Consider the following 204325-nt stretch of genomic DNA (forward strand, 5'->3'; position numbering starts at 1 on the left):
AGCTGAAGTGAGTCCCCAGTCTTAACAATCAGCTTTTGCAGTTGCTCCCAGAAAACATAATGATGTTTCATTATTGCTCCCTCACTGCCCTGGGGCCTGTTAGGGAATTTACTAAGACTACACCATTTGCCAAGGTATAATAGAAAGAAGCAGGTGGAAAAATAAAATACGATTTTAATTTCCTGCCATGTACTAACCTTTTACTATACCCAAAGCAAAGAATGATTTAAAACAAGATCTTACTTTTTGTGTGTCACTTGATTGATGAACTGTTTCAGTAATTCTCACTAAATGTATTTAAAACATATTTTTCCCTGCCACAACATGCTCTTGGATTTCTTCTCTGGGAACTTGCGTTTACAGAGCTTTGCAAAGCATAAGTGCTGTAGCTGAGTTAGCAAAATTCCTTGGCTTGCTTGTGTAGGATTGGGCATATAGACAAAATACCGGAGTGACAAACTGTAAGCAGAATACCATTGCTTCAGTTCTGCCAGATTGATAGCAGGGGTTCACTGCCAGATGATAAAGAAATGACGAAATTATCAGCAGGAGAACTTGGTGACTTACAGACTGTACTGGTGTCTGATTATTTCTCCCACTGGGGAATACAGAATTGGGTAAATGTCTAACTACAGCAGAATCAAACCAAGCCACTTGGCACTGACCTAGAGAAGCAGGACATCTAGAAGGAGTCAGTGACTGATTAACTGAGGAGCAAATGTCATGCTGAAGTAGATAGCATAGAGTGAATAGAATGGCCTCTTCCTATGGTTTTTATTGACTGCACTGTACAGCTCTGTATTTGACTAAGTCAGCCATGGTCCCAGTTCTGAAATAAGCAGTGCAGAAATTGCACTGTCCTCTATCCCCAGAAATTAAGTGATGGCTGTTACCAACAGGCAAACCTTCATCCACTGCGTGCACAGTCCTGTCACTCACGTGACAATATACCTTCCTTCATCAGCAGTTCTGCAGGAAACAAGGTGAACGCACGAACACTCAGAAAAAATGCTACTTGGACCTTGTATCCACACATGAGCATTTAATCTCTGGATAACTGACTGCCATTATCTCAAGGTAAATAGTCTCCATATAAAATCTAGTTTGGGCACTCCCTAGTCCCAGAATACAAATGTGTGAACTTTTCTTCTTTTTCTGACCCCATTTGACAGTGCAATATCGCCCCATCCAGATCTACTCTAAAGAATCTCAATGCTACTGCTTTTTTCACTTTGTTCAGAAGTGCAAAGTGCATCCAGCTTTTCACAGGCATAACATTCTCTCTCTTACCAGCCTGAGTGAGAACAACATATTGTGCTGTTTCATAGATCACTTCCTTAAGCAAAACTCAGAGGGAATATTGCTCTGCCTCAAAATGAGTGTTCTTAGAGTGAAAAATAAAATAAAATAAAATAAAATAAAATAAAATAAAATAAAATAAAATTAGTGAAACAGAAGCACTTTTAATGAAAGTAAACACTACTTTCATTCCTTGATAGGAAGGATGTTGAAGGATGAAGTAGTTTGTGGCAAATGTGCTCATTCCTCTTTTATTTTTAATCCAAATTCCTGGTTGTAATTGGCTTCTTGTCATATGATATTAAGTCTGCATGAACATCCTCAGGTGTTGGCAGAAGTCATTGTAAGTCATTTTCTCAGAAAGTAAGGCTACATTGCATACCATCTCTAAGCCAGTCACAATAGCGAAAAAACTCTCAAATACAGCAACACAAGAGAATTCCCTTGATGCTTTCTGTGTGCAGAGAGGTAATTTTTACACCTTCTTTCCCCACACATTAGTCAGATTAATGGGACAGAGGCCTTGAGAGAAAAGGCTGTTCTGACATCAGAGGAAGGGATAATAGAGCCAGAGCTCACACAGAGGAGAGGCCTCCAGTTAGAGAGAACTGGAAATCAGTTGTAAATAAGTTGTTCAAGATGGATCTGTAAGCAGAATTATAGTGTGGATAATTATCACCATCCTTTTGAAATCTCAACAGCATTTGGATAAACCGGCTTTAATAACGCTGAATAAATGTTTGGACTCAAACTTCAGACCAATTCTCTGCAGCTACCTGCCATAACTTTTGACTGATCTTTCTCTTACTCTGTTGTTTCAGCAAGCAGCTAGATGCACCTGAAATCTTAAACTGTCTAAGCTGCTCTGTTCCCTGTGCTTCTATTCCCTTTTCTTTGTCTCAGTAGCAGGTGGCACAAATTTTTGATGGCTGATCAATAATTCTCATTTTGTTTTATGTCTGCCTTTGAAGAGGAAAATCCTCTCTGGTTATTGAAAATTGAGTCCCATTGAATTAATGGCCATAAGTCCCTACTTATATCCATGAGTATGAGAACAGTATTATTTATTTCATTAAATATTTGATATTTTTTCCTAACTCAACAAAATTGTGATTAATTTTAAATTCATAGTGCCTCTGAGCCAGCACCTCTATCTGCATTTACTGCTCAGAAGTGGAAGGGAACAGAGTCCTTCGTCGTTAAAGAATTTGCCTGTTGGTCCTTAGTGTGAGGCACTATTGATGTGGAAGCTTCTTTGCTGTTTGATAGAGGAAGCATGGCACATGCTTTCAGATTAGTCCTGGTAACAGCCACGCAGACAGCCCCGCAGCATACATGTAGAGTTCTCTTGTTTTCCTTTTGCACCCAGCAGATAAATCTTTGACAGAGAGACTCTAGATATCTACTATACTAGATTTAATACACTGACTTGAACTTACAATCACCCAGTGGCTCAGGATATTAGATAAAACGAATTTTTATTTTATTTTCACAGGTAACAGCTCTATGAAATTTAATAAGTAGATCCAACAGCTTGCACCATCTTTTTATTCTGTCACATTCCTTCAAGGTAGTTGAAAAGAATGGCTGGGTTTCTGGAATTCTACTAGGGTTTTGTTTTGACCATCTATTTCCTCATCTGTTTATACATATGAGATAAATCAATTGCCAATGAAATCATTATTCTATTTATGCACAGAACAGTGTAGTTCTGGCAGCATATGGTAAATACCTGTTTGTGAAATCACACGTGTCTACAGAACCTCGTCTATTTTTAGGAGCAAATGTTAGTTTAGCATTTGTAACCATTCATTCCTTATCTTTGCTAAGATAATGAACAGCAGGCCTTGCTGATTGACTGGGTCCTCTTCTAAATGAACAAGAATAATATCAACATAAATGCCATATATCTGTCCATGTTTCACTGCCTTAACACTATTCAATACTTTGCTGATCTAAATTAAAATTTACTTGGTTTGTGTACAATAGCAAATATTTTTCAAGGAACAGAACACATATAAAGCAAAAATAATGCCTCCTTGATGATACGAGATTCAGCAGTGCTATCATTAGTCTACTTTCCAACATTAGGATTAAATTCTGCTGGAATTATTGTTAATTTAACAGAGTATTATTTCTGAAATCTTTCTGTAAATGAACACAGCCAAAGTCGATTTACACCGTATTTATCAGCTTACCAGGCTCTCATGGGAACCTTAAGCATGTGCACCAGTGCTGAATTTGAACCCTGAGATTTTTGAATGGTGAAAGCAGAAGATAATCACATAGCTTAGCTGCTGATGAATATAGATAATTATAAACTGGGCAGATAGTTTTCTGTAGCAAATTTTAAGCCTTCACAAGAAAAGAAATTGAATAATTTATTGGCTGAACAAATAATATCTATTCAATGCAACTGTGCTAGGGTCAGTTTTACATCCAAATTAGAAGCTTGAATACAAACTGAACTATGAGGCTGAACTGTGGGGTTGACAAGGTACTAACTGAGGAAACAAAATGACAAATCTATTTCCTTTACATTTTACCCAGCAATTTAACTAAAAAGAATGTAACTTTTCTTATTCTGCTTAACACCACAGGCAAATAAATTGCTGTATTCTGATTAGACGTAGAAAGCAGTTATCTTCTATGGCTGTTCTATGCTAAGTAGTGTACCTACAAATTAAAATGAACCTTTCACAAGCTCTTCTTTAAGTGCAACCTATTTACTAAAAATATGCCGTGTCTTGTCACCACATGGATGTCTCAGCGTGGCATCATCTTCTAGTATCGGTATGAAAAAAAGAGGAAACACTGGGAGCAAAAGCGATACAGATGTCAGATGACATACTTCTGCAGAAAAAGAATGCTTTTGGTCACACAAAGTGTGTGGATCAGCAACCACATAAACGTTTATGAGAAAAGGATGCTGCTGATATGCTGACTTTTTTCAGTGCCATAACTTACACCAAAATATGACAGAGTTTGTTTTAATGCCGAATTGTTCCGGACAAACTTGAAGAATTCACACAGGAAAATTTTAAAATCCCCAATGCAGTTTTAAAATATGAGTAAATTTTAGAAGAGATTATGCATTAAATAGTATTCCATTTATATGTTATCCGTATAGGCCAAAGTGAAAAAACTTGCTGCAAATGATTTGTTTCTTGCTCTCTGGGCTCTTTTGGGAGAATGGAGCAAATACTGACAGCAGGGTGTTCTGGGAAGGAGCAGAGGTGAGCAAAGAGATCATGTGCTGCTACATTTATTGTCATTTGAATTTGGAGGCCCCATTTGCGTCATTTAGCAAGCTCTGACTTCTGCTGCAACATTTAATTCAAGTTCCTGGTCAATCCTGGTCTTCAGGCTGTAGAAAACTAAAGGATAATTCTTGTCAGTGTGCTACTGTATCTTAACAGCACCTTTCCAATATGCATGACTTACTAAGACGGTGAAAGAGCTATCTATTCATCTTTCTCCAACCAGTATACCATCACATCTCTTTATAACAACTCTGTTGTTCCCACAGTGATGAGGCTGTCACATAAATTACACATATATAATGAATACAATTAATCATAGCTCCAGAAATAGGCTTGCCCGCATTCCCATTCCTCTGAAGACCGCAAACCCCTGTGGCAATTAAAATATTCAGATTATGGTTTGCTTCCTTAGGGTCACTGGAATGCTGAGGACAGATATCTTAAATTTTCTTGCTTTCTTAGACATTAGGACCAAACAGCAACAACAAAAGCAAACAAACAAATAAATAATAATCTAGGGCCAAGTTAGTTTTACTATGTTTTGAAAACTTATGTTGATGTAACACAATCTTGCAGTGCTGCAATAGGCCTGTGTTTGAAAAAGGCAAAAAAAAGTTTCACCTCACCTCAGTACCAGACAAAACCACATGAAGTTTGTGAATAGCAGAGGTTTGGTGTAACTCCAAAATGTGAAGAGCTGCCTGTGGTTTATTTGCCCTAGTGCCCTTTACTTGCCTTCAAAGTGTCAGGAATTAAGTATGATGATCAAATATTGTATGTTAAGATGTTAGTCCATGATATTTCACTGAAAGGAAAGAAAGCAAGTATAGGAAGGAATACAAGGCAGTGTGTTTGCAAAATGCAACTGGAAATAATGAAATACAGTTAAGAGAACTTTGATTAAACAATGAAGGAAAACTGAAATAACACAATAGAAGAATATTTCTTGCAGGGTAAGTTCAATTTCTTAGGACCCCAGTTTTTACCCTAGTTTTTAAGGTCAGACTTAGAGTTTCTATGAAATTACCTTAATCTTCCTGTGACATCTCTTTATCACTTACATGAGATTTTAAAAAGTAGGAAAGATCCTAGTGAAGGAATAAAGAGTATATCCTGTACTACTGTGACAAAGTGCATGCAAGTCCTGACTTTTGTCTCTCTTCCCTCTGAAAATTCTCCCCTTTTTGGCAGCAATGTGAAGAGTGAATCAACATCTCTGAGCCAGTGAGGGTAAAGGAGACCAAAGGCTGCAAGCTTAGACAATACACAGCATAGTTGGGACTGGCTGGCATGGTCATATTATTGCAGGAAAGAAGGGAACAAAATGTAAAAATCTAAATTGCTGATTGTCTCTTTATGATAGGAGGCATTCTAGGAATTATTTAACAGGTTCTTGCTTCATGGACAGTCCAACAATTAGAATCAAAGAAATAAGAATTTGCTGCTGTGCACTTTCTAGCATTGAAAGAAGTTTAAAACTATTGAGCAAAAGCAGAGTAGGAGATGACTTGGAGGGGTTTGCTTTAAAATCCAAAGCTCAGTATGATTTTCTCAACTTTAACAGACATTAGAAACCAAATAGAAGTATTTACTTTAGGATCAGCAGAAGGTTTAGGTTGAGAACATACTTAATATTACTGATCAGTAATGACCTGCAGATTGATTCAACAAAATGCTGGCAATTTTACTGTAGAAAGCAATTTTGTGTAGGTGAGCAATCCATTTCACTCCTTTCACTTCTTTCCATGGTAGTGAACATTGCAGTATTGGTTTCATAAAATGAAGATTCTGGCCACTCTTCTGAAAGAAAACTCATAGAATTAAAGCTATTAACACAGTTCCTAACCAGTTTAAAAATATACTTTCTACTGTCCCTGACTTTACTTGCCATTATGGTTGATGAACTCAAGTTTTCCCTGTTCCTAGAAGGCTTTCTTTGTTTAATTTTCAGTATAAACTGACTGCTACTGAAAATTCTTCTCCCTAAATTGGTTGCGAATGGGTTGTAAATTATCACTCCCCTTGGCTTCCACAGTTACACATTCTGATAATGCCACCAAAATAATGTGTACCACAGTCAGACTCAAATGACATTGGATCCTTTCATTCAATGGCACTAGACAGATAGCAGTGAAGTATCTCTAAAGAAAGCTAGTACTTCGGTATCTCCTTTTTGTTTTGGCTGTACAATGATAAAATGCAGCAGACTCCAGTTTTTCTTATTAAATAAGATTATATCCACTACCTTTTTTTCTTCACTGATAGAATCTGCTAATTTTGAGTACGTGCTGCTTCACAGAAATGTTAAATAAAACATACCTCTTATCTGTTTTCTTATTAGCAGTTAGCAGCTTAAATGTAGATATGCTGTGTTGTATATAGAAGTTATTACGTCATAGGTAGTGCATACATTGAAGTTATTTTATACACTGACCTTATTTAACTTTCCAGCAAAGTAGGAGAGACTAAACAGTTGAGTTTGCTTTGAAATTCTGATACATGGAAGAAACGCTGGTGAGATTATCTATATGGATATTCTAGGCAGAAATCTAAGTTACCGTGATGAACTCCAGGTCCTTCATAATCCTAAGCCTCCTATTTAAAAAAATGATAGACAGAAATAACCTAAATAATGTCTAGCCCTTCAATAGTTGTCATGCATGTGGCTATTTTGCACATCTCTGAAAAGACTGCATGCGTGTGAGTAGCAGAGAAGCACGGCTGGCACTGATGATCTAGAATCACAGATTCAGAAGCCATCTTACTTTGTATGCCATCATCAGAACGGGAACCATTGTACTGCTGTGTCTGTGGCTTCAGAGCTGGTATCAAGGGGAGGGTTTCTTTCCTCTGAAACTTGATCTACCGTAGCTTTTTCAGTTGTATTCTGAGAAATTCTGAGAAACTCTCGAGAATTACTTCAAATCCATGAAGTTGAGATCTTAAGTGAATATGCCACAGATTTATTTATTTTTCACAAATGCAACAATTCACATTATTATTTTACGCCTTCCTTTGAAGCAGGAGGTTAGGTCTCATCTGAACACAAAATATTAGATTAGAACAAAGTGGGATCTGTTACAGTTTAGCAATAGCTATGTGATTTTTCTGGCCTGGGGATATTTATATGGGAAGATTTTTATTAAAAGAGCATGAGAGATTTTATTTCTCCCCTCTTTCCTGATTCAGTGTCATTTAGAGTCTTGTCAGAAGGAGTTGAAGGCAGAAGCAAGGAATTCATTTTGTATCAATATTTGCCCTGTTTTACTGGGACAGTAATTCTGCACTGAAGTAAATAATGGATGGCACTCAGACTCTCCAGAATTGATGCGATATGAACAAATGCCAGATCCCCATTTTATCGGGTGTCACAGTGTTGTCTTTTCTGTGTTTCAGAACCTGGACTTCTGCCATTGCTGCTGGTTCAGAGCTGTAGGGGTGAATGAATGAACAGTTAAATTCTCTCCTCACCATCAGTTTTTCTTTAATCCATATTTTTGAGATCTTTTCAATTTGCTACCGCTTGCATACAGACCCTGAGCGTGCTTTAGAAAGCATTCTCAAATTCCTACTGCCTCCCTAGGAGACCAGAATATTCCTTATGGAGTAAGAACGTTGATGGAGATTTTAAATATGCATTATAGATACTTAATGGGATGAAGGAGCAAATTTGCATTTAGATAGATATTACTGTTTCTATGAATACATAATGATTTTAGAATGATTTTTAAAGGAATTATGAGAAATTAACTGTCTTAAATAACAGTTCTCTATTAACATTAAAGTAAGCATGTAAGTTCCTTCATTCTGTTTTGCAAATAAGGACAGTGAATGACGGAGGTGTTATTTCCGAACCACATGTCAGAATGTGGAATAGGACCCAGTATTCAAATGTGTAGTCTAGCATCTTGTCTAACTTAGACCATGGAGTCTCTAAGCCTGCTGGAAAGGTGTCAGAAATGTGGCATCTTTGTGAAAGTCCATGGGGAAGGTATATAGGCCTTGCATAATAGTCAGTTGCTGTTTTATTTATTCCGAGTATTCAAATCCAACCACAAGTCATTTTTTAATCAGACAGTGTTGACTCAAGGGATTCATACACCCATTGCAAGAATTGATGCAATCACGCTACAGTCTTGCAATGAGTTGAGTTAATAGTTCGTAGTCCCAAGACTTTCCATTAATACACATTGCTGACATAAGGCTGTCATTGGATAATCTTTCCATTAATATATGTAGTATCCAGCACTATCAAGTCTTAAGATTTATGCAAGAATCTGTAAGTATTTGTATGATTTTCGTAGCAAGGAAAAAATGTGAAAGGGCTGAAACAAACATACAACTTTGTCATGTCGTATGTTTGGTGACAACAGGCACATAGAATTATGTGCATATGAAATCACATCAACTATTGCTACGAATGGGGACATCGCAGAAATATTTTTTTGCCAACTATACAAGCCTGGAAAATTTAGCCTGGTTTCTGGAACACAAGATTCTAATCAGAATTCCTGCATATGTTCAAAAGTGTAGAATACTAGAGGTCAATTTAGCTCCTCAAATTAATTCACATTATGCCTCATATCAGCAAACAACAGCCTCAGTGTCCTGCCTGTCACTTACAGTAATTTTGTGTAGAAGTAATTTATTGAAACTCAACAAACATTTCTTTTTGAAGTTTCAAGAGGTGGATGGTAGTCAGCAGTTCACAAACTGCAGTTGTGTTAATTCTCCTGGATGAGAAGTGAAAAAAACGATTTTTTAATTGGTCAGCTGATATGAGCAAAGTACAGCTCTGTGCAGAAGAAGAACTGTGTGCAGTCTGTGTTTAGAGCAGAGTTGCTATTAGTTTAAACGAAACAGCATGTTTACCAAAGATTGTGTATGGATCTCAGAGTATTTCTCAAGCATTAACCAATATAGTCTTCCAACACTTCTGAAAGCTAGATAATAGTCTGTTCTTTAATAATGCAATGAACACTTTACACTGACTATATTAGAATTATTTTCTTTGTTGATTCATTGATTCAACAATATGGTAATGAAAGGGAAAAGTATTAGCTCAGCACAAACTATAGTTCAGTAAACAGCACTGGTGGAAATAAATACCTTCAAGAGCTAAGAAAATCATTCTTTCAAAAAGCAGATCTCCTGGATTTCTCAATTTATAATAAAGTAACTGAGTGATAACTTAAATAGAAGAATTGTATAAATAGACCAGCAGGCATCTAAAAAATGTAACTATTTTATTAACTTGTTATCAGGTTGCCATCTGGTGATGTCAAACATTTGATAAGACAAATTAGTTTTGTATCTTTTACATACTGAGATTGATAGTTTTGCTTTAAAAGTGCACCGTTATAATGCTCTTCACTCATCTGTCTTCAAAAGGGAATAATTACAGTTGCAGTCCAGATTGACAGATATAGACAAGAAGATGAAATTCCAACTCCGCTCTGAGTCTCAATGTGCTGCAGATTTCAATCCCACTAAAGTTATAAGGCATGAAGCTAAAAACTGAAAGATGCTTTCAGGAAGATAAGAAGGACTCAGATAGGCTTGTCAGGTGCCTACTGAAAAGTTGTTTCTAACAGAAAGTTAAGCTGAGCCACAGTGAGATGAATGAGCTGACACCAACAGGCCGAGTGGGTGGTGGTTTGTTTAGCATGCAGACGTCTTGATTTTCAGTCTGCTGTCTTTATGCTGTTCTTATGTCTAAAAATAAACCTCTTCCCACAGTAAAGAAAATCACTTACTGGCAGTTGGGCCTGATATAAGAATCAAAAAAGAAGAAAACATTAGTTGTTTTTCTACAGAAAGAACTTAATCAGCAATTATGAGTTCCTTTAAAACCTCAGTACGTTTAATTCTCCTTCCTTTTACTAAGCAGTCTTCCCCTTCAAGCTTCAATAATTTGTTTCTCAACAAAGGACAGAAATAGTTTTAGAACAGCTTTTACTAATGTTTACTGTGCCATATCATGCTTATAAAATCTTTTTTAATATGTAACCATTTAACTTCTCTTGGTGAGATAAATTCACGGTGATACAGATATTTTGTAAATACCATACTCACTTAGCATCTGAGTCAGAACAGATTATAAAAGAAAATGGCATTTGAAATAGACTTGTTTCTGCAGTGCAGTAAGATATATTAAGCAAAAATTTTCAGGTGAACTAGAGCCAAGAGTTCAGTATGTTCTTTATATTGCAGATGGCAACTATGTGCCCTGAACTTCTGTGAGGGTATTTCTGAGGTCATCAGCGGTCCCATGAGGGAAATGAGTCAGCAAAAGCGTAAGTGATTTCAACACCTTTGCTATAAACTCTATAGATTAGTAATAGGAACTTTACAAAAGTTTGGCTAATTTAAGGCCTGCGAGACTTTCCACTGAGTAACTTTTGTTCCATAGAATGATCCACACTGCCATAATATCTGCATTAAGGCAGTGCTAGGGATTTAAGGAGGAACAAGATTTTATTTTGGGGCTATAACAATCCCTGCCTTAGAAAATGTTAAACCTTACCCAAGACAAGACACAGCTAGCTATAAACTCAGTGACTGATGAACATTAAGGTTCTGAGGATATTACTGTGACAGAAAAAGATAGGTGTTTCTGTCATAATTTAGAAGTTATAGAAGAACTTGTTTTCCAAGAGGTAGATAAACCTTGGTTGGTTGTACCATTAAGCAATACTAATAGGAAAACTTACACCTGAAAGTGAAATGAAAACTAAAGAAGCAGTTTCCACTCACACACACAGAAAAAGGTATCACAAACCTCTCGAATGTGATAAAATAATAAGGAAAAGCATGCATGCCTTAGACTGTAACTTTTTTCAGAAGAAAGCACAGAAATCTGTATCTGATCAAAAGGGAAGGAGTGTGTCACATGGGCATATCAGTGGACAGGAAATCTGGCCTAGTAAACCAGGTGACTGCCAGGATAGCTAGAGCACTCTGTGTGCAGCCATCAGTAATGTGGGTAGTAAAGTTCAGATGTCATTCCACAGCTGCGTCTGTAAAACGTAATGAATCTGTCCTTATATAGTTCTAGAATCAGGCTCCCAAATTGCAGCTACACCCTGGCAACAACTTGAAGGTAATACAAATATAAGCAAAATACAAATATGAAATACACATGTCTTGGAGACTGTTCCTTCATGAAATTTTCTCTAATAATTCCCCAAATGACTAAAGCCTATGTAACAGCACACAATGATTCTATGTCCACCAGAGCGGACAATAATGCAGCAAACTGGGAAGTTTTGTCCCATTGTTCCAGGCATCCTATATATTAAATTCATACAATCATATCTGGCATATATAAGTTGTTTCAGATTTCAACTACTTTAGGAAGCCCACACATGAACCCTCTCATGGGCATATTCATCAGTGTGCTCTCTGGTTACAAGTGATTTTCCCAGTCCAAGATTCAAATACCTAATGCAGTGCCCTAAAAGCATTTTGCAGAATTGTGATTCTCCTACAGGACTTTGTGGGTACAATACAATGAATGGAATGTATTCATCCATAGGTGAAGCTTTCCATCTGTGACAGGTTGAAGGTGTAAAGCAATTTAAATATCCCTCATTTTTCTCTAATGTTTCAGGAGATAATGAGATGGAAATCACATATATTAAATGCAAAAAATGTTGAAAGCCAATACATTTTAGATCAGTGGATTACACATGCAGTTTATTGTCTGTTGTCAGGGAAAAGGTGTAAGAAATGCTGTGGGGAACAAGCTTTATACACTGTATGTATAGGTTTTGTGCTGCATTGTAATGACAAGATTGTTGCTGTTCAAATGCAGCCGCCTATATTACTTTGGCCGCTTGCATCTGTTCTGTATTTACATATAATGAGTGAGAGCAGAAGAACTATAGCTTGGTGTAAATTTTATTTGAAAATTACCTTTGAGAAGCATACAGTAAGAGTTTAATTAGGTTACTGAAAATGCTACAATTTTTACTTAATGGTAGTTTACGTGCAAAAGCAATCTTGAGGTAAAAGCACAGTGAAGACCAAGCACTTCAGTTTAGCCTTGAATTAAATACATCCAGTGTGGGCTGGGATAATAGCTCATAATGATAAAAATAAAGTGCTTAGTCTTCTCTTTTTACTTTGGAATAGTTCTAAGAGTTGCTAATTTTATTTATTCCAAGGTGAAAAAACTACATTTTAAGCAACAAAACCTAATTCTTCTGTAGTATCACAGCTTCTGTATTAGTTCATCCATTTATGTGTCAAATGCAACATAAAATACCACTCTTTCAAAAAGTTAGCAACCTACTATACATTCTCTGAGATTTGAAGTGCCATTGACTGTTCAGAAAATGCCTGACTAACCAGTTCTGTCCTGTTCTTGCCTCTAAATTTGCTCATGTTGTTAAAATAATCTTACTATTATGTTCATATTAACACAGTCACCTATTTCAGTGACCATGATCACAATCATGTGCAAGACAATCAGGGGATCAGGATCAGCCAAAGGCTGATACTGCTTAACAAACCTGATCTCCTTCTATGACCAGGTGACCCAGTTGGTGGATGACAGAAATGCTGTTGACATAGTCTGTGCAGACTTTAGCAAAGCCTTTGACACTGTCTCCCACTGTATTCTCCTGGAGAGTCTGGCAGTCTGTGGCTTAGATAGGTACGCTCTTTGCTGAGAAAAAACTTGCTAGATGCCTGGGCCCAGAGAGTGGTGGTGAATTGAGTTAAATCCAGTACTGGGGCCTATTCTTTTTAATATCTTTATTGATGATTTGGATAAGGGAATTCAGTGCATCCTCAGTAAGTCTGCAGATGACACCAAGCTGGGGGGAAGTCAATGAAGTCGATCTGCCTGGGGGTAAGAAGGCCCTACAGAGGGATCTGGATAGATTGGATCAATGGGTGAAGCCAACAGGATGAAGTTACAAGAACAAGCGTTGGGTCCTGCACTTTGGTCACAATAGCTCCCAGGCAACGCTACAGAGTAGCTGGAATGCTGCACGTGAGCCAGCAGTGTGCACAGGTGGCCAAGAAAGCCAATGGCATCCTGGCTTGTATCAGAATTAGTGTTGCCAGCAGGAGCAGGGAAGTGGTCATCCCTCTGTACTCAGCTCTAGTGAGGCTGCACCTCTAGTATTATGTTCAGTTTTGGGCCCCTCACTACAAGAAAGAGGGCCTGGAGCATGTCCAGAGAAAGGCAACCAAGCTGTAAAGGGTCAGGAACACAAGCCTTAGAGGGAGTGGCGGGGGGAACTGGGATTGTTCAGACTGGAGAAGGCTCAGGGGAGACTTTATTGCTCTTTACAACTATCTGAAAAGAGGCTGCAGCAAAGTGGGGGTTGGCCTCTTCTCCCAGGTAACAGCAATAGAACAAGAGAGAATGTCCTCAAACTGTGCCAGCAGAGGTTCTGGTTAGATATTAGGAAGAATTTGTTCTTGGAAAGAGTGGTCGGACACTGGAGCAGGTTGCTCGGGGAAGTGTTGGAGTCGCCATCCCTGGAGGCATTTAAGAAAAGGGTAAACTTAGGGATATGGTTTAGTGGACAGTATTGGTAGTAGGTAGACAGTTGGACTAGATGATTTTAGAGGTCTTTTCCAACCTTAATGATTCAATGATTCTATGATCAAAGTTAACATGCTTATATTTTCAATTCTTAATGTAATGGAGAAGGTCTTTCTGGACCACCTCCTTCCAGTTTGCTCTGAGATTTCCAAACCACCCCTTGCTTGCAGAGCTTTCTTACTAAATACTATTCAGATTCCACTCAATAGACTTAGTATCTTGTTATAAAGACTTTTGCTGTAGTTGAAGCAGCATGCCTGTATAAGCATCCAGTTTTAAAAGGCTGTGATTGATTTACCCATTTGTAACCCATGTCTGATTTATTCAGACACGATAATCTGAATTATGGAAGGTGTTTCATAAATGAACATACTATTAAACTATTTCAGATCAACAGCGTAGCTTTTTTATTCAGTGAATGTGAGATGTGTCACTTTTAAAGCAGTGCCGATGATCCTTCTAGTTTTCTGCTCAATCTCACCTTACTAACAATGTCAGGAAGCAGATATGATCAATGAAGCCTTTCTTAGCTTGATATTTACCTCTGAAACTTCAGTTTTCATGCCAGAGATCTGTTGTGTAGCTAAATTAGTGAAGATGCAGAGCAAAAGGGTTAAGATGCAGTCTCATCCAGTTCTTGAAGTATGTAAGATGTTCTCAAAGCCCAAGTCTTTGGCAGCCTCCATGAAGCCAGCCACCTATGCCTGTATGACTTTGCTTTACATGGCTTGACACATAGAAAAAAAGATTTCCCTACTGTTTGCACATTTTTACATCAGTTATTTTTTTTTCTTAAAATCTAAAACATGGATTTTAATCTTTACTGTGAACAGCTGCCACCCTAGACAATCCAGCTGTTTGCTCGTTACTCATTGTTCACATGAGTCCACCTCATGTAATAACTATGTGAACAGAACCAGTATATTTGGTATAGCTTGGTCTGTACTACAGCAGCAGAAATATCCTATGTTTTTAACATAGTTAGGCCAAAATTTGCTTTGTAGTTGCTTCAGTTGCTACCATAGAACATGCCATCATAGAACAGGCAAGGCCAAACTAGACTGAAATACTTCTATAAGAAGTCTACAGATACTTGAAAGCTATTAGCCATGCTTTCTTCCAGAGTCTCATCTAAGAGCAGTGTACTTTAAAAGCATCCCCTCAGCTTTTTGTTTCACTTCATGCTCGTGACAAGCTCTGTCCTGTGGATCCAGTAACAGCTATATGATAAACCTTTAGCCCAATATTCCCTATGGCTGAGACACCAAAGAAGCAGAGCCCAGCAGGTAATGGGGAAATTAAAAAAAAAGCATTTAATCTACACTTGAGTTCAAAAGGTACAGGGAGAGGTAATGAACAGAACACAGGAAGGGCAGGGACAAATGAGCCAAGGAACTACACAAAGAAGTACAAATGCAATACTAAGCCATTATATGTTGCTCACTCCGTTTATGATGGGCAATTGTTTGCCTTTGTGTGCTCATAAATGCATCTAAAATAAACAGAACATTTCCCAGTATAGGCCATGGCACTGTTTTTTTTCCTGGTAAAAGTTTTAAGAATACCATAGGTATTTGAAGATGCTGACATGAAAAACTCAACAAAAGAGCTACAAACCTTTTCCTGTTATTAAACAAACGGAAAGTAAACATTCAGGATTGGGATATAAGAGGATGTTCTGTCATTTTGTATTTAAAAACATAAATACTTCTGGCAACAAATTGATTTATTTGGTTTATTTCAATTCTTAGAAATGTGATGATTTAGGAATTTCTCCTGATTTACTTCTTGTTTTGTCCTTTTTTCAGTTATGACATAGGAACCTAGACAGCATTTAGGATGAGCTTTGAGACACATTTCAGATAATATCTGAATCCCAGTAGGATTATTTATGCAATTAGAGGCAGACAGCCATGTTAAAGCATGCTCCTGGGTCAGAGAGTGTTGAGATTAAAAGGAGTGACACCAAATTTTGTTGAACAGTAAAAAATGTAGGATGAACTTTGAGACACATTTCACATTCTTTAATATTGAAAATGAAGTAGAAGTGTTGGAGACAAATTTAGTTCTAGGTGTTATACCCACGTCTACATGAACTGTGAATTTTTAGTGCCTAGCTTACAGCTGGTTCTGAAAGTTCAGTCTTTGAATGGCATGATACACAGCATTCTCTAAAATCCATTCTATCCTTATGTTTAGTATAGCTGAAAATGCATGGGAAACCAGAAGAAAAATAGTGAAAAAAGTCTCTCTTCTGTGTTATTCCTAGAATGGAATCCAGCTCAGGGTTAGCTGTAATCTTAATGCTGTCATTTCAGCTTCTTGGAATTGCCTAGTATTTGAACTAAATTGTCAGCCTCCCTATTATTGTTAATGAGTGGGCATACAAACCACAAAGACATTACAGAGGATATAAACAGGTACCCATGTTTGCAGTAATGCAGGTAATCTGGGAAGTGAGTAAAAATGTTACCAATTTGGCACAACAAGACAACTCTCCAGATACACTGAGGCAAATGAGCAGGCTGATGACAGAGATGCTGTCTGCCAGTTTATGCAAAGAGATGTTTGGAGCTGTAGCCTGGCACTTTCCATGAGCACTGCACTCACTGTTTTGGCAGGAAATGAGCACAACTGAAGTGCAGGTGCTGCCATTCACAGTTGCCATAATGGTCCTTTGCCCACCCAGAGCAGTGATAAGCATCTTCAGTAAATTAATACCAAGCCCAAAAGCTTGTTCGCATACAGTTTATTTTTAACTGTAAGCATAAAAAAGAGCATGTGCTCAGTTACCATACATGTGTCCACACAAGCATAGCATCCATTAGAGAAGTAGGTAAATACTGGATATCAATATTTAAGATAAATGTAATGAGCAAAGTAGTTTTTTAACAATTATTCAGGCATAGCTGAAAATCTGAGCAACTGGTTTGGGCATCTGCATTCATCTAAATGCCAAATAGAAAACTGTGTATAGGAAAACTAGAAGCCAAGCTGGGGGAAAAAAGGCACGCAACTTCACTAGCATGAAAGTCTATCTTGTCTTTACATCTTTCAGTGGAGCACAGCATTTTATATGCATTTTACACGAGACAAGAGTATTTATTGAAGTTGACTCAAAAATTGCTGAAATATGGACATCTAGTGGAGACATCTAATTATTACAGTTTTCCTTCCTACGGAAATGCAGAAAATGAAATGGCCTTTTACTGATTGTCTTGCTGGAGCCTGGAGTTCCCCTTGCCTTTTGCTGCTTGGCCAATTGCTCAGTTGCAGGAGGTGAAGGTGACGCAGCCAGAACTTGGCAAAATAGAAGCTGTGCGTCATTTAACTTACCTGGGTGATTGATGAAGCAGGAAAACTAATGACCCATGAAGGAACAAATGTTTCTCAAACAAGAGGTAAATAAATGTGATACTGGAGCTTAAGGGATGGGTGAAAATCAGAGGCTGTAAGTGTCTTTAAACACTCCTGAAATTGCAAGCTCAGACCTTTTGCATTAATCTCTATGAGGAGAAGGAAAGCAATAATTTGAGGGTGTTTAAAGTCTTGATGCAGAGATGCAGAGAAAATTTAATGTTCACATCATTTCAAATGCATAAAGTTTGTAATACAAACCAAGAGCTAGCACAAAAAGTGTCCCTGCACACTGCAATGTCTGCAGAGAGCCCTCAGGTCATATGCTGATAAGACGGAATGTCAGCAGGATCCAACGGTTCCATACAACTTCCTCACTAAAGGGTGTTTAAATCTCCACAAATGCAAAATCATAATAGCTACACATTCATTTTCAGTGTTCTCTTTTCTCATGCTATCCACTTACTGCTGTCTACCTTGGGATTTCTGCTGCTGTGGGATTTCTAACTGGGTTGATGCGTGGCCAATATTTATCTGACTTCTCTTTTTTTGTCTCCTGTGAAAGCCATCTGAAACTAAGCAGGAACTAACCTTGATTTATTTCTTTAATTAAAAAAAAAAAAAAGATATTACATATTAATAAAAAATGAAAAGTATTCCCTTGCTGTTTTTTTAATTTTATTTTTTTTTAAGTTTCCAAAAACAGTCCCATATCTCTGTCAAAGTTAATGTAACCAGAATTTCCATGGGAATTTCTGCTGGTGCAGGGAAACTGGAACTGCAAATGTAAATAACAGCCCATCCTCCCAACTACTGTTCAGATCACCTTGTAAGAAAGAAATGGGGCTTTTTTAAGAACACATGTCAAAACATTTCTCTTGACTACAACCAGCATGGGCTAAGAAAATTTTGCAGGAACATCTTGTTGAAACCAGAAAGAGAAATGAATCTGATGACAAATTATGACTTATTTTTTGTAAGATTTTATGCAAAACTGTTTTTTGTTTTGTATGGTATCTAAAATTGACTAAAGACATCACTAGAATATGTCATTCTTTTACAGTTTTATTACTAACTTCCTTGAGAAAACAAAAGAAAATGCTACGTGGGCACATAGTTTTACAGGCTGATATTTCTATTTCTTCTAATAAGTTTAAGATTGTAAACTTCATATTTAAAAAGAAACCTCACCTGTTTTGGCTGAGGTGGGACTGGGAACTAACTTCCCAACTCCTTCCGAAAGTCTCCAGACACCCCAAAAACAACCCCTTTTGTCAGCATAACTCTCCAGCACTTTCCTGCATATGGAACTTAATTTTATTGGCAGCAGAGTCTCCATAGCATGAAAATTAATATTATATTTTAAATATTAGTAAATATGAGTTCTCGTTGCATACATGGAATTTACTTCATCTAATGATTCCGTGCAAACTTGCAGTATGACTTTTCAGAAAGCTGGCATCAGTTTGGACCTTAATTGAATAAAGTCAACAGGATAATTAAGCTCAGTATCAAGAAGTAGTAAGTAATGGAGTGCCCTGCATCAGAAGCAATGAATCAGTCACACACAACATGAAACAGTCTATTCTCATGAAGACATTACTAAACCAAAAGACCATATAACATAACAAATGGAAGTCTGCAAGATGATTTAACAAAAGGCCTTCAGCCTCTGTAGGGCAGTACAGGGTATTGCAGTTTCCATGGCACTGCAGACATCAGAAAAACAGAAAGGATAAACCCTGAAAACTGCCACAAAAGTCATCTTTGGTCCTTTTATTGCAGTCCCTTGTCTCAAGTCAGGATCAACTTTAGCTGCGTCTGAAAAATATTTATCTAGTATGCTGTTAAAATTTTCACTAGTGGAAATAAAACAAAAGCATCTCCCTCTCTGTAATGGCCTATTTTGTTCATTTCACGTTTTCTAGACTGAGTCTTTCCTCATATCACTTGTCACTCTTCTTGACTCTGTCCAATTGCTCTACATTTTTCATGACCCATTATTCTAACTGGACACTCTTCAGTTCAGGTTCTTAGTAAAAGAAATGCACATTTACTTCATGTCTTGAATGTGGAACTCCTGCATATAAACACCAGTATGATACCCTTTTTCACATTCTGACTGATTTCCAAGTTGTGATTCTCTATAATCCTCAGCATCTGCTTTCCAGAGGTTCTGCCCAGTCATCTTGCTGCTGCTGTGTCATTTGCTGTCTCATCATAAAAAGGGAAATCCAGACATCTGTGAAAGTGTCTGTACAACTGCTGATATTCTAAAATAATATATACATGTATTGTAATGACTCATCTTAAAGTGATCTTGTCCTTCAGATAGCAATTTCTCTGGTTGAAGAACAATCTAGACTTATAATCAGAAAAATAAATGGGAGCAGATACTCACTGCATATTCACTTGATGAAATGAGTGTGATTTAGTTAACTGACTGAATGGCGTATGCTGTGGTTTCCTTTCAAGGCTGTATGAAGATAATGAAATGTGGTAGAAAGCAACTGACCTATAGCTTGTTGCTGTTTTGTCTGCTGCTCGCTGTAGCGTACGTCTCATAGTACTGTGTCTGCACAATGGGTGTATACAGGCTTATCTATCCTAGATAAACTCTAATTTCACTTGAAAGCAACTTGATTTGACAAATTTATCCGGAATTCTGAAGCCAAGTGACGTTTTTGATACTTGCTTATTTTGATGTTTTAACACACAGGTACTTTCAAGGTAGCAAAAGCAACACTAGTTAAGATTTCTCGCATTTAGCTCTATGTCTCCTGTGTGGCCTCATAACCTACACTCCTCTTCCCGTATCTTTTAAATGGGGATAAATGAATTAGCTCATAGCAGCAGTGTTTTTGCATCTTGTCATCAGCACGTTCACTGATGGGAGTTTCTGCTGGGTGCCTTCCAGGACAGATGTCCTTCCTCTGATCCCTCATAGCACCTCGGAGCGAGGAACCACAGTTGCACTGTAGGTGTGTGTATGATTATGAGTTTGTCGAGCATGGCCTAAACTAGTAACGAGTTCACTGAAAACACAAAAACACACTGACGTGCTCTGCATTTTATTCAGGTCCTTTTTGTTAATTACGCTGCCATTTTCCTTCTGGCAATGAGCTGCAGATCTCAGTGACTGCTGCGAGAAGCACTGCCTTATCCCGAGCAGCTCCGAGCCAGCCACGGCCGCGTCACAGAGCCAAGAACTGCTGCCAGCTGAGAGGGATCCTCACCTCCCACCGCTGTATCAGCCACCTATCTATCTCAGCGTCCCTCATTACGAAGCTCATCACTCATTTCAGAACAAGAACGCCGCATCCTCTCACTTTATTAACACCAGCACGGGTGCCTTTGCGCTCCGCGGGCAGCGCCGCAGCATCAAGGCGCGCACAGCCCCGCCCCAGCCGCACCGCCTGGAACCCACCGCTACCTCAGGGCGCGCAGCGCCCTCCTGCGCCCACAAGCGCCGCGAGCTGCACGGGGCCGCGCGGCCGCCACTACCGCTCGCGCGCAGGCGCGGACGCCTGGAGGCGGAGCGTCGTGGTGCTGCTGCTGCTGCTGCTGCGGCGGGGACGGGTGCGTGCGGCCGCCTCGAGGGGTGGTGGCCGCGGGGCCGGGGCTCGGCGTTCCGCTCTCCGCCCGGTTCACAATACCTCACCCCGGGCGGGACCGCCGGCGCCGAGCGGGGCGGTGCCGCGTGGGTGGTCGCCGAGGGTGCGGCGCCGCGCTGCCGGCCGGGCCGCCTCCTTCGGGCGGCGTGACTGACGGCCGCTCCCCGGGCGGGGCTCGGCGCGGTGCGTGTGAGCGGCTCCACTGGGGGGCGGCTGTCGAGCCGGGCCCGCTCTCGGGAGCTCGTCCTGATTGTGACCGAAAGTAGTTTGCGCTCGGGCAGCCGCGTGCTGTAGGCTGCGCTCGTTCTGCGCCTCGTGCTATTCGAAACGCGCGGGGCCGGGCGGGGTTGGCGGGTCCCGGCTGGGGGCGGCGCCGGGACGGACGTGTGTGAGCGTTAATCGCTCCAAGTGCGTCTGGTTTCCGCTTTTTAGCAGGAGGCGGTGCTGCAGAGAGATGGCCGAAGCCGCTTTCCGTCCCCCGAGAAGGAAAAGAAGGGTGTTTGAGTGCTACCAGGCGCCTTTCCCTGTGGGTGCCGGCGGGGGGGATTTCAGGATGTGCCGGGCTGACATGGTCAACAACAGCGTCGTGGTGAGGAGCCCCGAGGACGTGGAGCGGCTGTACAACAAGGTGCTGCCCGCCCTGCCGTGTGTCACGCCTTTATTGACTCCTCCATCCCCACTCTTGTGCAGCTACTCTGTTTGCCTTATGTGTGGTCACAGTGTTAACACACAGGTGCTTCTTCTGCCTCTGCTTTCAGAGGAGTTGTCTGACGAATATTTAAAGCTGAGGAAAAAGACCCAACATTCCCTTAATTAAACTTTGAGGTGTGAATGTTAAATTAGTTACCAGAAGTTAAAGAACAAGCTTTGGGCCAAGATTAAAAGCTGCAGGATTTTGGTTATTTTTGTCAGCAGGCAAAGGCAGAAAATGTTTTGTAGTTCGGAAGTAAGTTTTCTTCCGTCTGCTGATAAAATGAAGAATTTTCCTTTTCTTTGAAGGGATATTTTGGAAAAGGCATTCTTTCAAGAAGTCGACCAGTGTACAGCATTTCTGATCCTTCACTGGTTTCCAAATGGCAAGGTAAGCTGTGCCCATTTGTACTTTTCACTGTTTTAATAACACTTTTGATGTCGCTCATTGAATATGTCTGTAAATTACACACAAAGTAGTCTGTTGTGCTGCATTATGGGTCAACCTGTTTCCATATCTTGTCTGTGATAATGCTCAGTATGAGACTCCTAGGAAAACCAAGTGTTAGTTATCCCTCCATGCATCCTGCTAGGTTCCACTGAGTTGTTGTTCAGGAGCTCTGCTATGTAAAGGTGTCATCCTTGGACTTTTCTGCCTGTAACTGTCAGGCTTTTCTTGGCTTTAAAACCCAGTTCTTACCATTCATGATATCACAAGGCAAGGATATGTGGATTTTTTTAATCTACTAACAGCTAGTTACATCTGGTGTGCTCTTGGTTCATTAAGGAGAGACTGTCATGCTTTATCTATATTTTTCACAACAATTAAATCCCATAGACATCACTGGATTTTGTGGTCTCCTTATGTAACCCTCTCTGTAAAGGCTGGAGGAAAGTGGTGTGTTTAGCTGGTCTTCTGCTGGCTGCTTTACCTTTGGTTACCTCTGTGCCATTTCTAGTTCTCCCATGTCCTCAACCAATGCAAGTAGGACCAAAATGGCATGGATTATTGAAAGCATGAGTAATTATCTCAGTGATCAAAATCTCGTGAAATTTTTATGTTGATGATACAGTGTGTGATTTTCTCTTAATAACAGGTACCAACCTAAACATGCCTATAATCACATCAAAAAAGTAAGTCAGCTTATGTTACTTTTTTATTCTCTTTTAGAAAACAGGAGAATTTAGTTCATGTTTTATCTTACTTGCTTTCAGGTTGTGGGCTGTGTCAGTGCTGGTGACTTCTGTTTCTTTTTATTTCACTTATAAATTGCATTCAGAAAACTGGAAATAGGTTAGGCGATACTCAGCATGGTTTCTGATGTAAGGTTACCTGTATTAACTGCTGAATAAAAGTCAAGATTAAGTATGGCTAATGAATTCATACTGTCAAGCATAATGATCTTGTTCCTCAGCTGAGAGGGAGTGAGAGGTTTCTGGGACAGACTATTGTAAAACCTTCCCATTTCCTTATTGAATTAAGGCTGAAGAAGCTCTTAGGCATTTATGTAGCATAAAAATTTACTTCTCTTCTATATTCTCTCTTAATATTGCTAGTTTGTGCATGTAACCAAATGGGGCGTTGGATCACATATTTGTTTAGTTCCACTTAAATAGCGTATGAACTAACCATAGAGTGGGCATGTTAGCTGCTGTGTTTGCTTTCGTTCCATCATGAGAGAAGAAAAAATTAGTTAAACTTAAAAGTTTGGCTTCTTGGGCCCTCAACTTTAGGTAAGACAGGCAGTACTGGCATTGCTACTGCTCACAGAAACACTGCTGTGTGGCACTGAATATGTAAAGGCAGATGGGCATTAGAAGTGTTGTGATGTTGGTGCAGGTGACCTGGGGTGACCTGTCTCAGCAGTGGTCTGTAACTCCAAATCTACATAGAGGATGGAGTCTTTATTGTAACAAAAAGTACAGCACTGAATTATGTAGCTTTGTTAGATCTCAGAGGGGATTTGTTTGTTTTTTGAATTTACATTTAATTGCTTTTGCTGTTCTACATTACCTGATCTCTGACTTGGTAAAAGTTTTGGGAAATAAGGAATATAGTACTAGAATTGCCCAGCTTTGATTAAGGACAACTGTACTCAGCTACTTGAAACTTTCACAGAGAGATGATTGTCTTAAACTGGATATTAACATTATCTCCAATGAGAGCTACAAACTAACAGCTGGGATTATTGTAACTCACTGAAAAATATTAGAAGAAATATTTACAGCTCTCAGCTGTTAGTCCTCTTAGGAGATGGGGGGGTCGTTGGTTAAAACTCAAGGCAGTTTCTCCTTAAGATTTTCACATGTTTCTACTCTGTTGTTGTTTCAAAGGTAATTAAAATAAGTTGAAGATAACTGTTCTCAGTAGTGGGCTGCGCAATAGATAATATCTGTGAGAACTCTGTATACTGAGTCCTGCTTGCAATGTTTAATCACACAAGCTCTGATCCAGAGATCCTTTTTTGCAGAGAATTCACATTTAAGGCTTCTGTGAGAGAATGTTTTTTTTTTTTTTCCCTCCAAGTTCCTGCTCCTTCAAACTGCATCACAGCAGTCCTCAAGGTGTGGTTCTTGCACAGCATTCTGTAAGAGTGTTTGTTACCACAGAAATTAACGAAGCTTTACATGTGTGTTTTTAAGGTGTTAATTAGAGGAGAAAAGCCCTGGAACTTCTCATTTATTTCACTTGTTCTCTAGGTACCAGCAGCGTGTTCAGTGGGCTAAAAGCGCTTTGCAAGAGCAAGGATTTGATAGCTGCTCCGTGACCAAAATTCTTGAGAATTACACTAGGCCTCTTGAATTCCCATTTTTGGAAAAGGGTGGAGCTGAGCAAACTGGTGATAGCTGCGACACAATGGGCCCAAACACAGAAAATACAGAACTTTCCAGGCAGTCTTCAATAGATACTGGAAACATGGTGACTTCGAGTCCTGAGCCTCAGAAGGAGGTCTGCCAGAAAGCCTCTGCAGAAGGAGATCTGGCTACTGATCCCGTGGTTGCTCTTGGCACTGAAGAACAGCAGCCTGCTGTTGTGAAAGAGGCAGCCCAAGCGTCCTGCCAGAAGCATGGGTCTCATGTGCATTGTGGCTGCAAGGCTAAGGGAGGCCCTGAGCAAGAATCGTGCAACGTGGCCAAGTCAAGAGAACGTGCTCCAGAATATGTGCTTGTGCAAGAGGAGGAAGAAGGTAGCTTATGTCTTGAAGAGGGCTCTGCTCATGAGCAAGAAAAAGTAAGGCTCATTCTTTTTTTTTTTTTTTTAATGGCTATAATCACTGCAAGCTTAAGAATTTGGTATTTTTTCCAATTTAACATCTTAGTAACATAGAAAATTTTCGTTGTAGTTTGTCAAGAAGGAAAAACTAGTCTGCAGAAGAAATCCATTTAGGATTTTTGAATATTTACAACTCAGCTTGGAAGAGGTATGTTTCAAATAGAGTATATATTAATACCTGTCTCTGAAATATAGGATTCTCCCTTCTTCACTTATGTAAATCCCATTTCTGTTGTGCTCCTTCTAAACATAATCACAGTTTTAATATGGTTCACAGCTTTAATGCAGTGCCTTCAGGAGTCAGCAGCACGTGCATAATATTTGTGGTACTCTATCTATTGAAATGTGAAGGTCGTAAATAGAAACTTCAAAAGAAACTCCCAAGCAACTTGTCTGTCTTGACTTCTGTATAAAATGAATGTGAGCCTTTGTTCTTGCTTGGAATATGAACTCCTAGAAGAGTATAGATACCAGTAAAAATTATTCTTTTTGGTTTTTCAGGCTTTCTTCTTAGTGTATGCTCTGGGATGCTTAACTGTTTATTATGGTGAGGTAAGAGATTGGATTGATGGGGATACCTTTCATTTGGGTCTGTTTTGATATGAATTTTTTGCCAAATATTACCAGTATTGTATGCTCTTAATTCCAAAGAAGGGAATACCAAGCAGAATAGTTGTTAGAAAAAACTTCTCAAGTAATAGTATTTCTGCTTATAACATATTAGTCTGAAAGTTTTGTTTATCATGGCAAATACAGCTGCCAGAATATAGGCAAGCAGGAACTTCCTGTAGAGGAAGGTTGTTTGTTGCAGCTTAGGTGCAATGAATATGGGGGAAGACAGCATAGGAAGAATAGGATAATACTTATATATTTGCATAATTGTATATACAGATTGCTCTTTTTATCTTCCTGTGGTTCTATTTTAAAATTTATCAGAGTTCTTTTTATACAAGAGCCTTATGGGACTGATTGTAGCTTCCACTTGGTTTTTTAATCATTTCACAATTTTCTTACATTTAGGGTTTTTGCATTCTGTTCTCTGAAGTTCATTTTCATCATGTTGAGACTGTGATGTCTGATATTTTGCTTTTACTCTGTACTACACAATATTCTGCATGTGCTGTAATATTAATGGAATCATGTTAATGCCTTCATCTATGACTTTTAGGAGCCCTTAACTATTTTGAAGCTATGGGAAATTTTCAGCGAAGTGAAGCCTAGTTTTAAAACTACTTACATGGCGTATCATTACTTCCGCAGCAAGGGTTGGGTCCCCAAGGTTGGGCTGAAGTATGGAACTGATCTCTGTGAGTAGCTTTCTTCAAAAAACAGAATCTCTTGTGATTGCTTGTTTGCTAATGGTAGAAATTTTTTTGTCATACAAAAGTAATTAGAAGTGTCCATAGTCCCTTGCTAAGTAATTCAAGGACTACATTCAGCTCACACTGGCATAAACAGTCCAGTTATGCCTGTTGTTACAGGAAGATGTGTGTGAACAAAGGTATTTTCTATGAACTATATGCAAATCAGTAAGGTTCTGATATTGATCACCTGATTTATTCATTAGATATTAGATTGTTCATCATTCATTTGGCCCGAGTTTCTGGTTTAGCATATCGCTGCCTCATCTTGTGCCAGATGACGTGGATTAGTTTCAGGCTAGTAAAGATTCAGCCCTGCCCTCTAGATTCTTGTTCTTGTGCTGTGGCTTTATCAAATTGATGCTACTAATGTTGTTGCTTTTAATGGATAACGTGCAAATCATGATTGCTACTGGAATGAGGTGCTACTCATGTTTTGCCTGACAGCCAGCTGTATGTTCTAGTTAAAGAAAGTAATCTCTTGCAAACTCGTGACAGAGGTGAGGCAGGAAATGTGAGCACAAAGAGAGAACTTTCAATGCATCTATGATGGGACTGTGGCAGTATTTAAGAACTTGTGCCTTTGGCCTCCCTAAAACTTGTGGAAGACGATTGCTTCAAACAGGAATTCAGTCTTACTGTGACCTTCTCCTTGTATTCCAGCAGCTCTACTTGTGTTGCAAATATGGTAGCATGAATCTGTTGCAGAAAAACTCCAAGCTCTTTTTCCCCATGGCAATTTCTAAATTCTTTTGGCTCTTCTACATTTTTACCTGCCATTTCCTTGGTCCTGCTGCTCCCATATTAATTGTCTCTCTATTCTCCTTCTTCACTTATTGGGACAACTTAATTCTGAGCGAAATTCAGACGTATTGAAGTTTTGTCTAGTGTAATTAAAATTTATGAAGCGTATGTAAGTATTTATGGGCCCAGATGTTAAACTCGGGCAGTAACTGTGATTCATCTGACTCGAGTGTTTCTCTTCCTTTTCAGTGCTGTATCGAAAGGGCCCTCCCTTCTATCACGCAAGGTTTGAAGCTTATGTTTTTGGCTATCTTCTTAATTTCAAATTAGAAAATTTCTCTCATGCTAATTTAGTGTCTTCACTGGTTACGCACATACTCCTAACCCAAAATACTTTGTCAGATGTGTTCATATGGGAATATAAAAGTGCCTCTTTTAACAGAGGTACTAAGTAACACAGTTTTATTGTATTCTTGTGACAGTAGTAAAGTATTACAAATTAAAATTTGAAATGAGCATATTTAGCAGTCATGATGAATGCAGTTGGGGACATCATTTAGTAATACTGAGATTTGAAAGTATGTAGTATGGATAACTTATGTAATTTGGAAGGAAAAACACATGATTCTTAAGGGATGATCATAGAATCATAGAATGACCTGGGTTGAAAAGGACCTCAGAGATCATCTAGTTTCAACCCCCCTGCTGCAAGCTAATGATTAATCATGACAATGATCTTTATTCCTTAGCTAGTCATGTTTAACACCTAAATAGAAAATTGTTCTTAAATATCAGCTTGGCATCCACAAAAGAATAACTCCAAACACCAGCAGGAGAGTAGGGAGGGAAAATGCCAGTCAGCGTGTTAGCAATTTGATCTTTTCTCCTCTTGCCCAGTGGAAAGAGACTTAAGTTTCTTAGCTTGCTTCCTACATGCTGGCCTATTGTTTAACACAGATTTTTTTTTTGGCTCAAATTCTTAAGCTATACAATCTTTTTAAAACAACTTTCTTTCTGTGAATTGTCCCATCTCCTTTGTTTTCCAGTTACTCTGTCATTGCTGAATTAGTTGATGACAATTTTGAAGGTTCTCTTCGCAGACCGCTGAGCTGGATGTCCTTGTCTGGTTTGAACAGAACAACTGTTAATGCTTCTAAGGTAATGGTGTTAGCTACTCATTTTAAAATAGTTTTGAAATGATAAATACACAGTTTAGTTCCAAAATATATGGAGTTGGGTATGAGGCTAGAAAGGGAATTCTGCTTCAAGTGTGCAGAAGAACACATCGAGTTGCTAGCAGGCAAACAAGTTTCATTAGTTAATATCCACATGACATCTGGAAGAAATCTATTAAACTCTCTTCTCTGCAGGAACTTTAAATGTTGTGTGAAGAACTGTAGAAAGACACTTCATTCCCAGTTACCAATTCTGTCTTTAAATCCTTTCTGTGTACCAGGATTTTGTTTTCAACTGTAGAATTGAAAGTTTCTGAAAACTTTTTCTGTGATAGTCTCATACATAATGTTATTTTCATAATCATGCTGCTCAGTTGTTGTGTTACTATTATAGCTTAACCCAACACAGGATTCTGCTTTGATAAGGGAAATGAGGCATGCAGGTTATACAGCTCTTCTCCAATTTGTTTTACAGAAGACATCTTCTAGGAAACTTAGTATCTACATTTCTAATTAATCTAAAACCTGTATAGAAAGAAATCAGTTGAAAGTAATATATTGTTTTTTATTTACCAACAGGAACTTATGTTATGCTATTTGATTAAACCATCTGATATGACGGAAGAAGAGATGGCCACGCCAGAATGTTTGAAAAGAATTAAGGTCCAGGTGAGTAATAATTTCTTTCCTTTGTCTGTGTTAATTTTGCCTGGGGGCAGCTGGACGCATAACAACCTACCATAAAAGAATTCTCTTGAATTGTTGCTTGCTTTTTAGCCAGCTTTTGTTTTTACATGCATGGCCGCAATAAAATAGCTAGATTTATTTGTGCCCTAAGATACGAGAAATGCTTTACATCCTCTTTAAACACTTTAGGTTTTCCTATCTAAATTTGAATGTTGCTGCTACTGTGAAACATTTTCATGGGGAAAGAAAGGGGCTAACTATGGAGAGCGTATGATTTATGAATGTTTAAAAACAAAGGAAGAAAAACATAGAATCACGACTGGGGTTGGTAGGAACCTTGATCATTGAGTACTGCCCTCTGCTGTGGGCAGGGTGGCCAAACACCTAAGAGACCAGCTTACTTCAGGAGTGTCTACAGTCATCTATTTGCTGGGATTAAATCATGCAAGTTGGTCTGCTAAATGCTTAAGACCATCTCACTGAGATTGTTTTCATCTTTTCACTTCCATAATAGTTATTATTTTTTATTTCAGGAACTGATTGTAACTCGTTGGGTGTCTTCCCGTGAGCGCAGTGAGCAAGATGATCTTTAACTGAATCATAGGAAGAATGTAATTCTTTTTATAAACGTTTTGTTGTTTTTTTTTTTCACCTGATCCCTGAGACAATGGCTCATCGTCAGTTTCTATCAGCATTTTCAGTTGGTATGTATAAATGCTGACTAAAATCCTGTCATTTAAATAGAAAGATGTAAAATGGAAATGTCAACAGAGTGATTGCTTTTTCAAGCTGAACATCTGCATGTGTGTCGACTTTATGTGGCACAGTGCTGTATTGTAACTAGAGATGACTGCACTTTGTGCCTTGGTACTATTACAACAAATACTTTATAGCAGATAGTTCTACCAGGACACTGATACTTTGCCATGTATTTATATTTCAATACTTGAAATTCAAAACTTAAAATGAGGTATGATTCTGATATACTCAGAAATAGTGTGCTGTAATTTATTTTTGTAAGACAAATCTTAGCTAAAGATCTCTGAATTGCTTGAGGTTTCTGGGCAGGAGGGCTCTTCGCAGCAGCAGAATTGAGCATTTCAAACTGGTTGTCTCTATTGTGTTGTGTTTCAGAATATGCTTTTAAAGGAACTAGGAACTAGAAATTAGCAAGAAGTGAAATAAGATGGTGTAGTATTTGCAGTTTGTGTTTACAAAATCATAAACTAGATGTGGACAAACCACAGTGGTTTGATTGTTTCTCTACAGTTGAGGAAACAAGACTTAAATCTAGTTCAGGTCTACATTTACTTTGCAGAAGCTATATGTGTTTTCTTAAGCTAGAATATATGTAGAGAAGTGTGTAGAATTATGAACAGTAAAACTTTGTCCTCAGCCACTTGTCTGTAATGTACAATAGGTAGAAGTACTGTTGGAGCATTTTTCTTTTAAACATAAATTGCTTTTATGTTTTTCTCTGTGATGGATCCAGATGAGTCTGCTGTTCATTACAGATAGGATGCTGTACGACTATCCTTTAATGCTATGGATCTGTCGTGGTTTGAGGAATAACATGTAAAACATAAAGAAGGACTGGAAAAGAAATGTACCTGACAATGAGACTGGATTTGTTATAAATACTGTATGCTTTACTAGTAGCTGAAGTAAAGGAAAATGATTTTGCTTTGTCACAGACTTGAGCAGCATGCAAGCACAAATTCCTCTTTTTTTTTTAACCATACATGTGATGGGAAAAATGATTTAAAAGAGCTTATTTCAACAGTTGATATGTTAAAACCCTTAATTATACAGCCGTTACGATTTCTAATATTAAATGTCTCAACTGAACACAATGTATAGTCGGACGACTTATTTTCAGCACTGTTCTTCTTGATCAGGAAGGGGTACAATGTAGAAGTCTTTAGTGGTTAATTCCTGGTGAAGAGTAATATACTTAGAAGCATTCTTTGTCTGTGGAATCACAAACTTCTCTGTAAATTCACTTTTACTCATTTGCTGCTTTCCTTGTGCAGTCAGTACACTGTTAATGAATGCTAGTGCATACGTGTAGCAGTTGTGGTCATGTTCTTCATACCTAGGAAAAAGATCTCATTAGTAAGAACACTAATTACTTCAAAGTATTTTTTTAAAATACTTATTTGGTTTTTACCTTGTTAACCTTTGCTCTTCTGTGTTATCTTGAAAACGTCTTCCTGCAGTGGTAACCTTATATGGCACCACTGACACTTCATTCAGTGTGGCTTTAACTTGCAATCTTAATTTCAACTCTGTTTTGCCACTGATATGTTGATACAATATACCAGTCAAACTCCCATTGGCAGTCATTAGTGCCAAGAGTGCAAGGATGAATACTAACTAAATAAAAGTAGCCATTTAAAATGTTCTTCACTTTTCTCCCACAATGCTAAGCTAGAAGCATATAACATTTACCTGCGTTTTTCAATGTCAGAACACTTTCCAGATCTGCCAAATGCTTCATGTTGGCCACTGACAACTTGAGTAATTTACTCCTTTCCTTCACACAGTGCTGCTTTTTCCAATTGGCCTTGAATAACTGCCTGCCATCTGCGTAATCCTCAAGCTTCTTCTGTAATCACCTCATCCTGTGTCACTTTTCCCTTGGTCTTTCTAGCCCTGTGAGGCATTCCTTGTCTCATTCTGTCAGTGGCTCCCTGGTCTGTGTTGTCACAGGAAATCTTCTGCAAAGCTTGCACATCAGCTCTGGGAATTTACAAGGCTTTTTTGCAAGTTATGAAGACTATAGCTATCAAAAGCAAGCTCTCAACCCAGTTCAGGATTTCTCAGTTTTCTTCTAAGCTTTCCTGGTTTGTTAAGGCTATTTGAAGTGACCTATGAGCTCCCATGAAGTAAGCAAGAACTTGTTAGTGTATGTACTTTAACAAAAATAATTGTGGGGGGAAAAAAAAAATAGGAACTTCCAAGAGTGGCCATCATCATCATCATGCAGTGCAAAACAACTGGAAATTGCATTGCAAAAATGCTGGGAACACTTTGGCTCAGTGCTGAGACTGCAGAGCACTGCAGCATGTTCTGGAAACTTGTACAGAATGTGAGCAAAAAGTGCTTTACTAAATCAGTTCCATGATTTTGTTTACAGAACCTATTTGTATTTATAATGCAAAAGATTTTATAATACATTTCTCATTACCATCTGTGTTTTCGAGTTACCACCTGATTTTTTGGAAAGCATGTATTTGTCTTGTCAAAGAAAATTAGTATCTCAGTAATTTGTTAGTCGTGTCTGCAGCCACAGTTCTTTGTTGGTCTCTTATACTTATATATATACTCATATATCTTATACTCTTATATAATGTATATTTTATATACATTAAATGGAAAGTAAACAAGAAAATTAAAATTAGCTACAGGATTAGTTTAGCGCAGTTCCAGTCCTCTGGAAAAATAAGCAGTAAGATTTAACATCTTAAAGTCCAGTTTTCAGCAGTTTAAGTGGTCACTGGTCTTATTTTTGGAAAATTAGGTGGCTTTATCAGGTGACTGACAGGGAAAACAGAAGAAAACCTTGTAGAAAAGATGCATACATCTACTCACTTTCTACCATTGCTTGACACCAATTTAATTATAGTAATAACTTTAATGCACTGGGAATTGGAGAAATATCAAAGATGCTTGTAAAACCAATAGGCTCGTGTTCCATATACACTTTCAATCTGGGTCAAATTCTTTCATCTCCTTATAATACTGTAATTGCTGAAACCTCTCTAGACTTACTTATTCTCACATACTGTGATGTCTACAGCCATGTAGTTAAACACTTGCACAGTGGTGCACTTTTAAATGTAGTGTTCCAGTGAAGTGTTCTTTTTCATGAAGTTCTTTTGTTGCTGAAGAAAACTTCTCTTATATATTCTTTTATGGTTCACCTACTTAAAAACATTGTTTGTTTAGCGAGATCACTGAGCTTCAAAACAATCTGGAAAAGTTTAGACTGGTTTGTTATTAATAATGTGTTCGAAGGAGCTGAAGGATCCAAAACAGAATAGCCTAATAAATCATCCTAACTACTCCTATTGCATTCACCTTTTCAGCTACATACCTATGAGGAAGCCAGTCCTCTCCCATAGAAAATTCCTCTAGGAGGTGATCCCACTGCTGAAGAAGCTCAAACATATCTGGCTGTACTAGTGGGACACTAATGCACTGCTCCCATCCGGTTGCATCTCTGTGAATGCCCTCTTCATTGTAATTATACACCACTCCTGAAAATAAAGAGCAACAGGTTGACAAGTAGTACTGGAGAAAATGTGTGTTTTTAAGTGAGCTGCTATTATTAATGCCACCCTTTTAGACCCCAGCTTCCCTTCAGAGACCTTCTAGAACTAGAGTAGAAAGTGCAGTGTTTACTTGTATCAAAGAACTGCTCTCATTTTTTTACAAGGTATTTCAGATCTTTTGATAAGGAAAACAACTTCAGGTCTGCCAGGTTTCTTTTTGAAGCCTCCAAACCAGGCTTTTTGTTACTGCAGTATCTCGTTGGAGATGGCTGTTTGATGGGCTGCTGTACTCTGAGAACCTGTATTGACTGTTAACACAGTGTTTGTTTGTTTTAATTAGGGATGACTTCAGAATTAGCAATAACTGTTTGATCCGAGCTCTCCTGAACTTTTTGCTGCCTCGCTTTTATTTCTTTGTCATGAATACAGGTCACCTGTCACTTCCATTCTATGCAGTGAGGTGGAACTGGGAGAAGAGTGGCATATGGCTTTGACTCACTCAACGTGCTGGCTTCTGCAAGGCAAGATAACCAAGTGGATGCGGGGGTTTGACCTGTGGTGCTGTGCAGGCAGTAACTGCGTGCTGCTCAGCCCGCGTTTGCGCCGTGCTCCGGCAGAGCTGCCGTGCTGGAGCTGGGCGGTATGCCGTCAGCCAGCTATGAAATGCGTTTTACCCTGAGCGCTGGATATTCCGACGTGGAGATCAGAGTTCCCGTCGTATTCTCTGAAACAAAAACAGAGCCTGTGAGGCGTGAGCCGCGCTCGTCCCGTCAGAACCGCCGCGGTGTCTGGGAACGGGGGCTACTTCTCCTCGGTGTCCCACGGGCGGGGATGGAACAGGCGGAGCGCTCGGCTCCCACGGAGGGCTTCCATTCCAGATCCGGCACCTCTAATTCCCCTGGGCGGCCCCCCCGCCCGCGTAACGCCCGTACCGTGCTCCGTACCCCAGGAAGCTGCCGGCGGAGGGCCGCAGCAGGAAGGTGTGGGGCCGCCGGTGCCCGTCGCTGAAGGGGCAGGGAAGGCGCACGGGGGCTGCGCGCAGCCCGGCGTGGCGCAGGGGGCGGCCGCAGGCGGGGCAGAGCGGGGGTGCGCGGCGGCAGAAGATGGCGGCGCCGCAGTGCCGCACGCGCAGGATGGCGGCCGTCTCCATGGCGGAGCGGCGCTCTAGTCCGCCGAGCCGCGACTCGGTGGTGCTGCGCGTCGGGTAATTGTGTCCGTGTCGGCCCCGCCCCTTCCCCGCGGCGGAGCGGAACCCGGGCGTGCGGCGCGCGGAGCCGGCCGGGCGGGGAGGCCGGAGCGGGGCGAGGATGAGCACCAAGCAGGTGACGTGCAGGTGAGCGCCCACCGCTCGCGCCGGGGAGGGGGTGGCGGTGGCCCCGGGTCGGCGAGGTGACCCGGGAGCGCCTCCCGCGGAACCGCCGCGCCTCGCAGGAGTCCGGGGCGGCGCGCCGCGCGCGGGAAGGCGCCTCTAGAGAGAATTCATTTCCGGGCCGGGTGCTTCTCCGCAGGTACTACGTGCAGGGAGTGTGCCGTGAGGGAAGCAAGTGTCTGTTCTCGCACGACCTGTCCAGCAGCAAGTCCTCCACCGTCTGCAAGTACTACCAGAAGGGGCAGTGCGCCTATGGAGCCCGCTGCAGGTGAGAGCCGGTGCCGTGCGTTGTGAGGAGCCGGGGGGACTCGAAGTTCGGGGAGAGATGAGGTATTTGAGCGGCGAAAAAGAATAATACATCGGCAGCGAGCTTTTCTCCCCCTCCTGAAGCCAGCGTACGTGGTGCGATGTTACTGTTTGACTGGGCCTTATCTTATCCTGTGGAAACGAGGCGTCAGGGTTCATGTGCTCTCACCCGGTTCTCTTCATGTGAGGAGAGCTGGGCACTAAATGCAGAACGCCGGCTGTGCGGCTTCCCAGGAGGCAGCACCAGGCCGCAAGGCTGGCTGTGGGCTGCACAAGACACGGCAGTGACCGTGCTGTGCAGTGCTGCCCTGCTTTGCAGGGTGCAGCTCACAGCTGTGTTCCTGCACATCCCAGTGCTGAGGTTGGAGGACTCGTGGTTCTGCCTTAAAGTGAAGCAGGTTTTCTTTGTGTTCCCCTCAGCTTTGTGGGCAGTGTTTCCGTGCCTTTTGCTTCAGTGTTTGGGTTAAAACTCTGGTGTTCTGGTAACTGCTGTGTGCTAGGGAATGTTCTGTGCCATCAGCAGTGTGCTGCAGAGCTGGGGCTTCTTCCCAGAGCCGTGCTGTTGGCAGATGGAGTCCTGTCTCTGTGCGCTCACCAGCAGCCAGAGGTGTCAGGGTGTTGTGTGGCTGCAATTCCTGCATTGTGTTCCTTCCCTGGGCTTTGCCAGTGGTGTCAGTCCTGCATCCAGCTGCACTTCAGTGAACTCTGCAGCTTATAAGCTGCTCAAATGGAATTAGCATTGTATGGAGCAGCTGATGGCAGCTGAAAAGTGCTAATCTGCTGCTAGAGCAGTGTTGGGACAGCTGAAGGCCCTAGAATGCATATGAGCTGGTGATGTCTATGGCTTTACTAGAGAAACCTCTGTACTGTACTGGCTGCTTCTGTTCTACTGCTGAGAGCGTGTTTCCATAGTCATTCAGAACCTTTTCTGTCCTGTGCGCAAACACGACATCATGATGGTATGGGAGCAGGAAGTCCCGTGTCCTGCTTGGACAGGGAGAACGAGATCACGTCAGTCCTTATTGAGCGTCTTTTTAATTTGGCTTCTCAGAAAAATGTCAACAAAGCTCTTTGTGTGAGGATGACGAAGACCTGATCTAACATGCACGTGAATGATGTTCTTTCAGCTGTGGTGGGCCTCTCTACAGGGGATAATCTTGACGTGCCTTCAGAGGCATCCATTTGCTGAGGCTGAGAAGCCTTTCAGTCTGGCTTTGAAAGAGACTGAGCATTTCAGACAACTTGTTAAAACATCCCTTTCCATAAATAAATACATTCGAATTAGCTGTCCCTCTACTGTGCCCTGAGCTGAGCTTTTCCAGCGCTTACTCTGTTTCTCACAGGTACGACCATGTCAGGCTCCCTGCCTCAGGGGGTGCAGCAGCTCCTGTGCCTCCTCCCATGGCATCAGCAACGCTGCTCAGCCCTCGCCCTGCACCAGAGCACAGCGCACCTGCAACCAAGAGCAAGCTGCGTGAGAGTGGCAAACGGGAGAAGAAAACACTTGTTCTCAGGGACAGAAGTGAGTAGAAGGCTGCTGTGCTTATCCTTGATGTTGTCCTCTGGCTCTGATAGGAGTTGGGTCGTTTTTCACATTTTTTTAACTTCAGTTTCAAGGACAGAGGGAAAGAGGTGCTAGAGATCTTCCTTATCTTGTGAGGCCCTTTTCCTCTAAACGTTTATGCCTGTTGGTACCTTTTAATGACAGTGTTTAACTGACTGGCTTTTAACCTGGTGTGTCCTGAAAGATGTTTTTGGTTTGGGGTGGGTTTCTTGGTTGGTATTCTTACCCATCAGATCTTTTTCTGCATTTTGTTCTCAGTGAGAGGGTATTTGAAATGATTGCTGAGTGGAGGATGGTGGCAGTGCTCAGAAGCACAAGCACAAAGACATCCATCCCTCTGCCTGAGGCTGTGGGGCAGAGCACTGAGCCCTGTTGCTGGTGCTGTTCCTACATATTCTCTCTGTCACACTGAGCGGGCCAGTTACATCCATGTGCTGCATGAGGTATTTTTTACCATGTTTGTAAAATGGAGAGCAGCTGAAGAGACCTTGAAACTGATCTTTTCAACAAATGGTTTGTGAGAATTGTAACGTAGGAGTGAAAGAGGCTTAAGGCTGAGATTTTATTTAGGAGACATTTTAAAAGCAAAAAACTGGCAGTCATTGAAAAGAAAGTATAGGGAGCTTCTTATGTAGGCTTTGTGCTGTGTGTTGAATTGTTAATATTACATTTTTCTTTCTTAAGATCTGTGTGGCTTGAATGAGGAGAAGGAAAAAGCCAGTGCCACGAATGATGTGGTGTGTTGCAGTGACAAAAACGATAATGTGGAAATGAAGCCCCATTCATATTTGGAAGCTATTTGCAGTGGGCTGGAAGATCCAGTAGCTGGAAGTTCCTTTGGTGATGGAGAGCAGCTGTGTCCTTACGCTGCAGCAGGAGCGTGCCACTTCGGGGACCGCTGCCTTTACCTGCACGGGGACGTGTGTGAAATATGTGGGCTGCAAGTGCTTCACCCTTTTGACCAAGAACAGAGGAAGGCTCATGAGATGGTAATGTTAACATGAAATCTATGGGATGTGTGTGCTTAGTAGTACATTTGGTTTGTTTGTTTTTAAAAATCCAAAGGTGTGTTTTGTGGAATAGCCTGTGGTTTATCTATCTGTAGAATGACAAGCATCCGGGACCTCAGTGGTAACATTGATGCTGACAGCATTTTACAGCAACTTCTTTTTTTTTTTCTTTCCCCTTTCTTATGGGAAACTTGCCTTCTCCCCAGATACCCTAGAACTCTTTTAGGAAGATGTCTTTTGTAGCTGACAGGAGGTTGTAGTGGTCCCTTGTATGTGAGAGGGACCATAGCCTGTGGTGAGTTCAGAGCAATTGCCCTGCCTGTCTGCTGGATCACTGCTTCAGGTATCCCTGCTTGTGTGTGGCCGCTTCCAGGGCAGTGTAAGATGGGGACACCCTGAGTAGAGTGTGAAGATTTTGGAGTTGATCTCTAACTAGGAAGGCTAGGGAGAGTGGATGAGGAATTGCTTGGGTAAAGATGGCTGTAAGAGGCTGTTCTTCACTATGCTTGGCCACTGGGTTTGTTTCAGGCTGGTCAGGAACAGGAGTTTTCGAGGCTGAGGAGGAGAATGACCAGAAGTTTTAGCGGTTACTGGATCAGAAGTCTCTCCAGTGCCAGGAGTGGAATCCAGATTACCATCAGAATCTCATGTTATGTGATCTCAGCACGTAGCTCCAAACATGCCATGTGGTTCTCTTGTCCCAGGAGTCTGACGTCTGGCACAGTATGCTGTCACCACTGCTGCCAGGTGCTCAGCTCTGGAGGCAGAGACATCTGTTGGATGGAAAGGTGCAGTAGTGAAAGTGCTGCTGTTAATGTGGAATTACTCTCTGTTTTTTTAAAAATTATTATTATTTAAAGTCTGGTAAATATGTATAACTTGTCAAGTCCTGAGAACGTCAGAAAGAAGAGGTAAAGCTCTGGGGAGTAACCACCAGCTCAGCTTGTAGTGCTGTAAAAGCAAATGATACATCACTGAGTACGGTGTGAGAAATGCTGTAGGAAGCCTATAGTAAGACACCAATTCCTTATCTAGAATAAAGCTTAGTGCCTGATGACTGAAGCCTTATTGATAAACAGAGTAACATCCTGAGTGCAGCATCCATACTGGACTCTGAATTAGATGGGACTTAGGGATATTTGAAGCACTGCCTTGCCTAACTGCTGTTCTGCAACAGATGCAGACAGGTGTAAATTAAGTGCTTAGACAGCTCTACTTTTGATACCTACAAAGCTGCATAGAACATGGGAGAATGGAAAACTGTGAGCATCCTTAAAGTTCTTACAATTAGATGATGATGATGATGATGAAGGATAGTAGGAACTCTTAATTAGTGTATCGTGTTTTTCCTGTAATGGATCCTTGTTGTAGACACTTTGGTTTTACAAAGAATGGTCCAGTATATAACAGTATATAAACTACAATAACCAATGATATCTCTCCTGTGACAGATGTGCATGGCAACGTTTGAGCATGAGATGGAGAAGGCTTTTGCCTTTCAGGCAAGTCAGGACAAAGTGTGCAGCATCTGCATGGAAGTGGTGTATGAAAAGCCATCAGCCTCAGAGAGGAGGTTTGGGATCCTCTCCAACTGCAATCACACGTACTGTTTGTCCTGCATCCGGCAGTGGAGGTGTGCCAAGCAGTTTGAGAATCCAATCATAAAGTAAGTTCATGTTAACCAGCCTGTTGTCTTTGTGACCTGTGTCAGTGGGGTGGACATTCTGCTGTACTTTGACTTGATAGAGAAATAAATGCGGTCATAAAAGATCTCGTAGTTGTAAATATTAGCACAGCATTAGTAAAATACGAGCTTAGAAAATCTTGGTCCAAGTGCTAGAAATTTGTACAGTATTACCTTCAAGGCCAGGTAGGATGCTTCAGCTATCCTTTGTTAACAGTACTTATGTGCTACAGTCCAGCATATTGGCCCTTTGTAACTTAAGTCTCTGTCGTTGCATTGACAATGGGGCAAAGTGCAAATGTGGACTGCAGAATACTGAGTTAACTCATGCCTCTGCTTCATTCACAGGAACTCGATTGCACAAGCAGTGACTCTTTCCTTTCTGTGCATGTGCTTAATTACTGCATTTTCTTGTAAACTATAGCTTACTCAAGCTAGATCTCCCATTAATTGCACGTCTGTATCTGAGTAAATTCCTTTGTCTTGTAGATGTGTAAAGTGTATTCCAAACAAACTCCTCCTTAGAATTTTAAACAACCAATTAGGGTAGTTTCCTTTTTTAGAATCTCTTTGAAAGCTCTTCCAAGTTACAAGCACGCTGAGGGAGAGGTAGGAAATATTTTCATTCCTCTGCCAAAGTAAACTCTTCTGCAAAACTTCCCTTAATAGTTGCCTTGAAGTGAAAGTTATCTCAGTGCAGTGTAAGCTCTGTTGGAGCAAAGCTTCTGACGGACAGGTACTGAGATACTGTGCCTGCAGCAGGGACTGTGGCTTTCATATGGAAACAGTGCTCTGGAACCAGGTTTGTGATGGAGTAGATACTAAAACAAATTCCTCAAATGTATTTTTTGTATTTATTCATAATAGTGAGTGTACTGATCTTTGCAAAGTTCCTCTGAAAGAGGGACTTGGATTAGTCTGCAGGCAGTGCTTTTCAAACACACCAGGTGTTCTATGGGACTTGCGTGGCAGGGGTAGTAATGTTTCTCAAGGCACCAGAAGGTGCATATTTGATTCTTGATCTTAAATCCTAATGAAGAAATCTATTTTATAAAACCACTAAATTAACAACTCATCAGTTCTGGCAGAGTGCAGGTCAAGCTTAAGGAAAATCCTTTTTGTTATGCATCTGGTTTGGCTTTCTTTTGTATGTGAGCTGAAGTACTTGCTTAGCAGGTACTTTATTTCTGTGCACTGGAACTTTAGCCACATTCCTTCAGGAAACGTGTGTTTATTTTGTTCAAGTCTTGGAATAAATGCAAAGCAGCACAAGGCTTACTGCATTTGGCAACCCTGCCTGTGGCAGTGGGTTGGAACTAAATGATCTTTGAGGTCCCTTCCAGCCCAAGTCATTCTATGAGTCAGCTGGATTATTTCAGCTGAAGCTAGTAACAAATGTGCCCATATGTGCTGTGAAGTTGTCTGGTGCATCAGCCTGGCAGACCATCTCCCTTTCACTCGGGAACCTGCAGTTTCTGGCTGATACACTGAGAATTGGTTTCAGAAAGTAATAAAGCACTGCTTCTTTGTATTAATCCATTCAGGTCTTGCCCAGAGTGCCGTGTGATATCGGAGTTCGTCATTCCCAGCGCTTATTGGGTGGAAGACCAGGAGAAAAAAAATGAGCTGATTGAAGCATTTAAGCAGGGAGTGGGGTAAGTTCATCAGCCAAAATGCTACTTACGTTGTCCTTGAGATTCACCAAGACTTAATCAAAATGCCTCTATTTTTAAACTTTTTGTAATCCACTGTACAGAAGTACACAACTTTTGTACAGGTAACTCTTAATCACTAGTAACAGCACACCATTCTTTATTAGCTGAACTTTGTGACTGTTATCAAAGTCTGTTGTAATTATAGTTCAGAAGGTACTCGAACTCATACTTGGAAATGTTGAGGCTATTTCAGTTCACCTGCCAAAGCTAGATACACATGCCTTCTGTTGGATGTAACTGCCTGGAAGGTTGTCACACACTGAGGAAATCAAATGAGGAAGGATAACTTAATTTTTACCATAGCATCTTGAAATATGAGATACAAATTCACAGGTCTTTTGTAACAGTTACTGGAAATGTAAAATACTTTATCACTCCATTCCCTTTATTGTCTAATAAAGATTTGCCTGGTGATTGGAGCACTGGGGAGGTCTGCAGAAGCATTGTGGTACAGCAGCTTTGCAAAAAGCTGTGCTTGCCTGGAGAACCTGAGGGTCACTTTGTCACAGAACAATGAGGAACCATTACTTAGCTCACTGTTTAAAGGGAAACAAGCATGTTTATGCCTGACACGAATGAGTCATGACTGTTTTGTGAAATGGTGCACAGATTAACTGTGACGTGCACCCACTTTTAAAACTTGCCTTATAGAGTCGGTAAAGGTATTACTTAAATCTGTGCATAGCTGTCCTACCAGCTCTTCTAGGGGGGTTTTGTCTTACAACTTAGCAGCCTTTCAGAATTGCTGAATGCAGTACTACTCCATTAAATGTTCAAACCAGCTTTATATTATTGCTTCATATTCATTGTCTGACAAAATATTTGAGTAAAATTGCTTCACAGAATTACACAGTTATGGGGGATGGAAGGGATCTTTGGATCATCAGTCCAACCCCCTGCTAAACCAGGCTCCCTACTGCAGGTTGCACAGGTAGACATCCAGATGGGTTTTGAATATCTTCAGAAGGAGACTCCACAACCTCTTTGGGCAGCTGAGGAGCTTCAGATACTGTTTGTTTTCAATACCATGTTGCCACTGTGGTTTTATATTTTAATTCTAAAGGAGTTTGTATTGAGGGTAATAAGTTGTGCTAAAAATCTTGGCTGAGTGATTTGTAAATGACCACATTCTACGTAAGTAGACTTGTTTTGTTGGAAAAGTGGTGTCAGGTTGTGTTGCTACAGGTTGGGTTTTGGCTTTTGGTTTTGTATTTTGAGAATACAAAAAAGGCTTTTGCTTTATGTGCTCAGCTAAGACTAACACACAGTGTTATAATTTCTGTACCGGAGGGTTTTATGAACGATCTCTTGGCAGTTAGTTTAACTTCAGAATGTGTTATTTCATAGAAAAAATGCCAATAATATGTTTGTTAAAGGGAAGTCTAAGAGCAGGGGTTCTCATGGTACAAATCCATTCTGCAGGAGGAAAAATCCTGACTGACTTAGGTTAGAACACAAGTGCTCTATGACTTTCAGGTCACTTGAATGCACTGCCTGCTCTGGGGTAGTATTTCTTTCTTTTGTAGTGGTTTCTTCTCCATGTATTTGTTATTGTATAGGCTGTGTTTAGGCTATAGGAAACAGTTTCATTGCTGTTTGCACATTGTTTACAAGTTCAATTGCAATTTCTCTGTAGTTTCTTCCAGATACTTCTCATTGGAGAACAACCCATCACACCACGCCCTCCCCAATAACCCCTTTCTATAAAGTGGTTACACAGCTCCAGCAACTTAGTAGAACAGCAAAGCTGATGAAAACTTAATAGAATTATTATCACAGGACTTCCAAAGATAACGATGACAGGAACTCAACTCATTCATGAAAACAAAGTGATAAATGTACTGGGGAGGAATGCTACAAAAATAGCAGTGGGTTTGTTCACTGTGATAGAAATGCACTGTGCTGGATAGGTGGCATTCTTTGAACATCATTCAATTTCAGTGTCTTAAGATTATATATTTTAAAACTTATGATGATGCTCTTTTATGTATTTCTTTGTCCACTCTTAGATTTCTTTCCAATCTATTTTAACTGTTACCAGTAGGAGACCAGAACTCTCGGTATGTTAATGGTACTAGCAACTGCAGTGGTAATAGTACAAAGAGATCTGCTTCCTCACTAGCTGAAGGCAACAACTTTTTTTCTCATTGAATTAGGAAAAAACCCTGCAAATACTTTGAACAAGGGAAAGGAACTTGTCCATTTGGAGGAAAGTGTCTTTACCTTCATGCCTATCCAGATGGGACACGAGCTGAGCCTGAGAAACCAAGGAAACAGCTCAGCTCTGAGGGAACCGTGCGGGTAAGGAAATATTACAGTCAGTTGTAATTGAAAACACTTCTTGAACATAAAGCGCACTACTTGAAGTACTTTCATACAATGTGTGGCCTCAGAAAAGTTAAGTATCCTCAGCTTTCCTTGAGGCAGATGTTTGTTTGGAAGAGAAGGCACCTTTCATTTAATAGCAAGATTTCATCTTCTTTTTACCAGTGCTTCTCATTGCAGATCTTTTTTCAAGGAGATTCTACAGTTAAAGCTTCCACTTGCAGTGGTATTAAAAATGAGTATTGCTTTCCTAGACCTCACTGGTCCTATTCACAGCTAAAATGGTTAAAGCCTTCTCAAAGTCTCATTGTAGCTTCAGCCAGCATCTGGAATGGTTGAGACAGGCCTTCTAGTTTAACAGTACTTAGAGCTCATTACTACAGCCCAGTTAGACATGAACTATTACTTATGTTGTAACAATAGAGTTACAACTTGGCTTACAATCTCAGCAAATACTGCTGCTACTATTAATAAATATCAATTTTTCAGTCTCAACTTTTTTTATTAAATGAGGAAAGATGACTGATAACGGAAAAAAAAACCTTCTAATCGACCTGTGCCAAGCTAAATCAGATTTTCTTCTGTTGCAGTTCTTCAATTCCGTTCGTCTGTGGGACTTTATTGAAGACAGAGAAAGTAGGACTGTGACCAGCACAGATGATCAAGTAACAGAACTTGGAGAACTTTTCATGCACCTTTCTGGGGCTGAGGAGGATTCTGCTACTTCTCAATAAAGGCAAGCGAATGTGCTTTCTTCTGTAGCAATCTAGCTATTTATTTAGCAGTGGTTTTACTTCTTACAGCGCAGCTGGAATGACTGAATGTGCCCTGTGGTCTACTTGTGCAGTCCTGGTGAAGTTTTCAGATAGTTGTTGTATGGCAACAAAAGTACTAAATTATATTTAAAAAGTTAAATTGATTGCATGGAAAAAAATCCCTTGATTCCAAGAGGGTTCTCTTCCTCTTTGGCCTAACATACGCTGTCTTGTAAATTGAATGGTAGTGTTACATGCAGCTGCTCTCTTGCCTTTTAAAGCATAAGGTGTTGAAAACTGTTGCTGTATCTGTTTAGGGTGCTTATTTCCCCCTAAATTAACTAAATGTATATCTGCAGAAACACACTAGGAATAATGATCCGTGTAGCTTTTCCTTTCTTAAAAAAGAAAGTACTAATACATTATACCTCCAAGTATCTAGAGTTGTGAGTAATGCTGTGTATTCTTACAGTGAGTGCTTCAGTAATGGGGCACTGCCAGGCTGTCAGAGACAGTACAAATCAGGTTCCTACCACTGTTCTTAAAAAATGAAGTGCATAGTTGCAGGAAAGGTCTCCTAGTTTCCTACAGCACCTGCACATGCAATTTGTTACCTTCAGGCAGAGCTGTAGTTCCAGTACTGGAGTCAAAATGCACAGGTAAATGATACTTGCAGCACAAGTTGGTACTGGACACTGCGTAAGAAGTAAGTAACTTTCAATACTAATTGAAACAGTAATAGATAATTTTTTGTTCGTGTATTTAATTCAAAGGGAAACCTTCATTCAGGTTAAATGAAGCAAAAATTACATGAGGTAACTAAATAACATTCTGATCCCCCTCTATCAGTGATCGTACAGCTTGCATCTGTACTATGTTAAATCATTTCAGTCAAAAAAGAAACAATGACCACTGCTTACCCTACCTGTGGGTTCAGCAGATACTTAGGGCTTTTCCACTGCCATGTCTTTCTAGCAAACAGAACACATCCTTCTGTAATGTATTCCCAGGACAGCCCTACTTTCAGGTATCTCATAGCCCCAGCTGGCAGTTATGTTATTTAAAGGGCAGGTGAAGTTCCAGGTGCCTACTTGCAGGACCTTGTTCTCATTAGAAGGAAGCACTGTTCAAGGTCCAGGAGGTCAGGTATTAAAGCACGTTTTCTGAGCCAACTGAAATGTTAGTGAATTCTTTCTTTAAATTTTAGTTTGTATTTGAGCTGCTGAAGCTTTGAGAATCATTTTAAGTTCTGTTTTAAATATACTTGTAGCCAAAGCGATTCATGGTATGATTGTGCAATTTGTAAGAAGTTACTTCTGCTGAGTCATTCGTATCAACTCTGCAGTTAAACTTTGGTCTAGAAACAACTGAACTAGCTGCTGGGTATTTCAGTGCAAGCAAAGATTTTTTTCCATGCAAGTGCAATGTGCATCTTAAAAGTCAAGCACAGGGCCATTACTTCTGCTACCTTTATGAACAAACTGCCTATCACTGTAAGGTTGCTCACCTGTTTTAAGACTCAGGCATTTGAGAAAGCTTGATCATTGAGATGGCAAAAATTGTTGCGAAGCAAAGTGTATTTAGAGGCATTTGTGTAAAATACCCCTTGTCCCTCTGGTTTTTTAGACAACTTACATCTCTGCTGGGTAACAGGTTCCCAAGAGTGAATGTGCAAGTTCTGCCCTTTGTTATGATCTAGGAAATGTAGTGATGTTTTCATGATTATTTCAACACTAAAATTAATTTTTAACAATGCTTACTCTGAAGTCAGTCCTTAGCTTGTAAATATCTATAACCACTTACTGCTCAACTTCTTTTTAAAACTGGCGTTTCAAGGCTCAAGTGATGGGCTTAATCTAGTAAATGATATTGCAGTGCAAGTCTTCATCCCTCATTAAAAAAGGTGAAGGAAGGTAAGTACAGCTGAGAGATGCAGTTCTGTAAGATGAACGCTCTTCCTTGCATACTTTCTACTAAAAAATATGTACTTACACCCCTTAGCCTCCCCACTGAAGCTTTTTTTTAGCTGTTCCTATACTTTTTTCAGATAAATATTTTCACCAATGAAATACTATTTTTTTAACGTAAGTGGAGAGAATATTCTGTTCCTTAGACAGGGCATTCCTGTTACTTTGCTCCAAGAAAAGCAAGCAGGAAACAAAAATCTGATGTACAAAAGGTAAGGTAACTTGTTTTTCAATGCTGCCTAGCAGTTACATGAAGAGAAGTTTTAATGTGAAAGCAGTAAGACAGACTCGGACCTTTTACATTCTTCATTTCAAACTCTAGATTGACATCAAATACTGATCAAAATAATCCTCTTGCTATTATTAAAAAAGTGAAAGTGTTTTCCAGAGAGAGAGAACGTGCTGTTAAATAAGAATGAACCATTAGGTTCCTTCTGGGAGTTCAATGCTAAACTAAGAGCAACTTTTCATAGAATCATAGCACCATGAAAGTTGGAAGAGACCAATATTGCCCACTAACCACGTCCCGCAGTGCCACATCTGCCTCTTTCTTGAACACCTCCAGGGACTGTCTCTCCTCCTCCTTCCTTTTTTTCATGCTTCCTTCTTTTGCAACACTAAGTAAAATGAAGGTAAAATGAGAGAGAAAGGGCTGCAATTAAAATAACAAGAACACTACTGAAAAGCGTGCTGATCTGTAGACAGCACTGTTTCCACCAATGCCAAATGCACATTTTAGGGTCATGCTCAGTTATAAGGGTGAAATACTAATCCCTGGGTGATGTTCTAAGGACAGTCAAGCTATTTAACCAGTACATTCCTGGCTTATGTATTTTAAATTCTCCTCTTCCTGAACAGAATACTAATTCAAAAAGTAATTCTTACATCAGACCACCTATTTCTTGTCACCTGCTGCCTGATTTGACCAAGAGAAAACACCTAAGGGAAATACCTAGGGGAAAACACACAGGCTCCCGGAAGATACAATGCAGAGAAGTGGTGCAGGTAACTCACCTGATGAGTTTATCAGTGTATGTATGTAATCTAGTAGATGCTGCTGAAAGATTGTCACATCTAGTATTTTATCTATTTTTACTGGTACAGTTAATATTTATCCTAAAAATTATTCAGAATGTTATTTCCTGAACTTTTCAGATGTAAATGTGTGTGTCAAAATATGAATTACTACATTAAATGATGATATTGAATCTTAAACCTAAAATTTAATTTATTTTATTAAAATAAGATAATCAGAGGAACCTTGGCTTACAATAAATGCATTTTCTCAGGAGCAATAAAAACAAAATTAAAACCCAAATCAGCAAGAAAAACTGTATATGCTCAGTTTCCTCTTGATAGTGCATCTCTTGGACGACAGCTTCAGATGGGATGAAAACTATGCTCATTCTGCAGAAGTATACTGATACTGTTAATTAGCCTTTTATCAGCCACAAAAGCCTGTCTTTCTGCACTTTCCACCTCATTGGGCTGCAAGAAACAAGTCCATAGTACCAAAATAAGCCGCTTAAGTTACCGAAGATGACCATAGCAAGACTGGCTAGCTTCCTTCTCTGAGCAGTACAGTTTAGAATATACTCCATTCCTTTGCAAGAGTTTTTCTTCTACGTGCAAAACTATTGCAAAACTATTTTGTGTTGAATTAGCATTTTAACTTATTTCATTGGCTTGATGAAAGCTCTTAGGCAGGAGCTGATTTCCAGAAAGTTTTTTTCTTCTTCCCTCAGTCTTGTTTGCAGATACCCATTTCCAGCAAAACTCCCCTGACGTGAAGCGGCATGGGGCAAATCAGAGAGCACCAGAACGCATCATCTTTCTTTCCTCAAATGCCAAGGCAGGTCATCCCTGCTGTAAAAAATACCAGTTTATCAGCAGATTCAAATCAACCCAGAAACACTGCCAAAGAAACATCCATCTCTTCTGTGTGTGGGAAAAATAAGGCTCAAGTGCATCTATTAAAAAAATAGTAATAGATCTCTTGATTTGTAGTCTGTTAACTATCCCAGTAGAAGAAACTGTAGAAAAAGGCAATGTGGAGCTGTGTCCCTGCAGGTAAGAACTGCAAACATCCTTAGCAGCTTGTTCTTAAATGGGGATGCGGATGATCCTGCTGGTCACTGATCCTGTACACCGAGGCATTAAAAGCACAACTTCTGTTACTTCTGTTCCTTTCCCGTCACTGGAGAGATTAAGGGAAGGGGAGCACAATCCTAAAAAACAGGCAGTCTTGTGGATGTTAACGTGCAAGAATTTATGTCCTCTGTATGGGATGCGCGGTGCAGAGATGGTTCGGAAGCGCTCCGGTTGATTTTGGGTAAAGAATGTTGCAGCAATTCAATGGAAGACAGTATCTGAGAAAAAGGCACATAAAATGAAAGGGTGACGTGTTAGAAAGAGCCACATTTCTTTTCAAGTAAGTCTTAAACCTTCATTTCTTAGGGCTTTATCTGTAAGAGAATAATATACTATGTGGAGATACTGAAAACAATACTCAAGGAATGTTCCAGTTTAAGAATCCAACTCTGCCACAGAGTTTCAGGGGACAGGCAGATACTTCTCCATTAACAGTTCATCAATACAGCAATCAAGAGGCAAGCATCTATGCACTCTCCAACAGTGTAACAGGGAAAGAATGGCATCCTCTTCCTAACTGTCTCTTTAGAAAACCGAATTTAGAAAGAAGTCATTAAACAACAAAGGTTGTACTTAAATGTAACAGTAACATCTTTTTTAAAAGTGCTGCAATTCAATTCCAGATATTTTAATCAGTACCAGGAAGTATCTCTGTTATCCTCACAGTGACAGGAAAAGGTCAAGTATCCTTTGTAAAACAAGACCAAAACTTGATATAGGAATTTAAATACCCCTTGTGAATTTTGTTTGCTTGTACAGAGATGTGGGGAAAAAAAAAAAAAGGAATTGTCTTTACAGCAAAGTGCTCTGATGTTATAGAGCAATATGGTATCCAACACTGCTTCAATCAGGAAGGGTATTATTTTTAACTATTTTGTACCTGAATCCTGTGTATCAGTATTAGGAACCGCACAAGGGAGCTGGGTTACTAAAGGTGCACGTGTGATTAAACAGAACCAGGAAGCATGCTACACTTCATTCCTGCATCTACTTCCAGTTTCTAAACATGTATTTTTATCTACCTATGGTGCTTTGTGGTATTGGCTATTTATAAAATACTTAGGGGTTGTTACATGCTGAAAAAAGCTACTTACTTGCGGAAACAAAGGTCTTTCTTCCCTAACTTTCTTCAAACAATCTGCTACAAGCCTCTTCATTGCTTTGGGGCAGTTCTTGTACAACTTGCTGAGGTCTGGAGAAGCATATCCTCGGCCAACCATGAAAATAATCTAAAAAAAGAACAGCCAATAGGTAGCAGAGAACTGAAGCCAAAGAACTTGCTTCGCTCAAAACTTTGATGTCCCAAAGTCATTAAATGTGAGTGCCAAAGCCAAGCACGCCAGCAGAGCCTTGTACATTAGTCCAAATCAGTTACCTGAAACAATGGCCTTGCTTTTGTATAAAGTAGAACATAATTAAATCAGAGTGACACTGTGGTTTATAATACTCCCAAGATGCAAAGGCATTATTACAGTCAGAAAAGAACAGGACATACTATGTGACATGGCAATTTCCTTCAATTGAAGACTACAGGTGACAAATGATCCTCAATCTGAGCACTTGCAAGCTCAAGCCATAATGCTGTCAGGGTTTGGCATGATAGTGTTACTGCTCAGCAGAACTGTATTTTCAGGTATCTCAGTAAATACAACTGCCAAAGCAGATTTATATTGAGTTGAAAGTGATCATCATGACTAATGTAACTACTGCAGCATAAAGGAAAAGGGGTTAAGACAAACACTAAGTGATATTATTAGTGATGGAAAACATTTTCTGTTTTAGTCCAGCACAGACTATAAAGCACAGAGGCAAAGATAATGGTTTCTCCCCATGCAGACACATGCACTGCTCATTATTCAATCTTCATTTAAAAACAAAAAGCAGAATGCAACAAAGCAGCAATCAGAAAGCTGTAACAGTTCGTACTCTACAGAAGGCGGCTTTCAGTAATGAAATAACTCTGCACTAACATTTAATACTGAAAGATAATAAATAGCCACTTCTTTTTTTGCTTAGTAAAAAGCATGGAATCTAACTTTGCTGATTTATGAATAGATATTTAACATCAGAAGGAAATTTTTCCTACATACAAGTTTATAAAAGATTATAAACAAGTATATAATTCACTGATGTAACTAAGCACAGCAGCACGAGGTATTTTCCTTGAGTTACTGTCAGTATTCAAGAAAATATTCAACACATTCACTGCTGAAACAAACGATATTGTAAACAGCATTCCAGTTCTTGTTTTGCATCTGTTCTACATTTCTTGAGGAAAATACAACACACTATACCCAGAAGCAACATGCAGCATTTTAAGTGACCGCCTCTTACCTGGTCGCGGTTGTTTATGTGGGAGTATGGCAGCTCTCCTGTCATTAGCTCATACAGTACTATTCCATAGGAGTAGACATCTGACTGGAAACTGAACGGATTACTGTCTTGCATCCGTATCACTTCTGGTGCCTTTAGAAGGAGAAAGCAATTAGTGAAAAGTGGTATTAACAAGCTAAGAAACAGAAAAGACAAGTGAATAGGAAAATGGAAGGCCAAGAGGAGTCAATCAGTGATTAGTGAACAAAGGATGGAAACCTCAGGACCTCCTCTAAGGCACTGGAGAAGTCCTGTCAGTGCTATTCTACATCTTACTAAATGAGTAAATGCACATATAGGATATATGTAGAGATACATATAACAACACTTCCAAAGAACCCTCAGAAAATTTCCTGTATGACTTGAGAACTTCCGTACATAAACTGACATTGATCTGCAACAATTCTGAGTTGCCTCAAAGCTTACTGCAACGATCACCCACAAAGTACAGTACAGCAGCGGTGCTAACAACCATAGCTTGGTACACATCAAGTTCCACTGATGACTTGTGCTCACTCCCATGCTTTAAGGAGAGCTCTCTGTATTTTCCCATCCACCTGATAAAGCTGCTGAATGCCAGATCAGCAAGCATGCATGAAAAGAAATGCTGCCAGGTCCTCAGCAGGGAGCAGAGGAAGAAGAGATAAAAAGATGAAGACAGCCAACAAAGACAGGGTTCCCCCATTCCACAAAGCTCATTAAGCAGATTCAAGACCATTGCTTGCTCTGCAGTTGAGAAGAACCCTTCTGGGGAAAGGTGGGATGACTACAGGAAAAAGGCTCTCCCCTTGGAACAGTTCCTCGCAGTGCTACTTACAGCCCTTGTCAGCCTTTGCCATGTATGTTTAGAACTCCAAAAACTCAGGAGAAAACACTGCTGAAAAGTGCCTACTTTTGGGCAGTCAGACACTCCAGCACTTTATTCTTCAGTTTTAACTTATCCTACAATTGGAATAAACGTCTGCATAGAGCTAACAACATAGGCTGTCATTTAGATGTAAAGCTCTGGCAAAATTACTGCATTCAACCAACAAAACATGTATTAACAGAGTGAAAGCAAACTATTTACACAGCAGCAAAATACTTTGCTCACCATCCACAAAATGGAACCAGTGGGTTGCTCCACCTGTTGCGATCCACTCCACCTGGATTTTACAGTTGCTAGACCAAAGTCTCCTATTTTCACTGTGAGGCCTTCATGAAGAAATATATCTAAACAGTTGTTAAAGAAATTCTATAGAAAACTTGAATGAATAGTTCCGAATTTTCTGACATAATTACAAAGAGTCTGGTTACGGTTATCAGAAATCCAAGTTAACTACCCAAGAATATTGCTGGGTTTGGTTTTTTGTTTTGTTTGTCTTACCTGCTACAAGTTGTATCTTAGAGAAAAAGCAATTTTACAGCATCCATACAAACAGAGTTAACAAAAATGTAGGTATGCAACCTATCTACTTAATACTGAATGTTCCTTCTTCTTGAGTTTAAATTAAGATTTCTGGCTTTATTTATGCCTGTCTTCTGAGGATGTTTTAAATTTATTAAAAATATATGGGATACAGTATAGGACGTGCACACATATCCCTCATCAAACAGAAAGCTTCTCTCCACTACGCTATCTAGGTAATAGAGACATAATATCGTAACACCACTATTAATACTATTCAATTAAAATAAGTCACACTTGAAGAATGCTGCTTCTCTTTTTGTCACCTTTATAACAGCAGTTCTTTAAGAAAGCAAATACCTTCTATGAAAGACCTTGCTAAAAGTAACTTCGTATTCATCACAAGAAATTACTCATTTTTGTTACATGCATTTAGAACAGCTACTTCACACACAGCCCCCACCCTCTCCCAGAAAAAGCTCCAAGTTAACAACAAATCACTCTCATGTCACAGTGAGATGAAATTAGGAAAGGATACTATTGGATTTCATGTCCCTGTGGATGATATTCTTTGCATGTAAATAGCTGTGAAAGAAGCAGCAGAAAAGTGACATAAGTGGATACTGTTCATACAAATTTAGCCTTCTGATATCAGTTTACCACATGAGTAGTGGTCTACCATTAATTAAGACAAGATTCCATATGGGAAAAATACAAAAAGATGGAATGTAGGTGCTTAATTAAAGATGTTACAATCTTTGTCACTTGAGTGCTTAACATTGCAGTCTTTAACAGTCCTTTAACATGGACCAGATATTGAGGTTTAGATCTATGTGGCAAAGACTTAAATAATGTTTAAGAGGTTCTGCAATATTAGGCAGATTCATCCCCAGACATCATTCACAGCATCTGTACTCAGATATTAACTCCTGACTCACTATACCAGTTTGACCTACTGCAGTGTTACAGCAGTAGCACATACTAGGGGTTGGGGAAGGAAAAGGGAACATCATTCCAACAGATAAAACAGGCACAGACACCGCTGCTTATCCTACTCACTCCATTCCCTGTGCTGTCTGCCGAGCAATGTCAATGAGCTGGAACATTTGGAACTTGGTCTCTTGAACGTGCAGGTGTTTATACAGACTGCTGCCTTCACACCACTGTGTGACAATGGCCAGGTTATCTTTAGTCATGTAGCCCATGAAGAGCAAAATATTAACATGCCGAGTCTTCCTAATAGAAGTAGCAGAAAAAGAAATTAGTATCTTTATAAAAATGTTTTCGTGTTCTTTAGAAAATGCACTCTTTTCTGAAGCGACATATTTCAGCTTTCAAGCCAAAGTGAACAAAAAAATGCTGTAAAATGAATTCACTGTTTTTGAAATCAGTAGCCGTGTCATACTCGCAGGTGACATTAACAGAAGTGACTGGAGTAACAGAAATGACCCTGAAAGCTGAAAATGACTGAATCCCAACAGGAAACCAAAGGGTTGTTATAAACTGTAACAAAAAATATAATTCTTTTATATAGGTTCAATTTCAGGATTCCATTTTAAAATTACAGTTATTTAATTGGACATTACAAAACCAGTATTCAAAAACAAAATACGTGGATCAGAGATTAGATTAAAAAAAGGGACTTATGTTGCAAACTTAAAAGATGTGCAGCTCAAGTATTCTGCCTGGCGATGAGAATTACAGCAGGATTTAATTGATCTTCACTTTCTCCTATATGCCAAACATGACCTGAGGGATTGCGGATGTTAATATCAGTTAAATGAAAAAACTTTCAGAAATCTCAGTGAAGAACCACTGAATTATCACTGCTGTCTTGCAGCTCTACAACAGTATTTACAAGTAGCACTGTATGCTCTTTTTTATTTTTATTTTTTGGAGATCTGCTTTTGCTGCCTATTAAGTATAGACTATTGAGCAAGGCAGTTTAGTCTGCAGGCAAATGCTGTGGCTTCAAATAACAAAATTTAGCAAAGAAACTACAAAACTCACCTTAATACAGCCACTTCATTTCTGAAAGCCTGAAACTGTTCTGGGGTTGGATCTACAACTTTTAGTATTTTCACTGCTACATCCCCTGAAAATACATTTATAGTTAAACTTAGTAGCAATGCAATTTCTTCCCAAAAATCATTAGTACATAGTATACATAAAAACTCTAGTTTGTGCACAGAATGCCCCTAGTAATCTGTGAACAGACCAAGACCATAAACTTCTGCAGGACCACATAATTCATTTACCTGAATTTGAGAACAGTAAGAGTCATTAATTTTTCACCATGCTTCCCCTATCTAGAAAACAGTAGAATTGAACCAAATTATAAAAGGTACGATAGAAGAGTGAAGCTGACTGTTCTAAAAGTAACCACTAACAGCCAGACCCACCAGTTCCTCAGTGAAAGAGGTAAACACCAAATTAATATGGATAGACAGAATATTTACAACAAGTGGATCAACTTGCCCTGACACTGCCACAGGAAGATAAAAGGAGTTTAAGTAAACTGAAACTTAATCTTAGTCCACACATAAGAGAAATTGCAGAGATTCTCTATTCCCAATTATCCTTATCCCACCATGTAAAGGCTGCTGCCACTTAGCATTACAGAGCCATCGCTTACGTTAAGATAAAAATCCCTAGGACAGATTTACCTGCTATTACAATTACTTTATCTTCTTACTATCACTCTTTTCAAAAACAGACTTGAAAAATGTTAGCACGTCTCTAGAATATTACCATCAACTAATTTTGTTAGCAACACTGACAGCTCAATTAAAAACAATGCTGCAAAGTATGGAAAGGATAAGTAAATGGTACTTGAAAGATTCAGAGAAAGTACTCTGACAGAGACTGCAGCATCTCCCACTGTAGTTACCAGCTGTTTAGTTTGCTGTGTAATTTGAAGTCAGAAAGTTCACAAACACTGAACACATTCTAATACATTTATATTTTCCTTTAACTTCAATAAATGCACACACTTCCTATTTCATCCTTCAGCATCTTCCTAAAGGGAACCATCTCCCATTTTCAGTATGCAAAGGTCTGGTATTTTTTTTTGTTTGTTTGCTTGTTTTTGAAGATGTTGGGTATTTTTGTTTTTATAACTTAAGAGATCTCTGCTCACATATCAGAGCAGTACAACAGAAGAGGTAGAAGGACTACCAGTTTCACATGATGATCAAATCAGGCTTAAAAGGGGCCGGTTCCTACTGCAACTACTGTTTATGTACAATGCAAGACCAATCAAAGGTCTGTCAATATTAGAAGCATATTGCTAGGAGCTATACAAGACAAGGATGCAGCATCCACTGACTGTAAGCCAAATGTTTTCAAACTGTTTTTCAATATAGCCTCCATTATGATCCTTGCTCCACTGATTAAGAGATGTTTTTAACCTCAAGTTTTTATTGAATCATATGCCACTTTTTTTAAGCTCAATGGCATTCTCCAAGCAGTCTTCTCTACAGAAATAAATAAACAATAGCACTTGTTTTGTTTAGCAGCAATCTGAAGACAATTAGCTTCCACCACCCCCCAACCATCAAAAACCTAGAGCTGATTACCAGGGTCAAAGGGGAAATGTGAGTGTTTATGATAGGTAGTCTTCCAACCCATTTAAACTGCCTTGGTTTTCTTTCCTCCTTTTAAATTTAGAAGCATGCTACAGGACACTACAGGATCCAAATGAGGTCTGTAACAGAAGTGGTGCAAATATTAAAATTAGTACTTAACCATCAGAACAATCTGGAAAAATATGGAAGTGCAAGATACCTACTCAACAAGACACGCACTCCTCATAGCAAGACCATCCTTGACACTATCCATCTCATTTTTATTTGGGAAGGCTAAGTCAAGGAAGTTTACTGGAAACCTAACACAGGTTATACACAGTTGTACACATCCTCTAGCAGGCCTTCCATAGGTGCTCTCCAAAGGTTCAAACAGCCCTTCAGCATTGGGCATATTAGATCTGACACCTCCATTCCAATCCAGAAATTCAATTTAAGTTTGCAGCGATCTGCCCCACTTCAATTAATTTCCTTCAACTTCACCAAGACATTTTAATTGCTGTATTTATACTATTAGAATAACTTACTACCAAAAAAAAAAAGGTACAATTTGTTAATTTGTGCACTATGAGCTCCCCATGTCTTCAGTTCTAAGCAGAAAAAACAAGAACTACTTTCCAATCTTTCAAGACCACACTACAAATGATGGCAACAAAACAAAAACAAAACAAAAGGCTCTCCCACTATTTCTCTTTTAATAGAATGTCAATACCATTAAAAAAAGTGTCAATTATTTGCTAACATCAATTAGGTTTATAAAATCAGATCAAGTTGTCATTATTTGGCAGTTTAACCTCAGCTTTCCCCAGCAATCAGGAGAACTCTGTACAGTGACTTTAAATGTGATACTGAATCCTATTTACACTGAATTCCGTGATAGCTGTACAGTCCTTCTATGTGCACAACTAAGGATTGTTTGTTAATATGTAGCTCCATTTCCTCTTTAAAACATCAAAGTTCTTGATACATGAAGAGTAGTTGCAAACATTTTGGTGAAACACATTAATAAGAAACTCACATTCATTTTTAGATTAGAGCCTGAAGGGAATTGTGTTTCTGTTTAAAACCGGACACCCTGAATTTGGAGCCTAATTCTGCAGTGTGCCTATTTTCAAAATCCTCAGAAACTTTTTCTCATTAACTCTCACATCAACCATTTGTTTAATTAGAAATACTCCACCATAAAAACAATTTCTACTTACTTTCTTTCCCTGCCACCTTGAGTACAAGTATGCTAATTAAACGACAGATATTCAAAATAAAAAAAGGAAAGTAAACAATTTAACATGATGCTGTGAAAATTTACAACGTGGTGTTAATGATGCTGGATTCAGCATATGGATGGAGACAGAATCAGCACTTGTGAGATTCAGATTTCAGCACTGGCACTGTGCCTTAATTTTCTCAATGCAAAAATTAGGAAATCTGTATTTCTCACTTAGTTCTTTTGCTGGTAGATAATCACATAGCAGCACCATTCAAACACTTTTTTTTTCTGCATTACTGTCCTTCTACAGTACTAACATTTTGAGAAGACAGTAACAGCTGTGAAGAACTTACCATGCCATTTGCCCTTGTAAACAGTTCCAAAAGAACCTGACCCTATTCTGGTAGAAAGCATGACTTCACTTGCTTCTATTTCCCAGTAATAACTAGAATCTCTTTGTCCACGAGGCCTCTGCAACAAAAGAAAATATTAAATACATATGGTATTTATTTTATTAACAGTGTTCAGGAAAAAAAAAAACACCTATTTCATTATTTCCCTAACGATTTTTTCCCCATACAAGAAAGCCAAACATTTCACTGTAAGGCTCTAAGCGCTTATGAAGATATCACTGAATTCTGCTCTAGAGATATCAACTCTGATCTGAGATCATAAGAGGAATGAATAATTGGGGATTCTTGAATTATTTGAAGATATCTTAAATATTTAAGAAACTTACTTTAAAAAAAAAAATCACAATGCTCAAGTTAAAGAACTCTGATATATTTGAAAGCAATAAACTAAAAAAATATGAGAGCAGAATTTTCAAACATCCATGTGATTTACAACTGGGAGTCCCACAGAGCAACTGTACTTTTAAAAAACAAAATAACTTAAAAAAAATCCAGACATTATTCGTTGTTTTTTTGATTTCTTATTCTATGTTTAAAATCAAAGCTTTGAGGAAAAGTTGCCATTTTGTTAAATTGACTTTTCCAAGACTCTTTAACCAACTTTGTCACCAATGTGATGACATATGCATTTTCTATGAAAACCATGGCAGTGCAATTCAAAAAGCAATAAGGAGGTTCAATATAATAAAGATATAAAAAAGAATAAAAAGATGCAGCCCTTAAATATTTAGAAATGTAAGCCTTGAATCTATACTGAAAAATAATTTCAGAACTGTGTCTGAAATTGATTTTAAATCCAAATGTTTTTCCAGGAATTTAAAGCATAAGGCAGTACTGCTGTCTTTCCCAAGTTAGATTTGTATCACTGTTACACATTCAGTGCAGAGTAATCAAAGATTTCCATCAGCTTTCATTGTCTTTCAAGTACAGATCTTTATCCCAACAATCCTTAATTTCATCCTACTTGAACACATTGAATGTATTTACACACAGTGGTTTGAAAATACTTACAATTTTGTTTTTTTCTTGTGTATTTGTCCCAGGGGCTCGCTCTCTCTGGGCTGGGACTGGGGTTTTGGGCTGAGACCAGCCAGTCGGGCTCATATTGTTAGGACTTCCAGACAGAGCAGAGGGTGAAGCTTGTATGTGAAAACAGAAGAAAAAGAAGTTACAAACCATAAAATAAACACAAAATACAATTACATTACTTTATTTTTGGAAGCCATACCTGATTCACTATGATTTCGAATTGCATCCTAAAACAGAGAAAATACCAACATAGTTAATAAAGCATATGATTGTGTGCAAATAAACAAGCAGAAATAAATGTGTTGAAATAGTTCTTGACAGTTTAGACCAAGTGTCATACACTATTGACCAAATCCCTTTAAAAGATAGCAGCTTGGTTACAAAAATAATATTTGCTTTTAAAAAAAAAAAAAAACAACTGAAAAAACAACCAAAACAACCCATGCAACTGGCAAATTCTTACAACACATTAAAAATATTTACAGCATATTAAAAGGTATTACTACAAAAAAAAAAAAAAAAAAGAGGGGGAAGAAGACATGGAACAAGAATAAACATGAGAAATACTGTCTCCATTCCCATCCCTCCACTGTTGTTCATGCTTGTTTGATCTGAACATAGCTCCTGTGATGGCCCTGTATCTCCAGGGGACAGCCACTTAAAAAGGTTCTGGATTTTAAGTAGGAAAACTTTTAAAAGCCTCTAAAATATTCCAGGTCAATAAGCATTTAGAAATAATGTGGTAGAGGTATTTCAACACATAATAGACTACATCTTGTGCTCTAACACAAAAACATCTCCATTTCAAAACAAGTGTTTTCCACAGAAGTTTGATGATGGTTGAAAAGCATGTTCTGACACAGCTCACTACTTGGTACAGTGCAACAACTCTCACCTCATGCCACAGGCACTTTACAACACAACTCTACAGCCATGCACAAGATAAACTAAGCTCTGACAAACATGACTATACAACTTTTCTCACCTGCTATGCATTATCCCAAAGTACATACAGGAAACGTAAAATATCCAGGTACTGTATAAGTACAAAGCAAGAACATGCACTACAGAAATGTTAAATACTGTCAAAGTTAATAGAAGTCAATTCAAACTTTCTAACTAATTAGTAGAATAATAAATGTAAGACTTCATAGGAGGACAGGACAAGCCTATATTCCACTGTACGGCTTTCAAATTAGCCCAGAATTTCCTTACTAATGATTCATTTATGGAATACATCATTGTTGCTAGTTAGCTGTGTTCTCCCAGGCTTGAATTCTAAATAGCATATTCTTGCAGAATTCCTCTACTTTATGCCTGAGTGAATTAAAATCTACGTAAACTACTAGAGAACTCTTGCAAATTACTACCTTTGTCCAGTTTGAGGACTGTAAGTCTTTTTAAGAATCTGCATTAATAACAACTGGTGTTTTTTTCTACACTGGCCTGAGAATGTAACTTCTTTCAAGCAAGTTGGCAAAGAACCACTAAATAATCTTCAATTTCTCTCATATTTAATTCTCAAGGAATTGCTACCTGAGGGAAAAAAAAAAAAAAAAAAAGTATCTGTTGAACTTCAGTTCTGGTTTGAATATTTTTCTTATGGCTCCTACAGCAAATGCACCCCAAAAAGTGTTCTTCAGAGTTTTTCTTCCAACACAAATGACACCACAGCAGTGCTGTATTCTGCCACCTCTGCTCTGATGTGAAGTGCATCATATTCTGAATCCACACTTTTGCACGGTTAAATTTAACAGAATAGTTTCCAGAGGAAGACTGTCACACAACAGATATATCAGAATGTTTTATACCTCAAAAGCTGTGTGACCAAGCAGATCCTAATCCAAGCCTGTTCAAATGCATAACAAATATCACAGCAGTATGGCTTCATCCGTCTTAACTAAAAATGAACTCTGATCAATTTGCCTCTTCCAAGTGTTGTCCTCAGTATTTATGTACAAACATGCTATAAAGATTTTCATTAAATCAGCGCCAGATTAAACACTTCATGTGGACACTGCCATGGCTTACAAGTTACAGCAATCCTGTTAATCACAAGAAAACAAAAGGCACCAAGAAAATACCTACTCTTCCCCTCAAACAAAATCGTCTGCACCAGGAACTGGGAGAAGCATTCAGGCTGTTATTCTATGCCAACAGGGTAAGAGATAACAGAAAGAGGAAGTATAAAAAAATTAAAAATGAAATTAGGATAAATGAAAGAAAAAGTAACCAAAGTTGTTTGGCATATGATAATTAAGTGCAGTGAAACTTTTAAATAACTATTCTTGTTCAAGCAAAAAAAATTACAGGAGCATTCAGACTGATTAATTGCCTTATTGCGGTGACTTTTTTCATATCATCCCTAAAGGTACTCACTATCTGTGTCTGGTTGTTTCTTTAAAGTCTACTGAAAAAGCAGCTACTGCCTCTAAAACAGGGCAGCTATCTTTATTCGATTCGCTATGATAGGCAGAATAGAAAGCATTTCTTTCTCTACCACTATGCATAAAGAATAAAGAAAGCAGCATCTCAAACACTTATCACACCACTAAGCTTAATAATTCATCTTCTCTTTCCGTAAGGCTTCATTTTGTTTTTGTGCTGTAGAAAACAATAGTTCAAAGCCTCTTTGGGAGGGGGGGAGGAGCAGACAATCTTAGCCTGTAAGGAATGGTGCCTCTCCCCATAAAATCCAGCTACCACAATGCTTCTAACCAAAAAATTGTCACAGGGTTGCAGTGCACTTCATTTCACCCCACTGAAGATGCAGAGCAGTTCTCTGGCACATTTAGGAGAATCTTTACATTTCATAGAAGCCTACAAGCTACCAGCTGAAGCAATAAGAAGGGTGAACTCAGAAGAAGTGAACTCAGAAGATTTTGTTTGGCCAAGGACTTTTCAACTTATTCCAGGAGGAGCAGAGGGGAATACAGGGTGCTCTCTGAAGTCCTGCTGTTCATCACTTTCTTTCTGCAAGCCTTTCCTGTAAATCACTCCCTTACACAAACAAACAGGATTCTTAAGGCCTCACTTCCAAAAACTCATTGTTTCCAGTGTAAGGATCCAAGCTAAGGGGAAAAATCAATTAACAAATAATAAATAAAGGGATTACTGCAATCAAGTAACAGCAGAAGTATTTTCAGATACAGGTGGCTTTCCCATGAGCCACAGTTCTAAGGGTGTAACACAGCATATTGCCAGTAAGCTTTGATTTGAGCATTCAGACTCTGAGAATTTGCAAGCAGACTTCCACTTCTAGTCTCATTTTAAACAACCATCAGTCCCCCTCCCCCAATCCAAATCTTTAAGTTTCAAAGAACATTCTTAAATATCTCAAATAACACATATGTTCAGACAAGCTGAAATTGTTCTCTTTTCACATCTGTGAAACTTACGACTCCTCACGACTTCAAAGACTTTGAAATCTACCTAGAACTTAACTGAAGTTGGTAAAGACTGAGAATGAGCTATTAACTTTCTAGGCAGATGTGCCACCTATATATTCTTATCACAGTCCGTTAAGGAAAACACTACATGATTTACAGGAAAAGAAAAAACACCAACCAGTGACTATTAGATAGCCAGTCACAAATCCAGTGTAACTGAATGATAATCCATCCCCATTAATATTACCTCAATTATCCGGCTGTCAACTGGCATTGTAGTGCTAACCATGTGGACATTTGGTGTGGATGTAGATCGCTGTCTTTGGGAAAGGGTGCCCTCAGAGGAAGGATTTGATGTGTTGAATGTAAAGACATGAGGTGTAGAATACCTGTGCTGGGAGCTAAGAAGAAAAGAGAGAAATTTGTGGTTATTTTTTTTTCCCCCCCTCTAGCAGTCAGAAAAATACTCTTCAGTGTAATCTACCAAAAGCAGTAATATACACAAAGTTTGAAACACGGGAAACATTGAGATTTGCATACTAACTAAGACTATTTGGTCAGCCAAACCATTTACTCTTTAACTTAGGAAATAAATTTAAAAACTTGGCACACGGATCTAACATGTTTAAGTGTGTTTCTGCCATTATAAAAAGTGCCACAGTTCACCTCAGTCCCCATTAAATCATCTTTAATATATTGATAAATTACAGGCTCTGTTGGATTAATTAATTCTAGCAGTTAAATTTAAACCTCTCATTTCAGGCTTATTAAGTGAATAGCCTGAAAGGTACTTTTTTATTGCTAAGCCCTAAGTTTTTGAAGTTTGCAAGACTGTTCAACTTCTCACACAGAACAGCCAGCAAGGAAGTCATGAAACCCAACAGCAGTTAGCAGGAGGCCAACAGTAAAATCCAGATCAACAAAGAATTATAAATCACAGCTAATGTTAATCAAACTTCACTTATCCCAAATAACACAAATAGCTTAACCAAAACCAGACAGCCTTCACAAAAACAACCAGCTAACTAATCACTAAGTCATTGTGCAGTAACACTAGAAATAGAATAACATGGCAAAGAGAAGGAATGTAAGATCAGTTACTGATGTAGTTCCCAGTAAAATAAATAAATAAATAAATAGAACCATTTGCAAGTCAGCTACTCTGGTGCTCTGTGCCTCATTCCTGAACAGGTCAACATTTTTCAAAGGGATGGAAAAAAAACAAAAGATGGCCTGCCCTCTCCAGCCTCTAAAATTTCAAGGAAAAGAATATAGGCACAAATTATCATCAGAAGACAGGCTGCTTTGGAAGGAAAGCCATTTATATTCTAGCATTAAAACTGCAGAAATGTTCTTACTAATCAGGTCTCAGGACTTCCTATAAAGGGAGCCTATTTTCTCTTTCCACTGCTCTCTTTAATCTCTTACCTATAGTCATAATTTAGGATGTTATTTTAGTTTATGCATGTGACTCACACACAAAAAAAAAAAAGCAAGGTATAAACCCTTACATGTATGCTACATGATCAGATGAAATAAAATTCACCCAATACCAGTTCTTCTTAGGCAGGTAAACAAAGGTCTCCACAAAACTTTATATCCTCACTTAAAATCTTTAGACTAAAATTTAAAAACAGAAATTCCAGAATTGATGCTTTGCTTGAAGCTGTAAGAAATGAAGCTAGATATTTTCTACGATGAAGTTCTGTTGCCTTCTTGCACATTTTTCTCAACCTTCTATATTCTTCTACTTTCAAGGAGTTGGGAGTGTGGGTTTTTTTGTTTTTAAACAAGTGTATTTCCCAAAAGAGAAATGACAGGAAATACTAGCTTACCTAACAGGTATCCGGGAGACAGACTCCCGCATCCGTCTCATTGTCAAGGGAGGTAGTGCAGGGACACCACTGTCACTGATATTTGAATTTGGGAACAATCTGAAATATCAACAAAAACAATTACAATTTCAACTGCTACACTACCTCCTGTACAATGCTCTTAAAACTGAGAATTTAAAGGGCTTTTGCTCTGCATGAACACGTCCCCAGTTCCTGTATTTGCGTAACGTTTTTTCTCTGTATGGTACAACTAAAAACTACATCATCAGACTCTCAAGGAGAATTTTCATGTGTTCTGACTAAAATTAAGACTTCAGATACAAATCTGCAAGACTTCAGACTTCCTCAACAGAATATTTGAGACTAGCATTTTTTAATTTTTATTAAACTCTGGTAGCATCAAGTGACACAATCATCCTAAATTCTGATTGCTCATCAGTATAACTACATGTGCAAGTTCAGTTATTAAAAAACATAATAATACAATCACTAATAAAGATACAAACACATTCATAGGTTTCAACTGTTTTGCATATAAGAACTTCTATCAGCGATTTTCAACTTTCTCTAATCAGTATTTTCTAAGTATCATCCTTCATCAGTTTTCTCACCATTCCATTATTTTCAGTGGCCTATCAAAAGCACTGATACTCCTGAAAGATTCATCTTTCCAACCGGTAAAAACAACTGAGTCGTGAATTTTTTTTTCTTATAACTGAAGTATTATAAAAGAGGAATTAGGATGCCTTCCCATGCTGAATCAGAAGGGCACTATAGCACCTGCCTGATCATTCAGTACACTCGTTTGTTTGAGAATACTGAAATTCACAGCACTAACAAAATGCATGCAATTGGCCTTCTTCTCCTGGGAACAGACAGTCATTGCTGGCTGCTTTATGAAATCAATACATGTGTTCTGTAAACTGGTGAACATGATTACACCTCCCAAAGATCCAAATCATCTCTATGGTAAGATTTTAAAAACAAAGAACAACCACCAGAGCCCAAGAGAGCTACTACTGCTATTAGAAAGGAACAGTCCTTACAAGAGTTGCCTGATATTGCTCCAGTCGACACACATGGTTGGAACTTTAGTGCTGCAGTGCTCGTGGAATTTATAACCGCACGTCTGACACCGAAACCCATTTAGGAGGAACTTCTGGCAGATGTCACAGAAAGCAAGCTTTAGAAATGTCTTCCGAGCCTAGAAAATGCATTTAATGATTAATCCAAGATTCTCTTAATTAGCTTAGATGAACATCTTTAGAGCTTGACATAAATAAAAACAATGATAAAATATTACCAGTGCCCCCAAGATGTTACTGAACGTAAAGTTACACAAGTTTTCTTGTATTTCTTGTTTGGCTGGAAATCTGGAAAAGCTTACAAATAATTAGGGAACTGCTTGCCTAATCATTTAAAATGAAAAGAAAAAGCCACGTAAAATTATCTGTTCCATCAGACTCAAAAGCAACATCTTGCACTTGGTAAGGTGACAGAGCTGGGTGGGAATTGGGGTTTTTTTTTCTAGTTGGTATCATCAGAAGTGAAGGAGGATCAGATCATAAGAATCATGCCTTTTTCTTTATTCATCACAGTATCTGTTGTGAGCCCATAGGTAACCAATAACCCTAACATAAGAAATCATTTTCTTAGGATATAAAGCAGTTTAAGGAAATTCCATTTTTCAAAATGACATCTAATATTTTTAAAGCTTCTGAAATCCCCCCCCCCAAAAAAAAAAGACATTAAAATGGATGGATGAAAGGCTTTCCTCCTACAATGGAACTCTATCATACACAACAGCTGTAAGTCTGAATTTTCTCCAGTTCAGCAAAATATTAGGCTTTGTAAGAAACTGCAAACAATTTTATTTTGTATTTTTCTAATTCTGCTAAGTATAAGCAAAGCTATTTTCAGTTACTGCAAAAAATTGACAACATGTTTACACATTCAGTACAATTGCCAACAGAACCATAAGGCTGCTGAGCTTATCCAGTGTTTTATTTAATCAGATAAACACTGAAAATGCAAGTCACCTCCCAATTCTGAACTCTAAAGACCTGGTATCTTAATATAATAGTTACAGAAATATATCTTTATATAATCCCAACTAATAAAAATGTTCATCGGGGTGTTGATGATGTAAAGGTGAGCTTCTCAAGTCTCTGACATCTAGAAACTGTGAAATATAAATAAAATTCTGACACTCCATTGCCAGTTGATATTTAGCCAATTTAATTAACAGGGAGCAGTGGGGAGGAAGAAAAATCATTACTTCTGAAATTCCATCCCCCATATTTACAGAGCTAGAATGCCTCTGTACTCCTATAACATCCCTTGACTGAATATGTCGTTCAACTAGTAACATTTATTTCAAAATACACAAGAGGAGAGAAGCTTACAAAATTGTGTGTAGTGAGTGGAACATGATCAAGAAAGTCCACCTGCAGTTCTTCACCAATCAAGGAGGCAGCATCAGTGTTCCAATCCAAACGCACTTTTTTACTGAAAGAAAGAAAAAGTGGGCAGGACAGATTTACTTAGGAGGTAAGAAGTTGCACCTAATCAGTGATCTATGTTTTGTGAGCTTTCTTGAGTAAACTGAAAACGAACAAAAAAGCACAGCTAACCTCTTATAGTGATCTGCAGTTCAGTATCTTTAACTTAAAAAAAGATAAGAAGTGACTTTAAAGCATAGCAATTCAACTCTTTTTGTTGTTTTAAACAAGTCATTTGAATATATGGATTATTTGAAGTAATCAACCTAGGAGCTACAAAAAAAACAAAACAAAAAATTATGAATTATGACTTAGTGACATGAAAGCTGTATTACATGCTTCAGCACTAAAGTTACTTGTGACCTCAGAATGGACTCAGTTATACAGAGCTGTGAAACCACAAATGATTGCCTTGTGACTGAGGCTTAAAGGAGCATTAAGCCCACGCCTTTCGAGGTGTGAAGTTAAATGTATTAACTCCATGAGATACCTTCACTCCCTCAGCTTGTAAAAGAATCATTTGGTATTTAATAGCAGCATCCCCGGTCCTACAAAAAATAAGGAATATCTGAAGTGAGATTTTAAGTCCAAATATTGAAAATTTGTAGAGGAATGCAGGGCCTTAAAATTGAGCACAGAGATCTTCAGTCAACTTGGTTTATAAACTACAAACGCAGAATGAGAACTGTACCTCAGATATGAAGGCATATCACATCATTTCAATGAGAGTATGAGAAAAGCTTAAAGATGCAACAAGCACTTGCATGTAGCCCTCATTCTGAACACATTTAATACTTAGAAAATGTTGAAGAAAAGTAATACCCAGGAAGTTTAAGGATTTGCGCTAGCAGAGGGTAAAGAAAGCAACATGAAGTGTTCACAATCTGCATTTTCAAAAGAAATTAGCAAAAAAGGGAAAGAAAGCATTACTGCCACTACTCTAGAAATAAGATTTTTAAATTCTCTAGTTGATAGTTTCATGTATAACATTATGGACTCTTACCCTTTTGGTTCAGTAACAAGACGAAAAACTGCACAGCATTCTGGCTGCAAACCTCTTACTTTAAGTGCCTTCATGAGACAATCATGTAAGGTCATCCCATTTCGCACATTTACCTGTGTGCAAAGGAAAAAGAAATGTACTGCATGATGGTATCATTAATTTAAGCTTCTTTGGAGAAAAGTATTATGCCTCATCCCCTTTTCTTCAACTGATGACTTTTAAAATTAACAAATAAATAAATAACTGTCCAAATTATGCAACAAACTTCTGTGCCCTCCAATTTAAGTCACTGCACATTAAGCCAACCTGTCAGGTAGGCATGTTTTCTGCTACCATGCACTTAGGCAAAGGAAGTTTTAAGGCCATTTCATTACTTTCATTTCTTACAGCTACTAAGTTTCTGTAAACCAAATCTATACAAAGCTCATATACAGAGATAGGCTACAAAAACAATAGGAATGCAGGCAAATGGAAATACTAAGTTTAAAAAAAAAGAATTTATATTCCAGAGAGCTCTGATCAAGATTTTAGTTATTATTAGTGTATTCAGCTCTGTGAAATCTCACAGAAGTGAAGCTTCTTGAGGGAACACTAATTACCATGCTTTCCTGTGGGCATACTTCAAGTGAATGAAACGGTGGTAGAAATGACTGTATGATACTACACACAGGCATCACTGTTTACATCAGCAAATACCATCTTTCAATGTTGAATATATAATCAACATATCTTGCTCGTGCACACTAGAAAAATACAGCAGCATGGTAGAGAAATACTAGGTCTCAAAATACAGCCATACAGCTTACAACATGTGTCCTCAAGAATTGGAAAATTGATGACAACATATTCAAGAACACAAGTAAGGTTTCGTGAAGCTTGGCATTTCTATAGTAAAAATAAACGTCATAGCATTAGCAATGCAAACAGTACCACAATTCTTCCATCAAGGTAACACAGACTTACCACTGTACGTTGCTTGTTGGGCAAGAAAACTCGAATGGTATTGCTGGTTTTAGAAGTATCTGATATTTTGCCATCATCAGATGCTCGGCGCTGATAACCAAACTGCTGGACAATGGTTGGTGAAATGCAGTTTGGGCCATCGAAGACAGAATCCTTGAGTCCAAAACCATTACTGATAGTCTTCCAAGCTCCCTGAATGTGCTCCATGGATGCAGTCTAAGGAAACAACAAAATTAGAGGAGTGAGGGAAAATTACAGCATCTTTCACTATGAAGAGCTATTTAATCTTCCTGGCACAGCAGACCTCACCATCTCTTTTCAGAGGTATCAGGGGACTGCACTGCCTTTTCCCTTGTGACACGTTCAATCTACACATACACAGTACAGTTCACCCACATCTGTGAAGTCAGCCCGAGTTTTGATAGCACTGGACTTTCTGCACAGATTTACAAGTATATATGTGCAATTGCATTCTCACTACACCTCTAGTTGTCACAGCAGCTCGTTACCACTGTCTTAGCTTAGACAATCAATACTTGAAGGTGCTTTGATGCTAGCTGCAGGCCAGAAGAATAGCTGTGTATGCCTGATATAGTTGCAAGCATTAGCATACCTGTATTTCAAGAAAGAAAAAGTGGCCCAACAGAAATTATAACAAAAAGCAATGAAGAAACCCCATTTTTATCAGTGATGTCAAGGGACTGGTTTGGGTGTCTTTCTGTTCTGTGGTTTGGGTCTTGTTTGTTTGCTCCGAAATTATTTAACTCCAAATTATTTTCCAAATCTTATTCAAAAACTAAGCAAAGTCAGAAACAAGTTTTGAAATCTGAAATGAAATCCTTGATAAATTTCAAAGTGGCCAGATTGTCTACTAAGCTTTCAGAAAGAAAATAATAATAATAGAATAATAAGCAAATAAGCTTAGTAGTTTATTCTCTCCCATAAATCTGCATCTCTCTGTAAACCTCTGCAAACTCAATGCTTAGAAGTGCCCAGTGCAACTGCCAAGTTAGTAGATTAACTCCAGATTTGCCTTTAGTGACTTCTGCACACTGCCTACATTTCTGGTCACCTCTGTGAAAGGGAGAGAAAGTCATATTAAGCCTGCTAAGTCAAAAAACACATTAGTCAGGAAATGCCAAAATAAAGGTCTTCCAAACAACTGCAATTCTGTCCCCTTATGGTACAGGAAAGTACTAGACTGACAGACCCCACTGTTCCCCAGATACAAAAAAAAAAAATCAGTGCATAACACCAAAAACTCCTTTACTGAGCACCTATCAGTTTCTAATACGTCTCATTTCATTCTGTGCTTTCTCTGTTGTAAATTATTTGAACGCTCCCATCCATTTCCTCACATCCTTGCTGTTTTCTACAATTGAAGAGATAAAGCAATAGAATTCATGGAAAAACATCTCACTAGTATTAAGTGCCCATCTGGGGATGTCCAAAAGGATAAACTTGAATTTGAAAGTGTTACTCAAGCACAACTCCAAAAAGCCTTTGCTAGATTCATATGTACTCAACACTGCTAAACATCTGAACCCAGATGTGACAAGCATTTAAAAAGGAAACATAACCAACAAGCTTAAAAAAAGGGTTGATTCATGCGAAGCACCTACCATTGCACACAGACTTTGCAATAGAAGAAGAAAAAAAATAATCCAGCCACTCTCTGTTACCTACCTCATTCTTTAGGCATCTTTGAACTTATGTAATGAATCCACTCTATGTGATACTGCTAAAAATATTAATAGGAATATCAGGTTTCTGTTTCATATTTCACTGAAACCCTATTAGACAGAAAGGAAACATCATAATTTTGGTGCCATTTTATGGCCTTCAGGTAATTTTCCTTCCCAAAAGACTGCCTACAAGATTTTGCCACAATCTCTCAAAGCATATTTCTGTGGTGTGTTTTTAGCACCTCCATGTTTGTCATGTCCTACTGGTATTTCCTAACAAGTTCTTACAGTCCACAGCCTCAGAACACTAGCAAGCAAGATGACAGGATGTCATAAACTAGGCAACAGTCAGAGAATCATAGAATGGCCTGGGTTGAAAAGGACCATAATGATCATCTAGTTTCAACCTCCTGCCACGGGCAGGGTCGCCAACCACCAGACCAGGCTGCCCAGAGCCTGATAGATGGAAAGTCTGAAAAGGTTCCAGCAAAACCATAGTGGTAGTGATTCTACGACTGATACTGTAATAGTGGCATTATTTCCTGAATTTGAAGATAATTGAATTAATCTAAGTTAGTAAGAAACCATTTCAGTGAAACAACTGTTTTCTCCCCTGTAAGTCCCTGAAGTGGCTCACCCACAGGGTCAAGTGAGCACTTGTTCTGCTAGAAGACTTCAGGCTGAGGATAGGCAAAAGTGCAGGAGAGCGAATCACTATCAGTCCAATCTGCTCAAGAACTGCGTAAGCACTGGTTGTGAACGGGTCTTAACCCAAACCAGACGGCTCTGTCCAGTTCTGCCCTCAGACTCCTGGTACTCCAGTTCAGAAGCTCCGAGCTGCAAAAAGTCACTATAACTATACCAAGAACGTTTTCTTTCACATCCTCACAAAGAAAAAGCCACTGCGGTGTAATTCCAGGTGGATAATAAAAGGTCTTTTGCTCACCCTTTCACTTCTAAGGCATCCCTGTCAACTATCCCATGAAACTTACTGTATTTTCCAAAACCACATCACCTATCTCCATACGGATATTAAGAACAGCACACCTCTACCCTCCATTCCACATTCCACACTATGGCCTTTTGTACTCTATGCTACAGAAGGACCTAACGAGTTAGTTTGTGAACATTTCTTTCACTGACAATTCATACGATGAACATAGACATCTTCTCCTTCTTACCAACTCATGTCATCCCTGAGTCAATGCTGTCAGCTCCCCAGGTCCAGTTGCACAAAGTTCTGGACGTTGTTTAAAATATCATTTAAATAACATTTAAAATTCAATTTCTAACCAAGTTCTAGTAAGATTTAGATAGTTTAAATTATTATTATTTTTTTAATCTATGGAACATAAATGACAACAGTTTTATACTTGATGTAAAAGGGAAAAGAGAAATGGAAACACTGAACCTCTGAAAAAAGGAGGGAGAGTGGGAGATAGAAGTGAGGAATACAATAGACTTCTGCATATACAACCAAGCACCAGCACAGTGATCTAGAATTTGAATGTATTTTCCTAGATGTGAAACAGAAAGGTGAAAAAGAAGTTACGTGCAGTTGCAACAGCCACATTATGCATATGAACAGCCCTAATAAAAGGAGTGGAGATAAATTGATAGGTAAGGGTATCAGCATGAAAACCAGTCAAGTTTGTCATCTAACCTCTCAACTTCCCTAATATTTCATTTCAAATGTCTAGATACTGTGCAGAATCATATCACCAAGGGTGGAAAAGATCTCCAAGATCATCCAGTCCAACTGGACTCTTGTTGCTATTGCTATTATGAAAGTTGACCACAACGTAACATTACAGCCTATACATTTAATACTTTGACTTGCTGCCAACATTTCCTGAAGAATTCAGTGAAAACAGGAAATAAAACATTCAAACTTGTATCTTGATGAAAGCTACACTTCGTAACATAAGAAAAGTACTTTCCTACTCTTAGCAGTGTTCTCTCATCCAAACGCGAGAGGCCTACTGCACACTACAGAAAGGCCTACTCAGAGAAACTAACGCAATTGTTTTTGTAATTGCACGTACAGCAGGCTCAAGATCAGCTGCTGCCAGCCTTCTGTACAAGGCAAATATCAGCAGTATCTCTGATCACGCACCCACGGCCTTTGCTCTCCTAGGACCTTTGTTTTAAGTAACTGTTCTGCTCAAGGAAATCAAGCTTTCCAAACACTTCTCTTCAGACTGTGGCACTCTCTGAGGAGTTCTAACCAGCAATTCCCACAAATACACAAGGGCTGCTCTGCAAGTAATGCCACCTACGTTATTATGTTGGCCCATGATGTCAGTGGTGGATGTTGGTAGTATGGCAGTAGAGGTGGAACCTTCCCACTGGAGAGGACAAGCTTACAGTTTTTGAAGAAAGACAGAACTCGTGAGTCCTTGTAACTTTGTTCGTGATGTCTTATTTTTCTTGGATTAATGGAGGGTTTAGTCTAGACAAGACTTGCATTCCGATACCACACGGGCCACTCCTAGATACCTTCACTTTCCAAACAGTCACTGATCTTATTCTGAACTATTTTGGAAGACCAAGGACAATTAAGTTATCCCTTAAGAAGTAATTTATGAATTACTTACGCCTTTCCACTGCCCTCTAGGGTAAAGAAAACGAGCTAAGAAAATTATATATTTTAAAAACAAAGATACAAAATAAAAACACTGAATTCAAACAGTTCACTGCATGCATACCAGTAAGACACAAACATGGTAACTGTGTGACTAGCTCTGAACTGGTAACAAATATACAGTCACAAAATATGCACACGGACTCTAGTTCTTAACTGAACACAACAGCATGCACAACAGCAAATGACAACAGACAGACAGCTTCACAGGACATGGGTGGGTTCCATTTTGGTCACCTCATTATATGAGACACATGCAAGCACTGCTTACCTTCCAGTGTACCATACCCTGTGCCCTAGCATTGGTTTATTTATTCATTTTGGATCTTCAACTCCAACCACTATCTGATGAAATACATTTCTACTGAAACTAAATTAATTTTCCTCAAACTTTCCCAAGGTCCACACCAGTCCATTTCAGTGAAGAGATGTCTGATATGTTCTAAGAGAAATTTAATTTAAAATATAAGAGGATTTCACAACAATGCCTTCACAAATACGTAATTCCAAGTTTATGCCTATTCCAGCAAAAACTAGTTTTTCTTCTTCTAAATGAATTAAAAGCATGTTTCTGAGACATTATATTATCCATTATTAAGGCTTGCACTATGTCCAATGATCCATTGCCAGCTAAATGTTACATTTTTGTTCCAGCTACTCTTCATCAAAATTACTAGTCTGTCTACAACTAAGAACTCCAACAGCAGCATCCAAGTAATATTTTAAGATATTAAAGTATGAGCAAATTGATCTCCTTCTAGGTTCACTACCACTAGAATATCGATAGTGATAAATCTCATATTAAACACTCTAAGAGAAAAAATCTCCTATAATTCCCCTACCTCCCACAGATATATTAAACACTATGATCCAGACTGCACATTTAACCAGCACTCTTTGCAAGATGACAACCATTTGTACACACATTAAAAGCAAACACAATAAACTGCTGTGCCATGCACGTACCCGGCAGTAACAAATTCCTAAAAATGACTGAATGAATAATCCCTAGGCTTCATTTCTAAAACCAGATTAGGCAGAAAACTCTCATCAGTGATAAGCACTCTAAAATCTAATACACTTCAGAAGCTTTTTTCTTCCCTCATCCAAAATGACTTTACAGAGCAGTGTATCTACTTTTATCTATCTAAGCTTTACCAATACTCTCCACAAACAATGTCATTAGAAAAATTTAATCCCATCCTAAACACAACCTGAACAAAAACTTCAAAAACTTGTGGTTTAATTACTTTGAAAGTCACATTTTCCTGAATCAGTACTAAAAATTAAGAATTATTAGGAACTATAGACAATCTACCTGCATAGAGTAATCATGTTTGGAGAATAAAAAAAAGATATCCTTTGTTTGGGAAAGCTAGGAGAAGCAACAAAGATCAACAGTTAAATGTATTTCACCAGCATGAAGTCAAATCAAAATCCTGTCTTTTACCATCTACAGAGCAAATCCCCAAAATACTTTAAAGTTACTTTAACTTTTTCCATGACCACCAGCAGTGTTTAGTCTGAACTGTCGAGAATTTGGGTCCGTCTCCTGAGGAGTGCTGACTGCTACAAGAGAAGCTGAAAGCTCACAGGACACAAAGCACAGCCCGCTCTGTATACTGAACAAAGTGCCTTGGCCTTTCCTTTATTTCTGGAAGAGACTCCAAGAGCTTTTTAAAGACAACATAAATCCAGTTCTCCCTCCCAACAAACACACACAACTTTGCCTGTCTTTCCCACGTGAACAATTAATAGCCATGTTCACATTTAGCAAAATATGCATAAAGGCAAAATACCAGAGAAGAAAAATGCAGAATTCATTTGAAAACTACCTATTAACAAATGTCTTCATTTTAAGAGTTGCTTACGAGAAAAAATTTTTATCACTGTGACTAAAGATTATCAATGCATTTAACTGTGGTCTCCCTCAGCTCCCCTCACTTACAGTGATTTCCAACTGATTCAGTACTGCCTGGGTGAGCTGTGGGAAAACAACACAGAACAGCAGCAACAAACAAACAAGCCCTCTGCACCAAACAAGTAACTATTGTGATACATGGCTGTACTTCCTAAACATTTATCCTTACATACCAGGAGATAAATATAGACCCATTCCTAACAAATGAAGCTGTTATCCATACAAATATAAGCATGGGGCAAGAGTTAGCATCATGGCAAGAACTCTAGCGCATCTCCCACACCTGTAAGTTTGGGGTATTTCCTGCTAGCCCTGATCCATGACATACAAACCTTCTATGTTTCCTTAACAGTTTTTCTGATCTGTTCAGCATCCCTGTTTCTCTGAACCATCCATTTCATAGTCACCAATTCCAACATATTCTTGCTATTGTAACTGTAAGGTATTCAAGAAGGAAAAAGCGTTTTTATTCACTGTTTGTTTTTCCAAGCACTGGGATCTACTTCCAGCAGCAGGGAATACAACTGCTCAGGCTGACATACCTTCAGATAGATTAAACCTTTGCAAGATTAATACTTTCCTGTATCTAAGAAAAACTTTGAGACTAAAATTTTGGTTAGAAAACATCAATGAAGCCATACAACTCCAATATTACAGCCCTAAAGTGTTGTTTTTTTTTCTGAAAAATGTAGAACATTCAATGAGCACAAGCCATAAATGTTTTGAAACAGTATTTGCACCTCTGGAAGTATGATTAAAATAAATATAAAAGCCACCATGCATTCCCTCTACAGTAATAAAGGCAGCATACTGGTTGTACAGTAACCCAGAGACCATGGAGCTCTACAACAAACCATCTTCCTCTAACCCAATTTGCAGGAAATCACTTTTAAGACATTTCCGCTCTTAGGTTCTACTTCAGGCTCTAACTATGAGGTGCTCATCTCCAAAACTATCTGCACCTTCAGCTGCTTTGTGCTGCTCTCCTCCTGGTGGTTACACTGGCTCCAGACTAGTTCTCCTAACCAAGTGCTGCTACCATCTGTTTGGCTTGTGCTTTCCACACACACAGTCAGGCTGTCAGTCACCCATCTCACCCCATGTGAAATTTGTATCAAGTCCAAACTAAGAGAGCTCTGTCAGCTCCCTTACAAAAATCAGATTCCCTCATTAGAGAACCAGAAGCACTAAACACTCTGCCTGTATCTAACAGAACACCACACACAGCAACAACCTCAGGTAAAGAAAAACACAGCTGGTGTTTACAAGCATTCAATCGTAACTTTTAGAAATTGTAGTTAAGTATAATTGCTGACTTTAGATTCCCCCTCCAAAAAAACAAAAACAACAACAAAAAAAACCCAAAAACCAGCAACAACAAAAAAACCATTAACTATTATTAGAACAGCCATGAAAGAACAAGATGACCTGGGAAAGCACAACATTTTTTTCAACTTACATTGGGTAAAAAGTTTGCTAACAAAGCACCAAAACCCTACAGCATGGCATAAAACCTCTATTCTTTTTTGATGCCTATTCATTAGTACTAGAGAGAATCCTAGACTGATTTAGCAGCCATTACCTAAAGTATAATGACCTATAAGATTTATAACATTTACCTTATAATAAAAATTAATAAATATCGAGAGGGGCTCACTTAATGTTTTAAGGTGTTCTTTCAACATAATGAAGATTACTGCAGCCAAAGTGATATTTAAGACTTTAGTTTTTAAATTTGGTAAATTCAAATGCTTTACTAGAAATAAAAAGCATACTGACCAATGCTTTACTTTACCTGATTCTATCAGAATCACATTACATGTCACTCGTGTCACACTCAGACTGGCTTTTCACCATAATGTTACCTTCTTTCCAGCAGAGTTCATCAGAAAAGGATGTAGAGAAACAGACAGATACCCAAGAGGGCCTTGCCCTGCACAAGCAGAGCTATGTGTTTACAGGGGCATTCACGTTACACAGGCAAGTCAGACTTCAGACAAGCATTTTTTTCCCACAAGTCTTGCTATCAACTGTACACACATTCTCAGACATGTGCCTATTTGCATTTTGAGCTTTTTCATGCTTGAATTGTTTCAAGTATGGATGAAAGCCCCAAACTGTGTTAAGAGTTCCCTGGAACTCATCCACTTTACAGCAAGGATGAAAAAGTTACTCAAATGTCAGCAATCCACCAAATGCCCTTCCCACACAAGTTCTTGAGAATTGAACAAAAGTGACGGAGAATTTAGCACAAAGAATTATCAGCTTTCTCCTTCTTCAGCTGCATGTAGTAAATGAATTAACACTGAGGATGCCACGACTGCTCTTTAAATAAATACCAGTTTTCTGAAAAGAAAGACAGCCTGAGGATGAGGTTAACTAAGTAACTACTGACATGTGATAGTTATGCAGGTTACATGTTTGAATTGTTACACAGTTCAAGCATACTGCCACTACTAAAAATGGCTACAAAACAGCAGAGGACTGGAGGAGGATGCAGACATCCAAAAGATTGAAGATTCCAGTGTCCTCAGACCAGTTTTAAATTTTAAGTGTATTTCACTGAATGTGGGATCTCTGCCAGAACCAGCAGTGCCACAGGCAGGTCAATGCAGCAATTTTATGGAACTGAGCATAGAATCAACAAAGGAACCTGTCACGAGTTTGGGATTCCCTACCCCATCGCCCCTGGGGGGGCGTGAAGGAGCGGCTGTGCAGTGATCAACTGCTGCTTGGTCACCTCACAGCAGAGTCCAGGCCTGTGGGACAGAGAGGAGTAGGGGCAGCAGTAGCCAAAAAAAGTCTGAAAGGAACCTTGAAGATACCTTCTGTGAGCTTGCAACACAAGAACAGATTATTCCTCCTCCTACTTCAGAGCTAGTAAATGCACCTGGGAGTATATTAACGTAAGTTTCTGCAGTGTGAACCAAAGCTAACATGATAATACTTGAGAATTTAAGTTACAACATGCCTGGACAGCTTGACTTGTTTCCAAAACACAGATACTTGCAAAGAAACCTGCAAAAATTGGCAAATAAAAACTGAACCTAAGTATAAATTACAGACTGTATACAAGCAAAATTACTTAGAACATCTCAAACACTTAGTGCCTTGAGTGCCTGCAAAGAAAAATTATGTTACAGTTCAACCCTATCTTATATCATCTTACTAAATACTTCCATGAATTTACAGTTCGTGTGGGTTTTTACTAGTCAAAGTGTTTCAGAGGTATAATCTCAGGAAAAATAAAACAAAAAACAACAAGAACAAAAACAACCAAACAACCAAATCCCACTCCTTGGAAGATAATGCCACAGACCTGACTTAGTGTGAGGTCTGGATTATTCACAAAAAGATTCATAGTTGTGTGAAAAGGTAAGTGGTATCTAGAGGAAAATATCAATAAAGTTCCAAACAGAGGAAGAGCTTTGCCCTCCTAAGTAAATACCCATCGATACTGACTGAAGAAAGAGCTTAAGTTAAGCATACACTTCTGATAAAGCAAACACTGAAACAACTGTAGACATATGAAAGTTATGGAATTTTTCAAAACACAAAAAGCAAGTTTTGGTAATGGTCAAGAAATACAAGCACAGAACTCATTCGTACTACGTCCCTTCCCCGAGGATAACCCATGGAACCTGGAAGGAAGGAAGGAAGGATGAGGCAGGATAAGGAAGAAGGGCATGACAGAGATTTGTACCTTTCGTTTTCCTTTATGTCAATGAAGTCCTATGACAAAACGATGAAGTGCATCATCTGTGGAAGACAAGACAAACAACGCTTTAATAGGCAAACTCTAGCACACATACAACACACCAAATCAACAGCCAACCAATGATTTCATGAATTACAACATTAGAGTTACCTTACTTTCCATCCACCAGCAGTTTTCATGGCCTTCTACTGCTTTCTAGACAACACTCCAATGTAAGGAGATGCACTGTATAAGGCCAGATTATATGACCACCACAATAACTCAGTATAAACTTGCAGTTATTCAAGAAACACCACAAAAATCTTTTACGGCTGAAACTGTACACCTCCTTCTCAGACATCAGGCCCTTAGTTACACATGCAACCACCCTGCTGACCACAAATGTCCCATCAAACCTTGAATCAAAAAAAAAAAAAGTAACAAGCTAAGCCTCTAAGGTTATTGCTATCTCTTGTGTACAACTGTAACTGTAAAAGGAAGAATTCTTAGGGAATCTGAAGAAGTCTTGATTAAAAATATGAAGCTAAGATTAGCTAAAGAAGCAGGAGTCAAATATACAGAAACATTCACTAGAAAGTAAATAGTAAAATGCCTTCCCACCTCACAGTTCCCATCCTACTTAGCCATTTCCAGAACAAATCTCATGCTAGAGAAGGCAAAGATGGGACACAGTCACACAGCCATCAGGGCTAGCAGCACCTGCTGGAGCACCTCTCCCTCCTATGATGAAAAGTTGAGGGAGCTGGGCTCGTTTAGCCTAGAGAAAGCCCCAGGGAAACCCCACTGCCACCTTCCAGTACTTGAGAGAAACTTAGAAGCAGAGGGGTGACTGACTTTTTATAGTCTGATAGCGATAGGACAAGGGGAAATGGCTTTAAACTAAAAGGGAGATTTAGGTTAGATGCTGGGAAGAAAGATTTTACTCAGAGGGTGGTGAAGCGCTGTAACATGTCAACCAGAGAATTTGTGGATGCCCCATCTCTGGAGGCATTCAAGGATGGGATCCTGGGCAGCCTCATCTAGTGGCTGGCAACTCTGTCCATAGCAGAGGGCTGGAACTGTGTCATTTTTAAGATCCCCTCTAACCTAAACCATTCTGTGATAAGCAGAGTGTGGAGAAGGTATGGCACGCTGCCCACCACACACCAAAGAAAAAGCTGAGCTGTACAGTTCTAACAGAATTGGTGAGCAATAATGACACACTTAGGAAATAATCCATACTGAATCAAGAGTTGATTTCTTCTTTTCCCCAAACAGATTACATTACTAAGGAATACAGTGTAGAAAATAAGACCAGACAGTATGTAGGGGCCAGAAACAGAAAAACAGAGCAGACCAGAGGACCAGAGGGACGCATCCTCAAAACAACTACAAAAGACCTTTTAAGTGGATATCTTGGCAATTAGCAGACTGACAAAAACAAGCATAGTTACAATCCTCAAATTTAGTTAGAAGTCTGAGACAAAAAAAAAACTTGTACTACAAAATGAGTGAGAAGAAATCCCAAATACAAATTGAGAAAACATAGCATAAAATTCATGTGATGGGTTAAAGAAGGAGCAGGTACAGCACTGCTACCTGTACCCAAAGCAACAGCTGTAAGGTAGCAAAGCTGTGTACTTTTCTTGACAGATAAGAGAAACACGGAAAACGAAAATCACAGGAGAACATCTGCTAACAAATTGGCAAGAATCAAAGTTTAAGCAGTGAGTGAACTGACAAAAATACCAGCTGTTATTGCAGACGTGAGATTCAATTAAATGTGAGTAGAATTGTTTACCTAAGACAATGGCAAAACTAAGGGAGAAGAAAATGCCTGCATACTGGAGGAAGTGTGCCTACTTGCAGGATTTCCACCTGAGACACTGCAGGACAAGAGATGGTGCAAGGGAAGCAGGTGTTTTGTACAGGAACATGGAACTTGCACAAGTTCATCATGGACCATACTCTGGTATCAAAACACTGCATTGGAAATATTAAGAATTCTGCTACAAAAGTACACCTAATTTCACAAACAGGCTGAACAAGAACTGTGAAACAACAAGTTTGTGTTTCAGTGTTTTCAGGTCACTTTTTTTTGCTGAAAGTTCTAAAACATACACCTGGACAATATTTCAGGTTAGAAAAATAGAAGTTAAACATTTCATTTCTTGATTCAGGCAGTCCTTGCACAAGTGACGTTCTCCACGTGATACTTCTATAACCAAACCACACTTTGATGCCACTCCTGCTGCTTTCTCCGGTTCTCATTACCAGTTGGGTAGGTACAGCAATCTGCCACCAGCAGCGATGGACATCTCTAACAAGAAATAATATTAACTCCTTTCCTAATGGGTGAAGAAACCCATTACGGTTCCTTGATGAGAGAACATCAAGTTTAGTTAACATCAGTTGGAGTTTTTGGAAGTTATGACAAAAAAACTCCAACCCGCTTATTCCTGGGCTTGTCTTTTACATCACATTGCTTATTTAAAGCTTCCACGTGAGAGATGCGATAGACAAAACACTTACTATGCAAAGGAACCAAAACAGAAAAACAAAGCAAAACCTCTCTGCCTGCCATAAAATACACAAACAGAAATTAAAGAATCACAATTAGAGCAGAAATATTATTTGTGGCGACAGAAGAAACAATATTTTCAAATGTGAGAATTGTAGTCTTGACCTGCCTTATCATTTTATTAAAATCTTCTTCAGAGCATATAGTGCTTCTGTAAAACAGAATAATTCCAGGTAACGGCCTGTAATTTAACATCACAAGGGCAGATCTTACTGGAATAGGTAAAAATAGCACTCGTGGAGATGCCAAAGGAGAGTCTTTCCACTATATGGCCACTGCCTGGATTGCAACATCAGCTGGCTCTCTTTTTATAACCACTTGATTGCCAGTGAACAACTTACCAAGAGAACTCAGAATGTTGGAGAAACAGAAGAGCAAGGCCAAAATTCACTTTCAGGTGAAATCAATCCACTGTATCACCATGCTATTATTGCCTCTGTAAGCTTTATACTTGCTTCTAAAAGCGTTTAACACAAATGAATCATGTAATTCAGAATACAGTTTATTTTCTGTTAAACGTCAGCATAAAATTAGAGGCTTGCACACTGTTGTTTCTTTTGGCTGCAGTACATTCTGGAAGCTACCTTATGCCATCCTAGTTGCCATTCTCCAATAACCTCATTTTGACCAGTTTCTGGGAACACACCTCCCATTTCCAGCCAGCTTGGAACAACTACTTTGTAGCACCTGAACCCACAGATTCCTTTTCATGCTTGCAAGTAAAGACAACATCTAGGACAACATGAGCATTTAGAACTGCTAGACCAGGGATCAAACAGATAGAGAAGTTATTTTGCTTGAAAATGTTCCTGTCAGCCAGCCACTGGACTTGCCCAGCTTTCTAATTGGTACAAGGGAAACCAGCATCCTCCAATCTCCAACAAGACCAACAGGTTTCTGCCTGTACATACCTACATATTGGAACTGACCGGACATGGCTTTCACGGCTTTTTGAAGGGGGACTGGAAAAGGATCAAAAAAACAAAACAAAAAACACAACATGACTTGGCTCACAATGTTACTATCACATCTTTTACCCCACTATATAAAGATGGAATGAATATCAAAATATTTAGTTCACCTTAAGCTTCAAGCTGCTGCTCTAATAAAAAAAATGTTTCCTATTCACACACAGTAGCCTCAGTATGAAATAGTTTAGGCCTGAAAGGGTTCATATTCAACCAGGGATTATTAAAGTAAGGAAAATATTTATCTGACAGTAGCTTGCCATTAACAATTGCTAGGTAAATTCGGGTCCTCTGGAACTCTGACAAAAGGTTTTACAGAACATGAAGCTGGAGCTGCATCCTACAATATGATCAACTTTCAGAGCAGCTTAAAGTTTCTAAAACAAATCTTGAAAAATATTAAGTTTTACTGTGTATCAAAATGCACTTCCTTCAGCTGGAAGCTGGTTCAGAGGTTATCATTGGTTCTTTCAGCTTTACATTAAGCTTTTTATTTTACAGTATATTTACAGAACTAGTGATTCTAGTTGCAGTGAGTTAGGAATTTGTTTTTTTAATCATCAAAACAATATCTAGTCTTTTTTTCCTTCTGGCAGCGCTGCTACCACTGAAGCTTCCAATCTAACTGTCCTCCCTCCACGTGCTGTTCTGCTCTGCAGGACCTCACTGTTGTTCCTGCAAATCTCACTTCCACAACCATTCCATGCAATTGGATGGGAGGATCTGCACCCCCGCCTGTTACACTGCGCTTCGTTCAGATTCACCAAGAAGTTCTCATGTAAAATATCACACATTATTTATTCTAAACAGGGAAAATTGTGGACTAAAGCAAAAAGGATGGTAATTTACGTAATTGTTCAACAAGCAAGCAGTGTTCGGGGGGGATTGGGGCAGAAGACAATTTTTTCCATAGGTAGGAAGAGGGTGCAGAAAGTGAAAAGAGCAGTGCCTTTAGAGGTATTCTCACCTCTGACAGGAAGATCACTCCAGAAAATACTCAGAGCATGAGCAGACTGAGCGAACATGGTGAAATGACCGAGAACAGAACAAGTAGAATACACATAAAGAAGTCTGAATTACTGATGGAGTCAACAGAGACATGTACTGGAGCAAATGACAACCAAAACAAAACACTACAGGAAAACAAAACGGCAGATTAGTCATATGTTGAAGTTTCTCAATAAATACTTAAATGTTAGCCCTGCAAAGGTACCACGAAAGACACCTTTCCTGCAGCAGAGCACTACCTTGCAGCTCACTGGTGCCTCCACAGCCCAGTGCTGCCAAAACACCCATTTTCAGAACTCCAGTTTGTTCTCTTGTGAAAGAAATTATGTAACAAAGTGCCTTGCTGGGGGCTCTGAGCCATTTTTTAAAGTCTAAACCTCTGAGCCAGCTTTAATTAACATGGTTAACCCCACGCCACACCCAGCTCCAAGTTAGTGAGGCCACCTCCCTCCAGCTCGCAAGCTAAAAATACGCACTGTCCCTCTGCTCCTAACCGATACTACATATTTCGGCTGGAAAGCAATATTAATTAACACCTTTTTGACAGCTGTTTGTCAGAAATGAATATTTTAGCGTCAGCAGCGCAAGCTGAATCCAAAATGAAGCAACGTTCTGCAGAGGTAAGAGAAAACAGGCAGCACTACAGCAATTGGTGCAACATCTGCAAAGAGCCACAGTGCAGCGAGCAACCAGGAACAACAAAACAGCGTTCTATCAGTAAACCTGGAAATACAGGTTCCAGCTTCAGGGTTTTCGGCGAACTGCAAAGAAAACGAAGCAGAGACACACACTCATCACACACAAAGATGGCTGTGAGGCAATTCCAAAACTCTTTTGCCTGAAGTTAAAACCAATTGTCTTTGGTTTAACCACGCGAGAGCTGTGCTGCACGTAGCGCGGTGAGCAGGATGCGCAGAACGCAGACACACCTGCAGCTGCAAACAAATGTACTGAGCAGGATTCACCGCTGCACTGTCCCACATGAACCCATGTCTACACTACAGTCTTAGCTCTAATTCTTGACATTCCCCACCAGCAGGCAAAAACCTTTGGAAAACAAATAATCGCATCCCACTGTGTCCGTTAAAAGCCTTTAAAAAAATGCTCACTTCTGTAAACACAGTTTACTGTCACTTACAACTCTTAGCTCCGAAGCATAGCAAGAAAACGCTTTACTCATTTACAAACGACTTGGGAAGGGTTTTGTTTATCCCCATCTACTACATCACTGCAGCATCTCAGTACACAAGATGACCATATTCTATTAAATTGCAAAAGGTCAGCACTCAGTGCTGCGATAAAATCAGCCCTGTGTGAAATAGATGGCATTTCCAGTACAAACACAATATCCAAGTCACCAAAGGAATACGCGTATGCCAGCTGCTTTTCAAAGCAAAATTGTTGTTTACAGAAAAATAGTGTACGCAGCAGGAGCCAACAGAGCACTGGGAATTATTCACACAAGTTTGGCCCAAACAGACTTTCTTTTCAGAAAGGCAACGAACAACACCAAACACACATCTGGATTGCCAGCACAGAAAGCCATGCAAAGTGAGGTGAGCTTCATGCTGTCTCAAAGCCAGTAAGACAGTGCATACTCATCATTAATAAAAGAAAGAAGAAATCTGGGTAGCAGCAACATTTGGACACAATTTCCGAGTGTTATATCAACTCTTCTTACAATTAATTTCTAATTTAGAAGCTGCTTTCAACGACTAGATTTCAGATCAGAAAATACCAAAGGTTTTTGTGTAAGCAATTATGTACCAAATTGGTACAATGTTGATGTAAGCCAGCTGCTCATTTACAAATGTATTTATCTTACACTACTGAAGTCATGCTTAAAATGCTGGTTAAATCACAAGTTTTAATCTTGCTTTACCTATTTTTGTTACTTCTTCAAAGAAAGGTAATTTGGATTTATGCAGTTTGGTATTTTAGGAGAAACTGAAGCTCTATTTCTCATTACACAGTCCTTAGATTTCTGCATTTTTAGGTTGGAATAGAGTCCATGAGCTTCTCCTTAAGAATCAATCACCCTTTCCAATTATTCATCTTTTTCAAGCTTCATTTACATGCAAGTTTTGGAAATCAAACTGCACGTACATTTTCACTCCTGTTTCCTCAGCAGCTGGCCCTATATTACTATGCCATCCACTGTCCTTCCTCCTAGCTTCCAAACACTCTTGGGCTTATTTGCTTATTTCAGCAAAGCAAGCAGGTAGAAGCATCAGGGATACAGAGCTCCCACAGGCTATGGAAATAGGAGGCCAAGCTGCAGAGGAACCTCCTGCTTTCCCTCGCCAGCACTGCAGCCCCAGGTGCAGCACGTCCTACATGGCAGAACCCAACTAGGGAACCTGCTGGCAGCCAGGAGGGAGGCGAGACACAAAGGAGCTGAGGAGAACACACCTGGAGAGATTCCAGCATGGCAGTATCAAAAAGGGGATGGCAAGGGATGCCAGCTGTACTGCAAAGCAGTGGCGAAGGGAATGACTGAAGGTATCACAGAAGGGAGCGCTGGCAGAGCACAGAGGTGACACAGATCCAAACACAAATAACAGTCTATTAAACACAAATATTTAATTTAGCTCATTTGCTTAAGTCATTTAAACATTCTGTGTATGTAACACAAAAATGAATTTATTAGCACAACTCCTTCATCTGAAACTCACTGCTTAAGGACTTCTTTAGTCACAGCAATTTCACATAACAGCTTTTGGTTTCTACCTCCTGCAACAGCTGTAGAACTAACAGCTTACCATATCACCTTAATTTGTTTCCAAAGGCAGAAAACTGGGAAAACTTGTTTTTTCCTCAGCTCCCAGTTTCTCAACAGCAAATGTGACAAATAACTGAAGTGAGGGGCACGTATGTCCCAGCAGAAACCAGTGCTGATCGAGCACACCAAGAAGTGCTGACCAACCATTCCCGTAGGTCATGTCTGTGGTTTATAAAATAGGACTTATTTTAATAAGCTGTAGTAAGTTCAGGCCCTGAGACAGCAGTCAAATCCTTAAGTTAGTCAAACAGACCTTGTTGCTGCTTAAAAAATATATATATATATATATATATATATATGAGAATTTTTACACGTACAGCAAAAGCATTAAACAGAAAAAAATAGTTTGTATCTTCTTCGGAAAAAAGAGAGACTTTCCCTGTCGCTTCCAGCTTTTTCTTCAGAACAGGTCTGTCAGCAGTATTGCACAATACATTGTCCAGTCCTGAAGATATTAAGCATGGCAACAAACCACATGAAAACACATTCCAGATTTCTGGAAGCACTGCTGCTCTGGCCCAAATAAGCCAGTCCACTGCTGATTTAATGATCTAAGATTGAACTGCTTACCGTATTCATCAGTCATCCACTACATAAGCATAAAATACAGATCCACACTTATTTTTATGATTAACTGTAGCCTTAGGGCTTGCCTACGGAAAATATTCTTAAGACAAATTAATGAAAGTCACTTCCATTCTTAATGGACGTCCCCAGAAAAAGATTTAACCAAACTGCTTGGAACTTAACCCTCCTATTCATCAGTGCAATCTTTTCTTTTTGCACCTACATTGCTAGCAAGCGCTAAAGGATAGGAACATCCATTCCAGTTATAACCTGATGTTATCCAACAAAGAAATCTTAGGCAGCGCTTGGATCAGGGTCTTTCAGAAGCTTTAATAAATAGGTAGACAGATTTTAAAAGCTCTAAAGGTCTCTTGTACACAATTGCTTCCAAGTATTTTGACTGAAGTTTAAGGCTTACTGCAACATAGTCCTTTCCTGGTCTGCGTGCCTGCAGCACCCTGCAGCAGCACCCAAGTGGATACAGGTCGTGCCGCAGCAATTCCACCACAGCGCCTGAGGCTTCACAGCCCCAGGTGAGGTCCCTGCACCCGCGGATGTGCCCGAGAGGCTAGGGAAAACCCACGCAGGTTGCTGTACCTGACACAGGCAGGGCACGCAGGGGACAGGAGGAGCGCTGCTGTCGGCGAGGTTATTTCTGTGTACATTTGAACCGTAGATAAAAGAGTCCGGGAACAGACCAGCACATCTGCACGGCAACAGCAGGGCAGCTCGAGGGAACCGGGAACCTAAACAACCACACTCCGGTGTTTACGTACTTCTTTGTAAACCGAAGCTGAACGATCCCAAGCGAGCGGCTCACGCCGCTCTCAGTCACGCTACCGCGATACAGTCCCATTTTCCACTCGGCCAACGGCGGATCCCGGCCGCAGAGCGGCCGCAGCTCCACAGGAAGCGGCGCGCGGACACCGAGCTGCAGCCGGCGGTACCGAGGAGCGGAGAGCCGAGGAGGCGACGTGACGGCCCGAAGCCGCCGGGCAGCCCGCAGCCCCGCGCCGGAAGGCACGCAGCGCCGGGCCAGCCGCTCCCCGCAGCCGGGCGCTGACAGGCAGAGGCCGCACCGCGCCCGGCTCGCCCGGCGGCCGAGGGACCCCCGCGCCCCGCCGCCCCACCTCTCTTCCTTCCCCCGTCCCTTTTGGGGCCTTCCCCGCGGACGGGCCTGGGCTCAGCCGCAGCTCTCGGGGCTGAGCCCCCCCCCGGCCCCGCGGTACGGGGACGGCTGAGGCCCCGCCGCCCCCGAGCGGCCGCCTCTCCCCGCGGCGCCGTGCCCGGGGCTCCGCTCCGGGCGGCGGCGACAGCGAGGAAGAGCCGGGAGAAAGGGCAGAACGGAGAGAAGCGAGGCCCTCCGATCCGCTCGCAACCCCGCACCGCCCTACCTATGTCACTCCCTCCCGGCCGCCGCCTCCGGGCTCATCTCCCCTCGGCGCCGTTCGTTTCGTTCCTCATCTAAAATGGCGGCCCCGCACCCAGCGAGACATTTATCCGCCGCCCATCGACCCGCCGGCGCTCGGCTCCTTCCACGCGCCTGGCTCCTTCCTCCTCGCACCGCCCTCCTCCCGGGCGGCCGAGCACCGAGCTGCCGATGGAGCACTCCTCCCCGCTCCCCCGCCCCCTCCAGGCGCCGCCATTTGGGAGCGGTGGCGGCCGAGGCGCTGCGGTGCGGCCCCTCGGAGCCGCGCGGGCACAGCGGGCTGCGCCTGTGGCGGCTCCTTAAGGCGAGCGCCTTCTCAAACATTGGGCCCAGCGCGGCCCGCCGGCCCGCACCTGCCCGTAAGTCTTACCGGGAGCAGCGAGCCCCGCGCTGCGGGGAGCTGGCAGCGGCCCGAGGGGCGGTGCGTGCCGCCAGGGGTGGGGTATCACCGCTGGGAAAGGTATCGGGAAAACACGGCCCGGGCGGGCGGCTTTCCCCTCAGCGGGCGAGGAGGAGCCGTGGGACGCGGGCTGAGCCTCGCTTGCTCCACGCACTGAAGGCATCGAGTGCCTACGTTAAATGGCAATCAATTTATCGTCATAAAAACTTGGAAGGATAGCCACTGCAATATAAAACATTTCTCCTATTGCTTTTTTTATTTTTATTTTTTTAAGAGCATGCACGTTTTCAGTCCTTAGATTAATTGACATTCAAACCAGCATTTCTTTAAAGAGAGCCTCCAGTAGAGCTCTCTCGGCCTTATTTGGGGTTTCTCTGCAGAGGGAGGCTTGTGCTGCATAATCCGAGGTTGCAGCTCAGATGAAGTCACATCAACAGCAAAGCCAAAGGAAAAGCAACACTGCTGGGCAGCCTCTCCTAAACACCAAATAAGAAAAAAACAACATACAAAGGCTGCAGCTACTGATGCCCTCCAGGGAGAGGTGTGTAATTGCCATCCCCATTTCAATCTGCTATGAGGAACCCTAGAAGGCTGAAACAGAAATCTCCATGTCCTCAGAAAACCACAATTCAGTATGTGATTTATGAACATGAATCACACCTTTCAAATTCTCATAGAATAGCCTTTCCCATATGTGTCACATTTAAACCAAAAGAGTCTGATGCACACACAGTTTATGTGACTTTAACAGGATTCACAGTCAAACTGTTGGCTCAGGAGAAAGAGGTAAATTCACAGCTGTGTGTACAGTGAATATTTGGATTGCTCAAGACTAAGCGTGTCGGTGTAATGTTGTAGGCAGCAGTACAGATATTGGTAAAAGGAGAACCTTAAAATACAATAATGTAAAATGAATGAAAACATGACATGAGAAGCTTAAATTATAACATTTTAAAGTTTCAAAAAGAATAGATCAAAATCAGCCACAAATCAAACCACCTCCGGTAGGGAATATCTCAAGCTGAGTTTCAGATAGTTAAACAATGTCATTTATAATTTGTTAGGTTTTTGTGTAGTTTTTTGTTTGTCTGGTTTTTATTCCTGAATTGTAGAACTTAAATTGCATGTGTTTTTTTATAACAATAGAACTTCTTAAATACGAAGTTCACAAAGCAGTATACTTGTTTTGCTGGAAAGGAAACTAACACAGTCTGTTCTTCTGAGTTACTTTTGTTATTTTGTTCAGAACAGACTCATTTTATCCATATCCAACTAAAAATGGATGCTGTTGGTATGACAACATTGCATATTGTCACTGTTCAGACACATACCTTTCCACCTCTCCGATCAGCATCTTTTCAACCACATACTGAAGCAAAGTCTTGGAAGATTGTCTTTTCCTATGTTATTAACTTAGGACACCTCCTCCCAAAAGGTTCAGTCTTTACCACCATAGATAAGTGAGCAGTGATCTCACTATTTCCCTAGAAAGCATGGATTCTGGAGCAACCTGTGCTCTCCAAGAACTCAGTGGAAGTTGTTCAGACTGAGATAGGGTTGTGTAGAGCTGTGTGCCTGCAGGTTCTAAGCCCTGAGGGTTTGCATTAGTAGATCTTTTAGATCATCATTTAGTTTGGTATGTAGAATGGACTGTCCAATACAAAGCTTGTACATAAATATCTATATTTAAATCCATGTTATTTGTTTTCAGGGTCAAGCTAACCTAAATACTTGAGAGTTAACAAAAGAAACTTTGCATAACAGTTCAGTATGTGTTATAGAATCAATTCATCTCTAATACTTTACCAATTAGGCACATTTATGCCTATGATTCTTATGTTGCCTTTTTATAAACATAACAATAAAAATATTTGACAGAAATGCCAATTGAGGTAGGTTTTAAATGCAAATTTATGTGGAAACACTTCAAAGTAAAATTGAGCTTTTCATTAAACATTAGTGAAATAAATTATTTATTCTGAGAGTGCATCTCTATGAACAGTAAGCAATGATCTTTTACTGAAAAAAAATAAAAATCACTGATAGTCTTACATGAAGTATATTTTTAAGATTTCCAACAAGCTGCCTACCAGTTTTCTATCCTCCATATGTTCTCTCTGCAATTTGTGGTATTGTAGATATCCAGTATCTCAGGGTTATTATATGTAGTGCAGCAGAAAATTTCAGCTCCAATTTCAACGCAATGCAACTTGCTTCTAGGAAAATTCAGAGATCCTGCACTGCCCCATCCAGTTCTCTCAGACTCCTCTTCAGACAGGAGGTATTAAGTTGCTTTCTTGAATTTTTAGCTACTCATTTGCAGTACCTCTTACCAAGACTTATCTTCTAACATGAAATGGAGCAGTGACATATGAGAATGCTGGTCAGAACTTTGGAACTTGAGAATTTAAGCAAATGTGCTGGTTACAAAGCATTGTCCCTGCTGTGCGACTCTGCCCAAGTCCACCGTCTCACTTTGTGTTACAGGCACCTTGGCTGCCCCTTTATTTACAAGAGGGATATAGCCTGACCCAAAAATAAATAAACAAACCAACCAACGGAACCCCCTCACCACCAGAGCCATTTGGTTTAAAAGTGACCTCTGCCAAGTTGTATGTGACACAGCTATATTTTATTAGGTAATCAGCACTGTACCTGTCTCCATCTCCAGTTAGAAATAGATTGGAGAGAGCAGATTCTCAACCTAAGGCCTGACTGATGTATCTTTGGTCAGAAACATAACTTAGGAGGCTTGAAAGAAAAGCACAAGACAAATGCCAATCAGTATACCACTGTATACTGAGAATATCAAAGCAAGAAAATAACAGAGTGGGGATGCTGAAGTGATCTGTGCCATCTGCACAGTGAATAAATGCTCAATTTGAATAAGAGGTATATGAGCTCCAACAGGGGAAAAATAATTAAAAAAAATAATAAATACAAATCAAGGCTTTCATTTGTTTTGCTGCCTGGATACTCCTTGTTACTTCATAGACAACAAACACAGTAGTTTGACATATACATGTAGTCTATTTTAGAAACCTAACCAAGCTGGTTTATTGGGTTTATTTTGACTTTCTGAAGAAGCCTAACAACAAGATCTACTCACAGCTAGGTACTACAGTTTAAAAATAACAACCATAAGTAAATAGCTCTTTCCTGACAAATTTCTGAAAGATTTTTTTGATTATTATTTTTCAAGTACCTGACACAGAACTGCATAAATAGTATGGTATCTGACTTGGAATGACCTCAAGTTGTGCATTATTTTTCCTGCATATGGACAATTTATTGTGTGCAGTATCTGAAGTGCATTCTGTACTTAGTCTTTCAAGAAACTGGCCATTGTAGTGATGCACACAAGATGACAACAACATTTCAGCTTTATGTGAAGAATGATGAGCATTGAATCAGTAGCAGTGGAATAAGAAAAGGAAGATGTATGCACGTGCACATGTGTATCTGATTATTTCTGACTGTGTGTATACATGTTCAAACATACTGAGGGATGGCAGGCAACAGAACTAAAAGTTTTAAATTTCCCTTTATCTTCTTGCAGATCATATATGTTGTGATTCTTCAGAAAACTTTTTTTTTTAATTGAATTGAAGAGGATCCTATTCTTGTATGCATATGGTTCTGTTGTACACAGAAACACTGGCTTACTTTCTTTTTGACATCACACAGCTTTTATCGAAGGTAGATTCTAAGAGACAAGAATCAAAAGCAGTCTAGCCAGCCTATCTGACAGCTTGCAAGCTTCTCTCCCGTACTGTTATTCCCAGATAAAGCCAAACTAATTATAATATAGACATTAAGTTATAAATACCTGGCATCATTCAAGGGTTTGATGTATTTCTACTTAGCAGGAAGACAAAAGTCTATTTCAGTCCATACACATATGTTCATATACTAAGAAAAGTTAGATCCTTCATTTACTGAATTTATTTATTTATTTTTAAGTATTTGCTTTTAGCATAAATCTTTATCCACTGTTTTTCAAGTTCATCTTAAACATTCAGATGAGCAGAGATAGGTGATCAAAGGCATATATTAGCCTTGGCAAGTATTCCTGTTTTAGCCACCCTTTGATACTTGGTATATCAGTGTAATATATAGCAAATTGTGCTTAGAAGGATATGACTTCTAAGATGTGCTTACGCCATAATTTTAAATTTTCATTATTCTATTTCTGAAGTTATAATAACGGTGAAGGATTTTTGAGTTGGTTGAGCTGAGTTGGTAACAGAACTGTGAAGTATAAAGCCTGCTGGTACACAGCATTTCAGATCTAGGCTAAAATGCGTTGGTGAAAGTTTCGGTGTATGCTTATGGGCCACATTTCTGTTACAGGTATCAACATCAGCATTCTTGCCAGCACAGAACACATTGCTAGCCTGCAGCATGTGAGGCTCCATTGGACAATCCAGTGTATGTATGCTAGTTCAAAGAAGTATATGCGTGGTTAATTTAGTGTGTAGATTATCAGTTTGAGGGATGTTTTCATCAGATGTTTGATGTCATTTGTTAATTTTTGCTTGCTTTTGTTACAGATTCATTTCTCTTAGACTCATCTATAGTTATCACATTGATTACATGCATAAGAACATGCTTTTCCTCCAGTGGAAAAGTCAAATTACTTTTAAAGCTGCTAGTACAAGATGGTGTTCATTTTGGTCATATTTTTGTAAAGCTTTCTTTTGTTGTTTCTTTTTGCAAGATTAAAAAAACAATGCTATGAACAAAACAACTAAATTACTTGAACAGTAATTAGCAAAGACATCAGGTCAAAGGAATGCAAACATACAAGTCTACTGCTATGCCTTACTCCAAAACTGAGCTATGCTGTGTTAGTAGATTTGTTAAATCTTTCAGCAGTTGCTGAGAAATGAGTATCAACATGCCTGGTCATACCCGAGTATTTTTAATACTTTCAAGATGGATATCTAATACTCAGATGTTGTCAGACCTAGTTATTCAGCCTTTCCTTTACTTCAGATTTTCCTGGTAGAGACGGAAGCTTTGTATTAGCAACAAAACAGGTTAAATGCAGAAGAAAGGCTTACATAAATGGAACAGTAACATAAGAGCTTAAGTATCTGCTAAAACATTACTGCTGAGACAACAGTTCAATTCTAGGGCTGGATAAGAAAAGCAAAATTTTTGTAGAGGAAAGTTATGCACTGCTAACATCTCTGTGAGTTCGAGTATTCTGATTCTGTGCTCAGACACTAGCTTTCACACAGGAGATCAAAGAAGGCCTTCCCCCACCACACCCCTCCATATATTTTATAGTTGAAGGGGAGAACAGGAGCAGCAAATTCATGTCACCAGTACGTAATATATATTTATATATAATTCCAATTTGGGGATTGGTGATTTCAATTTATCACTGCTTTAATTCACCCATATATACCACACCAATATTTTAATCCTAAGTGAAATATTACTTACAGTATTACAGGGCCAAGGGTGCTTCATGAGGGTTCTGACAGAGTAACCGAAAATAAAGTTAAATCTTTCCTGAGGCAAGTAGTGTGAAACTCAAAAGCAGTATTGCTATCTGAGAAGAATCAATGCTGAGACATCTCCCCGGGACACTCCTGTCAGATACGTATCTTTCAAGACTATCTTTTCAAAATAAACTGAGGTGGATTTCTTGCCCTCTCTTATGAAGGCTGTGAAGTTAGTAAGAAATATTGTGACCAGAGTTATCTTACATTGATGCATGCAGTCCACTTGACACCAAAGCGCTTTGTGCTTGCTTGACCTAGCCACACTGGGTAAGTGCTCTGCCTTCTTGCAACTTTCAGGAGCAGAGTTCAAAATTAGCTATTTAACTAAATATTTGAGTAAAACTTCCAATGCAAAGCAACAAAGTTATTTCCTCAGAGTTATATGGGCTTTGATTTACTGAGTTTAAAATGAGATCATGCTCTTAGCTGACAAAAATGCAAGCAAAATTATTTGTTCTTTTTTTTGCTAGATTCTATTTAATGTTTGATGACATATAGTCAGTTAAGTTCATTGTTAAATGTGTTTGTGTCCATCAGCAAAGTTTTGTTTGAAATAAGCAATGCATATTTTTATAAGCCAGTTTTCAGATTATTTGAAATATATAAGATTTAGTAAAATTTAGTAGATTTCCTATTAGTAAGTTGCATAAAAGACATAAAAGACAAGTACATCAAGTACAGATGTACCTGGCATTCTGATTTGCTTCTTGATTCTCTCCATAGTAGGTCATTCCTTCTAAACTAAGCCTTAGCATAATTATGTTTTCATTTGCACACAGCATAGATCAGACTACAGTATTTACATGTAATCAATGTAAAACTTCGGCATCATGCAGTACAGAAAATACCATATTGAATATGGTGAAATTTGGTATTACCACTGTATCCAAACCCCTCTAGTAGCCAGAGTAATACTGAGTAGTTAAGCATTATCACAGCAAACTAAGTTACAGGTGTCAGACAGGTATATTAGCCTGTATTTTATACTTAAAGCATGGGATTTAAAAGCTTAAAAAAAAAAAAAAAAAAGTGAAATCTCACATCTAAGTGAACAAAGGGAAAAGCAAGCCTATTCAAGAATAATTTCAATTTCTGTAGCAACCACAGGAAATCTTTGAGAATGGGAAGGAAATAGAATCTATTCTCATATTTGACAGTACATTTCATGTTAAATGGTACATCATAGATTTGTTTCTTTTAATATAGTCCATGCAATTCACTTGAGTATTTGACTTAAACATGCAGAAAATCCTACTTTCTCTTAGGCATATAAAATTGACTCAAGTGATTAAAAAACTTCTGGTTATTTTTCCTGGTAGCTTTCTGTTGCTTGTTTTTATAGGAAGTTAAGAATTCTCTGAGGAAAGCGCCAAGATGTTTGTGTGGCTTTATGAGTAATGGAAGGAATTTACAACAAAATATGCTACTGCTGAGTTGTGATATGGAACAATAAATAATAAAACAGTTAAGAAATAAGGATAGCTGAGATTCCTGTTCTATAAAATAGCTTTTCCTTGAGGAATGTGGAACTTCTATGGAACAACTTACATGAAACATTAGAGAGGATACTTGCCAAGGAAGCCTTTACTTGGAATTTGACAAAAAGCCAAAATGTTTTAATTACCTTTACTTTTTAGTTGAACTTCTTGGTAAGAAAGTGCCACTTGAAAAAAAGTGCTGCTGCTGTAGAATTTGATTACCCTGAGTAAATTCAATTGTTCCACTGGGCCAGAACCTAAGCAGCCTTTCAAAGAGCATAGTGAAAGTAATGTTTTATAAAAAAGGACTTGATAAGGGAATAAAAGCCTAGGTAGCCAAAATTAAGTATTTAAAATTTTGCTTAAGTAGGTTATTAAAATAAATGTCTTCTTATGGAAACAGGTAGTTTCCACCTGGAGTACTGCATTTCTCATTCAAGGGAATAAAGGAATAGCAGCTTCAAGAAGGCTTTCATTACAGAAGGACAGAATATAGAGTTATTCTTTCACAGTAATATAATACGGAGAAAATCTTTCAAGGCAGTAAGCAATATGAGTGCTACTCTTACAAACCACTGCTTACTACGAGGGATAACACTGCTGGTCTTCATTAGCATTTTAGAATAAGTGAATGAGTGCCAGTATGTCATACTTAACCAGCTGTTGGTATGCTGTATGTATGCTAATGTTCCTGAAAGCAGCTATCTTCAAACAGTCTGAACTGCTTTATTTTTAAGTTTAACCTGAACTTGTTACTCTGATTTCCCACTGATAATACAAGAGTAAACAAATAGCAAAAAGAGCACTGTTATCACAGAGCCTTAATGGCTCTCTGCTTTTGTACTTAGTTCTTTCTTCCCCTGCCTTCACAGTTGCCATCAGTTCTGAAGTTGTGGCATCACTTGCGTGGCATTAGATCTGTGCCACCCAGTATGCTTTCCCAGCAAGAATGCCAACTGCATCTATCTATATTTATATAAGGCTGCAGTGGGCCTTTTGATTCATAGATGCAGGCTAAAAATTAACGTTTCGCAAGTTATTCTAATTGGAACTAGACACTGCCAAACAGATTGAATTTATCTTTTTATTTAATTGGAGAACTTCACTTATTGACTTAATTTCTTGGCACAGGTTTTCACTTTCTGCATAAGCAATCTGAGTACTGACCAGTATAACAAACACAGATGGGCACAAAGCAAGTCACAGGTCTGATAATGTGGACAGCCATTAATCTTTTTTTTTGTGTGAGGTTAAAACTTTACACTGAATCAGAACATTTGGGCTACATTCCTTTAATGTCCTCTACTGGGAGTGAGGATATTCTGGATTTTGTTAACTTTTCAGTACAGGTTTGTCCTCTGTAAAGAAGTAGGAGCACTATGGTTTAGGTGCCATTTCTCAGTACATTTAACGCAGTCTAATTATAGACTATTCCCAAAAGAAGAATTCTTGCCTCCCCTTTTCAGCCCAGCTGCATGTTTCCTGCCCTCTCTCTTGTACTGGATTTAGCAATCGTAAGTCCACATGGTGAGTCAGATTTTTATGTTTTCATGACTAATCCCACAGTCCCGGGACTTCTTGATCAATGCAAGGAAAGGAGCAGAAAGGCCCAGCTTGTTGATGGTGTGTACAGAGCCTGGAATCTCCCCACTTAACAACAACCTACGCATCCAATTATTTGGTTTGTGAAACTGCAATCTAAGTAGTTAGAAACTCAGGATCACATGTAGAATATCTTTTTGCATATGCAAAGTATATCTCAAAGGCCGTACCTTCTCACTCATCTGTTTATCACACTGATAAAAGAAGCAATATTGTATACAATCACAGCTGAAGTTATGAAAAGTATACAGACTAATTTAACAAGTTCCATTTGCTATAATTTATTTACCTCTTACTTTATAGGTTCTGCTTGAAAAAAAAGCAGAATTTCTTCAAAAAGTGGAAAAAAAAACCCAAAACAATTGGAGAGATACAAAGGTAAAAAAATTTGCTGATAAACAGAGCTTTAAGACAGTTGAGATAAATGCCCAGTATTAAATTATGAAATAGATTAAATCTTTTGCAAATTCACTAGACTGGGAAAATAAAACCTACATCATACAATGGGTTTTCTGGTTCAGCTCTTGTCAGCTAGATAACGAGATGTGGGATCACTGTGAATACTTCCCAAAAGTGCCAGCTCAGTGCACAGCAATGGCTAATACAACAAGAAGTGTTAGGAATTTAGATGAGAGCTGAGGACAACAACAACAACAACCAAAAAAATAGGAAAGGAAAACTTATTTTATGGTAAAAAAGTTTTTGACTACGGAATGTATGCTAGTCTGTGCCTTGCCAGAATGCATCTAAGAAAATTGAAAGAGGAACAGAAGAGGGCAAAAAGGATTGTTGAAGATAAAAAACAGCTTCCACAAGATAATCAACTAAACAGATTAGGACTTTCCAGTTGGAAAAGTAAAATTATTTTTTATAAGACAAGTACTTGTCACATGTCCATTTGTCACATGTCACATGTCCAAAATCTTTTCTTATCCCCTACAAGATAATTAGTAAGTGGGCAATTGCAGAAAGTGGATACTCTGGTATGCATTTGTAGGCATTTCCTGTCCTGGGTTCTGAATTCATGGCTGGATTATTAGGAAGACTGCTACAAACAAAACAAAGAAATGAAAGTATTTTTCCCTGGCTGTGACCTTCCAAGCAATCAAAGTAAGATTTTCTAGAAATGAAGGCTGATTTTCCTTGCATTTGAAAATGTCTTCTGGAGTTTTTATGCTTTCTTTAAGTTATCTTTTGCAGTTTGTGTCTGCTTTACTATAATTTTATATCTAAAAATACCAGAGCCAATGGCTTTTAAATTGTCATTTAGAAATAACTTACTCCTTTTGACAAATGGTCTTGCATCTGATAGCACTTTCTTTCAGCTGATTCTCCTTCTTTAGGTTTGCAGGGAAAGGTCCTTCCTAGTATTTTAGTTTGTTTTGTTTTTTATAAGTCTGTAGACTATGCTGGGTCTCTAACACCTACAAGCATTTTACTGTTTTAGCTGTTACTTAAATATAAAAACTGAGTACACATTGTGTCAGTGAGAGGTGTCCATAACAAAATTGAGAAGCAGAGGCTGGCAAGCCTGTTGTTTTGACATCCAAACCATACTGCTTTGCAAGGAGGAGTCTGTTTGCCAGAATATTTTGTGTTATTCTGATGACTTGAGTGGAGTTTTGGATCAGGTGATATTTCCACAAGGATCTAACTGATCTATCAATCCTTACAGCTTGGCCTTTACAAGAAGGCTTTAATTCACTTGAATAATAATCAGTAAAGCACGTAGGGAAAGCACAGCTCATGAATCAGAAGATGGCCTCTAACCTGAAGAATCTAAGTTAGTGTTCCAAAAGTCATGCTAACTGAAATGTCTTTTGCAGTTAAATATATTTTCAGCGCTAAGCAACATACCCTACAATGGTCAGAGATCTAGCTCTGACTCAGTGTAAGAAAAAGGGTAGTCAAAAGTCATGTTTGAGAAACCTCATTGTCACAACACATCCATCTACTTGCAAACTTGGTAAGAGAGTTAGCTTTATGCATGACCAATAGGGGAGGAAGTTGTGTAGTATAATGCCAATAAATCTAATGTAAGAGCAACTATCATCACTTCTTGGCAACAGTTCCACCATACAACCTGTTACAGCTACCTGAGTCAAACAGCAATGAAATATCCCTATACTTCAAGATTTCACTTTTGTTTTTATCTCAGTACAGGCCACAGTGAGTCAACTAAATGATTCTAGAAGTAACTTACAAAGAAAGTGCCTTCCGTTCTTATCACATTAGGACAACAAAGACTTATCTGAATTCAGTTATCAGGTTTCAATTTAGATTCATCTCAGAAAAATTAAAACATAAATCTTAATGTTTAGTATATGTGGCAAGTACATGTAGTATGATAGAATTACACAGCAGATTCCCACCAAACAGGTATACACAGCTGTTCTGAAATTATTTTCTACTTTTACAAAGTGCAACCATATTAAATAGATTACATTTACATTAAGAAAGAAACCCACACACCTTATTTTGGGTGGAGAAAACAAAGATTACTTATTATCAGTTTTTCACTTTTTAAATGGCAGTTCTCAGTCAAGTAATTTCAAGCCATTTTCATCCCTTAAAAAAAGAAGTAAAATGAGGAACTCTGCAGTCAAAAGAAATACAGAAGTTCACAAATAAATTAACATTCACTGTTAAAATTTATCATAGGGATTCTAGGAACTAAGTGATATGACCACAGGCTACAAAAATAGCTACAGGAGGAGTCACATGGAATGATGTAATGTTAATGTGGAATAAAACCTTGCTTTTTTAAATTGAAGAAAATTATATTCAGTGAAACTCTAGGAAAAGCATGAACCAGCAAAAAAAGTTAATCCTAGTGCAGTGAATCAAGTCAAGGGCAGTGTTCATCTGTATGCATTCACTGCTTACATCAGTATCCCATAGTAGAAAAATCTGATACTAACCTTGGCATATGAGTGCAAAGCACTGCACAGAAGTAATGGATAAGACCTTCGTTTCTGGCAATGTTACTCTGTATTAAAGGCATCCTCGTGCAGCCACTTAATTTCTTCTGCCCAAGGACAGAAGTAGATACAGGAATTTGAAGTACTCCATTATGAGGCTCATGTCGCGTATGGAGGATTTTTGATCTGTTGCTTTTCTACTGTATGTTCTTTTAAAGAAGCATGCACAGGAAATTTGAGATGCAGCAAAGGGCACTGCATTGCATTTCAATTTTGCCAGCCTGTGCTCCCACTCCTATATTAATAGGCTTCAGGATAAAGTTTTCCAAAGTCTGAAATATTTTGGAAAATTCATTCAGAAGCATTATCCTAAAAGATGACTAGGCTAGTCAGAAAGAAAAAATGAAACAACTTTCAATATTTCTATTATCATAGATTTGAAAACACACAGACTGCAGTACTGAGCTGAAATGGTTAAAAAAATAAATAAAAGACGGTATGCAATGTGCTAATATGCTAATGGAAGCAAGAGCTTCATTCCATATGCCCTGGTACATGAGATCATTGGCCAAGTGGCTGGATATTTCAAACCACATGAGAAGCACTGCTCTTTCCAGCTTGGAATACTGCCATGCACAATTTTAGAATCTCCTTTAAAAGAAAGGAAAACAAAAAATAAGTGGTCCTGCTACAAATTGCACAACTTGCTAGATCCATCTTTTAGAACTGGCCTTGAATTTCAGCTAGCCAATAAATATATTTGTTACCTTCTCTTTCTACCACATTGTAGCACAGTTCAGCAGCAGACTCTTGGCTTTGAGTACTGTCATAACTCCTGGTTGTTAGGGGTACTCTTACTATTCAGCTCCATTAGTTCCTGTTCACTTTTATTCTAGAGTGCTTGAACGTTCAAGTGTAATGTTTTGTACAATTCTCTTTGTAGAGCAAGGTGTTAATGAGCAAGTAATGTGGCTTTAAGGAAAAATGTGGAATAAAAATATACATCGTAGTATCATAGCAAGTTTTAGATTATAATGAGCAACAACTACAAAGGCATTGGTTTTAAAGCAGAGATGGGCTCAACGTGTGGCTCTGCCAGAAACTAGCCAAGTCAGTTAGGTGAGTAATTGGAATGGGCTTAAGTAGATGTTAAGCACACTGCTGGTCCTGAGACTAACACAAGAGATTATCCCAAGAATCCCAGAACTTTGTTAGTGAAAGTACATGTAAGGAAAAATTGTCAAGTATTGATGCAGTAACAGGGAATATCTGTGGTCAGCCACACCTATAGCTGCTGCCTCTTCAGCAAACAAACCGAAAACAAACAAACAAAAAACCCACAGCCATTGAAACAAAACCATGAAGTTATACCATGAGGAAAAAAAATCCTGTTTAAAGATTAGATTTGTCCCATGGAGGAGGAGAGTAGGGAGAAGTGTTTGTTGGTTGTTTCTACTCCCTCAGCTACCCCCAAAAGATAAAGAAGATAGTACATATCATTTCACTGCCACCATTCTCAGACTTATTTGACCCCAGATTCAGGAGCTCTTTCTCACATTCACATTTCAGTCTCTTTGCTAACAGAAGTTCCACTTCCTCTTCTGGCCTTATCTACTGCTAGAAGCAGCAGCAGCAGAAAGGCTACTTCTAGCAGTACAGCAAGGAAAGCAGATTTTCAGAAGAGTTTTGTCCTCATGGAAGGCTTTGCAAGCCACAGTAGGGCTAGTATTTCTCATATCCTCTTAAGATTAATACCAGTCCTCACCTAATTTGCTTGATTCAAGGAAATCACAGAACTTGGCAACAGTGAACTAGGGACTGAGATGGAAACCTTAGCCCAAGTAACACACGTGTGCAAAACTCTTAGCAAAGCTACGTCTAAAAGGCTCTGAAAGAGCAGAGCAGCTATCAGCACCTATTACCTATTGCACTTCTGCAGGCTGCTAATATACTGCATACTTATGAGGTGTCACATTGTCCCAAAAATATGCTCCAGCCATGCCCAAGGCAGTACCAACAGGTTTAAAGCCGTAATGGAAGAGAAGTCATGTCACAAAGGCAATCTGTGAGATTATCTCTGTGAGACATACAGAAAGTTTTAGTCTTCAGTTCTCAGTCTTGTTTTATTCTTGTTTTAAACTTCATTCGATAAGGAAGGATGAAGCGATGGATGGCAAAATTCACAAGACTCCTGGATTCTACTTTAACTAGGATTAAATTCCAATATTTTTGAATATCTTTAGGAAATGTTTTGTTCAGTAAGGGTCCATTGCTTTGATTTTGATTGATGCTTCAATTTTCTAACCTTGGAAAGGAAACAGTCATGCTTTCCCTGTTCTTTAAGCACTTTCAACTGTTTGAGGCAACAGCATTGGCTATATGAAGGATATACCCATTCATAAGCTAAATTCCTCTACTATGAAAAGTAACTGGAATATTGACAAGAAATACACCCAAAATAGCTGCTAACACTGGAAAGCTATGAAAAAAAAAAAAAAAAAGAACTGTAGTAGTGAAGGGTAAGCAACTGGAAACTGAAGAAAAGCAAATGTTTTGAACAGCAAGAACAATTCAAATGCATGTTAGACTGCAAAGCAGAGCTATTTGCTACATAAGTTTCCCTCTCCAGCCATGAGTCAGCTATACAAGTGTTCTCACTTGTTGTGTATAAGAGGCAGAACATACAGCTGAAAGCAGGCAGGAGCAAACATCACTGACATTCCCATGCCAAGCAGGCTTATGTGCCTATATTTACACATAAGAGAGAGAGTCCCATCTGCATATAACAATCTCTTTCTTCATCTGAGTTATCTGCTCCTTTCTTTTTCATTTGTCCATGGGAAAAGCAGAAAGGGGAGAAAAGAGAAAAAAAAAAAAAAAAAAAGAACTCAAAATGGACTCAGTAATTGGGAAGTTTACCATGGAAGGGTGCACTATCTAAAAGAATGTTATATGCACATCTTTTCCCTCTAGAAAAACTAATTCAGATTTGTTTAATCTTTCATGCGTTCTTACTGTTTGTAGAATTTGTGCATTTGTTCTAAACATCTACACAATCTAGTATCTATGAGGAGTTTCTGTAATCCACTTGCAGCATGAAAAGTCTGCTGTTGCTGTCCAAATCATAATAATGCCAAAATTAAGCAAGTTGTTCACTTCTTTGCATACTCAGATGATATTATAATATATGGACATTATACTTGCATGGCTAGCAACAGTGTTGTCTTTATGGCCTGTGAAAGGAGGAAGAAAATCACTCAGCTCAAGTTGCAGTAGCTGGAAATGCTACATAGTCCTTCTGACAATATTTTATAGCAGCTATATTGGTCCAAAATTGTAAACATCTGAGAAGTATCAAACATAAATGCCATCACAAATCAGCAAGTTCCATAAATAATGAAGTTGATTATCACTTCATTTTCAAGCAGTCATGTGACATACAGTTTTTTCTTACTTTGACTCATCTGATCTTTAATTGGATGTACAATTAAATACTGTTGAGATATTCCACACCAGAGGTTCTGGAGAGTACAAAGGAGTATGGATTACAGATCTTTTTGGAAAGAGCATGCAGATTTTCAGTACCAAACACATCAGTTTAAAGTAAAAAGTTATGTGGCAACAACTTATCTTAAGTTCTCTGGCCAAAAACAAGTTTTTTTAGCAGTAAGGTCTGGTCTACTGAAGCCAGCTGTATATCAGCAACTCTGTGTTTAGCCCTGAAATTCTGATGCATATCAGAAGTGAGACAGTCTGTTCCTCAGGCCAAACCAAAATCACAGTCACTGACCAATTCCTTTGAACTGTGACAGTAGTGTTGCTAATTCTCATGATTCTACTGCAAGTAGAATGATTGCGTCCTGCATTCCAGCCAGACTTTTGGCAACCCAGCAGCTCAGCCCTAATCTCATTTCCAGCCCCATCTGTGGAAATTCTCTTTGACTATCTGATACTTCAGTTTCTTGGATTAGAGCATCTAGGCCATTACTTCACAAGGCAGATGGAACCTTCCTTCTGTCCTCCAGGATCCAATATGACTTTTTCCAGCTCAAGTTATACAGGTATGGGAATGATTAATGCCATCCTCGTAGGAGAAAAGGAAGCAGAAAATATCTGCAAGTCTGGTCCAGCACACAGCCCTTCTTCCTGTTCATTCCCACAGTGACCCAGTGGGGTTCTGCTCTCCCTCTCAACTTGGAGGAGGACAGAAGAATGGGGTTTCCTGTATTTGTTCAGGTCTGAGAAGAGAACTCCATTTTAATAGCTGTCTCAATTCTGTAGTAAGAGCAGGTGCACACTGCAATCACAAGGAGTAGAGACGTAAATAAGAGCATCAAAGCCATTATTAAATGAAAGCTGCTACTGTAAGTATTGATGGGGGATGTTGTCTTCAGGTGCATCATTAACTCACATCCGCAGATAGACCAGCAGAACAGAATGTGAGGCACTGCTGGAAGCATTTATCAGGCAATTTCAAAAGTTCATGTGCCCTAAAGGCAAATTGCATTCCACACATTTAGGACAATTGGCAACATTACAGAGTCAAGTTCAGAGTGTTCAGGATAATCTCAATAAATAAAACACACATTCCCCACATATGTTTTTCTTGTTGTTGTGAAAGCTTTCTTCCTCAGGATATTTCAGCATCCAGCCTGTGCTTTTTGAGGTTAATTCTGCAGTACCTACTAAATTCATAGTTGAAGACATTCCGCAGTTACTCAATACTGAAAGCCTATGCATAATACTAAAGCATGTTACCTGAAGATTAACTAGTAGAAGCACACAGAGGCGTGAAGTCATACTCTAACATCTGAGTTTTATGTCTATAGGAAATGAATTCAAGAAACAATATATGTTAGTTTTTGTTTTGCATCCCTGTTTCCTCCAAAAAGAAGTGAGGTTTAATCTGTCCTTTTTTCTTGTGATGTCTCTAAGATTAGACCATGAAGGGTCGAAGAGAACATGAATTATCATTCATTTGTTTTCCTATCACATATGGGAGAAATACTGGTATTTTAGATTATATTTAGTATGAAAGCAGATGGTGCTAGGAGAGAAAGAGGTAGTTGAAAACTAAAGGGAAAAGATTGCTGTGGTACCATGCACAAAAGGCTCAAGTAGGACACATTCTGCTTTGAAGAAAGAATAAGGTAAAGCCATGACCATTTTTTAAACTTGTCAATAAAACAAAAAGTTAAGGGTAGGTCTTTCTAGATGGAGCTATTTTGCTTCAAGTAACACATATGAATATGAGCAAAATCCTGCAAATTATTTTGTCCCAAGCAATTGGCCTAGTGACTACATTGTTTGCTAATCTGGAACAAAGGGCTGTCTCATCTAACCCAGAAGTCTGGTCTTGAAAATTAATGTATTTTGGTGAAACTTTGGTCAGAAGTGTTCCATGCATAGCTTTTGCCTTTGAATGTCATTTTACTATAAAAAGCTTTATCAGTGTCATCCAACAGATGCACTTTGCATAAGTAATTAACTTGAAAGAAATAAACATTCTTTACTGGTTTACAGTTATTTTCAGGATGTAAGTAATTTACCACTGCATGCATTTGAAAACAGCTGCAATTTATAGATGAGTAATTTTTCCATATGAATAGATTTTGTTCTGTGTATGACTAATTTCTGCTTCTGAAAAAAAGAAATTAAACATCTTGTCTTTCCCAGTAGAAAGCAATCACAATTTACATGGACAATTTATTATTATTATTATTTTTATTTTTACTTGAAGGAAGTATTGCATTTGCCATATCTGCCTACGCTAGATTGGAAACTGTATTTCATTTTTAACTTATTTCAGTTTTGAATATTACCCATCAAGTTCCACTGGAGTAGAATCTTAAGGTCCATCACATGATAAATTACATGTTCACATATTTTAACTGCGTAGAGTCATGAGGGAATCTGAATGTTTTGAATTTCTTTGTGCTTATTTCCAACATCTATTATATACAGTACGTCTCTTTTTGTTCATGCACCTACATTGCAAGAGAGGACAATATATCCATGCTAGTTATAGTACAGGTAGTACTGAGATTTAGTTGTTATTATCAACACAGAAAACAAGTTGAATGTATACACACTCCATAGACTCAGAAGTGTTTGTGCTCAAGATGATGATATTGTTACATGTCCAAGGTTCAGTAACACTAAGAAAGATATGCCTCCTGCTCGTATAACACTAGCTTCACTAGGAGTGTTGATACATGCTGTGTAAGGAATTCAGATTTAAATTTGAACAGTTGAAAAGGTTCAACTTTTATGATGTAGGAACTGTTAGGTATTTCAGTGTCTGGGCATAATTACTGACACTAGGATTTTTTTATTTTTTTATTTTTATTAATAATCTCTGGTCACTATTTACACAAAGATTAATGTAAACAAGACAAGCATCATTGTGAATATCCAGTTTCTCTCTGATTTTCCCCCCCTCCTCTAGTGGGAGATTGACATGAATACTTTATACCTTATAGGTAGACACTGTAGAAAAGGGACCGCCAAGGCTCTTTTGACATGGACAGCATATTGGTGGTTTTTTGTTTGGTTTTCTAAAAACCAGTCCAACATGCATGTAAGAGCTACCAAAACTGCACTAAGACTTCTGCAGCTATGTTGAAAAGAGCAATGAAATACTTCATTTTGCCCGTTGAATTAAAAAACATAAAGATTAAGTTCACAGGTAGTTAGATACACTTAAACAGGAGATGATATCTTTTCATATTCTTAGAATTTAACGCATAATTGAAATCTGTCTTTTGAAAACAAAATGTATCCATGAAGTATGCATGAACTCATATTTGGAAGATAGAGGATACAGACGTTTGGTGCAGTTTGTTATAAAGAGGTAGATTTTCATTCAGAAAATTAGGAAGTATGAATAACAAGGGATAAGAAAGGGCAGTGTGAAGGCTATCCTGGTACTTCAAGCACAAAGAATTTCACCAGGTCTATCAGAGAATGATGACCCTGCATACTCTGTGGGTCATTTCTTGTATCTATGTCTATGAAAAAAAAAAACCACTTAAAAGTCAGCCATCTCTTTCACTTACAATTATCCTGATCAGAATATGAGTGTTCATTATACATTATAGCATCTATTTAGACTTTAGTATAACAACCGAATTTGATTCTGAACACTTACATAAAGCAATATTGCACAAGACTAAGTCTAAAATGTATAAGATCTGGCTCTAGTTTCATGTAACAGTTCTTCCTCAGTAGCCCACTCAAAAATCTGTGAAATTCTTTTGGAGAGATAATAAAATTTCTGTAAGTCCCTGCTAGCAAATAAACTTTGGTCATGGGAGTCAGAAATCCAAATGCAAAAGCCCATGAAAGAAACCAATTTCAGAAAGGTGCTGAAATGCTTTGTGGGAGGCATTCCTTCACAAGACTGGAGTGAGTAACTGTATCCAAGAAGCTGGCAAGGGGACCAAGGTAGGCAAGTCAGGCGGAACTGAAGCAGGCTTTGGGTTGTTTTTCACAGCACTACACTAAGCTATCTCTTGTAGTTTCATTCTTATCAGTGAATATGTCCTTAATAGTGAAAAGAGGATACTCTGAACTTGATTCCGAAATTGAGGGCTGCCTATCTGCAGGAAGGTACCTGTTACCATCCCTTCCTTTGCAGGAGGAGTGAGGGTTCTCTCACCACTTCCAGCAATCCATTCTCAGGTTGCATTTAGTTCAGTTACTTTCTTAAATCCCTTGGCTACTATTTTCTTCTGTACTGTAGTATTGCAGCAATATGGAAAACCAGATAGGAGCAAGATACTTTTAACTGATTAATTTCACTTTTAAATGATTTCCCTTGCATTCATTCACAGGCATTGATTTGGATATTCTAGACAGATTGAAATGCCTCTTAAATAAGTCAATCTTCTGTAAATCTAAAAACAACCACTCTGCATTAAGCATTAGTTTGAGTAGTCTTACAACACTTGTCTTTCAGATAGAGGTTCCTGTTATCAAAGCTGAATGATTAAAAAAAGAAAGTCAGTACATAGGATCATCAGTTTCTATTTATTACAGAAATTAGAATTAATTAATCTAATAGCATATTCTGGTGAATAAAATTGTTACAAGAAGCCCTTTCTGTGTATTCCTATATATGTCAAAACATCATCTACCATTCAGAGTATAGAGATGGAGTCATTGATGGGTAAGGGTTAATCTGAGCAGAGGATGATAAAATAGCCAGCTGCACTATACATCCTTTAGTTGTGAACTAACTGCAGTGATTTTGTAAATTTCTGCATTCTATTTGCTTGATTCAATTTGCCGTGTAGGCCTCAAGATGTGCATTCATATAAAGCATTTCTAAGCAGTATTTATTTAAGGTTTGAGCTGAATACATATGAAGAGAATACAGAACTGTCATAAAGAACTGTTATCTACTTCATGGAAACTTAAAAGCGGAGTAGCCTCCAGTCCATATGTAAAATTAGTTATGGTATTCAAATGCTTTACTCAACCAGCAGAGTACCAGTTTATTAAGTACTACACACTTAGCTCTCTCTAGACAGTAGCCATATATTTTTGTACTTAGTGGGCAACATATTATATACTGCTCAGAGTAAGACTATCCACACAGGCAACTTGAAATCCTTGCTCATGCCAAAACAAGATTTATAAACATTTAACCAGCATTAATATGTAATCTGAAGAAGACCAGAGCTGTTTCTACACTTTGAAAACATTATCCTTGATTAAACAGTGATTACCATCTTCCCTCAGATAATATATGTAGTATATATATATATTTATGTATGTAATTTTAAAATCAAAGCCTTGTACTTACTGCATCGTCTTCTGCACATCATCTGATGGCACTGGGAACAGATCCCAGCATCCCAGAATGCAGCTTGGCAGGTATTAATCTCCTGCTTATAATGGGCTCTCTAATTGCAATGCATTTTTTTCCCTTTTGAACTAGGTAGCTAACCTGTAATTTTTCTTGTTATCTGCCCAAAGCTAAATGAAGTATCTGATACACCCAAGGAATTCCTCACCTGCTACAGGTGACTTCAGACTGGGAGTTGCCGTCACCAAATAAGTATGAATCTACATGTAACCAGGTTTTAATAATAACCCCAGGCAAGGCAGATTGCTCGTGCTTCCATTTTTATACTGTTTATTCTTATGAGAGCAGCAAAGCCCTCGGCATGCAGGTCTCCTCCCCTGAGCGCCAATGCAAGGTTGAAGCTGAGAGATTCTGATCATTAAGCATGTATTGACTTGATATAATAAGGCAAGGAGAACCTCAGTGAGCAATTGCAACTGCTTCTGCTACCCATTAGCTTCAAGTGCTTAGCAATTCAGCAGATCAGCAATGAGTATGCTTAAGCTTGACCCACTTTCTCTTCCTCATTTTGCAAAATCAGTATTATTCTTGTTATTTTGCATTTAGCACTTTGCATTTAAGCAAATGCATTACAATAAAATATCATCTACTGTCACAAGTTGAGAAGAATCTGTTATTAATATACCTAGTTGTAAAAACCAATGCAAATGCAAAAGTGAGAAAGAAGCAGCAGAATTAATTGCAAATTAGTGTGCAATGTTGATGCAACAACAGCAGGAAAAAAAAAGGAGGGGGAGAGAGGGGCTTGATCTGAAATACTAAGTTTTCTTCTCTCCTTTTTATTTGTTCAGCCTCTTGTTCTTTCAGCTGTTCCTTTACCCTGCCATCCTTAGTAGCAGTTAACAGACTTAACTGTCCTTACCAGCTGCCTCTGTGGTCCAGATTAATATGGTGTGGTTATGGGCTGGACTACATGTCTGTTGGTAGACAAAAGTAAGTGCTTTTATTTAGAAGGTAAATATAAATATGCAGCTTCTCTAAGGGTGGAACTGCTGTGACCAGTATAGTGCTTTTCCTTTAGCTCTGTTCTCTGCTGAAGATAAAAGTTCTGCAGCACAGCAATTTTATGGACTTTCTGCAAAAGCACGGAGTCAGGGAAAAGAGTTTGCTTTCTTTCTTTTGTTGTTGTTATCATGTCAATTCTTTCACTGTGATCTCCATCTTGTGAGAAAACAGACAAGAATCTTAATAATAATATAGGGAGAAGAAAAGCAGGCTCCTTATTCAACATGTGTGAGCTTTGATTAGGAAGAAAGCTAATTCTCTTGCAGGAAGATGTAACATTTCCCTACTGTATTTCCCATATGATCTACTGGTCAAGGCAGTGTTGTGCTAAAAACACACGGCCTCCCCCAGTATGTATTGCATGTAAGCTAAATGCAAAAAACCTGTAGTTAAGAAACTAGATTTGAAAATCAAACACACAGCCAATGCAGAATGAATGTTGCAAAACATGGTAAAACAACAGCTGCTTATATCATTGCCCTTCCCTGAAGCACAAAGCCACACTTATGCAATTTTTCTCTTTTATTTCTGGTGAAATATTCACCTTCCTAATTAGAAATCTAAGCAAGAGATCAGTTACTTTTACTAATATCTTTAAGTATACTGAGAGAAAAAAAAGAGTCTGAGTTGGACGCTTACCAGAGAAATAATTAATCACAAGTATTTGAAGTTTGGCTTTTGGAACAGAAGGTGCAAGTTTTATAATAGAAATATTTGGGTAGCCTTCATTGCTTTCTCTGCCTGTAGTTACAAGCTTCTGTATCCAAAACTGTTTTGTGTAACTACTAGGCTTGTTTGAAATCCACTGCAGGTTTCCTAACCAAAAAAATGGTTGAGTAATTTTCCAAATGAAAGTTTGCAGAAGGTGCTCGGTTTTAAACAGCTTTTTGTGCACTTGTGAATAGGCAAACAAACAGATTCAACTAGAATTATCCCCATGTACGTGATAAGAAAAATAATTAGAAAAAGGTTGTACAAAAAAATGCTGGTGGTTAGGCTTGATTTCAGCTCAGCTTAAGAAAATGCTGTCTGTAAAAATGAATGGTTTTAGTTCAAGCACTTTTTTTGTTTTTTAGCTCACACTTGGACTGCAAATGATGCACAACACGTGAACAGGAGAAGCAGGATGGGGTTCTGTAACAGTCTCCAATGTACCATTACAAACTTGGAAGAGGTTGTGACACTAATGACCGTGTTTGTTCATTCATATGTTTTTGGCTTCTGCTTCAGATCAGTCTAAGTCCTGCGTTGCCCACCTGCAGGTCCCCTTGTTTTAGAGAAAGGAGACTTGTGCATGTTATTTAGCAGAATCATCTTTTTCAGATAGCTTGTTGGCAAGGATCTCTGTGAGGTGACTCTTTACATGTATAGTGCTGCTTTGATCAGCATGTTGATACAGTGAGAAAAATTTTAGGTGTGTAAGTAGATATTTTATAAAGGAAAAGCAATTTACAGGTGCAACTAAAAATACCTCTGCATGAAGTTCAGTCAACTTGCTAAGAATGCAAATAAAGCACCTGTGTCAGAGGGTTTGAATCTATCATCGTTTAACAACAACAACAACAAAAAAATCTGCTCTGTATTTTTCCCTTTAATACAATGACTTCAAGCTATTCTGTGGTTGAATGAAGACATATTGCAAAAATGCACTCTGGGACCTTGGCCTCTATAGTGTCCTCCAGCTTTTAGATATTTTCTTCCAGACTTCTGTGTACAGAGTTTTATTTGTATGCAGACAACATTGTGCCGGTGTCTGACTGGTGTTTGGGGCATAGAAAGCCAGGGCTTGACAAAATTTTGATTTTTTGTTCATAACTGAACAATCATTTCACATACCAGAACATTTGGGCACCAGAGAGATGTGTTTTTCCATGTCAAGAAAAGCCTTTGTTCCTTATGCAACTATTTATGCTTTCTTGTGCTGCAAATTAATAATGGTACAAGATACCAGAGAATAAAACACAGAGTAAGAATTCTGGTACCGTACTCAGTTGCCTTAATAGCAAGAAGGTTTCTGTATTAACTCCCTGCAACCCAATACATTTCATGGGAACAAAAGGAGAGTCTCCCAAATTTGAGCTGAAGATAAGAGCGGTCCTTGGTTGGAAACATCCAAAGGAGGGAACAAGTTAAGGAGACTCAGACATCTTCTTTAAGCAGGGACTTCTGCATTCCTTCTGGAGTCAAAGTGAGCAAGTATTAAATTTGAGTATCGAATATACTTGTATTGACAGACAGATTCAATAATCTCCTGAATGAGAGAGATGAAATGAACAGGTACTCAATTAAACTTCCACTGTATGTTTAAAAACAAAATAAAACCAAGAGTGGAATACGAAACATAGTTCATTTTCTTGCAAATGCTGGTCCACTCTTCAGCTTTGCACACAACCAGAGCATGATTACTGGTCTGGTTTATGTGTACATCATCACTGCCTTCATTTGGCTTGCCCACTGAGAGTGACTGTGCTTTGAGCATCTTTGTGCTTTAGGGGGAAAAGGTACAATCCATATTCTCTTGTTTCCCTGCATACAAAGAGGATCTGAAAGAAGCATAGAGGCCTCCAGCAGATGACACCACTCATGCTATAGGAATATAAGTACATGCAAAAAAAAAGCATACAGACCTTAAAAGTTAAGCCGGTACCGTCCATATCAACTATAACATAATCCAGACTAGTTTGCTGCTGAGGCAGTGCTGACTTAATCATGGTATGCGGAACAGATAGCCAACAGTATTAATCTAATGAACGCCCCAAGTACTCATCTCTTTATTTTTACTTCAAATATTGAAAAAGTGTGGGACATCTGCCAATGATGTGAAATAGAGAATACCTTAGCAGCTTAGATGGAACCTAAGCACAGTAACCTAACATTCTGGAAAAAAATTGGACTAACATTTCATTTTGTTATATCCATTCTTTTTCCTATTGCCTGATTAATGGTAATCTAGTAATGATTTTGATTCAATTCAGTTGAAATTGGAAATCTAGCTTGACAGTAATATGAAAATCTTGTAAGTGCCTTCCTTGAAGCAGATGCCAAACAATATGTGCTTCTGTCTGAAACACGAGCACATATCACTGCCAAGAAAAAGGACACTGGGCTAAGGGATTCTGATGGTTATTGTTTGGCTTGGGTCTGTGTTTGTGAAAAAAATGCACTTCCAGTCATTTGGGTGTGGGGATTTCATGGAACAATCTTGATTAGCTTGCTTTCCTAAGGAAAGGAAGCTTATGTAATGGTTCAGTTTATCTCTCGCTCCAAATTTCGTACATATTTGACACATGAGCCAAGGTCTTAAAAATAATTACATTTCTACAAGTTTCTTGGAAGTCAGCAACTGCAGGCAGAAAAAGGAACCATACTAATTCACTAACTGAAGAAAAAAATAAAAAACTCAGAAACCAACCATTGTACATCATACTGTTGGCCAGGCACTATTAAAGCTGAAATAGCCACAGCTTTTGATATGTTTGCCCAGTGAGATGACAGTGTAATAGGAAACATAGTCAGATACCATTATATATTCTTACAATTTATAACATAGCTGAGGCACCAAATAATTAAAATACTGGATGGAAGTATGTGCAACATTTTGGTCCCTGGCCAGTCATATTTATTTCATGTAGTTCTTGAATGGGTGATGGTGGGCAATGACTTTAGATCAATCTCTTCAAGATAATTTTCCCTTACCCAGACTGCCAGAGAGTGAGAATCTGAATGCAGCTGCTGTTGGCACTATGTTGACTCAGGTTTTTCTCAGGAATAAAAGCAATGCAGTGATATAACTGTGCTGGAAACTGTCCCAAATCATGAGCCTTTTTTTTCAGCTATAGGACAGCCATATCTGTGTCATTCCTTTTTCATTTGTTCTCAGTCTGAATTCCTTAGATAACTTTGCTAGAGATTTGAGCTTTGTTGTAGATATGGAAAGCTGCCTAAAACTTCTGCTCCTTGGTTGTTCTGGCTGCCTTCCTGCCTCACCAGTATTCAGATGCAACATATTCTTGCTTCAGCAAACATTATTAAAACAAGGCCAAAAAATTGACGCTGTGCAAAATGAGCTCTGCTGCTACCGCAGTGACTCCAGGAACCTGCAAAAGTGAGTTGTGAACTGGATCTTGAGAGAACTAGTCCTAATTCCATCCCACCAGTTATGTGGGCCTAAAGTACAGCAACAGGTAAAGGTGGCAGCGTTAGGATAGAAGTCACTGAACACTGCTGAACACTGCAGATCTCAAATTACTGATGTTTATGTGACCATCCAATGACCAAAGAATTTTGGTAGTGTACTCCAGTCTGGGCAGACATTTGAATTGTTCTCAGTGCTGGTTTGGCTAGCACCTGCTGCAGACAGTAGTGCAAATGCATGGGAAGACACCTGGGGGATGTTAGGCAACATGGTGAACAAAAGCTTAACTAACTTCTATGAAATGTTTGTGGCTGCATACAACAACAATAACAACAAAAGTGTGGAATAATAGATGGAGTTACATGAAGCATGCAAAGATAATAAGCTAGATTTTAAAGCTATATTTAAACATAACAGTTAATATGCACTACATATCTTAGTGGTATAGATATCCTTGCCTGCTTGATGTTTCCAAGCATAAAATTCTGATTTCTATTCCTTGTTAGTTTGCCAACAGATTGCTTGTGCTGTAAATTTTTATGCTAGGTCTCTGCCCTACGGTGATTTTGTGGGTGTGGGTGTCCACATAAAATAGCAACAGTCCCAATCTTTTTACATATTTCAAATGTAATGAGTTGATTGCTTTAGTTAAGGATGTGTCTGTTGATATCTTGAAGAATGATAAAAGTTCCCCTTGCTGGATATTCACCAAATTTACTTAGAGGCTGAGTCATTTGTTCATTTGCAGTCCCTAGCAAACCAATAATAAACAGCATCAGCTTCTGCATGATCTGCAGGTGGCCAATGTTGTGCCTGTTGTCCTTTCTCATGGTGAGGGTTTAAATGTCCAATCCCTGAAACTTAAAACATCTCCATGAAACCACTCAAGGAACTTTTGCGTGTTGCCTAGAGCATACCCAGTGGTCACTGTTTGGACTCTCAGAGACCTAATAATAGCCAAAAACGGGGCCTAGACAGTGCATGAGTCTTTTAACACATTCACTCTCTACATCAGAGAGAAGAAAAAAAGCCCACTCTTATTTCTATCACTTGGTTTCCTCACTGTATTTAAGCAGATCAGGGTCTGTACTATGCATCTTTTAGGTTTCCATGTGTATCTTCTTTGTGTATCTTGACTTTTCTGCAGAGCTTCTATCTTCTCAGCTTATTTTGACTGCATTCTGACCTCCCATGAAATTGAGTCTATCTGGTACAAAAGTCCGCTTGTCTCTTCCTCTGTGGCACTCATAGCTTCCTGTGAGCTTCAGAGACTGTTTAGGTTCCCTCACCAATGGTGGAAGCTGTGTCCTTGAACTATTTGCCTAGTCTCTGCTTCAGCCCTCTGTTCTGGAAGAGTGGAATTGGTATTTTATGTCCCTTACCTTTTGTCTTGACCTGTTTCAGTTACTAGAAAAGGTAAAGTAGGCTTTCCTAATAGGTATATAATAGCTTATTTTTATGGAACTGTGAAAGGAAGGATTTCCCAAGAACCTTAACCTACAGAACAAGATTCAGGGAATTAAGAGAAGTTAGGATTCTGTGGCAGCTGAAGAAATTAGGAGTCAGGAAGAAGCTCCAGACTTTCCTGTGTGTCTGCTGTATTGTATATATATAAGCTTTCTGCAAGGAGGATATCACTGCTTATTCTTGCAATTTCTGACCCGCTATCAGAAATTGTCCCATGGTGGACAGTTACCAAAATGCTTGCCATTTGTTTTGTCAGAGGATATAAATGGCTGTTATATCCATAAAATTAATTACAAATAAAGGACTGAAATGTATCAAACCTCAGACTATCTAGGAAAACAAACAAACAACTAAATCTTTCAGAGGTGAAGGTGACTGTTTTCTGTTCCAATGAGAAATTCAACCTATGCACTCATTTTTATTATATAGAAGCTTCAAAGGATTTGTTCTAGAGTTGAGGCAATAGTTGATGAGTTATTACAGGATCCCAGCAGTACAAAGAGCAGGAAAATGAAGTTTCTTATATGTGTATGTGTACAGTGTGTGGCTCAGGGGGTTCCCATCCCGGCTTGGCCTTCTGACTGTTTCATAATGTCCCCGAGTCCTCACAGAAACTCTGCCTTGAGTCACACTAAGTCAGGTGCACTGACGTGGGGACTTGCATACCATAATACAGCAATATATTTCATTCCTTTGTATTCTCACTGCAAGGTGCATTTAACCAGTTATTAAGCTGCAAGCCTGATGCGCTGCAAAACTATAAAGAAATCTGGCATGTTCGTATTCATAAATGATAGATATTTTGCATATTTATTTTTAGGTGTTTTTTGTTTAGAATACATGCAGCCTGAGACACTGTGAAAGGGCTTCAGATGCCTGCCTGATGGTTCCATTACCTTTTACTCTGCTGCAAATTAAAATACACAGTTCCAAATTTGTTCTACAAAGCTAACAAGGAAATGAAGAAATATAAATTAGCAGTACAGTTTTAAAATACTTGAACTGTGTCTGCTAAATTATTATATACTATTAAAAAAAATAGTTTTAGCTATACTACTAAAAAGCAGTTAACTCATAAAATGCTGCATGTTAGATACTTTCAAGTCACACAGTTGGGACAACAGAGGTCCTGTCTAAAAATATTAGAAGGAACCCAACAAAAATGCAGTTTTAAACACCCACTTAATAACGCTAGCAGAAGATCACCTCTAGGTTTCTTTAGAAAGCACAACGTGAGCTTAACATAGATCAAGAACCAAGACACATCCTAAAATTGCATAACATACAGGGCCAAGAAAGCAAGGTATACAATCCCATTGCTTCACTGACAGCAATAGAATTAATTGCAGCAGTGCATTGAGAAATTGAACTGAGTGCTAAAATGTGACAGGGTAACATCTCAACAGCAGGGAACAGGGCTGGCTGAGGTACACAGGGCTGAACTTTATTTTGTTTCATATGAAGGAGCAGAACTTCAGAGCTTTCATGAATGCTAACGAGTCCCATGACTTTACTATGGCATATTTGGAGTCTGCAATCCATAATACATATAATCTCAATCATCATTTGGAAACTTCTGACCTGTTTGCAAACTTCCAAGGAGCTACCACTGCAGATACATTATCACTGCAATTACGGGTAGCCATGGAGCTCCAGTATTGTGTATATGTAATACATTGTTATGCAAACACACATCTACTTTTAAACCTCAGTTTCACAGTCATTGTGGTTTTAATTTCAAAGCATTAAAAAGGAGGCAAAAATAAAGTCTTTTGCAAATAGATTTTGATTATATCTAGGAAGAATTTTTGCAAACAATTCAGAAGCAGGCGGTTTGAAAATCCAAAAATGGAATTGTGCTAAGTAGGAAAGGACAGCTATGGCAAATGTTGCCATTAAAAATGAAGCTGTATAGTTATTCACAATTAATTCTTGTGCTGGTTTAGTGCTTAAACAGGAAAAGATAAATTCAAAGATAATTAAGTTTTCCTTCTGAACGTGAGGAAACTCTTTTTTTTTTTTATGAGATTCATAAAATGCCAGTTAGAAATAGCACTCATCTCTTCCTATCTGAACTCAGTCTAATTATTTCAACCTTGTGAAGCAATATTTAATCCTGCAAGTATTTAATCCTGACTATTTATCCTGCACAACTCACAGATTAATTCCTCTTCTGTTTATCACTGTACAATTAAAAGCTCTGCAAAAACAGTGACAATAATATGCCCCATCCATTCCCCCAAGACTCACCAGAGCCTGAAAATTCTTCCCACACCTGGCAGCCCACTGGCACCATCAGCAGTGGTTTTGATCCGAAAGAGAAATCCAAAGACTGAGAAAGGATCCCATCTGCGAGGATGTGCGTAAACAGAATCAAAGTGTACCTGGGGTTAACAGTTCTTGGGGAGAGCAAAGGGAATAAGCTGAGACAGTCAGAATGATGCGCCTTTCCAAAAGGCTGTAATGAATTCTTTGTGTTGGCAGAAATACTTGGACCCACACGCTGAACTCTTGAGTGTCACATGGGTGACGAAGCTAAAAAAAGGCAAATCTATAGGCTTAGTTTAAACTGCCCCCAACATGCTTGTGTTTTCCCCTGAGAAAGCTAATGTGTTTCTTTCAAACTTTTCTACAGTTTTCTTGGGATTTTAATACTCCGCTCTCTTTGGTTTCATACTTTTTAACTCTTTTATTTTTAGATTCCGTATTTCACAGTGGTCTGTAGAGTCTGCTTGACGCCAGCAAATGTAACTGGATCCCAAGCCCCTGCAAGCCAGGAATTGCAGCCATGATCAGCATGCTGCCGAGAACGCAAGCCTTGGCACTGGCCAAAACCAAATACTCTGAATCCTCTATTTATCTTACGGCAGGGCTTGGGAAAGGAGGAAAGAAGAGTTCACCAAAAGGTGAAAAAAAATGGCTGGGAAAGGCAAGGAGTAAGTAAATAGAAATCCAAGATGCAAATAAGTCAGTTCTACAACAGATTTATGAAACTTCCAACAGCTAGAACAGGGGTTTGCAAAAAATATTTCGTTCTCCAGTAACCTAGTAACAGGACAGGCACGCACAAAGCAGATCGCCTTTATAAAAAGCTTGTGTCAGCAAGGTTGACTTTAGTGGAATAAATAAGAATAAGCTACTTGGCAGCAGATCACTGCTGACAATAATCTCACAGGTCAGATTTTCCAAGTTCATTTCATAGCTCATTCAATACACATATAACTCCAACTACCATTTCTGTCTAGGAATAATACGGGGCACCATCTTCCACACAGCCTTTGATGAGGTGTTGGGTTTTTACCTTAATTTTACATGGCGTGCAGCTGAAATAAATCTGGTCTCTGACACTAAGGAGCTGAATTACTTTGCCTGAACTCCTTTTTTTTCTGTCACTTACAGCCCTTTCTTCCTGTAGAAGAGAACAAAATGAAGGATTGATGGTTTATTTGACTAAGAAGTTGTTCATCCTAACTATTCTAGGTTTTTTAACTTGGGTAACTTGTGCCTACAACAGTGTGAGCATTTCACAGAAGAAAAAACAAGTGTATCAAGGCAGTTATTTGCCAAAGGTGACATGATGAGTCAGCAGCACAGCCAAGATTAGAGTACAGCGTTCAGACTGCCCATCCCACATGGGGCTCACTAAACCACTGCTCCTCCTGCAGCCTCCAGGGAATAAAGTTCATTTAGTTAGGTGGTAAATGCTCAACTCCTGCCCTTGCACTTCACCATTGTATTTATCTAAGTTTTGGCAGGCATAATTGTTTGTTGCCAAGAAAGACTACAGCTCAAGAGAAACAAAAAAAAAAAGCATTGATCTTATCTGTGGAAGAAAGGACACTGTATCAGCAAAGTTTGTGAGAACAAGAACAGCAGTCTGCACTGGGAATACAGGTTGTATGTAGCACTGAAATTGCTTGATGTGATTTTTGACAACTCAGCTTCTTTGCCTCTTCATCAGTAAGAAACACGGAGTAAAAGACCTGTAAAGCAACGATCTTGAGCACAGCAGCTGATTTTATATGTCACTTTTCATCAGTGTGTAAAGAAAGTTCTGTATATTTTTAAAATCCATTTAGCAAGTTATGTAGCACTAGTGTATTTTCTTCTCCTGGCATAGGTGTATTTGGTATTCACATCTGCTCAGCTAACAAGAAAGCCAGTCCCCAGCAGAAAGTGATGCTGCATTACATAGGTGCAGGAAGTATTCTGCCTTCACCAGGCTCTTGTAGCGTGGCACTGAATATCTCAGTTTAGGAGTCGCTGTTGTCACTGTGGTGCTTCAGTTTCTTATCATATTAAGTATAACAAAAGTGGAAATCTTGCTGGTTTCTCATATTGCTGCAGCTTTTCTTTAGAGTTGTTCTTACGAAGAATTTTCTGTAAACGATCCCAAACTATAACTTTATCTTCCTGCTCCTGGCTAGCAGCAGCCTGATATACTTCCTTGAAAAAGCTTCAGATGCTTAATGATGAGTCAAAGATTTTTGTAATTTACACATTGGCAATTTGTACACTGAGTTGCTTTTTATTTTTTAAAGGAATTGCCAAAACTTTGTTGTTGTTTTAGTAAAGGAGTTTCTGATCTAGAGTACCTATCCATTTATCTATTTTTTTGTTTGTTTGTTTATTGTCTTCCAGCATTCAGGATGTTCATAGATTATGTAAAACAGTGTAAACTGACACAGTAGTTGTTGGAGATTAATAATACCTCTGAAAGCCCTCTGCTTGCTTCACAGGGCTCAGAGAAGGCTCACGGAGTAGAAAGTCTAGTGAGTGCTAAGAGGGCTGGTCTCTGGGAAACTGCAAATAGCTAAGAACTGTCACCACCAAGCAACCTCTTGAGGTCAGCAGAACCCAAGATGGAGTGAGCACTAGAAAGCAAGTGACCACCAGGAAAGAAAATGTGTGACACCACATTGGTCTCTGTCAGTGGGGTACTTTCCTCTTGGAAAGAACTTTCCATGAGAAAGCATGGATGGCTGCAGTACAAGTTCTTACAATATTGAGAGCCAAACTGTAATTTGGTGGTACATATCCTATTTAATAAGTTGTCTGGCAAAAAATGGTTTTAAGTGTGGTATCTGTTTCTATATGGATTTGAATGCACATGGCAGTACTTTTTCTGTGATGGATGATGCAGAAATGCTTGTGCTGGCAGGAAATGCAGCCAGATATTCTAGGAAGCCTCTACGTTAGACTAAGGCAGCTCTAGAAAGAAAATGGGGTGCTGCTTAGATGGTTTAACAGTAAGGACTGAGTTACCATTACTGGTCATGTTTCAACTTTTTGCATTTCTATCACCAAGAAATATATAGGATTCCATGAGAGCAGGACACACAGGCAGCCGTAAGCCCTTAGAATGTAAATATTTGTAAAGCAGATGGTGAGCCCTGAGTATTAGGGTAAACATAAATTTTTCTGTTTTATTCTCATGTGCAAGTGTATTTTATTCAGACCTTAATCTTTCTGCTGTGTAACTGCCACTAAATAAACAGTTTCTTTTCAACTAATCTCTAGAGAAAGATTGCTTCCTACCTACTCCTGTCATGCTTCTTGCAGGCATGTTGCTCCTTTCTTCACAGACTGACTTTTATTTGGGCATAGTAAAAGAAAGACTAATCTAGGCATCTGTGGAGAAAGTAGATTTTAAAACTAATGATACAGAGATATGATGTGGGAGGTATAGATAATTTTAAAACTAATGATACAGAGATATGATGTGGGAGGTATAGATAATTTAAGTTCAAATCCTGAGGTTTTTATTCAGTTCTGTAACTGTAAGGAGAGCAACTGTAATGATGTTTTTGAGAGAAGATGGCAGTATCCACAGTCTGATTGGCAGTATGTAACTTTAGGGTCTTTCTGGAAAGAGGTGGATATCCATTTTTTATTTTGAGTTGCTTTCTGGAAGATCCTGTCTCTGTCTGTTGAGTACAGTACACTGCTAGGATTGGCAGAGCCAAACTTTGTTCACATTAATTCCTTCAATGTGAGGATTTTGCTTTAGACTGAGGAGCATTTGATCTCCTCTCTCTTATTTCAGCTGGAATGAAAAAAATCCTGTCAAATGTTAATCAGATTCAGATCTTTTAGCTCCACTGGTGTTTTGCTCAGTAAATTGTTCTCACTGCTGCTTTTGCTTGTCATTTTTGCCATCAGCTGAAAAGCTGAAAACTCTAGTTTTCTAAGTATTTCCATCAGCTAGGGATTTCATATGTGCCATGATCTGAATTTATCAATAGACTGAACAGTCATTTGTAATATATATTTTGTACTTTTTTGAACCATTTGTCCACATGCAGAGAGATTTCTAGAATTAGCTGTAACAGGTTTGGTGATGAAACATTAAGTATGCAAAGAATATTTCCAAGGAGCTCAGTTTCCCAACAATGCTATTCTGTTATTGACTTGGACTTGCTTCATGACTGTTGTTACAGTATTTTTACTGGATTTCTTTCTCGCTTTTTTGAAGTATGCTTTGTGGTTACTTACTCAGATCAGAAACTGAAGCCCAAAGGGGACCAAGTACTTTCGAAATTGTAGATACACAGACTTGGGCAAGACAGGCAAAAGATGCCTAGATGTCTGTAGCAAATACAAATCTTGGCTACTATTAAATATATCAGCAGCAAAATGAGCAAGTACGTTATTCTGAATAAATGACTTTTTAGATGTTACGTTTTATTACAACGTTCAAAGAGTTTTATTTATTTCAGAATCAAAGCAGTAGGCTACTCTACTTTTTATATCACTTTTATATCTGTACCCTCACTTTCATGGGTTAATACTGAACAAAATTGAAGCCAAAATAACGTTAGAAAAATCCTGGATTTTGTATAGAATTTCTGTGTGGCCACTTTGATAACCTTAGATGATGTAGCGGTTAACATTTTGTTTATGTGGGCTCTCAATACCCTTGATATCTCTGTGTAATATATAGAAGGAGACAGAGAAAACCAGGAACTAAATGGGAAAAGGGAATGAACTCCCATGTGACTATTACATCATTGAGAAGTATCACCAATCTCTCTGCTCATGGTATTACTAAGTAACAACTTGAATTTCTGTGCATTTGGGACTGGGCTGAGTCTAAAAATGATAACATAAGATATTGCAGAAGTTAAATCATTTTGGAGGGAAAGAACCATTTTGTTTTGTTTATCTCAGAAAAACGATGGTCAGAATAGTTCTTCAGGGTGAGCTGCAGTACACAGCAGGAAGCACAAGGTGCTGGGCTTCATAAACTGCCCTATGAGTAATTTGGCATCTCGGCAGAGGCAAAAACAGGGAAAGTCCCCCAAGTCAACAGATACAGCCGTGTTACTGTAAGGTCTTGTGGAACAGAGCTCTGGGTTTTTATTCTCAGACCTGTCACCCACATGTGACTATGGACAAATTCTCTGCAATGCCATTAATAACACAACTGTGTAATACAGTATCGGATGTTATACTATCAACATGATCAACATGCCATCCAAACTGCATGGAGCAGATGTCAATATTCATAGATAATAAGGATTTTGAAAAATGTGTACTTACTGTGTATGTATTGTTCAAAAATTACCACTATAGCTGCTTTCCAGTAAGTAGAAATTTCATTAAATATATTGTTGCATACAGAATAATATACATACTTTTATCAGGCCAAGATTCAGTTCCAACTGAAGTCGTTGGAACAAGATCTTCAGACTTTCATTGCTGTTCATTTTTGCTTATCCCGTGCATTATACATACATAGGAATAGCAAGCACAAAGCATATTTATCTTCAAGAGCCAGGATGAGAATAAAGACACTCCTTGGTGTTGATAACAACTGCTTTGTGGTTGAAACTGGATCCTTGATGTTCAGTGCCATGTTTTATGTGGCGAGGTGGGAGGAGTCCTTAGGCTCCGTATTTCTGTGTTATCAGCTGGGAAGCAAGTGCTTGAGTTTCTTTCCTGGGGGAGACTAACTCCTGACAACGCTCTCTCTTATTCTAACAGAGGGCTAAGACAGCTTTTTAAGTAAGTATGCTTTATGAAGTTTGGAATCAGGAAAAAATAAAAGCAACAATAAAAGTCAAATCAATGAAAGCAGCTTTTGGTTACAGATATTTATATCCATATCATTTTTTGCAAATCAAACACATATTAGAGAGTGAAACTCAGTAGATGCAACTTCTATTCATCTATCGTGGTTTCCCTTCCAGGACAGAAAGTGGAAACTGTAGTCCAAAATAAAATAGAAGTTAAATTTCAAATCTAATCATTTAACTACATAGTCACAATGAGAACTTTATTTTTCATAATCATACATTCTAACTGTAACTGCTCAATCCTTGTTGTTCACCATATAAAAAGTAGAAAATCCTAGAAAATAATGGAAGAAATAATAATTACAGGGAGCTTTCTCTAAGTTCCAAGAAGAACAGAGCAGAAAAATCAGTCATGTTAAAAATCTCTAATCATTTTAATGTTTCAGGCCAGTCACAGTTTGATATTTCTAACAATAACTATAATATGTCTGTTGGTCTAACTGTGACAATTTGAATCTCTGCATGGTTTTGATTGTCACCTCAAATCAGGTAGCTGAATTGTACCTAGAAAACAGCTGCATGTGTTCAGCTATGGTTGATGCTTTTTAGTAAAAGTGCTGTTGAGATAATAATTTTCATCAAGGGTAGGGTTAAGTGAGTTTCACTAAGATGTTTTCAATTGCTATCTATGAAGCATGAATCAGGAGGAACCCCGCTTGGCTCTAGGCTCCCTGGGGAACAGGCAGACTTGGCAGTTCAAGGAAAAACTTGTTCATAAAATGAACAAAAGACAGACTGAGACAGCCACAACGTCACTTTTAGAGTCACTTTTAAGATTAGAAGTGCACTTTAGCTGAGCCTGTCACCTGTTCTCAAGCCTGTTTACTGTACACATTACTAAGTGCAGTTATTATTGCTTGCTCTCTTTCTCAGATCTGGGCGTACCTTTTCAAAAGACATTATGGAAAATGCCTAATGTAAACCTAGCTTGCTCCTTTGGAAGCTAGTCAGCTTTCTATCTATTGTTCAGCAGAGCACTGGTTATCTGACACTGCATACCGGGGAGGTTAAGTGAATGTCAGCTCCTTTAAAGGCACAGGTACCTGAAGCATTGAAGTTTGTGTCCGTCCTTTATATGTGGTTACACGCGGCCTTTTTCAAAGTCATTATCTATCATTCATTATATTGCCTAAATGGTTTTGGCTATATCAGACTGGGTCTAAATTCCAAATGACACCTACCCCTAAGGCTTTTTATATAAAGGTAACTGGTCTCTTGCATATGTTGTAAAACATGCTGATCTGCTTTGCATACTTTTCTGCTCTTCAGCCAGTCTGTCTAACAAGGCCAAAGGCATGCTGCTGACTCAGGCACAGCATCTCTTACAGTCTGTAGTTCTGCGTCTCCAGCCAAGTATCCAGAGAGACAATGCAATTCATTAGTGAAAGAGGCACTGCAAGTACTGGGGGAAACTACCAAACCAGAAGTGAAATGTTAATATTAATTCAGTATTAAATTGGAAAATTTAATTTAGAAGTATTCTTGCATCTCTGAATCTTCCGTGTTTCATATCCTGTATACTTTATGTTGTCTGCAAAGAGCAAATAGCAGTGACAGTTGAGTTTTACCTCACAAAAGGAAATATGTAACCAAAGCCAAGTTAGCATGTGAACAACGTGACCTTTAGAAATCACCAAATTTTGTATGCTTAGACTCTTGGTTTTAGGGGACATTTATATTTCTCTTCTACTCTCTTTTTCACACAAATGTAGAGTTACTCAGATGGGAAAGCTTTTGCACCACCTTGAGGAAGGAGCTATTTGATGAATATATACAGATTCTCTTCTGTGCAAAGGAGCATAGTACAGGAGTGCTGGCTGTGGGAAATGTCATGCCCAGTTCTTGCACCAGCCCCAGTACAGATCTGAGAATCTCTGACGAGAATTTCTCCCAAACCAATGTTAACCCATCGGGCTGAACTGAGAGTCATCGAGAACTGATTCTCCAAGTCCAAAGAGAGGATGACTTAAGTTGATTAGAAATTTTGACTAGCCAGAGGGCAACATTTTGCATCACAACATTGAAGTCTCTTTCCTACCTACTCTCATTTTTGAAAAATTCACTTCTGAAAACTCATTTCATTTGGTCTTTCAAACATGAAAGTTGGTCTCTGGTCTGGAACCAAGCATAGTGAGCTTTGACCCAAGAGGAATGTACTTATTAAAACTAGAAACAATAGAAGCAAAGGTCTTAAACTGATTGCCAACAGTACGTTTTTAAAGACTACTTTATGAGTTTGCTAAGGTTGTGTGTAAAGATTCAACTTACAGATACAGTATAAAGTATTATATTTATTGGAGTTCTTCCCTCTGTGCAGTTCTTCCCAAACCAACAGTTAGGTATTGTGATAGTTTTCATTTATTTACAGTTTCTGAGCTCCTTTGCTCCCCTTGCTAATGACAATTCTGTATCAAACTAAGAAGTGTCCTTGGACAGTATCTCCAAAAAGGAGTATACATAGTGGAGTATCTTGAGAAGCTGAAAGCAGTCTGGCAATACGTGTTTCTATGCTGCCATCACAGCCATCTTCCTGATGCCTCCCAGTCTGCCTGAGCTGTGGTTTGGCTGGGGTTCTGGCTTAGTGCTGCAGTCAGGGCTGCCTCTTGCAAGGTGGGGGCAAGCCCTGGGGGCTGCTGCTGGCCTTCCTTTTCAGGGGACTCTGAGACCCCCCAGACAAGCAGTCGCTGTGCTGCGTGGAGGAGCCCACTGCTGTTGCATGCCCTGGCTCTTCCTGCGGCTCCTCTGATGACATAGGGGTTCTGCTGGGGTGCTCAGAACCCCCACAAAAGATGCCAGGGAGCTCATCAGTCTTGGGGCCTGCAGGGCTGGGGAGTGGCCCGGGCCAGAGTCAGGAGGCTCCTGATGGGAGGCGGCCGCAGGGCTGTCCTCCTGCCCTCCTGCAGCGCAGGTGTCCTGGTGGTCCTGCTGCTGGCGGATCCCTGGGCCATATAGGGCTACAGCAATGATAATGAGCCTCCTCACAAAGTGTGCTGTGAAGCCTCTGAGACTGGGCTGCAGCTTTTGCAACAAGGTTGCTCCGTCTGACCCATACTTGCAGATGAATCCAAGAATCCAAGAATTCTGTTTCGCATGTACGTCCCACCACCCACCACTGGAGATCCAACTCATCTCTTGTTTCAGCTATCAGAGCAGGGGCCTGTTGTCTCCTGGATGTTTTCGAAAAAAGGCAGCCCAGACCTCCAGCAGAAGCTGTGCTCAGTGGGAATGGGCATTGGCTTTGCAGGCCCCTGCACATCCTGAAGGCCATTACCCGAGTGTGCTGAGGGGTGCAGGACAGGACACTCAAGATAGTCATCACCTCACTGAGTATTGAATTGTTCTTATCTTATGCCCACATATGGCACATCTCGGCTTTTTTGCCCACCACAGTGCACAGCCATAACAAAGCTGGTGAAAACAGGGGGTCACATAGGCCACATTATCCTGGCTGTGTCCACAGATGAGGCAGGTCCAGTTTGATGGCACCTCCATGGCCCTGGAAGAAACAGATAGAAGCTAGAAATGTCATTTATTAAAATACAAAATTTCTTATTCTCTTGTCCAACAAAAGTTATATGGTGCTCTGTTAATATGTCAGTACCACTCAGTACACTCAAATCCCTTGCAACTTAATTTTTATAAATGTTTTTGTGACTCTCCTAAGCAGGCTCTTAAAAGTTTTCTTCCCTTGGAAAGTCAGTACATGGCTTTAATTTCTGCTGAAAGCTGAACAAGTCAGTCTGAGAAACTGCATCATATTCTGATTGTTGTCATATTTCCTTTCCTATTTACATCAGTAGTCATTTGAAAATATTATTTAAAGTGTCTGCAGCTTTTATGGGGAAAGTTGCATTACACATCCAGACTGTTAGGAGCTCAGCTGTGTGTGATCCCTTAAAGCAACATGCTAGAGTAGTGGTACAATCTGATGAACACAGCCTCCTGTACATCAGATCTGAGATGCAGCAGAGGCTGATGATTAAGTGAATGAGGACTATACTGAGCATACGCTATATAGTTTTGAAAATTGTATTCCTTGTTTGACTTCAAACATACACTGTGCCTGGACTTAAGTGATACAAATTCAGATTTGAGTACCACAAGAGGACAAGTGAGAGTAAATCCTCCTTCTTACCTCAAAGCAGATAACAACTTCCCATTTTTTCTTATGTTGAAACTCAGAACACCGAGTTTTGTTAGGTGCTTGCTTTAGGCCATTAAGCCTATGTGGGTTGTGTGAGCTCCTGAATAATACACTGCCATTCATGTATCAACCCTGTATTTCTGTCTCAGTTTCAGATTACAGATTGACCTGGAAAATGTTAAAAATAATTTCCCTGCTGTCCTGCAACAAGTCTTTCTTTCAGCAGAATAGCTGCAGATAGCTAGAAACAAGTTCCTACTGTGATATAGGAGCAGAGAGTATTCTGAAAAACTTTCTTTCTGCAGCTAGCAGACAAGCAGTAATGAGCATTTCTTCTAATAGCTAAACATTAAGTTACTAATGGTTGTTGCAGTGTTGTAGTAGATGGAGGCTATTGATTAAAGGTTTGAATATCTGAAGACTTTCTTTCAGATGACTTCATTCAAATTCTGAATCACAAAGTTTTGTTGATGCTTATGTCATTCTCAGAAAGATGTGGATTCTGTGTTCGCTGCTGGTTTGGGAGTGCTGGAATTAGCACGTCATGGCTATAAAGAACATGTAGAAGCTTCTGCAGCCAAGTGCTTGCAATCCATAAACCACAAACTGTATCCACACTTGTGCAGATGGCAGGCACTGTAATTCATTAGTGAGTACAGCTGCATGAGTAGAGGACTCTGTATTTTAAGATGTGTTTGGAGCCTGTATGACTGTATCATGTATAAGTTGTTGCTGTGGTACAATGGCTAAGCTGTTCTGAAGGACATAGCTGGTATTCAAAGACATCATCACAATTCTTGTGCTATAGAGTCCATGACTCAATTATATGAATCTTTGTAAGGAACTGTGAAACAAGGCCTGGGAAACAAGCAAGGTTTATAACTTTATACCTACACTTCAATTTTGAAGAAATAAAAAAGAACAATGATAAAAAAAATGAGCTGGATTTCATATTTTTCTTCTCAGTTCTAGGGAGTCAAGTCTGAAAGGCCCATCAGTGCAGCTGGCTGTCAAACAACTAGACAGAGTGAATACCTGGTCAAAACAAAACTTCTACCAGTAAGCAGTTAATGTCTATTTCTAAATTAGACTTTCACTTCTTGGAAGTCATCTATGAATTGTCCCCTACACAGAGGATTACAATGTGCATGTACATGATGTAATTATTCTGGCACAACTTGAACTAATTTTGCTGTGATTATTTCATTCACAATAACCAAGTAACTGAATTAATCTATATTGTTGTCCAAATTTGGGCATAGAACTAGGAACCTCAGGTCCAGTCCTCTTCTTATCACGGAAAAAATCCTTATTATCAATTGAGCCACCTCGCATTCTTTGCTTTTTGAATTCTACCTGGCCCAGCAGGGAAGCCTGAAAGAGGATAACCTAGGACTGGTTATATGAACAATGCTAACATCATTTTCTCTGTGTCAGATGATAAAAGATTTGTTTGTTCCTGGAAACTAACCATTTGAAAATATAAAATTTAGTACTTTTCAGGCTGTCCTCTTTAGTATACATTAATTTGGCAGTACGTTAATTTGGCTGGTGATGTGTAGAACAGAAGAGGAGACAGTGAATATGCAGAGTACAACCAGAGCTGTAGTGACGCTACTGTGAGTTACACAAGTAGTGGTGAGCAGTTGAAAACAAAAGCTTAATGTATTTTGTAATGGATCTTCCATAAAGTATATGCTAAACGTGATAATTATAATACCTGAATTTCTAAGTTTTGTCAGCTTACATTTTCTGTAACTTGATGTGTTTCAATGAGTCATAGCATGTTTAGAGTTATAGTAAATGCCAGCAATCGTGACCACTTGCTATTTATAGAATGGAGAAGTGCTAACTAGTATTTTCAGTGTAAGAATTTAAGCTTGCTGAACCCTTTCCAGCCAGGACAGTTTTCCACCTGAAAATGTTGATTGAATAGAAACTCCTTGAGCTATTTGTGATTGGTTCTTAATCTTAGCATCTTTCTTCTGACACTGAGATGCATCTTGCTTAGCTGATAATGTGAATGACCCCTTCTGCTCATTTTAAAATCACAGAATCATAGAATCACCAAGATTGAAAAAGACCCACAAGATCACCCAGTCCAACCACCCATCCATCACCAATAGCTCTCATTAAACCATGTCCCTAACACAACGTCCAAATGCTCCTTGAACACCTCCAGGGTCGGTGACTCCAACACCTCCCTGGCAGCCCATTCCAGTGCCTGACCAGTTTTTCAGAGTAGTATTTCCTAACATCCAGCCCGAATCTCCCCTGGTGCAGCTTGAAGCCATTCCCTCTAGTTCTGTCACTAATTACACGAGAGAAGAGGCTGACCTACAGCTCACTACAACCTCCCTTCAGGTAGTTATAGAGAGAAATAAGGTCACCCCTGAGCCTCCACCTCTCCAGATGAACATTCCCAGCTCCTTCAGCCGCTCTTCGTAAGACTTGTGCTCTAGACCCCTCATCAGCTTTGTTGCCCTTCTCTGAACACGCTCCAGGGCCTCAATGACTTTCTTGCAGTGAAGGGCCCATTTTCTTCATCAGCTGAGATCCAGTAAAACTGTGGGGCTGCCTTTGCACTCTAGTACTGTATTTTACACAAAATAAACTTACAGATACGAACATGTGGCTGCAAGGTCCCTTCTCAGTTTGGACCATTTTCCTCCATGTTCTTTCAGCTGATGTAAGCCGTACTGTTTAAGCTGGATATAAACACTTGCATCACTAGGGTCTGCCTCTGTCAGCCATCCATCTTCAGGCTACCAGGCCAATCTCCATCTGCATTTTGCATTGTTCAGAATAATTCCTAAATGCGGTGAATAACACTGCCTAGCTTCTTCTGAGGGAGGTCATATCCCTCTAGTCTTCAGAATTTGCTACTTTCTCTGCCTAATGCTATAGTAAGAATTTCCCTTCTTGCTTTTAAAACTGACTTTCCTTATTCCTGCTTTGGACTATCGTAGGCTTTGCTCTTCTGTGTACTTCTGCTGCAGTGCTAATTGCTTTTGTCTTTATAATCACATTATATTGGATACAGTAGCTTCCTCCTGTGCAACTTTCCTGGGCCTCATTAACTCACGCTGAAGTTTCATATTTCAGATGCCAGTTTAAAGCTTTGGTCATAATCTTCAAAGTAGTTAATGGATCAAGCCTCAGTTACATTCAGCTAAAGGCTGAATTTTGATCTGTGATGCATCATGACAGCTGCACTTCCTTGGGGCAATGTAGATTACAAAGCCTTGAAGGAAGTATATGAAAGGGAGGAATGAGGGAATCTTAACTGAGAGAAACAAATGATGGAAAAAATATCTGGAAGATATTCTACAGATCCAGACCTTTCAATGCCTTTCCTTTTGAATCACTCAGAACATTGATTTCCCCACTATCCTGAAAGAATCCTACCAAACAAATGAACTAGCAATACCTCAGCACTATCCTGAAAATAAATTCTACTCCGACAAAATTAGAGAGCTGTCAAAAGATATTTGAACAAAAATTGTGCTTAAATGCAAAGTTCTGAAATATCCAAGTGATAAAATCTTTTCTCTGTCATCTTCAGTTGCATTGCTGCCTGCGTTATCAGATTGTATGAAGCAGAATTAACAATTAGTGAGAAGTATTAAAATAAAAAGAAGCAGATGCAGAGGAGTATTTCTTCAAGATGATTCTTTTCTTCAAGAGAGACTCTCCGTGAATTTTGTGATGAATATAGAACACAGTTTACTTTTCAAGTTAAACTAGACTTTTTCTTTTCAGTTCTAAGCTGAATTAGTGTATTTCAGGCTTAGTGTTTATGCAAACACAAAAGTCCCAATGGTTAATCTTCCATGGAGGTTTTAACCTATTCAGTTAAATTGGTATAAACACTTCTGTAAAGACTCTTAGTTTAGTTTATGTCAACTTGGAATCTGTTTATGGCAACCCAAAATAAGCTACTCTTAAACTTGACTACAAATGTCAGCCAACTTCTTGCACCAATTTTAACTAAACTGATTTAAAATAGAATCTTAACATAAACTGGTGTAACTTTCCTGTAAACTGGAAATGAATTTGGTAAATTTCAGCATACTGCATGTCACGTCCTCCCTCTTGTGGCTGACACAAAGATTCACAGTTGGAGGAATGCAGATTGAAGCCCTAAAATGGATTAGGCCGTCCTTAGCAGTGATCTGGCAACAGGGCCAGTAAACCAACAGCAATTTTAGTATTTCAATATATACAAGGCACAGCTTTATAACAATAGAATAATAAAATACTTGAAATTGTTCATTTGGAAAGGAGAATTTATAATTATTTTGAAATAAAGTGATTTGGAATAAAGTTATCTGATCAGTAAACATTTCTGTTAAAACTGTTGGTGTTAGCATAGCTTATACTGAAAGAACACAAGACAAGGAGAGTTGACAGGGATGGATAACCAGGAATTGGAGTGGCTTGAGTTAGGGACAAGGAGAAAAGCTCCAGAGGACAGCCAAGCAGAATAAGACTTGCAGAATAGAGAGACAGACTGGAAACTACATTTTCCAACTGAGTCCCCCTTGCATCCTCTGCTGGTAGGAAAGTGGCTGCAGAGCAGGACACAAAGGAGATACTGAGCACCTGCATCTGTGCCTCACTGCACTGGTGCAGCATTTGTTTGCAGTGTCAGGCCATGCTGGCCTTCCTAACCTGCTCTGCCCATTCAGAACTAAAGATGGAAATAGAAAACTGTGACTGATGGGTGGGGTAAGCTGTGCTTCTCCCAAATACAAAATAGCTGTCCAACGATTCAACAGAACCATAACTAAATTAAATTCCTGCCTTTATTTGGCTCCTGCCTGATTGATTATCTAATATAACTAAGCAACCATGAGGTGCTTTTAAACATGCTCAACGGAGGCTTGAAGTTACTGTGTGGATCTCAGTCCTGAACACCCAGATTTATTTAATTCTGACACCATTATAAGGTTTGCTTCTTTGGAATTGGGCTTTGAAAGGTTTGGTGCCAGACAAATACTATATTTTCTTGCTCTACTCTGATAGGATAAAGCGGTTTTACATTCAGGCACAGCATTTTCCTATTGCATATTATGTATTTCAGAATGTAAACTGAAATCTGGAAGTCATTTTGGATCTGCAGAATCCTTTTTTTCTGTCCATACTGTGCTTGATCTCTATGCTGCCAGCACCAGAGCTTCCCAAGGCCCTTCTAGCCTTTTCAGTGACCTATTCAAGTCTGGCTGTAAGTCCTTTTACTGCCTCACTACCTAAATCACCAGGTTGGGTAAAAGAAGAAGATTTTCCACTTCCATTCCGAGAAGCAAACAACACTTCTGAAGGGCAAGATGATCCTGCAAAGAGAATAAAACACATCATTTGTAAAATCTAAAATTGATTGAGAAATATTTCCTTGCTGAAGGCACAACTTTCAAAAAGCATTGGGAAGCTGCCTGTTAACACATAAAGTATCCACACTCCTTGGCACTTTATCCTCATCCTTGCTCCCCACTGTTTGCACAACAGGTTCCCATGTCCCTACTATAGCTCTGTCCCACATGGTTCTTTGCACTAAACATCTCTCAGTTTCTTCTGATGAGGGTGGAACAATCCAACCTTGTTAGTATTTACCTCTTTCATGAGAGCACCAAGACCAAAGAACATGAATAAGTCTACATATCAGGTAATCCACAAAATGTTATTCTGGGAAAAGAAGGTGGTGGCACAGGAAATGTATCTCAGGAAGAAGATGGGATGAACCTAGGGCAGTCAACAAAATTCACTGCACCAACCAAGCAAGACATTGCATGCAAAATAAGTAACACAGGATAAAGCATTTGTTTTGCAGCAGGATTGGTGGGATAATCAAAGTTCTGAATTATTTCTCAAGATTTTTTTCCAAGTCTGTCTTCAGTTCCATTGTCACCAAATCTTGGATTTTCTGAACTTTTGGAGGAACTGTGAACAACTCCAGACTAACAAGGCTGTGCCTGCTGTCAGCAGGAAGTGCCAGCTACTCCCAAAGGGCAGGGTACCAGCTGCTGAGCTACTAACACTGCCAGGGACCAGCAACTTAGTACCCAATCAAGGAAAGCAGACAAACCCAAGACAGCGGCTAGATTCAACCATGAGTCTGGATCACCCCGTAAGTTCACAGTGATGAGATAGTGCCAAGGTCAAGTCAAGAAGTCAGTCCATGAGTCAGGGCCAGGTTCAGGACTCCTGGCAGTATATAGTTCAGTGATTGCCGGGCAGTTCCCTAGTTAAGGAATAGATACAAAGTCAAACTGGGAGATCAGATCAGGGTCAATGGGCAGCTACAGCTGTGGTTAAGCAGTACTCCTGCAGCATAGCCTGGGCCAGGACTGAAGGCTCAGGGCTGTGCCTAAATGTGGCTCCAGGGCCCTCATGCAGGGACTGTGGGAGAGGCTCCAGGCAAGGCTGATGAAGATCATTAAGGCCTGTCAGTGTTCTCAGGGTCCTGAGAGCCAGTGTGAAGTACACAAGTAATTTCTGGCAGTGCCCTCCAAAAGAGGGAATGGAGAAAAAAAGAGAATCCACATGGGAAAGATAATTGGATGGATCCCCAAGGAGTCTGGGAAGATAAAGTGTTTGAAGTGTGTTCATAGCAGACTTTGGAGTGGCATGGTCAGGAGAGAGGGAGTGTACTTATTAAATATGTAACAGCCAGTTTGCCTGCGTGTTTCTGAAAAGACTGGGCTTCCATTCAGTAGAGCCAGGATTTGTCTGATCACTCAGCCTGGAGAGGAGAAGGACACTGAATTCAACATGATCATGAGTTGCTTTTGTCATAGTTACTCCCACAGTAACAATATTCTATTGTTAAATAGAAATGTAGTGTGTGTAAGGACTTCAAGAGAACAGCTAGGCCAAGGATGAGTATTTCTTCCATACTGAAGGCCAAACAGGCATTTGATGATAATAAACCCTTATTGACATCCAGTAATAAGGAAGAAAATGTCATTTGGTTATTTAGCTTTATTCTGGAGTTGTACGTCTCACCTAATTATCTGGGCTTTTCTCTCTGATCTTGACTATTTTTCTGTGTTCACATCAATAAAAAGGCAACTGTAAGGAAAGGAAAGGTAACAGTGCATAAGCTGCCCTTGCTGAAGAGCAAATGTATAACGTATTCATTGGCTGGGCACAGTGAAAATTGGACAAAATATTGCAAAGTTACTTTTTTTCACATGTATTTATTCAACCCACTGACAGTCAATTTGATATCCTGCTCACATGTTTTACATTGAAGCATAATGAAATCCCAAATTCCAGATGGTTTTGGATTACTTCGGTTGTATGAAGAGTTTGATTTGGATACATGAAAAATGTAAAATACTCTGGTAGTAGCTTTAGCAGGACTACATAGACTGCGCTTGCTTTATTCTTCAACTATCTTATCTGCCTTCTACACATTATATTCTGAGTCATGATAAAACTGTAAAACACGTATTGAAATTTACTGACTTCCCAGAACAGAGTATGTTCTGTAAAATGCGTAAAAGGGTTAGCGTAAAGGAAATTTTTTCTGAAGATCTGCTATGTTGAGAAACCAGACAATGAATTAAAATAGCCCTCTCCTTTTGAATGCATGCCTCCTAAAAATGCATTCAGCCTGAATGTGAATGTGAAGCTGAAAAAGAAAAATGAGTAAAGGTCAACCATACGTCTTTTATTCCTGTCCGTAATTATGTTGCTTGCTTTACTTGATGAGCTAAATGAGGTATTTACCAACTATTAACAGGGATTACATTTTTCTGATGAGCTTTTTTTGGTACGGCAGATGAGCATGAGAAGTATAAATATGGAGTTAACTTGAAATTAGATCTGCTGGAATTCACACATCCTGTTCTACATAGCATGAATAGGGTGAAATGGCTCTTGTACTTTCTGAATTTCATCCTGCATGGGCCACTGTCATGTCACGTACTGAGTGGCTTCTGCCTTGTCATTATCCAAATATAGAATTACTTCTCCAATCCAGACACATTCCCAAGTGCAAGAGGAAAACGTTGACCTGGTTAGACCAGTAGCTTTCTAGGATATAGTAATAAAAGTAAGCTATGTTGTATAATAGAAAATTTTAAAGTGACTTCTTTAACTGGGTGCAATTTTATCTGGTTTGTTTAAACTCCCAGAGACTGTCTTTCTCTCAGAATCCTCTTTTCCAATTTTTGGAAATAATTTGCTTATTTCCAAAGGTAGCTCAAAAACAAGGGTATGACAAATGAACAATGATCTTTTTCTCAGAGGCGTAAAGGGAAGCAAGCTGGTGTCTCCAGGGGAATTCCACTGGTTCTGCTCAACTTTTTCTAGCAGTTTTCACTTCCCCAATTTCCACAAGTATTGTTTTCCTGAGTTCCAGAGAGGCATTACAAAAAAAAAAAAAAAAAAAAAAAGAAAAACGGGAGTTTCAGATTTGTTTTTGTATTGCCAAAGAGTCTGTGTTTCCAGTTGTACTGCATTAAATAGACTGAAAATCACGGACTTATATTGCATTTGATCAGTCTCCAAGTATTCTAGAATTATTTGAAGGTAATTCTGTCAAATTATTCTCTAAAAATACAGTAAAATAACACAAAGATAAGGAGTCTTGCAAGCTGTCACCAAATGCTGTGAGCTTCAAATTAGACCTGCACAAAACAGTGGTCAGTAACAAAATTGTACAGGAGTCACCACTCTGAACACTGATCTCTGTTAAGGTAGTTTCAGCTGAGTTACCAATGTAACTGAAAGTAGCTGCCGATGTCAGCAGAGATGGTACTAAGATCTAGTATTTTTAGAGAGGTGGGGGACTGGAGGAGTGGGAATAATTCCAACTAAAATGTCAGACATTAACAAAGTACCATGATCTTGCTGAGGTCAGCATCACACCCAAGATTCAGAAAGGCTGACTGCAATGGTTTAGGTCATAACCTTAGAGCTGGATTTGTGCTGATGGGCTTGCTCAACTCTTCGCTAAGTTACAGGGTGGGGTATACTTCAGAAAGGAGATTTAGAATTAAATAGTCAGAATACCTAGATGTAGTGGTAGAATGAGAAAGCTTGTAAAGCAGATATGAAGCTTAACTTTGCAGTTACATGCAGGAGTTTTGTTTTTCACGATCTGCATTAGTAGAAATTGTACTTGAGCAATCTCAGTTTTAAATGAATGATTAGCATAGAGGAGGAACTTGCATGAGTAGTTTTTAAAATCTTGATGTTTGGCCTGTCATGTATCAAATGATACCTTTTGAAACTAGAAAGACAGACAATCTTCCTCACTTGGCCACCTCTCCCACTGGCCCTGCCATCCATCTGGAGGCAGTCCAGAGAGGTCTACAGTAATGTGTTATTTCCCAGTGCTTTCCTTTGGAAGAATCTGGTGGATTGCTCATGATGCTACAAAATTTTAATAATTTTCCTACATTTTTTAAGCCAAATATCTTCTCCTACATGGGTGGACACCTGGTTAAACATGCCCATGGGGACAATTTTCAAGGATGACTTCCTGACTTCCTGTTTAGAAGTTGCTCCTGAGACTTCTTCTGAATACCTCCAGTTTATTCTTGCATCAATGAATGTGTCTATAGTTGTGATCACTCCTCACTTCTGAGAGTGTCTCAAATACAGAACCTTTGAAAAAGAAACATATAAATGTAGTCACCACGCAAGAGAAGGTTAGTTCATGAGAATTCCCTTATCACACAGATATTCAGTAACACAAACATGGATAAAATTCAGTTAAGCGTGACTTTGCTTAGTTCTCTAAGCCTCCTTTCTGTGTCCTTTCACTTTCCAGCAGGCTTCTCTCTCATTGTGCATCTCCTAGTTTTTACAGTAAGGTAAACAAGCCATTATCATGCAACCCCAATTCACTTCTAAGGAGGCTAGTGAAAAAAATAATGTTAAATTATTTTGTTAATGGCTATTGTAATTCTGTCTACAAGATTTCTATAGCAAAGTTCTATAACAACCGTATCTCTAGCACATCCCAGTTTGGGAGTGCTTGGTCTGTAACCTATTGCATGTGTTCTAATAACTCATTTTCTGAATGAATTTTGTCTAGAAATTCACTTGCATCATCAACATTCTGCAGTTATTGTTTGTGCAGTAACTGAATTTGCCAAAAGGCACTTTCCTGTGTTAGTAGGCGAGGTTTCATTTCATTAAATCAAAATTTAATGAGAGAACCAAGTCAGACCTTCTTTTGATGGATGTGCAAGGGAAAGAGATTTCTGTTTCCACCAGAAGATACCTGAGCAGTTTGGTTAATGTGACTCCCTATTCCTCCTTCAAAATTGGAAACTTGTCCAGACTTGCAGGAATCATCACCGTTAGGGAGCGAAAATTCTCAGCTCCATGCAGAAACAGTCTGCCTATTGGTCATGACATTGCTAGGCAGATTCCAGTCATCCGGCCCACCTACAACACAACCTGCAGCTGTGCAAAGAGTAAGAGTCAGCAATACAATGGAGGTCCTGGATTTCAAGTTGCTATTTCAAATCAAATGGATAAAGCTTTTAATTACTCATGTAGGCTGGCAGGAGTTTCATGACCATAAACCTGTTTATCAAGTTGACTAATTGACATATTTGTTTCTGAATGTTCCAATGCCAATGTTAGTCACTGTATGAACATTTTTAACAATAGTGGGGTCAGGAAACACCCAACGTCATTCCAAAGAATGAAAATACAGTATTGCTGTACATTTGCTATCACTTCTCTCTCTCTTCCCACTTCGAAGCTGAGTGAGAACTGCTTCCAGGAAAACACTCACAACCCCAGCAGGTGATGTGTTTTTTCTAGTGTACAGTAAAGACAAAAATGTGTTAATCTTGTTTTAAAGGTAGGAATCAGTTAACTCATTCTTATAAGTGTATATTATATATATATTATATAATATTATATTATTATATATACTTATATATATCTTATTCTTCAGTTTTCAGGGGCTTCTGATTTTTCTTGTAATTTCACATACAATTTCATTTTTCCTATCATTTGCTAGAAAACAATATTGTGTCATTCTCAAGCTCATATGAATAAAATGTTCTAGATGATTCATTTTATTAGTATGACCAACCCTAGCTATACTTGTTTGTGATACAATTGTGCCTAGACTTCCAGTTGTCAGGATCTTAAATATAATTAAAAAAAACCTTAAGATCTTAATGTGAAGTGTTCCTATTAAAGCTGGTGATAAAACTAATAATCTGAGGCTAAAATGAGTTATTGCACATTTAATTACTACAATATGGTATTAAGAAAAAGAAATTTGGTGAGGGAAAACAAACCATTCCTTCGAGCAAAGAGAGACTTTTATCTCCGTTTTATTTGAATAACAAATGCTGTAAACACATAATTTCTGTATCATCCTCTTAGGTGATTCTTCTCTATGTGCTTTTATAGAGTTTGTATAAGAAACAGCCTTTGTACCTAGTGCTTGTTGTACCGTCAGCCTGGAATTAGAGATGCCTTCAAAACCAAGTGTCTGCAGTTCTGAAACCCATATGCACCATTTGATAAAAGTTACCAAATAGACCAGTGGTGATTAAATCACTCAAGTAGCTCATTTGGAATCCTCATTTGGAATATGATTAAACACACTATTCCCTCATCCGTATCTGACACTGAAGAAAGAAACTCTGCTGACAGCTCTTCTCAAAACTACATTATAATAGTTGTATTCCCACTTTTTTTTTTAATTATTATTCTTCAAAGAAATATAACCTAAAATGCTGGCCAAACTGAATCAACAGAGCTTTTCAGCAGATCCTGTTTTCAACCCGGGAAACTACTTCAGCAACAGTCCTGTTTAACTTCTTTCATTCCCAGCATTTTGTAAAGTTTCATTGATAGTTGTGAACCACTGGGGAAAAAAAAAAAAGCCTTAAAACTGTGAGGTCTCATTGCTCATGTAGTAAGCAAGAAACAAGCAATTCAGACAGCATTCCCAAGTGTTCTGAAAGACCTGGGTTTGTTCTTACTCCTCCATTACTCTTAACTTTAAGGCTAAAATCTTCAAAAAATGACTTCTTATTTTGCTTTAAACAGTCAGCTAGTATTTAAGGCATACTTGAGGCAGAGTTGCTGCAAACAGGTGTCCTTTTTTATTGGGCACTATTTCTTTCTCTCAGTGTGAATGAAGATTAAGCAGCAGAGTGGCTAGTGACTCTTCTGTTCCTTTCAATGCAGCTTAGTCAAGTTAGAGAACATGCAAGAACGAACATCTTTCTCTTTATTCCTTTGTGCCATTTTTGGATATAAAAGCGCTTAATCCTATAATTTTCATAATAGAACCTTTTGTTTTTTCTTGTTTTCATTTATTTATGGAGCCATGTAAGCCACTTTTCTTTAGTGGCTAAAAGCAAGCTACGTGTTTAGTTACGTACCATAGCCTATGTGCAACACTTGTGCAGTATGCGTAAGTCTGAAGTCATGCAGAATGTGTAAGTGGGTTTTCCAGCCACTCCAGAGAAACCAGATGGAAGAAAAAAGCTCATGGGAAACAAAATGTCACTGCATAAAAAATTACAAAACAGAAATAACCAGAAATATACAGCTTCTTTACAGGCCAGATGTTGGAAACACCATCTTCCACTGAATCAACATTTAAGGAGTTCCAGTGCTCTGTGTGCATATAATGGAGGCTGATGAGATAAACCTATGAAAATCGAGGACTGTGCTTCTCAAAGGAATATGTGCTGACACAGCCACTGGTCTCAAAAACAGCATGCTAGCTACACTGAGTTGTGTTCATTCTGTTAGCTATTCATACATGCAGATAGACATCTAAGTGATGTAAAAACACTTTGAGATTATGAAAGTTCCCGATGACGGCAACACATGGTCTTAACTCACTTTCAACTTGTGTGCCTCACAGTAACAGAACTCAAATTGTTAACTGAGCTGTGGATGCCCTGTCCCTGGAGGTGCCCAAGGCCATGTTGGAAGGAGCCCTGGGTAGCCTGAGCTGGTGGGTGGCAACCAGCCCACAGCAGGGGTTTGGAACTGGTTGGGCTTTAAGGTCTCTTCCAACCCAAGCCATTCTGTGATTCTGTGATTTCCAGGACAATTTATCCTAGGAGGAAGTGGGCCTCTGAAATAATTATAACAACTTGAGAATGTCCCAATAAAAGAGTAGCTTGCATTGAAACTGAAGATTTTCTTTTTTGCTTGAAGCTAACAATTAGATCTCTAAGTTTTGTATTATTATTATTGACAAAAAACTATAAATAAATAAAAAATAAATTATGTTATTATACAATTATCTAAATCATATGAAATTGTCATGAAAGGAGTGCAAGTCAGAACTAACTATAAGCATTTTTACCTGGAAACCTTCACCTTTAACAATTCCAACCACAGTGTGTTTGCACTGCTGGTGAACCCTACCGTACCTGGGATTTTTTTTCACCTTTTAACACTGCCCCACTGGTATTACTGCTCTAACTTCTTATGATGTAATTTAAGCAACTCTCAGCTCAGGTCTGTAGAACACTTAACATACATGTCTTTATTGTAACTTTTCATTCCCATTTGTCTGTCCCGATGCTTTTTTTCATCTTCAAGCCATGCACCTTTTTATGATCTTTTACTCATCCTCGGCTTTTAGTTTCTCATGCAGTTAAAGTGAGACATGCCTATTTTTAGCACTTCAAAAATATTCCAGGAACTACAAAACTGTTTGTCATCTCTGTTGGTAGGGCCTGATAGTTTTCATTTGTTAGCTGGTTGAAAATAACATGGAATTCAATTATCTTTCTGTTGTTGATAAGGTTTACATTTTTTAGATAATTTCTGCCTTAATTTCACGCTGCTCCTTCCCAACAGACATATCCCCTATCCCTGCTTTCCACAGAAAGTAAGCATCTTTTTAAATTGCCATTTGGTTACCAGAAGAGTATTTTTTATAATTATGCTTGTACTTCTAGTTAATATTTAGTGAAGTTGAAAGGATGCTGCCATTTTTATACCCACACTTCAGCAAGAGGTGGATAAATTCACTTAGCCCTCTTTCATGTATACTTTCTACTATTTCATGTAAAACAGCATACTGTGAAAAAAAAAAAAGAAAAACTGATAGATCTCTGTAACATAAACACATTTTTTTCTCCCATTAGATATCTATCTTTCTATATAGAATTTATGTCTGAAAGGAACGTGGCTGTAGCATTTTCCAGTAAAGTTTTGTGCTGTTAAACCTTTCTTGGCAAAAATTATGATATGGTAAAGAAACTCAATTGCTTGCTTGACAGATTGTTCCAATAAAAATGTAGAGAGGGAAAAAAAGTTGCTAATTATTTCAGTAATGAGATCTAGGGGGAAAAGAAATTTTAATCCCTTTTGCTTTGACAGGCTGCAAACAGGACACCAAATGGGATATATTTAATAAATAAACATTGCAGTCTCTGATCCAGCTACAGCCAAGTCCTTACTCAGCCTTCTCTTTCTGAAGTCATTTGGAATCTGGTCAAGTAGAGATAAAGAGCTCGTTTCATTTTTAGATGCAAGCTGAGCATTGGTGCATCCAAACTGAGTTAGGAATCTGATATTGGGGAGAGGTGGGAGTGTGAAGGGACAGAGGAGCTTTGTTTTTGTACTTCTGGTCTAGGCTTTAGCTGTCTTGTAATCAAGTCAAGTTAGAACGCCCAGTGTTTGCCTACAGTTGTCTCTTGATAACTTAAAAAGCTGCTCTAGAGTCTGCATGTATCTAGGCTGCAGCTGTATTATTAATACATTACTTTTTGTTTTAAGAATCTTCTCCCCAGAGTTAACTGGAATAGCTGCGTGGAGAGGCCCTCTAAACAAAGTAAAACCTCTGCTGTCCACACAACTGCTTGGCAGATAAACATGTGATGATACAGCATGGGTTGATTATGAATCTCAGATGTAGACTATACAACCCACTCTACACAGTTCAGTACAATTGCTCGCAAAAGAAAAGTTTCAGCAATTGGATCGAATACTCTTCTGGAGCCACAGATCAGGAATCACCCATAAATGGAACTGTGTAAGCATTCAACTGAGATCTAAATCACGGAAAACTTGGACTCATGCAGTCCAATCATATTAAATTAATATTTTTAATTGTATTTGGAATAAAACATCGTGTACAGATCTTTTGACACTACTTTCTGGTGAGCAACATTTAAGTTTTAGAATCACTTGTTAGTAACTGGATGAGTGAGAAAGGCATTTGAAAGCAAGCAAGCACCCACCCAGCACTACAGATTGACTGCAGCAGATGCCTGAGGATCAGACAGCTGATAATACACTTTAGCGTGCTTCAATGCATTTGCTGGTACAATCAAGGGTACCTCTTGACCTTGATTTTACAATGTAATGTTTTAACCTTAGAGCACTGCCCAAAAATAGAAGAAGCAGCACTACAAATTCTGACCTTTTAGTTGAATATCCTGCTTTAGAGTGATAGCAGAACTCCATCAAGATCATGAACACTGCTATTATTATCACAGTGTAGTACCTAAACTACTTTACACTCTACATTATGTAGGTTATTCTTCAACCTTTTTTATGTGAATGGTCTCACTGATGTACTTCAGCAAAGACTGCTCCATCATGCACTAATCAGTTACTTGATGTGTTGTACAGGCCATATCTTTGTGCATTTTTTAACACCTTTATCATCTTGGTCAACAGGCATTAACAATTGCCTCAGTGGTGCAATTGCCTCAGTGACAGAATGAAGTGACAGCTTGAAAATGGAAACAGCACAAGATCTTATATTGGGCAGTTTGGAACCAACATAGATTATTTAAAAAATAAGAGGACAAAAAGTTTAGTTTTTTTTTTTTTTTTTTTTTAATATTTTATTTTGTGTGTGTGTGCCAAAGAACACACTCAGAGAATACTTTATTGAGAGATTTTCACACTGTATCTCAGACTGATACCCTGGCCATTGGTTATATGGGATATGACCTCATAGGTTCTGTCTTCCCATTTTCACATGACGCTGATTTACTGCTTCAGACATTTGCCCTGACTCCTGAAGACTTCTGACTTCCTTCACTCCTTTTAAATTCTAACTTTTTTATTCCACAGAACATTCTGAATTAGCAATTTCATGTAAATTTTAAACTTTAAACTTGTCTGGCTAATGTAGTCATCTATATCATCAGTGAAAAATCAATGTAATCATTCACTTGAAGTACTAAATCTTACAGCAGAATCACTGAGTACATTTAATATCAGAGCCGTGAGTGTACTAACAGAGTGTAACTGCTTTGACCAGCTTTTCCTGGTGTGTCCAGGCACCTCGTTTAAATCACAGCCCTGGGTCTTCTACCCCTTCCTGAGCCATGCTGTGAGTGTGCTGGTCCAGCTCCACATTTAGCTTTGGTACAGCCATGTCCACACCTGGTCACAGCCTTCCCTTATCAGAGCCTGACTGTCTTCTTGGCTTTACTGCAGCCCTGCCTTTGCCACCATGGACTTGGCTGGAATCACCAGCCCGCATCTCACCTTGCTGTCACTGGACCTGACCTTGATCTGCAGATTAACTTCTAGGTGTCACCTCATCCCTGCCTCCTCATTACGAGCCTGTGGGATGAGCTGGGCTGCCGAATGACCCCAGCTGCCACCCTGGAACTGCCCTGCTTGCGTGCTGTGGGGATTGGCCCTGTCTTGATACCCGCTAATCATGCCTGGCTCCTGCCTCCTTGCACCCAGGGGAGCAGCTGGCCTGCTGCATATATGTCTCTCTCTAAAATACTTAGAGTGTATAGCAGTTTTCCAGGCGTATTTAAGAGTTTTATTTTCTTTAGAGAAGTGGAAAGATGATTGTGTTGCTGGACTCCTTAGTTAGCAAAGGAAGTTCGTTCTTTCTGACTCCGGGTTAACATGGCTTATCTGTCTGTGCAATAGCCATGAACTAACTACTCATTTTGTATTATTATAAACATTAATTATTTGAAATCTCATCAGCTAATTATAATAAATTGAAGTAAGCTTTTGGATCAGTCAGAATGATTACTTCTCTTCAAGTAGAATAATTTTACTCTGGAAGGCTTTATATAGCCAATTTAGAATTGACACTCACCAAGAAAGTGGGTATATAAGTATTAACATTATGAAGTAATGATACGAGACTATAAAATAATTCAACCATAAGCCTGAATAGAAGTACAAATATTTTATAAAGAAGCAGGCAGATCTTTCCTAATACCTGTTGCTTCATCTTGAAGTCTGCCTTCTGTATTTCAGAAGTCTCGTGAGATTACCACTGAAGCTCAGTGAAATGCCATGTATATAGACAAGTATTAACCAGAGTCGAGTTTGTCTTTGCTCGACACACTAACTGATTTCATTGGGTGTTTTACCAGAGCTCTTTCAGTGGCCAGTTGTCCACTGGCTTTTAAAAATAAATATATATAGCTGGACTGAAGAATCACTTGGTTTCTTTCAGCAATACATGATTCTTTTTAGAGTCTTTGTGGATGTTGCTGACCCATTGGGCTTAAGCCAGGTAAAACAAGTTTCTCTTAGATATCTGACACTGCAAGACAGAACGTCACAAGGAATCTACTGATCATAGAGAGAAAATGTCACTTACCAGTCTTTAAAAACAAGTAATTTCTCCCTTTGCTATTCTTCTACCAGTGAAACTGTATTTTCTGCAGAGGCTAGCACAAAACACCCAGGAGTATAACTGTGTAAAAATAACTATTTATTCCTGCTCTGCTCTATCTTCCTGACATGAAAAATGAATGGTTGGAGTTGGAGGGGGGGGAAGAACAGGTGACAGCTACTACTTGCTCTGAAACTGCTGCTGACAAGCTGTTTTCAACTAAGCCACATTCCAGGAGATGTTTCTCTTTTGAATACTTACAATTCCTAATGATTATTTTAGGTATCTTTGGCTTTGAAAAATCCCCCGTGCAAAATGAAGTAATATTTACTTTAAAAATAAAAACACACAGCTGAGAAGCAATGGCAATTGCTCAGCAACAAAAACAGTTTTCCACCACCATGTCCAACTATTTGGAGGAAAACAATGCAAGAACACTGGTTTCAAGAAGTGACTTAAAATGATTTGGCTCCTTGTCCAACACTTCTAAGAACTGCCTGCATTAAGAAAGATATATTGCTGAAACAGCGGATTTACCATCAACTATTACTGTACTTGAGCTCCTTTAACACTGTTTTTGAGTTGTTGAGGTTTGGAATTTTTGGACGGAGCTAACATAATGGAGGATTCTTGAGCTGACATAAAGTTTTCTTTGTACCTAAGAAAATTGAAGACTTTGCATTTCTAACTTCTTTGCTGTCTACCTTGTTTTCTATAGGAAATACTGACTGCACCAGAGAACAGCTGCCATGCTTTTCTCTTTTGTTCTTGAGCTGCAAGACTATCCTTGCCTAAATATGAAAGAGAAACCTGCAAAACAAGAATTGCAAGCTTCACTGAGATATAACAAGCCAAATTAATTCTTGAGGTAAGTACACAAAACAAATGCTGTTCGAAGACACTTCTCTATTGGGGGAAGATTTCATTCATTATAGAGAAGAATAGCTTAAAATATTTTATACTGTAAGATCACTGGATTTGTATTCAAGGCAATATAGTTATAGTGGATGATCATTTGTTTTGTCACCAGCAGTAACTCTTGAGTAATGCATTTGCACTTGCACTTGTTCCCTACTTTCATGTCAGCTCAGGGAGAGTCCATTATATGATTTCAAGTTGCTCCAAATAAAGCAAACAGTTTTGATTTCTTCAAGGGAATTTACTGACTGTATCAATCACAAAACTTTGTATGACATTAAGTCTGCAGATTACTACTAATGTTAAGTGTGGGGTTTCCTGACCTCAGACAGTACTAGAAGTACAACCAGCAGAACACTGGAAAAAGTTAGAAAAGCTATTACAATTGTTTTGTCAATCTAAAATTCGTGAGTCACAGAATCATAGTCATGGATTCCTATCATAAAGACTCATATAGAAGCCACGTTCTATTTTGAAAAAAATAATAAGCCAATTAGAAAAACTGGAGAATGTATGATTTTCTTTCTGCATTCTTTCTCATCATGGATTTTTATTTATTTGTTTAGTATGAGTGCAGTGTACCTTTGTTTTAGAAGCTCTGAGCATTTCCTGAACAGCAAAAATATTTTTTCTTTGCTTTATTGTCTGCAGGAATCAAAACTAAGTTTGCGAGGAAAATATTTGTGAGGAAACAAAAGGCCATGAAAATTTAGCTGAATTATGTCCAGAAAGATTTAAAAAGTAATTAGTGGGAAGAAACATTATTAGGGGTTTAAAGCCTGCTGACGTATTGTAACACATAAAAACACAGAACAGGAAACACAAATAAAACCAAGTGATATAAAGACCACGCAAAGAGCACACACGCTGTCCTTCCTATTAGCACAAAGCTAACCGTAGTGCTGTAGGAGAGAAGGCACACAGCTGGCGATGGGCTCCGAGCTTCGTGCCCTCGCTCAGCCGCAGTGCCCGTTTCAGCTCCGTGTGAGCTGGCGGGCAGGTCGGAGCCTTTCGGCAGGCACCCGAGCGGGGTGTTTTCAACACATACACCGAGAACTATGGATAACGCTGCGTTGTGCCCTTGCACTCCACGGGATGTTCAGATTGAAGCGGGTTTGGTACAATACTTTGTCGCTGATTACCCCCATCCTCGCCGAGTGCTAAGCTAGTAATATTATCACAGCGATGCGCGTTATCTGAGTAAACTCGTTTTAATAATTCAGTGCTTCAAAGAAAATCCCTCTCGTATCTTTCGGTTACAACGTGGGAAATCACCACGGCTCCCGTTAGCCGCTGGGCCGCAGCTCAGCCCCGTGCGCCGCGTCCACCATTTCGTCGCTGCCTGCAGCTCCGCGCCCGCTGCCCCGTCAAGATGGCGGCCGCCGCCCCGCACGCTCCCCGCCTCGCCCCGACCCCGTTCCTCTCAGCCCCCAGCCCCGCTTCTGAGCTGTCGCGCGTAGCGCCCGCCGGAGGGCGGCGGGACCGCGCGGGAGCAGGGAGAGGGCCGAGGCAGCCCCACGGGGCACTGCATCGGGCGGGCCGGGGACGTCCGAGCGCGGTGCGAGTCCCCGAGGCGCGGCCCGGTCCCGCCGCCGTTTTTTGCCGCATCACCGGGCGGGCGCGCGGCGCCGCCTCCGGGATGGGGGAGGGGAGAGGCGCGCCGAGGAAACCGGAGCTGCTTAGGCGGTGAGTCACAGTGCGAGGGGCAGGGAGGGGCAGGGCGGTGCCGCAGCGCTCGTCAGCACCCGACTGCGCCGCGCCGTCCTGCAGCGCACCGGGAGCGCCCGCCAGCTCGCGGCTTCCGCCAAAGCCGCGCTCCCGGCGCTGCCCCCCCCACCCCCAGCACGCAGCCGAGCGCGCGGAGCTGCCGGGAGGGGGAGGGGGATTCTTCCCGCCTTCCTACAGCAATGATTGGTCGTTCACGTTTTCAACTCCGATTGGCCATCCGGAAAAGCCTTTTCGCGCTCATTGGCTGAGAGGTGGACTCGAGCGAGCCGTGTGCAGAGTTGTAGGGACGGGCGGGGCCATCTAGGGGAGAGCGCGCGGGGCCGTGTGCAAGCCGCGTGTGGCGCAGCCAGAAGGGATCCGGGAGCGGCGGGCACGGCCGGCAGCCAGCGGGGCCTAGCGACGTGCGGGCGCGCTTCTGCCGCAGCGGAGTTCGGAGTCCGCAGGTAACCGCCGTGCGGGGCGGGGGGGGCTGGGCGCCGGGCGGGGAGCAGGGGATGGCGGCAGAGGGCGGCGGGATGATGGCGCTGGCGCACTCCGGCCTAGCGCGCGGGAAAGTGGAGCCGACCGGGTTCGTGAGCGGAGGGGCGGGGAGCGGCGCTGGGAGGGCGCGGGGCGCAGCGGGACGGCCGGGCGGTGGCGGTGAGTCGGGCGCTGGCGGACTGCGGGAGGTGCCGGGGAGCCCGCGCCGCTCTGGGGGATGGGAGGCCCGGCCGGGTGGGGGCCGTCCCGCGTCTCCTTCCGTGCGGCGGCGGCCTCCTTCGGGGCGCGGTCCGGCGTCGATCCGTGCTGCTCAGCCGGCCCGGGGCGGGCGGCAGTGCGGGCACCGCGTGGCGGGGGCAGGGCGGGCGGTGCGGACCGGGAGCTGCGCCGCGCGGCGGGGAAGCGCGGGTAAGGCGAGCCCCGGGGCCGGCGGGACGTGGGTGGAATAAAAGCGTTCTGGTTTTTATTTATTTATTTATTTATTTTAACGATTTCTGTCTTCTTAAATCTCTCCCGAAGCCCGCTCCGCCGGGACGGACGGGGCACCCTGGCGGAGGTAGCGCGGCCTCGGCCCGGCGCACCACGTGGCTCCCCACGTGCTGGGCCGCCGCGGGCTGAGGGTCGAGGTGTTGCAACTATGGGTCTCCGACCATGGGCGCGGACAGTGGCCTGCTGCACATCCAAGTGCGACCTATAAATGGATAGGAAAAAGAGTCTGACATCTGTAGAGCACCAACCAGAGGAGCTGCTTTTTTTTTTTTCTTTTTTAAGTTCCTGTCAGACGTAGTTTTCAAGTAACCGCTGTTACTCATTCAGTGTCCAGAACGGTCATAAGGCGTTATTAAATGTAATAGTATGTTTTGCTTTAATTTCAGCACTTAATTAGATCCCTTCACTACAAAACATTAGAGTTGTCTGCTCCGTGATTTCTTCCTCAGTGCAGAATGGCGTAGAGAGCCATCCTATGCCCGTTCTCCGAGTGGAATGGTTCCATGAGTTTGCCAGGGCTGCATAACAGCCGTGTTAGTGCAATGCATCACCTACCCTTGTGTTTTTTCCCATTAACTCATTTCATTAAGTTGACATTTGCACATTACTGACATTGCTCGCTTTTCTTAAGTTTGAAACTTTGTCCAAATAGCAATTACAATTAAAAAGGGAAGAAGAGATATACATATTTGGTAAGTTGTATGTCATAGCCATATAACTGACTAGTAGAGATAGGCATGAAGAGCTCTGCTTTCTGTTTCTGGAGATTTGCTTGAATTTTCAAGCTACCTCCTTTGAGAAATGAGGTATTGTTATTTGGTGCCCTGAATACTTAGTTTTGTATCTTTTCTAGTAACAATAAAACCTGGAGGCTGAGGCACCACTAAATGCTCTACCATGTTTTAAGGTTACAGGTGGGGAAGTTCAACTAAACATATGCTGAGGAGTTTCCATGGCAGTACTGTGTCTTGAATTCTGGAATTCCCAAACATTTTTCTTAAGGAAATAAAACTGTCCATGGACAGTTGTTATTATTTTAAATGAGTAATATTTTAACTACTCCATCAGAACTGAATGCTAGTACTTTGTTACTATTGCTTTATGTTTCTTAATCTTCTGAAAAAGCAGCCTGCATGGAAATGGGTGGTTTCTAACAGTGTTTGCGTAAGAGGTCTCAAGTTATGGGGGTTAGTGATTTCTCTCTAGTCTGTCCTTTGAAGGAGTGAAGTCCTATTAATATCAAATGTGGTGCTTGTAGATCAAAGGGAGCGTTCGGTAAGTATAATGGATATAATTGCCTCTGTTACATTCAGCTTGAACTGTTAGCAAGCTGTTGGATTCTGAGGAACTGCTAACATTTAGAGGAGTCTTGAGTAATACATGTCACTTGTAATTGCAACAGTTGTCTGCTGCTCCAAAGCAGCATTGTTGCTCTCAGTATGTTCCTTCCTGTTTTAGTCCATCCCTTATATAAACCAGTGCTCATATGGAAAGGACTGCTCATTCATTTCTAAGAGACGTTAAAGTACTGGACAGGAGTTGCTGTTCAGTGCTCATGGCTTTTTGTACTACGAAATGTGATCTGAAGTGCATGTAAAGTACAGAAGAAGCGTTAACTGGCAATGCTTAAGTACATGTTAAATTGTTTTCATGAGGACTCCCTAAGGTAGGCAAAGGGGAACATGTTTAGAGTGGGAGACTATAGGTCTGTGGGCCTGATCTTTCCTCCTTTAGTAGTTTCACACATTACAGCTCTATTGCCATTATGTGGAACAGAGCAGGGTTTGGAAAAGAAAAATACATCACTGCTGCCTCTGTTAAACAAAACCTGCACTGTTTTTTTCCTGTGTGGCAAAAGGTAGTATCAAAAGGTGGAACTTCTGCCTGTTGCATTGCTCGGGGTTGTTCTGAATAAATCCTAGCTTCAGCATGTCAACTAATTTTGGAGGTTGCAGTCAAATGTCTTTCAGATAACTGGAATAAGTGTTCAGCGCTGGAGTATTGCCAGAAATGCTTTGCTTCCCTAATTGGAACAGGGTTAGGTTAGTGGGAAATTTAGCTTCCTCATTACCAGAGGAGCTCAAGTTAGTTTTACTTTGATCTGTTACAGCAGACTCTAGGTGCTGTCTGAGAAAGTAGAAGCCGTAGAATAAGGAACATCACAGAGGAGCTTAGTGGTGGTTCTTTTCATTTTCTGATCTAGTTGGGCTACTGACTCAAACTGGGAAATTTGAGTATGTATGTGAAGACTGGATAGTAAGTGTTGTAACTGAAAAGCCACAGAAGAATGTCCATACTGCACTTCAACAGAAGCATCTTGAATTCATGTCAAAGTTTGGTGCTAAGGCTGCAGTCAGAAGAGTCTCAAATCTGTTGTAGGAAACCATCCTGATAATGCAGCTGCTCAGCTCTTCAACTTCAGTAGTAGAGTGGTCATCCAGAAACAAGTCTAATGTAAATGGCATTCACTGAATAGTTACAAGGTGATAACTTCAGCTTCTGACTATAGCTAAGGTGTCTGTACTGTGAGTTCTGGTAAACATCTGCCTTCTCTCCTTTGTAGGGAGATGTTATTTGAGGTGACTTCATTTGTTGCCTTTGAAGTTCTGGAGTTCTAACTGAGCCACTGTTTCATCAGATCTGTCTTGCAGAATTTGACCAGGTTCAGATAAGCAAGATAAGCCTGTAGTTCTTCATTTTCCCCATTTGGGTTCTGGTGAGGTGCAAGGGGGGTAAAATTGTTCTGGAATGTAAGCAGAGGGAGCAGAGTTGGTGTTCATAACAAAGTTAAGGAAATCATTGGTGGATGAGACTGACGGAAAACAACATGAGCAGACTGCCTTGGTGCAGAAGGCTCATTAAAAGTGGCCTTAGTAGATAAAAGTAAAAGGAGCTGCTGAGGAGTAATCTGTGATGACTCCATGAATAAGTAGTGACTAACCGAGGAGAAGTTGTGTGGTTTTCTAACTTTATTTTTTGTCTTGTAAGTAACTGAATCACCAAAGCTGTGTCCAAACTGCTTGGAGGGTATCCATTTAAGGACTTGTCTTCTGAACTGGCCTTTTCTGGATACTGTTCATAAAAAGTGTCTGGCTTAATTTGAAAGCTAAATTCTTAACTCTTCTTAAAAAGTTCATGTTGTTGAGGAACTTTGGCCTGTTTCTTAGAACACAGGGTAAATTAAAACTAGTATTAGTTAAATCCACCTCTAGTGGATGAACTTGCATTCAGTTTCAGATCCTCAAGAACAGCACAAACATTGAGCATTAAAATACTGGTGAGGAGAAGAAATCCAGGCAAACTGTTCGGTGCTTTCATGTGTTTGAAGTACCTGAGGATGGGGTAGTACGCTTTGTAATTGTGTTGATTGCAGCTGTAACCTTCAGAGATGTCAGAGTTCAGGGAAAAAAGCAGGCCTTTGAAGAGTAAGGTTGCGAGGGGAATCTGTCTTGTTCAAGCTGTGCAAACACTGTTGTTTGTCTTTCTCTGGATTTCTCACTCAGTTTGCCTTATCTTACTTGGCCGGTTTGATAAATAGCAGAAGAAACTTGGACTATTTAAAAAGTTAGGTTTGGATGTAAAAGTACATCTCACATTGTTCTGGAGCAGTGAGTACTGTGCTTTTTGCACCTTCTGCTTACAGTTACTGGTAAAGGAGATGTAGGCTGACAACATACCCTATTTGAAAAACTTGCACTGTGTTTCTAAAGGAGATCTAGTTCATTTATAGAACATTTCTCTTATTGCATATCAGCTTGACTGGTTATGTTTGATATGCAGGTAACTGCTGGGGATACTTCCCCATCACTTCGTGTTGAAGTGTCAAATGTATGGCTTGAATGAGACCCTGGGAGTTACTACTTGAATCTATAAACATGTATTCCTGTTCAGTTCAAACAGTTGCAAACTGAGCCAGGAGTTTGTCTTGATATACAAATTGGAGGCTCCATCTTGTCCCTCTTGAAATGAAAAGCAGCATCAAGTATTGAGGGGCCTGAGATCAGCTCCTGCAGCTGGCTTTGCCCGTGTTTTTTGCTGTGTCAACATGGTTGCTATGAAAGCAAGCATAAACAATGGCACAGAGTACCAGCTGCTGCCACTATTAGAGAGAGCTGTTCACCTTTGGGTGTCCTAATAAATTTGAAACTTTGAACAGTGAGATGGAGCAGTAAATACCTGCTAGCATGTGAAATGACTTAGTTATATATAAAAAAGTATTTATTGTATCTCAGGCACTCATGCAGCCAGTTTTACTCTTAACATTTGTTTGCATCTTTTTACTGCAGAATTTTGGTTTTGAACAGCAGCTGGAAGATAGATGTGGGATTACAGAAGTAGCATATGAAACTTGTCATCTCTTGTATTTTAAATTCTCCTGCTTTTACTGTGGTGGGAGAGATGGATGGTCAGTAGTAGAAGATGATTGAAGAGGAAGGAACTGTTCTGAGAAAGGAGTGGCTAAAAAGCCACTGTAATCCATTCTACATTCAAATACCTTAAAAATAACTGAATTAAAATTCATGCTTATATCTTAAATCATAGAATCACTAAGATTGGAAAAGACCCACAGGATTACCCAGTCCAACCATAAATGGAGAGCACTCAATGCTGGACTGCTAGTTCTGGTTCCTACTTGAGATCATGAGTTCTTGCTGCTTCTATAGGGATTTCCTTCAAGATGCTGTGTATTCATGTTCCGGGTGGTTTGGGATGTTGGACAGTTGTTTTTTAAAGATTGGTGCTTCTGGTCATAGTACTGAGTTGTCACTTTTTACTTAGAAGTGTCCCTGTGGGAACATACAAATAATATTTCTATTGTTCTGGTATTGAACTTGATAGTTTCCATAACATGGATAGACTAGAAGAATCATTCTGGAGATGAGATACCGCTAATAATTCTACTTCCATTAGGCTAAGAGTAATGAGTTGGGTGAGGCCTAAGAAGCATTCAGGCAGTTTGAGACTTCATGAAAGCAAAGCTTAATATGCAAGTTTCGGAATCAGTGTACTTTAAACTTAAATATTTAACTGAAGCCTAATGTAGCTTGTTTTTTTGATTCTAGTTCTAGTAGTCTTGCTTTCTTTTACACCTGGGGGGGGAAGTAAAAGTGCTATGATTGCAATCAGTTCAACCCGCCCCATCCCAACTGCTTCTCCGTGGTCTGTGGCAGACTGACTTTCCTGCTCAATGAACCACCTTCCTCCATTCCCCAATATGGGCAAAAGTGGTTTGTACTGTCATGGACAGGCATGCCTATCTGATGTTTCCCTAGCATTCTAAGGATGTTTTCCAAGTTAGCTTTGTAGATATCTGGCCAGTGTCTGATGTCTCTTAAGGAGCCAGATGTCTTAAACATTTTCTTTTGTGTAAACTGGGGAGTGAAGAGTGAATTATGAACCATGAACTGTGAGATACTGTATTGAAATAACTTGAGAAATGGTGGTTCTTTGGATCAGGTATAACTGCTCTTTCAGTAGTGGAAGCACTGCAGTCTTTCATATAACTGCATTGTGGCTTGTTCTTACAGAGTGTTTCTAATATGTATTATATGTCAATGTAGAATTGATTAGTGAATAAACTGTATGTAGCTGCCATCCACGTATTCCCATGAGAAATGTAACTACCAGGAAGAAATAATTCATAGATAAAAGTATCTGGCTTTTGAGCTTACGTGAGTGATAAGGAAGAGGTAGTTGCTTAAAAAGAGAGCGACGACAGTGCTGTAAAAGCAACAGTGAAGAAATGCACTTCTACCCATTTTTAAGCATTTTGTAAACATTCAGAGTGAAGATTTCTTACAGAAACTGATGAAAGGAAAGGCTGTCTAGTTCACTGTGGTTTGAGCTGTTAGAAACTCCAAGCAAAGCTGAAATGAGATACTGTCTCTTATTATGGCTTTAATACTATTGCACAGATACTGTACAAGAAAATTCATGTCATAAGTTCTGCTTTGTTTCCGATTCCAATGCTAGAAGGGCATGAAAACCTCCAAGTTTTTTACTTTAATGTTTTGTTGGAGGAAAATGTCCTAAAAATGTGATTTGTTCTTTTTTTTTTTTTCCTCCTCAGGCAGGTGATCTGCAACCATGAGCAGCAACGAATGCTTCAAGTGCGGACGCACTGGCCATTGGGCCCGGGAGTGCCCAACTGGGATTGGCCGTGGTCGTGGGATGAGAAGCCGTGGCAGAGGTAACTGCTTGCTGGGTTTTCTGTTCATTTGTACAGTGAGATCTCGCTAGCTGGTTGCTTTGAGTAGTTTGTAAAATAGCCTCTGGTCTGTCAAGAGGTAATGCTGAATTTGTTAATGAAGTTACCTGGTTCTTAACTCTATATAAGATTATTTTTTTCATGGTTTCTGAGACTAAACCTAATTTGTCAGTAGTTCAGGTGGCAGAGTCCTTGATTAACTTTTAGAGCTGAAGTTAAGAACATTCTTAAGCACTTTTTCCTCTTGTTACCCATATCAAGCAGGCTTCCAGTTCATGTCTTCATCTCTCCCGGACATCTGTTACCGCTGTGGTGAGTCTGGCCATCTTGCCAAGGACTGTGATCTTCAGGAGGATGGTAAGTATCAATAAATATTCTTTCTCTTCAATTACATGGACAGAGGCCTGTGGTTGAAGAGAAGGATGTTGTATGCTCATCATAATTACTTGGAACAGACAAAAGTCCTTCATTAAGAGCATGCTACCCTTCATTTAACCAAGGTTTTATAGTCTTGTTTGGTATGTTTTTCTTATTGTGGAAGCCTGCTATAACTGCGGTAGAGGTGGCCATATTGCGAAGGACTGCAAGGAGCCGAAGAGGGAGAGAGAGCAGTGCTGCTACAACTGTGGCAAACCTGGCCACCTGGCTCGTGACTGTGACCATGCAGACGAGCAGAAATGCTACTCTTGTGGAGAATTTGGACACATTCAAAAAGACTGCACCAAAGTGAAATGCTATAGGTAAGAGCTGAGGGAAAAGGTAAAAGCATGAACTGTACCCAAAGTGATAGATGCATTCTTTGTCTTACTTTCGGAAATTAAGCTTCAAAGCTTGAGCGTAGCTTACTTTCAAAAATGGCTATCTACTGATACTCAAAACAGAGCTGTTAAGTCAGTTGAAAAGCCGGCTTCAAAATCCTGCTTGTTCTGTGAATACGGGCCTGTACCAGCTGCAGATCTTCTAGCGTGCACAGTGATGACTGAGTTGATCAGTTGGGGAATGATTCTTTGCTCTTAAAGATAATAACAGTCCTCATGTCTAAGAATGTCTAAGAAGCAGAAGTCTTGAGTGCAGATCTGACATTGCATGCAACTTCAGTAGATAATGCACTTGACAGAGTAGGTTTGCTTTTCTGTGCGACTAATGAATGGTTTCATTAAAAGTGCTTTTTTTTTTTTTTTTTTTACCCCCTCCCCAGGTGTGGTGAAACTGGCCATGTAGCCATCAACTGCAGCAAGACCAGTGAAGTCAACTGCTATCGCTGCGGCGAGTCAGGGCACCTTGCACGGGAATGCACAATTGAAGCTACAGCCTAATTATTTTCCTTTGTCGCCCCTCCTTTTTCTGATTGATGGTTGTATTATTTTTCTCTGAATCCTCTTCACTGGCCAAAGGTTGGCAGATAGAGGCTACTCCCAGGCCAGTGAGCTTTACTTGCCGTGTAAAAGGAGGAAAGGGGTGGAAAAATCAACTTTCTGCATTTAACTACAAAAATGTTTATGTTTAGTTTGGTAGAGGTGTTATGTATAATGCTTTGTTAAAGAACCCCCTTTCCGTGCCACTGGTGAATAGGGATTGATGAGTGGGAAGAGTTGAGTCAGACCAGCAAACCCTCTCTGGGTTACATGGAAGTGATCCTATGCAGGAGAAAAGAAATTCTGGAAGTGTCTGAACTTCCTCATAACTTTAATTTTATTGCAATGGCCTTGGATTGTCTGACCTCAGTAGCTGTTAACACCAAGTAATATCTGTATCAGGCCCTACATAGAGCATATAGCTGAGTGGGAGTAAATAAACAAGATGCACATGCCTGTTGATGGCCACGAGAGAGAGAGAAATCAGGAATAAACTTTAAAATAACAATAATTCAGTCAGTGAATGTCCATGTTGGAGAAACAGAACGCAATGGGAAGCTTTTGAATAAATACTTCAACGTAAATCTGAAACCCAGACATCAGTGCTCATAGCATATACAATTTGGAGCTATTCAGGAGTTGCAAATAAATGCATTTTCACAGAAATCAAGATGTTATTTTTGTATACTATATCACTTAGACAACTGAGTTTCATTTGCTTGTAATCAGTTTTTAAAGTAAGATGGTAAAAGCAATTGAAGTCCTAGAACATAGAAAATGTAATTTTAAACTATCAATAAAGCTGGAGGAGGAAGGGGAGTTTGGCTAAAATTCTTTGTTTATTTTTGGTTTTCATGTACACAGTGCAAAATAACATTAAAAAGGGGTATGTGGAGGTGTAAAAAGTTCAGTTTGGACTTCTCTTTTGTTCTGCCTCACATCGGGTTTCTATCCTGTAACATCAGCCTGTAAATACGCAGTCCTTGTTCCAGGCTGCGGATCTGCCCGAGGATTACTTGTTCTGTGGGGGCTCGGGCTCCTTGCTTTGCTGATGTGATAAAGCATTTCTTTCATTCTGACTTTGGTGAAGACACAACATGTTCTAGATGTAATCTGGAGTAGTTCCATGGTGTGCTACGATACACCTCGGGGTGTCAGCATGCACAGTAGTTTTTAAAAGGCCAAGAAGTGTAAGTGCGTGCTGTTTCCATACTTTGTTCTGTAACATAACTCGTTTATGAAGCTATGCTTGAAGAGCTGGAAGTAAGCACATGAAGTGTTTTCCACGTGGTGTGAATGCAGGCAGTTGTTAACTGCTCAGCGGCTGACTGTAAGGCGGCTGCAGGAGGTGCTGGGGCTGTGCTGCTGTCTTTACCTCAGGAACGTGAAGGAAAACCTTCAGCTTCCAGGTGCCCGGGTGCTGCCCTGATGGCGAGCGGCAGCCTGCAGGGTAAGGAGGCAGCTAGCAGTGGGAGCGCAGGTGTTTGGACCTGGACAGCGGGCTGTGAGTGCTTTTGTGTGGGCGTTCCCGTTAGAAGTTGTGGGTCGTGTTGGACGAACAGAGGAGACGTCCTCAATCCATGGCAAATGGCGCAGAGACTTGAGCGCGAGGCGCAGTGGCCGGCCCGGCTCGCTTCTCGTCTCCGGGCCGCGCATGCGCAGTTGAGCGGCGCGGTGCTGACGGAGCGGGCCGCCGAGCGGGGTGCGCACGCGCACGAGAGCGAGGCGCCGAGGGGAAGCCTTTACCGCCGTGCAACGCGCTGAGGCGAAGTTCCGCTTCCGGGGTGACGGTGCGGCGCTTCCGTGTCCTGTCTGAGGGGGCGTCGGGAGATCGGCTGCAGCCATGGTGAGTGCGGGGCCTAGGCCCCGGTGTTGTCTTTTGCGTGGCGCTGGGGCTGCTCCGGGAGGATGGGAAGTGGGGAGCGGCCGGGCGCCGTCCGGAGTAACGCATTTGTTTTCCTTTACAGGCTCGGAACGCGGAGAAAGCCATGTGAGTACGGCTGGGGATGGGGCGGCAGGCCCTGTGCTCGCTGCTCCGCGGCTCTGCCCTGTCGCCTTGCGCTGCCCGCATCCAGCGACCCGCTGTGAGGCACTGCCGCTCCGACAGCGCTTGTCAGCGCCTTGCTGCGCGTGTCGCGCGGTTTGACGGCACCGAACGGCGCAGTACCGCGTGCTGGCAGCAGCTCTGTTCTTTAACGGCTCCTTAATGGGGCGCGTGGAACCGGTCAGATGCCGACTACGGTTATGTAGTTAAAGGAAAGGTGTAAATTGCTCTCGGTTGTTTTGTGCTCTTTAACATAACGACTGAATATCTTATAAACGAATGTAACTGTATTTAAAAGGTGGGGCCTGTGTAGTCTGCTCAGGTGTGAGACTCAAAGTAGTCCTGCCAATACGCTTGGCTACAAACTGCTGCATTCCTCACTGAAGCTTTTCTCCTCTCGATTTTTGTTTTGTTTACCCTTGATGCTTATAACTTATTGATACCCTTTGCTGTTAAAAATTTAACATGCTGAAATATGCTAAATAGAAAAATTACTTCATTTCTTGCTAGAGTTTGTGTTTATCAAGTAAGTTAACCCCTGAGGATTTCTAGAGTTGAAACAGTTGCTGCTGAGAAGAGCTAGTAAATGGATGTGTAAGCCTTGCTTTTCTACAAACTATATTAAATCTATAACAAAAAGCCACAGCAGAGCTTGCTTCTGTTGGAGTGTAGATGTGTAGAAGTAAATTTTGCTTCCTTTGTTGTTGTTTTTGTTGTATTTTTTTTTAATTTTCAGGACAGCCTTGGCAAGGTTTCGTCAAGCTCAGCTTGAAGAAGGAAAAGTTAAGGTATGATGTGAAACAAACAAAAAGCCTTAAGGCTTTGTTAGCTCTGAGTGGCATGCAAACCGTGTACATACCTGTGGGACTTCAGAAGGTCTGTATGCTGGACAAAGGCGTTGTATAGGAGTTAGATGTTAGTCATCTGGGAAGTGTTCAAGTAGGAACTGTGTTTCCCTGCCTGACCAGAGAAAAATGGTGAATAGAATTTTCTTAAATGACCTGATCTGAAGCTTGTGTATATGTATGTTTGAGAGGTAAGTTGGCTGGGCTGATAAGGGGGGGGGGGAAGATTGGACATTGTTTACATTTTATGTAATATTTTAGGAAGAAGAATATCAAGTCGTTTAAAAAGCTGTAGTGGCACTTAGCTGGAGGCAGTGTGCTGGGCAGAAAATGATCTTTTGAGATTTATCTTTGCAGTTGCTTATGGAAGTTGATGAGCATACGCTTATTTTTACTGATTGTAATCATAGGGTTTGCTTGGATATTGGGTATTTTCCCAGAAAAGGTCTTCTGATCTTCCTGTTTGTTGGTATAACAATAATCTTGAAACAGGACCTTCAGGATCATTCTGAACTCGAGGTTTGCATATGACCCAACATTGGCATGTTACTAAACCAACATGTGATGTCTGCAGCTGTACATAACTGCCTGATGTTTAAGGGTAAACTTGTGGAAGCACTGTAGGGAAAAGGTCAAAATACTTGCACACAGAGTCCTGCAAATAAGATGAAATATCATCTTGTGCATGCAAGTCAGTGGATTGTGATGATTAGGAAAATCATCATTTGGATGAATGATAGTGGGGAGAAGGTAAAATGAAATTATGCTGGAGAAAGGTTACAGCATTTAGATAGTAGCAGTTAAGAAAGAAAGGCCTGAAATTAATAGCTGCTTGGAAACCAGTGGGTTTTATTTAGATGGCAGTATGCTAAAAATGATGTGAATTGCAGCTGTCTTAAATGGAGCATTGTTTTTGTAGAATGGTATTGTGGGGTGATATGAAGAAACAGGTGACAAGTTTTGCTTTGAATAACATTAATTTAAGTATATTGTAATGTTTTTGATGGTTTGTTTTGGCAGGTCTGTAAATAGTCTTTTTTTTTTTACTTATAAAAAAATTGTGAGAGCAGAAGTTACCAGCAGGAGGCTGATAGCGTAGTTTGGGACTAATTGAGAGGTAAAGTTTGTATGGAATGCTGTGAGTATATTGCTAGATTAAAGCTTTGCTGAGTGTGGCTTTTTATCACATAGGAGCGAAGACCTTTCCTTGCATCAGAGTGTAATGAATTGCCAAAAGCTGAGAAGTGGAGACGGCAGGTAATGGGAAACTATAGATTTTTCTATTTCTGTAACAGATTGAACTTCTGTAAGCAGGCTGTCTGAAACAGAAGTGCCAAGTGTTCCAGACTTCTTGAGTATACTGGCAGTTAAATCCCAGAATGCTTTACACTGGAATATGATATTCACCACACTTGTCCAGAGCTGGCTTAGCCACATTTAACTACCTAGGACCATATTCAATTCAGTTTTTACTATCTTATGGGATTGGGATTTCACAGCTTATTCTGAGCCCCCATGCAAGTGATTGATTACCTTCATAATGAAGGTTGGATGAACATTCTTACCTCTTGGCAAATCCTATATTGGCTGCTCTAGTCACCACCTGGGTCTTTCACTTCTTTGGGAGCCTCTTCTGGGAGGATTTGTTCCATAACCCTTTGGTTGGGCTGACCAGCCTGTCAGGCAGTACTTTCTGCCCTTCTTTGCCTGGAAAGTCAAAGGGGAAGTTGCTGGAAATATTTATTAGAAACTTGCTTATGATTGCTGCTGAAAAATAGTTCTTTGTATTTTAAGTCTCTAGGGTACTAGTTTGTCTGAATAAAATGTTGTTATTTGAAATTGTTAAGCTCGGATCTACTTTCTGGATCAAAGCAACTTCTAGAAAGGTCTTACTAGGTTTTCTAGTTGGTTGGGGGTGGATTTTTTTTCCGTTATGGAGAAATTCACTTCTCTGTTCTTGTTTAACTAGATCATTGGGGAAATTTCCAAGAAAGTGGCACAGATTCAAAATGGTACGTTTTTTCTAATAAAATTTTGTTTGAACCTGTAATCCTAACTGGTTAGAGTAGAAGTAATGGTATTTTATGTGAGCTATATGCTTAGAGTTGGATTAATTCTGAAGTGTTCTGGAGCTTCTTGTAAACCGCTTAATTTATTGTCTGTTTTCCCTCTTATAGCTGGATTAGGTGAATTCAGAATTCGGGACCTGAACGATGAAATAAACAAACTTCTGAGGGAAAAAGGGCACTGGGAAGTCCGAATAAGGGAGCTGGGAGGTCCTGATTATGCTGTAAGTGTAGATTATTTTGTACTGTGTGGTTCTTACAAGTGACTAATAAGAAAAATCTGTTAAATGTTTATTATTTGTCCAATGTTTACTAGAGAGGAATTCAGTCCCTAAATATTCTTTCTAGCACAATCTGACATACTTGTTTCCATGATGAGCAAATCTGACTTTCCTTTTGAAACACTACTTTAAGTGGTGTTACCTTTCTGTTAAAAGTTCACAGCAATGTTCTGATTTTACCCATCAGTAGGCATTGTTTTTTCTGTTTTGTACCTCATTAGTGTGTAGAAAGATTTTAACTTGGGTCACCTCGTTACCACTAAAAACAAAATAATGAGACTCACTTTCCAGAGCACTGAATGTGTGTTTATTGTCAGTCACACTGGTGCTTATTTGTGGGATAGCAAAATACACTGGCACAGAGAATAAAAGAGCTTTAGATATTTTGTCAAGGTGAATCAGCTATGGGCACTTCGTGGTTTACATTGCTGTTTTAATGTGTGATGTCTGGTAAAAGTAGATGATATATAAAAATGAGCTATGAGGGCATTGTACTTGTTCTCTATCAGTTCAAACCACCCTGCATCTGTTTTCTCAATCCTTTATCTCATAAAGATGCCCAGGAAAGCAGAAAATAAAAATGGAAGAGGAATAGAATAAAGCAACTAATTTTTTATTTTACAGAGAATCGGACCGAGGATGTTAGATCATGAGGGGAAAGAAGTTCCAGGAAACAGAGGTTACAAATACTTTGGAGCTGCAAAGGATTTACCAGGAGTTAGAGAACTTTTTGAGAAGGAGCGTAAGTAAATATCAATTATTTCTGAGTATGAATGTACGTAGCAGTAGCTCTTGATGACAGTGTCTACTGTAGTACATAGAAAATGCTAGTAACTGTATCTTGTCAGAAATGAGTGAGAATTGCTTGGCAGGCCTGCTGAATCAGATCTTTCTTATTTGCCATCTGAAAAAATAAAATAAAATTATGGGAGGTGTTAAATTTTTTGCAGGAATTTAGGACAGTTTTCTAGTTCATTTTGTATGCTAATACTGGTCACTGTGGGGACTTGAGGATAGGGACAGAAAAAAAAAAAAAAAAAAAAAAGAAGATAGGGTTGCCAGAGATTGGGAAGTATGTGATAAGAAGTATCAATCTTGTGTTCAGACAGGTTCTTTTGCAGGACAGAATAAAATACCAGTGCTTCTGATACTGTCAGCAGTTCAAATAATCCACTGGTTGTTGGCTTAATGAGATAGCTGTAATGGCTGTGATGTTGGTAAGAACCAGAAATGTATTGCAAACTATCAAGATTGACTTATTAGAAGGATGGTCATGTTCTTCCAGCCCTCCCACCACCTCGGAAAACTCGAGCAGAACTGATGAAATCCATTGATGCAGAATACTATGGCTACAGGGATGAAGATGATGGTATTCTAGAGCCCCTGGAACAAGAACATGAAAAGAAAGGTATGCGAGATTCAAAATCCAACGTCAGTAGTCATTGAGTTTTACTTGAAATGAGATGTGTAGACACTCGAGTATCCTTGTAACCTCTAGTGTAGACAGAAGTCACTCTTAACCTCTTCTTGAAGTGACAACTTTTTTTACTTGTCTTGTATGTTATTTCATGGTGACATTCTCTAGTAATTCTGATTGTGGATCTAGCACCCTCTTTCCTGGGGAAGCCTAATTCCAAACAGAGGTGCACAGTTCTGAAATGAACAGTTAACTTTTTTTTCTATCTTATTAAATAACAAGATTTGACATTTCATGTCCCGTGCTGTCAGTCCCAACCAAATACATTTTTTGAATGATAAGCACATTTTTTTTCCTACTGTACTGTAGTGTTTTGTAACAAAGCAATGGTCTTGTCAATAACTTCCTTCTGCCTCCTCTAGTTAGTTCTCCCACTTGCAGCTGGCACAGTGGTTCCAATCTTAGAAATACTCTGCTTTGCCCAAATCCAGCACATCTGTTAGTATCCATAATTATTAGAAGGTGGGCTTCTCACCAGAAGAGGAAAATTTTCGCAGATATAAAAGGAGTGGAATACAGCGGAAATAAGCTTTGGACTGCCAGAAACACTTACAGGCAATACTGGACTAGATAAACCTGATTTTAACCCAGCATATCAGTTCCTATGAAAAGCAGTGAAGGAATTGGACCTGAAATTTGCAGGAGATTTCCTGTATACATTTTAATCCTGTTCAGGTTTATGAGAAATAAGTAAATATGAAAGTAAACATTGGACTGGATACTTAGGGGAGATGGGGGGCTGTATGCAGTAGTATTTGAGTTCATTCTTAGCCTCCTGTTGTGGCTAATGCTATTCTTGAACCAGAGTTGTTCTTTTTTATATAATTGCTGATAGAATCTAGAGTTTGCTTCATTGATTTTCTTATTTCTGTTTCTTTTCCTCTTGTGGAATCTGTAGATAGTTATTTCTCAAAGATACAGTGTCTGCTAGGAGCTTGTTAGGTAAGTGGTCTTTTGAAGACCAGAAGCAGCTGCCTTTGCTTTAAATCTCTAGCTAAGATAGCTGATGCTCTCTTGATTTTTCTGCTAAAAAGAAAGAAAAGATTTCCTCTCCAGGCTGCCAAAAATTTTTTCACACCTCCTCCCTTGTTTTTCTGTGCAGGCTTGAGAGGTGTATTCTTATGTACACATTCTTTTCTTTGTACCAAAACAGTTTCATGTATTTTTATCATCTTTGTTCACTGACGTTTAGTCAGGTTTTGACTGATACTGAGTGTTACATTTCGTGTGATTCAAAGTCTTTTTGAACATTAAATCAGACCAAGCAGGAAAGGTGATGAATTCTGAAGTTCAGATTTCTTTTCTCCCTGTGGGTAACTTGTGCTCAGCTGTCTGATCTCATCTGTCACAAAGGTATCAGTGACTGCTGTATAAGGCATTTCTGGGCCTTTCATCTTTATATCTGTTAGTGGGTTTTTTATTTTTTTTTTTAACAATTCAATATTTAAGCTAATTCTCTGCCTTTTTATGCTTACACATGTAAAAGATTGCAGGAGAGACATCTATGAAGTCAAGAGTTTACCTCCCTCTCTTGTGAAAATTAACTGTACAGTGTTTTACATTTCAGCTAGTTACTTATCTGTATTGCGTTCTTCCTCTTTCAGCTGCTAAGCTTTCTTAGAGTCTTCTGGAAATCCTGAAATCTAGGTGGCCTATGTTATTTCTTCACAGAGTTGTCAGCTCTTGGAACTTCAACATGCTTGTGTTGTTTTCTTTTTCCTTTGAAACACAAACTTACTCAATGGATGACATTTATTCATATGCTTGCCAACGTACTGTCCAGCTCTGTCCTACTGACTTGCCCAGTAAAGACAGGATTAGGAGTTGAGTTTTTGGAATCCTTCTTAAAATCTAGCTCTGTTTGCCATCTTCTTATATTTGTGTGGCTTTAAGGAAGACAGTGCAACACTATGAAGAGCTTAGCTGTTTTGTAAATAGTTCTAGTGAACTTCTAGTTCTTCTGGTGAATGGTCAGCCATCCTGGCAATTTGTTACTGCTTCCTTCCTGTTTGTTTTATAATGCCTTCTACTGAAGCTTAAACTGCAGGCAAATCCTCATTTCTTCTACAGTTAGAGGGAAGAAAAGTTTAAATAAAACTACAGAAAGTAACTTGTTAAAGGATTATAAATTGAGTAACTGTTGTCAATACCTAGTGGCTCTGTGGTCATCCTCTTGTTATACATTCCCCTTTTCAGTGGCAAGGTCTTCGTAGTATCATGTACTTGAGTTTGTGCCTTACTGCTTGCATTTACAGGACAGGGAGGAAGTGAACCAAAGAAATGCTCCACTTACCAGTGTCTTGCACCATATCTTGGAACCTTAACCAGTAGGTTGGCCTGTGGACAATTGGTCCCACAGGAAGAGAAGCTGTATGTTGCAGCACTCCCAGCAGGGTGTCCCACTCTGTGTTCATCTTGCATATCCTGCTAATTGCAGACAGTAGAGGTAAACCATCTGCATTCATGCAGTTATTTAAGAAAATTTATACAGATCTTTATTTAAGAATTATTTAAGAGTGTAGCTATTTAAGAAAATATTCTGTGATTGTGCCACTTGAAATAATAAGGGTAGAGATTTTAGGAGAACCAATACATGGAAATGAGGAAAGAAGGGAGAAAAATCTTCGTAAGTGTCTTGGCTTGAGTTAATGTGGCTAATGTAACCTTAAAGTTATTTTTCTGCACACATTGCAAGGAATGTCTCTCTTCTATGGTGCTGTTAATACACATTGTCCACTTAGGGTTGCTTACTGCCTAAGTTCTTGTGACTTTCACCGTGTGATCAGAAGAGTTAAGTTAACAAAGTACTGAAAAAAGCTTCTTGTATAGCTTTTCTGTTATGAACACAGTAATGTGATCTAGATTCTGCTTTCTCAGGGAGAGCATTTTAATATTAACTCTTGGAGCCAAGGAGCTTGACTGCTGACTTCTGTAGCTGTAGGCATTTCTACTGCCTCGTTGCATGAATCTTGCACCTCCCTAGGATTCTTAAGCATTGATGTGACCAATATTACACGTGACTAATGAAGTTTTTTAAAAAAACTTGTATTATTAAAACTTGCATTAGTTTTTTTTCACAGTGAAGATAGAGCAACCTAACAAATCCTAGCTAGGTTAGAATTTGGATCATACTACAAAATGACAACTTTAACAACAAGGATTACAGTAAAGATGTGTTACTGATGCTGAGGATTTAACTGAGAAGTTGAAGTGTTGAAAAAGCTTTGGAAATGGGAGACAAATTAAAGGAGCTGTAGCTGCAGGCATTGGAGGACTGCTGTGCTGCTGTGGAGGAAACTGAGGTTATAGCTGGACCATGCTGCTTTAAGTTACTCTCAAATACACTTGATACACATTTTCCTTTGCTAAACAGTTATAGCAGAAGCAGTGGAAAAATGGAAGATGGAGAGAGAGGCAAGACTTGCGAGAGGTGATGAGGAGGAGGAAGAGGAGGAAGTAAATATCTACGCTGTTGATGATGAGGTATGTGATGGCTAAGGGGATGTTACTTTTTTTCTGTCTTTTGTGCTGCCTCCTTCAAAGAAGAGTTATTTCACTGAAAACCTTTCTGCTGGTGCTGAGTTCTGCCTAAGCTCCTCTTCAATTGTCCCGTTTAGTAATAGATGAGTATGTTTGGTTTAAGTTTAGAGAGTGATGAAAGCTGGTGCCTAAGAAAGGTGTTTTGTTAGAATGAAAAATAGCAAACAGCTTAGACCTTGTTCTGATTACCTGTCATTGCCTGGACTGCTGGTATTTGTAAGGTTAACAGTGCAATCTTGAGTCATGCTTCTAAGTATGATCCACGCAAGGTCTTTTCATACTTGAATTCTGATACAAGGTTTTGCTGATGGTGCACTCATTGCTGTGACATGGTTTTGGTTCTTTATTTCCCCTGCACCCAAAGGTAGTAAAGAGCATTCCTAATGCTCTCTGAGCTTTGTGAAAGAGATATGAGAACCAGTTCCTGTATCTCAGTTCATACCTAAGTGGGTATGTCACTAGAATAAAAAAGGTAGTCCGTAAGTTAAAACTGGTCATTCCTTCAGTGTCTTGTGTTGTTTTATCCCATGGTTCATAAGCCCAACTCTCAGGTGTAAGAATGAAACAGTGCAGTTATACAGAAATGGAAAATTTTATGTTATTTTTGAGGCATGGACTTTCTTCTTGATTGCTTAGCTGCTCTTTTGTTTATAGAAGTGCTACAGCAGGCAGAGACATATGGAAAAGGGGGGGGATGGTGGCTTTATGTTCATGTTACTTCCACAGAAGAGAAGAAACTGTATGAAGAACAAAAGCAGCAGTCCTGAAAATGTAAAACAGCATGAGATCCAGATGTGATGCTTGATATGTTCTGTTGTAGTTTGGTCCTATACACCTCCATCCTGCATTTGTGTATCCCCATCCATTTTCTGTCTGGCTCCTTCTTGCAGAACTGTTTGACTTCTTCAGAAAGCAAACTTGATGTGGCTTCATTTTTTTTTTTTTTTTTTTTCAGTCTGATGAGGAAGGTGGCAAAGAAAAAGAAGGTGAAGAAGGCCAACAGAAATTTATTGCACATGTTCCAGTGCCATCTCAACAGGAGGTAAGACATTAGGAAACTGAACTGCAGAAATATGCTCCTGTGATTTTATTCTGTATCTGTTTAGTGCTCTTGCAAATGCTATGAAATTGACTAGAAATAAGGTACCACTACTATATCCATCCTCATCAGAGAGTTGCCAAAAGTGTCAGAAGTATTGCATAACACTGCAACACATTCAAACTTATCATAGAATCGTAAAATTCTGGGAGAACTAGACGTGGGTGTAGTACTCCATGTCGGGTCTCATAAGAGCAGGATAGAAGGGGAGAATAACTTCCCTTCTAACCACATTTCTTTGAATGCAACCCAGGATATGACTGGTTTTCTGGGCTGCAAGAATATGTTGCCAGCTGCTGTTCAGTTTTCTGTCCACCAATATTCTATGTCCTTCTCCACAGGACTACTCTCACTCCTTTCATTGTCCAGCCTGTGTCATGCAGCCAATATTTGTGTTTGAGACTGCCCTAACCCATGTGCAGGACCTTGCATTTAGCCTTACGAACTTCACAAGATTTGCACAGGCCTCTCTCTCAATCCTGTCAGGCCTCTGGATAGCATCTCTTACGTCCAGCACCACTCCAGTTGGTGGTGATAGCAAACTTGCTGAGGTGCACTCAGTCGTGGTTGCTTCTGATCAATTATTTATCAGTTATGATCAGGATAACCCTGGTTTCCCACTAAATCTTTATTGTGCTTTTCTGCTACTGGCCTAACTATTTTTTTTCAAATTAACAATTAGTTCTAAATTGAAGTTTGCCCTCACTTACTTAAAATGATTTTGGTGGCTTGACTTTGAATGACAGTTATGGACTGAAGTAGCTCTAGGATATTACATTATATATTACATTAACCATGACAGGTAGCTCGATATGTAGCTCAGTCAGAAACATTCTGGAGTAGACATGTGTTGGTAGGTATGCCTTGATGTCACTCAGGTGGCTTGTGGTGTTTTACCACCTACTGTCATCTTGTTAGATTACAATTCTGTATTCTGCTATGAAGTCATGATTCTGTACCTTCAGTAAAATATTTTTAATGGGTTGTCAAAACTGTAAAGAGAGAAACAACAATTGAAAACATTGCTTTCTGACTGATGGTCTTCTCAAAATGAAGAGAGCATAACAGACTGAAGACTGGTTTTGACTTAACCATTGATTTACATAGCAGTCTCTCTTAGTTAGACGGTAGTTAATGTAGTCTTTTTTTTAAGTGTCAAATCATTCCATGCCTGTGGGATTTTGCATTCTGGATTCTGAACTACAATTGCAGCTAACTTCCTCATTGAAAAGGGGAGGGGCAGAGATCTGAAATAAAGACATCCACTGTTTTGCTTGTTTTGACTTCCATGAACATTTGAATACTAAAGATGATATTCTGATTCATCTCTCTTCCACTAATTTATACTAGCACAGGCCTTGTCACTGCTTCTTTTGCATTTCTCCCTTAACAGCTGGGCATTCTTGGTTTTAGCATCTCAGTTAAGCTGAATGTCTTCATGTTTTTATACTTGCAGATTGAGGAAGCTCTTGTACGGAGAAAGAAGATGGAGCTTCTTCAGAAGTATGCTAGTGAAACTCTGATGGCACAGAGTGAAGAAGCAAAAAGACTTCTAGGATTATAACATTGCACTAGTGTGCCCTGTTGTTCTATAATCTGTCCTAAAGCAACAGTTTCTTCTATTCCGGCAGTAACAAGTTTAAACTCTGAAAGTCCTGTGAATATAGAGAGTAAGTTGTGACTAACTTAGTGTTTCCTACTAAAGGGAAAACCCTTTTTGTTTTATCTGCTAGGATGGCTTGTACTTTGGTGCTGAGTAAGATCAAGCCTAGTTTAACTCAGTCTCTGCATCTTCAGTAAACAGTCTTCAGCCCTTTCACTTTGTGTGTCTATGCAGTGGTGCCTCTTACAGGTAGAGCAGCAAGCCAAGTCACTTATAAGCAGTGAGAGAAATCTGACTGATGGTTCTGCCATTCTGTATCCTGACTGTAAGTGTACATGTTTTTCTCATGTTGAATTTAGCTGACCTGAGTCCAGAAGTAACTTCCTCTTTGATGCCTGGTTAGTTTACTAGAAGAGCCTAGGACCTGTTTCAAAATGACTCGATGGGCAGATCTTATGATTGGCTTTGAAAGTGATTTGCTTCTTTATTTAAAGTGTAATGTGTCTAAATTTGTTGCCATTTTTATGGTTTATAGCCATGTTTGTGTGAAGTGCCTGAGTGCTGGATATTTCAGCAGCCATTGTAAATACTTGCATCTTTACCTTGTTCAAATATTTTTAGTAAAATTTTTGTACAGACTGATGTCTTGTTTCATTCTGGCTTAAGGATCATTTTCTCCTTAATCACAGAAAGAATGGGATCATGAAATCAGACATGCAGTGATTTGAAGTTGTGCACCCTTGCTACTCACAGCCTATTATAGTGATAAGAGACAGCACAGCAGAGGGCCTGTCTTACAGTGACTCTGTTGTTACAGAGCAGCAAACTAGTATGTTTCTGACTGATTTGGTGTGCTTTGAGTTGCACTGTGCATTTTTCTGACACTGTTCTTTGGTTTTTGCTCCTGCCCCTTGAGTGGTTTCTGGTCTCGTTTTTATAGAAGTTAATGCACTTGATCTGCAGGCTATTTGTACTGCTGTGAAAGACAACATTTTTTCCCAGAGTTTCTTACCTGAAATGTCTGGCCACCAAAGATGAAAGAACAGGCTCCTCCTATGTTGGCTCAGGCCCATGGACTGGCAGTACTGGATCAGAGCAGTGTACTTCACCTACAGGATTGTTCAGTGTGTGGAAGCTCTGCTGCCCAGCACTAAGCCACCAAGTTCCTGGAGCTTACTAAGTTGGCAGGCAGCCTATTAAGTCCTTACCATTGGTCAACAAACCACAGTATGACAAAAAGTGGAACAAATATAAAATAAAAAGCTAACTAGAACTGCCTAATGGGCTTGCCAAAAAGGCAGTTAAAGCTTGCTTGTAAACAACCCCTTTTGCAACCATGCTTCTAGTAGGCTGTATTTTTTTTGTTGTTCAGTACGATGATTGTTTTTCTTCTAGTGGAAGACTAGTAGTAAGAAAAATGCAAAACTTGCAACTTTGCTCTGTAGATAACCAAGCTAGACTTATTGGGGAACAGACCCACTGGCTTTTATGGTCTGCTGTGGTTTGGGAGTTTATGCACACCTGTGGTTGATTCCTTCTGTCACCATAAGCATGAAAGAAAAAGGCCAAAGATTTGGGACAAAGTGATAAGTGGCATAAAAATGAATATTCAGGAAGAATGAGGAAAAGTTAAAACAAGATAGTTTTCATGTTCAAGAGAGTAGCTGACAGCTCTGAGCAAGACCAGTGTAATGAGACAGAAGTTGTTGGAGCAAATGCTTATCTCCACTGACCAACACAGAAATGGAACGTATGCATAAAAACGCAGTGTGGAGCTGTGCAGTGCAAGCTGCCAAACACTGCAGCACTGCACCAGGAGTGTTCTTCAGCATGTCTGAGCCAACAAATTGTGCCGTAGTCATTTCTCAGCAGTGACCTCTAGCAATACCTGCATACTGCTGGCTTTGCAGGCTGTTAGGCTGCTGGGAAGTTGCTGTAGCCATGAACCTGAACTAGCAGTTTGGCTTGGAGAACGGAATGGTGCACGGGCTCTGCTAACTGCTGCTTTGGGTGTGCAGCTGGACTCAGAGATGTGGATGCAGTGGGCTTCTAACTACCAGTGGTGCAGCAGCTCAGCTTTGACTGCGCTTGGTGATGGTGATCACTGTACGTGTGCATGCGTGTGCTTTTCTGTTGTGGAGTTCTGCGTTGTGCAGGATCTTGGCCCGGACCGGGAAGGAATGATCTCTGTAGTGCTTGAGTTGTTCTGTTCTCCGCAGCACTCTGCTCATGCTGTTGTTTCAGAAATGCACTGCCTTTGTTTCATTCTTGCTACCGCTGCATAAGAGCCGTGTGGGCCCCGGAGGTCCGTTTGTCCCTTCAGTCTGAGGGGTTGGTGGGAAGAACCGCTCAGAGTGCGGTGCCAGGACTGAGCGGATCTGCTTCATGCGCATTAGCCGACAGCACTGCGGGGTGCTCATCCCCTGCTAGCGCTGTTTGGCTCCTCACGTTAATTCCGGGGAAGTGCCGCGATACCGGTCCTGCATCCGAGGTACCGCAGTGCCCCGTACAGATGCGATGTGCTCGCTTCTTTTTCAAAAGGCGGTGATCCCGAAGTGCCGGAACGCGTGTCGGCGTTGTTAAAGAAGAGACGTACCGCTCCCCGGTGGAGGAGCCACGGCGGCCGCGGTTCTCCCGGCGCCGTGCGGGCGGTGTCCCCGCGGGGCGGGGCGGGGTCTTCCGCGGGGCGGGGCCGGGCTTTGAAGCCGGGGCGGCGGCGGCGGCGCGGCCGCTCGGGTAGTTCCGCCATGCGCCGGGCGCTGCCGCTCCGCGGTCTGCCGGGGCCGCTCGGGGGCGGCGCGGCCGGGCGGCTTCCCCGGCTGTCGGCGTTCGGAGGGCGGCGCGGCGGCCCGGCGGCGGCTGCGGGGAATGGCGGGAAGGTAGGCGAGGAGAAGAGAGGGCTCGGTCGGGCGCTGCGCGGGGCGGGGCGCGCCGGGATGAAACCGAAACGGCGGCGGGCGGAGGTGTGGAACGCGGGGAACGGCGGCCTCGGGGCGGGCTCTGTGCGCTGCTGGGCGGAACTTCGAGCGGCAAACGGCGTAGATAATTCAGTGATACCGCGGTGCTTTTAAGTCACTGACTTCGTTAGGTTGGGCTCTATAGGGGAACTTGTGGGTGTGCGTGCAAGGAAAGTTCTCGTCGAGGAGAGGGCCGGCAGCCACAGACGGCGGTGTCCATGTTGCCCATGTTAGCGCTGTGCCCAGCTGTGGGAAGTGCGTCAGATGAATAATTGATGGGGAGCGAAGTGCTGCCTTGGAAGGCAAGGTGCCTTTGGGCTGGGTTCTGTCAGTCTGTTCCTTCAGAGAGCTTCAGCAGCAAATGCTGTCCCGGCTCCGTTGCCCGCAGTCGTTCCCGCCACTGTTCTCCCTGTTACGCTTAGCACTGGCCCTTATTCCCTCAGTCCTTGTTAATCTTGAAGCTCTGGGCTCCGTTTCAGGGCTGGCAGAGGAGTGAAGGTTGGTTCCTTCTGTTGTGTCCCTCTAACCCGACGTGGTAACAGTGCTGTCCATTGGCAGCCCTGCCGCACCCAGCTGGTTGTGATCCCTGTGGACCGATGAACCCAGTTCTTCACTTATTCAAAGGCAGAGTGTTAAAAATCTTAGTAGCAGCTTTAATGAGGTGCCAGCTTTAACAGCAGGCATTAGTGTGCCACGTACAGAAGTAGGAATTGCTGAAGTACTGTATGAGGGCCAGGAACAGATAGCTGTAGCAGTGCTAGGGGACACAAAGACGACAAGTGGCAGCAGGAACAGTTCCAGCACCTGTATGTCTTGTAAGGGAGGAGTCATGTGCAGTGTGTGCAATAAAGCCCTACATGCTCCTGAAATGTTTCCATTTCTTGTGGTTACCAGTGGGTTCTGTCAGTATTCTCTGCATTAAAATTGCCTCTTGGCTCCCAGGTCAAGTGAAATCAGAAGCGGGCTCACTGGCTCAGCAGTGTGCATCTTGCCCCTCATTTTACCACCTTACCTCAGTTTGTTCTGGTCCCTGAAACCACACAGACTGGGCAGAACTCATAGGTCGTGTGGATAAGGAGAAGCAAGCTGTAGTGCTGTAGCACGTGCCTGTAAGACACATTAAGAAGTGCACAATAAAAGATCCACTCCTTCCCTGTGGAAGTGTGTATTTCTAACTGAACTCCAGGTATTGTACTTTTTATCAAATGTGTGTGTACGGACAATTAATGTACTCTTGCTTTTCTATTCCTTCTCACAGCTGAATGTGCTGCCATCCTTTGGATTTCTTTTTGACATTGATGGTGTGCTGGTACGAGGAAGGACTCCAATACCTGCTGCAAAAACAGCCTTTCAGAAGCTGGTTAACTCTCAGGGCCAGTTCTTGGTGCCTGTAGTATTTGTCACCAATGCAGGGGATTGCCTTCGCCAGAAGAAGGCAGATCAGTTGTCCCATATACTGGGAGTTCCAGTAAGTAGCCTAAATCCTATGCATTTACTTACTTACTTTTGATGAATGTGTCTAATGCCAGATCTTCCATTACATGCTGCTCAGTGAGTTTTTGCTTTAGCACCATAATTAAAGCCAGAGCAGTTCTGCGTTTTCTGTCCCCATCTGTTTTCTAAATGAATTTAGAGATCCTTGTGTTTGTGCTGAACTGTGGAAGCTGGAAGGGTTGTGAGTTAGTAGTGTAATGTCTGTTTTTTCTGGAACTATCAGTACTTTAGCTGTAAATTTTAGGAAGAAATGATATGACACGTATGATTGGTTTGTAATTCATAGAATATGCATATCTGTTAATTAAGTCTATGTATAAATAACTTCTCTGAAAAGCAATATACTTCTTTCTGTTTTTAAATTCCAAACAGATTTCACAAGACCAAGTGATGATGTCACACAGCCCGCTGCGGATGTTCAAACGTTATCATCCAAAATGTGTTCTTGTATCTGGACAAGGACCGCTTCTTGATATTGCTCAGGAGTATCTTTAAAAAAAGAACAAAATAAACTTTCCATTGGAGTATTTTCCTTAATCAAATTCAGGCCAAATATTTCAGCACTACACATTCAGTATTGAGAGTTCACTAATTAGCTACATTAGTTCTTAATGTCAAATTTATGTTTTGATAATGGTTGGTTTGTTGATTCTTGCTTCCATTTATTCTACACTTTTCCACGTTGCTATTACGTGTCTTTAATTAGGAAGGAAAAATGACTGTTATTTCTTTGGATTATGTATATGTAGTGAGCCTTTGGCATAAGGGTTTGTGTTCTCTTGAGGATGAGAACATGGCATCCTACAGTACTCTGTAGTAAATCATATAGTTAGCCTTATCTTAGAAATGATATTTCGGAGCCTGAATTTATTCTCTCTGTTCTTTTATCTCCTGTTATCATTCTTGAGGTCAGTCTGCTCAGCGTTTGTTAGGCATGTTAAGAGAGAGTGTGGTAAGACTGAATGCAGCAAATAAGCAGCCAATTTGTTAGATAGCCTTTTTACAGGGGATAGTCTTATTTTCAAACAAAACTCGTTGTGTTAATTCTAAAACAAAATCCAGTGGCTCTGCGTGTATAATCAATATATTTAAATGCCTACTATTTCCATACTCATTCAGGAAGTCTTATTGTTAGTAGCATCCCTGCTACTTTTTACAAAATGAGCAGATTTAGTTTGGTTATGTCTTAAGTGAGTTAAAATTAATGGGATATATCTGTATTTAAGAGTACCACTGTGCACATCTGGGAATTTTCTCACTTTTTGCTCCTTTCTTTTTTTAAACATGTTTCTAAATTTGCCTTAACTACCTGCAAGGCATAGTTAAACCTTATTGGTCAGTCCACTGTTTTGCAATAGAGTGAGCTTTCCTTCCTATAATAATTACTTAAGTTGTTGACTTTTTATGTTTATGTAAAGATAATCTTAGGGGAGTACTGCAGCTGTTGAGTGCCTTCTTCCTTTTCAACTCGTATTTTGAGCCAGCATTTACTCCATTTCTGTCTTAAGACTTCAGATATATAGGACTTTACTTTATAAATGAAGTAATGATTGTTTATCTCGTGCAAGAAAAAGTCTTGCTTACATTCCTAAATAGTTTGCTTTACCAGATGATAAGCAGCACATGTTAACATTGTCAAAATTGAATTACAGATTTTTTAAAAAATATTTTGATATAAGCAATTCTGCATCCTTAACTGGTGTTCTCCCAGCCTTGGGTTCAGCCAGCCTGTCACCATTGAGATGCTGAGGGCGAAGTACCCGCTGCTAGATGTGGTTGACCATGACAGAGCACCTGGTGTTTTGGTGAGTCTGTGTTTTAAATATTTTTGTTTGGTCATTAGATGACATTCAACTGTGGAGGTCAATATTTGAACTGTAGAGCTGGTGATGTTGTCTTATGTTGCATCGTGACTTTACTTTTATTTCCTGCTTCTCTATTTGTTTTATGGCAACATTTTTCAAGGACAACTGTGCACAGTCTTTCTTCTGTTAGTGGTAATTCCTTAACAAGTATTTGCATTTTGCAACTCACTGTTGTGTGATTATTACAGATATCTAATTCAAAATCTGTTTTGGAAAGCTTATTGGCTTCCTTAGATGCATGGAAGATGAAGTAAGCTTTTTCTTCCAGTAGAGGAGTGTTGTGGAACTGATTCTATAGGCCATGAAGTTGCTTTGATTGTAATGATTTACAGCTAATGAACTTTTCTCCAAAAGGCTTCCTTTATTGTTTGTACAGTTACTTAATTATATTTAAATATTAACAGTACCTACGTAAGTAGCATGTTTTAAACTGAGTCTTGCAGAATTTCAGAAAGAAGTGAATGCGTATGCCACAAATATGTGCATGTATATTGTGCATATACAGGGTCAGTAAATAAAGGATTTCTTCCCCTGTGTGTAGTCAGAATGGTCTTTGTTAAGGTTCATACAATTCATTACTTAATTATATTATCTCTTTCCTTGCTTCTGAACCGTTCACATTCAGAAATTCAAGAGACTATTCATGTTTTTGTCACCATGGGCTGTAGATCATGAAGTAAAAACTGTTTGTTTAGCAAATATATTATGAATTAACAGTATATTTCTTCTTAGCACTGTTAAAGGCACATACTTCAAAATTGGTATTTCAAATCCTTTGTTAATGCTAGAGGACTGTGTTACTGCTATAGGAAAAATAAACATCCGTGCTTCCGTACAGAAGTGAATCATCAGCTGAAGCTCTGAACCTTGCCAGAAGTAGTTGAATAAATTGTCTGAAGCTTCTGAATGTAGAATGCAATAATTTGCCTGCTATCCACTTGCTGCTAGATTTCAGTTTAGAACTTGAAATGCAGATTTCATAGTAAACTGGCCTCGGTTGCTGGAGCAGTAGCTGCACCAAAATAGTGCATTTCCTTTCAGTGTTGTGAAAGGCAGCTGTGGGAACTGTACTTGAATTTTATTCTCTTAAAAATAGTGGCAGATGTTTAATCTTGTAGAAAACTTTCACTTTTTTTCTTATTTCAGTACCCCTCTGCTGTGGAGCTTCCCAAGATTGAGGGTCAGTTATGTTTACTTAATTTGCAACTATCCCTTAATAGATGGAATATCTTTATTATACTTTTCATTATCATTAGAATTTATTTTCAGATTGCTGGTCATACTGGGAAGTTGGCTGAGACAATTTTAAAGCTTCCTCATTAGTGACATCTGTTATTAATACAGAATGTATAAGATGTGGAAAAACTGTTTCATGTGTACAGTGTTCAGTCATGTGTTTTTAAAGTTTCGGAAGGAAGGGGAGATCTGTTTTCCTCTTTTATCTTACTTTAGCAGGCTGTTATTGAATTCCTTTTGAATATTAAGAATGAATTGACATGTTCAGAAATAACTGGTCTTGATTTCAGGAGGGTCACCTCAGAGCTGTATCTTGAGAAGTGAGAAGTACCTTGTTTCAGCATATATTCATCCTCATCTTGTCTGAAAAAACATTAAAATAAAAACTAGCCAAGGATTAAAATAAAAGTGCCTTGATTTTTGGAGACCAGAAAATTGTGTAGAAACAGCATCCAAATTCTGTTTTAACATGAACAAAGTAACATTACTGATGGATTATTTCAATACTGTTACATGAACTTAGAGAGTTCACAGAGGTACAGAGGACTTAAAAGTATAATTTATGAGTTAACATTTTGTGCTGTGGAACAATTTGACCATTGCAAAGAATCAAAGAATTTCTTAAACTTACAGATTTTGCATTGGGAGCTTTGTTACTTCTGATATTCTTTTATGAATGAGCAGGAAACATTAAAACATTATTATGTTAATGCAAGTATTTCATTTTGTCACCTTTAAATTAAATTAATGTTAATTGTTAAACCAATCTTGTATCAGAGGTATGGTGCTCTGTTAACTCTGTTATGTATTTCTTGGTTTTATAGCTGTCATTTTGTTTGGGGAGCCTGTCAGATGGGAAACCAACCTTCAGCTTATAATAGATGTTCTGCTGACAAGTGGCTATCCGGGAAATCCGTATCACCATGAAAATTACCCTCATATACCTGTACTTGCTTGTAACATGGATCTAATGTGGGTAGCTGAAGCACAGTCTCCAAGGTAAGTGCAACTATAACATCATACAGGTATGTCATGTGACATCTTAGGGTTTTCCTCACTTCTTTAGTACAGTTAATAGTCAGTATTTTCATACACCATTTTTATATGGCCTTATGGTAGCTCTCAGATTCAAATACAACATTTCGAAAACAGTGTGCTGTCAACAAATACTGCCTTATTACTACTTATGTCATTGTATCCAGGAAATCAGTTGCTGGAGATAAGACGGCTTTTGTGACGTCAACTTTTTTGTTTCCCCGCTCACAAAAGAGAAATATTTTTGCTCGAAGGCTTAGAGTTTGTCCAAAGGAAAAAAAAAATAAAAAAATCTAATGTTTCATTTAATTAGATACTTTTTTTTTTTTGTATTTTCCAACCTACAGTTTCTGGCAGGGTGAAGAATTGTCACACTAGTCAAAAGCAATGAATTCTTGAGCTGAAGAGAATATAGTGTAAAGAAACATAAGAAACGATGAATAGAACACATAGGACAGGATGGCATGATCTCTGAGAGTGTTTTTATTTTATTTTGACTTTAAGAGAAGAAAGTTCTTTAACATGTTTATTTCCCCTACCTTCCCCCTCAGTGTAAAACGTGAACATACACTGAAATAGAAATTGTTATTATTGTGACCTGAAAATGGGTTTGGTCTCAGGCAGGTGATCTTGTCAGATATTCTTACTTGGTTATGAAGACTGTATCTAAAACGTTAGCAAACTATGTATGCTAGTTCAGCTAGAGTAAGGTGATGACTGTGTGTGTGTATAATATGTATAGGAACTAAGAGGCATATTTCCAGTAGTGTTCTTCAGGAAAGATCCAGTATTAAAACTGAAATAAAGTTTGCTTTTTCCTTTGAGTTTGTTACTTTGTCTGTTGGAAAGTGACTCCCTGACTATGTGGTTTTAAACTGTTGTTAGTATTTACTGGAAATGACTTTATGCTGATTTATTCAGATTTCTTGAAACAATAATCAGGGTGGAGAGGGTGAATGAAGTGATATGTAATAGTTCATGCCTAATTCCATATGCTGATTTCACTAATGATGTAAAACTGCTTTTATGGTTATGAAATTATGTCTTTTACTATTTTACTGCCTTGGTTGATGAGCTGCATCACTTGCTGCTAGCACCTTGCTTGAGCAAATAAATTGAGTTATCAACAGCTTGCTGCAATATTAATTTGTTCTATGATTTTTTGCATCTCTTCTTGAGAGATACCAACGAAGTTTTCTGTTTTCACATTACAGACTGCATTTTGGTATACTCTTGTTTTTAAAAACAGATTGATTTTCCTCCTGTTGGTTTCTTACTTTCCTTTTCTGTTTCTCCTCTTTGTTATTTCAGCTGCTTCTGTTCAGTCACTGCAAAGAGCAGATCACAGCCTAGGCATTATTTCAAAGGCTGTCCCTTCTATAAATGATCAGATCTGTGTAAATACATGCAACACTATTACAAATTGTTGCTATGTTTTTAAAACCAATAAGTTCCAATTATGTTTTCTTCATTATCGTCTTTATAGGTTAGCTAATCAGCACTTAATTATTATTGAAAAAGCTGTGGGAATGCTGCATGCAAGTGGAGGGAAATCTCGTAGTAACAGGAATTGACTCACAAAAGATAATGAAATAAAAAAGGTCTTCTTTTTTTTCTGTATACTTGATGTAATTTGATTTGTCACATATCTTTCCATCTTTTTAGGTTTGGGCATGGGACGTTCATGGTTTGTTTGGAAAACATTTACAAGAAGATTACTGGCAAAGATCTGAAATATGAGGCCTTAATGGGCAAGCCTAGTGAATTGACCTATCAGTATGCAGATTACCTTATCAGAGCTCAAGCAGCAGAAAGACAGTGGAAGCAACCCATTAGAACTCTTTATGCTGTTGGGTAAGAAATTAGAAGTCTAATGAATACCTCAAGAAATTACTTACAAGATAAATACTGAAAAATAAAAATAAACAACTCTTTGTATGGTTAGGCCCATTATGTCAGTGCTGGGACAACTGAAAATGGTTAGCACTGTGTTGTACTTAGGATGTTTTCAAGCCTCGCTGTTTCTAGCCTTCAGCTTGATTCTTAGATCTATGTACCATTCTGTGTAAGTATGAAAGGGAGGTTTCATGTCTCTTTAATTTATTTAAAATGCTCTTTAAGCCTTTAACAAAAAGTTTGTGAGGGGGGTGTTTTGTTTTCTTAAACTTAGTGGTATAACACCCACAAGCTTTGAGTAGTACATGACCTTTTAAGGAATATAGAGCTAGAGTTGACTTGAGGTGTAATTGAACTTGGTCATATACTACAATGTGTGCACTGACATTGTAGAATCATTTTAATAGAATAAGGTAAAGCTCTGTTTTATCAAGGATTGTTCCCGAATGTCCAAGATGCTTGGAAATATAACCTCATTAATGGACTGCTAATACCTGTCCTTGCTTTCCTTTCACCCTATCCCAGTCTGGAATTTTCAGTATGGAGAATTTTCACCTCTATTAAATGTCACAGTTAATGAAAATGCATAATAAGATTGCTGTATGACTGGATTTTCTCCTGTATAAATAATTCCACATGAAGTTATGGAAAACGTAAAATATGTAGTTAAAACCTTGATGTCCTTTCATACATTTGAAGTTGGAGAACTAAGATTGTGCTGCTGACTAAAGTCTAAATACTATTTGTATTTCCAGAGATAATCTCATGACTGATGTCTATGGTGCTAACCTTTACAATCGCTATCTTGAAGAGAAGAATTCCAGAAAAGACTCAAAAACATGGATTCAGGCCAAAGTTGCTGGAGGCAAAGGGTCTGCTGCTCTCTCTCAGGATGATGAAATATCCAACAGCTGGGAGAATGAACTGGCATCCTCTGCTGCTACCCACTGTAGGTCTGTTCTTGTTTGTACTGGGGTTTACAACCCTCACACAGAAGTACCCTTGGATACCAAGGAGAGCAGAACCATGATATTCCATGGCCACAGAGATTTTAGGTTTGATCCTGCTTTAGTAGAACCAGATCATGTGGTACCAGATGTTAATGCTGCTGTAGACCTGATCTTCCAGTTGGAGAACTTTGCTCCTAATTGACATGACATGATTTCTTCAGGACTGCTCAATGTTATACTTTTCTTCCCCTAAACTGTGCTTTAAAATCATGCCACAAACTGCTTTTTTTTTTCTTTTTAATTTATATAATATTATATAAATATGAAAGTAGATTAATGTGCTTAATATACTTAGTATAAGACTATATAAATTTTAAAAAATCTGTTTAAAATACTTACTTTAAGATTATATAAGCATAAATAATACTTTTAAAGTATTTCAAACTAATTTATTGCTTTAGCTGTCCTTTATTTAGATGTTATTCATTATTTTAGGTATTCCAATAGTTATTTTTCATAATTGCTTATGTTTTATTGGTCCTTAAGTTCCTGTGTGACCATTCATTCTTTCCTTTCTTGAAAGATTTACCTTCTACTTATTGAAGGTCTTTGATAGTGGGACTGGGTCATTCACACAATTACATGTATTTTGAGCACAGTAAGTATTCTGCAAAAAACGAGCATTCTTTCAAATATGTTGCTTCACATAAGAGTTGAATTTGAGTATGTTCTGTCTCTGTACTCACCCAGATGTAACCGTGCAGCCTTTCTTTTTATCTGTTTTCCAATGCATCTGAACTTGCATTGCTGCTGTGCTCTGACACGTAAAGCCTTAAAAGAAATGCCAGTAAGCCGATGAAGGCTGAGTTGTTAACACAAACTTTGGGACTCCTGCTAACTGAACAGTCATAAAGGGAAAGCAGCAAATAGTGAGTGTCATGTGTGGTGTAACACCTGGACTTTTTGTTGTTGCCTTTTTATTTGCATTTCTGTGGGTAATTTTGGAAAGCTTTAGAAATTGTTTTGGGCATTTCAGCTGGACTTCTCCACTGAACAAGTGACTGCTATTTGGGCAAAAAGTGCCTACCTAGTTTACTTGAAGCTTTGTACTACTGTGGTAGCTGATTGTCCTCGCGTGTAATATGTTTTGTCTTGTGTCAATGTTATATGTTTGGTTCATGGATTTTTATAACTGTTCATTTTTTAAAAAATTTATTTTTATAAAATACTTCTAACCATTTTAATCCGAAAGATGTATTTGAAAATGTCTTCTCTGTTGGTTATAACACAGTGAGATAACACTTGAGATAAGCTGTGTGTCTCTCTCTTATTGCTTGGAAAACATAAGTCAATTAAATGCTTAAAAATGAAGTCAACTTACATGGAAGTATCACATAAAATCACCTTAGGACTAATGAGGTGTGGGATCTGTTTCATTTCACAAATGGTACAAACAAATCTGAGAGTCTTCCAGAGTTCTTGCAGAAGTAGCAGAATGCTGCCTTACAAACATTCTCAGCTGGTGGTGTAAGGAGAAATGACTTCCTGGCCAACTTCTACACTGGTTATTATCCTGAAGTCAAAATCTGGGTACTCTTCATGTCATAAGAGAACAACAGTGCTACCATTAAGTCAGGCTTATGTTGTGTTTTCTGTTTGCATACCACTCCAGTCACTTCCACTACTGTCAGGATTGTTGATTAATTCACTCATGTTTTGTAAGTAGCTTTCAACATACCTTACTGGATGCAGGGTTTTAAGTTTAAGGACACTGTTCCAAATATTTTTATCCACTGGAAAACTATTACAGCAGTCCTTTCTTACTGTTACAACAAGTGAGTACGTGTCTGTTTCTTCATCATTTTTCTGTAATATGCCAACTACTTATGAAGCATGCCAAATGTTTTTAAGTAAAGAATGTTGTTAAGGTTTTGTATGATGTCAAGATAACCAAAGTTGTGTTGTTTCAGTATTGAAGCACATTGCTGAATTCTTTCTTACTGGAAACTGTTTCGGACTTTCAGTGAAGCAAGGAATAAAAATGTGGAAGTTGATGAAGAATGCACTATTCAATTTTTCTCCTTTTTTTTCCCCCCCAGATATGCATGAACATTTCAGCATCAGTTGTCATTTATCTGTCAGCACAAAACAAAATATAGGCAGTTAGTGCTACGGATGATGAACAAAGATGACCTAGATATTGGAACTACTGTTAAATTTGAAAGAACTGTTGGCATACTAAGGCACTGGCCACAGCATGCTAGCTTGCTAGGCTTGTTATTCCATGTTGTACAAGTGAAGGTGCTACGCTGGCAGACTTCTCCATTGAATGTTGTATCTTGTTAACACAAGAAGTGGTGCAGGTGAGATTTTCTTTCATTGTCATAGAACATTGCATCAGAGTCAATAATGCAATGGGTAATGCTGTCTGTTAGAAATGATGCTTTAAAGTGACTTGTTGGTAAATGAGTTAAATGTGGAACTCTGTAGAAGAAGTGTTTCCATTACTTGAAAAGTAATGTGTAAAGAGAAAACCAGCATGGTAAAATGTTCTTTCTAACCACTGAAGTGTGAGATGAATATCAGGTTTGTTGAGAGAAGTCTCAAACTGTGTTAACTTTTTCTCTTTGATTGTCCTACGTGGATTTTCACTTGTATTCTTTTAATGTGTTTTCAGCGTCAATGCTTACCTCACTGAAATAGACAACATGTCCCACGTGTTGTGTTTGATGTATTTGGCCACACTGCTAAGCTGCTAGGTGTGACAGCACTTCTTTCTGTGCTGGTGGCTTTGTCCTTCAAGCATTTTCTATAAAGAAAAAAAAAAAACCCTCCAAAGCAACCTCTGAAGAATAAGTCCTGTGCTTTTTACTAATGTGAATTTGCAGTATTTTAAACTCCTGTCATACATGCTCTTCAGTTTCATATCTTTTTCTTTGAGAGCGTTTTTGAGGAATTTAAGGAATTAAAGTTTGAGGAATGTAATACTTAAAACAAATTTCAAGATATTTCTCCATCCATATATTAAAAAAAAAAACAAAACAAAACACCTTGATTTAAAATAAAACTTATTATGTCACCTCTTAGAACTCTTAAATGTCAAGAAAGGAATCATCGGCTTTGTAGCACGCCTACATTTTTTGAGCTGGGTGCCGTGCACCTGTCGGTACCGCTGGCTGTAGATTAATCACACTGCCTGCGATGCAGCTGAGAGCGGCCTCAGCGGAAGGGCTGCGCTGCCCTCGCGCGCCACGCCCTGCCCAGCCGTGCCGGTGTTGGCGCTGCACGCGGGCCGCCGGGGGCGCTGCCCGCCATGTTGGGTTAGCTCACAGGGGCGGTGGGGCTGGGTGTGGGGAGGCGGTGCGCCGGAGGACTGAGAGTCTCTTCTCCATGCTTTTATTCACCTATATTGTAGAAGTAGTAGCTACTGCCCTCACACGGTTCTCCGAAGTCCAGGGTATTGCAAATTCTTCATCCTCATGGACCAAACCCCATGTTGTTAAGTGGTAAGTTGGTAAAATACTGTAAAAATAGCAGGTGCCAGGATACTGTCATCCTCTCATCCTCTCTTGGTTTCAAACGAATTCTAAGCACTGGGTCCCTCCTCAGTCAGTGTTTATGTCAGACATGTTCTGCCCTAGCACTCTGAGAGACGAGCTCAGCATGGTGCGCCTGAAAGCAGCAGCCAGACCTTGCTCCCCAGTTTGGCTGTAGGTGGCTTCAAATGTATCAGTCATGTTAGATTTGGGGAAACATCTGAATTCTAAACAATTGTTTGGACTGTCTTCAACGAGAAAATAGGGGAAAGAAGTGATGCTAATTTATTTTTCCTGTGAAATGTGAAAAGGCTATAGCAGCTGAAAGGCCCTGGAGCATCTGGGTTTTGTTTTGTGGGTGGACTTGCAGAGACCAGCATACCGCTGTCATGTTTTCCTTGCACTGGATTTTCAGAACTTCAGTTTGCCAGCTCTGTGTCAGCTATTTCTTGTTCAGAACGTGTTTCAGAATGATGCTTAGAAAGGAAAACTAAGAAATGATTCACAGAAACATTTTTCTAAGCTTTGATTTTGCCACTGTAAGGGATTTTTGTTCCCACCACCTACATTCGAATCTCAATAGGGTAAATTACTTGTTAGAAGCAATTATTTTCAGTGCAGTTTACCAAGCTCACAGTGTCAGCACATGGTGACACTGAGATACCATTCTGCCTTTGTAATGACTGAATATGGTGTTGTAAACTGATGTGCAAATACATCTGAAACTAATGAGCTACATGTTGTTTTCAGTTATGCTGCACAGCTGAAGGTGTGTGAACTTGCTCAGGCCAATGGTTCTGATCACTGACTAACACAGTCTGTATTCAGGTATTTTGTATACAAGTATGGATTTTGGAGTGATGAGATATATCCTGCTTTCAACATTCAAACAGCTTGCACATCAGAAGTTTCTGAAAAGAGTGTGGTCAGTTCTATGAATAGCAGATCAATATGTATTCAAAATGGCAAACGCAAAGTAAACCCACCTGAAAATCAACTGAGCCTGAATCTCTTGCTTAATTAATTTTAAAAGATACTCCTCTTTGCTTTTGTTGATCTTGTATGCCAGGCTAAGAATCCACGATCATGCTAAATGTGTGCAGTTGAACACCCAGCTAGGCTTCCTGCAGGTTTATCTATTACCTTCTTCTGTAGCAGAAGCAGTGGTTGTAATGTAGCTAAGAGTATTTCTCAAAATTAGAAGTACATTTTCAATGGGATTCAAGTCTCATCTCTTGTTTTATGACAGTGTATCTGTGTTTACGCTTTCCACTAGTTTAAGTTGAGTTCCTGGCCACAGAGGAGGATGCTCTGTTTAATTTACAATAATTAAGTAAAATCTTGGATGTAAGTGTTCCTTAGGGAAGGTGCAGTTTTAACCACGTTGTTTACATTTAATTGTAAGCATTGAGAAAAAGTTATCTGCACCTCTAACATGGAAGACTTTGAATCCTTCTTATGTGCATGCATTTATGTAGGTGATGGACAGTTGTAAGTATGTATAAGAGTCAAATATTGCTTGTTTAACAGAATACACTGAACTATCTTGTCTAAAATTAAAAGAACATACAGCACTGTAGAACAGGATACAGAATTTCTTAATTTTTTTTTTTTATAAACAGCCACAGCAAATTACATGCATAAAATAACCACAAAAGATATTAATTGCCAAATGTTTAATTAAATCTTTTTAATGATACACAATACAATGTATCTACTAGACTACAATTCACAACATAAAGCAGGTTTCGTATCTGCTTAAAAATATTCTTCATAATAAATTTATAAATAGATGAAGGTAAAGTATAAAAAGTTACTGTAGTATGCAAGCTTGCTCCTTTGTCTCCTCATATTCCAAATGACCCAGTCAATATTGTAATAAGAGAAGTAGTTAGTGATAATTAGAAACGTACAGCCTGCATCTCTCGAAGAAACCTTTGAAAAAACAGCAACAGATTTGTCCTAGAAAATGCAGAATATTTTTAACACTGTTATCCTCTAAACCCTTCACATCATTTCGGAATGCAGTGAATGAATTCAATATGAATTAGAGATTTGTACTTTCTCCCCAGCAGGTGCATGAGCCAGACTCACTGGAATGCTACTGACTCTCTAGAGTTGTGCATCTCAGGAGACTGGGTGTTCCAGCCGTCAGGTATCAGTGAGCGAGGCACAAAAGAGGGAAAAGTTGGTTGAGGGCACTGAGCACATCTGACTTTCAAAAATCTTAGCATTTTTCCACAAAGACAACATGAAATCTTAAAATAGGTACAAATAACTAAATTCTCCTTCTGCTCAGTATGCCTGTATCTACGCTATATCTGGGAGGTGGAGCAGTGTCTGATCTCATGCATTGGCTTCCCAGGTTTTGAAATGGTATGTTCACATAGCACCATTTCAACACTCAACTCTACCGAGTGAATCCCTCATATTACACCACCAAGCTGTTTTAGCAGTTACTCATCAGTACGTCACTCTCTTAAGAAAACACAGAGTTTTCTTTTGTCAAGTATCATAACACTTTATATACCTCGAATGACCTGTTTTTATACCACTTACAAAGGGGAAAATTCTTACCTATGCACAGCATTGAGATAGGGAATTAACATGAAAAATAAAGAATGAGTATGCTCTGCCTTTTGCATGAATGTATTTTTTTCTGATAACCGTTTCCTTTTATTGAGAATCTAGTTCCACACAAGCCTTGTGCTTTTTTGCAGCGGTAATTGCTGAAAATTCAGCTCTTAACTCTTATAAGTAGCTTCCAATTGTCAAGACAAGTTGGCATGCCACGTTCAAAAGACAATCTGTCATACCTTTGTTTTCATATGGAATAGTTTAGATAGCCAAAATGGTCAGATGCTCTAAAAAGGCAGTTTCTAAGGAAATAGTCTTTCATTTATGTTTTCCTGTTCCTGTTTGCGGAAAGATATATGTGTATATTTTGGTTGATTGAATGATTAGAAATCACAACTGCTAGCTTGCCCCAGTGTTGGTCATGTGTAAGGTACTTTATCTAAGTCAAAATCTACAGAAACTTGGATCCCTTCAGCTAGCTATTAGATTTGGATAATGTGTCCTTTAAGATGACTTGGTGAGTGTGGGGGGCTTAAGACTGAAACTCCTACAGTGTAGCCAACTATTAGTTTGAGTAAGAATAAACTAAATAGGGGAACTGTTGTATCTTAATCCAGAATGTAAACATCAAAAATATAAATGCAGGATAATATTCTGGTTTATGAGTAATTTTAAAAGGATATTTCACTTGTAGTAATTCAGTTGGAAATACCCAAGTTTGCATGGCTAAGCAAGCTTTAGATGGAAGTGGCTTAGATAGAAGCAGCTTTAGGAAGCTACTGTACCTACCAGATGCCTTACCCTGCTTACAGCACCTCATCAGCTGAATGAGTGCAAAGCTAGACTTTACTTTTTTTTTCCAGAGTACAGTATTATATGCATGCTAAGATCTTAAGTCACTGTCACAGAGGTGGGAGAATTGTAATTACACATGTGCAGAAAACCTGTGGGTTACAGTCCTACTGTGCCCCTTTAGAGATTTGCGATGAGATTCTCTTTTTTTTTTTTTTTTTTTTTTTAATATATTTGAGGTCGAGACAGTAGAAATCAGTATTAGCAGTTCCATTCAATAATCAATTTGGAAGTAACTCAAGTGAAATCTAAAATTGTCTCGCAAAAGAAACATACCAAGTAACTTTTTAATGATAAAAGAGCCTGAATTTTTTCTTTTATTGATTGCAATGAGGTTGTATCTGATCCCCCACCATTCTCAGAGGATGTCCCTGGAGAAAGGTGATGTACTTTTACATTAAGCTACTCTGTTATGTACGCTTGACTATAGTTCAGCATTCCGTTTTTGTTGGAGGTAGACAGCCATCAAAAGTCAAGCAGGAAAACCTGTAACTACTAGTGCAGTGTATTACTTTAACTATGAGAAGGAAATTACCTGCTTTAAACTGAGTAATCATTGACTAAGCTGCCCAGATTTAATGAGGTAAAACAGAAAATTCTTCTTGGCTAACTCAGGCGTAGGCTTTACTTTTCTCATTCTTGGGAACTTACTGTTAATTTGTTTTCCAGTGGCCTCATACAAATCAGTATATCAAAAGAAGGCAACTGTTGATACAGTCTGCCTTCAGTCACACCTAAAGGTAATCAAGGTACCTGCCATTATCAGTATTAGTGTGACAGAAACCCTTGTTGAAAAAAGACAGTAAAAACAAAGGAAATTAAAAAAAGAAAAAAGAAAAAGCTCTTTTGTTCTTCGGACTAAAATGAAATGATAGAAAGGGGTACAGAGGGCTAAACATGCCGGGAACCAGAATGTCTTGTTGTAGAATAGCTCTTTTTTTCCTAAAGTACTAAAGTAGGTGGTGGGAACTGCATTGAAGTGCTTGCATCTGAGATTTTTGCTGCTTTGAATAGCTCTATGACTATGTTCAGAAGAGAACTAGCATGACCTGCCCAGCAAAAACTAACATGTGCAGGAGGCTTGTTTTCAGACCAAAATCTCAGTGGGATGGTCAGCACTAAAAATACTACAACATTAAAACTGAGATCATATTTCCCAGATCTTTAAATCTCTTCCTCTAGGGAGAAAAAGAACTATCAAATCTGGGAAGAGCTCCCAGTTCCCTCAGGACTGACATGAGATGGCAAAAGACATTCGAAGAGTAAACTGGATGCTGACTGGCTATGAGATTAAGTGATGGAGCTGTAAATCTTAGTGGAATAATATACACCAGGGAAGCACTAGGGAAAGGCTTTGGTGTTATTTGAGTGTACCACTGCTCAGTATGCAGAATGCTAAGGTTTACTGCAGTAATGCATTTAAAATACATGTGACAATCTGTTCTTCATATAAATCTGGTTTCCTCTGAATTCAAAGAAAAAACTGAATAAGAGCCCAGTTTTCATGAAGCTCTAAGAAATCTATGCTGTGTAAAGAGAGCTTCATTTGGTTTTGTTACTCCCTCATAAAGTCACCTCCACTACAGTGACAGCAGTAAAATCATTAGGACTTTTCTTCTGTTCTCATATGTTTTAATTTATGTATGTATAATTTGTTTTGCAAAACAAATATTAGCGTGTTTCTAGGTTTACATTTATTTGATGCAATGGTTATGTAATTATAAATATTTGTAAAAAATCCCTTCCATTATGATGGACTGGATGGCTAACTGGAAGTAAAATTAGCTTAAATCAAAAATCAGTACAGAGAATAACACTGCCCATGCTCCTGGGAACCACATTCTGCTGATGATTTCAGTTCAGTATTTGCCTCTGCATTCCATTCTTAATTGTTATAGGGCAGGGATCAATGTTCCCTTCTGTGTTTATATAATATTTTGCACACTTCGGGCACTGCCAAAACCAAATGATAAATACCCCGTCAGCCAAAGAGATCTGCTTAAAGGCAGTTAGTGCACCATAGTCTTGTTAATGATCAGCTGCCAGTAAACAGGGCTCTTGGCAAAAGTTTACGCTGTGAACTCTAATCATGTGCTACTGAATTATTCACCTGATGTACATCAGTGCACATTTGTAACCTGAGAGCTGAAACAATTTTTTTTTTTTTTTACCTGTAAATCTGATTTATTGCTACATGCTCTCTTCATCCAGGTACCCTTTAGAGTTAGAGAACAAAACTGACCTGAAGCCACAGTCTCTGTCTTTTTACAAAAAACAAATCTGAACCAGTGAGGGTCATCACTGGAAAATGTAGTGAACAAATCACTGACAAATCTCCTGTTTTCTGACTGAGACAAACCCAACCTGCAGGCAGTCACAACCTTCAACTGTAGCATAAGAGAGAAATGGGAGCTAACACTAAGGAAAGGTCAGCTCCTTGGTCTGTGGCTACTCATTTACTAGATGAGACTTAAAACTAAGGAAATGGATTTCTCCACTTACTGTAAAAAAAAAAAAAAACAACAATAATAATAATTTTAAAAAATCACTGACTGCACTGGAAGATCTATGTTACTTTTGTGTCTCAATCCAGTTTTAAGTTGATTTGCTGTATAAACTACTGATTTTGTGTAGTAGCAATACTGTCCTTAAATGCACATGAAATTTTATCTGCATGGATTAAAATAATTTGGCACTAATCCTGCAGATACTGGAGGCTGAACTTAGCTGAGTGTCCATCTGCATGCATGCAGACCTGCAGGACTGTAACCTACAGATGTAAACTATGAGAAGTCATGACAAGTCCAATGCTTGCCAGTATTCTGTAGCTTAAGGACCATCTACCCAGGAGGAAAAACAGTAATCAGGACTGAATTTTAATGTGGACTGTCTTCACAGATTTTCCTGGGAGTGGAATGCATGATTTCTAGGCAGAGTTTGGATGATTCTAATTTTTGGTTTTTAGCTACCACTGGGAAATCACTGCCTGCTATCTTCGGGTGTAGGAGAGCTGGATATGTTCTGCAAATGCTACTGGGTATGTCCTCAAAATGCTACTGAATACTGTGGCTTAATCTGCCCTTCCATATAAAAGAGTCGTGAAAACAATGCTAATTGAAAAAGGTAAAGCCCTTTCAGTCTTACAACTATAAAACTTGAAATCTAGTCCCTTAGATTAGAAGCAAACAGGATACAAAGCCAAGCAATTCTTCAATAATCCTACCTCACACTTTAAAAAACAAACAAACAAACAGAAAAACACAACAAAAACCCACAAACAGAAAGACCAAGGAATGATTTAATATTTTCTGTATGAAAATGTATAGCACTGAAATTAGGATCTAATAGCCCTTTCTTCAGTCTTCCAGACTTTCATGATACCAGATATGCTGAATGGCTAAAAACAGGTGTAGCCCTGGTAGCAAACCAATCCACCTGGTCAAGATCCAAGATTTTCAAAAGGAACAAAGTGACTTCACTTTCTGTGGGTGCTTTCTGTAAATGAGCTACTTTAAAGTATCTAGATTGGAAAAATCACTTGTGACTTCTGAACACCTTTGCTTTAAGTGCAGATCTGAAGATAAGCCTGCTTCTGCTCCTTTTTCTAATCTGAGTTTGTGAGGTGCTTCAGCATGTAAATCCAGGGAGGACTGCTGCCATCAGCACTTCAGCTGTATCTACAACATGCAGTACGGAGCTGAATCTGAAAGACAACTATATGATTATGAAATCTATTTTACTTAATATAATGTGAGTTTTGATCAACAGTAAAAGATTTTCCCTGCTAATTGTTTTTAAGAAATAAACAGCAATTGGTGATAGGGAGAGAGAAGCAGAGGAGTACAAAGCGGGGAGGCAATCTCTCATGAAGATGCTAGACTCTTAATACCAAAAAGCTGCAATGCATGCAGTTCTCAGCTACTGTGAAGTCTTCTTTCTAATTACATGCCCAGATTATATTTTAAAAAGATGGTTAAAAATCAACCGAATCCTACTTATACCACTTAAACAATAAACACTCTGGTAACATTATGTCAAATGTATGACCAGAATTAACCCTGTATATGACCGTGAGGCACGTGGCAAGGGATCATGGCTACCACTCAGTTCAAGGTTTCTCCAGTTCCTGTTTCCAGTGGTGCAGGTCTTGAGTTTCAAATGAAATTAATAGACCTGAGGGCAAAAAATCCATGACAGTCACTTGTAAAAGGGAGCTATCACTGCAAACAGTAACAAATGCAATGCATTTTCCCTCTTCTCAAGATTATATTTAAAATGACTAAACTGGTCCAACCCTGCCTGACAGCAAGTCAGATATCAGCGTGGTATCGCTCAGGGTGATTTTGCTATCTGTTAAAATGATAACTTAAGAAAATGAAAAAAAAAAAACCAACCTGAGAGAAGGCTGCCCTTCCTGGGCCTGTTCCATTACAAGCTAGCAATCCAGATGCCCTTGGACAGATGACTGCTATTTGGTCCTGTATTATGGGTATTTTGGAAATTGAAATACCTTTATCAAAGACATTCCCTGTTACTTCTAGGCTTCCTGGTCACTGGTGGAGCACTGAGGATTTGAAGAGACGCTGTCAAGTGTGCCTATTCTAAAAGTAACCTTCTTTGCCAACAATTCCATGCTAAGTGCTTCAGTACTTTGGATGTGAGGCAGTCTTTTCCAGCCATCTGTCTCCTACCCTGCATCACCAGTTCAAAGTTTCTTTTCCCACTGTCGTCCCTGGCATGATGGTTACAGAAAAGGAAACGGCAGGGAAAAATGCTGATTAAGTTTTTTCAAAGGGCCTAACTTTCAGGACTACCTCTTAGAAGTCCCCTTATTAAAAAAAAAAAAAAAAAAAAAAAAAGGACACCAAAGCAACCAGGATTGTATCTAACTAACTTCTACAAAATGGCTGGTTTCACAGGAGGAGGAGAATATGGCTACTGTGCTACTCAGCATTAGGGTAAAGCACCATCTAAATTCCAGTAAAGTCAGAGATTTCACCTAGCTCATATCAGCAACCACACCCCCAGCCTTCTACAACGTCTTTGCTGTCAAGCTTGATGCTGTCAGTATTCTTCTCACTGAACATAGGGCCTCCATGCCTCATCATGAGCTCTGTAGCCATCTTCACAAAAGCCTCCTCCACGTTGCTGGAGTCTTTTGCAGAGGTCTCTATGGCACAGATGATATTATCATAGTGTTCAGCCAGACTCTGAGCTTCTTCCAGCTGAACCTCTCGAAGGTCACTTAGGTCAGACTTGTTTCCTGGAAATAAGAAAGAGAAATTTATGATGACCGTTTATGCCAGAGCTAAAGTTTGGTAGAAGGTTGTCATGTCACCTAGAGCAGCTGTAGAATTCCCATTCTTGGAGATTTTCAAAATTTAACTGAAAAGGCCCCGACCAACCTGACATCAATTTTGCTTTCAGCAAAAGGCTGGACTAGGCTATCTCCGTAAGACCCTTCCAACTTGTATTTCTGTATGACTCATATGTAGAACAGAAAAAGTCAATAACCAAAGTGACAGGATTGAAGAGCAATGGCTGGAGAAAGAAAAGCAGGTTAGAAATCAGAGCTAAAATCATTTTGTGAGAAAAAAAAGAAAAGAAAGACCCAATGAAAACAACAGCAGTCTTCTGGTTCCTAAGGACATCTGGGATACTGAAGTACTAACAGATTTGCAAGCCCCAAGAATGGTGTCTGAGTCAGAAACACTGGAGCTGGGAGGCAGTATTTCAAATAGAGAACTGATGGATTCTAATTGCACTGAAGTTCTTCCAAAATCCTCGGTCTGCTGAAGGATGTGGGTGCACTGGTCCATCAAAACATGACTGCTTGATATGATGGAACTTCTTGCCCTAGAAACTTCACAGTTGTAATCATCAGAATAGCTACATACCAGCTCAGCTTCAGAACCTGGTACCTTGGGTACTTACTTTACCACTAAGTGAGACACGAGAGCTTAAAAGCTGGCTTCTGATACAAAGCTGCCTAATGCTTAAAAGAACTTAATCAAAGCAGACAGGCTTCTTAAGCATATTTGCCTGATGAATCAGCACTTTCTGATTTAAAAAAAAAAAAGAAAAAATTTCCCATCAGCTCTATTACATACATTTTGATTTCAAGCAAAACCAAAACTTTTAACCATCAATAGGTACTGTCACATTGCCCAGCATCCTGTAGTACTGAGTATTAATATTTTCAGCCTGTGATTTTAACTCACCGATCAGTAACTGCACTATGTTGGAACCAGCATACTTTCTGACATCCTCGATCCAGCGAGGAATGGACAGGAAGGAGCCTCTCTTGCTGATATCATAGGCTAGGATTGCTCCGTTGGCGCTGCGGTAATAACTCTGTGTGATAGTTCGGAATCTCTCCTGGCCAGCTGTGTCCCAGATCTGCAACTAAATAAAACAAAGCATGCAATGACACATTGGCTAGTAAAGGTTTTAAAATATATTCAGTTTTCCTGAGTCAAAAGATAGGACTTGATTCAGTAGCCTTGTCATAAATCTCCCTTATACGTAACACATTGTGGCATTACACTTTTCATGTCCTTTGATCATGATTTAAGGATAACAGTGTATACTGGAGAACTTTTTCATACTTGGCTGCCTGAACTTGATATTTGCACTGAGATGCTTTGGGTTCCAGCCGGTGAGTTCTGATGCAGTCTGCTGTAGCAGACTATGAAATTATCATTTTGGAGTGTTTAGACCTACGCCTCTGTCACTTTCAGATACAAAGAGCTTCCAGACACTTTGCTTTTAGGTGATAGAACAGACTTCATATGGGGAGGAAGAAGAAATGCTCAGCTGATGTACTTTTGCCTAAATCCAGTAGTGTAAAAACTGTAGGTTTAGTGTCAAGTTTTGAGTTCCCAGTAATAGATGTTCCAGAGGAAGAAGCCAAATTAACTGAAAGTGCACAAATATAATATCCTGCTCATAGGGAAAGTTTATTTTTAAATCTTCTTGTTTTACAGGTTGTCTAATGTCCTGGAACATGACAGCTTATGTCATAGGAGCTTTTAATCTAAAGTAACTGTGGATTCTCATTCTCCATATAAATCTCTAATCCTTTCTGAATCCTTCACAACTCTTGGGTACCATAAATAGTAATAATGGAAGCAAAGATTTTTCTTTTAATAATTTTAAATTTTCTGTCCATCTATTTCACTTCCCCTCCTCCTCATTCCCAAACGATGATAAATGAGATACCATTGCTTTTTTGTGCGCATGTATGTATGTGTTTGTACAATTCATTACATTCTACATCTCCTCTTAATTGGATCAGACATAAGTAAATACTCTTGAGTCTTTTTCCTTATTGTGGACCTTTTGTTAATTTGTTCCCCTCTCTGAACCTTTCTTTTAAAAAGCTGGCAGTAATTTCAGTAATGTTTTACACCAAGCAATACAGAACCATGTTCAATGTATATTTAACACATCAGTATTTTGTTTCTATCTCGACTCTGCTGCATGAAAGGACAGGACTTACTTCAAGAGGCGTCTGGAAGATACGGTTTAGTAGCTTGTGGTAGCAATGGTAATGGGAGGACAGTTGGACTAGATGATAGGTCCTTTCCAACCTTGTATTCTATAATTCTGTGCTCAAGCAGAAACTTTCACTTTGAAAAAGGCTGTATTGATCAGATAACGTTCCTATGCTAAGTAAGCGTTTAGATCTCAAACAACGTATGTACAGCTTAAAAGGAATCGATTCAGTGAAAAAGTACTTCTCAGTTTTGCTAAGTTTTCTCAGAGAAGGGAAAGGGACTGTAATGGACTCAGGAAACCACAAAACCATGCTTATTATTGGAACTGTTAATGATCTAGAGAAGTAAACAATTACTGGACAAGGAAGTTAATGGTATTAACTTCCTTTTTATGTTCTCTGTACTCAAATCTCCCACTAGACCTTTTTGTTCTTTATGTAGTTTAAGTTTCAGCACTTAAGGTCATGTGCAAATTAAGGCTAATGATGATTACCCAACTCCTGGGTGGCGACTGAGAGATATTATTCATATAGAAGACTTACTTACAATATTTTTTTAAATAAAAACTTTTCATGTGGTATAAAATGATTTACCTGCAGAGAGACTAAGCAAGCTGGTCTTGGGCCTTATGCTATATACTGAATTTTGAAAACATCTCTACATGTACCTTCCCCAGAATCACAGAATCATGGAAGTTGGGACAGATTTGAGGAGCTGACAAAGACAACCGCTTGCTCAAAGTGAGATCAAAACTTAATTCTCTGAGGAGGATTTGCTCCATCATTTTCTCAGTGACCAAAACGATCAGCCTGTAGTTGCCAGCATTTCTTGCTCTTTCTGAACTCAAGTATGACCTGGTGTCTCTGATCCTCCCAGATTTCCACAGTCATTCAACAGCAATACAGCTACATCACAGTGACATCAGGAAGCTCTTACAGCACTCCCAGACATTTTTTACTCAAGTGTTTATGTCTGTGTCTTCACAGGACTAAATGTACGAAGTTGCTGAAGCCCTGAATCTCTGCTGGGAATAGCACAGACCACAGACTTGATCTTCTGAGGAGCTCAAACAGCAATCTTCCTCCCAGCCCATGTGCTCTAGGTAGGTTCTCATAGAATTTTGATGTTTGTGCTTCTCTAATTGTCATTTCTCTTTTATGTAAAGACAGAATCGTTCAGCTTTTTGTGAGATCTTATTTATTGTGTTTTTTTTCCAATGCTGAAACCACAGCACGTGTTATCTCTATCTCTGTGACATAACCCATAAGCATACATACCACCTGACAGACCTTTTTGTCACTGCTCCCATCACTTCTTGCAGAAGGAGCTTGGTGAATGATCACTCTGTTTCAAACAAAGTCAGTCAAATAAGGACATGATTTGCTTAAGCTAAACTAAGGCTACACAGTCATCAAAGCCTTGCCCTCCCAGCTGCATAACCTTGCCCTCTTTGTGCTGAAACTAGCAGCTGTTAATCTGATTCACTATATGGCTTCACTCACAAATGTAACTGAAAAATAAGGATTTTTCTTTTGTTTGAAGAGTTAACACTTTGCAGTCAAAATTCCTGGAGATTTTCAAGACCAGCCCAGTTTAGACCCTGAAAAACCTGGTATGTTCTCAAAGCTGACTTACTTGAGCAGGAGGCTGGATGAAAGATACGAAGTTCTTTTAACCTGAAATACTCTTGATTCTATGATTTTAGATTTAAAAATGCATATATATCTGCATGAAAATAAATGATGGCAGGCAATCATGTTTAATAAAGCCAATTCAAAGAGACTTGCTTTGCACTTAGAAGAGTAGATCAACCCTAATACACAAGGTTGCACAGTCAACTCTTGTTATCTGAGAGCACGTGCACAGGACTCTTGTGGTTCTGCTAAGAAAACATAGGCAAAAATATAGGAAAACATTCCATATATTTATATGCACCCATGCTCCTTGGATGGTAAGATAAGCCAAATGCTTTGTAGGCACTTCAGATTTTCTGCAGATATTTCAGATTTATAGTGCTTGTACTGTTTATTTGATCTATGAATGTGCATGAGTCTGATAGATCTAAACCAAACCTGCATGGTGTTATGGAACTGTACATAAACAGCCATTTTTATGGGATTCGTGGAGTTACTGTACCAACCTGGTTATCTGAGGTGTGCTGCCTTAACTAAGATGCACACACATTCAGAGTATGTGAGGAAGGAAGATGGAGAAGTCATATGAAGTTATGAACTCCAGCAAATCACACATGCCTTTAAGTCAGAAGGTGGTAAAATATATGATGGCTTTCTGGAAAATCATTCTTGATTGTCTGATTAGGCTCAAAGAAAGCAGAGTTTCAACCACAGAAACTGACCACGTTGGAAATGGTGAGTGATAGACTGACCAAAGAGCACAGTGAATTACTATTATCAAATGGTTTAATTTGGTCTTGTCTTGCATTGATAAACATATTGTTTATCAAAGGTTAATGCTTAACAACTGGCCTCAGGACTCTTTAAATAAATTCCCCTTCCCTTATTTCCTATTTAAGTATTTTTCCAATTCTTCTAAAATATTGCAGAAGTCCAAGTTTACCTTTGTTTGTGAAGCAGCATTAATAATAACTGAGTATATCCTGCAGTCAATAACTTCTATTACAAAGACAGAAATGCCATTTTATGCTATGCTTCAAAATATAGCAACTTTCTTAAAGTCTCCCAGCATAAAATGGTGGATGCAAAGACTCCACTAAATGATTCTAAGCCAATAGACTGTGTCTAAAAAATCACAACACTATTCCTAAAAAGTCTTACTGAAACAATCTTGCAACTTTGACAGAAGCACAAAAAACAAGCTCTGTTTAGCAATATATTTAAAGTAACATTCATACATGCAGCAGGTACGATAAACTGATCCATTTGATTATTTTAACTACAAAATTTTCAAAGAATGAAGAATCAGTGTTTGCTAAGTATTCTGCATTCCTGTTTGCTCTGGTATTAGGAGCGTCAAAGTAGTTGAGAAGAGAGCTGTACTTTCCTTTGAATATCAGATTACTGCTTCCATGTAATAACCAATTGATTTGTTTTCATTTAGCAATATTAGTAAATACAACTCTTTCTTCCTTCTGTCTTTCTTTGATTCCTATCTACTATCTTTTATCTTTTTTCTCAAATATTATGCATTTCCTATTTTATTATTTCTACTCTATATATAGATACCATTGCACAATAAATTTGGGATTTGTTTGAAGTCGACTCTCCCATCAGTCAGGAGTCAAGACAGCTAACAAGCTCTAATTTTATATTACTTGCAATTTGCACAGATAATAACACATTACATTTTGAACAGAATATACATATGTTGCTCTGAAAGCAGTGCTTCCTATTTATTTCCACAGAAACTTCAACACATACGAGGAGCACAATACTACCATTTGATAGTGTCAATTCTCAGCTACAAAATGCTCTTTCTCAACACAGGCACCACTTTTAGCATTTTCAGTAGTGCTGAACAAGAGATTGCATGCCACGCTCATAAAAATAATGCACAAGTAGAGGTGACCCACAGTCACAGTGGCCACTGCTAAAAATGTACTACCCACCTCCCCACTGTGCTCACACCCACTGTTTGTCTCCATAAACGTTCAGTATGTGTCGATGAATGTCAGCATGTACAATTTTTTCTGCATGGAAGAATTCAGTTCCACTCCCTTGCTTCATACACACTTCCATGTCAGACAGCATTCTGTCAGGTTGCCTCACTGCTGCCATCTGTCATGTGGCGACAAAAGGTAATGGAAGGTGGTAATGGTGGGGAAAGTTCAGCCTCTACTGCCATACCGCCACCATCTGCCTCTGACATTGTGGGCCAACATAATAAAATAGGAGACATTACTTTCAGAGTAGCCCTATTTACAGCCATAAAGTCTGAATAAAAGTCCAGAACCTTAATAACATATGGACTGAAAAAGCCTGTAAGTTAAAAAGTGCAGTGGTACATAAAGAAATATTTGTTTTAAAATGAATGTGTTTGTTTTCAACAATTCTCTCCTGCTGCTTTTCAGAAGACACAGTAAGAGAAAAAAAATATCATAATGGAAAAAAATATTTGCTGTATGTAAAATACTTTAAAATGGCAGCATGAAATAGACTTTAAAGATACTTTATTAATTCATCCGTCCACAAAAGTAGGTTCATGAAAAGAAATGGAATTTTGTTATTTCTAACCACAAGTCACAGACTTGAAGTTAGGAATATCCTTGATTTTCATTATGCAAAATCTCAGTTCCAGTTTTATATTTTCTTACAGTGACATAACTGTTAGAAAATTTTGTTCTGTTTGCCACATTCTTTCTATCAGTCAAAGAACAAAGAATTATTTTATCAATAGGATTTTAATTACTATGCATTACATCAACAACCATGACTTTTGGGAACTATGGTCTCTGTTATCTAGGGTTTAGTTTGCCAAGGAGAGAGCGTGTAATAAACCACAACTGCAGCTTATAAGATAGCACATAATAAAGCATTTTTGTTCATAAAGATAGCTTTACAAAATTAACAGTAGAATGGCTTAGGTTGGAGGGGACCTTAAAGATGATGTATTCCAAGCCCCCTGCTATGGGTAGGCTGCCAGCCACTAGATGAGACTGCCCAGGATCCCATTCAACCTGGTCTTGAATGCCTCCAGCAATAGGGCATCCACTGGGCAACCTGTTCCAGCACCTCACTACTCTCTGAGCAAAAAATGTCTTCCCAATGTCTAACCTAAATCTCCCCTTTTAGTTTAAAGCCATTCCCCCTTGTCCTGTCATTATCAGACTTTGTAAGAAGTTGGTCCCACTCCTGATTGTAAGCTCCCCTCAAGTACTGGAAGGCCACAGTGAGGTCTCCCCAGAATCTTCTCCAATCTAAACAAGCCCAGCTCCATCAACCTTTCATCATAGGAGAGAGAGGTGCTCCAGCCCACTGATCATCTTCAGTGCTCTCCTCCAGACACCCCTCCAGCAGTTCCACATCCCTCCTGTACAGGGAGACCCAGGCTTGGACACAGTATGGAGGCTCACGAGGGCAGAGTAGAGGGGGATGATCACCTCCCTCTCCCTGCTGTCACCGCTCTATGGATGCGGCCCAGGATACTGTTGGCCTTCTGAATAGTGAGAGCACACAGCTGGCTCACATCCAGCTTTTTGTCCATCAGGCCCCCTCCAAGTCTTCTTTGTAGGGCTCTTCTCAAGGAGTTCTTTTCCCATTCTGTATACATATCTGGGATTGCCTCAACCCAAGTGCAACTTGGAAATCAAGATGGTAATCACATGCAGTTTGGATTTTGACATTCCATTACAACCCAATCTACCAAATCTGCCACATCCCCACGTGGCTCTGTGTGACGTGGTCTGCTTTTTAGCCCATGGCTCACAGTAGCCTGTCCCAAGACAGCTGGCTCATTTAATCCACTGGACAGTGTCTCAAACTGCAAATAGAAATCTTAAAGTACAAGAAGAGAAACAGACTAATTGGCACAGAGAGTGTACTTGTTCTTCATTTCTGGAAGTGGTAAATCTCTGCAAATCTGTGATACCACATACTGGGGATTCTTACACTACCAGTTCTTTATGTTTTGTTACTACAGAGAAAGTTTCAGTTATCAGGACCATCTGTGAATAGCTTCTTTCTCAGGCACCAGCCATTCTTTATGTATGACAGTCAGCTTCAGTAGCTGCTGAAGCACTGGTGTATGAGATGTCATTTGAGACATTTGAAAGAATACAGCTTTAAGATGAAAGTCTTATTTGAATTAGGAAAGAAAAACATTATCTGCAGATCCTTCAACTTTACTCCTCCAACATGTTTCTTTTCCCCTATTCAACAAAACTGCATCTAAAGGAAATTAGACTTAAAAATCCTTGGGCTCCAGCTATTTCAGGCACATATAACTGTAGAGAAAACATTCAAGATTTGACACAGAAAGGAACACTAACACAATTAACTTGAAAATGTTTGTTTAAATCTCAAAATAAGTATCTGATTCATACTCACTCAGCTGTGTTGAAATACTATCCTTAGCCCAACTGAAAATGAAGCGTAAGCCACTGGGGATGTGGAGGAGGTAGTGTCCAAATGCTGGTTGGGACTTTTTTGGACACACTGTTGCTCTGAAAGAACTTCTAAAGATGATCCAGTTAAAAAATCTTTTTTTCTCATTTGTGCAACGTTTGCTAAATACAAAACGAGCCTTCTCATTCTGCCTTGAGTAGCATAAATCCACAATGAAGTTGGAGCTGCACAGGGAGACTGCCTGGCATGCATCTGTAAGAGTCTTAACAATCAAACAAACTTTATTTTAAACACATCTTGAATGCCTCTTGATTTGAGGAACCCCAATTACAACTGTTGTGAAACACTTTTAAGCAAGTGTTTCTCACACGACTGGCACAATGAGAAGTTACTCTTGCAGAGAACATGTACAGGCTTGTTTGCTAACACATTAGGATGTGACCTGTTCGGACAGCTGAAGTACTCTTCCCAGAATCAGTATAACCTCCACCACAATCACACCTGTACAACGGGTCAGACACACACACCTGATACTGTGAATTTAACTACTGGAGAAGGGAGCTCACAACAGTGTAAAAGAATGCCTCCTTATTTTCTATTTCCTATGAAATGCAGAGCAAACTTTTCTAGATTAGACAGACTACTTTGAAATCTCAATCCAACTGGAAAAGCCTGACTGAAATTTAACCTTTGCATATAATTCACACCTTAACAGAGGAAAAAAAAAAAAAACAAAACAAAACTCCAAGCAATGTTTTCATATTCTAGCTGCAGCCCTGGCTCAGCAGCTAACAAAAACACTTACGAGGTAAATCTGCAGCAATGTTGGATTAATTTGCCTAAATTTGTGCTTAGGATAACCTTCTTCAGCCTGTGCACCCCTGAATTTTTCTAAGCAGAAGTACAGGACAATCTTAAGCAAAAGGAAGCCTCAAGAGGCCTACATTTTCTTACTTGTCTTCTGTAAAGTACTGAGAAATAATCCCCAGGTTTTGCTACAGACTGGCAACTAACGCAAGGATACTCAAGCCTAAGCACTGCCAACACACCTAGGGAGTTAGCTTTATTTCCAGGGCTAGTCTCCTCCTAGTCCTGAAGTCCCTAGCTGAGACCTCTGGCACCAGGAACAGACACGTGTGTCGATCTGTGTGGCATCTAACGTCAGCCTGGTTTCAGCGTGAGAGGAGAAACCTCACTACTAGCTGCTCACTTCCTGGAAAGTGCAGAAGAGCACAAGCTGAACATCCGCGTTTCCTGTTCAATGCTAAATTCATGTCATTGGAAAAGGTGGAACACCACAAAGAAAATAGATATCTTTGCTGGGTCTTGAACTTCTAATCTTTTTGTAAAAGGTGAGCCTTCATTTCTTCCATTTTCTAGAACTTTGTCCGCTTAATATTCTGCTCACCAACATTAATTTGTAAGAAAAAGACAATTTCACCCCTACTTCATTAAACACAGAGCAAAATTCAGCTGCAATTATCCTATTTCTTTACCATGTTTCATTTCAAAAGCTTTACAGTTTTACGGTCATTTTCTGGGCAGTGACTGAATTAGTTCTTTTTAGTCCCACTGGGAGTAAGCAGAGAGAGCTGCATGACCTCATTCTGGAGGGGAACGGTGCAGGTTTTTGTACTGCAGCCCCCCACAAGTTGCTGTGTGCTTCAGCCTCTCTTTCCTACTGCCTGATGGCACTCCTGCACCCAGAGTCCCGTCTGTTGTATGGAGTTTGTGCCACGGAGTGAGGATAACTTCACGGGGTAAAAATCGGGTCTCACCCAAACAATTAGCTAATGTTCTATAGCATGAGAGGAGCAGAAGTCAAATTTAGGGTTTTTTTTTTTTTTGGATTTGAGAACTATAGAAGCTACACTTTCTAGCACACTCCATAAACAGTGCCTTAAGACAACTTTTAAATATATCTAATTTAAAAACGGTTGCCCGCCTCCTCGGAGGCTGCCAGTTCCAAATCCCGTTCTGCAAATAGAACACCGCAGCCGAGGTTCGTTCTGGTTGGTAAACAAACCACCGCCGGCCGCAAGGCTGGAAAGAGCGGCTCCGCAGTTAAAGTGCAACCCAGCAGAGCGCCCCGGGGCGCGGGTTTGCAGCTGGGCTTCTCCCAGCCGGGAGCCAAGTGGTTACACAGCTGGTCCTACTGCAGCTGAAGAAGTTAATATACAGGCTCGATTCAGCCTCGTCCCCGAGGCTGTTTGGGAGGGAGGCATCGGAGCTGCGCAGCCCTTCCTCCGAGCACGGCAGCACCGCAGGGATGGATAAGTACGCAGCGGGCCGGGCAGCCCCGCGGGCAGCCGAGGACTGTGCCGAGCCGGCCGCAGTTCCCCCCGCAGTTCCTCCCGCCGGGCCGGCACCGCAGCACGGGGTAGCGGCCGTCCCTCGGCCCCACCGCTCACCTTCACCCGCTTGCCCTGGATCTCCAGGCTCTTCATGGTGAAGTCCACGCCGATGGTGCTGCCCTGGCGCTCCGCGAAGGCCCCTGTTTTGAAGCGCTGTACGAGGCAGGTCTTGCCCACGCTGGCGTCCCCGATGAGCACCAGCTTGAAGAGGAAGTCGTAGCTCTCCTCGGGGTCGGGGCCGGACCCCGGCGCCGCCGGGCCGGGCATGGCGCCGCCGCCCTCGGCCTTCCGCCCGCCGCCGCCGAGGGGAGCCGGGCTCTGCGCAGCGCCCGCCGCCCACCGCCGCGCCGCCCGGCCCCGGCCTGGGCCCGCCCCGCGCCCGCCTCCCTCCGCTCGCCGCCTCCGGCCACGTCCGGCCGGGCCACCGGCGGGGCGGCGTCGCTCCCGGCTCCGCCGCCTCGTTTCGCTCGACGGCCTGCGGCCGCCCCCGAGCCGCTGCTGGGGCCTCGGTGGGACGGGACCGGCTCGGGTCGCGGTCCCACCGACGAGTGGCACGAAAACGTCAGCTGTCACGGGTAGCTGTAGGCTGCTGGTCGCTGCCTCTGGAGAAGCTACGTGTACAAGTGTGTTTGTTTGGAGTGACGTTTTCCTGATACGTTATTTCTGGCCCGTTTTACAGTTACTTACATGCTGAAATAAGCAGGTGCAGTTGCACCATTAAGTCATCCGGGAAGTGCAGCCGATTCACTTCATCTTGCTTTTCATTTTTCGGCCAGACCTGGGGTGTGGTTTGTTTCCAGAGTCCTAGCCCAAGGCTTGGGGCGATGGTTTTTCCCTGCACGGTGCTGTGCCGCTCAGACATCTTTCAGTCTGTTCACATCATGCTACACGTCTGACGTGCACACGTGTCCGTGTGGTTGCGTATCGCCTTGTAAACTGGCTGTGCACTAAGAGAAATTGTCTCAGCAATCTGGTGTTGTATTTTAACTGCTGCCTAGTTTATCTGCAAAACAAGCTGCTGTTTAATAGATACTCCCATTTAGATTATGTGATGAGTCAAGATGCTAATAAAAATCAGCTTTACTAATACTTTGACGCAGCACTTCTTGCTACTCTGTTCTTTGTTAAAAAAAAAAAAAAGCCAAATTCTCTTCTCAGTTTGAATGGACAGAATTGTGAAATGGAGTATATTAATGGTAGCATTGCTGAGTGAAAGGTGCATTTTTCTTAGATAGCTCTGCAGGACAGCTGGCCACAACTAGCTTTGTGACTGAGCTAACATAGGCCAGCTTGGATTACTCTGAGTCAATGGATTTTTGGGTAACTTCATGGTTATTCCTTTTCAAGTTCCCATATGTATTTTTGGCAATCCATAGTAATCTTCTAGTGTGAACAGACATACGAGTACTTGGTTGGGCTTTGTTTCAGGTAGTCTGCAACTGTGAATTCAACAGGCCACTGAATTCTAGTCTGTTTATCAACCAGGACAAAGTTTAGAATAATGAAGACATCACTCTCATGTTAATTAGCACTTCTTATATTTTCAGTGTCTAAGCAAGGCACTTCAAAGTATTTTGATTTATGAAGATATA

At 39.6% G+C, this 204325-nt stretch overlaps 9 protein-coding genes across 26 annotated transcripts; 6 read left to right on the forward strand and 3 right to left on the reverse strand.

Annotated features, from left to right (window-relative positions):
- The first annotated feature begins 20925 nt into the window (after nucleotides 1-20925).
- TSEN2 (tRNA splicing endonuclease subunit 2) lies at nucleotides 20926-30879 on the forward strand. The gene is made up of 12 exons (XM_085235587.1): nucleotides 20926-21060; nucleotides 21528-21723; nucleotides 22095-22176; nucleotides 22883-22919; nucleotides 24486-25017; nucleotides 25130-25207; nucleotides 25561-25611; nucleotides 26228-26366; nucleotides 27414-27450; nucleotides 28211-28322; nucleotides 28919-29008; nucleotides 29560-30879. Exons 2-12 carry the CDS (start codon nucleotides 21550-21552, stop codon nucleotides 29617-29619), a joined length of 1392 nt encoding a protein of 463 aa, XP_085091713.1. The 5' UTR covers nucleotides 20926-21060; nucleotides 21528-21549; the 3' UTR covers nucleotides 29620-30879.
- On the reverse strand, nucleotides 30654-34453 carry MKRN2OS (MKRN2 opposite strand). Of its 4 annotated transcripts, none has more exons than XM_085235592.1 (5): nucleotides 34248-34453; nucleotides 33978-34027; nucleotides 33803-33817; nucleotides 33126-33288; nucleotides 30654-31121 (listed from the first exon to the last, which is right to left on the reverse strand). In XM_085235592.1, exons 1-5 carry the CDS (start codon nucleotides 34451-34453, stop codon nucleotides 30902-30904), a joined length of 654 nt encoding a protein of 217 aa, XP_085091718.1. In that variant the 3' UTR covers nucleotides 30654-30901. The 4 variants fall into 4 exon arrangements, with proteins under 4 accessions (XP_085091718.1, XP_085091716.1, XP_085091720.1 ...); XM_085235590.1 differs by having other exon boundaries at nucleotides 34236-34453; XM_085235594.1 differs by lacking the exon at nucleotides 33803-33817.
- On the forward strand, nucleotides 33314-47902 carry MKRN2 (makorin ring finger protein 2). 3 transcript variants are annotated; one of them, XR_014886280.1, is made up of 10 exons: nucleotides 33314-33824; nucleotides 34812-34940; nucleotides 36322-36500; nucleotides 37227-37531; nucleotides 39004-39218; nucleotides 40781-40891; nucleotides 43108-43252; nucleotides 43867-44012; nucleotides 46857-47003; nucleotides 47744-47902. XR_014886280.1 is itself a non-coding variant. In XM_085235589.1 (9 exons), the coding sequence occupies exons 1-8, from the start codon at nucleotides 34611-34613 to the stop codon at nucleotides 44008-44010; spliced, it is 1254 nt and encodes a 417-aa protein (XP_085091715.1). In that variant the 5' UTR covers nucleotides 34469-34610; the 3' UTR covers nucleotides 44011-44012; nucleotides 47744-47902. The 3 variants fall into 3 exon arrangements, 1 of the variants encoding a protein (XP_085091715.1); XR_014886279.1 differs by lacking the exon at nucleotides 33314-33824 and adding an exon at nucleotides 34469-34636; XM_085235589.1 differs by lacking the exons at nucleotides 33314-33824; nucleotides 46857-47003 and adding an exon at nucleotides 34469-34636.
- RAF1 (Raf-1 proto-oncogene, serine/threonine kinase) lies at nucleotides 47216-116960 on the reverse strand. 6 transcript variants are annotated; one of them, XM_010718435.4, is made up of 19 exons: nucleotides 116762-116960; nucleotides 77787-77842; nucleotides 67834-68049; nucleotides 66871-66983; nucleotides 65772-65874; nucleotides 64413-64570; nucleotides 63367-63465; nucleotides 61779-61932; nucleotides 60231-60290; nucleotides 58342-58369; nucleotides 58125-58252; nucleotides 57054-57171; nucleotides 53920-54004; nucleotides 52969-53145; nucleotides 52448-52494; nucleotides 51616-51734; nucleotides 50484-50615; nucleotides 49244-49378; nucleotides 47216-48367 (listed from the first exon to the last, which is right to left on the reverse strand). In XM_010718435.4, exons 3-19 carry the CDS (start codon nucleotides 68038-68040, stop codon nucleotides 48227-48229), a joined length of 2004 nt encoding a protein of 667 aa, XP_010716737.1. In that variant the 5' UTR covers nucleotides 68041-68049; nucleotides 77787-77842; nucleotides 116762-116960; the 3' UTR covers nucleotides 47216-48226. The 6 variants fall into 6 exon arrangements, with proteins under 6 accessions (XP_010716737.1, XP_085091710.1, XP_085091709.1 ...); XM_085235584.1 differs by lacking the exon at nucleotides 116762-116960 and adding an exon at nucleotides 87486-87577; XM_085235583.1 differs by lacking the exon at nucleotides 116762-116960 and adding an exon at nucleotides 87081-87223.
- LOC109369912 (uncharacterized) lies at nucleotides 75942-145071 on the forward strand. Its single transcript, XM_085236157.1, has 7 exons — nucleotides 75942-76063; nucleotides 86495-86799; nucleotides 86894-87474; nucleotides 89736-89796; nucleotides 91869-91946; nucleotides 127700-127792; nucleotides 145027-145071. Exons 1-6 carry the CDS (start codon nucleotides 75942-75944, stop codon nucleotides 127717-127719), a joined length of 1167 nt encoding a protein of 388 aa, XP_085092283.1. The 3' UTR covers nucleotides 127720-127792; nucleotides 145027-145071.
- CNBP (CCHC-type zinc finger nucleic acid binding protein) lies at nucleotides 145029-156391 on the forward strand. Of its 6 annotated transcripts, none has more exons than XM_085235598.1 (5): nucleotides 145029-145176; nucleotides 153994-154113; nucleotides 154393-154487; nucleotides 154669-154871; nucleotides 155330-156391. In XM_085235598.1, the coding sequence occupies exons 2-5, from the start codon at nucleotides 154011-154013 to the stop codon at nucleotides 155445-155447; spliced, it is 519 nt and encodes a 172-aa protein (XP_085091724.1). In that variant the 5' UTR covers nucleotides 145029-145176; nucleotides 153994-154010; the 3' UTR covers nucleotides 155448-156391. The 6 variants fall into 6 exon arrangements, with proteins under 6 accessions (XP_085091724.1, XP_085091728.1, XP_085091727.1 ...); XM_085235602.1 differs by having other exon boundaries at nucleotides 154396-154487; XM_085235601.1 differs by lacking the exon at nucleotides 145029-145176 and adding an exon at nucleotides 147097-147397 and having other exon boundaries at nucleotides 154396-154487.
- Nucleotides 156392-157225: 834 nt separating this feature from the next.
- On the forward strand, nucleotides 157226-169080 carry ISY1 (ISY1 spliceosome associated protein). Its single transcript, XM_003210046.4, has 11 exons — nucleotides 157226-157332; nucleotides 157454-157476; nucleotides 158267-158318; nucleotides 159567-159632; nucleotides 160345-160387; nucleotides 160553-160665; nucleotides 161347-161464; nucleotides 162008-162130; nucleotides 165573-165682; nucleotides 166695-166781; nucleotides 168295-169080. Exons 1-11 carry the CDS (start codon nucleotides 157330-157332, stop codon nucleotides 168400-168402), a joined length of 846 nt encoding a protein of 281 aa, XP_003210094.1. The 5' UTR covers nucleotides 157226-157329; the 3' UTR covers nucleotides 168403-169080.
- A 152-nt stretch (nucleotides 169081-169232) lies between these two features.
- On the forward strand, nucleotides 169233-181935 carry LOC100542184 (haloacid dehalogenase-like hydrolase domain-containing 5). Its single transcript, XM_085235588.1, has 8 exons — nucleotides 169233-171320; nucleotides 172657-172866; nucleotides 173265-173377; nucleotides 174604-174697; nucleotides 175904-175937; nucleotides 176818-176992; nucleotides 178694-178882; nucleotides 179680-181935. Exons 1-8 carry the CDS (start codon nucleotides 171189-171191, stop codon nucleotides 180074-180076), a joined length of 1344 nt encoding a protein of 447 aa, XP_085091714.1. The 5' UTR covers nucleotides 169233-171188; the 3' UTR covers nucleotides 180077-181935.
- A 3136-nt stretch (nucleotides 181936-185071) lies between these two features.
- On the reverse strand, nucleotides 185072-203386 carry RAB43 (RAB43, member RAS oncogene family). Of its 3 annotated transcripts, XM_085235595.1 has the most exons (4): nucleotides 202791-203369; nucleotides 193061-193244; nucleotides 191839-192102; nucleotides 185072-191012 (listed from the first exon to the last, which is right to left on the reverse strand). In XM_085235595.1, exons 1-3 carry the CDS (start codon nucleotides 202998-203000, stop codon nucleotides 191849-191851), a joined length of 648 nt encoding a protein of 215 aa, XP_085091721.1. In that variant the 5' UTR covers nucleotides 203001-203369; the 3' UTR covers nucleotides 185072-191012; nucleotides 191839-191848. The 3 variants fall into 3 exon arrangements, with proteins under 3 accessions (XP_085091721.1, XP_085091722.1, XP_019475517.3); XM_085235596.1 differs by having other exon boundaries at nucleotides 185072-192102; nucleotides 193061-193238; nucleotides 202791-203386; XM_019619972.3 differs by having other exon boundaries at nucleotides 185072-192102; nucleotides 202791-203343.
- Between the last annotated feature and the right edge of the window lie 939 nt (nucleotides 203387-204325).

Source organism: Meleagris gallopavo, chromosome 14 (genome assembly GCF_905368555.1).
Source record: "Meleagris gallopavo chromosome 14, MGAL_WU_HG_1.1, whole genome shotgun sequence".
NCBI lineage: Eukaryota > Metazoa > Chordata > Aves > Galliformes > Phasianidae > Meleagris > Meleagris gallopavo.

Excerpts from the sequence above, each read along its gene's own strand:
- TSEN2 (XM_085235587.1), top strand. The coding sequence starts at position 21,550 with ATGGCCGAAGCCGCTTTCCGTCCCCCGAGAAGGAAAAGAAGGGTGTTT. Across the intron at positions 22,920-24,485 it reads CCTATAATCACATCAAAAAA|GTACCAGCAGCGTGTTCAGT; the intron begins GTAAGTCAGCTT and ends CTTGTTCTCTAG. Across the intron at positions 25,208-25,560 it reads TACAACTCAGCTTGGAAGAG|GCTTTCTTCTTAGTGTATGC; the intron begins GTATGTTTCAAA and ends TTGGTTTTTCAG.
- MKRN2OS (XM_085235590.1), bottom strand. The coding sequence starts at position 34,453 with ATGGAGACGGCCGCCATCCTGCGCGTGCGGCACTGCGGCGCCGCCATC. Across the intron at positions 34,028-34,235 it reads TTCCTGGGGTACGGAGCACG|AGAATACGACGGGAACTCTG; the intron begins GTACGGGCGTTA and ends TTTTTGTTTCAG. Across the intron at positions 31,122-33,125 it reads GAGGACTGGCTTCCTCATAG|GTATGAAGAACATGACCACA; the intron begins GTATGTAGCTGA and ends TCTTTTTCCTAG.
- MKRN2 (XM_085235589.1), top strand. The coding sequence starts at position 34,611 with ATGAGCACCAAGCAGGTGACGTGCAG. Across the intron at positions 34,637-34,811 it reads ACCAAGCAGGTGACGTGCAG|GTACTACGTGCAGGGAGTGT; the intron begins GTGAGCGCCCAC and ends GCTTCTCCGCAG. Across the intron at positions 40,892-43,107 it reads GCATTTAAGCAGGGAGTGGG|GAAAAAACCCTGCAAATACT; the intron begins GTAAGTTCATCA and ends TCATTGAATTAG.
- RAF1 (XM_010718435.4), bottom strand. The coding sequence starts at position 68,040 with ATGGAGCACATTCAGGGAGCTTGGAAGACTATCAGTAATGGTTTTGGA. Across the intron at positions 61,933-63,366 it reads GTCTCCCGGATACCTGTTAG|CTCCCAGCACAGGTATTCTA; the intron begins GTAAGCTAGTAT and ends TTTTCTTCTTAG. Across the intron at positions 57,172-58,124 it reads CACAAGAAAAAAACAAAATT|AGGCCTCGTGGACAAAGAGA; the intron begins GTAAGTATTTTC and ends CTTTTGTTGCAG.
- LOC109369912 (XM_085236157.1), top strand. The coding sequence starts at position 75,942 with ATGTTACCTTCTTTCCAGCAGAGTTCATCAGAAAAGGATGTAGAGAAA. Across the intron at positions 76,064-86,494 it reads GGGGCATTCACGTTACACAG|CGAGCGGCTCACGCCGCTCT; the intron begins GCAAGTCAGACT and ends AACGATCCCAAG. Across the intron at positions 91,947-127,699 it reads GCTCCATTGGACAATCCAGT|TTCTAGGGAGTCAAGTCTGA; the intron begins GTATGTATGCTA and ends TTTTCTTCTCAG.
- CNBP (XM_085235598.1), top strand. The coding sequence starts at position 154,011 with ATGAGCAGCAACGAATGCTTCAAGTGCGGACGCACTGGCCATTGGGCC. Across the intron at positions 154,114-154,392 it reads GATGAGAAGCCGTGGCAGAG|CAGGCTTCCAGTTCATGTCT; the intron begins GTAACTGCTTGC and ends ACCCATATCAAG. Across the intron at positions 154,488-154,668 it reads ACTGTGATCTTCAGGAGGAT|GAAGCCTGCTATAACTGCGG; the intron begins GGTAAGTATCAA and ends TTTCTTATTGTG.
- ISY1 (XM_003210046.4), top strand. Across the intron at positions 158,319-159,566 it reads TTGAAGAAGGAAAAGTTAAG|GAGCGAAGACCTTTCCTTGC; the intron begins GTATGATGTGAA and ends TTTATCACATAG. Across the intron at positions 166,782-168,294 it reads CAGTGCCATCTCAACAGGAG|ATTGAGGAAGCTCTTGTACG; the intron begins GTAAGACATTAG and ends TTATACTTGCAG.
- LOC100542184 (XM_085235588.1), top strand. The coding sequence starts at position 171,189 with ATGCGCCGGGCGCTGCCGCTCCGCGGTCTGCCGGGGCCGCTCGGGGGC. Across the intron at positions 173,378-174,603 it reads CTTCTTGATATTGCTCAGGA|CCTTGGGTTCAGCCAGCCTG; the intron begins GTATCTTTAAAA and ends GTGTTCTCCCAG. Across the intron at positions 176,993-178,693 it reads GCTGAAGCACAGTCTCCAAG|GTTTGGGCATGGGACGTTCA; the intron begins GTAAGTGCAACT and ends CCATCTTTTTAG.
- RAB43 (XM_085235595.1), bottom strand. The coding sequence starts at position 203,000 with ATGCCCGGCCCGGCGGCGCCGGGGTCCGGCCCCGACCCCGAGGAGAGC. Across the intron at positions 193,245-202,790 it reads TCCAGGGCAAGCGGGTGAAG|TTGCAGATCTGGGACACAGC; the intron begins GTGAGCGGTGGG and ends TGTTTTATTTAG. Across the intron at positions 192,103-193,060 it reads CATAGTGCAGTTACTGATCG|GAAACAAGTCTGACCTAAGT; the intron begins GTGAGTTAAAAT and ends TCTTATTTCCAG.